The sequence below is a fragment of the Tympanuchus pallidicinctus genome, unplaced genomic scaffold, assembly GCF_026119805.1.
Source record: "Tympanuchus pallidicinctus isolate F22 unplaced genomic scaffold, pur_lepc_1.0 scaffold26, whole genome shotgun sequence".
NCBI classification, from domain to species: domain Eukaryota; kingdom Metazoa; phylum Chordata; class Aves; order Galliformes; family Phasianidae; genus Tympanuchus; species Tympanuchus pallidicinctus.
The window spans coordinates 8,153,752-8,434,399 of NW_026294743.1; the positions used below are offsets into that span (position 1 = coordinate 8,153,752).

Sequence of the window (280,648 nt, forward strand, 5' to 3'; positions counted from 1 at the left end):
TTTAAGTGTGTTATTCTAGTCTTGCTGATCTGGAAAAAAAAGATCTCAGTAGAAAAACAGATATTGTTGGAAACCATAGAGGTCTTTCAGAATACTTTCAAGAGCCACGGAGAGGGAAGATAAGTTAAAATAAAAAATAAGAAGAAAGAAAAAGAAGAAGGAAAAAAACGAAGAGGAATTCAGTATTTTACATTACACATCTTAGAAGCAACTCTACTGTGATTCTAAGCACTTCAGGTACAGTGGGCTCATGAGCTGAAAAGGAAGTCTTGGCACTGTGACACCAACACATGCAGAATGTGATTACTGTATCATTTACTGAAACTGCTAATCAATCTGGAGAGCCTCACCCAAGCAACAAATCCACAGATTAACTGAGATGGAAAGCAGTCCATTTACTTTCCTATTAAAATCAACTAAGCATATACAAAAATAGACAGAAATGGATTTCCACTTCTCATTATCTCAGATACTCTGTTCAGTCCTGAGGGCTAAATCTCACTGAGTTTGACAACACAGAGACACAACATGGAAACAGACTTATCTAAAGGAACCTCTACCACAAAATAACAAAGCTTTCTCCCAAGAAGGAAATGCCTGCAGTGCTCCCCTTCTTCAGCCTGATGTCCGTGTCCCTTTTATTTCACTCATCCAGCTTGCAAATGTATTTTCATTTAGGGATTTTTTTTGTGGGTTTCCGGGGGGCTGACATTGTGGGCCCAACAGAACAAAATAGCAGGCATTATTTTCAGAGCAGCACTCATATTTAATAGTTTTCAGTTTCAGGAGAGTGACCATATGATCACACGTCACGTCGGACAGCACATGTATCACATGAACTACGTTTATTTAGTTCACCTTTCACACCATGAACAGCACGATGGGAAGGAGCCCGTTACCAGGCAGACGTCTGCATTCACTGCAGCAGCTGGGAAGAATATCCAGAACAGCAGAAAGATGAAAAATGTAATGAATGGATGGCACTGCAATTCAGTAGCTCAGGTGCAGAAGGGCTCTCTATCTTGAAACAGAAACCATCCTCAGTAACAGCTGAGTTATAAGTAACTAAAGGGTGAAGTACGGATGCACTGTATGACCGACCAGAATATCTGCATCTATTAACAAATATGCTATTAACAAATGTTAATAACAAATACCATTAACACAAATCCATAATCACCTTTTGATAATTCAAAAAATAATGCCATGTAAGAAAGAATAATAGCAAGGTGAATTAAATGAAGCCTGCGAAGGTATGAGATAAGTGATTCATGGTTTGGAAATCTTACAAAAACAAGTTTGCATCACAGAACAGCTATTCTGCAAGAAATCAGGTGACTAACTATAAAGCTCTATTATCAACTATTCAAATAAAATACTTTTCATCTTGAAGCAGCTTATGACAAGAAACATGTAAAAACTTAATTAAACAAACCATTTTGCGTGGAGAAGAATGAACACAAATCCTTTCATGGCGTTCCATAGGTGCAAGTCTACCGCAAGCCTCATTCCAAATCTACTGCTTTAGTGCTCTTTTCATTTCTTGTTCACTTGGTTCAGCAGGAGATGTTTTGAGAACATCAACAAGAGCAGTGGCTTTGTCCCTTGGTTGTAATGTGCACTTCTGGTATAATTTGTAAGTAATGAGAAACAACTGCAGGGAATTAAATAACAACTCTTTCAGCCTTTTTTTTTTTTCCCCAGAGATAACAGAGATAAACGCTACTGCGTTTCAGATGATCCACGTGGCACAGTGGTTTTTATCCATAAGTAGATGTCTAAAGAAGAGCGAGAATAGAAAGTTAAAAAAGCATATGATTGCTCTACTACACTCCTTACTCCCAATTATTTTCAGCTGGAACCTGAATTTTATTTATCTGCTTATGGATTTTAAAGATTCAGTACACTTTTCATCTCCCACTGAAACAACAGAAAATTCTCATGTGCTATTTCTGGCCATTTGTTAAGAAAAGTACTACATTTCTCTCCTTGGAGTGCGACACTCGCTCACTAGCTTCATAGAACCTCCAGTGAACCTTTTCCTATGCCAATGCCTCCTTTTCACACAGAGGAGGCAGAAATGCCTATAAATACACAATGCTACACCTCCTGAACTTAAATACTTCACCCTATGGTCCCCTACGCTGGCCCTATTTTGTACTGCTCCAGTGACAGCCCTGGAAGCTTTCTGCTGCAAGGGAAAAGAGGGCCTGGAGTAAGTCAAAGCTTGGTAATTCTACTCAGCAATGGTATAGTCCCACTCCTAGCAAGAGCTGAGAGAAATCATGCTGCAAAAAATACTTCTTAGAACATGCATACCAGCATTTATAAAGCTGTTTCACAGGGATTACAAAAGACTCCTCTTGCCAAGCCTCAAGATTCTGTGCTGTCACAAAAACCTCAAGGAGGTGAAGGACAGCGTGTTCTTTCCTTCTGATACCATGAAATGGCCCTTGCCATTTCATGGCAAGGACTTGCATAAACTCTAAGACACTGAGAAAAAACAACAGTTTCCAAAATGTATCATTTGCTGACAAAATCAAATTTGAAATTAAGAAGGAAATAAACCAATCACATTGCCTAGAATTAAAGAGGTGAATAATTTTATGATAGCCTCCAAAAAATAAACTTCACTGCCTGCTATGAATGGAGTTGAAGAAGGAATCATGAAATAAAAGATTAAATTGGATAAAAATGTTTTCTCTGCAGAGGGCAGTTGCGTATTTTGAAAGGGTTATATCAGAAAAAACTCCTTTTTCCATTAAGATTGTGTTGTGTATTCCATGAAAGCTCTTAGACATTGGTCTAGCAAGGGTGGTCTTAAAGCAGCAGTGAAGACACAATAATTCAATACTATTCTAACACAATTTATTTAGATTTTGTTTACCAAATATGCAACGATATATTTATAGTTGCAAATGTGCTAGGTGAGTGGCAGAGAATATTTGTGTACTTTGTGGTATTCCATAGCATGTCTGAAAATAAACCATGAGCGCATTTTGATACGTTATAGTGAATGCAGATGCAATCAGCCTCCTGCTTCACCACTTAAACCCTTCTATGAACAGTGCAGCCAAGGCTTTTTCCTTGCTTTAGGCAGGAGGAAAGAAAAAAAGCAGTGCCCAGCATTATGCTAATATAGAACTAGCTTCTAGAACTGTATTCCCTGATTTCCAGGGGTAGACAAGTAAGGGGAAAAGAGACATGATTGTGATTTACTTTCTCCTGTTAACAGTAGCATTGATCTCGCTGGGACTATTTGAGGGAGTACGAGTATAGCTGTTTATACAAGCAGTGTAAATAAGGGCTCTGTAATTAGGCTTAAAGCACCTCCTAGGGCTTTTGTTGAAGCACCGTTCAGAGACAAGATAGTAAACCAAAGCACTCACTGACAGCAGGATGAAGGAACCATCAGTACAAGAAATACAGGTGAACCATCCAATTTCAATAGTATTATAAATGCAGTGTAATTACTTGCAACGAAATCCACTTTAGGAAATGCTTGGATAGCGTGAAAGAAATGTATTAAATGTTATTTGTGGCAGATTAGCACTATGCTGTTCGGGAAGACAAGGAGCAGATCCGATCACGGATAACTGGTCTGTTAGCGCCAGGACTCAGCTTTGCTAACCGTCTTCCTCCACCTAGTGGCGTAAAAAATAAGAAGCTTGACAGAGAGACTGCTTGGAATTTAAAATTTCATTAAATTCTGCAGATTTAATAACACAGACAATGTGAACTACGTAAAAAAGCTTATTTCTACTCTCTACAGACAACAGCAGCACTGGAATAAAATATAAGAGCTTATTAAAAGTTTCTGCTGAATTATCTTACCATCGTGGGTGGGAAAAAACAAACAAACAAAGCCTATTTGTCTTAAACACTACAAATGCAACAGAAATATATCCATTAGATCAACTGTAATTTCAAATCACTGCACTTTCAAGCTCATATTCTCCTTCAGGATCAGCATTCTCACAACAGAACAGATGGAAGAGCAGTTTCAGAAGCGGTGACAGACCTGCGTCTCTGGGCTTCAGTTAACTCTAGCATTGAACTTGGGGGAAACTCAACCCACTATCTCTTGTGCAAGAGCTTCTGCACAGAAGATCAGGAACAGGGATCTTATTACCCTTATAAGTTTAAGAACATGAACCTCTGAAAACATGCCCTGAAGTTTGTTTGGTTGGTTGGTTTTTATTTTTACTGTGTCTGCTAGTAAAATTTAATATTAAAACTGAACCAATTGAAATTGTAGTACAAAACTACTATGTGTGTAAGTAGTAAAGCAATTGTTTTCACTGCTGGGGTGGTGAAAAGTAGACAAGTATCCAGCATCTTACAAGCCTGAGTTGATCAGCACCCTCAGCAGGAAGCAGACATAATTTGTTTTCTCAAGATCACTACCATGTTGCTACTTTTACACTATGCTTAGGTTACCACAGCCATTGATACACTTGCCAATACTTCAGTAACTGAGTTATTGTTACAGATCAGTGCAGCACGGTAGCATGCCATGAGCAGCAATCCTTTGCCATGCTTTTAACAGTTTCCTTAACCACAGTGACAGCGCTGTAATACGTGCAGGATGCTGTTACTGAGCAGTACTGGTCATACATAAACAAAAGCTGTTGCTCAGGAAAATAAAACAAACCAGAACAAATACTTGTTCCTATCTTGAAGATTAAGTTTAGAAATATGGGCTGATTAAGTCCTGCATCCTAAACACTGCAAAGTAAGCATTATTTCACTGTAGTCAGATGGGTTGTATCAGCACAGCACTGTTATGCAATGCAGAAGCAATACTGGTGATGTCCAAGAGACAATTTTACTTAGCTTTCAAAGCATTACAAACTAAAATTTACTACAATTACTCAAATAATGCTTAATACCTGATAACTTCAAAGGAATTGCTCCAAAAGAATGTGCAAGTAGATAAATACGAAATGTTTTAGATGACAGCAGGCAAGTTGCAGACAAGCACCTATACAACCACTCTACCTTTCTTCCTGAGAAAAGAATAACAGCCAGAAACATGACAAAATATTTTGAGAACTCCCTCCCTCCAGTTCCTCAGCATGCCTACAGGCTGTTTCCTTCCCTTTCTTACTGAAATGCTCTCCTTGGGCTCTTTTACCTCTGCCACGTATTAAATAACCCATTTCCCAGGCATTAGCAACTGCCAGCATTTTTCCCCATGGAGTTTTCTGATAGGTCCCCCATGAGAATGACTTTCAGGAGCTGGCCTACTCGTTCACAACGTGCAGACTGCTGAGGATGTCCTAGTAATTCTGAATTATGTGACTTCACTGGCCTTAGGGAAGCCATAATGCAAAAAAAAAAAAAAAAAAATAGTATAATTAGAATATAAGATAAGCAAAGCTTATATTGTATATACAAACAGCATTATTGTGTGTAGTATTTCCATGGGCAATTTGTTCTACAGAACAATTCAACTAATAGCATTCTCAATCAGTGTGTGAATAACACACCAACACAAAAAGAGAAACTTATATACTACTGAGAGGAAAAATAAAAAATAAAAAAATAAAAAGGAAAAAACCACATTTGGCAATTCCCAGAAACATAATCCATCAAAATTAGAAACAAACAAACAAACCAAAAAGATTTGTGGTTTCAAAGAAACAGAAGTGTTACTGTACAAGAGGCTTTGAACAGATTATAGGGCACATCACTTATGTCCAGCCACTTGTCAGGCCTGCAGTTGGTGCTTGACGTTTTCAGAACTGAAGCAAGAGAGGCCTGTAGTAAACAGGGAACTTAAGCATTGGTGCTCTTCAACAACACTGAACTTCAGACTTTGACTTGCACCTTAGAAGTGTTTCTCATTCCAAGGATATCTTGAAGGGTTTTATGAAAAAGGCAGGGAAAGAATGAGCTACAGGCACTGACAAACAGATTACAGGAAAAATACAGTAAGGTAAAAATCAATTCTACAGTTGATACCCCCACTAACTGAGGCCAGGAAAGATGTACAACAGGGTCATCCAACATGTTTCTGATGGATTTTAATTGTAAATGATGCTTTCAGATATCATAAGAAAGATACGGAATAAATTACACAGATTACACAGATCTTTGCTAGCCCTTTTAAACCCATGCATGTCCATATAATAAAATGGCTTGCCTACTCTGACCAGGAATGTTTTATCAGAACTTGAAGTTCCATGATCCAGAGGAAAGCCAGAAAGATGCTCAGAGAGCTGGAGCACCTCTCCTTTGAAGAATGGTTGAAAGAGCTGGGCTTGTGCATCTGGAAAAGAGAAGGCTCAAAGAAGATCTCATTGCAGCCTTCTACTGCTTGAGGGGAGCTTAAAAAAGAGGAAGAGGACAGACTTTTTTCCCCCACACAGGCACACTGTGACAGAACAAGGCAAAGTGGCCGTAAATGAAAAGAGAGGACATTTAGGTTAGATATTGGGAGGAAATTCTTTACTCGGGGTGTGAGGCATTGCAACAGGTTGCCCAGTGAAGCTGCAGATCAAAGAATCACAGAATGGCTTTGGTTGGAAGGGACCCTAAGGATCATCAAGTTCCAAACATTTTGACATCCAAAGCTAGACATAAGATTTTTTTAAACCATTTAAGATCTAATTACGGAAGGTTTGGGAACATTACTGCCTCTCAATTGCAACCCAAGTTACACTTTTGTTTCTCAGTATTACCTCAGAGGAAGATGCTTACTAACAAAATGAATAAGAAATTTAAAGAAGCCCATTGGGAGCTCTTATCTACAGTTACATGACCATTTGTTACAGAGAAGAAATCACAACTCTTCTTGGAGATCAAAGGCAATGAGGACAAATTGCAAAATGGAAAACATGTAAAAGTTGTCATCATGTAACTATTTGAGTATTGAAAAAGCCAACCACAGCCTGTTTGCAGCATCTTCATCTATGGAGTTAATTGAAACTCGGCCCTGTGCAAACTGGTCTGGCTTCAATGACAGCCCTGCTTTGGGCAAGATGTTAGATTACACAAACAGTTTCTTCCAGGAAACTGCAGGACTGTAAGGGGTAACTTCTGAAACATAATCTTTCACTTGACTCAACCATGTGCTCTCAGACTTTCAGAACAATCCTCCTTGCCTGTAATATGACCAACTTCCACTCTGTGGTGATGACACTTCAACAGGATGCAGGGAACCCTCTTAGCAGTAACAGACTGAGAACCATGTCTTGATTCAAATACTTCTCATTCTGAACTAAAACAGAGAATTTTGGTTTTGAAGTCATCCACTATTCAGACATAGGATCAGGTCAGTGGGGAAAGCTTCCTGTTTTCTAAACAACACCTTAGAAAGAACAAGAAAGGAACAACTAAATTCTGTGAAAGTTCACAGATTAGATCTTAAAATCTGGCACTACTGAGTGGTGTTAAAATACCCCTACTATTAAGGAGGAAAGTAGGTACCCACAACACATTTGCATACTTCTGGGGTTAAGTGGCAAAAAAATATTCTGCACTGAATCCTGGAGGTGACACGAAAAAGCCAAGCTTTTGTAGGCATACAACAGTATTCAGGTCTTACTAAACATGACTTTCCCCAGAAATTTTGCCTGGATTGCATGAGACCTTTTTTAGGACTACTCTCTGTGTACAATTATTGCTAGAAATTCCACATGGAATTAGAACCACAGACAAAGTAACAGAAAGAAGTTCCCCTTCAGCAATATGCAAGTGAAAAGTGTAGGAAATGGGTTTGGCTAATGTTGTACCTGCACAGCATCTTGCAGTGTGAGTACTGGATTACAAAAAGCCATGACAATTATGTTCCTGGAGGAGGCATTCTCACTCCTGGTTGCAAAAAAAAAAGATGTAGGCATGCAAGTTTACATTCAGCGATCAAGAGAAACAAAACAGGGTGAAAACACAGCAGAAATGCAGCAACTACAAGAAACAGATTCCACGCCAGATACTTGTCTTATCAGTCTTAGAGCTCTCATGGAAACTCAACCGTAATTTAAGCACAATTTTCCCCTTATCAAAAGGGTCAGTTCGTCTGTGCTGCATGGGTTAAAAGCTCCAGACCCAGATGAACTGACAGATTGGCAGTTGCACACTTCACAATTTAAAAGCAACTGGCCCGGATATTTTACTGTTGGTTTTATAATTGATTAATGCTTTTGCTGTCAATAAAAGCTTTTACTTACGAATTCTGCACCAAATAATTTGTTCTTATACAGCTTCATCCAAACTTAACGCTATCAAAAATCTAAGCCTCAATCCATTTTGCTAATTAGTGTAAGAATTCCATATATCAGATTCAGGCTGCTACCAATCTTATTGCATTAGTACTTTCAGGCTCAATTCTTGGAAAAGTTCCAGGGAATGACAATAGATAAAGGAGAAAAAAATCATGTCAATTTCATAGTACTGTCTTACAACATTCTCAGTAGGTTTAACTAATGGGTTTTTTCCATGCTTTCTGGGAATGTAAACACTGTTTCTGAAAATCTCGTACTAGAAAGAGAGCAAAATCCTTAGCTACTAACAAGTAACACAGCATGAAGTGAAGTTAAAGAGATGACCTCTAAACTGTTAATTTAAGTTGACTGAAAATGCAGTAAGAATGAAAAGGATACCCTGCTTTACAACACATCTGCACTCCAGCCAAATACTGTTTAAAGCTATTGACCAGCTGAAAAGTCGTGTCACAGGGATATCCTCTCTTTACAGAAAACAGAAAGACAGAACAGGATAATTAAACTATGAAGCTAATAAGCGTTCTTGTTTCCCCTAAGACTGCATCTCATTTGCTTTTGAACATTAGGAACTGGTTCTTGCTAAGAATTTCTCCTTTATATTACCAAACAGGAACAATAGAGAGAGAAGACAGAGGCTAAGTTTTTATTGATACTTAAACAGCTGCCAAACAATGAGCAGAACATCCAAAACCATTAATCACTTAAATAAGTAAATGGAATTTTCTAAATAAGTAGAGCCCACCTAATGTGAAGACAAACCAAAAGCAAGTAAAGCAGCAAGAAGTGATCTCTTGACATAAATACATCTGCTACCAGTTTCTGAAAAAGACAGGATTTTCATGAAGCAGTCCCCTAAGAAAGAATCCCTTCTTGAAAGATATTACAGGCACTCTGCAGTTTACTTTACAGTAACAAGTTGTCACGAGATAATACAAGAAAGTTCTTCATATTTTCCCCATTCCTGAGCCATGAATTGCAAAAATTGTATTGGACATGTTAGTGCCTGGTGGAAAATAATTAGAAGGAAGATGAGCTCTACTCTTCCATTTGATTTCCATTCTGGTCACATCAAATTCTAAGGGAAGTTCTTCCTATTAAACATGAGGGGGGAAAAAAGCCCGGTTCCATGACTAATGGAGCAGGGAGGTCCATGCCCTGGGAAAAGGGGAAAAAGGAAAAGGGTAGGGAGGTGGGCCTAAAAACAAAACAGCAGCAAAGATCTGAGGAGGAAAGCCAATTTACTAAATGTAATGTCAGAATGCAAGATAACACAGTATAATACAATATAATTACAATTGAAACTAATAAATCAAATAAAATGGGAGTGTTCAAAAACCAAAGGCCTTACTCTAATGCTGAAGCTGAGCCATGTAAGAGCACACACTACTGAGATGAGCAGAAAGGGAATAGGGGCATCTCGTGACACTGCAGACAGGTTTCATCTTACTCTCTGAGGGGAAAACGGAAATGCAAGGTCCTACAGGATATGTAGTTGCTCTTCCCTTCTGAGACAGCTATACCTGGAACTATCGATGATCCATGGAACTGGAGCATTAACTCTCTACCTCCCAGTACCCTACATGATGTCATGATGTGGAATACCAATAATGAAAAACGATAAAACCATGACAATCTTTTTCTCAAGGAGCACTGTTGTACATTAATGCCATTCTGAAGTACTTTCCAGATTCCACCTGGTGGCTCGTACGATGCCTGTTACAGGTGGCATAATCACATAGGCTTTTTCAACAGCACCAGAAAGAACACTGCAATCCTGTGCAGGTTATCACTATGAGGATAACCTCACAGTACAACTACTGCTACAAATAGCTGCTTTAGCCTCCTGTATGAGCCATTATTATACCTAAAGCCAACCTGTTTTGAAAGACCACCCCTTTCAATGAGTTTACCTTCCAGTTCAAGTGATAAAGAGCTCCAGCTGTTGAATTTGCTAAATTACCTAAATTTCTGCTGTAATATTCACTGTAGCCCCTTCCAGCTTTGCTACACCTAAAGAGGGAACCAAAACTCTAGCAGAACTATGGTATCCAGCCTTATATCTAATCAGGGAATTAGAGACAGAACGCTTATTAAAGTTCCTCCAAACACCTCGTGCAATGCCAGTCATGCTATGGGTAAGAAACATTTGTGATGGAGGAGACAGATAACATGTAGCACAATCCCCTGTCCAATTGCATTGGTCACAGTTTTCAGGCTCTTGAATCTCTACACAACCACAATACACATGACATGCTTATTGCTCCTGTCACCTGGGTAGTGCTCCTGCTGTACAGGTAGTCTGCCCATCTTCTTTCCTTTTGTATAATTTGTTGGCTGATTTCCCTCAGCCACTCTACCTTCAACCACAGTTACCTCAGTCCAGTTTTGTTAAGCTGCCCTAACTATCCTCCTGAGGTATTACAGTGTTGAAGAGTTTACCAAAATCATCCTAAAAGATATTAGTTCTAGGGAGGAATTTCCTGTTTTACATTGGTACAAGGTATTGTGCATCTCAGATGGATTCACCTCCATCCAGTTATTCATAGGAACTCCAAGAAGTGGAGAATTGAAATTGTTGACTTGACCACATACCCAACAACTGCTGATCTTAGTATACTTTGCAATGTTTTTCACAAGAGACACATAAGCTTTTGTGTCAAAAGCCACGCTTCTCAAATTCAGATTTCTGACAAATACAAGAGCCCATATTGCTGCTTTTGGATCTGCAGTTTTAAAGGCCCAGTTGTTTTTCCCCTAGCCTCATTCTAACCAGTGGATCCGCGAGGACAGACTCCCCAGGTCCGCATCACTCCTCGTTAATAGGGGAACGCATTTGAGCCCGTCCTCCCTCCCTTCTCTGCCTTTTGCCTGACACTGGTTCCTCGCTGTCGATAGATGGCGCTCTGGTCCTTCTTCAGGGGCCTCCTCTGTCCAAGCTCTCATTTCCCCAGCTTCTTGCAAACCAACATCCTTTTCTCTTTTTTCCTTTCTTCCTCCTCCCTATTACTATACATCCTCCATGCTTCACCTACCGAATTTTTCAAATTCCTGCTCTCTAACAATTTCAATTTCTGCAGCTTTCATCAGATGTCATCTGCAGCCTGGTTGATGAACAAGGAAATTATTTGTACCCCTATTTCTGACCCTGGGTCTCAAGGATAATGCTTTCTCATGGTAGTTCATAATTTGTCCAAAAAGTCAGATGGGGATTCCTGTGGACCCTGTCTTGTTACAGACAGGGCTGACCAGTTGATCATTTTCAGAATGGCCCTTTCCATTCCCTTCACAATCCATCCCCTATAAGCAACCGAAAGATCCCACCCAGCAGCTCGATTAAGATCCAATGCAGGTCCTGCAAAGGGAGAAGTGATCCTTAATATCCTGCCCTTCTTCCTGCAGGCTGTCACTGGTCAAATCCTGTGCTGGCTTTAAAAGTATCTGTCTCTGTCATACAATCTAAGAACAATTGGATGTCAGCCCAGTCGGGGTTATGTTGCTTAATCAAAAACTGAAAGCGATGGGTTACGTTAACGGTATCATTTTGGTATGCTTTTGCCACTCCTTCCCATGTTTCCAGGTCAAAGGAGGAAAACTGCACAATGATTAACGATGAGAGTTCCCCTCTGCTCCCACTGCTTACCACAATGGAGTTATCTTTCAGTGACTGTTCATGCAGACATTGGGCTGTCAGGAGGGGTCCTCATCTCTTGGTCACTCTCCTCATCCTTCTGTTTAACTCTCACTGGAGGTTTACAATGTTCTGGCGATTCCTCAGGGATCCTCATTTTCTCTAATTTTGCACACCTTTGTCCTATACTGCACACAGAGCAATATCACAGAGCTGGTCAAACCCTTCTCTTTCACGTTCCTTTCCCAGGGCTAATATTGTAGGGTCTGGGGGAGGTCCCAGCTCACACTCCTGTTGCCATTTGGGGTGGTTTTTAAGGGTAAAGATTTTTAAGGGTAAACATATTTGCAGACTCCATTTCATCCCATTTACCTTCCCTTCTCAGGAACAACATTAATTGCGACAGGATGTTGTAATTCAGAGTACCATTAACGGGCCATTTCTCCCTGCTCTCTAATTTATACAGGGACACTGATTACAATATTTAATGAGCATCTTTTTGTATCAGAATGCATCCCAAAAGGGTTTTATCACACTGAAAACACTGAATGTGCCTAAGGTTTCCTCAGCTGCAGAGACCACTCCTTACAGTTTGTGCACAAAAAGAAGTCTGATGAGTCCAAAGTCCCCAGCTGCTGACAATTGAAACACTTAACTAACATATTTCAGTTTCACCTCCCCCCAAGGCTTCCAGTGCTAACACTGGGATATTTGGCTTCCTAGATCTCTGTGGGGGGTGTTCTCGTGCCAGCACCCATCTGTCTCAGCAGATCACAAGCTCTAACATCTCAAACTCGCTTTTTTTTTTTCCCCTTAACCCTTTCTGGTCCTGTTACTTCATTTATGTTCCTGGTTTCTTCCCCGGTGTTCCCCCTGGTTCACCAGCAACATCTTTCCAGTGAGCCAAAATATAACCCAGGGGATCTTTTTGGTATCTCTTTAGACATCCCTTGTCTTGTAATAACTTTTAATATTCCAGCCAACCTTAAATATTGGACAAGAGAGAACTGTGGTAAGAATGGGTTCAATTCATTTTCCCCTAGGAAATTTAAAACTAAAAGTAATTTCACAATTTAAATTTCCAAACCTAAAAAGGTTCTATTAGTTGTTTCCCTCAGAAATAGTTAAGAAGTCTAACAGAAGAATGAATCAATTCTGAGCTTACTGAACGCTTGCAAAATATAACAGGTACAAGGAAAGGAAGTTATCTTCATTCTGGAACAATAAATTTTGGGTCAGCCTATGCATCCTAAGAATGGAGATGGGTTCTAACAGTGTTTCTCATCACTAATTCCAAGGACAAACACATCAGTTACCTAATTTTGTGCAGGGCAAGCAGCATTCAGATCTAAGATGAAACAAGAATGCAGAACTGTAAATGGAAAAAAATAAACTGATGAGTGCATTGCCAGGGCTCTTGCGTCAGAGTTCAGATGATGTCAAGTCAGAATTCAGAACCAAACTCCTGTAGGTGGCGTTAAGCTCGATTTGTTAGTCGAGAAAGCTGACATAGCAGAGCATTGCTCAGCAGTTCCTGTAGCAGAAATGCAGCTCCTGCTTACAAAAGATAACACAGTAAGGGGAGCTCAAATGCAATGTTCTTTAAAGGTAACAACTAAGCTTATTACTTCTGCGATGCAAACAGTTCTTCCTGGACAGCTTCATCTAAATACTACTGAATAAAACACTTCTCATCAATAAAACTCACTGCATGTTAATCATCTAGAACATGTGGTCATGCTTACCTAAAGATGTCAGTCAAAGAACAGGTAACTGTTGTTACTCAGTTACCATCTACAGCAAAAAGGAACCTTCAGTAAAACCTACAGTCAGAAGCTGAGCATATTGTGATGAAAATACAATATAGTCTGGACTTTAGCAGAGTTCTGACTTCAAGCAATAAGCACAGCCAAAGACTTCTCTCCACCACTACATCTGCCCCATCTTTTCAAGCACTGATTCATTACCTGTGGTGCAGCTGGTATTGAAAAGTTCTGTTGTCATCAGCTTTACTTAAATGAACTGCATTATACTTAAAAAAAAAAAAAGAAAAAAAAAAAGAAAAAGAAAAAAAGAAAAAAAATAAAATGAAATCAGCCACATAACTGCAACAGGCAACATCCCCTCAGTTTCATGCAATACAAGCTCTCAAACTATGCAACACTTCAAAAGAGGAAAACAGATCAACAGCGAGAGAGGATCATTGCAATATGTGTTTTAACTGTGGGTAATAATGTAGTCAAGACACTTAGAAAGTGGGGATTTAGATATCCACCTCTTATTCAAATTTCACTGAACTCAACACTGAAATAATTCAATTTCAATAAACTGACATTTATTTTTCAAAATCAAGCCCCACACCCCTGAACAGTTCAGGATATGGATTTTACAAAATTGCTAACAGTGACACCAGTATCAACTTTGTATCTACGCATGCCTTTGTATCTACACTCTCCTAGAACAATGCAGATACATTAACCAAATTCTGACCTAATAATACCATGGGATAGACTGCCCTCAGGAGGCTGAAATGGGATATCTCCATGGGATGTCACACGTGGACAATAATACTAGGCAAAAACTGTTCCTCCCTACATCTCCTATTTACAAGCTGCTGTAGTTAAAAATAAAATAAAATAAAATAAAATAAAATAAAATAAAATAAAAAAACACCATCACCAACATTACATATCCTGTTAGAAGCTTTTGTTGATGATAATCCACTGCAATATGTGCCTATAATTCAGAAAAACCCAGACACAGACAGGTGCAAACACGTTTCTGAAGAGAAGTGGAAATAAGAATTCACTGATTGAGCTAAGAAAAACAAAACAAAGCAAAACAAAGCAAAAAAACACATCTAGTCCACTATCTTCCCTAAAGCAGAAAAGAGATACAGAGTAATTAACATGCTAGGCCTGCAATGCCCTCCAGAGTTCAACTAAAACAGAGAACATGCAAATCACATACAAAACGTAAACTTAATCGAGTGCAAAGGCAATAGAAGAGCAGTTTTATAAAGGAATAAATACTGCAGGACAGTATTATATCTACCCTTTCTGAAACAGTAACCTAGCTGAAAGAAAAATCACAGGGCAGGAATTATGGGTGAGTCAGAAAGTAGATTGCATTTAAAGAGGAACTGCATGGCAACTTAAATGACAGCTACAAAAGCAGCCACCCTCAAAACGTATCAGAGGTCTCTTGAGAAATTCTGGGAGGTGGTGACAGGCCATGCAGGCATCAGTGACACAAAGGTGTCACTGGGGCAGAAGAACAGAGCTGGAATAAAACATAAGTTGAACTCGAACCCTGGATAGCAGCCTGCTTTAAAGCACTCCCAAAATCAGATGCTGAGGCGAAGTTTCAATACATGCCTGAATAAAGAAATTTGGAGGAATACTGCAGAAACTGTTGGAATAGTGGGAATTTCTATAAGAGTTCATTCTAAACTAACAAGGAAGCAGAATACTGGTACTTAACTAAAGTAATTAATGGGGTTAATTTTGGTGGTAGGTGGACAGATGATGTTAGAAGTCTTTTCCAACCTTAATGATTCCATGAAAAGATTATAAAGAGTTTTAAGAAATACAGCAGGTGAAAAAATACCACATGAATCAGAGTATAAATCATTCAATTCCACTAGGAATGGAATCAGAGAAACTTTGTATTACTAGTAAGAGAGTAGGCTGAAGTTTTCCAATTCAAATGCAAAATCATGCTAAGTCAGTCAAGCACACTGTCCTATTGAAGAACTGCTCACATGAAGGAGACACCAAAATATTTTTTAAGCAATTTGGCATAGATGTTAGATGCCCAAAATGGAAAATCTGAATGTCTGTTCTACACATTCAATAAAGAGTTCTACAGGGACATCACCACATACTTCATCTGTTACCTACCCTACACGCTCACTAGTTCCACTGTCTGAAACAGCACACCAGGCCAGACAGAAACTTGGCCTGACCAATACAAGTACTGCTTTTCGGGGTAGTCGTACACAGTAAACTGTGAAATGAATTCTTGTTTTCATATTGTCTTCAGTTCTGAATTCCAGATTTGAAGAGTAAAAATGCATTTTAAACAGGCAAGCAACACTTCAGTCAGGTCCTATATCGTATTTGGGATGTTTTTAGAAAAAATGTGAAAAATGAAGGGCAAGTATGGGCAGCAGTCAAGTTACCAACATATGATTGATGGCTTGACTAGTAAAAATGGCAGTACCAGCTGCCCTTCACTTTCAGTGCTGTCTGAAGAAATTCAACTATTCTCTGGCCAGTTCCTCCTATCAAAGAGAAACATAATTAGCAGTTAGATTTTTGGAACAGACACATAGGAAACACAGCTTTTCACAGCAGCACCACCTCTCATCAGAGGTATCAGTAAGATAAGGCCTCCAAGGTCAACGTTTACTGATATTTTACATTCCAAAAGCAACACAAACAATTGTAAAACTCCCTGAAAACACAACCATTCCTTCTGTTATTTCTTAGTACAAATACCTGTGAGAAGCTTGAAAATGCACTCTCTTCTGGCACAAAGACAAAACTTCCCAGCCACACAAATGAAGAAAATCTCAGACTTTAAAGACTCAAAGTTATCATCAGTGAGATCTCTTCTTTCTGTACTTCAGTTTGTGCCAAGATGGGAAGAAATTTCAAAAGCTGAATCAACATCTGGATCACGATGCAAAGAACACTGGAGCTAAGAGAAAATCCTAAACCACATTTGCAGTTTTCTTCAGAGAAGATAAAAACATCAAATACCAAAAATTACTTGATCTCAATAGAAAAGCCTGAGGTCAACCTCTTGGTAATTTTTCAGTAAGAGAGCAACATCCAAGATCATTTACAGTTGAATAATTACCTTGCTTCAAAAGCTGCTTCGAGTAAAATAAATGGCTACTTTATTGACTATATATACATGTTAAAGAGTGTCAACATAACACAGTTGGACAGAGCAGAAGAAGACACACAGCACCACTTTGCACTTCAAAAGGAATACTTGTCTTCTCAGCATGCACTGAGCCTGTGAAAAGACTTCCATGCAGCAAGGCCTGCAACCATACCATTCACCAGTGACCAGTGTCTGTGCAGCTGGAACTCAGAAAATTACTAAATTAGCAACTCTACTGACCTTTAATGGTCCTTTAATCTAATTAAGTGCTACTGAATTAATTAATCACTGTACATACATTTAAGGATGGAACTGTTTTTGTTCCCATAAAAATATATGGCATGTAATTACACCTTGTAAAGGCAATTCAGGAACTCTGGAGACCAAGAAGCTTCTGCCTTTGGAGTTCCTGCTACAAACAAAAAAACAAAGGAAACTCTTTGCCACTTTGTAGGGACTGACTGATAAGAATCAAAAAACCATGTGGTTCACAGTCTTCAACATATATGAAGAACTGCAATCGTAACTGGCAGCAAATAAACATTTTATTCACCTTTGGGTAAGACAATAATTCAGATTAAAATCTCTAACTCCGTTTCCAAACTGGAAAACGTGTCTTGATAAAAACAGTGCTTTAAAAATGCATCAGGAAGTTATTTGTAACTATCACCATACCAAAGGCAGACCTTTTTAGAATTGTTACATATGCAAACTTCATACAACCAAATGGACTCTTTCAGGAAGCTAAGCATACCTGTCGGACTCTACTGCAACAAATTAGTTATCTGATTAAAGAATATCAAGTCAATTGCATACATGAATCTTAGACTAATTTCCCCCTCCTTAATTAGCATGTGTATGTTACCCACTTGACATTTAAGCAGGTATTTATTCAAGGTAATATCTAAATCAAAAGCTGCAAGCCACCATCCACAATTAGAGTACTGCCTGTAACATAAGGGGACTCCAGGAGAAATAAAACAGCTTGTGCAACTTCATGAGGGTCTCCAAATCTTCCAAGGGGAATTGCTTTCTTCAGCTTGTCTTCTTCCAAATGAGCAGTCATCTCTGTGTGAATAAAACCTAAGAAAGAAAGAACATGAAGAGTGACCTAATTTCCAATTAAATTTTCCCAGAGGAGTTTCCCCTGAAACCTCCAATATGACCGTCCCCAGCAAGCATTCTCCAAAGTCTTAGAAGTCAGCCTGCATCACGTTGTAGCCAAGAACAATTTTTTCCCCTACCCAACAACATAGTTCTGGAAGCACTGACGTAACGAGATCTGTGTTAAAAAAAAAAAGTAACTTTTTTGCACTCAAAAAACATGCTGTGACTTTTCTGAAAGACAACAAGTCAACGTGCCATCAAAACATACACAATTAAAAAAAAACATGGGGGTGAGATCCCTAACAAGAAACACTTACTGTGCCAAGTGCTTTCATTGAATTCCAGAGCTTATTCCAGCACTTTGAGAATTTCTATTATAACTCTCCTATTATAACTCTCAGAGGGATATTTCTCCACAGTTTTGAAGGACAACACTTCACAACTTCAATTTTCTGAGATTTAATTTTCCCACTGTTGCATTTCCCTTCACAAAAGCTGCAGCTTCACAAAGATCTCATCTACTGTCCTTCTGCCACTCAGAAGATGCCTCAGCTTCACTTTCTGCTGTATAAATCTCCCCTATCAGCTGTTCAACTCACTAACCAAGGCAAGATATTTTTCCTGCCTGGTTCAGGAGCTGAACTGGGGAAGTCTGAAAGACACAGCAGCACAAGGCGAGCAGCAGAGTACACACATAACTCAGAGCACAGAATGTCAGACAAGACACACGAGGTTTTTTTCTTAAGGGTGGTGGTTTGCCTGGAACAGACTGTCCTGTGAAACCATCCTCATAAACTTTCTTTCCAGACCATCTCTGTTTACTAAAAGGAAAGAAAGGGATGTTTTCAAGGCAGCTTCTTATGCTCTTTAATGTTCCTCTAATAACAAATAAACATTCTTTAGCAGCATTCTTTAGCATTCTTTACACAAAGGTAGCTATCTGTATATAGCTATTTCTAATTCTTCCATCTGTAAGGATGGCAGATTTTGAAGGAGGAACAAAGAAAAAAAGCCATTTTTTACATAAATGTGAAAAGAAGAACAGGTAGACACATGCTCCTGAATTTCTCAGCGTTCCCTTGGAAAAACGACAGTGTTTTGTAAAGGAATATATAATATGTTAAACCAGGGAAAAAATAAAACAGAAAAAAAACCTCACTTACTTACAAAGGTTGAAGAAAAAAAACAGTAATTTGTCTTAAGTACTTTCAGAGTACATCAAATATCTAGCAGGCTTGAAGACCACTCACTTATTGCAGTGGAGATACAGGAATTTCCCAAAAACTAACCTGGAGCAACCACGTTGACTCGAATCTGCTTTCTTGCTACTTCTTTAGCAAGAGAACGTGAAAATCCAACTATTCCTGCTTTGCTAGCACTGTATATGCTTTGACCAGAGTTGCCTTTAAGTCCTACAACACTTCCTAAAATAAAACAACATTGGAAGAGGTTAGAATCTAATAGCTTTGTTATTTCAGCTTTAAATTTTTAATAGAAAATGAGATTAAAGGGAGTTAAAAGTATATTACTCAATGCACATTACTGTCTATTGCAATAAGCAGATCCCTCGATTATCTGTGATCTTAATGATAAATGCATATCTATGTTGAGGAACAGGGATCAGGAAAGTAAAATGGAAAAATACCATTGGAAAAAAAATAGGAACTACCACACCAATTTAGTTCTTATAACCAGAAGGTGGTAGATTTAGCTACTGAAAGTCCCCTGATAAGGAATGGTAACATTGGTTTGTTTGTTTGTTTCAGAAATATTTAAACTCTTAGGCGTTTATTATTGAAACAAGCAACATTCAGAAGTTGCTGAAATTCATTTAAGGGTGAGGACTCACAGAGAAATGCTACACACAGGAAGAAATATAAAGAAAACAGGCAATTGCAAAAAGCAACATTTCAACATTGCACATGCCAGACCATTCCAGAAAAGTACTTTCGATATGTTTCCATGGGATTAGACGAGCAATTTACCTATATTAACAATAGCACCTCCTTGATGATGAATCATACTTTTTACAGCAGCTTTACATGTCAGCATTGTTCCCAAAAGGTTTGTGTGAATCTGGGATACCATATCTTCAGTCTTGGTTCTCAGTAACAAGCCATCCCTGACAAACAGACCAAAAACCACACGTGAGCTCACTGTACAACCTCAATGATCGCATTTACTCATAGTTAAACACGAGCAATGAATATTACACTAACTAATAACTTACCTGTTGATCCCAGCTGCATTAACCAAGTAGTTTATAGGACCTAAATTCCTCTGTATCTCTTCAAAAGCGCGTTGGACTTCTTGTTCTCTGGATATATCACAGCTAAGTGCCAAATGGCCAGCTGCATTGAAATAAAGGCACGTGATGATAACAGTAGAAAGAAGTTTGCAATTCATAAATCTTAAGAATTTATAGACTCAACTGAAAAAAAAGAGATGTTGAACTAGTTGTAACCTGAGGAACCCATTTCATCTCCAGAGAATTAAATCAGCACAATTTTCAAGAACTGTACTAGTTCGTTACGTGACAAGTCTCATCATACTTTGGGCCTTTTGAAGTCAGAACTTCAGCATGATCTGACTGGTCTCTGTTTTAGCTTGCTCAGGAGCCACGGATGACTCAATTCCTACCGACTCCCTGCTGCGACCTTGAACAACTCCTTGAATCTATTCTACCTGCACGATATGAATTGCAATATATTCACTATTCCCAAAGAGTACTGTGGAAACAAAGGTGTAAGGAAATGACTTCCCCTCTGCTCCCAGTTTCCTCATCTATTTAAACAATACAGTTCATTTAATGACTTACAACTTTCACAAGTTACCTATGCATTTGGCAGTGAAGAAATCATTGCAAGCCAGCAGTATACATACCACCAAGACCGCATGCAGTATTTTGGGCTACTTCAAGATTTCTAGCAATAATTGCCAGGTGGCATCCTTTCTGTGCCAATAATTCTGCTACAGCTTTTCCTATTCCTCGGGATCCTCCAAAAATGGCACAAACCTTGTTCATCCTAAAAAAATAATCCACAAATTGCAAATAAAGCGTGAGTTTCAGGCCAACATTGCAGAGAACAACAACTGTTCTTGTCAATACCACGATCCTTACTTGATTGCAGCATTTTGTAATACAGAATTATAAAAGTTGTGATTTTGTTTTAATTTTATTCATGGAAAAATAAATAGCTGAAGTAAAGTAGACACCACTTTAATTACTTCTGAAAAAAAATTATGCATGTAGTCTAGAATTTAAGGAAATACATGATTTACATATCTAAAAACCATAAGGTATCACTCAGCTGTTTATTCAAAGCCAGCACAGTAGATATGATTATACTGTTTCTGTACTATTCTAGTACTAAATTCAGCCTCGAGGTCTCTCTCCATGCTATGTATCTGTGCTGAACACCCAAACTGCAAACACTTCTGGAGCATGATTTGATAACACTATATTTACAGCAGGTTAAAACTAAGTTCTATCACACAATACTATGTTTTGCCACTAGTCTTAGAGTTTGTTTGTTTGATTTTCTACATTTGAAGGTAGAAAATGCTTTTTGAAATCTCAAATGACTCAGAAATAGCTGGCTTAGATGTATAGGCAGGACTGTAAAAACATGCTCCTGTGGAATGAGATTTTAATTTGTGATCTCTACAAATCAATCATCAGCTGCTTAGGGATTTCTTGAGCCAAAGGAAGGATACAAACAAAGTAATGAATTTCTTTTCCATACATTTAAATAAATCCTTTTTGACCCAATTATACTTTGCCTTTATTATATCTCGAGGCAACGAGTTTCATTATTTGTGGAAAAGTACTTTGTTTTATGTTTGAATGGCTTTCTGATTAGAGAACACTCCTTGTGTCTTCCCCTTTCTGCCCACAACTTCAGAGACTACACTTAGCATTCTACCATATCCCCTGTATCCTCTTCCAGGTATACTTAGTGACTCTCAGACATGTGGAAGCCATCCCTTATTCTAACAAAGACTATCGAAATCCTGTCACCCTACCCTTTTCCTTATTTAGTTCTATTATGCCCTTTTTGATGTGTTTTAACTAAAACTGCACATGCACATACACAGACACCATCAATTCCTTTCTTCGTGTAATGATTTTAGCCACACAAGACCAGAAAATGACTGGGTGCTCTGACAGATTTTGGTTACAGAAGACTGAAATCTGCCAGAGGGAGCAGCCCATCCATTTACAGACTAGAACATGATCATAAGTGCCTGAAATCAATCCACGTGCCTGCTTCCCAGCTGGCACGTTGGATCCCTAGGAGCAGGAAGAAGATAGATGCTTCTATCTCAAGAACACATACAAAAAGATGTGCTGTGAAAAGACAGCTTCTCAGTGACAAAAAGATGTGCTGTGAAAAGACAGCTTCTCAGTGAGAAAAACAGGTACTACAATCTCACTAAGAAGGCTAACCTTTCTGGTACTCACATTAGGTAGCTAGTCTGCAACAAACTAACCTAGAGGTTTTGCACCCAAGAACTGTAGCTCTTATTGCCTCAGCAGACTAGAGGAACAACCAAGCTGTATTTTAATGACCTACTTCGTTAGAAACAAAGTCTCAGTCTGAGTTTTCCGCCTCGAGGGATCAATTCTGCTCAGGAACATGACTTAGCAGAGGGTTGTTAGAGTTAGGGTAGTATGGTTAGGTTGTGGTTGGACTTGTTGATCTATAAGGTCTTCTCTAATGTGAGCGATTCTTTCACAGAATCAACCACGCAGACTCCGGGAACATCTTGTCTTTTTGTTGCAACAATGTTCTCTTTTCTTCTATGTTCTAACCACTCTCTTATATACACAGAATCGCAGAACCACAGAATAGCCAGGGTTGGAAGGGACCTTAAGGATCATGAATCTCCAACCCCTCTGCCAACTTCCACGTTTAATGCTAAACCAGGCTGCCCAGGGCTCCATCCAAACTGGCCTTGAACACCTCCAAGGACGGGGCATCCTCAACATTTCTGGGCAGCCTGTTCCAGTACCTCACCGCTCTCTGGGTAAAGAATCTCCCCCTCCTCAACTTAAAACCATTTCCCCTCATCCTACACTTATCAATCCTTTCAAAGAGTTGATTCCCCTCCCTTCTGTAGGCTCCCTTTAGGTATTGAAAGGCTGCAGTGAGGTCACACCGCAGTCTTCTTTTCTCCAGGCTCAACAAGCCCAGCTCCTTCAGCCAGTCCTCGTAAGGAAGTTGCTTCAGTACCCGGATCATTCTAGTGGCCCTCCTCTGGACCCTCTCCAACAGCTCCCTGTCTTTTTTGTGCTGGGGGCTCCACACTTGGGCACAGTATCCCAGATGGGGCCTCACAAGAGCAGAGTAGAGGGGAACAATCACCTCCCTGTCCCTGCTGGCCAACCCTCTTGGATGGACCCCAGGATACCATTTGCCCACCGAGCTGCAAGAGCACACTGTTGACTCATATTAAGTTTTTTATCTATCAGGACCCCCAGATCCTTCTCACAAGGCTGCTTTCAAGGACCGCTTCTTCCAGCGTGTACAGATGCCAGGTTGAGAACATCTAGAAGCCATCTCATCTAATTCTCCTGCCCAAAGCAATGCCAGTTTGTGTCTCATCACTCAGGGCCTTGTCCAGGTCACTTCTGAATGGATATCCGTAATTAGGAAAAAATCTCCCAGGAAGTTAGGAGTGTCACCTTACTCTTTGTACCCACAGCTTCAGAACCAGTTCTGGGATTAACTACAGTGAGATATTTCACACTGTTGATGAATGCAGTCAGACCTACACAAAAAAAAAAAACCAACAGCTCTGAAGATGTCTGAGAACACAGAGCCCTCAGCGCTGGTCCCATGGCTTTTTTTCCAGTCTTAGGGAGGAAAAGCATCATCCTGCCCTTCCTGTGTGATGCTTTCAGAAGGAACGCTTCACATCCTGGTGCGTCAACCAGCTGTTTACAGGAGGCGTGCATGCTTTGACACACATAAAGTAAAAAACACCATATCCTTCGGAGCTGCGACTTAATCCCCAAAGACCAAGCTTTCTCCGAGCAACAGCGTCTTCTCGAGGCCAGCACGCAGCGCCCGCAGCGCCCGCTCCCCCCTCACGCCCCCGTGACCCCGCGCCGCGCAGCTCCGCTCTCACCTCGCGGGGCGGGGCTCCGCAGCGCGCTTCCGGCGGTCGGGCTCAAGATGGCGCCCACGCGCGAGCAAAGCCCGCCCAGGAGCCGCGGGGCACGCCGGGACGCGCCCGTCCCACAGGCCGCGGGGGCGGCGCCGTGCGGGGCTGAAGGCTGAGAGAGGGCGGCGCGCTCAGCGCTGGGCGCCGCTTATAGTCATGAAACGCTGCTCGCGGGGTTTGTGCCAGCCGCAGCAGTTCAACTGTATGGGTGACCAAACTACCAGGCTTTTGTTCCTAAGTCATCTTTACTACTGAAGACTGCTTTGTTTCTTCTTGTTTTTTCAGACCATCCGAAACCTCTGTGGTGCTTTCAGTGTGTTCTAAGGAATGAGCTGCGTCATTCCACAATTGGATGGTTTTGCACGATTAGGTGCACTTTTTCATCATATACAGGAGTATACATTCCCCTCATTTGCCATGCTTCCGTGAAGCCGCACGTGTCCAGCAAAACACGCTCAGAACAAAATCATGAGAGGCTCTCGCAAGTCCCTGCTGTTGTCAGGCTCTCCTGACCAAACAGGTTTCCCCACAGCAACCAGCTCATTTCACACCTCAGCTGATTTCACTCCTGAGGTCCGTGACAAAGTTCCTCCCAGGCACTGAGGAGCTGCATCCCTTCCTTCTGCCCCTCCCAGGGCTGTCACACATTAAATAAAATCAACTCCCCTCTACCACACCCGGTCTTAAAAGTTGGCATTCAGGAAGCACTGCAGAGATGGCATCTCACTGTACCTCCAGAAATGTCTTGCCTCCCTCGACACATCAGCTCCACAGTGAGGAGAGCAGTGCCAGGGAACACATCGGTCTCCTCCACTTCTTCATCATTTCATCTTTCTCGTTCTGGCTCATCCCTACTCACGTTCGCTACATATTTGTATTTGCTGCAAGATAACATCTATGGCAGTGATGCAAAAAATTTATCCTGCAACAACCTCTTTGGATAGCATTCCAATTGCTGATAAAACGAATATTTTTTATAAGTATTTATCAGCAAACACAACTGGGTTTCAGTTCATATGCTTACAGAAAATTGCTGTCAGCATTAGCACTAACAGCAAAACACTCTGAACAGCCAGCGTTCCCATCACGCTGTGATGCTGAGTTATTCCTACCCTGACATATCACACTAACCACAACCTCAAGTACTGAATCTCCACGCAGGGTATGGATAACTTGGCACTGTCGCCCACACTGGTCCTGGTAATGCAGCAAAATTCATTTCTGCATCTATTCACATTTCCATTCAGTGCATTGTATTCACTGTGTCTTCAAGTTTGTTCTGTTGGGAAAAGGGAAGAAACTGGGATGTTGTGAGATGACAGCAAGGAGAAAGGAGCAAAAAGAAAGAAGAGGTTAATAAATGTGGAAAAAAATTAACTGAACTCAATAGGATACAAAAGTGAAATACTTTCATGATTTCTCTTGCTATCTACTCAGAAACCTGTAGCATGCATGAATAGCAAGAGACCACAGGCTGTGTGAACCAGGAAACTGAAGGCATAATGGCATTAACCTATTTTTTTTTTTTATTAGTATCACCTATTTTGCAGGATTGTTCAGTGTAGGATCATGAAAATGTTTGCAAGATTAGCACTAATAAGGCACAGATTTATTGAGCAGAGGAATACCTGGTTTAAGGCGGCACATCTACTTGCTGACAGAAAGCAGCCAGTCAGGAGTCTATGCAGCCATTTCCCCCATAACTGCAAATACCTGTGATCCTAACCAGGACTTACGCTGGCAGAACTTCAGCTGGTGATTTGCCAGCAGTGAGTGTTGAACACGGTCCATAATAAATAGCAACTGTGATAGTGACAGCAACAACCACTCCTATCTCACAGACTGCTCACCTCCTTTATCTGCACCAGCATTATGGGAAATGTCAAAGACAATACTCATTACAGCTGTTACCCATTTTACAGCTTGAAACACATATAGTAATACTTGGAAAACTTTCAAGGAACTCAATTCCTGACATTCAATTTTCTCTATCAGATTGTCCTAAATTAATCTAGCTTTGTATCTCATCTCCTCACAGAAGTATGTTGTTGTCATTTCATCCTGTTCATACGTTTCACTAAGCAGCTGAGAACTTCATCTCCTTGTGAGAGATACAGAAGCCTTGGCTGTTGCAGTTCCTTCCAATGATTGAGCATTAGAGTAGTAAAGCATAATAATACCCAATCAGCTGACTTAATGAGGTAGAAAGTACATTATTAAAGATAAGAAGAGCTATTTTTAAATGCCTGCTGGCACATTTTTTAATTTATCTATTGTAGTGAATATTGCCCTTCAAAAAAAAACAAAACAAAACAAAACAAAAACAAAACCAACAACAAAACAAACCCAAACATAAGCAATTAGTTTTCTTGGCAAGAACTAATCTATTGGCGTCTCTGGACCATACCAGATGAAGTGATGGCTGTTTATATAAAACATATCTTATTTCAATAGTTTTAATCACTTTCCACATGTATGGATTTTCAAAAGCACAGTTCATTATAAAATTCTCCTAGAAGCCCATTTCTAACTTCTGATGAGCACCCCTGCCCATCCATACAATTGACATGTGGCTTACAAAAACCTGTAGATGGCACAAACTACTGTCCTGAAATCCCAGAAGGAAATGTTATGATCTACATATACATACACTTAATATTTAATATTTTCTATAAAACGAGTAACTGCAAAGGGGAAAAAAAGAGCAACTTAGAAGATGAGTCTAGAAGATATGTCTTGACCACACTATGATTACTGCTGGCTGTGTAAAGGTGATGCAAGTTGATGCACCTGCAGGGTGTTACAGGAATCTGAGTTGCTTTTCCAGAACAGAACAATTTCATTTACATACTTTAAGTACTTTTTTGTTTTTATCCTTGCTTGCCTCAGTTTTCTCTGTAAGGTTTTGTACTGCTTTTGTACTGAACATGCAGAATGTAGTGTATTCCACGTACTACAGCGATAAGATCCTTCCCAGCCTTCTGTGGATGAACTCTGCCAGAGCTCAACTCCCCTTATCATCCAGTTTCTTGTCATCATTTTCTTTATTACTGAACACAGGAAATGCTTCTCCCTGCCCATCCTATTTCTTTCAACAAACACAACATTCAAAGACCACTGCTTGAACAGGGTACATTTTTTTAGGGAACTACGTGTTAGCAAACGAAAATTTCTGAACAGCACTGAAAATTACGCAGAAAAAAAAATCATAATTAAGTGCATCTTCAGGAAAAAAAGGGGAAAAAAAGGACATTTGTCCACATTTTGATTTATTTTGTTAAGAAAAATTGAAAGGTTTACCTTTCACATAATTGCTTAGCTGAAATAATGCATATTCTGAGGAAAATCAAGCTAGCGTTCCTCTGTCTCAGCCAGAGCAGGTGCATAAGCCATGACCAGATCTTTATCAGAGACCCTGCTATCTCCCAAAACCAGATAGCTGGCTTCTCCTCCCAGCTTACTCTCTGCAACAAGACTTCTTATGATGTGTCTGCAGCTCCAACCAACCTTCACTGTAACAATGAAAGTCCATTGCTTTTCTGTCTTTACTTCCCTCTTCCTACTAAGCCGAAGGAAAAAGAACATTTCCCTTTCTCTGTTTTACAGGAAAATGAAGCGGTTATCTTTATCATCTACAATCTTTTCTTTTTTCTTTCCCCCCATAATATTGCCTACAGACTGAAGGTTTTCAAGCAAAACTGCCTAAATCAGGACTGACTACCACTGCGCCACACAACTCTGCATCATCCATTTCCACTCAGATCACAATTTAAGGCATTCTACATACAAGCAGGTAACATGTCTGCAGCGTGCAATGTTTACATAGCAGAACTCATTCCTGTCTACTTTATCAAATCATTGCTCAATTTGAGGATGCCTTTCACAAACAATTATTCTGCTCTAATAGCAACATGTCACACATTTGCTTTGCAGACACCTCAGTCAAGTACTGCTGTCACCATCAGTTGTCTGTCATGCGCTCTAAAATGTTTTCAAAAAAAATATGGTGTGCCATCTGGCTCCTGTGTGCTCATTAAATCCATTGGAATATGAAGCTTTAAGAAAGCATGATGTGATAATCACCACCACTTACAAATATATGACAAAAGCAAGTTGTTTGGTTTTTTATTTTATTGCAATTTCTTATAACTCTGAATATAAAAACCATTTTAGAGAACAAAGCAGGATAGCAGCTCTGATTCCCAGAAGCTTGTGGTCCAATTTTATTTTCCAAGTGAAATGAAGAAGGAAGAATAACAAGCACAAGGATGGGAAGCAAAAGCTCTTTAGGCTGCTAATGGCAGGGGTGCAATTCAGAGGACGTGCTACAAGTTTTGTTAAGACCTGCTAAACTACTTAATGTTTTTCCCCTCTGAGTGTTCTCCCATCTTTAATTAAGGTGAATGGTTGTCAGCTCCCTTATTGTCACAGCCTGGGGAAAGATCTCAGTGTACAAGGTTGGGGTTTCTGTTTGTGTTGAAGAAGCACTTGTAAGATTTCATGTAGAAATAGAAATGCACCTGAAAAAATCCTGATTCACCAGATATAGGTCTTAAGCCCCATTTGGAAAATAATTTATCTTCTATAAATAAAGTAACTGATTTTTTTTCATAGGAAGCAAAAATAAATTCAATAGGGAAGAGTAAGAGAATTTCAAAACAAACAAACAAACAAACAAACAACTTTGCCCTTTCTGTGATTTTTTAACTAAGATTTATCCTATTTACTAAACACTCCTAGACTTCCATTTTCTGGAAGAAACGTTCTTTAAAAAAAAATAAAAGCTTATCTGGTAATGTGTGTCTAGATTGAACTGCTGTTAAATACGTATAAATAAATGATCTGCTAAATACGTGTGAGACAGCACTATTTATGACATTTTGGTACGCTGCCTGATAAGAACGATGCAAGGAAAAAAAACAAAAACAAGCTAAGAATCTGCCAGAAACAGCCTGGGGAACACAGGGAAGCACAGCAGAAAACCAAATGGGCCACGAAGGGAAAAATCAGACAAGCTTCACCCGATACACAGCAGGACTCCACTCTTGAAAAACATGTGGGCACTGGGGGTAGATTTTCCCTGTTTTGAGAGCCGTGTAAGGTTGTGTTGATTGACCTTATACAGCCTCCCTGCATTTTCCCCAACTCAATGCATGCTTATTTTTAGCAGCAGAACTCTGCACGATGTTTTTATAACCCATTTTGGCTGCAGCGCTAAATCCAGTTGCAACATCCTTCATATCTCTAACCAACCTAAGCTGCCTATTTTGTTGAGCAGTTGGAGGAAAAAAGACAAGACTGAGAAGTAAATAAGGCAGTGATCGCCATTATTTAGCTGTAACAAGGAAGCCTTTTGCTGCAAAGCTTCTGTACCTGGACACTCAGAAATTATAACAAAGACAAGTCAGTTAATGCAAGTGGGGGGAGCTTGCAGGCAAATAAAATTGCTGCCATGCTCTTGTGCTTTGCCATCTGGAACTTCACAACACAGCAGGAGGTTCCAAAACAAGATTCTTGCAAGTTAATAAATCTGTTATGCTGACAGGAAGGTCATTCTGTTTCTGATAAGACAGTCGGCTCCCTCAGGGATGAGAAAACCCATGTATGTGGAATTAGCATGCAATATCTGTGCTAGCAAATTTATGTTAAAGAGACAGAAGGCATTGCTGGGTTCCTGATGAACATCTCCAGGCAAGGCAGCCATGCAGAGATTCATTTTATGATGAAATGGACATACTGGAAGAGCAGGACGTAGGTAGGTATTCCACCTGCAGAAACTCAAAAAGCAGCATAAATTTGAAGATCTTTACACCAGCTGAGAAATCACAACTGTCACTGATAGTACCCATTACTGTGCATTTTATCAGTCTAGTAAATTACTGGTTCATTTCTTTTGTCAAAAACAGAAAACGCACAGGATACTATTCTCCATAACAGTATCTGCATCCCAACTATTTCCAAACTCGGGAATATTACAGTCATGGGACTGAAAAATGGAAAACACAAAGCCCAGTTCAACCATGCAACTGAAGTTCTCTTACTGTAACATTACTCTTTGTATTTCCTATGTCTCTAAATACAATCATTTTGTAAATAAGATTTTTTTTTCTCCCAGCAGATACATGCATTACGCACAGTATAAACAAGCAGACAAAATAATACCTAAGCAGAACTCTGCAAGGATCACAGCTTTACTCTATAGCCCTGTTTCCTGTAATTATTACAATTTATTCCGCTATAGCATGACTCAGTTCTTTCAGAAAAGCACTCACATTAGCACAGAAATGTTGAGGTAAGACAACTAGAGCCATACTCAAGGCATAGTATTCATCCACGTCGCTTCCTTTTGAGAACTAAGTGGTGCAATGCTACAGGCCTTAATTTCGTTTTATAGCATCATTTGAAAGGCAGCCCTTATTTGCAGAGACAGGCTACACATCTGTAATAATTTTCATACCTTCAGTGCATTACGTAAGCATAAATCTTTTAGTTAGTAAGGTGTGCAGCCATTCAATTTCCAGGTACAGCAATTTTGTCAGATTATTTCCAGCCCTTCCTGCAGCTGATACCAAGCACCGCTAACCAGTACCAAACCCAGAATTACTGCTCCCCCTTGCTGACACAATCCCAGTTCTTAGTTGTTAGGTCTTCTTCCCTCTCTGCCCCCCAATAAATTCACTTGTAAGGTGAGGAATCATTTGTCTCAATCTTCCCCCAAACCCAATGATCTCCTTTCTAAAAAGTACAAAAAAAGAACTAAAGAAAAGCACATACATCCAGACCAGTGGACATATTTAAAGTGACAAGCCATAAACTGCTCCTAAAACACAGAAGATAAAAGCTGTTAGGAAATAAGCCAGATTTTGGTTAACCTGAAATTAAGGAGCTTCCGACATCTGCTCTAGAAAAAGGCCTTTCTCTCCCACCTCTACACGTTCAGGTTATCAGCATTCACAACATTCAACTTCTCCACAATAAGCAGTTCTCTCAGGCCCCACAGGCATTCTTCCTGCCACCAGAACCAAAGCTGTATACCTATACTACAAACACCCGAGCCAGTGTCTAGCTTAAGTCTAACAATTCATTGCTTTCTTCCCTACGAAGATATTTGCACTCTTCATTTCTAATGCTGCACGTACAAAACTTCTCATCACACACTTCAGTTTTCCAGCACTAGTGATGGAGAAGACTTCCCATGACTAACATGGGACGTGTACAAACAGATCACATTTATCATCAGCATTGCTAAGATTTCTTGGAACAAGTCTCAATCCATGTGCTGAGCTGCTTGATTACAGCACTGATGGCCTTTGCTCCAAACTTGCTTTCTGTGGAGACACTCTACTCTGAATGTTCATGTAGCAGATCCAGCTGGGAAAGTCTTTGAATCTGAAAACACCCAGTTGGAGAAGCCTCTGGGGTCATCTGCTGAAGTGTGGTGCAATACATCATTTAAGTCTCTGACTGAGCAGAACTCTCAAGTGCCCAAAACTGCCAATGGAATCAGTGCAGCTTTAGAGCGTACACCAAAGGATTACAGCAATCGCAGTCATACTGGCTAATGCAGAATGCATTATGCATGCATGTTGCTTTTTTTTTTAATTATTATTCCCTAGAATCAGATGCCTCACAGGCAACACTATTTCTGGGATGGTCCAAACAGAAAAAAATTGATTCAGCAAAACACCTCCACATAGATTTAATTTTTAAAATCATGCTATGTTCTGTAAAGTGCTTAATATTTTTGTTTGTTTTTTTCACTCCAATGAATCCAAAGCACTTCATCCTTTATGACAGAAAGGCCTAGGAAGTTAAGAGAAAAGCACGTGGCTGAGCACAACATCAGGCTAATCCTCAATCAGCCGTTAGACATACTAGCTCTGATCACAAAAAAGTCATTTGAAGTTAGAAGCAAGAAATCGCATTTGTGCCTTACGGACCTCTTTTATATTTGGAATCAGTATTTCTGCATACAGTATCTGTTCCCAAAACATTACACTGCGTTACAGCACAAAAGACAGCACAAGCCAGCTATAAGCTATTGTAAATTCATCAATCGAGCTTTTAGTTGCAAGAACACATACTAGTTACTTATTTTACAAGGGCTGACACACTCACAACTTTTATTTATGAAGAAACATCAACCAGAAGTGAACTAGAATCCAGTATTTGCCCTTGCAAAAATTACTTCTATTTTCAACTATTTCCTTGAAAATGTTGGGTTAGATTTTAAAACAAAAAAACACGCAGATAAAACGCAGACCGACCTTCGGACTTGCACACAACTAGGAAGAGATCCAGCTTCTTTCTGCCAGTGTTATCTGATGTTAAAGTTCAAAAAGCTCAGTACAAGTTCACTAATTTTTCTCTAAATTAATTCTTGTACTTGGCAGAAGATACCTTTTGTTCTGGTGGATTGAGCTATTACTCAAAAACAAGGCTGTAGCGTAATCAAATCACAGTTGTGTAAGCTGCTATTACTATCAGCTGTCAGAGTGCAATGCTTCACAGCTAAAAGCAAACTTGTTACGTAGATCAGCAAAACTAGGAAGACAGCAGATGGAAAAAATCCCACATCATCCTGTTCATCAGTAATGAGCTTTGGCTGAGTGCACGCAGCAAAGGTTTGCCAACATAAATACGCGACGGTGTGAGGACAGACACAACCTGCCGACTGATCTTTTTTCACCAGCACAACCTCTGAAGAGATGCAACTGCTCTGCAAGCAGAGAGTTTCCATGGCTTGGTTTAGCCATCCGAGGATGCCATGCAGCTCCACCACCAATTCAATCTACCCTGTGCCAGCACTTGGGGGATTAAGACAGGGGCCTACCTAAGAGGAAGCTTCACAGATATGACGGTAATCGAGCTCTGTTGTGGCCCTTATATCCCAGACATCCACACACGTGGTCATATCCAGTAAGGAACCATCACAGTGCCCTATGGTGGGAGCACGAGCATCATTTAGGAAGAGATAGCTTAGAGACAAAAAAAGAAACAATTGTGGTTAAACCAGACAACGTTTCTCTGATCTCTTTAATTCTAGGGCTGCTCTCCTCCCACTCATTCCCCACTCGCACACTGCTGACGTGTCCACCCTGCATGCCAAGACAACTGCAGCAACTTTCTCCAACTCACAACTGATCTTTAAGCCCAGTCAGATCCCGTGCTGCAGGAACACTTGAGGAATGCTACCTACAGACATTTATCTTTTAACATGTGAATTTTCTTGGTCTCAGGGATCCTTCCAGGTCCCTTTCAAGTATTTTACACATACATTCATACTACATCAAATGAGAGAAAACAAATCAAATTACAAGAGCACCCCTGTTTTTTGTGGACATTGCCAAATCTTATTAACATTTTATACGAGGTCAACATTGATTTCCTTAACAAGGAATATTCTGCATCTGAACAGGTAGAAATCAGTACTGTCTGGCATTTTCTTAAGCAAAACTATAGCAGGCCTTCACATAGAAACGTGGTTGTGGCAAAAACAACCGGGTCAGTAACAGACAGAACACAGATACCACATCAGTCTTGCTCTCCTCTTGCTTACTGGAGACTTTCTCAAAAGAAGCACTCCAGCTTTCTAAGAGTTAAGCCTAGCAGCCTTTGGCAAAGGCCACCTACTCAGTGTTAAGGAATATGCCCTTGGTTTGACAATACTGAATGCACAGCCAGACGAGGACCCTCTTTTTAAAACTATTTTTACAAAGAGTTTTAAAACACTCATCTACTTCCATGCTTTCTCATCCTTCCTGAAAAGTCTGACCTTCACACAGATAAGCATTATTAAATGACATTATGTAGGGAAAAAAAACAATCACGCATATCAGATGTGAATTGTTATATGCAAATCATTTCAGTGATACACAGGACAATAGTTATTTGCGTTCTACTAACTTAGAAGTTGGACAGAGGAAAGCTTTTATAATGGAGCAGACAACCAGCAGATTTTCCTGATCTGCATGCATTCAGAAGTCACACTGAGACTGACTACCAGAGTGGGGAAAACTTCTTTGAACTGTAGACTTTTAAGAGCTAGCATTCTTCAGCTTATTGAGAAGTTCAACCAGCTGAAATAAGATATTTGACCTAGGTCACATCCCTTCTGTGGAAAACAATGTCAGTGACCACTTTAAAGTCATTCAGTTGCTGACTCATCTTTCTCTTCCAAGCAGTCACAGATACACCATGAGAAAACACAGCACGAGCTAACCACAAAAGATTCTGGGGCCAGCAGCTGCCTGCCAACCCAATCCTACTCTGTAATTGTGGATCTGAAAATTTATAATTTGACTGAAAAGTAACTGATCTCCTACGCTTTACAGAGCAGCTAGATGGCATCATCTTTGATCTAGTGCCTTATCCTTAGCGGGACAGACAGTTCTTGAGAAAAGAATAACACAGCCCCAGTAGCTCTTATTTTCCAAGTATGACAATCAACAAGCTCAGTTTCTTTTCAGATATAGTAATTTCTTCAGAAAAGATATTTTCCTTGACTATTTAACAGCAGGGGGCATATTCAGTGTACGCCAGCAAAATCTAATGAAATCAATGGAGTAGCACTGATTTGCAGTAATTCCAGAGCAGAAGCACGTATTCCAGGGCCAAAGAATTTGGATGTTTTCAAGGCTTATGCAGCCTTCCTTTCTGAGAAGTGTGTGTAGAGGGTGGGGGTAGGGGGCCTGAAGCAGGAGGAATCAAAGTCCACTTGATTTGTGGAATGGGGTTGCATCTAAGACAGCTACAGTAAACACCTGCACAGATATTTTAAAATCCTGACGTACTTCTTTCTGCCTTTGTAATACAGTCTATTTTTTTTCTCTTTGTGTCCAGTTTCTTCTACTTGGTCTGTACAAGCTGTTCCCAGCACTCTGAAATTAAAATGTAACTACAGTTTGGGTACATCTCCTGAATTGGTTTTGATTTAACTACCAGATGCAAATATTTGAAGGCCTTAAGGTTCTGTGTGCCATATAAACAGGACCATAATACAGGCACGTAAGTTGGTTGCAGAGTGCAGCTGAGTACTGTTCAATTAAATGTGCTAAGAGGAATTTTTTTACAAGCTAGTTGTATCTGTGAGTAACTGAAATCTGGGGCTACTGTTATTGTGTTTAAGTTGTCTTCATCCACTGAGTAGAAACAGCAGAGAAATTAAGAAATGAAAACAGGCTCAGCATCACAGACCTCACAAGATCTCAAAATGTCAGTTCGGCAAATGAAAAAGCCGAGGTTCAAAATACGAGACCTCAGCTTTTTAAGAGCAGCTGCTAACTTCATGGGTCTCCACAAGTTTGTCCTCTAGAAAGTAAGAGGAATTTGGATTACACTGTAGAGTATGACTTCATCATATCCATACTATTCCTAAAGGCAACCCTCATATATCAGTATACCACATAGACAGCATCATAAGCAAACACTACCACTGATGATTAGCAACAACCTGCAACTCCTCGTGTGTTTTTTGTGGACAGATATTTTTTTTAAAACTTCAGCCAGTACTCAGCATAATACATATTCTCAAAGCACATCCATCAGGTGCTTTTCGTATAATTGAGGAATACAGATACCTAGTTGGGGATTTCAGACATGTTTTGACATCAGAACAATCATGCAGTTCAGCCCAACCAGAATAGTAGTAGCTTTAGGCATAGGCAAACAAACACAAGCTTCAGAAACTATGCAAAGATCAAAGGATGCATTTTCACTCTTAAACTTTCAAGTGCCTCTTAATTCCTTTCACAGAGCTGGATTCTGATAACAGAAGTCATATCACAAACAAGTCAGGTAAGGTGCAGGTGCCACATACAGGTCTTCTAACTCCTTCCTCACACTTAACGTCTGGATCCTCATCTTCCACCATCACCATTCTCAGCTCTCATTCTGTATTTCGAGTACACCAGTTGACAAATGATTAAATCATTCAAAAGAAAGATGACACTGGTTTTGCTCAAGCCAGGCTTCAGACAGTTTAAGATTTACCATTACCTGTCTACCACAATAGGAAGAAAGTACTTCATAATGATTTGACACGTACAGGTGTTTGAGAATCATGGTAAGAATCCCCAAAAGATGGGTGCATTAGCACGTCCTGTGAAAACATCACTAATGTACTAATATGTCTGAGAGGCCATACTGCCACAGTTTGTAAAAACAAAGCTTTTTAAATAGACAAAAGGACTCTTCTGTTTCGTAAAGTCAATACGCACCTTAGAACGCTCTTGCTTAAAGCTACTGACAGAGCCATCCAGTTAAAACTTTTTGCCAGCTCTATCAAAAAAGCTAGGATGCTCAGAAGCCACGTTCTTGAGCCTATGCAAAGCTACTGGCATCACTATTTAACGGCAGAGATAACAAAGTGAGGGTGAACAGGATTTCAGGCACCTCTGGCAATCCAAGTGTTGAATACGTTAGAATCACTCAGTAAGTGCAACACAAAAGCAAAACAACAATAAAATCCCTCAAACCCAAACAAAGAGTTTTACTTCTTACCACGATTTTATCCATTTTTATCCTCCTATGGACACATTGATGCCTGATCACAATTCTGGAGGGAAAAAAAGAAAGCTGTTATTCAATCTCTGTTCTCCATTTCTGGCATTGTCGTCTCCTCTTGGTTCCAATCCCAAACCCCATATATTTTTTCCCCCCCATCAGCTACATGTGGACAGGCAAACTCATTTGAATGAAGAAGGTCTAGTTAGGCTTTACCATTTGACTGCAAACTTCTTCAGGGGGAAAAGAGCCTCTTACCACCCGACACTTCTGCCCTCAGACCAAATCACGTGGCTGCTTCGACCTCAGAGCTGGGGACTCTCCTTCCATGCACACACTACACTAGGCACTTCATCCTCTAGGGAAAGCACTTCTTACCTCCTCTGTGCCTGATACAACAAGACCTAGAGCAAATGAGTCAATCACGATCAGATTGAGATGGAAATCACCTGCATGTTCTGAAACGGCCTGCAGAAAGAAGGTAATGGAAAAGATGGGTTCTCTCTAGAATTTTTGCATAACATTCATCATTCCAAACTTCCAACATGATGGAATCTGAAGACTTCCTCTATGAGCAGAAATATCCCCCTATAAATTGTAGAATAAAGTTCTGGTAATTTTATTATCAAATTCTGAGCAAGAAATTGATGTGCAGTGTTTGCATACGCATTTCGATTTAGACGTTTGCTAAGAAAATATTTATTACGATTGGAAGTTTAACATAGTAAATCAAACACTTAACATTCACTGAGCTTCAAACATAGATATAAAATACCTTACAAAATTTTTTTGTATGGAATTACACAAAGCAAATGCACAGGGTTTCTCTGTTTCGACACTGAATTAATCCCAAGCCAAAACCAAAAAAATAACTCTTAGAAGATCACAAAAAAGGCAGGATAACTGCATTTTGTCATTGCACTGCTATGTAATAAGCCCTTTCTACAAACATTTATTGTTAAAAAAATCAAAACCATATTCCATCTACCAGAACTATTGGATTAACAGCTGATTTTTTACTGACTTTACACCATGAAAATCTATTAACAGAGGTAACTTAGTCGCTTAGTTTAAAATATGGAGAGCAGAAATAGAAAAAAATTAACCTTTAGTAGTCTTTAATATAAAATGCACTACGTTTTTCAAAATAAGACTATTATGACACACTAGTGCCAATTTATGCTGACAAAAGCTGATATCAGCTCCTTTCTAACTAAAAATTTGTTTCACAAAACCTTTATATATTACATGAATATTCAAGTAAACTATTTAAAAATATTAAAAAGCACAAAAACTGAATTATACAGTGTTTCAGAGAGATAATTAATTTGGGAACGCTGTCATGTTCCACTACATATATTTATAGATATATATTTATTCTTATTTTTAAGACCATCACAATGATACTACATGATAATGGCAAAGAATCCTAGTTGTTAACATTTGATATTTTTCAATGTATAGCTCCCAAAAAAAAAAAAACAAAAAAAAAAGGATTTCACACAGTGCTGTGTATTTGTTCCTTGCTTTCTACATACTGCGTGACACTGCATCACACTACTGGCTTCCTCCCTTTGTAAAGTGCCGAGTAACAGCCAAATTACACCAAATTTTACTGGAGATGATGGTGCTCAGTGTCTTGCAAAAAAATCACAACTGAACTTCAACAATCCAAAAATCAAAGTGTCAAATCTCTAACAGAACCCTGAAAGACCAACATTTTCCTTGCAGGCTGCGTTCTTTATACCCATCAGCTGCAAGGAAAGAAAAATATCTTGTTAATGATTCTAACACTGGACACTTTCTCTGGTTGGAAGTGAGCTGATCACTAGTTTTGGTCAAGTGGCTTTTGGGAAACTTTCAGAACAAAATAACCCAGTAACAGGTAACTGAAAAGGAAAATGCGAATCATGCACAGCTATTTTACTGCAAGAATTGAGTAACACATGCAAGACAAAGAAAAGGTCAGAACATACCGAAGTAGAAATGATTAAGACGTTAGTAAAATTTTCACAGTGTTTCATACAGCCTTTACATTAACACGAGTGTATCACTTACCACCACTATTGCTCAGACATTGTAAAACACCTCTTGGCCATGCAGAACAGTTTGAGAAGAAAACAGCAAATTATACTTCTTAGGCGTTTTTAGACAGTAAGTACAATGTATAATTTTATTTTTGTATTCAGTCTTATCAAACAGGTGTTTTCAAGACATCATTCCTCTAAGTATCGTACTTCAACGTTCCCTCCAATTTTGTTGGATCCTGAGCACAAAATGCCAAAGAAAAAAAAAAAAAAAGGCCAAATATACAAAGCTAAGCTTTGTTCAAACAGCCCAGTTATTACAAAATCAGAAGGTATGGGGAAACTGTCATTGACGCTCTGAAATTTCTTCCTTCCTAACCTTGAGATTACTCTAACCTTGGGATGGTTGAATTTCAAACATTTTTTCACGTACATCTTTGCCTCCTGGAAACATTACTCCACTTGTGTGATTTATGAAGGAGTGGAACTAGATTGAAGAACACCACTGACTTTTTTTTTTCCCTCCATTCAAATAACAGAACACATTTTTCCCCCACTTGGCAAATTCTATTTGACGCCACATCACCACCATTCAATATTAACTCATAAAACAAGAGACTTACTCCACTGTTAAACACCGCAGGGGAAAAATGTCCAGAGGATAAATGGCAGGCTCTTTATCAGACATAATTGCTTGCTCATAAGGAGAGAACCCAGCTTCCCCTTAGCTATTCTTTCATAAATTAATAATTTGTTAAAATCATAGCCACGAGATTTTTAACTATTACACAAAATTCAAGTTTAAAAAACAAACAAACAAACAATAAATTAGTTACAGCCTTGTAAACAATCGTTCATTTATGTAACATACGTGGGGAAAAAAGTTCTTCTATATAATAAATCAGACAGTACAAGGCACACATCACACTCAAGAATCGAAAGTGATAAAACCAGCAGATGCCTTCATCTTCTTTGTTTGCTGGTGTAATTGTGCTATAGACACTGTAAAAATATGTATATTTTTGTTTACATTACAGTCATTCGAAAACATTTCATGACTGTGCTTTCTCTGATAAAACACTTGTGCTACTTTACAGTACGGTGTGATTTGAAGCTTTTGGAATCAATTCTCTCAAATGTTCTCTACAAAGCTGCCAGGGAAAAGGCCAGTTTTTCCATTTCGTTGCAGAGTGCCTTTGAACCAGCCATCCTCACGTTTTTTATGTACAAATACAATGTCACCTTCTTTAAGTTCAAGTTCTGCTTCACTCTGAGGAGGATAGGATACCACAACTCTGTACCTGTTTGACAGGGGGGAAAAAAAGAAAAACAAAATTTAGTTGTCTTATTTTTTAAACAACGCCTTTAAAATATCTCTATGCATGTTCAAACTTAACAAGAAACTGTCTAAGATTGTTAAGTATACCTCGGACAGAAGATAATAACAATGTAATGAATTTAAGTTAAAAGCACGCATCTCCTATGATAATTTGTTTTTAAACTACGACTCCTGTAAAAAAATAAACAAAAAAGGCAACTAACAGGAGAAAACTGTAAGCACGTTTTTGAAGGCAAGTTTGAGACTCTTCCAGTAGAACAATTCAACTATAATCAAAGCATTCAAACAGAAATTGAGCATAATTTTTTAACTGTATCTTTAATATGATGTTATCCCAGGGAACGCTCCTAAGGAAGCGTGCACAGAACAAAAATATGTAACAAATAACATCTACTAATTTGCTTTTGGTTTTAATTATTCTTGTTTATCTTAGAGCTTTTCAAGTAAAGAATGCATGTCATCTTAATTAAACAGCTGCACAATTGGCGTACTACTTCATTAAAAATAAACATTTAAAATAAACATCAAAATAAATGCTTTTTAGAAGCGTTCAGCCCAACAATTTCCTTCAGCACTCCGCTGATAAAAATCTATTTTTGCACTTTTTCACAATAAAATCACTTTTTAAATATGACACACATTGTGAATTCAGTACAGGCTTCAAATACTCTTCTATGTTTAGTCTCTTCTATGATGGCCTGAGTTCACATAACCCTAAAATTTACAGGTTATAGCTCTATAGACAGCTATGTCAACTTCTTGAAAGTTTTCTGGTAATTATCACAGTTGAGCCTCTAGTTACACCATCAGTCACGTCTGCACCTTGAAACTGAATACAATCAACAGGTAACAGCAGAATTCAAAAGCTTCTAAGGTTAGAGAGCCTTCACTGAAGTGCTACTGGACGTGTTGGACAAAAAATAGTTTCTGCTTGAAATCAGAACACTGCACTCATCGAGGTTTTTGTTGTCCTTGTTTTTTAAGAGAAAAACAATGAACTAACCATCTGTTGAAGGCAAAATACTGACTGTAGCTCAATACAGCCCTAATAGCACCAGTTAATTCTGTAACACTGAAATACCACAATATTAAACGACTGCACTCTTCTTAAGAACACATCATAACAAAAAATGAAGTCTGCCTGCATCTTTTTAAGCGTTCAGGAATGAGTAGCAGCACTGTGTGAATAGTTACAGTCTCCTGGGAGATCTACGTATAGCAAGTCATAACTGGGACTTCATCAGTTCTCGAAACAGGACTCAATGAATATATGAAGGAGAGTGGATGCCAACAGGCAGTCAGTTTAGCTCATGGGAGAAGAGTAAGTATAGTAATGGGAAGCAAACTGCTGGTTTGCTGCAAACATCTGCAGCAGCGAGATGAAAGGCAATGCCACCATCTCCCCTTCCTTTGGAGAAATGGCCACAGGTATCAAAGTAATGATCTGCAAATCCATGCCACAAAGAGCCTGTGTACACTCAAATCTGTTAATCCATTTATTCTGTATGAATGGATTGGAGTTTTACTTCTAATTTTCTACAGAACACACACTAAGTACACTGTAAGAAAACTTGGCAATTTACTGAATGGAAAAACAGTGGGATTACAATGAAGAATGTGTTCCTGTGTCTGAAACGAAGGCAAGACTCTGGGGAAAACTCTGTATCAAACAAATATTTTCAAGTGCTTTTCAGAGTTGATTCAGGCACTTCTTATTCATGCACAACATCAGCAGAACGTAACTCCTAAATCCTACAGTCGACTTTGAAAACAGAATTTGAATGCTAATAATTATTCTCCAAAGTCAGAGTACTGCTGTGGTTTTTTCCAGACTGTAGCTTGTGATTGGAATTGTGATATTCAAGATCAGAACAATCTCAGCAGGGGATTTCTCTGTTCTTCAGCTCCTCGTGATGTTTCTTGCAAGAATACTTTCCATCCCTCTCCCAAAATTTTAACAGAAGATATAGTGCGTTCTCTATGCATCCCTCCCTAGAACCAGTAACACTGATTCATGTTCACAAGATACACTCCGAAGACAGAACAGAAGGTAAGATGTAAGTACAAAGTCCTATTAAGCAACACAAATAATGTGACCTAAAGAAACAGAAAAAGTGACAAGAGCACATCAGCAAGAAAAGTATTAAACCCTGAAAAGCACACAGAGAAACCATACGAAGTTCTGTTCAAATACACTGACGTAATGAATGAACTTGTAGCAGCATTTCTCTGGTACTGACTATCACTTCCCTAAATATTAAGGATACAGTTATATTTAAAGGATTTTTTATCATTTATGTTATTATTAGATTAACAGAAGTATACAGCATCATTCTCAGTAAGTAGTTCCAAGAAATAAGTCTCCATCGTGAAAGTCAAAAATGCAATTTTTGTGAAGATGCAAAAAGCTTTATATAAATATTCACTGGTCATACAAGAATTAATTTGATATTATTATTGCATTCAAAGCAGAAGAACGTATTACTGTGCCAAACTGACTCAAGATTTTGCGAAAATAAATTATTTTTAAAGAAAAATCTTTTCTTATTTTCCATCTACAAGTGTAAATCCACTCCAGAAGTTCAGTAAGAGATAGAAATTTCCTCAAAGAAAACTGCATAGAAACAGTAATAAACATTTAAATAATGTTGAAGGTATGAGAAGTCAAAAGAAAGTACAAACATACATACTGCCTGGCTCTTAATACATAGACGTAGCTTAAGATCAATGAGACTCCAAGTACAAGGGTTCAACTGCGCACTTCCAGTCTCACTTGTCGAGATGCAGTGGCTATCCTAACAATGCTATGCAGAGTGCAAAGTAACAAGGAAGTCATGCAGGAAAAGCACCTCTGCACCAGTTTCAGAAATCCTGTATTAATCTGACACAGAGATAAATTACTTATTCAGCAGAGATTTGGGTTGGTAGTTAAGTACTGCCAATAATCCTAAACATCTAACCTGATAATCCTATATGCAAAAGTGTCATGTTGTTGTTTTGCAAGGGAGACCTGTTCTCTCTACCTCAGTTCTCATTCAAGGCTAGATCACTGTATTTTACCATGTATTTACACCACAATTTTAAAAAAGCAAACAAGCATAAATATTAAAGTTGGTTGGAAAGTGTATAAAGCACTGTTAGAAGAGCAAACTCAGTTTTTACAAGATCTCAGCATTTTGAACAACTGCTAGCAGTTCTAATAGACAGAGAACATCACAGAGTGCAATTTTTTTTTTGGTTTGCCTAAATTTGGAGGCTGAGGATAACTTACCTTTCACAGACAAGAGGCCTGGACTCGTTCAAGACCGGACCCAGGGACGAGCAAGGCAGCCGTGGTGGTGGTGCTACCGGAACAGCAGAATCCAGGGAACTCGCTTTCCGCTGCAGCATCTCCTGCGCTGGCCCAGAGACCTCACAGTCAGTGGGACAGGTTCCAGCTCTGCTGTGACCTCCTGCTGATGGAAGCTCTGGCCCAACTGCACCTTGCAGGGCTAACTCTGCGGCTGCTTGCTCGACCTCCAGAGTCGGAGATGCTGGAGGTGACAACCGTGGCTTGCGTTTAGTGGATGCTCCAGAAAGCAGTTTCAGCAAACCCTTTTTTTCTTTCTGTAAGCAAAGGGCAGTGCCTCATTTCAGAACAAAGGTCATCTACAAAGAGTTAAAACACTCCCTTCTTACAGATGACACCTTGTCCAGAAGAGACTTAGTAACGAGGAAATGCTTGATGAAATCATTATAAGAGACAATCACGAAAATCATAAAAAAGAAAGAGAATTACTACAACTGTGAAGAGAAAGACAGTAACTCGTTCAGATCATAAACCAGCTAAGCCCTTTTGCTTAGTTAAGGTAACTTGAGGCTAACCTTAAAAGGCAATGTCAGTGGACCAGAAAGTTGCCTACAAAAGGAGGGAGTCACTAGAGACCCCCAAAGGGGAATCCAAGAAGTAAAACGTTTAACTCTCTGCTCCTTCCTAGAAACTTCCATGTTATCTCAGACCAAGCAGGGAGAAAAGTCTGCCCTGGAGGCTGCTGTTTCGATAAGTGTATTTTATTTGTTTTCCTTCAGTAAGGGAAGGCCTTCACGATATTTAGCAAAAATTTGCCACAAGAGGAATGTATTGTGTTCTGCTGCTGTGCTAGAAGGGAGAATTGTAAACATTCTTTTTGCTTGCCCAGACAGGAATCCCTGAAGACTAGGACTCACCCTGAAGAGAATTATTTAAGCTGCTTTTGTGTTTCTTGTTGTGTGTTTTTTTTTCTCTAAGGGGTGCGGCAGCGCTTCTCTCACCAACTCCCTGACTAAGTGAATTCAGTGCTTAGGAGAAGTGCCAGATTGTAAGCCCCGAAGACAAAAATAAGCTATAAGCTAACCACAGAAAGAGAAGAGCTCAGCAGTGTGAGACTTTTATTACAGCTTAGGATACAGTGGAATTGGTGAACTGTGAATGAAAAATCCTCTGTCTTACTTCCAAGTCTCCAATAACTTCAAGCTATTTCAGCAAAAAGCTGCTGTCTACAAAATGGGAAAGAAAAAGAGAAACTCAAAGGAATTAGCATAGTCCAAATGCATTAGCATCTTTCACCTTTAACTCTAAATCTGTTCTTTAAAAGTCCTTCCTACAGGCACGTTGGTCTGTTTTCAGTGGTTACAACTGAAAGTCATTTTAAAATCAAGTTCTACGTTTCTCCATTCAACAATAACCAACAAAAATAATTAAAAAGTGGGTGAGATTACTGTTACAGCCTATGATTAAAACTTTCAGAAACTTCATTAAGAAGAGTATGTGGGTGAAAAGTAGCAAGGTAATGCCTAAAACATTTGAGATCTAAAGGAAGTTGTGGAAAAAAAGAAGAAAAAAGGCTTTAAATACTCCACAACTGTGAAACAAAAATGGCTAGAAATTTGTTAGAATGTTTCTGCCAACAACGTAACATAATGACACTGCTGGACAGTAAAAATGAATTTGGATGTGGAGTAAAGTACTTCAAACGGGAAGGAAAGAAATGGAATTGCCAGACCGACCTTCATTTCAAAAAGACAGTTACATGTCTGGTTTTTCAGCTTTCTTTTTTTCCTTCTGCAACAAACACTGCTTGTAACACATTTTCCATTACCTGTGTGTCTGCTTAACAAGGAAGAAAAATTTTCTAAGGCTCATTTTTTCCACTCATTTATCCAACCTAAAGGAATATTGATTAACACTAAGTATGAACTTTATTTCATGAGACTGAACTCTTCATGGTCCTGTAAGTTCATCGCCTTTTTTGTTTGTTTACTCTTTTTTTCCCCCCCCCTCCATTATCACATCAATATATAAGTTTCGAGATACTTACAGCTAACGTTTGCTAACCATGCAGCTTTCTCAGGTATCCAGCAACCTGGCTTCAGGTCCACAATACAAATTATTTAAAATCCCAACAGTCAGTCAGCTCTTCTGAACTTCCCCAACTCACCATTTGTCATCCAAATAACAGCATGAAGCAGCTACTCTGTTTTAACCCTTCTCCAACGTCTGCTCTGTATTTTATACTCCCGTATTTTTGAATGGCCACGAATGGGCTTGCCTGCAGCTGTAGTCACAAAATGGCTGCCTGAGTTTCAGTTTAAGCCTTGTTAACCTTACAGCGCTGCAATTCAGCAAAGGTAGGAAAAAACCACACATCTCTAGGAAGCGTGCATGAAGAAATCAGGAGCATTCAAGGGAGTGATCTGATTCTCTACGCACCTTGACATCCTTGTCTGTTTTACTGACAGCAGCACTACCACCAGCTGCTAAAGAGCTCTCTGGAGATGCAGGAGCCACAGGGTGAGTGTTCACAGTTCTCCCGCTTAGATCTCCCTCCAAAGATGAAGCAGCAACGTTGGGAGAATTCAAAGAAGCTGCTGCACATGCCAGTGGGATGGCTGAACGGTTCACATTCACAGCTGTGACATAAGCAGCAGTATTTGGAAGTTGGGACTGGAGCTGCTGGGAGGCAACAGAATGGTGGGGAATGATCACAGCTGCAGGAATAAGGCATGTTTGACTTTGTGCTTGTATGGGTGTGACTGCTGCTGTAGGCCGGTCTTGACTGTGTACAGCAACTAGAACAAAAGTATAACATGAGAGAGTTAAACTTTGCACAAGGCATGCAAAAAAATGAGGCACTGTCACTGCCTTGCAACTAGTTGATTTTAAAACAAAGTTTTCTTCCTAATGTATCACTTGCATTTATATTACCATAACATCTTACACAGCATCAAATTTATCTCCACCTAACAGTGGAGCAGCATATGCCTAGTCATCCACTTGCACCAGTATGCCACAGCAAGCTTAACAGCACTGCAGCTATTGAGGACATGTCCAAGCTGCTAAGCAAAGTACTTCACATGCAAAGAAGCATTTCACAAGAGCTAGATAAACATTGCCTGGAATTTGTTTGTTCCTTATTATATGCTGCGTAGTTGTCAGGGCACATAAAACAATGCAGAAAGAAACACTCCTTTACAGAAGCTGCTAGAAATATAATGGGATTGTTTTCCCTAAACAAAATCCACAACAGACTCAGTGGGTCTTTCAAACACTAAGCACAGTGGCAATTACTGCTACGAGTGGTTTTTCTGAGAACGTGTGCTATTGTCTCTTGGGTTGTTTAAATATAGAAATGGATTTACTCATATCCCTGGTGAATTAAAAGCAACATTGACGCTGAAACTTGGAGAGCAGCATAGGGATGAATATATTAACCTGGGCTGCAGCCCAGCTGCAAAGCACAGATCTCTACATGAATTTATCCTTCCCATAAAGCAACGTCGCTTGTTACAGTAGTACTGTCAAGAATACATGCTTTAGCTCACTTAAACAGGTTGGACATCTCTGTACCACCGGGTGGTATGAAGGGCAGACATTGCAGCTGTACAGTACAAAGCTAAATGCAGCATTCCATTGTTGCACAGGGTCTGTCCTTCAAATATGCTGAAACTCAACATCCAGCCAAAGGTGAACCCTCTGGCATGGTGCATGCACTTCTCAAATATACCGATTCATTTTGATTTTTCAGATACTAATTAAGAGTTTCAGGCTTGTTACAGAAGTAATATCCTGGAACCAAGCCTATAGTGCTTTCCTCTCTTCAGTCTCCCCTCTACAAATTCCCCTGGCAGATCGTACCAACAGTGTATTAGAGAAGACTGACACAGTTCTTAAGTTTGATGCAACAATTCTACAGTAAGTACTATATCCAATTACTGCCTCTGAGATAAGAAACAAGTTCTTTCCCAAAGAGAAAGCAGCACTAAATGCTATGTATACTTTTTGATGTGATGTCTCCCACCACATCAGATCTTTTTAAGTATCATAAACATTTCAAAAAAGATGATAAGAACACAGGCCAGTGTAAAACCTAAAGCGGCTTTTTGATTATTAAAAACAAGTACAAAACAAAAAAAAAAAAACAAACCAAGAAGAAATCCAACAATTATTAACTACCTTTTGTTTGTAAGATGAAGCCAGTTTTCCTGCAAGTACCTGCTGTTCTGCAAGCTATGTCTATGCTTGCATGCAATCAATGGAGTGGAAGTATGGAATTGCTTTTTGGCTTTGTTTTCTGAACTGTAACAGAAACCACAGGTAGGCATCTGAAGTCCCTCTATTTCCATACAGTTCAACCTTTAATGAAACAGGTATGATGTACGTTTCCTTCCCAGTTCCTTTCAGAGAAGGAAAACGAACTCCTCGCACACTGCTTGTCTTCAGTGGCACTAAGATAATTTGAAGAACAATCCTCAAAAACCTAAGTTAAACAGAAACTAAGGAGAGCCCTACGAATTGCAGCATTAGCCTGTGAAGACTCATCAAGAGAGTAATACTCAGACAGCAGAAGTTCAAGACGATCACATTTCAGATGCTGACTACATAGCTCTCTCTAACATTTGAATATAACGCAGCTATTATTGCTTCAGTTCCAGTTAAACAGGCCTTTACAGGGAACAGATCTAAAGCTGTGTCTGAACAATATACTTCTACATCACAAGCCAGTGTTAAAATTCCCAATGAAGAGAGTCCTGCTGCTCTGAATTTTCCATTTGGGACCTGAGAAGTTGGTGGGGAAAATGCTGTCATGTTTTCCAGCTGAATAAACTCTAAGAACTTATTCATCTTGACAAGCATCAAGATGCAGAGACAGAAAAGTCTTTGGAGCCCACAGGAGCTTTCTTTTTTGCACAGTCACTTGCAAGCTTCTAGAGAGATTGAAAGGATTTCAAGTAGGAACCACCTGTGCCTGAGAGGCAAGAAAGCACGTTTTGCTTAGTTTCTCTTACTGCCTGCCAATAGCACCTGGTGTTGTTCTCTTTTTTTTTAATCTAAAAGTAAAGAACGAGGTTGTAACAAAGGATTATTGCATCTGTTCCAGCCTAAGATCAGACTGTAAGAAGATGGGCCAATTAAGGAAATACAGTATCTGAAGACATACACATGGATCCTGCCTTCAAAAACAGACCCAGTGCTGGTATCTGAGCGCATGTAAGAAGTCCGGGGAGCTGCATGATTCTTAAAGAAGGATGGGTTCTACAAGTTCATGGATTGAGAGCATAAGGAGCAATAATCCTTAAACTGATAACAGATTATACCATTTGCAAGTCCTTTTCTCTTCTGCTCTGACAATTAGAACCTAGTGAATAAAAAAAAGAAAAACAACACTAAAATATTTCCATTCATTGACTCTTTCAGCCAGGAGACCTTAGAGCCTGAAAGACGGAACACCAGGATAGTTTTCAGTGGAAGCCGATTTTGTGTTTTGGGGTTTTGTTTTTGGACTTCTAAAGAAAAGAAAAAAAATCCAACAACTGAAACAGATTAGAATCTAGCTGCATGCTATTTTCTTAACTTGGCAAATCCACAGTGGAACAACACAAAAACTCCTGATAACAGCATTATCGATCTGTTAAGATCAGGGTTTAAATAATCAGAAGGTAAGTTTCACCATCACGTGACCTGTCCTGCACATAAAAGACAGAGTTACACCTATCAGAAATACTGAATTTTATGTCATAGATGGTGTGCATCTTGAAGCTAGTACAGTCCTAAGGGTTTCAGTGTCAAAGCTGAACGAAGTTACAGTCAATTGCAGACAACAAACTAAAAAGCCTAAGAACCAATGCTGAGCCCTGAGAAAAAAAAATTCTAGACATCTTCAAAGATAATCAGAGATAATTTAAAAGTGCTGCTGACGTACAGTAATATGAAGTTATGTAATTATCTGTACACTGTTAACATGAAAAATACGCAATGACTCTTATTCCTATCGTTTTTGTTACCACATGAACTTGCATATGAGCAGGGGAGATCACATAATGCCTCCATTCCAGGTACCACTGGAATATAAAAGTAATTCCAACTAAAGCACCTCTATATAAGTTTCCAACAGGAGGATTATGTATGTGCACATAATTGACTGGAAGAGAGTAATAAAAGATTCAAAAATTCAGAGAGTTACACTGGAATTGTAGAAAATATTCAGCTCTGTGAGACTACTTAAAAAATGCTTAAGAAACCCAACATATCCATACACATCCTGACTCAAGCCACCTGCTCAGACAGATCCTACGGATTGTCTACCACAAAGATACTACTGCACATACAAAACTATTTGCTCAATTGTTGGTTTTTGGTTTTTTTTTTTTACCTGTTCTAACTGCGTTGCGAGCCTGGTTGACTGTCATTTGTCCTGTCACGTGCATAAGGACCTTGGTTTGCGGGCTAGTTTGGATATGTGCTGCAGAAACCACAGCTGTGGGTACGGTGCTGGAGTTCACTGCCACACCGTTCCCCTGGAGCTTCTGAGATGTCCCACCAGCACTGGAAGGGCTGACAGTCACCACTCGTCCTGTTTGACCAGCAGTAGACATGGGAACTTTCGTTTGTGATGCACTTGTCACTGTCCTGTCAAAATTTAACAACAAAATACTGAAACACAAGGCACACCGACACTCCTCCGCAGCTCCGCCAGTAGCTAGCGTTAGGATTAAACACACAATCATTTCAGACCTCAAACCAGAAGAACTATTTAGACACCCATTTAAAAACATACCTCGTAGCTGGAGCCACGTAGTTGCCAGGAAAAACACCAATCTTGCTCGTATGCATGGAAGTTCCCTTGAACCAGCCATCTTGACAGCGTTCAAATACCAAGAACATTTCTCCCTTCCGCAGTTCCAGTTCATCCTCTTTTCGAGGGGTATAAGGGTATATAGCAATATATCTGAAAGACAGAAAAGTAGAGGGAGCTCTTACAATTACAACAGTTAAGAACATCACTTGCGTTTCTGAACCAGAGAGAGTTCAGAGTCAGAAATGAGAAGATGTGGTAGAAGAGGCTAGGTGATAGTTGATCCATCACATTGTTGCAATATTAAAGCAGAAGTCTGACAATACCGCTGGAAGCAGTGACCATTAAAAAATATTCTCCTAATTGCACCTTACTGTAACGTACATTACTTCCAGTAAGAATGAGCACTTTCTTCATTTAGTGTTCTTAATTGTGTTCATCAGCTGCAGATCCCATCAAAACCCACCTCTCTCACTACACCTGTTTCTAATACATGACATGCTGAGTTTCAAAAGAACTTGACATTCATAGGTAAGTTAGCTAGCAGTTATTAACCTTTCACAGCTTTTTTTTTTTTCCTTGCAAAGCAGCATTACTACATAATACAACACAACTTAAATCACAATGAGAGTGGAGAACTGTTCTACTTTTTTTTTTTTTTTTCCTCCTTCTCCTTTTTAGAGAAAGATATTTGTGGAAAACTGTGTCTCAAGCCCTGTAATGAACCTCGGCAGGAAAGCAAATGATGTGCTTTAATTGGTGTTCATTAACTTCCCTTTTAGTTAAATCACTGCAAATTTCATTAGTGTCCTCAAATAAAGCAATCCTTTGAAGATGGAGGATGGGAATAAATGAGATGGAACTTGATTAACACCACTAAGCAATAATGATCCACAGGGAGCAGTGTTAAAAATGCTTGACACCAAAGAAAAGGCCTAAATCCAGATGCACCTGCTACACACGATGGGTATTCTTTTGGACAGGAAGGAAACCGGGTGCAACAATAAAAACCAACACAGGACAATAGAGGTCCTTGCATAATTCAAATGTGTCTTATCAGATGGTTCAACCACTCCTTGATTTTGTCCTTTGGTTTTTTTCTTCCTTTTCTTATTCTCCAAACTGCATACAGTGAAGTTTCCAAGAAAGATGTTGTCACAAGTACATGTTAATACACAAAATATTTCCAACCAGAAGGATCATACACACTTGCCTACAGAAGCGTGAAAACAATGTTAACTAGCAGCTTTCTGCCTTCATTTCAAACTGACACCCAGTAATTAACTGAACCGTAGAATCCTCAATCAAATTTCAATTGCAACTTACACAAGCAGACTAACAATGACTTGCTAATATAACAGACTAAACAAGGAACAGTATTTCACTGTTTTAGCATGAATTATTCCATACGAGAACAGTCTTTTCATTCCACTCGTAACAGAAAACTTGGAATAAATTCACTCCACTATTTGTCACTTGCAAGCTAGACAGTCTTCACCACTAACTTCAAGATTCATTCATACTCTGCATGATAAATGCTTTATATTTTTGAAGTGAAGTTTGTTGTTTTTTCTTTTAAGCAAATGGCATCAGCTGGTATTTACTTATGACATGAACAATACTCTGTACTCAGGCCATCTGAGGATATCACCATTATGCTTTTGTTTGCAGTAGCAAGTGTGGCTTTTGGGGATTTCAGCAGAACATAACCAGTCCACATGAGGTAATTACAAAATGAAGTCACTGATCACATTGCATTTTTCTGATTGGCAGAGTGTTTCCATTTTACTTACACACTGGGACGAGTCTGTGGTCTTAAATGTGCCATTTGGTCAGCTGATCCTGACGCAGACCTTTGAATTATACCTGCAGGCTGAGGTCCAGAAGAGGCTGATGCAACAACTGCAGCAGACAGAGGTGGAGGTGGAAGAGGGGGATTCATATTCTGATATGTTGAGAGGAAAACGAAAAAGGAAAAAAAAAAATTCAGCAAACAAGCAATATTTTTTTCAGCTGATTCAACTCATCAAACACAAGTATGATATGCAAAGGAAGCAAAAAAACAAAAAAACCAGTCAAGTTCAACATTCCACTGCCTGCTGGTGAAACACAGTTTCAATTGCCTGCGTTTTGCTTTTTCAAGTGTAAATCTTGAAGTCTTGGCAGCTAATTAAGCAAGGACGAGTAATCTAGGAGAAAAAAAACTGAAGGCATTGTTTCTAACTATAACATCTTTTAGGATAGGACTCAATGGAAATTCAGAGGCCTTCCAGGAGGCTGATTTTGCATCCTACTGCTGACTGTACTTCAAAACATTACTGCTTTTGTAACCTGAAGCTGAAACGTAATACTCTATTTGAGAGCAGTGCACCCCAAACCACCCCTTTGGGGGAAAATTTCTTTTGATGTATGGGTAACAAAAAGCAAGCACAACATGAGATCATAGCCACTGAGCTATTGTTACTGCTTTCACTTATTCTTCTAGTTTCAAGGGTTAGCTTTTGAAATTCGGTATTATCGAGATTGGTAATCTTTAGCAAACACTCCAGTAAAAAGGCAAAGCTCCTTTCCAGGCAGATATTAACAGGGGTTCTGCCTACAGGATTCTATGCCTTTTGAGACTCAATGGCGTAATTGTTACCTTCTGCTCTATAAAGCCTCAGACAATTCTTCAGGAGCTTGTGTACTGACACTCCTGGGAGACTTATCTCAGAAAAGCAGAACTTTTTTTTCCTCCTTCCAAAAATAATTGTTTGTATTACAACAAGCAAATAAAGAAATCTCACATATTTCATAATGTAAAGCAGAACTCATTTCAGACATGATCTCGGACTTAAATCAATCTTTAATGCTCCAATTTGTGCTGACTGAGATCTAAAAAAACCCACAAAAGTAGAAATTCACAAAATGTACTGAAACGCTGCCTGGCTCACTCAGTACATCTGCATATAAATGCATTGAAAGTAGTTTTAATTCCCCTCAACCAACCTACATCTAAAAGCTTGTTGTTTTCCTAAACAAAAAGGTACAGACTAAGTAGTTCTACACTGTGGGATTAGTACCTCACTGCATTGTGTGAGCATTAATAAAAAGATGACAACGTAAGACTAGAACACAGAATCACAGAATCACAAGGTTGGAAACGACTTGCAAGATCATCTAGTCCAACCACCCTCCCATTCCTATCAGTACCACAAGCAAATCAAGACACAGTGAAGTATTACGTGATCAAATGGTACAAAACCTACAGAAGACTGATCGTCTCTTACAGCAACCATAGTTTCTGTCAAATTTATGCTTAATTGGATATGAATAGAAAGGTAAACTGCAAAATACTTTACATTATTTTCCTAATCCTGCATTATTTTTCTTTTTTTTAAACCAGACCAACTGTATCCAAAACAAAGGAGCTGTGGAAAATAACTGTGAACGTTGATACTAACAACTTTTACAAGAGCTGCAGATACACTTGCTTCACATTCCAGACTCCCACCCATTCAATATTTGTAAAATATCTTCCATCGTGAAATATTAGTATTTCTCTTTTCATTGCTTCACAGCAGAATTTCCTCTGCCAATCAGCTTCAGCAAACATCATATGTGAATCCAAATTGATCGTAAGCAACTAACTTTTAGGCAACTATATAAAACCATATGAATTCTAACCTTTTTGGGGGAATGCAGATTCAGTTACACACGGTGGAATCTGTAAATGCACATTAGAGTTGATCAGCTGGAAATTCAAGTTCTCTACAGAGAGAGTGGTGAGGTGCTGGAACAGCTGCCCAGAGAGATTGTGATGCCCCGTCCCTGGAGGTGTTCAAGTGTGTCAGGCCAGGTTGGATGGGGCCCTGGGCAGCCTGGGCTGGTATTAAATGTGGAGGTTGGTGGCCCTGCATGCGGCAGGGGTTGGAGATTCATCTTCCTTGAGGTCCCTTCCAACCCTGGCCATTCTGTGAAATCTTTACACCTATCCATGCACCAAGGCATGGCTATTTCATACTTCCTGCATGTCTAACACTGTAACTGCTGGGTGCTGTACTAATCAGATCACATATTACAGACAGAATTTTTAGCAGCAATAAAGGCACGTTCCCAGCTCCATTTTATTTTGCTCCATTCTCCTCCCCATGTCTATTACTACAGTAATGAAACCTGCAATGAGCCACAGCCCAATTAAACCCCTAAAGACTGGGCAAATACTCAGAAATTTAATTTAGACTACCTGATAGGCTTTAGAAGACAACAGCTTCTCTGCTGGCACTGCTACAGCTTAATAAAATGGGCCCAAATGCTCTAGTTAAGTTCTCAGTAAGTTTTCCAACACTTAGCTATTTTTGCAGCTTTTGAGAAACATGCCTACCTTCACTCAGCACAAGCTAGTTTTGATGGTCTCCACAGTCAGCATTTTGTGAAAGAACATAAGCAAGTCCCAAATGATATAATAAAATGCATTTCTCAAAATAATTTTAACTATTTTTTATATCAGGCAGTTGAGTTGGTAACAAAAACAAAGCTTTCTCCAATGTCTCTTCAGGCAGCCAATGTACTTTCAGCATAAAATGGCATCTTTCATACATGTCTGAAGCATGATGATTGTTTCTTAATTGTACTATGGAACACTATATAATTTGATAATCATGTTAAAAATTTCAAATTGTACTTTTAAGTATTCTGGAAACTCACACATATTACTAATTTTAAATATATTTAGGCTTCATTCCCCTATCAGTCAGCTGCAGACCAGCAATCAGCTCACCAAAAGAAAAACACAAGGCAAAGCAGAGGAAAAAATAATAATTAACTAACTTCACTCCCACAAGGCATAGGAAAAAATATACAACTCACAAAACCCCCTCAGAGCTAACAAATAAAGGCTCGTGTTTCACAAAACTTCTGAACTACGCATTATCAAGAGCAGGCCTCTCATACAAAACATCATTTCTTTCAGCTGCTTCCTCTTAGCAGCAAAAGTTAGTTTGACTATTTGTTGGTTTAAACTCAGATAGTTCTTGTTTAAACCTCCTCCTGATGTACACTGCTGAATCAGCTGGAACAACAGGAAGGAGAGTTCTAAGTCATCCGTATACGATAACTCTCACAGCTTGTGTCTCATCACTAACAGATCAGACTATCTTATGCACTTCAGCACAGAAGGGCAATTTTTGTGTGGGTGGGTGAGAGAACAAACAGAACCAGAAAGAGGAATTCTTTTTAATTTTATAAGCCTTCAGTATGTAAACTAACGTAAATCATCCAAATATAGACCGTCTATTTTGCATATAGTACTATTTCAAGCATAAATATATTAACTTCAACAGTTAAGAGTGTGGATATCTGGGCAACTACAGTCCAAAACACACTCCACAGCTCAAGAGAATATATAACAGACAGAATGAAATGATGTTAAGCTATCTATTGTCTGTTTTTCTTACGCTGGTTATGAATGTAACGAACTTAGCTGTGGTGCATTTCATCTTTCTTCTGTATCACAGCCTGAGCCACATACTTCCCATAACACTGCTTTCTGGCAAAGACTATGGCAACTGGATCTCCTCCATTAGATAACTGCCTTATAAACTACATCCAGGAGCTCCCTCCCAAGTCAATGTGGCTTACATAACTGCATGTGCCTATTTTTACCCAACAACTATTGAACTTAACATCTGCTACATATATACCATATCTTACAAAGAACTTCAAACATACTAATTGCTCGCAAGGTTCAAAAACACCAGTAGCCGAGAAGAAAAGACCAATTAATGTCTCTACTAAGGACAAAGCTGTAGTTTGAAGTTCCAGAGAACACTGTAAGTGATAGTATCAATCAAAAGCCTCAGCCAGGAGAAGTTTGTCTCAGTTCACAGCTTCTTCAATTTCAAAGAACCAAACCTCAAAATGAGATTTCATGCTGCTGGCAAAAGAACTAGTTTAAAGCTGTAAAATAAAACTTCAACTACCACAGGCTTTCTTAATGCATATAAAAATGTGCTGATGAGATCCATGCAGCAGACAGCTTATAAGGCCATTCAACACAAGCACTCAACTGTTATTTGTATCAGTTTTGGCTACAACTTTGTAACATACAACTCATACAACTTCTGGTACCAAGTATCATCTGCAACAGGGAACAAAATAAAAGGAATGCAATTGGCATCTTCTGAACTACTGTAAAAAGCAACACGGTAACCTGAAGTGTCATCCTGTAATTGTAAGCAGATACAAGAGTCACAGATTTGGAGGCTAGGAAGTCATCTCAACCATCTTACTAAGAGTGACTTTTTACCTAAGCAAGACAGGTAAGAACATCTTCTCTAAAATAATCCACATCTGTCTTACCGAAGTTAAGAGCAGGCTGTAAAGAAATTTCGGCCTAACCTCAATCTCCCCCCTTTCTTTCCCTTGTCCTATCACTATCAGACCGTGCAAGCAGTTAGGTCTCCCTCCTATTCATAATGTCCCTTCAAACACAGGAAGGCTGCAGTGAGGTCTTCTTGGAGCCTTCTGTTCGCCAGGTTGACGGAGCCCAGCTCCCTCAGCCTGTCTTCACTGCACATCCAAACAACATCCCTGTACTCTTGGTGTAAGCACCACATCCAAATGGTTTTTGAACACACCCAGGGATGGTGACTCAACCACCTCCCGGGGGAGCCTGTTCAAGCACTTAACAACTCTTTCTGCAAAGCTTTTCCCCATAGCCAACCTAAACCTCCCCTGTGCAATTTGAGGCCAGTTCAAGATCCTGACTGCCCTATGCCAGGCCCATACTCATTGAGATCACAGACTCACTCAATGTATGGTCTCTATAGCCCAAATTACCTTCAATAATAACCTCTTTAAGAACCTCTCCTGCATTGGTGAGCACCTGGCCCACTGTCCACTAACGCTTCATCTCCTGTTGGTCTGTCTAGTATCTAGACCAGGATGTTATGCTTAATGGACTCCAGGAATCTCCTCGAATGCTTTCTAGCTCGCCGTGTTGCTTTCTCAGCAGACATCTAGGAAGCTGTAATCACCCATCAAGATGAGAGCCTGCAAGCACAATGCCTCCTGTATCTAAAGCACAAAGGCCTCATCAACAGGCTCCCCCTGATCAGGTGGACTGCTTTTATTGCCCGGACCCTAATTTTAACCCACAGGCTCTCAACCTGGTTGTGGCTGTCTCTGAGGCAGCTCTTTGCAGCCTATCTGCTGCTTAACACAGAGGAAAAATCCCCTACCCCCCCCCCCCCCCCCCACACACACACACCCTGCCTATCCCTTCTTAAAAGCTTGCAGCCTTCAATCATAGTATTCCAGCTGTGTGATTCTTCCCATCACATTTACATGATAGCAATTAGGTCATAGTTTTCTAATTGCACCGTGGTATCCATATCCTCTTGCTTATTTACCACGCATTGGTACAGAGGCACTTCAGCTGGGCTGTAAGCCACATTACCTTCTTGCAGTAGTCTTCCCAAATTCCTCTGGGACAAAGCTGAGGTTCTCCCCTGCTACTTGCCAAAAGTGACAGTGCTCACTGGCTTCTCTTTCACACAGAAGAACATCCCTCTCCTAATCAAATCTAGTTTAATTACAGAAAAGCTTCCTGTTCATCACTGGTTGTGAATTACACACATGCTTTCTTCTTTCTTCCTTCTCCCTTTATTTGAGCTCAGCACGAAGCAAAACAAGTTGTATCAAATGGCTTACTCTCAAAGAACAATCAATTACTTTAAATAGAGTCAGAAACACCAAAACCATCGACAGGTACAATATCCAATAAAATCATATTCATGCAAAAGAGAAATGCTCCTCATTCCATTCCAGCCCTCCAGCTATTTGAATAATGTTCATAAATGAAGAGAAAAGGAAGGGAAGCTTTTACTCAAGCAAAAAAATTACCAAAGCAAGACGACTCAGGCCAATCACTAGGATATCATATCATACTGCACAATTATTCTGGAGCTTAAAATTACTGCTCAAAACGTTAAGGAGGGTGTTTTCAGAGGGGAAAAAGTATGTAAAGGGAAAATATCATCCCTTCCTATCAGAGCTGTTCTGCATAGTTGTAAAATTAAAGTAAGTTTCTGAAGCAAGTGGAAAAGATGAACTTCAGTCAAATCACCTAGTATCACCTACAGGAAAAGAACAATCTGACCATAGCCTGAGCTGTAAGCCTGTATTCTAACCATGCTGAAATCTAGTTAAGAAATGGAACATGATGTACAGAAGGTTATTGACTTTTTAAAAGGGTGGTGGAGAATAATTTAGATTCTCAATGGGAATTATAGGTCTAATTGGAAACATAACCAGGAACCCAGTTATCACAAAGAGAAAGCATCACTGCAGGATACAGGACAATCCTGTGGCAAAGGTTCGCTCCGTGTTGCATTTAGCACTGTAATTTAATTCCTATGGGTACTGATGGTGAGATTGCTTTTGAACAAGCTTACGCAACTAAAGCACCTGAGGTAGCTTAATGACTTTGCACCAACACTAAAATAAAGTGTTTTTCCACTCTGGTATCAAGTTAAGAACTACTGATTCTTAATAACAAGAGAGAGTGTCACTAAGAGGAAAAATGACCTTCTGATAGAAAATTTGACATTCTGCTTTAGATATTTTCTAACCCATCCTCGCCAAAATTGAGCATCTTGCTCACAAATCAAATCAATATCCTATGCTTGCAGCAAATACATTAACTAGAACGGTATTCTGCCTAACCTGAGTATCAACCATGTATTTGCCCAGTGCTTGCAGGTACTTTCAGGACGACGGGATCAAAGAAGTCTAACAGATTGAGGAAAACTAGAGAAATTGATGGGGACCACATGATGCAAGAATTATTTTATTAAAAATGTTTCTGCTGTACTTGGTACTATCATCTGACGTAGATCACCATCATAAGACCATTGTTTCAAATCAGTGTATCAGAACTCCAGAAAAAAAAAGTGACTGCACAGACCAAAGCTGTATGAGATGTATGAGATTCCTTAAACAGTACTTACACCAAGAGCAGCTTGGTAGGTAACTTCTGATGGGAAGGTAAATGAAGGCCCTGTTGTGACTGGGCTGCTAGGGGGTGGAGTCACAATCAGCCCTGTAGTACCGATATGAACCTGTTGGGGAAAAAAAAAAAGCAAACCAAGAACAACAGAGTCAGTTCTGATTAACTTTACGGGAACAGTTTTTTACGCAGCTGTAAGCTTCGTGGTCCAAACAATCAGCATTCTTTCTACCACCCAAAATTTTACAACAGAAATAATTTTGGGTATGACAATCATGAAAAAGATACTGGATGACACTTCTTATTGTAAAAAATAAATCTGGTACTTATGCAATTTCACAGATGCATTGAACTACATATTGAACGTTACTACCTCCACCCTCAAAATGTGTTCTTCACGTGAAGCAGACAATTGCTCACCAACTGCTGTAGCTTGCAAGTAAAAGCTTTGAAGAAGCATGAGATGAACAAATAAATTAAGCCAGATAACTACTTTTCACCACCAGATTAACATTACTGGAACGTATGCAACTTTCACACTGAATTTACCTTTCACTTGCATATGTTTTACTGATATCCAGTATTACATACAATTTAGATGAAAATGAATTAAGTCATCACTTCTAAAATTTAACAACCACCTGTGATTCTTAAGAAATTAAGAGCAGTAAAAAAAAAACAAACCTCAGAAGACCAAAAATACCTGCAATCATTTCTTAAGGACCACTGTGAATATTTTTCTTTAAAACGTCAACTTTGAAGATGAGCTTTGTGACATCATAATATTGACTGTGTTTAAGAAATACTTGGGAATAAACAACGCAAGAAAAAGCTTTTACAGTTACTTAAAAAATAAAGCATGATCTACTCTTAATTTCAAGTACATTACCTGAGAAGGGGCACTACAAGAAAGTCCCGTCAGCTCACTTATGCGTGCTGCTGCAGTTGGGTTGCTGGAGCTGATGAGGACAGGAGGACTAATTTCCATCGAGTGGCGATTCTGAGAAGACTGTGAGGATTTGTTGGACATAGTGAGGGAGGTAAAGGAGTGCCGTTTTTTGGTGTTTTTCTTTGTATCGCTGTGCTTTTGGACTGAATTGTTGAGGGCTGCCCCAGAGGTACCTTCTCCGGAGTCTACAGCAGAACCTGAGGGCTTATCCAACTCTATCAGCTGCTTGGCTGCTGTGTTAAACTACAAGAAAATATTCACACGTGAAATATTAGTATATATTCCTAAATAAAGATCACCTTCTGACAACCAAATTCTATTTTTGTATTTTATTAATTAATCACACAAATTTTACTAGTCATATTACAGTGAAATTACAACTATGCAACTCAAAACTCAAAGATGTGCCACACTGACCAACAAATTAGTCGACAGAGATGGATGACTCTTTCACTACAAACTCAGCACGGTTAGATTCGGACTGGAGCGGGCTACCAACAGGAGGTATGATCTCAGTGCAGAAAGGAAGACGTGAACCGGTCCAAAGTTGGATTAATTCAGCAATACTCATGGCTTGTGTTATCTGGAAGTCAGACTAAATCGCAACAGTCTCCTCTGACCTTATAATATAAACATCTGTGTTATTTAAAAGCTCAGTTCCATTTTAAGCCTTTTTGGTTGTTTATGACACCAACCTAAACCGTTGCATCCAGGTTCCTGAAGACATTCCCCCTAGCATCCCTTTCTATTTATGCACTTGTAACAGTAGCAATAGTGAAAAACAAGCTTCCTAAGCACAAATTTAATTACATAGTAGGGCAAATTCACCTATATCCTTATACTGCCTGACAACAAGTAGCACAGAACAGGATGCTGAGACAGCATATTTGTGTGAAAACATGAAATCAGTTCTTCTTTTTCAAGTTCATCTAATGGGGCTCCTCCCCTTCCCCTAAAAGAACAGTCCCGATTTGCAGATTTGTTCTACCAACATGACAGAATATGCAAACAAATCCTTCCTCTCTGATAACAAAGCATGGAATCCTGTACACTTTCTCGTTACAACAGATTACTCGGAAAGGGAAAAAAAAAACATGAATTTCTCACAAAACCTTGATTTCATCTCATCAATATTTTAAAGCCAATACAAAAAAAAGCATCAAAACTCTCACTTATTCATAAGCTGATGTAAACAAGCACCAGTCTTCTGAACAAACAAATTCATACATCCCATTAAATACCAATAGCGTTACTCAGGTAATTCAATCCGTTGTGAAGAAAGGAAAAAACCTCATCTCAAAAACACCACGATGAAAGAACAAAATTAGCAACTGTGGAAGCACTACCTTTGTTTTTCTATGTATGTTATTTTTCTATTTATTGTAATCATCTCCTTATAAGCCTTAAGACACCAAACTATGCTCCTAAGGAGTTCTGAAGCATCTTGTCCCATCAAAACTTCACTACATAATTTACACATTAATCATCATTTTATATCAACATCCACTGAAGTGTGTCTCATAGAAACATCAGTAGCTTATACTCTGAACACTTTCTGAGCTCTGACAAGTGGTAAACCACACACACACACACACACACAGTCAAATAGTATTTCAAAGACAAGATCTAGAAGGAAATTACACACATAGACAGAAGAAATAAACAAGGATCAAAATGGGAATTACTGAACAATGAGGAACTGACACAAAAACCTGTCAGGTCATAAAGGCAGGAAAAATTAAGTTATTGAAAGGCCTTAATGAGGAAAAAGGACCCACAACACAGTACAGAGGAAGAGGGAAACAAAGGAAGATTAGAAAAAGATGACATGAAGATTTCAGCACGGAAATCATTTCTACAAGTTCCTATTATTGGTTCTTTAAAACATAGCTGAAAAGACAGAGCAGAATAGTAGAGAACAATGTCACAGTAATAAACACTCCTAAATTAAGTGTAAACACTAGGTTTTCCTCCCACTGGACATGAATCATGTGAACAAAATATATTTTTTACCATATTTATGTAGTATATAAAGCATCCACACAGGTTTTCTACAAATCATTTGCAAACTCATCATTTGGATTTTTGCTTTTCCCTTGGCTAATTTTTTGGCTTTTGATTAAAATTTAGATTATACATACACTTTCAGGAGACTAGCGAAAACGATTATTTTAACACAGAACACCAATAGGAGGCTGAAGAATACAAAACAAACAGCAAAACAGGACCAAAGACAAACTTTCCTGCTATTTCCTCTTCAACCTGGAAGAATAGGCAGGCTTTTCAAAACTAACAATTTCATCTATGTTGTACTGGTAACCATTTTCTATTTTTCAACTCAAAATGGAGTTCTTCACATACTACTAAGAACCTGTTGTGGATTCCACCTTGTCTTCTAACACTGGCCACAATCAAACTTATCCAATCGGTTCTCTAACAGTCATTTAACAGTTTGTTCACAAATAATGTACATCACAGAAAGAAAGGCAGGACACATTTCTAAAACATGAATTATCTAATCACAAGAGTTAAGGGATCTGTCGTGAGTAAAAAACAGAATGAAAGCAGAAATGCCTCACTGCCAGAAGCATCCTGAGGCACATTAGTTACAGCTAATTCTGTTTGTTTACCTCCTCAAACTGAAAATGACTATAGGATCCGGCTCTTCTATCAAGCAAACAGCCTATCAGAGAAAATTTAAAGCCTGCTCATGGGAATGATTCAAATATGAGCAATATACTGAGCTTTCCTAAAGGCAGAAACAAGTACAGGATGGTAACATGCAACCTAATGATGGCTGTGAAAGGACGGCTGGCCTTTCCAAGGAAAGGATCTGAGGACAGCAGTACTGCCCAGTATTTTTGCAGGTTTTCCTGAGGAGACACAGTTCAATTGAAACTTCTTTGACTTTCACGTTCACATAATTTTTTTATTTTTTTTAATTAATAAAATAATCGCTGCATCAGGTCACATGAAACCCAATTCCCCTCTCCTCCAAACCCCAGGAAATACAACATCTCCCCAGATGGTAACAAGCACAGTCAGCTGGCTTCCAAGCAGTTCAGTGGGCCTGCAGGGCTCTGGGCTTCCACCTCCTGGCAGCTGTCTGCAGAAATGATCAAGCAGACCACCACAAACGGCTACTGCCAGCCTTCTGCTTACGCTTCACTGCACTTAATTAACAAAGGAATTCTTTTTCATTCAGGTGTCCATAGATGGAATTCAAATATAATCATTTCCTGAACTTAAGTCAAAACACTACCTGCTCTCTGTTACCCTCGTTATTCTTCATCCACAACTTTTACTTACAAAACTCCACTCTGCTATCATGCATCAAAAAGCTGTTTTCCTCCCATCACCGACACTGTTATTGGTCAAACACAAATTCCTAGGCTGCATTTCACTTCCACGAATATATTTTCAAAGAAAGTGTAAGTGCAACTAGAGACAAATATTGTCCTCATTTGACATTATTACTCTTGCTAAACATCCCCCTGGACAACAGGTAATAGCTTAGAGATCTAAATTCAGCTTGGTAATTAAGGTTTCAGAATACATTCTGTTCAACCCAGCAGAAGAATCATTTCAGAAAACTTGAACAGCTGACAGTCAGAAGCAGAGCTGTGTTCATGTGAATTACTGAAATTAACTCAGTAGTTCTGCACTGCAGTTTCTGTAGGGAAAATTGATTAAAATTATGACACTTGGCAATTGCTATTGGAATGACAACACTGAGGTTACTACATTCAAATACAGTGTGAATGAGACCATCATTTTCTACTAAAACCTAACTATCCCTGGTTTCAAGCACAATATACAATATCCACTTCCTGCATAGATTTTCTATGCTGGTCAGTCAGAACAGTCAAAAAGCATTCCTCTGAGTGAGTATTGCTACAGAAGTGTTTCCTTAGATCACATCACCTAACAGTGACACAGAAAGTTGAATCTAGTAAGTGTGATCTTCAAAAACATAGGTTTAGAAATCCAGCCTAATAATCCAGTCTGAAACGCAGAGACACATTAAAAAATGTTGTGAAACATTCTTGTTTAGTACTGGAAAAGATGCTAATTAAAAAACAAAACAAAAACCAACCAACCCTGACATAGTAGGTACATAAAACCTTATTTTACCATTTCTGAAAATGTTGCACTGGTTGGTGGATGCAGCAGCTTAAAATCATCTACAACCATGAGCATTCAAGATAGGGATAACAATACTTCTCTATATTTCTGAAAGACTGCTTATAAATAAAACTAGAGAAGATGGATTAATAAAGAGATGTTTTCCAGTTGTTCACATTAATTAGGGAAAACAGGAGCTGTCATTATTTTCTATTGACATTGATTGAACAATGATTTATTTTCCAGTCTTTTTTCAATTCTGAATATTTGTGTTTTTCTAGCTTTTTTTTTTTTAAAGGTTTCTTGCAATAATATCAATAGCTTTTCGATTCTGAGCCTGTTTACTAAACGTTCATCCATACCAAAATATCAAATTTGATGTTCTAATTAATTTACACTCTATCAGGACTGTATTTATTTTTAAAGCAAATACGTTGGAATTCCATCAGTTGAAAGTTTAGTAACTTAATGATAGCTAGGATTCATTCTAATACAGCCAGAGGGCTTCTTCCAGGATTCTGTTTCAGCATTTCCCCTTCTTAAATCTTCTTTTTTTGTAATGTTTTCATTATTTATTTTACACTTGGAGAGAGAAGTGATTATTTCACAATGTCACATGTCTACAAATAAAGACAATGTTTTGTAAATCAGTTAGCAAATGGCTCTCTTAATGCAATCACTTCTGAAATACCTTTCAAAACGTCGTCAGTGTTTTATTATTATCACAGACTTAATATGTTTGACTTATATAAACGAATAGAGCAGACAGGCAACCATTAAATTAGGGATATTCCTCCAGGTAGTAAGCTGACCACAAACACAGTCAATGAGAGTTTTTCAAGGATTTCAAGATACCTAAAGCACTACTCTCCGTGACATCACAAAGCATGTTTTAAGTTCTTAGGAATAAACAGGACAGATTATACTCATCTTAAACTTAGTGACAGAAGCCAGTAAGACCTCCAGTAAGAGCAACTACTGTCTGATCAAAAAACAACAATACAAAGCGTACTGATGCACAAGGCAGAGATGCAGTTGTCATTATGACAAAACGAGGTAATGATGACAGGACTAGGAAATGTATTGAAAAAAAACATCAAAATAATTAAAAAATAAAAGTAAAAAATTTAGTTTTCAAAATATAATGAATATAATATAAGGTACCTAAGAATGGTTCAATTTACTTGGTTCCATCAGCTCTTTGCATATTTTCAGGAACAACAGTTACATCATCTCGTAAAACAAAAATTCCAAAATTCAAACATATATTTTTTTCACATAATCTCACAGCTGTTCAGTAGAGCAAGTGCAGTACTCAGTTAAGTAAGCAGTAATTGGTATACAAGTAGCTCAGTGTAGTCTGAAAAAAATATATATATAAGAAACATCTACATGATCTGAAGTAACCCTTTGGGTTCCACGTGAACGTCAGGAAAAACTTTCCTGTATGGGTGACTGAACAGTAGAATGGGCTGCCCAGACAGCTTGTGCAATCTCCTTCCCTGGAAATTTTCAATAGCCATCTGGGTAATGTGCTCTAAGGCAGTTACTTGAGCAGCACCAAATAATCTCCAACAGCTCCTTCCAACTTCCATCGTCCTGTGATTAATTTATATTGATCTAGATTCTCATCATTACACGGTGGATTTGAGTGAATGTATAAAAGTGCTCGTGCCTATTTTAAATCTGTTCACTTATCTAACAGGGTCAGTTTAAGACATTCTCTTAGCTGATGGAATTTATCCAGAAATTTCAAGTGAAATATTTTTTCAGACTACTGTTTTTAGATAAACTGTTCTCAAGAGTAAATTTCCATTTTGCAGATTTTTGTGGCAATGGGATCTGAAATGTTAGCTAGGTAGCCCAAACAGCAGCCCTAGAGAACGCTTTTTTTCCCCCTAAGTTGCCTGAATTAAGTGATTTAGTTCGAAGAACTGCCAGAAAAAGCTGTAGTGACTGGAGCTGAAGGGACAGTTAACCACAAGGAGCTAGGAATGAACAGCCAGGGGCAAGGACTTGTTAAATCAGTTTCTGATATCTTCTTAAACCAAAAACTTAACTGCAGTGAGCAAATTGAAATGTTTACGTTTTTCTTCTGTTTTATTACTAGAAATATTGTTTTAAAGTCATTTGAAGTTCTCAATCCCCAGGTGTATGATTCTTAAACCAACCTACAAACATGAATACACAAATCTTTCCTTTGTTAAAGACAGTTTTCCATGTTATCTGAAAACAATGCGTTTCTGTTGGCTTTTTTTTTTTGAGCAAGTTCCCATCTCTGCAGGGCACTCATGAATGGCATTAATAACATCTGACTGAACGCTTAATATGGTTACACATTTCTCCTGCGACTTAAAGTACAAATTTCTCATCCCAACTACAATGTGAACACACTTCCTCTCATCCATCTACCTCATTTACTTGAACAAAATCACTTTGGCCCAAGAAGTCTACGTTAACATATTCTCAGCATACCTACCAGCGATGCCAATTTCAGTAATGACTTGCAGATGTAGATGCTATTCTTAATGACTTACTTCTACATAGAAGACAATAGCTTTCAAATGCGACACCCTAAAATGTTGGGGAGACTCTCTCAAGCACTGCTTCCAGAAATATAGGAAGACAGAAAATTTTACATAACAGTCTATCTGATGTAAAATACAATGCTTTACTTGCTTAGCAGCAGCCTATATTCTTTAACTTTCTAGTTGTGCTGATTTTGTTTGAGAGGGACAGTGCAAAGCTTACTACTTTCCGATTTGCCAATTGCTTTCATTCTGTGGTTAAGTGTTGTCTGTGATTGATTCACGGTGTTCACAAGAAAATACAGTGACTGCCTCCCATACTTTCATTCTGATTTCACTTGATGAAAACAAGTATCAAATGACTACATAAAAATCACTGATTCAACTGCTGAAATCATGAACTTTCCCAAGCTAAGCATACAGACCTTATAAATAACTTTGGACCTAGACTAGTCTATCTCAGGGTACTTTAGAATCACCAACAGTACCAACTGTTTTAGAAATGCTATTCATTAATTATCAATAAAGTAGTTCATTTGTAGAAGACAAAGTACACAGTGGGCACATCCTTATTGATAGCACAACTCACCTCAACGTATGAGATTGGAAATATTCCTATCTTGTCAGCTAGCATTCCTTCTGCCCAGTTTTCATCCACTCGGCGAATTACAGTCAGAACATCATCCTGTGGGAACATGCAGCGATTACGTCTCCCAACTCTAATTAAACTTCTAATTAAATCTCCCTCCTTAATGCACAGGTAATCAGAGAAGGTCCTACATGGGCTAGAATCTCACAGAAAGCATTCTGTAATACAAGCATGCCATTCTTGGGGCTGACGTCAGTTCCAGGTGTTCCTTTTCCTATTTTGATCAAGATAAACCGTCCACAGCCAACCTCAATTGCCTAGTTTGTCATTCATACCAGACTTCCAGGCATGATCAATTTGTTGTGCTCTATCCCTTTTAAATGTTGGCATTCATCCACAGCATTTCTGTTTTCATTTATTTATTTTTACATCTCATTATCCAACGTTCCATAGATGTTGCTCTTCTATTTAAACATCCAGGAGCACTGGTAAGTGGCATGACTTCTCACAGATATATCCCAAGCTTGTGTTTCTAGATAAGGCTCTGAGCACGATACAAAAACCGCATCACGTGCATATTAAAAACAGTTATACTGAGATTCATATTTATTTTGTAGCTAAGTTACAGCACGTGGAAACATAAGATGCTAATTCAAGCATGAGTGTGGATCAAAAATACAGTTTGCCAACAACTTAATCAAAATATGCAATCTCACGACAATTATTCTCAACATTAAGTTCTGTGCAATAAAAACCACAGCCTGACCATGTGAACTTTTGCTCATTTCACAGAAAGAGATAAAATCTTTTGCTTTTAGAATTGTAGCCATCCTTTCCGTTTTCAGTAGGCAAGGATGAAAATGCAATCAGCTCACATTTGATCCTGAAACGTTTTTGTGCAACCTGATAAAGAATCAGAAGCAAAAAACAGAACAGCTCTGATTTCTCTTAAAACACAGCCTTAAGGGACGGACAATTACAACAGAAACAAATTAAGAATGTCACATCTTCCAAAAGGCAATTAGTGATATTACAGAATGACAAAGCTAAGCACTGCCTTGTATTTAGTAACTAGAGGCTAAAAATCATACAAAATGTATAGCTGAAAATTAATATCAAGAATTTCTTTGGAAGATGGAACACTTAATTCATAGGTTATTTCTTGGAGATTAAGAATGCAACTCCTGCAATTATGACAAGTTCCATCTACAAAAATAAAACCTCAGAGAAATCGTGTGCAACTCAGAAAGAAAAGGCAGGCAAAACTCACATACATAAGAGAAAATACCCACAAAATTATCTGCCCTTTTCATATTTGTACAGATCCCTTAAAAATGCAGACGAGACTACATACATTTTATCCTTTCTTTTCAAAGCAAATGAAATTACTCAAAGAAAATATTTATTTTATTCACATCTTACCTTTGCAAATGGCAAACAGTCCTTATCTGCTTCCTTGTCTTTTACTTCAAAGTCATAAAGTGCTTTGCACTGAGGCGGAGGTTGAGGTAAAGGTTTAATAATCTGAACGAAGTTGGTAGGAAAAAAGCCATGGATGCCATTGACTTCTCCATGATACCAATTTTCATCCACCTGTCGACGCAAAATGATGATGTCTCCTTTACTGAACTTAAGATCTCCAGGTTCTTTTCCCTCATAGTTGTACAATGCTTTGGCACATGGTAACTGAGGTACACCCTAAAGAAGACAAAAAAAGAAAAGACCAGTAGAATTAGTGAAGTATCGCTACATAAAATTCACATTACGTTCTCTGAGGGATGATGAATAAAAGTAAACACAGGAAATAGAAAAGTAAAATTATGCATAATAGAAGACCGCTAGGCTTTATCAGTTCAATATGAAAACAAAAGGGTGAGGGAGGGGAAGGAGCACTTTTGGAAACTATTCTGACCACTTGAGAGAGATGACAGAAAAATTCTGCAAGAAAACACAGCATTAGAATAACAAATCTGCTATGAGACCTTAGAGGCACGTTTTCTGCCTGTCTGGCTTGCTTACTAATGATGAGGATGAGGACATAAGGGAGGTGTTTTAAAGCCTGAAAAACAAATCTCACTTTATTAAAGATGAGAGCTTTCATCCTGAACAACTGCTTTTATTTATTTCTCAAACATAGCTGAAAAGAATTACTGAAAAAAATCAGTTTAAAGTGAGTATCCTTGGTTTTTCTTCCAATTCCTCCATAATATCTGAAAACTGTAGGTAACCCGTGCTGCTCTTGAACGTATGTGAGAATTACAAAACAATACTGAAATCCCTCCTTACAGGGTAAACCATAAAACTCTACCATTAGAGATACTTCTTTCAAAACTTTCTTCTGTAATTAAGAATATTCAGAAGAGGGTGCAACCCTTTACTAATGTAAGCAGCAGTAACTTGCATTACCAAAACAGTTTTTCCATGCAAAAGATAGCATTTATAGTCAACTACAGCACAATATTTTTTTTTCTTTAAGGAACTGCATTGAAGGTTTAACAGAAAAGACAAATTGTAATGAAATTCAGTGCTGGCAATATTACTCAGAAAGGTCTACACCGTGGTATGTTTCTGCTCTACCAGCACACTGCATGTGCAATTGCAATTTGCAATCTATCTCAAGAGGAACACAATGCAAGGAAATTCTCAGAAGGAATTACCACTCAGAGTCTGGGTAATCAGACAGGAGGCAGAGCATGGATAATTTACTTCATATTTACCACTTGAAATTTTATCTTCCCGTGGAATCCAGTTTCGTTGGTCTCTCTTAAGTCCTGTGCATGACTTCACAATCACAGTCATGATGTCATTTTAAAGGTATTATTTATTTGTAAATTTATTAAACAGTTTTCTTTCTATATCAAAGTCAAAGGATCCTCATATATACATACACAAACAGATGCATGGATCAACTTGATTTATATAGGAATAAGGCAAACCAGTTTACTGCAGCTAGAATGGGCACTAAATCCTTTATACTATCAGTCTTCATGTAATTGTTGACAAAAATCTGGAGATCTTCAGACTGATGAAAATAATACATGCTTTCGTGATCACACTTAACAGCACTGAGACACGTTATAAGCAGTAACAGCACACTCTGTATGAGTCCAGATAGGGAAAAAGACAAAGATATCAACTAGAGAATTTGTGCGCTCTAAATGGTTGAAGGGGAAATTCATGGCCACAGAAGCAGCATGCCTCCGTATAACAAAGGAAGCACTGTCTGCTCATCCGTTTCCTTCCCCAGTAAGGCAAACAAGCTAACAAAAAAACCTGCTGCACTTCACAGATTATGATCCCAAGAACTACTTGGCAGAAAGAGGGCACCCAGCAGTCATGGCTACAAGAAGACAGTCTCTATCTTGCACTGAGGAGAATAACTGGAGTTGTCCCACGATAAAGTCACCTGTCTGCCTGTGTTAGGAAAGAACTTTTACCACTGCTTAGAAAAAAAAATCCCTTTTTGGATACACAAACAAAGCCAGAATAGGAGTGCCAGTGGAACACATTACGTCAAAGTCAACTCAGCATTGCACTTAGACAGTTTATCACAAAGTCCCGCATGAACGAAGCTTCAAACACACAAACGTTGAAGCAATCCAAACGAGAAAGACAGAAACTGCCTTCCGCAATAGATGAAGCAGGATGAAAAGGATGAAGCAGGAGGGACGTGTTGCACACAGGGACACGTGCTCAGGACACAGCCCCCAGCCATACTGCCTCGCTGCTCGGCCTCCCCTCCGCCTGCTCACCAGGATAGCCGGCCGCAGCGATAACGCTGAGCCAGACTTTCCAGCTCGCTCCCTGCCTTTCGCTTGGCTACACTTGAAAGGAAGGCTTTGGAAGAAAAACTTTACAGGCTACCCTGAGGTTTACAGCTGCCATTTACCCCGGAGCTGTTTGAGAAAGCACCCAAAGTACAGACAAAAACATTCTCGGAAATTAAAAGTTGAAGCCGAAAAAGACACCGTGCAAAACAGGTTTCTTAGAATCATTCCCTTAGTCATCTTTGTGGAATTAAAAATGCTTGCATATAAACCGTTTAAAGTTAGATTTAGCTCAGACACAGATACACCTAATTTTCCACTTGCAAGATTCCTTTACAGAAGAAATGTTGGGCTGCTTGTTTTGATGTCACCACAAGAGTATCAAGAAGTGCATACATATTTATTTGTATGAGGCTAGGATTTCTTAAGCTTCCTCGTATTTCTTCCCATCCAGATACTTAGCCTTAGAAACCGACAGAAATTCCTTGCAATTCCCTATGGATTTACACTTTCTCTTCAGTCACCTTATTTCTAACTTGCTTTCACCTTCTTAACAGACAGTACGCAACTGTATGTATTTTTCATGCGCTTAAGCCAAGAGAAAAGTATGCCATGGGAACACAAGATCCGATTTCCTTTCAACAAGAAGTTTCTGTGGCAGAAGCCCAAATGTAAATATGCTTACACTGGCATAAAACAGTTCATTGTGTAACTTCTTTCACTTGGAGAACCGGCAAAAGCTGAAGGAGCACGAGAATGACCTCCTACTCCTGCCCCACAAGAAGAGCGTTTTCCACGTGCAGTTCTCCTCACCAGCCTCTGCTGCAGCACGGCTGGTCATCTAGGATGGATTCCTCCTGCTGCCAGCCTGCAGTTTGGCTTGGGAATTCCTCTGAACCAGGTGAACTTACTTACACTACGTACAGAGCTTTCAGCTATCCCACATTCCCAGACACTGAGTGTCTTCAAGGGAGCAGGCTGTCTTCTTTTTACAGAGCACTGGACAGACAAAAAAGCTTTCTGGAACTGTCTAGGTGCAAAACCAAAGCACTGTATACCTCCAAAAAAGACAGCCTGCTCTTACAATTCAGCAGCAGTTTCTATGCCCAGATTCCCTACGTAACTGCTGCCTTTCCATTGCAATATGCATTTGGGTCCTTATTATAAGAGGATCTTTAATTATCAACAGTTACTTGTGATTTTATTACAGGTAAATGCAGAAACATTATCTTCCTCTATGTTTTTACTTGCTTTTCCATCGAGTTCCTAAACCAACCTAAGTCACATAAATAACCAACGCAAGATGAGGAATCGATTACTGAAAATCACCAATTACACAGCAACAGAAAGTACAATAATTTTAGTGTTATAGAGGTACTTTTACTGGTGCAACATATGTATTTACTTTTTGCCTTGAGAACAAGTATTGTAAGACATACTCAGTCAGCAATAAAAGTAAGAAAGGTGTTAACATGCTACAGCAAACATACAGTCAGCTTGTTCTGAAGGCAGATTTGGGTCGAGCAAATTCTTTGCATGTATGTTCTCCAGCAAATGCAGGTATACCCAAGATTTCATTTCCTGACGCCTACTGAAAAAAAATGCTTTTCAGTGAGAGTATTGTTCCTTTCAATTTTCTAGTTGCTTCTTTATCTTGCCTCAGATCTTTCAATTTTCCTTTCCTGCCTTGCTTACCGCTCAGTCCTAACCACAAAATCGTCCTATCTGACAGCTGGATTAACAGAAAACACAAACCCAGAGGTTTAACATTTTCAACTAAATCTCCCCATTTCTTTTTGAGTTCTAGGACACAAAGCGTTTCTACTGTCCAAGAAGAATCCTAGAAGCTCTTTTTTTTTTTTTCTTCCCCTTATTCAAGGAATGACAGAAACGAAGTCAAATTTGTCCAAAGAAAGGCCTCAGTGAAGCACTATCAACCTGCATCCAGCACTACATTAATAATGGAATATATTTTACACACTTATAACACCACAACTGTTTTGGAAGACTGCAGAGGTCGAAGTGTTTTCTAGTTAGACAGCTTCTGTACTAACAGCAGTATAAATGATAAAAACGCGAGATAACGCTACGTCGGGAGGTTCTACCAGGCTGTCAGCATGCTGCAGTATCCATTAAAACCAATAAACCAATCTTTGGTATTCCCATGATGTGAATTACTATTGCTGAACATCATGAGAAAGTATCAGACAGATCACTTTTTTCCTAATGACAGTTGATTAGATTTGGGAAGTAGGCAATGCTAGTGTTGGCAGCTACGTTCATTTCTACTAGCTCATGAGATAGCTGTGCTAGTTCTCATTCTTCTCAGTATAGTTATAAAACAAACTCACATTTGATTTAACAAAGTAAAAACATTTACAATTGTTTTGAAACGCCATATCTTAAGATGGTTACTCACAACTCAGTACAGTTCTTCATTTCAGTAAAAGTAGCTGTTCAAAATAAATAGCTAGCCAGGTTACCCCTGAAATCCATCATTTTTGTGCAAATTAGCAGCGCCCTACATCACAACTCTGAAGCAAACTTACTTCAGAAAAAAAAATAGGATGCAGTATAAGAGGTACAATCACATCAACATAGTTCTTATACTTTTGGAGAAGCTGAACAAATCAGACAGGAAAAATATTAGATTAATGAAGAAACTAGACACTATTTTTACTATTACTTAATTCAACAATCAAGTTAAAGCAGACCTTCAAAGCTTCTCTGCTAAGTGCCACAGAACACTGTAATTTCTTTCTGCTCTAACCTAATTCTTGACACCAATCCCAGTACTAGATGTATCAGAACACTGCTCAAAGGAAAGCATGTTGACTTTCAGGTTTCAGTCGCTTAACAGCTTGGAGTTGCATGCACTGCTACAGCCCTTTGGCTGCCCAACTCTTGCAAGGTCTTTACCAGCTAACTTAGCTCTTGGCAACTTTGAGCAGAACTCCGCAAGACAGGATCAGAAAAACCCGGCACTTTGCAGAAAGGTTGCATCTCTCTTACTGGAACGACTTTACTATCTTCTCTTGAGTAAACTACCATAGGCAATTCAAAGTAACAGGGTTGGTTTGTGAAAGATTTTTTTGCTTCTTCTGCCTCAAATGTTTCTAGCATACACAGAAGATAATTCAGCATTTTTTTCTTGTCTGATGTCAAGAAATAAATACAAGGTTGTTTACTATAAGAATGAGAAGCTGTCGCCCACAAAGGTGTTGAGATTAAAAGCTGGAATACAGGAGAATGTAAGGAATTTAAAAATATTGCCTTAGGGCCAAAACAATCAGACTAACAGCATGGAAGGTTAGAAGGGGACATTTACAAAGCTTCCCAAAGGCACTTTGCTCAGTTTCTGTGCAATACCTGCGTTTTTGTAAACTTCTTTTAAAACGAAAATCTGAGCGTCTTCGGGATGCCAGCTTCCTGAGCACAATTAGAACTCTTTCACAACCCCAAGTTTCCACCACTTCACAAAACACATTATTTGCTCACGTTAAAAAAAAAAGAGAAAAAAAAAAAAAGTTAAGCTACTTAATGCAAAAGAGATTGCAACATTTGATTTACCAACAGAGCACTGAAACACAGGAGGCCCTGTCCCTGCCTGAGGGAACTGGTGTTTCAGCTTAAGTATCAACAGCCCCAAAGGTTTAACAACAACGTAAAAATTTGAGAGTAACACTCTGTATGGTTCTAAAAGGTTTTACGCTTTGAATACAAGCATATGCTTGAATACAAGCATAAACAAACTTTGCTCGCTGTGATACGAAGATCAGTCTGTTTACTTACTGCACTAAGAAAAGCAGAGGGAATTCCACACATAAAGACATGCATAAAGAAAAAAAAGAAAAATTATATTGCCAAGAGCAAAGTCTTACTGAGCTTTGAAGGTGAGGAGTCTGAACATGATACAGAAGAAGCAAAGCCAGCAGCAAGTGACTGAACTAGCAAGTGACTTTATACATTCATTCTTGATGAGCTCAGCATGAAGAAACATTTCCATCTCCGAAATACTTTGCACCCTAAAATTGGGCTATGGGAAAAAACAGAAGCAAATGAGCAGGTTGCTGCATCTTTTTTGTGAAATTCTATCAAGGTTATGACTTTATTTGAGCATATTTGGTTTTCATCAGGTTCAGGTGCTAAAGCCAAAACAATATCAAGACTGAAATTAAAACTGTTCTGTCAACTAAATTGAAAAACACAAAGTAATCACACACAGCCCTCTTCTGTGAATTGGATTTAAAATAAATAAATAAATAAATAAAATAGCATCTGACATCCTACTACCTGATGAGAAAGTGTTTTAAGGCTTATTTCCTGTCACCTTCAGTGTTTTGCAAATGTTCAGCTGCCTGTCAAATCACCTGGATGAACTCAACATTTCTGTCACACACTGTTGTAGTCTGGTGTCACACAGATCCCTTCTGCCAGGAGAGACTTCTCCTAAACTCAATTTGGAAGCAACACAATGTCTCCTGAGACTCTATCACTTCCCTGAAGTTCTTTTGGAACCAGCTTAATTTCTTTTAACGCTCTGACTTCCAAACAGCCCTGTGCCTACAGCAAAAAAGCAAAGACGTGTGCTAATTTTAGTCTTCTCTGTCGTGCACGCTAATGTATGCATGCTGTGTGCACAGAATAAGTGACAAACTCCATTTGCTATTTTTTTTAATGTATCCTTCAATTTTTTCTTGCCTTCTCCTTGAAGCAGCTGGTCGGTCTTTTGAAAAGGCAACTAATCCTAGCCAAATTACAGTTTTCTTAAGAGAAATGTCCCTTATTATAACAGAAGAGCTGTGAGAGCCTGAAAAACACTACATTAACATTTATCTTTTGCGCAGTGACAAGCTTGAGCTTGCACCTCACAATCACTTCAGCTAGAAAGTAAAAGGTAAATGAATGGCCCAGCTATCGTGTGCCTTCTGCTGAGTGTAGCCCTACTGGAAGAGATTAGAATCCATTACGTATCATGAAACACAGCAGCACACTTCATGTTTCACACTGTTCAAATGAACGGTTTTAGCATGGAAGTAATGGTGCAGAATGCAAAACCAATCAACGTGTCTGGAGTTTATCAAGTCTGAACTGGTTCACAGGCATTTCTTCGACATACCTTGCATCAGCACACTCCCTTTTGCTGTTCCTGCACCTTTGGGGAAGCCCTTCTTGCTGCCCTCTGCAGCCACTCCATCTGCAGGCTTTGGCTTCCTCACTTCCATATCTACACACTAAGTGCTGTCAAATGCCTCAAGCTCTATCCATCCCTGTTCCCATCCTCCCCACACCCTCCCTTGTGAAATGGTGCTCAGTGGGGAGTTCCTTCCACCTCCCTCCAGGCCCACCCCACTCCTTGCCTCAGCCTGGACCAGATCTCCTGCTCTCCTGGGCTCTGGTGCCACCCCGCAAACCCATTTCCAGCAGTACCTGACCACTTCTGAAAGCATGGCAGAAAATCCAGCTGTGAAAGTTCATTAACACTTCATTCCACTGAGAGCCGCTATTGATTTCAGGAGGGAACTAATACCTCAATAAGGAGTTACTTCAGTGGAATGTGGCCAGATTTTCTTCCAAATTGCAAAGCTCTAAAACGTCCTCAATGGCACAGGAGTGCTTATTCTGTTTTTAGTCTAATCAGTTCACATAAGCAAAATGTCTCATTACTACTCATTACTCTATGGACAAAGGCAACGAGAGTAACACAAAGGGTCCATGAAGCAGAACCGGGTGTTTCAGCACAGACACGAAAGGATTTGCCACTCCGCATTCAAATGCAGTTGTTCACATAAAAGAGGTTTGTTAGATTTCATTTTGAACATGATAGGTGAACAAGAGTTAGAAATGCTAGGAAATTAGGCCTACGCTGAAGAGACAACCTGCTCACTCACACTATTTTACCACAGAAGCACTGCCAGATTTTTAATCCACGGAGGTCTGCTTACACAAGTTCTGTTCCTCTATTCCACTTGCATTGCTGACATGGTATTTTTTCTTGGTAACAACAAACAGGACCAATTTCACAACCCCACAGACATAAGAGATATTTTAACTATTCACATGAATTGTCTTTCAGTAACTGTATTTGAGTTCAGTACAGAAAGTAAAGGAGATTCAGGAATAACAAGCCAATCATTACTAAAGTGTTCCAACACACATTATATCACATCTCTTTCTACAGACTATTTCATCTGGTGATCTTCAACCATCTTTTTTTTGTATTTGATAGACACTGCCTCAAAATGGTGCATTAGGTATCATGTACAGAAAGCCTCTCCTTAGAAGCAGCCCTCTTTTTCAAAATATACACATTCACTATTCCAAACAGCATTCTAACACCAACTCTAACCTATGGTCAGTCAAGCTTCTCTAGAAGTCCTTTATCTCTCCAAAAGCGACAAGAACTTGAAAGCCTTTCGTAAAATAAAGTCCAAAATAAGCCCTGAACCTATATCACAATTTATCAGCCTCTGTACCTATGAAAAACAAATTTATACAAGTTTTGGGTTTTTTTAAGCCAACTTAAACTTTTCCAATTTGCCTACGATAGAAACACAATCATTCCCTTCTCCAGCTCAACGAAAATTACAATTCTTCTTCCCCTAACAAAAGTAGATTCAAACATAATACCACCAGCTGTTTCAGATCTACAGGTAGTCTTTCATGTCTTTCATGCCATAAATGAAAATCTCTCTAAATATAATCATTTCAATCAAGTAGCTACATAGATAATAAAGCTGTGCACGTAGAACATTCTTATCTTTTTTTCTTTTTTCATTTTGGAGAAGTCTTCAAGTGCAAAAACTGCACTACTTATTGATGGAAATAAAATGGAAAACATGCTCCAACAATCAACATAATGATACTCATTCACTGACAACAGAGCAGAGTTGGCTAAGAGTATTGCCTCCGAAAAAATACAGGCTAAAGCCACAAAGTCTTCAGCATCCAGTGTTTTTTCCTCTGTGAACCCACTCCCACTCTAAATGACTTGCTAATGTTGATAAAACTTCCTCAACCTAAAGAAGGTTTCAGTCTTCTGATTGTCAGATGTGACACACGCCATGATCTCCAGGTTTTCTTCCAAACGATTAAAATACCTCCTATTCCAGCCAGGTTAACCGTACTACAAGTTGATTTCACAACAGCCAGACCTTTTTTTTCCCCCCCAAACCTGCCTTCTAAGGATAGTAAAACTGCTCAGATAAAATACTAACAAGTACCAACTAGATATCAAACTCTTTTGCAGGAAACAGAAAGCTCTTCCAGTGGGCTAAGACCATGCACTTGGGCACTGCTGCTTCTTGAGCAATTTTAACTTCTACAACTTGAAGGAGCCTGTAAAGTTCTACTGCTTAAGCACCCCTGGGCTTTAAGACTCTGTAGCAAGCAACATTAATAACCATCTACTTACTTTAACAGGGAACACAGAATAATTATGTCCCACAAATAAATTCCAAACAACAACTTAGAATATGTACAACTCTCTCATTTAGATAAAAAGATTTAAATTATGTGGCTCAATTGTAATGCATTATAATGGAAAGCACGGCTTTGGAGCCAAGAGTTAAGGATCAGATAGGATAATGAAAGGCTGACGGCTCTTTCTCTCTCAGCTACTCATACTGCTAACAATTTAGTATTTCATTTGGAAAATAGATGCTGTCAGAGCTGCCTTTGAGGTCTCTGATCTAGGCTCTAGCATGGTCAGATGCAAGACGACTCCTTGAGCAGGTTGCTCCAATTGACTGAAACTCCACAACCTGTTAGTGAATTCTTGTCCCTGGTTTGATCACATTGGTAGAACAGCTTGCAGTCCCACCGCTACCAGAGCTGGCTTTTCTCAGATTTTACATGAGATTCTACCTCATCTAGACAGAATCATGCCAACAACCCACAAACATACATAAAAGCCCAACTACAATAATTAACACTCGGTAATTGTTTCACTCAGCACACTTGTGTGAATCACTATTGATACAGAAATGCTGTAGAGAACAAAAAGCCTTGAATAGACATTCTTGTAGAATGCATCATCAATGAATAGTAAGATATTATAGTTAGCAAATAAAGAAGAGAGTTTGGCAAAGCAGATTATGATAACAAAAAGAGAATAGATAGAAAGCTTACCTGAATCCTGGGCTCACTTACAAAACCCCAACAGAGCAGATCTCCAGAAGAGAACCTTCCCCACTGGTAGCAAGCTCTTAAATAGGGCTAGGAATTGCCTTCACCTGTGCTGCTCTGGCTGACTCACGGCTCACCTCAGGTGATCAATCAGAGGTTCAGGGCTGACTCAGCTGTTCCCATACAGTGTAACACTGGTACATGGTATGACAACAGAGAGATGAAGCCAACATACACGCAGTTGTCACTTACATTAAACTATCTTGCAAAAGAAGCGCTCTTCAATGCCCCCAACTAGCTCCAAATGAAACAACTTGAATGCAATGTAACTCCTGCATTCCTCCTAACTGTTCTCCCTCTCAAGTTCTGTTGACACCCAAATCATTCTCATCCTTCGTTCAACTCAGTTCTGTCTTTCTACCAAGGCTGAGGTTTAGCATTTGAACCGATCTGCTCCAGGAAGTACAGTATTGAAATGCCAATGAAGCAGTCCATCCAAAATTTGCTGACTTGAACAGAGCTGGTCATTAGGACATCACAAACCAAGGCAGTCCTTCACGTACTCATATAACTTCTCAGTAGCTCTAACCCATTCTTCATCATCACCTTGATTACATAAACCTGTAATCTGTATTAATCACAATGTCTTTCTCTCACTTGTTACAGAAGACTAGTTTGGCTCTACTTTCAATTTTCCCAGCTGTAGGGAACTAGCTCTTTTGACTTAACAAATTAGGAATTGCTTATACTGCACAGAATTTACTATCTTCATAAGCAACCACTTCTTGTCTTGAACTTCATCACGACAGACAAAAATGACTGAGGTCCCAGACGAGGAAGTTATATTTCAATCATATCCTCTATAATTCACTATAATCTGTGAAGAAAAATAATTACCAATATTATTAAGAAACTAAAATTAAGTTAATGCAAACTGCATAAGGTCTTCAGAATAAGACTACTATCCTGAAAAATTTCAGTTTAATTTCCTTTATATTACAGAGTGTTTTTGTTAACAATTTAAAGAGTTGACAGCTAATTACATATAATGTCTCTGTTCTCTTCTTTCTTCAAATACTATTTAAGATGTTCTCATATTTCCCAACACATTAACTTCTCTCAAATACAAAGTTAAGCTGATCCTATTTCTTAAGTTAGGGTTTGTCACATCAGAATGGTCTGATCATCAGACCACTAACATTAACGTTGCTGTTATCATTGCTGTACTGCAAAGTAAGTTTTCTTCATGAGAAGAGAAGGATCCAGTCACACCACCACAAGCTCTGCAGCATTTATCCAGAAGCAGTACATGAGTAACTGTAAACGCTGCAAATGAATTACAGGAGCATAAGAAAATTAGCACATTACTCCAGTTTCTGTGAGTTTCACTCTTTTGATTTTAATATTTATTTCAATACGGTGGGCTGTTATTTAAATACACACACTGGTGTATTCACAAATAAAGATAGAATTCTTCTAGCTATGGGGAAAAAAAAAAAAAAAGAAAAAAAAAAAAAGTAGTTTCAAAATCTGTTACCTCCAAATGTGATTTTTTTCCTTTTCTTAAGGCATGAGTTTGGAGGCCCCTCCAACTCCATTCTGAACGTTAGAGCTGCCGGTAAGGGAGGCTGAGTCTTTAATGTCCCTTAAGTGAGACTGGGAGCACACTACAGAAACCACACACTAGCAAATGTATTCAAAGCACGCTTTGTCTCCTCTTCAGGAAAACTCCAATCTTCCCTATTAATAGCCTTAAATGAGTTTTCAGTGGATCCATTAACAGTCTATATGTAATTATGAAAGGCCAAAGGAATTCTGTGATAACAGTCTTAACACAGGAATCCTTATTTTCTGAAACTGTGTGTCTTTCCACGTGAAAATCCATCTTTCAGTTTCTCAGATTCAGCTCTCAAACTTCACAGACTGAAGAGAAAATTTAAACGCAAAGAGTACACCGGGGATTTTCCCATTAAACACAACTTAAAATGCAAAAGCAAGGTTGTTGCAGCTTTTTTTGCAAAGCGTCATAGAAAATACGGAACACTGAAGGTATTTTTTTAAGCGTGTTGATTATCTGTCAAATTCTTGATAGTAAAAACATGAAGGTTAAAGAAAGCCCATACAGAATAAAAATAAACTTCCAGAGCATGTCTTCATTTTTCATTTACAAGTTTCTCAAGAACCCCAAGAAAAGTCTTTCCTTAGGCATATGAAGGCATTTTCTTCTTAGGCAGCAGCATGACCATCCTGCAGCACAAACAGCAACACGATGTCCTCCAGTCCTCCTTACACTACTATGAAAATGTCTAGGAGTTCATTTAATAGTTTTGTGAGCATAAACACAGCATTGGCTTGAACAGCCTCTGCAGATAGACAGCTAACTAATTGCAAGTAAAAGCCTTTCCAGATGTGTAACAGAAAGTACAATTCGGTTTCCTCAATTCTCCTTGCAGCTGATGCAAGTTTGTGTGAAATGCTATTTAATCACAAAAAGTCATTAAAAAATATTCCTTACCAATTCAGTATACATCAGTAACACTGACCCCAAAACTAACCAAGCACAACTCTTCTGTTTAAACTCCATGTCTTTGACCCCTGTACAGAGGTTGGTGTAAAAACATATCTGAAGCAACCACATTTTACAAATCAGCGTTGTTGTAATGACAAATCAGAATGTATTTCAAAAGCATGTTCTTCATTTTCTTTTAAAACGTTAAGGACAATAATAATAAAAGCCACACATACTTCAGGAACTTGTTGTAAACAATGACTGTTATTATTAACATGTGCTGTAAGCATGAGCTGGAGTATAAAGCTTAATAACGTGGATGAAAATTCCACGCTCCGATCATGACTTTATGAAAAATTCCAATTTGTTTGAGACGTTCCATGCTTGCTGTTGAGCCAAAAGCAATTTTTAGCTTGGTTACATTTGAAAAGGAATCCCTGCTGCCTTGGCCAGCTCTGCTCCTCTCTCCGCTGAGCTGCATTAAAGCAAGCAGGCACGCAGAAGGGCCGAGCGCCGTGCTCATGCCACGCTCCCTGCGGCTGCTGGCTCTGTGGTGCCGACATGCACGGCTGGGCACCAGTCACAGGTATCTCTTCTCCAACTTGCTGGCAAGGGATGAGTGATAAGGAATGCCAGCAGAGTCAAAATACTGCGGTAGCAGCTAATGCAGGACACGAAGAGGCATCGGAATTTACCACAGTGTTGGTACGAGCAAATCTCTTAACCAGAGGAGACTGAAAGTTTAAGTGCCTTTCCAGAAAGTCACGTGTGTACAAACTGAAGAAATAACATTGATGGCTAAGAATAAGAGTACTGCTTTCTTTTATTCTCCTTCAGCAACGTGGCTGCTGTGGCTTGTCATTAGCTAACAGTCAACATACTGAACAAAACGCGAACCAGGAAGTAAATGGAAAATTGCTCTAAAGCATTCGGGCAGGGTATCGAAGAGACAACTACAGCACACCTGGAGATGGACAAAAGCACCAGCTGGGGGACTGCGGCTCATCCCGTCTCTCTTAGAGAAGGACGCGCTGCTATACACAGCAGGTTCACTCAGGGAAGCTCCCAGAATTATACTGGGACTGTATTATTGCTGGGAGGAGGGCAGGAGCAGTCCCCAACGCATAAGGCTACCACCAAAATTCAGGCCATTCTGTTGCAGAGCAGTAACTGCTTCACTACTGCCTGAATGAATAAACGGCGTTTCTCCTGTCTTACAGTACAACTCATTTACCACAAAAAAATGAAGCCACTCTCAACTCATAACATGTAACATGGTGACCATTTTGAATAAGGACTTCTGATACGCTGCTCAGACTGGGAGACCTGCAGAGTTCCAAGGGGCCCAGCAGCCCCACAGGTCACTCCTTACTCATTCTGCTTTCAGTACAAATGAGGATAACTTGTTATCCTGCCATGTAAAAGCTCACCTCCTGGCACAGAATACATCAAACTGACTTCTTGTAATGCTTTCTAGAGCAGTACTGAAGTCATTCCACAGAAATCATTTACTGCTTCTTCTGAATTGTTACGTTCCATCACATCAACATGCAGTCAGAGAAGCAGATTTACGTCTCAAAAATACCAGACAGACTGTAATGACCTTATCTAACGAATCATTTTCCATCACACCAGTGAACTTCAAGAACAAGTACAGAAAAGAAAAACCTGCGTTTAGAATCTTACATAAAACATATACTGAAATGCCACTTTAAAGAAAGCCTCGCATCAAAATGAGAAAGACTGAAGATCCCAACCCAGTTTCTCTTCAAAGGAGTCAAACTCGATCACATCATGCAGTGATGATCTAGATTTTCCAATTTTCGTGCTTTGGAACACAGAATGTACTGAGCTGCTTTATGTAAGCACAATGATCCCATCTCACCTTAAAAGATCATTTCAGTGATGCCTTCATATGCTTCATATTGCATTAACAAAATTTCAACTAAAAAGCCTATTGAAAATTTGGGGTTTTTTTCTTCCTGGAATTATTACACCCAAGTCAGCCTAGTTAAACAATGACTGAAGGTTGAATTATTGAGCCTTGTTTTATTGTATACAGAAATGAAGTCATGCTAATATATCTATTCCTATTATATTTTCCCAACTTGAATCCTCTGAGATTACACCAACCAAACACACAGTCAAAAGAAAAATGACTCAGAATAACTTCGAATATAGCTGGCCTGCGTAATACAAAAACGAACACACATCCACCAGCCAGCTTATCAACATGTTGATTTCTTGTCTTGTTTATTTTTATACACTCACAGTAATCAATGTCAAACAATTTGATTTTTTTCCCCTAAGAGTTTTAAAACTCTACTAACAAGCAAAAAGATGCTGCTTCCATGGCTGTTTGGTGTGCAGTACAAGAAAAATGTTATCCATACGTAACTCCATTTCAGAGGCAGTAAAATCACAGTAAATGCAAGTACAGGTCTAACTTTCTTTTTTCCCCGACCATCCCCTAGCAGTTAACGTCTTTAAGGGTTAAGGTCAGGGTTTTCTCTCTCTCCTATCTTCAATTTCATCCTCTAATCATCTTAGTATTAACAGCTCCTTCCAATGTCTTCTAGCGAGAACAGCTTTTCTTGGCATCCTGTCCTGATAAAGCTTCCAAAAAAGCAGTATAATAAAAAAAGATACTGTTAAACTTCTAAAACTGTTTGTGTAACCCTCTACATTTTAATGGTGTGGATCAAGGCCTCTTTATTTTTTCCTGCTGCATTTGCCAAACAAAATCTTAAGGCAAAGACAACACAGTTCCGAATCGTTCTCTCTCCAAACATTAGCTGATCCCTACTGCAGCTCCTTCACTACTGCCCAGTTATTACTTCAATCCTTTGAAAGTTCACTTGTTTCCATCAGATCAAATCAAGTGGAGTGGGAAAGAATTCTAAGTGGTTTCTGTGAGCCTGGAACAAGAGATGCCTCTGAGAAGGCAAGTGTCTCATGCTCAGGCCTATACTCTCCCACATTACCTGAGTAAATCCACTCCTCAGGGAGTTCAGCAATTTCTCTGATGAAGTGATGGTCATTCATCCCTTTCAGAAGCATCAGTTCATTTTTGTTTGGTTCAACAATGAAGCACCCATGATAGAGCCAAGGAAATCTGGACTAGGAACAGAGAAAGCTTTAGGCCAATCAGCATCTTAATGCATTTCACCAGAAAGCCTCTCGAATACGGAACTTAATCCAACACCCGAGTAAAGAAATGAAGGGCAGGTAAAGTATGGCAAACTAGAGAGTGAAGGTAAGAGAGGCACTGCCCTATCTAGATTAAGAGATCTCTCCTGAGAGGTAATACACCATGTTGTATTTATAGGAAAGCCATAACAAAGACACATTGCAACAAAAATAAGGATTTGAATCTAATGTCAACTTCGCCCATTTGCCCGAGGAAGCCTGAAAAACAAATCATTGTCAGGGGTCAGACTGCTGCAGGATCTCAGTAGTTCTCCTTATCCAACCTATTTTTAACCAAAGGCATTTTTAAAAATATAGCAAAATCCATACGATGCCAACCTTAGCTTCAGCTTCTAGACAACAACAGAAGAAGTAATAAGCCATAACTTCCCTCGCGAGATGGAAAAGCAGTGCAGACTGTTCTTTACTACTGGTCTTTACACTGGGATCCGAAGATAAAAAGCGTTTCAGTTCAAAACAAAGCAACTCCTCCAACAATAGCCTCAGCAGTTCTTTAGTGGAACCTGCACTTAGGCACAAGGTAACTCCTCTACAGGCTCTTACCCACAAGTGCAGTTTATGTTAAAATCACTAATACGAGAGACGTGTCCTCACAGTCAGAATCGTTGACCTGAGAGAGCCTGAAGAACTTTACCTTATCCCTCTGAAGTATAATCTTCAACTACACGATTGCTGTTTTAGCTTTTAAAGAAGAGACTATTATATCCTTTTCTTACAGTGGATGGGTTGTCTTAAGTCTCCAAGTCCTATTCATTCGACTAATCCCAAAAACAAACCTTATTTACCTTACTAAGGTTTTAATTATGCTAAGCAAAATCTTGTTACTTAAAAATTCATAAATGCTCTGATGAGACGAGGGAGCGGTGTAACTTTTTTTGCACACAAGGAAGCAAAAAGCCAACAACACAAGCCCTAGCTCCTGGTGACTTGTTCTGTTCCTTTCTCTTCCAACTCTTCTTTCCAGGATACAGAAAGTGTTCTACGAGTTGCTGAAGCACTCAATGCACAGGTAGCAGACACAGCTGCACAAGGACACACACGTTTTTCCAAATGGGAAACTACTGAGTGCGTTTGAATTGATACCATGTTACCTGTTAGCATCTTGATTTGTTGACAGGAGAAATGTGAGACATCATGCGACTTCAAAAGGAACACCTGAAGCCCTCAGCTGGACACTAACAGAACACGTATTATACCTAAAGGTAAAGAGGAAGCACAGTTTCCCTTTCCAAAGTCTCACAAGCAAAAATATAAGAGAAGTATTTATCTAGAATGCTTGAATTGGGCTTTGGATGGGTCTCACTTTAAGCAGCATGGTTTTTATCAACCTCTAATTTCTGTGGCTTGTTAGATTCAGTCTTTTCTGATAACAGAGGCAAAAATATTGGCCTTTGGAGGAAAGAAACTCCTTCCCTGCATTTTTGACTCGCAGCCTTTTCCTGGCCCTGCTGGCTAAGCAGACCAGCTAAATAACAATTGGAATAGTCCTGGGGGAGGGAAGGTTTACAAACACACATATGATTAAACTAACTCCAACACAAGTTTTTACAACAAAGCATCATTTATATCTGTAGACGTGCATCAGATTATAGAATTCATCCCTTACTTTAAGACCTATGACATTCATACACTCCGGATTTAAACTGTACTTTTAGTTAGCTGTAGATAACCTGATATAAATACGAGAATTGCCCAGAGGAAACTGGCTGGAGTATTCATTTTTACCCATTTAAAATGTGTTTATTGTCAGTCTGTACCTTTCCCTTCCCCTACCAAGATTCTTCACTTCTCTCACGGACAATCTCATTTTTACCTTCCTCAAAATGGAGAGAGGATAACTGAGACTGAACTGATTGGCCTTAAATGCCACTGTCACCTGTACTTCATTAGTACAGACTCAAGTGTAATCTCAATTATAAACATTAAGTACAAAATGATAAAAATTTTAAACTGTGGTACACTTTCATGCTGATTAAATGAAAAGTGAATGTCCCTACTTCTCCCTTCATCCTCCACGTTCTTTTTTAAAGCAAAGACCACTGAAAAACTGTACTCTGCCAATGTATTTCCTGATGTTCAATAGTAAAAAAGAAATCTACTCAGTTAATATTATAAAAAAAGCTCTTTCAAATGAGCCACTTACATTCATTGTGCCAAATACTCTCCTATTCTGAGAGTATTCTGAAGTCTGACTCACTGATTACAGTATTTGAGGCAGGCAGCTGAAAATGGAAAAGTTAATGCCTATCAGCTAGCTATTTTCTATATACTGTTTGCATATTTGCATTTCAAAGGATCTATGAATTAGAAATCAGCTACCTCCAGATGCACAGCGAGACTCCAGTTACACCAAAAAAAGAGACAAATTATGACAGGAAATCCAAGAAAAAACCATCAGCATCTCAACAGTATTTAATGCAATAGTTCCTGACTACATTAAGACAGCTTGTAAAAGGCTTTTTAAATTCACAAGTGACGATTTAAAAACACACCTTTAGACCCATGGCAATGCTTACAGGCTCATCTTCAAAACTGCCAGTTACCACAGTGGTAGTCAGCATCCCTACTATAGCAGGTTGTATGCAGTTATTATACTTCTACTCATACAAAAAGAAAAAAGAAGAAAAAAAATCAACTATTTTTCTGTTTCTCTAAGCTTGTGGGCAAATATCAGATCAGTTTAGAAGTCAGCCAAGGTTACTAAAGTCACACTAAACATTTATCATGAGGGGGAAAAGCATTAGTACTCATTCATATTTCTGCACAAATTATTTTACTGGTAGCTTGATAACAAAAGCAGAACAGAAGCTTTCTGCAATAAAAACTTACTACGCAATCTTAACACAAAGCAGTTTGGACACAGTCAAAAAGGGACTGCTTTAACACACGGCTTAGAAAACACATGATTCTCCAATCCGGTCCCTCAAAGCCTAATTAGAGAAATGAATGCACACTGTCAAAAGATAACTAACTTCCTCTGCAATAGGTGCAAGTTTTGCAGCTATGCAAAAAGCCTCTACTTTTCGAAAGAAGCACTTTGAGAATGCTGAAGATTAGAGTTTGTTTTGTTTTCCCTGAATGTTTGCTATAGGGAACATAGGCTCTTGAGAAGAAATATGCTTTTTGTTGGCCCTCTGTTTTCCCAGCAGACAATAGCTGCTACTGTCCAGCGTTTAAATGACCTCTGCCTTGCCCTCCTACTTTGTTTCCCTTAGGAATGTCATTCATCCCTCTGTAGCACATTGCAACTCATTATTGCCTTAGTTTTTCCTGCCACTTCTGTTCAAGTCTTTACAAGAGCACACATATACTCTCAGTTGAAGGGAAAAAGAAAAAAACAGAGAGAGAAGGAAATCGTTAGGACCTGAGAGAGAGCTCCCAGGTAATTTTTCAAGTTCTATTACAGTGTAATTGCACTGTTTTTAACACTAACTTGACCCAAAAGCACGTGCAGTCAGTGACTTACTAAACTAAGTGTAGACAACAACACCTCATCACACATTAGTTGACAACGGAAAAGGAGTTGTCACCCCAGATCAATCCACAGACGTCCTTCATACAATGAAGAGCTTTCCTTAGGAATCTTAGTAAGTAGAGGCATAACCCTTGCCTGCACTAGTAGTTTTCACTCAATATTTGCACTGTTCTGATGCTCCTTCTGAAGCCAGAGGACAAAGGCAGACCTCCCACCTCCTCACTCACTCATGCAGCTGAGCCAGCATTAGCAGACTGATCAGATAGACCATGTTTCTTTGAAAATGTCTCTGAAAAAGTACCCGAAAAAGCTTGTTTCATCTTTAGAGCTGAAAAACAAAAGAGCCACTCCATTTCCTCAACTAGCATATAGCAATGGCATTTCCACATCCTGCAGTACACACTAACCATTTTCCCTGACCGCAGCTCTTTGCCTAAGAGCAGAGAAGACATCAGCAATAAAAAATGGAAGCATCCAAAGATTGCTGGAGCGTGGAAGCTGCATAAGTTCAACATTCTATGGTCCTGACAATTTCTGCATATGCAAACATACCTTGGTAATCGAGCCCAACTCTCAGAAGTATAAGCAGCGATACGCAGAGTAAAATAAGCATAGTGAATAACCCTTGGTAACAATAAGCATTACACGCAAACAGTTATGAATAACTTGCTGTTACTAAAATGATACAAAACATTGCTATTAACAAGGCAACGCTGTTCACATTGACAGCTGTTCAATGAGAAAGGCCCAATTTAAATCTCTGTAGGAAAAAACCAAGGGGTCTGAAGGATGTAGATGAGCAAACGCTGGGTAGCCAAAATTGCAACTCTCTACTGTGAACCAGCAACCCCGGAGGGAGAAATGTTTCTGTTCCTTTTCTTCTAGCTCACCAGATATTTCTCCCTGTGCCTGCGGCACGTGCTAGCAAGGAAAATGAAGTCTCTGTTTCCCCCTTTTCCTTCTATTTGTAGCCCTACCGTTCCAAAAGCTTGAAATGCTGTGCCGTGAAAACCACCATTAGGAAGAGCAAAACAAGGCACCAAGTCATGCGCACAGCAAGGTGCTGCCAGTTCTGCTCTTCTACCACAGGGCAACCAACACAGGCGCCAGCCAGGAGAAAGGGCACCGCTTCCCACTGCTATGCAGGCACGTGAACCACTGTCCTCAGGGGAAAATAATTAAATAGCCTCCTACATACTCCTGAAAATGTCATCAAGCTCAGAGGAGGAGCAAACAGCCTCACGTGTTCATCTCCCTGCGGCCCAGCAGGGCACAGAGCTGCTCCTCCTCCAGCTCTCTTGCATATGGATTAAGGTTCTAACAAACTAGAAAGATCAAAACACACGTACATCCAAAGTATTAACAACCCTTTTAAAAGAAGGCATAATGAAAGTAATTAAGGACCCCATGAGAAAAAGGCAGAAGACAAGACTCTGTGCTACTTCAACTGCTATTTTCTGAAGTGAATATGCAACCATTAGTAAAGCAGCAGACACACACCGTGTTCCCATTTACTGAATGGATAAAAGAGTACTTAAACATCAATAAAGTCATTCACAAACGCAGCACATTATAGAGTTAAACTAATTTATGCTGAAAAAATATCTGATTTATATTGCTATAATCCACAGGGGTTTTGTAACCAATTTTGCCAAGAGTTGCACACGTTCTTTTAATACCCTGCTCACCATTGGGAAATTTCTATTTTTTCTGTTTCATCACTACAATGAATTCCATTTCAACAAGCATGTACACAGAATTGCTGAACACATCTGCAAGTAAGCAGCTATAATTTCTCATGTTACAGAGTTCAAGAGCAAGATGTATTATCTGAAAAACACCACACAGTATTCTAAAGCAAACACCCTCAATATGCAGCACTTCCATGTTTGAGATTTCTCATCTCTTACAATCAAAGATCAAAATGTGCTAGAAACAAAACAGTAGGTAGTAAGTATTTATCGTTTAATTATTTAGCAGGAAAGAATGCACATTTTGTGTATTTAATAAATGACACATCATGGATTTCAGCAAGCTTTCTGCAGATTACCAAAACTGAGAGATTTAACAGCATAAACTAAAGAACGGCACAACTTCTCTGACGTACAATCCAGGGCTAAAACGATTTCTGCACCTCCACCCCCTGCAATCAGGTGTACAAGGCAAACAATGAATAACCTTTTTAAAACATCAGTGTGACACCTTTTCATGCTGTCTCATTTTACACTGGAAGAACTGAAGATGAATTCAGTGCCTCTAGAAGACATCACTACAGCGAATAAGACGTCACTGCCTCTATTTCCTACCCTACTTTCCAGCACTGGGTTATTGCCCCTTTGGCAAGGACAACAGGAAAAACCTGCATGCCAGTTCATTGGCAGGCCCAGCTCATAACCTGCAGATTAGCCTCAACTGACTGTGTCAGCAACCTTCAGCAGAAGGCAGGAGTGATAACAGCTGAAATTGCCTCCGATAAACCTGTCAAAGATCCCGACTCAGCTCACATACCGACTAAGCGACTTGTCCAGCATCACATATTCACAGCTTAAGAGCTGGAGCTTCACAGTATCTTCGTTAGCCTTATCTGCAAGATACTGTTCATTAGCACACTTTATTACCGAGGGCAAAAGATGAAGTTTTTGAATTCATCCTCTACTTTTCCAATTTTTTAAGTGCTTCCATTTTTCCATTCCATCACGTACAACTTTGACCCAGAAAAAAATACAAAAAAACTACAAAACAAAACAAAAAAAAAATACAAAAACTTAGCAGTTGATCTAGAATACTATCTCTTACCAAACCATTTTTTTTCCTAATTCATACGCCGTCATATGTTTTGTGCAGATGGGCGAGGGAATAACCTTGATGGCTTCAATCTGAATTGAAACTCTGAAGTTGTGATACAAGGTCATCTCTTTCTCTCCACAGTAATGTTTCCTTTGTCTTTCTTTTCAAAAACAGGAGTCAATCAGCAAAAGGGAAGAAAACTGAGAAATAAAAGGCCCAAAAGAAGCAATAGCTTTAGCTGAAAACAAATATAGCTAACCGAGAACAGAGATCAACTTTGCTTCATATTTCTCTTTTTTTGCTTAACTATGAAATCAAACGTTCAATTTTCTTGTTCCTGATAAACAGGCCAAGCTATCTTACTTCATGACATGCTATTTCAAGTTCTGCTCCAAAAACCTGCCATGCTTATTCAATACAAATACTTGAGCTCACCAGAGTAGAAAGAATATGGGAGATGATGGTCATACTGATAATTTTAAAGCAGTGAAAGAAGTCTAGGGAAAAAAAAAAACAACAAAAAATTTATGGAGGGTTTCCATAAGTCCACAAAACCCAAGCATGGAAGAAAAACTGCCCATATAGTAGGAAATAAAAATGTGGAGAGGAGATACCATACCTTGCATGCAACACGCTGCTGAACACACAGACCAATATTGTGGTCTGTGTTTGCACATTGATGCACATGGAAGTGAAAACAGCTTTCTCACACAACCTATTATTTGTCTGAAAGGAAATAATGGGCTTCAATCAGAACTCGGAAATACCACCTTATTTTCACAGCTTGCCAGATCTACTGCAGTTGACAGTAAGATAAACCACTCAAAAACTTCAGCAAAGCAGAAATGTACATCACTCAGTTCTTTAAATGCATCTTGATTATAGGACTTGTGAACTGCATTCGATCTAACTTTGTTCCACTCAAATTTACTTGCTTAGAATTATGGACCCCATCTCCCCATGCTGGGAACAGGACCTAAAAAGCAATCCAAGTCATAAATAATATGCTCCCTAAAATAATTCAGTATCTTAATACAATCGTTTTAACAAGGACTCAGAGTAACATGCTAAATCCTTCAACAGGAAAATTATAACAGAAAGAAAGCAGTGATTGTTAAGTAATAGATGTATTTTTATATTCATCTATTAGAATATTATTTGTTGCCCTTCTCCTTCCTAAAAGCTAGCAATATTCACATAATCTCTTTTATTATAACAAAATGGTTTGCCATAATGCGTCCAAGTGAAACAGTACTAAAAAAAATAGGAGTTGTTAATCGATACCACCTTCTTGTGACCTTTTTGAACAGTTGTGTGCAGTACCTGTACACCTAAAGAATTTTTCAGTATCTTCACTATACTTACAGAAAACAGGAAACACCGACTCACCATACATTTAAATTAAACGCTTTCCTCATCTTAATACTCGGGTTATATATTTTTAAGAGACATTTTTAGGATATGTAAGGTGTAACACAGACCTCAAGTCTTGGCTCTTTCCTTTTCATACCACTTAAGTCTATGATTTATCATTCTTGGTTCCTTTAACTGCATCTTAATTAATAAACGAGAGCATTCCATACAAAATTAAGAAGGCAAAATATAATCAGGTGATCACCTCTTTTATTTTTCAAGGGATTTCTCCCTTCATAAGGAAGCTGAGTACCAACAGCAGCATGGAGCATCTAGCTGAAGACTATTAAATCTCAGATCATTTTATCTAACATACATTTTAAAAATCCATACTAAATATATGCTTAAATATAATGGTTTAGGTCATTTCTGAATACCAAAACTGAAAGTCACCGTTGACTGAACATGAAAGCGACAAAAACAAAACAGAAAGTATTTTTGTAAACGAAGATAGTAAGGTGACTGAAGGCAATTTGTGTTTGCCCAGTGAAGACGCTGATGCCTCTTCTCCTTCTCTACTTGAAGTAATCCCACTGATTTTCACTTGGAAAATTCACATTAAACACTGAGAGGCATTTATTTACAGTTTGTTTTCTTAAAACTCTGCCCTCTAATGTAACTGACATATTTTTTAGAGAAGCAGAAAAGGCAAACAAAAACCCCTTAAAGCCCAGCAAAAACATTTTTCTCACTGTGAATGAGTTTGGTTGTATTTGACCTACAACATGGTACTCTGCCTACACAGGATCCTGAACTGGGGCTGTTCTGTGTTGATTCAAAGCTTCGCTTTTTACAACCTTACATCTGTTCTGTGAGCTTTATATCAGGATGTTAGCGTACCACCTCCAGAGTCACTTGATATCCTCCTCACAAGCATAAAACAAACAATCCTTTATTTTGCCTTTGGAAAATGAAGACAGTATAGTATCCCTCATGCTGATTTGGAGACATTTTTAATTGGACAATACCGAACTCATCAGGTCTTCCTGGATCAAAAACAGGCCTTCCTTTTCATGGAAAAATCTCTTGATTTTGCCATCCTTGGCATAAGTTATATCTAAAGCAGAGTACCGATGGCTCCAGCAGTTTGTTTTAACATCATCCACACACCCCCAGAAAAAGGAAAAGTCTGGGTCGTACACTGTTCATAACCTTGGCAGCGCGCTGCTGTGCTGCTACCACTGCCAGCACTAATGAAACAAAACTAGACGCAAGCGGTTGTTCCTTAGAAACTTGGTGTTAATGCAGCCTGGCTGGAACAATCAGCAACGCTTGCACTAATTATTCCTGAGGAACTCAGATAATGGAGTGCAAAGCCAGCCCAACAGCCTTTTCCCTACACATTCTGCATCCTTCTCAAAGCAAAATTGTAAGAAGTAGTTGACGCCAAAGCAAACGGCAACCAGTTTGAGAAGAGTCAGAAGTGAAGCACCCTGAAGTCAAAAGAGTAAGAAAATCAACTCGAGCAACATGATCTACGTTTAAAGACATAATCAAGTGAGACATAACTATGCACATAACGAGATAAGCCCATGAAAATTCTCATTTTGATTTTTATTTCCAGTACTGCACAGGGTAAAAGAAGGACGTGAAAAGAGAACAAAGGGGTAATTTCCACACAGCAGCATTTCGGTTTTTCAGTGCCAACATTTCATACAGCGTATCGCAGTCGCTATTATGCCCCCACATGCATGAGTACAGTACAACAGTTACACTTCACCTGGAGCTGTGAGACGAGTACCCACTTGTAATTCTCAATAACACTACATTTGTATGGCCCTCATTGCTCTCTTGCCTAGGAGGTAGAAGACTGCAGTTCTATTTTGTTTTTTTTTTTAAAGGGAAACAAAAGAATACCATGGTATCACGCTGCTCAGCAATTCAGTTTAAATACCAATTCACTAGCGAGGCTTTCAAACGCTTTGTGCGATAACTTAAAGCTCCTAAAATTTAATTACCTTTTTCTACCGCTAAGAAAGAACACACCTCACGCTGATCTCATGTACGAGAACGTTGCGTTGTAAGAGCAAAGGGCTACACGTACTTTGCAGCACCATACAAAAAACTGAGATCCACACACATCCCAAAGCAATTTGCAGGTTCTTATGAAGGGAATGACAAAGGCCCACACTGGAATTATTGCTTTTGCTATCTCTCTCTCTCTCAAATTCAACTGAAGTTAGACAATCCCCACAGACATATAGATGACCCTAAGTGGATATTCCAAGTTATGTATGCTTTTAAAACCGTATTTTTAACTGTGAGCAGAGAAAAAAAATCTTAATTCATGCTTTGATAAACATTAGTTCCTTTCAAAACAATAATATTCCAATGCATGAAAGTTTATCTGAAGACATATTAATTTCTCATCTAGCACAGAAGTCAGAAATAAACTATTTTCTCCAAAAACAATCCCATCTTTATATCACATAGGAAAATAAGAAGTCTCACAGCTAACGAATCTTATGTCTGATAGCTAGAAATCGAGATCAAAAACTCTACACACAACTGTTTTCCTTTTAGACAAACCTCAGCAAAAACCGGGGCCACAAAGGAGCAGGCTAAGAAAAAGCAATATACAGTTTTCAAAAAGACTGCCATTAATATCTGCAATACACTCTGTTTCACTTGGTATCAAAAAGGGTTCCTGCACTCAGCCAGGATGCAGAGACCTCACCTACAGCTCCGTTTTCTCCCCAGTCAATCTGCCTGAGCAAACCACTGCACCCTGACAAGAATTTCCCACAGCCTCTATTGCAGCATTCAAAGAGACAGCAGAGCAGTTCTCTGGCTCCGTGGCCCAAGAACTCACTGGGAAATGAGGACAGTTGGGTTCAAATCCCTTTTCCAAAGGACGTTTTATTTTCATACAGTGGAAAAGTTTCAACTACAGAAAGAGACACCATAAATCTACTTAACTGGGATACTACAATCTCCACTATACATCTGCACAGGAAGTTAAATACTGAACTGAAGATTGAATTATGCTGATTAAGGTGATTCATTTAAGGTAGATTTAATGCATCCTGACAGAGTGACAACACAAGAAGTATGGGACTCCTGTAAGTACCTCTAAGTTGGTTTTTTTTTGGTGCCTTTTGAAAATACTGTGCACAAAGAAAACAAAAAGCAGAGCTAAAATGCAAAGTATTGGTTACAGGCAGATCTGAATGGCTATCCAACTCAAAACACTGTTTACCAACACTCATAAAATCACGATTCTGATCACGATTGTAAAGAGTACAACCAATGGCTCACACACCTTCCCATGCAGGCTTAACCAGCACCTTCCACGCTCTCTGGCTCATGTGCATCTCTCCTTCCTTTTTCCCTTCTTACCCCCTCCCCAACTAAATGTGATTCTCCTCAGGCACTACTCAACAACCCAGCCCGCTATCTTTATGCTCACCTGTATCAGGGCTCTCAGAGTTGTTTCCCCTGCTGTACATCTACTGTGCTGATCAGCGCCTTGAGCAGCAGCTGCTGTTCTTTCAGCTACTGCAGGAACACCAACACCAGTGTCCCTTTAGTGAGGGGTATCTGCTGCATTTGTTAATTTTTACCAGGTCTGTTTTCAAGGACACCATAAACTGTTGGAATGCAGAGGAGCAGTAATTTTCCAAAGTATATTTTAATAACAAAGTTCAAGTCTGCCTTTATATTCCTCAAGGTGTTGAAGCTACTGAAATAGAAATACAGTGAGTATTTACCTAAAACCACTTAGGATGCCTTTCTTCTAATAAACTTAACTTGCTGAATAGAAGAAAGAAATCCACAAAAGATTTCTCCTCCCACAGCACCAACCAGCTGCTTCACTCACAGCAAGGCATTCAGCTTGGGCTTCAGCATTTGACACGTGGGCCCAAACCCAGAGCACCACAACGCTGCGTGCTGCTCCCATGCGAATCCTGGTTGGCATAGAGCTTGATCTCCCTTTGAAGTCAGCAGACCATATTCTGCCCAAAGATTCATTGTACCCCTCTCCTTCTCCACTGAAGAAGGACCACACAGAAGATATGGAAACACAGAAGGAGGGTGAAAAGAAAATGCAACCAAATCAGAAGCTGCAAATGTGCTCTTCTTTTCCTTCTTTTGACTTCTTTTCCTCAAGCAAACCAGAAAACTTGTGCCAGCCCTATTAATACCTAAGATGTTAACACACCTTTTCCAGTATTCTCGAGTTCAACAGACGAAGAACTGAATTTGTGGCTTTACCACCTCTACAAGAACACTGAGAATAGTTTATTAGTAATGAAGCTGCTATTTTCAGAATATGGTGAAGAATCTCAAAGTGCTTCAGAGACTTGTATCAAGTAATCCTCACAGTTCTATCTGTTGTTATTCAGGTGTGAAGTTCCTCCACCTTCAGCATGCATTAGAATTGAAATATTGTAAAGCCGCACAGCACATGACACTATTTCAAAATAAACAACATGTGGCATTTTAAGGCTAAAATACATACATACCAAAGGAATACAGACAACATGTGAGTCAACATAATTGCAATTTTCACCTATTGTCTACTCAAGTTTTCTACAGCAGCTTTTCTATTTCTATGCTCTTCAAAACGTTCCTAAAACATCAGGGCTACCTCTACAGTTTGTTTCTAGAGCACCTTCTCCTCCCCAGGTCTCAAGTTCAATCACAGCAAGTAAAGAGTCATCTGTTGGATCCAGCCTCCTCCCCCTCCATTTCTCCTCCAGTGTTTCCATCACTGTATTATAAATATACTGATGCATTTCGTATTCCTTCATCCCAATTCACAATCACCCCACTTCAATTGACTTTCTGCTCTTTAGCATCCAGTCGCACTGAAATTTCTCTTCTTAACAGATACCTCCACCCTGAAGTGTCCTTCCATTCCCCCAGTGAAATGAGTGACCACCTTTGTGCTTTACCCTTCACGTGCTTAATTAACTGCTGTCCCATTGCAAGGTCACCCCTGGCATCTCCCAGACCTGGCCTGCACCTCACGTGTACTTCCCCTACTCCTGCTTCCACACTGTGTGGATGTGCCAGGCATAGACCCTATGGCTAGGCTGACTTCTTCCCCCACATGGTTTCCCCAGCCCTTTCTCTGGCTCCACAACCTACCTCCACAGCCTGATTCAGGAGACAGATACAGCTCAAGTCTGACACACCTTGAAGAGCCAAAATTGAACAGATGTGCAGGCTGCGGTGGAAGCAAATACCACATCATCTGCATTTGTGCTTCTAGAACTGTGATTTGTGGATTACCGATTGCCTGAAAGATTTACAAGATAGCTCATGAAACAACCACAAAGAAGCTTTTCATTTGCATACAGACAAAGGCAGTGACACAACCTTATTTTTATTTACCCTATTTTATATTGAAACTCTTGCAACTGCTTTGTGATGTAAATGAAAGCACAGGAAAATTTTTTACCTTCCTCCTCCAACAAATAAGCAATAGCTCTCTCAATCTTTTCCTCTCGTACTTATTTAGTGTGGTAGCACATCTTACACCAAATAGCAGCTCAAATTGGCATTTCTCAACTTTCAAAAACCAGTGTAGACCCCGAGACTTATTTCTGGAAGACCTATATGTCTTTTGAAAGATTATCTATTCATCTGCTTATTGACTATGCCTGTTCTGCTTAGACTGAAGATCTAAGAGGATTACAGAACCTGGTGGCAAGGCTGAAGGCTTGTTAACTTAATAAGCCAGTGGATTTAAAACTGTGTTAAATTAAACAGGTTTTGAAAATGGTTTAACTCTGCCAGCGTGGGTAAGATTTAAGAGTCTCCTTTCAGATCTTTATCTAGCTCATGCAAAAGACGACCACAGGAGACAGCAGCACACTGACATACACAAACAAGTGAAAGTCCTTGAGAAGTCTGCTTTCTTCTGGCACTCGCCGATCTTCAAAACAAAAGCTTCATCTTTTCTCCAAGGTGCATTACCATAGCACACCAACTGCACCTTCACTATGCTTAAAAGAAGTTTCTAGAATAGCTACGCCCTATGTGTGCCAGTCACTTACCTGATCATCTCTGAATACTTCTAATGTGTAAATCAGTCAGAAGTATCTGCATTTCTCATTGTTTTTAATACACATAAAATATAAACTACATAACCTGAAGTAATAGAGCATGCTAATGAAGAATAATTTAAAAGACCTGCTTCAAATTATTCAGCATTGATCCTCTCCTGTCTCTGTGCAAGCAAAACTACGTGCCATTAGTTCAGCAGTATAAAAGAGCGGGTTCTTCTGTCTGTAACCAGAGCTTCTCAAGTGCTTGTCTTGGAAAACTGTGCTTCACACAAGATGAAACAGTGCTTTTGTTCTTCAAAAAGCTTTCCAATGTCCATGCGTATTTTCAAAGTTTAGGTACCGAAAAGGAATTCAAGAGAGGTAATATATACATCTTTCCTCTATTAAAAGGGGAATAGTTACCTCATCTTACTGTAATGTCAATGACATGAACAAAATTAGTTTTGTTAATGAAAATACATTACAGAATGAGGAAAGTGTTCCACTGCTTTTGAGTGCTTCAGCTGCGAGGAAGCTCAATAAAACATTCACTGGTGTCAGACTTCATTTTTAAACAAAAATTAAGACTGCTGTGCAACACTGACGGCACTTGCTTTCAAGAGGAGGAGAAGGACATTGGTATTAATTTTTAAGCACCTTTCAAAGGCTCACCTGTAATCCAAGATACATTTATGATAAATAGTTTACTTCCCAGCTTGAAGCTGTTAAATTTCACTCATTTACAGAAAGTAGAAATGGACAACCCACACTGAGCTCTAAAGAAACGGGGTAAGAACAGTTAAACTCCCCCTCTAAGACCTTTTATTTCAAAAGCTAATGAGCTAAAATGACATCCATACATTTGCACCACATTTTGAAACCCTCTGCGTGGAAGGCGGAATTTATCCGTACTGTTTCAAACACAATTACTGTGTGAAAGAAACAGCATATAAACGCATCAAAGAGAACCACGTACCCATTTTGAGGACGAGACGCACATTCTTGCAGGCTGTTTTTCTACTTCCAAATTTAAGCATTTACAGTGCAGACGGAAAAACAAAATTAATCAAGGGTCACCTGAGACAGAGAAGACCCAGCCAATAAATTCAATTACTTCAAATTCTGAAGTGTTGACATTCCTGCGCTACAAAAACCTTATGCTGGATAATAAAAATCACATGCTTGAGTGTCACATAAGCGTCACAACCATTAGGTCGTAAGGGTATGTTGGTTAAGTGATTTCCACCATGGATTGCTCATATTTGCCACAATTGATTTGCACCTACCTAGCAGCTCAGACTCCCAGACACCTCAGTGTCTGTAAATGGAAGACAGTTCAGTTGCACTGTAACATTTTCCCTTCAGCTGTACAGTCCAAACATGCATGTTTCCACCCAACTCTGAATGGCATTTAAAGTTATGCATAGAAGCATCAGATCATGGAACCACTGAACGGTTTGGGTTGGAAGGGACCTTAAAGGTAATTCAGTTCCAACACCTCTGCAGTAGGCAGGGTTGCCAGCTGTTACATCACGAAGACAAAGAATCCCAAATGCTGAACTCTGCTTATGTAGAATCTCCAGAACGATGACCAGCTCACCTACAGCCTCAACTGGATCTTAGCAGAACTAAAATGTTTTGGTTTTGATAGTTTTGTTGGGTTTTTTTAATGTTTTTTTTTTCCCCCCTGTTGTTTCAGCTTTATTTCTTAAAAGAAGTGACTCATCCTGCCAGGAAATTACATGGCAATTTGTTAATACCAAAATACAACTCTGTACAGCTGCTAAATGAAAGAGTAGAACAGACTTTTGTTTTTATTGGCATATTAGCACTGCACTGATAGTGACAAGTATTTCATCTCCTTTACAGAATGATGTGGAATACTGCAGAGACCATTCTGTTCCATTTTTTTTGCTCTCCATGTTAGTACCAGCAAGCCAAAACACCATACAGTCTGACTTGCCCTTCACAGGTAGAATGTACACATATCACATTCACTGCTGTAACCAGGAAGCCATAGAGAAGCCACAGAGATCTGTGCAAACAGGATTATGGTGTCCTTAGCTTCCCCCCCTCTCACCCAGTCTAATCCCCTCTCAGTACCATTTAAAGTTTCTGACTCATGGAACAGACAACAATATTACTTATCTGCTTAGGAAGTACCTTTAAGAACACTGAAGATGATTATATGCATACACTCAAGGAAAAACACCTGAATCCTGATAATTTCCTGACATTTAGGAGGATGGAGAAGAGGAAGAAAAGACTTAACTGCTAGCGTCTGGGCTGACCGAACCAGCCAGGGGCCCAACCTACACACAGCCCAAGCAATACCTACAGGATGAGCACAAATGAAAGCAGTGATTCAAGCAGAACGCAGCAAGGCTTTCAGTGGGATGATGCCCCCAGCATGATGATCAAACATGACAACTCCCTACCACACCACAGTCCTGACTGCACAGACAGCGCAATGCCTTGGAGACTTCTGTCATCTTCAACTATCAGCACTGCTGGGCTGGAACCTGATAGATTTGGAAACCAAAAAAGGACTTTTAAGACAGTTGAACTACTGTTTCTTTATGTTAACACGTCTTGGACCGCAGACATCAAAGCGTAAAAGTCCACCAATAACACAACTGCAACGCAGCGCTCGTAAAGCAGGCGCACCATTTCTAGGAAGCTACCTTTGAAGCTCTTCTGTCGGGTTGTTCTGACAGGTTGTTTTTCCCTCATTCAGATCTACAGGCAGCTACAAATGTATAAATAACACACGCTGTATCACTGCTCTTCAGTACTCTGAACATGTGCCAGAGTCAAGGTATCTATTACTTTGTCAAGACATATCAGAAAGGCTTAAGCAACCTTCACAAGTTTGGAGGACAAGGGGAAATGATGTTAAGTTGAAGGAGGGGAGATTTAGGTTGGCTGTCAGGGGGAAGTTCTTTACTCAGAGAGCGGTGAGGTGCTGGAACAGCTGCCCAGAGAGGCTGTGGATGCCCCGTCCATCCCTGGAGGTGTTCAAGGCCAGGTTGGATGGGGCCCTGGGCAGCCTGGGCTGGTATTAAATGGGGAGGTTGGTGGCCCTGCATGCGGCAGGGGGTTGGAGATTCATCATCCTTGAGGTCCTTTCCAACCCTGGCCATTCTGTGATTCTGTGAAGCAGCCTTCACAAGTTTGGAGGGTGAGGAATGAGCAGAAGAGGCTGCTTTCTCTCAATATGCTATTCTCCCACTTCAGGGCTGCTCATTTCCTAAAATTAATCCAGCTCACCTCTAAACAGGCATTCTTGGTCCAAAAGAGCTGCTCTTAAAAAGATTCCCATGGGGTAATTTGAAAAGAAAAGCAAAGAAATTAGCATAATACAACTAACCCAAGAATTCACTGTTGATTTTCCGAGATGAAGCTTTTGTGCCTAAAAAAAGAGGCATGTAACTGGGACTGAGACATAACAGATGCACATTTCCCTTTGTGTAAGAAGGGTAATGTGTGGACAGAGCTGACCAGATGATACCTCAGCTTCAGTTACTGAGGCACATTTCTATCCACATTAAGATACACACACAGCCAGTGATAAAAAGGAGACGGCACTCCTTTCACAACTGAAGGAGGCTAATCAACGTAGCGGCACTAACCTGTGCTTTACAGCCCTCATTCATTCAGTAGGTAATCATAAACACCATGCAAGCTTCTGCAGTCCAGACACGTCAGAGCATTTTTTTTTTTCCTTGTTGCTTATTTTACTTTCCTTAACTTTGACACAGTCCAGGGCAAGTTGGACAGGAAAGGGAAGCAAGATATGTTTTCTTTTTCTTCGGAGGAAGTACATTATGTAAGATCAAAGATCATATGGGTGAATAAAGGACAGCGATGGAGCCAAAGGAGGAAGCTAAGCATATGATACAAAGGAGGCACTGCAATGGGAAGTCCTCTGAAACACAAACAAGTGAAGAGAAGAATTCCAAGTTTAATTAGTACACCTGCAGTTTTAGGAATGCAGAGAACAGCAGGCCCACACGCACGTGTAAAATGAGGAAGAGGAAATGCCACTTAAAAACCATTTCACTCAGGTAAAAGAGAGGGACGAAGAAAGATTTCCTGGTGAGCCCCGTTTTAATCACCCCTCTAGCTTCTCCTACCTTACAGTGCATCTCTTAAGCCACAGAACAAGAGACACCAATCATAAAAAAGTTCAGCAAAATGCTGAAAGTAACACAGCAATAGTACTACTGTGACTTTTATTTTTAAACTAGAACCTGGACCACCTATGTAAAGCAACTGAATAACTGTATTCATACAGATTTCAATGGTAATAAAGAGAAAAAGAATAAAAGATTTTTGTACCATTAAAAAACAAAGACTGCTACCCTTCATGAACCCATTAAAAATACAGGCTTTAAGCATCTTTTTTGTGCAGAAGTTTATGTTTTCCTGAATGATCAAAGCAAAAACCCGTAAACAGCCAAGTTAGAGTGCAAAAAAATAAAAAAAAAAAAAACCACCACTGCAAAATTTCAACACATCTCCAGTGATGGAAGAATACCAATATTAAATCAGGAAATGAAACGAAGTTAACACAGGCCCTCCTCTTCCTGAAGAGCAAATAATTATAGGTGTGCCACTATGAACGTAATGCCTCATTTATTTCCATGGAAACTACAACAGATACGAAGAGCACAATAACACTATTTGATAGAGGGAATTCCCAGCTGCAAAACACTACTTTTTTAAACACAGTCACTGCCATTAGCTATGCATTTTTGCCAGCCTTGAAGAAAAGCCTGCATGCTGTGCTTGTAAAAAGAAAAAAAAGAAAATCAATCTGCACCAGCAGAGCTGGCCCACTGTGTCACAGCTGCTCTCACAGCAGCGTTGCAAGGAAAATGTTGCTCACACAGTCCATCTTCCGTTGGCCTGGAAGCCAGAAGGCAGCAAACAGTAGATGTGGTGAGACAGGACAGCCAATATAAGCAATGTACAGTATTGTTTAGAAACTGCTATGGCATTCCCCTGTTGCAATAGAAAGTTTCTTTTCTCTGGCCTGACTCTGGAAGTCTTCAGCTTAGTCAGCATCACAATCAGATGATGTCAGAGCTCAGGGTTTGTCCAGCTTCCAGGAAATCCATAAGGATCAGCTCTTTCCAATCCCAGAAGACAGTGCACATCACCTTACCCGCAGAGGGCAGCATCTTGAACTTTTTCCATGGATGGGGAATTCACACACCACCAATATGCAGACTGCAATTTTAACTCCATCTCATAGGGGCAGCGCTGCATCTTGTCGCCAGTAATGATGTCAACGGGTGCCATCTTTTCCTGCATGGAGGAATTCAATGGCACACCTTTGTTTCATAGGCACTTCTATGTAGGACGCCATTCTATTAGGCTGTCCTGCTACCGTCTGCCACACAGAAACAAAACAGACCAGAATATAGGTAGGAAGCCTTTACTGCCATACCACCATCTGCCCCCGCTGTCGTGGGCCAACATCAAAAGTAGGAGGCAGTACTTTCAGAGCAGCCCTCACACAACACTATTATGAACATGCAAACATGTAAGAGAGCGACAAAACCAGAAGATTTAAGGGCCAAACCCACACTGCAGATTTATTTTTGAGTTTGGTTTGGTTTGTTTTTTTGTTTTTTTTTTTTAGGTCAAGCTACTTCAAAACCTAATTAGTATAATAAAGGAATTCAAAGCAGTTTCTCACCTATTTCATCAAGCAGATTTCTGTCAGCTTGCAGAGAAAGACTACTATCAAGGTTCAAAGCGTGGAACTAAATATTTCAGCCTAGCAGAGTCATTCACATTAGATATTCTCTTTTCATCCCTTTCAAAATACACTCACATCTACACACAGGTCTTCCAGTCAGATACAAATTTCCCAAGATAAAGAATGTAACACCAGCTTCCAGCTATTTTTAAGCATCTCAGTGAAGAAAAGGCAGACATTTACGTGGCTATCAAACACTCAAATACAAAAGGAAATCCTTTTAACAAATCAACACTAGGCACTGCACCATCTCTGGTCCAGGAAATGGATTATCAACAGCTCTTCAGTAATCTGGAAGTCAACTATTTAGTGAGCGCGCTGCGGTATCTACTGACCTCAGCTGAGACTGTGGACCCATTGTAAAACACTATACATCATCCAAAATAAAAAGTCCATCCTTGCCCTACAGAGTACACAGTTTAAATAGCAACTCAGACGAAGGATGTACTATCAGTCATATCTGCAGATGGGAAACAGAGGCACAAAGGGCTGCGGGTGACTTGGCTCAAGGTTGTAACAGACATCTGTGGGAAAGCCAGAAACTGAGCCCGGAAGCACTGACTCCTAGCCCAGCATTGTCAGATGGAGATAATTCTTCCTACTGCTCGTCCTCCTTCTCTCTACTTAATTAGTTATCTAGCAGCCATACACATTAATAAAGAGATAATCTGCTATTCTTCTATATTCATAATCTCCGTTAAATTTTTATCTGGCTTAACATAGCATAAAGAAGGCTTACAAAGAAGTAATTAAAACGGTACAAGCAACCGTAGATGTAAAATCAAAATCTGTTGTTTCAGAAAGTGTGAGAGGCAACAGAAGTGCATGTGCGTGTTTTAGAGAGGCTTCTCAAAATATTTCCTAACCATGTCTGCCGAATAGAAATGAACAGCTCTCCCTGCAGTCAGCACAGCAAACCCCTCTGAGTTGCACCTTGCTTCCTCCTACTTTCCTAAGAAAGAACACACGCAGAAATGTGATTCAAACTGCACAGACAACAGTAAACTTCTCTTACAAAAAAAAAAAAGTAAGAAAAAGCAGATTTGGTACAGACCCCAAAAATACAGACCCCAAAAATCAAGCACTGCCAGGTAATGACTCTCTAACTTATCAGCACAAATACCAGGCATGAAACTAACTGCATTAGCAGCTGCATGTTTCTACAAGAGCGGATTTTTTCCAAGAGGTACACTTTACAACCTGATCTATCATCACAATACAGGCCTCTGCTAAGTGTCCTATTGGTAAACATCTGCATTTCTGAGTACTGTTTTGTTCTGCTGACTTTTGTTCGGTGCAGATTTTAAACACATGTTCCATTCAACATCTGCTGTTATGCGTGGTCAAAACCCCAAGTGGACCTCAAGTTTATTTTCAATTCTTTGTTCAAGTTGCAGATCTATGAATAGCACATTTGCAATCCCACGGTTTTCTTCTGACATAAGCAAAGACTCGCCAGTGAGCACCGTGCCTACAGCTGCAACACTCACTTCAGCTCCCAGCGGGTCCACGAATCCTGCCCCAAAGTCCAGCTGCGTAGGCTGCCAGCACGGCCTCTTCTCCTTCAGAGCTCTTGAGCACAAAGGAAAACTCACTGCCAACACCACCCATCAAATCTGACAGATAAACAGGTCACACTTCCCAGGCCCTAACAGAAGAGAAGGCAGCCCATCAGACCCGCTGCCCAAAGCTGAACGCCCAGTTCAGACACTACCACTGGGAAAAGACAGCCTGGATCTCTCTCTTCTCCTTCCTGGCCTTGCAGCTGCTTCAGCAGTTCCCAGGCAAACCTATTAGAACGCAATGGAGTTTAACCTCTTACTGCTAAAACCTTAAACCTTACTTTTTGAACCTGGGGTACATCCACATCAGAATGGAAGCGTGGGGTCACAACGCAATGCCAGACTGCCACCTACCCTTTAGTAGAAGCCTGCAGAATAAGATTTTGTTCGTGGGCTTCTTTTCTCCTCAGTTTAGAAGAACATATCTCAAACAGCTGAGATGTTAGTGGTTAAGAAAAATGGAATGCTCAGAACAAGAATTTATTAAAGAAATGAGGAAGCCCCATCAGCACCTTAAGCGAGCATTTCCTAAGAGCCTGTAATGTTCCTTTACCTTCTTGTTTCAACGAAACTTCACCATCTGCAGTGAAGATTCTGCTTTTAAGATGAAAATGAAGAAAAAAAAGAAAAGAGTTTTATGACTGTTCCAATTTAAGATTACTCTTAAATCTGAAATCTGTAAGATTTCTCTCTACCATTTCTCACTCAGATTATACCATCAATACCCATTCAGTGTAAGTATCACATCCATCAGGCTTGGCCAATTTTCTGGGAAGGAAAAATATCTTTATCTCCCACTTATCTATATTGCCTACACCTGGTCCAGGCAACAGACGAAAAACAGAATCACAGAATGGCCAGGGTTGGAAGGGACCTCAAGGAAGATGATTCTCCAACCCACTGCCACATGCAGGGCCACCACCTCCACATTTAATACCAGACCAGGCTGCCCAGGGCCCCATCCAACCTGGCCTTGAACACCTCCAGGGATGGACGGGACATCCACAGCCTCTCTGGGCAGCTTTCAGACCACCTAGGCAGCTCCATTCAAGATTCTGTGGAAAAGACAATCCTAACTTTGTTAACTAGTTGAACCATAAATAAACTAGCAGGAAAATTTATAACTTCTTTTTTCCCCTTGAATTTGTACTGCCCAAGACATACATGTCTACCAACTTAAACCTATCCTCTGCTGCAACAACTAGAACATTCTCCAGCACCTCCCAACTTATGCCCACAGTAGGCTTAAGCCTCCAGCAATAAGCATGCCCTCTTAAAACTGCCATAAGGAACTCAAGATAATACTTGTCTGACATCCCTTGCGGAAGTGACTTCAAAAGGCACCGAATTATTATCCACACCAAAAATAAGGAGCTCAACCACCACTTGTTCTCCCAGGCAAGGTGGCTGCTCAGAACAGCAGAGCTGGACACTCATTTGAAGCAATTTCCATCAGGCATAGCACTGTGCTGCCTTTGTCCAACTGGCAGTCAGGGAAAGGTGCAGAGAGCTTTCTCCATCAAGACAGAAGGGAACACAAAGAGGTTTAGAACTCATACCAAGAAATAGCACTAGTTTAGTGGTGAGAGATTATACAGGCTACAGAAAGAAACAGGGTTATTGCAGAGGGAGGAATATGAGGTGCAAGGCACATTAACCCCCATCACCCCCAGCTTTATTAGATTTAAGGCACAAGGAATCATTTGTTTGTTTATTGCCATGTGTCACCACATACACCCAGAGAATGCAATATAGGCAGAACTCTAAAACAACAGGGCTGGCAGTCTCACAGCCATTGATACAGCTCAGGAAATGGCGTTGCAGTGCATGCTGAATTAACCTTTTCTCTCAACTACGGCATCCTCTGAAAGGGCGTTTTTGAGTTTAGTATTACTTCAGGGTATAAGCAGAATGTTTATGACTTGACAGCCTTCACCCACATTCACTTCATTTAACCTAACAGCAACTTTCATTTATTAGTTCCCCTTCAGCAAAATTAGTTCAGGAAATCTGACTCTGCCACTCATCCAGAAACAGATTTTGCTCCCCAGCTCCCAGAGAAGAACAGTATTTGAAACCATCTTTATGCTATAGCTCACAAAACAAATACAACATTCACTTCAACACTGTCCATTCAACTGGCATTCTGTCTTCTGAACTTTGTTTCTTTTTTAAACAATTTAACACAGAAAAAGGAAATACTGTTCCTTCACCCCCATTATCATTCCTCAGAGTAGGCTCATTCTTAAAAGCACTGGCCTCCTCATTAAAAGAAGGCTCTGGACAAAGTGGACAGAGGATGAGAGATCATCTTTCCTGTCTCCCAAAGGAAAGAAGACACAAGAATGCCTGTGTTACTCTAAATAGCTTTGAAGCTCCAGAAACAAAGACTTATTCAGACTTACTGTAAAACACTGACATCTACCACTAGCATACACAGAGTATCAATTAATTGCAGGAGGAATCCACATGGTCACAATTTTAATGGCACATGCTATAAAACAGCTAACGAATTGAAGCAACATTCCATACGTTATCACTTTCTACTCTGTGCAACATCTGGAAATGTAAGTGTTCCACAATATCCTGTTGTGCAACACTGAAAAGAATATTCCATATTCCATTTTATTATTTTTCTATTGAGGCTTTGAGAAACTCTGGAGTGCACCCACTTGCATATGCACTACATCCCTACACCACAAGACTTCTCCAAAAAGGCATCCGTGACAATACACATAGCCATATAACTTGTGTTTTGTATGCTCATTTTTGTTCTATTTTGAGCTGAAGAGCTTCTGAAAAAGCAAGATGTCATAGCAAACTCCTCAGGGTTATGGACAAGACCAGATGATTGGTTTTGATTCTGCTGGTGTTTTTTTTTCCCTACAGAACTTGCTTCAAGGCTTAGCTTCTAAAACAGAAGTACATCACCTCCTCTCCCTTACCAACATATACACACAAATCAAAACTCATTCGCAGGAAGCAGCATGACACTCATCATTGTTATATTCTAGAGGGAAGAACCTAATGAGATTGTCCAGCAGCTAAAACAATACAACCTAATGAAGGAACACCTGTGCTTGAAATTCTCATGCCAATTTAGGGAGTGCATCGAAGATGTTTTAGAAATGCCAGTCAAAACGCTTATTGGTCTCCAGAATTATGTATAAGCTTTTCCTCATTTGGTAAGTAAACAAAAACATTCAGATGTACCTGAAGATAAAGACTAGCCTTGCCAAGTACATGTTTAAACCCTCTCCCTGAAACTCCATAGGACATTTCGCTAAATTCAGCAAGAAGGTAAGAAACATGAATCATTCAGACAGTGTATGTCCATCATGGGAACACAGGACAGGAAACATCCCCAGGAAGGCAGCAGGACCCTTCAGAGAAGCCCATCTGCCTTCCTGCTAAGACATAACAGAGCAAGGTCGGTAGTCTCATAAATGATTATTTCCTGGTAAGGGCTATAGAACAGATAACCATAAACAAGGCACTGCAGTCTCGATCATAAGGCACAACAAAGTTCACAAGTCGCATGAATCCTGCGAAGGAACCAGAGCACAGGCTTAAGGCAGTGTTTGCCAATCACAGCACACTGATTCTTCTAATTGCTTCAAAAAATACTTTCAAGGAGAAAAGGACTGACAGGGTGAGGACTGAAAGGACAAACAAACTTACCAAACTACTGCAACTCAAAGATCTCTTCTTTTTCAAAGTCCAAGCTTAGCTCTTTAGAAGCCAAAGGCAAAACTTCCATCACCTTCAACACGAACTTAACTTCCCTCTCATCTTTAATACTCATCATACCTACTTTGCAGGAAGCGTACAGATAATCAGAAAGGGCAAGAGCCAAAGTAAGATCTCCAGTATGGAAGTATTATCCCTAATCATCAATATTTACACAGCAATAAACCATCGCCAATAAGAGAACTGATGCCAGACATCCACAACAACTGTCCAAAATAATTTGTTTTGCCACATTTACTACCTGATCGATCTCATCCCGAAACAAAGGCAAATAACATTTCGAAACCAAGAGGAAAAGGATCTCAACAAAAAGTACCACGTTCCCTCCTACTTACCCTAACAGGAGGGCTCCGTGCTTGCACCCTTTGCTGCTGCCCAGCCTGAGAGCTCTGCAGGTCCTTGGATCCGCAATTAGCAGTGATGGGGACCCTTAAATTATTTGCACCCCCGGTCCCACCAACAGTGCCAGGCTTCCGCGGCCGCTGTTTGATGCCATCCAGTAGTCTAACAAGCAAAATGTTGCTCGGAAGTTCATCAACACTGCAGTCCACTAAAGTCCTGCACTCGGGGCAGCGAAGCTCGTTCCGAGAGCTGACGATACCCAGCAGGCAGCGTTTGCAGAACGTGTGTTGGCAAGGCAAGACTTTCGCCGAGGCATCGAGGCGCTCCAAGCACACGGGGCACTCCAACAGATCCAGCAGAGCCGATTCATCCATTTTCTTCGCCGCGCTTAACCAAAAAACCGAATCTTCACAGTGCGTTTTGAGGACTCCAGGGCTATCATGTTACATCCATTCCTCCTCTGGCTGCGCTCTGTAATGTTTTGAGGGAGAAAGGCGTTAAGAAGCTCGAAAAAGAGTCACCGGGTCCACTTTCCCTTCAGATATTCCTACAACGAGCCAAACGTTGCACGTCTAGACTCTGCGTATTCAATATGGGAAAGAAACCTTGAAACAGCACTAAATAACAACCACAGCCTACATTTAGGCACCCGATTAGTACAAATACCACGGCCAACAGGAACAGCCGGGGGTTCGAATCCCAGCCGTCGGCAATCGGCTGTACCTCGGGCTGCGCCGCCGGGCGGGAAGGAGGGAAGGAGAGCGGGAGGCGCGGCGCCCAAGGCGGCCGCCAGAGCTGCGGAGCCGCGACGCGAACTTGCGAGCCCTCGCGATCCGCCGGCCCGCCCCAACCTGCGGCGGGCCGCACCTCCATGTTGCTCCGCCGCTTCTCACCCCGTTCGGCGCCCCTCCCCGCCCGTACCCTCACTTCAGCCCCGGCCGGGCCCGGTCGCGGGAGCGGCCCTCGGGACGGGAGCCGTCACGCCGCCTCGGCCGCCCCGCGGCCTCTCACCGTGCGTCGCCGGCCCCGCTTTGTTCCCTCGAGGAGCCGCCGACCCCGCCGGCGCCTCTCCCGCCGCGGCAGCGCCGAGGCCGCCGGCCCCTCCCGCCCGCCGCGCTGGGCTGACGCGGGGAGCGGCTCCGCCCCGCCCGGCACCGCCCCGCCGAGGGGGCCGCGGCGGCAGGGAGGGCGAGGCGGCTCCCCTTCAGCGGCTGCGCCTCCCTGGCGGGTGGAGTCGGCCCGTTTACGGCCGCCCCTTCCTCCTCCTTCGCCAGGTGCCGAGGAGCTGGAAGGCGGCCAGGCGAACCCTACGTGACGTTCAGCATCTCTTCTGCTGCCGACTGGGAAAGGAAACGATCGGGACGTGTCCCTGCTCGGGGTCACCGCACGCACCTGTTGTCACCTCACTGAGTTCTGCGTGCTGGTGAAGGCCTTTATTCGCAGGTTGCACAGTGCATATGGGTGCTCTGGGTTGTTTCCTGTGGAAATCCTAGTAGAAACAGCAAAAGTTATAAATCTATACAGCTCGTTAAGAAATAAGGCCTCCTCCCCCGTGCCTTCTGGAGGTTAGGGAAACTGATACAGGCGGGGCTCTGCTCTGCGTCTGTGCTTTGCAGGGAGCACTGTAGCGTAAATAGAAGGGTATGAACAGCTGATAGTTTGGAGTATCGCCACGTCTCGCAGCATTCCTCCATCATTCAGGAAGAATTATCAGTTCAAAACACTGTCTTGCTGAATCAAAACAGAAACCCGTCTCACAAGTCGGTGCCGCCTTCTGCCACGGTGTTTCCAAAAGGCCTCACTCATCAAGGCTGCGTGGTAACAGTTTGCTGCTCACCCTTCCAGCACTGTGCTGTTCTGTAAGCAACCCAGCTATGGTTGTCTGAGCTCGGTTTGTTGCCTCAGGAATGCAAAGTGTCTACTGAAACAATGAAAGCATTTAGATGGCAGGTGAGGCACCAGGGAAGGAAGATGAAAGTTCAGAGGAGTGGGATGAAAAGATTAGCTTTTTATCAGGGCTAGCCTTCGGTAATGTTTCAGGTAAAGTCTGTAAAATATTACGTGTGTTTGAGTATCCTGGCCAGAGCAATAAACGCTCTGAAGAGCGTCAGATGAACACGTTACTTCCTGAGCAGCAGCAGTAGTTAATTTTCAAACAAATCTGCGTGCAAAACAGTGGGTAGGCATGCTGGCGTACGGCACTGCCCTCTAATGGATGAAGTGTTGGGCTCTACCTGGCCAGAGCAGGCCAGAAGAACTCTCTCTGCAGTTAGGTGTTTATTCGTTCTCGCTGGCAGCCACAAGCAGGGAACTGCTTTGTAACCTGCGCGTATTTCACAGGCAAACAACCCCCCTCCTTATTCTTGAAGCCATTCTGTTTCCGTGTACAGTTCATTGCTTAGCAAATGTTGCACTAGATTCTGCTCGATTCAAAGAAGAGGTTGTGTATTGTGGAGAACAACTGCAGTTTGAGTTTAGAGGCCCTCCCATTACTCAAATAGCTAGATTTCTACAATGATATTTTCTATTTTTCTTTCCTATTTGTAAAAAATTATTTTACTCGTCTGTTGTGTGCTCTGGAAGTGGGTTTTCAGGTGCAAACTTCTTTTTCTCTTCAGTGTTTCTTTTCATCCAATGGATAAAGTAGGACGTGAAAGGAAACAGGCAGACGAGAACTGCAAAAGATCAAATGGCAGCAGCACGACTGGTAAAACTTGGTTCCTTAGGAACCCATATTCCCTGTGCTTCTCTTTCCCTCCAGCTGGTCTCTTTTTGTTCTTCTGTAGGCCAGCCATCCTGCAGACCTTCCCATGTCTTCAGCCTTCTCTGCCAGCAGTCATACTTCTATTTCTCTACCCCCAAACCCTCCTGCATTAATTCCTTTTTCTAACACAATTCCAAGTACTCCTAGTTTTTCCTCTGTCTTTATGATGCTAGACAGCTTAAGCTGAGCCTGGCTCTGAGCAGCACTGACTATCTGGTAAGCTGGCAGGCCAACGAGAAGATAGCTTGACCTCTGCTGCGGGCACTCAGTTTTCCCCTTTTCTGGCTATGAGCAGTTTTCCACAGAAACCTGCAGAATCTTAATATCTTTACAAATCTTCCATTGGATTTTGTCAATGAATTATAAATAATTGGGAAGTGAGGCTGACATGCACTCTATATATCAGCTTTTATGTCTACTGTCTCAGGAAATTTGATTAAGGTATTTCAGAAGAGAATTCTGTTTGTTGGCACGAAAATCCTCGGAAAATGCAAGTTTAAGATACTGTCTGCATCGGAGCCACTCATAAATAGATCGGTGACTGTAACACAAAGTACATGCAGGGCTTCTGCATCCCTACAGAAGGCTCTATGCTGCTCTTGTATTTGCGAGGAGGCAGGAGAAATGGGTTCATGTGCTCTCAGTAGGTCTTGCCTTCTAGTTTTACAGCTCCACCCTGTATCCAACTAGGCATTTAGCTTGGAGTATTGACAAAAAATCACCTGGCTGTACCTCAGACCTGACGAAACAGATGTCATTTGAATCTGGATTACTTTCTAGTTTCCTATTTCTTAAGGAGAGCGTTGTTTGCTTATGAACGCTGTAAGCTAGCTCTCTGTGGCACCACGAAGCTGGGATCACGTGAAGCTGTGCACAAGTTCTATACGTGATGCTTTTGTAGTAACTTTGGAGTCACAGTGAAGGAATATGCAAAAGAAAAATTGGATGTGACACTGGAGAATGTGTCACAAATTAAGTGAGCTCAGTTATCTCACATTTCCCCCACTTTAATCACTGCAGGGTTCTTAGTGGGCCTTCGGGTGTTTATGATCCATGCAGCCTGAGCTGCAGCATCCACTGCCCTATCTTGCAGCGCTGTTTTGTGTAGGTGGTCAAGAACTTGATTTGAATGATCCTCGCGCTGATGGGAATGTAGTGCCTGCATCTCATTAACCAGCAAGTTTGAAATTGCCCTTACTACAAACACGGTTAAAGAAGAAGCAAAGGAGAATGTTTATTTAAAGAAATCACGCTAGACAACACAGCTGTGAAGATTTTAGAAAAGATAAAGCAAACAGAAATGTTAGAACTTGGTATTTGATAAGCTCATTTTAAAATAACCTTTCTTCCTCCTTGGGATCCAGCTGACAAACTGCATACCTTCTTGTTGGGGCCACAGAGTTAGTCCTAACAGTTCTCTGCTTCTCTAGAATTGATGTTCTGTCCACAGGGGAGGTTGCTGTGAGGACGGCCTGCCAGATGCTCCGTTCACTCCTTTCCTAGCAATCTCCCAGTCTGATTCAGGTCTGCCCTCCCAGGCATTCACAAGTGTATCAGGCTGCAGTTTTAGAATTACATGTCAAACCTAGACCTTTTGTAATGCTTCCACGCCATTTTCATAGTTTGCTGCACTGTTAGCAAATTTTAAGCTATTAATATTTTCCCCTCTTAAGAGACTTCATACAAGTCACAGGGCAAAACTTCCTGAAGAACTGATGCTTGCATTCATACAGACAAGCAAATTCACAATCATGTAAGTGTTGAAATAGAATTATTGTGTCACCCACTCTACACTGAGAGCAGGCAGAGCTGTAATCAACCCCTTTGAGTAACTGTTCAAGTGAGTAAACTCCAATTTTACTTTTGAGGAACAATGTGACAGAGCTCTCAAAATGCAAACGGATGGGATGAGCTGTAAAGCCCACGCAATCAATGTTTGTTTTTAATTTTAAAGAAGCAAAAAGGTAACATAATGAAGGATATTCAGTGTTCACGGAAGTTTACGTGGTTGCCATTACCATACCTGATCACAGCATTACTGTAGCACGTGAAAGGAGCTAAATGTCTGCACACTGGAGCAGAAATTAGGATATCAGACAGAAGGAGCTGGAACTGCTGAGGAGAGTCAGGCACTTTATAAGCATGTGGACTGTGCAAAGAGAGGTTTGTTGTGGGCATTGGTGAAGGCTGCGTTTGCTAGATCGGGTCTACAGATCCTAAATATTGTGTTTGGTCACATTTTATAGTTCTGGAAAAGCACTGGAGCTGCACTCTCTAAAATCCTGAGAGATGGACAAAGTTAGTAAGCTTTATGAATTGGAAAGAGTCCACAGCACTATTTTATCTGCTAGGGTACAATGAAGCCCTGCAGAGCAAACATTCCTGGCCCACCCTCGAGGAAGTGTCCTTGAAAGAGTAGCAGGCTGGAGCCTCTGACCATCTCCACACTTACACACCAGGCACATCTTTGGAACCTGCTGTTAGCACTCCTGTCAGTCTTTCTCAACGCCAAGTTTTCAGGCCCAATCTGAGCACAGGCTCTGTAACAGATGATTTAGGGATGTTATTTCTATTCAAATGCCCAATACGGGATCTGAGCAACTGCGTGACACCATATGAAAACCCAGACATTGTTTCAGGTTTAAACAAACACCTGATAGTAGGTGTCTAATTCACTTACTGCAAGGCTTCCGTGCAGTTACAGGGGAGCAGCTCTTAAAAACCAGTTGTGCTTTTCTCTTAAAGGACACTTAATGAAAACTGCTGTTAAAAAATACATAGCAACAGTAAGGCCATATCTATAATGTCGTTTGTGTGCATTTTAGGGTGCCTCCTGCAGTTCCTCCCATCGTTCAAATCAAGAGATCTGTCAGAAAACGCCGCCCTCCCTTTGCCTGCATCTCCTCTGCTGTGGAGTTCGCTTGGTCTGATTCCATCCCAGAACTGAGTCCTGGTGTACAGAGCTGTGCCACACTCCCAGGCTTAGGATCAGAGACTTGTAAGATGCTCCAGGACAAACACGTGCCATCCTTGCACATGAAACTCATTGCAGCTTGTTTAAACTCTAAATTAAGCCATTTTAGTATTGTGAGTGCTGCAATAGTTTGATAGCCTGCCAAAAAAATAACATAAAATCTGTTTGAGCTGTAATGCTAGTTCTTAAAAGCATGCTCAGCTAGTTTCTTCAAAAAGATTTACTTCCTTAAAATAGCTTTTCTCCTCCTAAAACTGCCTGCTGTGCAGAGCTATCTGACAAGCAAGTAGAATTATCAGTGTGTTTACTTTTCAAACGTCTCTGCCGCACTTACAGAGCTCTGCTGTGGTATCAAAATATGAGTGACGCAGTGGGTTTTGTTAGGGTTTGTTTACTGAAGTATGAGAAATGATGGTAAGTTACAGCATATAAACTGCTCTGTCACTTTCATCCAAAGCCAGTGAAAGCAGAGGTCTTATCCCACCGTAAAGCATTTTCTTTGACTGCAGCATCCTTTTTTGGAACACACAGACAGAAGGAAAGTTGCACGCTCATTAGCACAGGTTGATACTCGCTGCATCGTCCAAAGGACACGGAAGCTCTTTTTTATGGACTCACACATCTACAGTCTCTGGTAATGGCAGATAAGATTGAAGGCAGAGGTTGGGATGTGAGCACCATACCATCCATTCCCATCGGTGATAGGTTACAAGCAAAAAGCAAGGGTTTCCAATGGAAAACGTGACTCTGAAAGAAAAGCTGCTTAGATGGAGCACTGAAAAAGTTTGAATGACATTGAGATGATAGTGGGTGAATTCAAGGACAAACTCCCCAGTGATTTTTTGCATTCACTGTCATTCTGCTCCTAGGGTTCTTTACAAAGGAGGGAAACTCAGACCAAAAAACCCCTTTCTTTGTCTATAATAAGATTTAGAAAGTGAGATAAATGTATGAAGTATTCGTGGCAGTACTTTGGATGTCTTTTATAAAGCTTGGGACTTGGCTTTTAAGTTGATGAAGACAGTGAGACACAAAATGAATTCCTCGAGGCTCCTGGCGCTATAGGCCTATGGAAGCGCTTTGGGATTGCCAAAGATTTGTGTGTGTTTGTGAATTTGTGTCACTTTCACTCCCACACATCTGGCAATTGAGCTCTCTGCTCTAGTTCAGTTGAAAATCTTATCTCATAGATCATTACTAGCAATAAATTCCAGCCTTTGTGCTTACTTATATTCTCCCACAGCCTGGAGTCACCGATTCTGTGGAACTGGGGATTTGGTCTGTAAAATATTTACTTACTAAGGCAAGCAAAAAGAAGAAAATCCCTCAAAACCACCCCTCCAGCTCTTCCTTTGCTCTGAAAATGTAAATCATATCGATCTGACTCTCAGGGCCAAAGAAAACAGGCAGCTGGATTCCATCTCTGTCGCTAAGAATCAGCCCCTAAATTCTGCTTGAATACACACGTTATACAAGCTACAGTAAAACTCATTTTATGGAATTATTTTCTCACACGTGACAGAAAACAAAGTATGGATGTGACTGGGGCACCAACAACGTGTGAAACCTGTCAGCAAGCATCATTCCAAATCGCTAACGCAGCTCTATCACCACTCTTCTTCTGAGGACACACCTACAAGAAACAAAGGATGCCACAGTCCTCAAACATAGGTGAGGCAGCTGTGGCCAACACAGCTGTCAGCAAACGGCCTGTGCTAGGTGTTTTCCTGCTAGGTGTTTTCCTGCGTGCTGCTTTCCCATCAGCCTGTGAGCATTCTTATTAAGCAGTCCTGCTCTGTACCCGCATTTACTGCCGCCTGGATGAATGAGGTCGGTGTGCTGTAGCTGCTGCGGGAACTTGAACTTGCTTTCACCAACTGCAGGAGGATTAAATCAGAAACCATCCTGTTTTAATGCAATCTTCTGTATTTACTTGGCAAGCGCTGTTGTCAGTTTAAAGGTTCCCGTGGGAGGTGGCAAGAGGTCACCAAAATTTTCCTGGGTAAAGGAGGAAGAGTGGTCGAAACTTTGGCCTCCCTGCTGCTTCCTTCTGTGTTTTTCTTCACGTCATCAGGGCTGTGCTCAGCCCTTTTCTCCCAGCTTCCTTCAGAAAAGGCAGTGAGTGAGTGACTATAACGATGTTAGGAAGAAACGGATGCAAGACAAGCAGACAAGGCTTCCCTGTTGTTTTATTTGACTGATTTTAGGCCTCAGTAACTTCTAGTTTAGAAATCGAGTCAGGAATCAAAAACACCCCAGTATTTGGTACATCCTTTAGCACTTGATTCATGCCAGAGAAACACTCTGCACTGCACACCTCGTGCTCCCCAAGCAAGCCTGTTTCATTCCGTATTCACATGTAATTTTCTCTTCCAGCCTTAGATCACCCTTAACAGATGAGCTCCAGCAGCCCTAACAAAGCGGTTCAGTTGTGCCTCCACCTGTGGCAACCCACCCTTCTGATGGACACTGCTTTCCCCTCAGCACAATAAACACAACTGAAGATGAGCTCGGAGCCTCGCTGACTGCAGCTCGGAGTCAGGTGACCTGGCTCCAATCCATCCACTTCAATCGAGGGTGCTGTGTTTTGAGCTCAAGCACGAGGGTAAGCACACGTTTCGTCCTGCTGGTCCCAATAATCACTACCAAAGAATCTTCGCAGGTCACAGTGAGATCTGACAGAACTCAGCTGTTTATCTCTGAAGTTTAAGTTTCACTGTGAGGAGGGGAAGCTTTATCGCAGGGCTCATCCGCGCTCCACTGCTGCGTGCGCAGATAGATGCTGATATTTATAGAGACAATCTAACTACTGCCTTTCCAAGCCCAGTAGTTACTGCAGTATCACCGCAAGGTTAACAAATGCTGTGGGACAGGACTGAACGCTGCTCCCTTTCCCAGCTGGCAACACTTAACCCTGCTGTCTGTTCCAGGCAGAGTTTGCTGGAGCCTCTTCCTGGACAAACAAGATTGCCCAGTGCAGAGAAAGCAAGAGAGGACATCTGAGAAAAGGAAGTGCTCTGGGGAATTAAGTGAATACAGGGAGTTGAGTTATTTAGGGCACTGTGAGCACTGACATACTGAAGTCCAGGGTAGAACAGGACACTACACTGCTCAATCAGGCTTGTCAACAGCTGAAAAAAGATACTTCATTGGTAATGGCTAAGGATTGCATTAAAGATGCTTTAGTGCAGTGGAAAGAATTCGTCATCGATGTTTACTATTATTTAGAAGGTTTATTTTTCTGAGGCTTTACATCTGTTAAGCAGAAAACACTAGAAAACACTAACATATCACAATTATAAAAGCACGACAACATGTCCAGCAGAAATCCAAATGTGTGCTGCAGAGAAGCTAAACTGCCACGATCATTTCCACCCTCTGGTTTTCCCTAAGAAAGGCTGAAGAACAACGGTAAAGTACTCCAAGGTACCATTTAAGTTCTCCAAACTAACATCAGGGGGAAAGGATGAACAAAGGGCTCTACGGTACTGGCAAATAAGACGTGTGCTGTCCTTTAGACACCTTTATGAGCAGTTGTTACAGGTCAATAGGAAGCAAAACAACAGGTGAGAAAGTGTGACAGCAAGGGCAGTTCATCAGGAGACTGTCTGACTTGAGCAGCGATCAGAGATTAGGACAGCCCTGCAGTGGAGAAAGCTCTGATAATCGTTAATGGTACCTCGAGCTTTCTTTCTTTCCCATATCCCCATCAGATCGCTCTGTTCTTCAGAAGAAAAGGCCCTGTACCGCTTGAAAATTACTGTGGTAACACTGAAAGTAGCTCTAGAAGCAATAAAACTAACAGCAGCGGGGGCTCCTGACTGCTGATGGGGAAACTGATAGAAAGTAAAAACAGCAGCCCTAAAGCACTGCTTGAAGCTTCACGTTTTATCGGCAGAGCGAGGACGGCAGAATTTTTGCCTCAAATGTGAATAGAAAGAAGTTTTATCCCGTGCTCAGGAATCAGCAAAAATGCACGCTTCATCCCTTCCCCTAGAGATTACTGTCAGGACTGCCTGCAGGACACAGCAGAAAATAGGGGATGTCAAGGAGGGGATTATCGTGCCATTATACTCGCAGCACATCTGCATCAGCTTGAGCCGCAGTGCTATTTAAAACTGAACTTTCTTTTCTCCTGGCTGCCTGCGGTCCCTAAGAGACCATCCATCAGCCAAGCAAAAAGTGCCTGATGCAGGACAGAGCCAACCCCAAGGAGGGCCCAGCAAACACGAGCACGGCCACGTGCAAGGAGAGACAACTGCACCAAGTTCCAGGAGCCGACTCCTCACACCGGATCGCGCTCAGCACAGCGAAGCTCGCCGCCCCCCCCCCCCCCGCTGCTCCCGTGTACGGCGTCCCGCGGTTATGGCGCCACCTCGCGGCCGCGCGGCGAAACAGCGGCGCACGCGGGTCCGGCCGCTGCCAGGCAGGGAAAGAGGAGGCAGGCGGAGATCATGGAATCGTACGATCGCTCGCGTCCTCCCAAGGCTTTAGATCCATAAAATACACGCCGTGTGAAATAAGGCTTCTTGCTGTACTTCTGCAACGAAGGTCGGAAACTGAGGCACTCGCCTCGACTGCTGTGCTGAACAGAAAGCACCTCTGTTAGTAGGAGGGGTGCCATGAAGACCAGTTGATGGACAAAACCTTGTTTTCTGTAATTGCTCTGCTTTAAAGAGATCAGATCTCTGTTACATGCTTGCTTAAAGGAGCAAGAACGAAATGAAAATAAGTATCAGTCGACCCACCAACCCACCGTAACCCACCAAGAAATGAAAGTGACGTCGTTTGCTTCAAACTTAATAGCTGATTTATAAAACATAGAGGCACGTTATTTAACACATCAAGAAACACAAGTATTTAAGAAATAATTTAGATATTTGCTGTACTTAGATATCATTAGATATTTTACGTATTTTCCTTTGAAAGTGTAACTTTCAAGTGTGTAACAGGCATTTTAATCTTGACTTGGAAAACCAGCCCTTTGCTCACCAGGAAGCATTTTGTACACGACATAACCCCAATCCCAATATTTCAGCTCTCGTAGAGGCAATTAAATGATTCTGTCATACAAAACAAACACCAAGCAATGCACAGCAAATAAAAAGGCAAGCAAGCTTGCTTGACACTTGCTCTTCTTCTCCCACCCAGCTCTCCAGCCTGAAGAAAACATAGAGAAAATGTACGGCACATCAGAATGTTTATGCTAAATACTGTGCTAAGAACTCACACTTCCATGTGGAATTGAGGACCATCTGTCTCTGAGGAGTGTAATTAACCTACAAACACGTGTAGAAAGAGAAATCTTGGAGAAGTATCGAGTTTTCAGCAGATTTGTGCAAGGTCGTAGAACTTCAGAAACGTTGAGAAAGCATATTTGAATGAACGTACAGCATTTCTGTGCAAATCAGAGCAAGGGGGAGACAAGAGTAGTAGGAGCCAAAAAATTCATCAGTGCTGTAAACAGCTACACGAACAGACAGAATGAGGAAAGCTTTGTTCTCACCGTTCACTTTCCAGATCACAGAAACAAGGAGGTGCTTTGGTTGTGATTTGCATTGCCTGATCAGGTAACACCTTTTTTTGAAGTACATTCGAGTAGTAACTTTAAATACACTCTCACCGTAAAGCAAATCAAAGAGCAAAAGCCACTTCACACCCATTTCCAAAAAAAGAAAACAAAAAAAAAACCCAAAAAACCCACAGCCAAACAACAACAACAACAACACTGGAATGGGCTGCCCAGGGAAGTGGCTGAATCACCATCCCTGGATGTGTTTAAGAACCGTTTGGAGGTGGTGCTCAGGGACATGATTCAGCAGAGGGCTGTTAGAGTTAGGGCAGCATGGTCAGGTTGTGGTTGGACACGATGATCTTCAAGGTCTTTTCCAACCTGAGTGGTTTTGTGATTCTAACAAGACGTGAGGCATCAGTGCTTTAGGTAGGATTACTGTCTACCTGTTCCACCCAGAACAAAGGCAGCTGGGACAGCACAAGACTCATCTTCCTGCCACAGGCTACAAGCTCAGGTTCCTTATGATCCTGCTGTGCTGTGGGCATTTGTTCTATTCAGTTGAGGGTCAGGAAGCTCAATGCACACATACAGCTATAAATGGCACAGCTTGCCTTGCCAGAGGAGTCTCATGACAGGACTGTAATCACATCTGCAGGACAGCACAATGCAGGCAGGTACTGAGATCTATTACTGTTGTTGTGTTTTGGATATTTATAAATACATATATATATTAAATTGCTTTTTCCTTCTCTCACCTACAGCTGGTTTCAAGGATCAAGATAAAAGCCAGAAGACAGGGACACAACACAAAATAGATGTTCTGAGCCAAAACCACCATTCTGTATGTTTGGTACTAGATTTGTAGCTGAAAGCTACCCACAGTGAGTGCAATTTTATCAATGCAATCCAAATACTCAACCAATTCAAATAAGTTACTACAAGCAGATCACTGCATTGCCCTTAAAAAGAAATCACTGACACAGTTACACTGTACTCATGCACAGGGCTCTTCAATAGAGTTCTACAATTTCACATGAAGGCATTACTTTAGCATACAAAATTAATTACTGCCAAATTAAAATTAGCTCCTGAGGATTTTCAAGGATATTCAGTATTGATTGGTAGGTCTGAATATTAATCTCTGAAAAGCTGTGCACAGTCTAAGCATATTTCTCAGAACATTCATTGATAAAAAGCTCTACGTCTGTAAAGCCTTCATCTGCTAGCCAGCAATCTGCAAAACAAATGAAGGATGTCAGTAATGATGTGATTTCAATAGAAAAGCAATTGAACGCAACCTAACCCCTAGGTTGTATTTGAGAAAAATCCCTCTGTATTAAAGAATTTTAGTCCTCTTTTCTCCTAAAGGGTGCAAGATACAATTTGAAAAGCAGTACTGAAAAAGGAAAATAATGCAGACTTGGTCTGTGTAAACTCTTTTGAGTTGTATTAGCTGAACATCGTGGATGATGTAAGCTGATGAGGATCCTTCCACTATGATCTCATTGAAGAAAAGTGGAATGCAAGGGAAGCTTACTGAGAAGGACCAACATTCAGCATGGAAAACTTTAAAAAGATGAAGCATAGGTCAGCAGCAGCAGTTTCCAGCAGTGATTGTATTTCCTCACCAGATAAAGCAAGAGGTGTTCATCAGGTAAATACACATACAAAAATGTAACCAGCATATTAAGGGCAAGTAAAACAGGCAATCTTTTTTTTAGATTTCTCACCATAGGTTCCCATGATACAGCTGAAATCGAGTCCTTTTGGTCTACCTTAAATCAGACATTTAAAAAAATACCACATTTCAGCAGGTGAAACTTCAATCATAACTCCACAAAGCCATTATACAGAAAACACGTACACATCCGTTCTAAATCATGTCTACCTGATGTTACTTGGTGGAAAAGCTGGCAGTTTCATATTGCTGTATCTTACACTAGCTGGAAAAAACATTTTATTTTCTTCAGTAGGGCACAGTTGGAAGCCTGACAGTTCATTGGGTTTGCAACAGGAGACTTATTGTATGGATAAGCCAACTGAACCTCAGCAGTGATGATGCGAAAACAATGTAGCTCATGTTGGCTCCTACAGCACTGCTTTGACAGGAGAAACAAAAAGGTGGGTCGGGTCATTAATTTCAGGGGTGGAAGATACAAAGCTACCAAACATGGCCCAAAAGATGACCAGCCAGGGAGCACTCTGGCCTGTAACACTTCACACCTTCCCCTCTGGCTGTGAGGCCAAGAAAATAACAATAAGAATTTAAAAACAAACAGGAGAGAAAACATCTTTCAACAATATTCTGCATTATCATTGACTGGATGGCAAAACTTCAAGTGTAAATACTTGGGATTTTCAGAGGAAGAATATAAGTGAAGCCTTCTGGCTCCATGTTAATTGCACTGCCTCTAAAATAAAACACTCAAGTGTTTCGCTAACTGAAATACCAGTCTGCCTTCAGTTAGAAACTATGCCTGTCAGATTTTTCAGATGACACTTAAGAAGTGACAGAAGTCATTAGCTTCAAAATACATTTTATTAAGAAAAAAGTGAAATAGTGAAACTGGACCACCAGATTAGGATGCTATTAAAATACAAACACAGGGGTCAAATAAAAACAAACAGTTTCTTTACGTAGGTGTACAGAAGGACTACTTTAAGTAGGCAAATGAACAGCTAGAGATGGCAGCTTTCACAACACTGTAATCCTTCCAGCTCCATAACCCTATCAGCCAGCTGCTGCTATGACAAGAACTCAGGTTTACCTTGTAGGCATTGGTTTTGTATCAGAACAGCTACATTTACTCCTTTTTTTGAGAGAAAGAGAAAGAGATATTATAGCTTGTTTTTTCAAATTTAGGCATCTAATATTTAATGACCACATATGCAAAACACACAAGAGAAGTGTATACATATCTGAATGTAAAAGGCATCTTTTTCCTCTCTGCTTCATACTGTCAGCACTCTTCTTTCCAGCTCTTCTTTCTCCTGCCCCATGTTACACTTTCATTACAATCTGTTACCCTGCTGTGCAGACTTTGAACACTGATGTGTCGTGCAGCACTAAGGAGTTTCCTGAGTCAGCTTTATTCGTCATTATCTGTAAAAACCATGAGAGGGAAAGGCAGGGTGAAAAGGACACAGTAGAGAAAACAAGCCATAAAACCCAGCAAAACACAATCTGGTCTTACAGAACAACCTACAGAACAACAGAGTACTTGATGAGCACAAAACTTTTGAGATAGAAGCTCCTCAACATGCTTTTGTACTTATTTGCCTTTGTTAGCACTTGTTTTCTTTAAATTGCAAAAGGGAAGAATGATCTTTTCTTTACAGTTTCATAGGGAATCACAGATTTGTAGAATACAGAATCAGAACCAAAGCTATTAGAAGCAGCCACTTGTTCATCAGCATCTCACAAGATGGAAGTCAGCTCATTTTAACAGCATTCACTCAGACCAAAGCTTACCATTTGTATGCCAACATTTTTTCAGCAATCTGGCATTGAAGCCTTTCAGGATTAGTTTTAAAATATCCTTGAACAGAGAAACCTTAAGGAAAAGAAATGGGTAACACTGTGGTTACCATTTTCTTCCTGTTTTGCGTTGCCAGCCCTCCAGATGCTTGACAAACAACTGCAGTTTATTTTCCAGTTATTGAAAGTGGATGAAAAAGTATCTATGATGCTTTTCTGCCATCCTCCCATAACACAGAATTAAAACAACGCTGACCTGTTTGTTCTGACTCAGCAGCTCTGTATCAGCAGCAAATAAAGGAAACATGAAGAGTAATTTGTCCCAAATATAGACTTTTATTTTTAATGATTGTGTTCTTAGAACTGCTTTTTAGACATATTTTTCCCTTTTCTGTATAAATAGCTTTGCAAGCTGTAATCATTTGACCATTTCTTCACTTGCTATTGCAACATAGTTGTGAAAGAAATTGAAAGGTGCAGTTAGCAAACGCTGGTTAACATGCATTAAAATACTCAGAATTTGAAAATCAGCAAATAGTGATTATTGCACACATTCCTAGAACTATTATGTGATGCTTCTAACTTCTGTAACAATAACTGACCTTTCAGATTCCTATCTTTTCTTCCCCAGTTAAGTCTTTTGGCACCAGATAACATTACATAGCTGCAATTAGTTTTTTGACATGAGAGAAAAAGCCAACAGCATTTTCTCACAGACAGGGGGCTGGGTGGCATTGCACCAAGTGACTCTGAGTACCCAGGAGCTGTCTGCCTGCACAGCACATTGTGCAAACACACAGGGGGCTCCCAGCAAGTTCAATGCTCTCCATGTATTACTGAGCTAGTGCAAGACTAAGATGAGTTCTATCTCCACAGCAAGGTCTTCCAGGAAACTGCAGTTATAGAATAAAGACCCACATGAAGTTTCCTTTTCTGAATCAGCATCACTACTTTTCAACACTAGAACCCATTAAAAGTAGTTTTGGAAAGGGAAATATTACTTCACAATTGAATTCCTACAACAGAATCATTTTTTGTTCTCAGAACTTGATTCTAGACTTCATCTTCCCAACCTGCAGAATGGTTTCACAGGAAGTCATTATTAATACTGCACATTTTAGAAGGCATCTGTTATTACAGTTCATTCTATGCATGCAATGTTAAATTGGAGTGTCAGCATACTGGCAGTTTGACACATGTTGCAGCAATAAAAAAGCTGTTTGTGGGGAAAAAAAACCATCAATCTACATTGCTGACCAGCTGTACAACAAAGCATCTGTTTTAAAAAGTATTCTCACAACTTCTTTATGTAAGCAAGAACAAACATTAGGACAAACCATCATTGCCAGTGCTATTACCTTCCTGGTAGGCTCCATCTGCCATGACTAGGTGAAGTACTTTGGCATACAAGTGTTTGTGTTCATTTCCCAGAATAGTCTGAACTATGCTTGAGCAAATATCAATATTTTCATCTTCATCTTCATGTATAGCCTGGGAAAAAGAACAATCCACGTGGTGAGGTCTGAAATGGGTTTAGATTAAAACAGTTCAGGTTTACTCCATGTAGTCTGTTGTTAACCCTAAAGCTTTCCTCCTTCAATTCACTGGGATTTTCTGTGTTAATATTTTAGTTGTGTTGAAAGAAAACAAAAGACTCAAGAAATAAGCATTAATTCTAGCCACGCAATGCTATTTGTTACTGGCACAGTATGCAGCCCTACATACACATCTGGTTTCCTAAAATGGCTTCCAGTTGAGTTTATTACCCTGTATTCAGCTCTGGTGAGGCCGCACCTCAAGTGCTGTGTCCAGTTTTGGGCCCCTCACTGCAAGAAAGACATTGAGGCCCTGGAACGTGTTCAAAGGAGGGCAACAAAGCTGTGAGGGGTCTGGAACACAGGGCTGATGAGGAGAGGCTGAAGGAGCTGGGAATGTTCAGCCTGGAGAAGAGGAGGCTCAGGGGAGACCTCACTGCTCTCTATAACTTCCTGAAGGGAGGCTGTAGTGAGCTGGGGGTCGGCCTCTTCTCTCTTGTCATCAGTGATAGGACCAGGGGGAATGGCTTCAAGCTACAGCAGGGGAGATTCAGGCTGGACATGAGGAAGTATTACTTTTCAGAAAGGGTGGTCAGGCACTGCAATGGATGCCCAGGGAGGTGGTGGAGTCACCGAGCCTGGGGGTGTTCAAGGAAAGGCTGGATGTTGTGTTGAGGGACATGGTTTAGTGGGAGCTATTGGGAATAGGTGAACGGTTGGACTGGGTGAGCTTTTAGGTCTTTTCCAACCTTGGTGATTCTATGATTCCACAAACCTTTATTTTATTATAAACTTCAATTAATTTCTCAAAGCCTATTTCCTGCTCCAGGTTGTATCTCAGCTCTTCCAGATGGCTGAAGACACTATCACACTCTTCACATTCACTGGCAATATCTCCATCGCTGTTATCTGTGAAGAAAGAAAACAACAGTAGACAAGAACCAGTGAAAGAAAACCACCAACAGCAGAAAGCTATTAAATTATTCTAAAAAGGATCCTCCTGATCTTCCCTGGAAGCACATTTGAGGCAACTGGAGAAAAAAAAGACTTATGGTCACTGCCTAACAAACAGCTGCTACATAATTTGCAACATAAACAAGTACTTCGATGCTGACCTTCACGCACTGAAAACTTCCAGTAACATCAGAACATTTGTTTTAAGTCTCTAGAAAAACTATTATTCAGAACCTGATTCCCTTATAAAATACAAAACTCTTCCGTGTCATTATTGCTAACATCAATGAACAGCTCATGAAACAGGTTTAACAAATGGTACCTGACTGCCATTCTTCGTTAAGAGCACTTTCACTGCTGGGGTTATTTTCATCTGCTTCATCCAGCTCTGCACCATTTGTCATGCATTTGATGACGTTAGCCTTTAAAGTAGATTCCTCTTCTTCACTTAATTCCTCAGGCTGCTCCCTAAGCAATTGTTCCATTGAGGCCCGGAGTTCCTGCAAATCTGTATCGGCCTCCCCAAACATGCTAGGAGAAAGTGGCAAAGACTACGTCAAGTTGTGCTTTTCAAGACAAACTCTAGGAAGAGTTCATATCTTTTGTTAAGCCAACAAACCAAAGACAGCGGAGCTTTTACGAGAAGAAAAATGAGCAACATTTGTATACATTAAACTAATTCTTTTCCTATAACTACTAGGTTAATCAAGAAAATTAGCACTTTCTGAAGATATTTACATCCACAGCTCATCACGACAGTCCTAATACCACTACACAGTGCCAGGCACAGGGAATAAAGATCTGCCTAAGCAGACACTAGAGCATCTTGTAGAAGGATGATGAGATAGGTGATCTGTTAAACTTTATTAGGAAGATCAGTTCAAACAATCTTTGTACTCACGCTCTGTTATAAAACCCTGTGTTGCAAGCACAACAATACTAATTACGGTAAAATAGTTAATCCAACTCAGACAACCAACTCCAAGATTCTTCTTCAGTCTGTGTCTAAGAGACTGTAAGCTGGGAGTCAAACTGGGCAGAGTTCTCTTTCCACACAAGCTCAAGAGGAGATGTGATAACTAAAGATCAGGTAGAGCTGGATTACTCTGACTTGGCTAAGCACAACTGATGCTCCAGAAACAGCAGGTATCACTTTTCAAGAAGAGAACAGGAAAGATCGATTTAATTCCACATCAGAACCCTCACTTAAGCAAAACAAAACAGAAAACCTGAGACAAAAGCAGCAAGTGTGCCAGGGCAGCACTTCAGCGCCAGATGTAACTGCAGAATTTGTACCTCTGCTCTATGTTTCATCTTTTGTTCCTTTCCAAATGTAGGATTTCAGGGCACTTTCTATATACGTGTGGGACAACTGCTGCAAAAACCTCCATTCCTAAGACTGCCAGCTAATCTTAGTATGTGAACAGTAGGAACTGGCAGTAAGAGCCAACAAGTAGAAATACCTTAAAAATGAAGCAGAAGGAAGATGGGCTGAGGATAAGCAATGAAGTATTGAAAATAACTCGTGTGTTCTGCATTTGTTAATGAAATAAAAATAGCACAGGAATACAAATGCAGAGACAAATAATATTTGTACTAACATTCTCAATGCACAGATATGAGTTAAATACCTTATCCACTAACCTTGATAAATGCTAATTTCATGGATGTCCTAAGACAGCAGGAAACTGATAAAGTTAGTTCAACCACCACCAAGAACAACCACAAAGCAACACAAAGACCTAAGCTCAATTTACACCGACAGGGAAGATGATTGTCTTGTTTATAAGTCACATTGAACAAATGAAAATTTAGGATGAGAGAAACAAAGGACAACTAAGAGCTAGGTTACGGAGTCCAGGGATGAGTAACAAAATGAATGCATTTTAAGGAAACCCTAGAAAGAAATGAAAACCTGAAACCACATAGAATTATCTGGAGCAAAACAGATCTAGGTCTCATCAGAACAGACAGACTGGATGGTTTTCACCCCTGCAGACTATTCAAGCTGAGTGTAACAGTCAGCCCAAGGTCAGACCTTGAGGCCCCTGGAAGAATCTGGGGGAATTTAAAGACATCCCTATACCACAGCAAGGAAGACAGAAGAGCAGAGATCCCTTGAACATGAAAGGATATATTAAACAATATATTAAACAATTCTTCATTTTTAGAAGAATGGTAGCCTTTGATCTGAACTTTGATCTGTTTCAGGGGAATGTAAGGAGTAAAGACAGACAGAAAAGCATCTTGGATGGTGTAAGAGACTATTTCTGCTCCTTTGCCTCAAAGCTTGCTGTTGGACAACTTCAACAGACAGACAAGTCCAAGAAATCTTTTGTCTGAAGATTTGCAGGCCAAAGGCAATGAGAGATAAGCAGCTGCTACACTGCTGATGAGCTGCCTTTTGTGGGCACATCTCAAGCAACAGGACATGCCTGCCCACAGGTGCTGCACATGATTCTAACCTAAGTGCCCAGGAATGCTGGGCAGAAGAATCCTACAAACCAGGAGCACTGTGCTCGGTATCAGACACCCTGTGGCATGAAAGTTGCCCGCTGCCTGATTCTCCTGGGCCTGCTACCTGAGACCTGCCTGCCTCCTACATCCGCTGTCGGTTGAACTATCTGCTTGCTTGCTGTCTAAGGTCAGCCAGTCAGCCTCCCTCTGCACCCTAAATTCTGCATCAGCTTTGGACTGTTGGAATGGCACACAAAGGGACACTGCTTCATCCTTGCTGGTGACTGTCCCTGCTTTACTGAATTCTTGGTCTCTTCCCATCTTTCCTATGGCCCACCTTCCCTTCCCCGTCGCCCTAATTAGTAATAATCACCAGCCTGTCCCTTCCCCGTCACTTCAATTAGATAATAAACTGCTCAGACAACATCTGACCACGCTTGCATCTCATTCTTACTCAGAGAATATCAGAGGATCTCCTCTCTCGCTCCGAGAATCAAAGCAAGACAGACGGAATTTGGGAACAGTTCAGACAGACATTGCAAATAGGACATCCCATCAACTGTGCCATTTTCTGAACAAGACTCAGACTGAACGCTGATTCAAACCAAACAGATATGAAATACAGTGTCTTTTCAAGTCTGGCTAGCTAAACAAATCCATTCTGGTCTACAATGGTATACAGTATATCATAATGTATAACCAAAAATATTCTTGATGTAAGACGCCTTTTTAAAAACCCCATAATGCTACTGCACTCACATATCCTCCGAATCAGAGGGTCCTTCTTTGGCCTGCTCATCTTCTGTATCATCTATTTCAAGACTGTGTTGATGCTGCACATCTGCTATGCTGGGAACATCAACTAAGGTTCTGTACAGTTTGTAAAGATCCGGGAGCGAACACGTCCTCAGCATCTGCAAAGGTAACAAAGCCTCGTGTTTGGAAACAACCCAAGTCTGTGATTACAAGTTGCTTCCATCTGTTTTTAAACGTCAGCTTTTATTTCTCAAAGTTGGATACTGAAAACAATAATCTCAAAGCAGTTCCCCAGTACTAGAAGTTTAAAATACTACGCTGTTCGCAGCGGAAATAAAGCAACAGCAAAACAGTTTGCCTCAGTAATCCACTGAGATCTCAGCAAATTTAAGAAACCCCCCCCCCCCCCCCCCCAAAAAAAAACCACTAAACATTCACCCCAATAAAAAAAAGCAGCAGAAACTAATTATCACTCAAGTTCTGAACTTCCTCTGGCTGCAATCAAGCAGGAAAGGGGAATTGATTGCTCTCTTTGGTCCCTCTGTTGTGACAACAACAGAACATCTGCTGCTTTTCTCTAAGTTCTCTGCTACTATGTACAGCTCATCTGGCACTGCATTAACCATTAGGACACACACTTATGGCCAAAGAATGTGTCAAATCAACAGGAACATGACATGCTGAGATGATTCATAGTCATACACTGACGAGCTTCATTACAAAGCTTGTCCACTGCTTTAAATGTTCAGGGTACAAAGTTCATTCTGTGCTTAGTGACAACTTCACTGTAAATCCCTTAGTCTGTGAAAATAGTCTCTCTGCAGCTCATCAAGCAGCATTTATTCTTCTGAACACGCCAACAGCACCATCTGCAGTAATAAACTTCCTCATCAACCAACAGGTATCTTCCAGTATACTATTAATCAAGGAGTGCAATTTCCATTCATGCATTCACAACAATAGCAGAATCACAAGGAACATTCTTCTTGGTCTAGCATTTCATCAGCTAGGAAGTCTTCACACCAAATATTGATCAAATTTGCAGATGTGCAACTTGCCAGCCACCCATGTTTCCTCACAAAGTAGCTTTTCTTCTACGCACTTTGCATTTTAGAATCTATCCAAGAACTGCACAGTCTTAGGCCCATTTAATCTACTGGTTCCATACCTATTGTTAAATTATTTTTAATTCCATGTGATTTCACACTGCACTATCCCCTTTCTCTGAATGTTAAACCAGCCACCTCATTAACAGAAATTATGAAATGCCTTCATTGCTCTTTTCAGTTTTTATGATGGCAAAATAGTGCAACGTTTGTAGAACTGTAAAAAGGGGGAAAGGTAGAGAGTAAGAATCTCCTCAGTCGAATCTAAGTAACATCATTCCTCAAGTGATGTCAATTCCTCCATAAACATTTGGAGGCATGTATGGGAACAGCTGAATCCTGACCTGAACCTCTGACCTGAGGCGAGCACTGAGTCAGCCCTGCGAGCACAGGTGAAGACAACTCTCCCGTGTTACTTGAAGGCATGGAGCCCGGCTGCACCACTCCTGCACCCCATGTAAGAGCTGACTACCAGTGAGGAAGGATCTCTTTTGGAGATTGTTCCTCTTGGAGTCTTCTGAGTGAGCCCAGGACAAGCTTTCCATCCTATCTTCTTTAGTGTGAAAACCTGTTTAGCCTAACTTTCCTGTATGTTTTTTAATTATAACACCTGTGTATTCATTGATTATACATGGCAGAATGCAGAACATGAAACCAGAGACTCAAAACACCATGTGAGCCCTACTCGCACTACGAACACAGTGCAACCATACTGCATGGCAGACACAATTAGATCAATACAAACCATTACGCCGCCTGTTTTGGCCTCACGGAGACTCAGGAAGATGCAAAACATTACTGAAGAAATAAACATTTGTTACCTTTGGGTTGTTTGCATCAAACAACCCTGTAGAAAGTCCAAAAAACAAGGAACTTTTCCCTTTATTTTTTGCTGGCGATCTGGAACGAGAACGAGGTACAAAAGGCTCTTCCTGGGAAGACTGAGATGAGAGAACTGGTGAGGCTGCAGGTACAGCTGGGGGCTGCATCACCCTCTGGAATAACGGTTCAGGTTGCACAGAGTCACTGGAACAAGTTTCTGAGGTGGTATAAAAAAGTTCATTACAAATCTAAATGATTTACACCTCCAAGCTCCCACGCAAAAGGAAACTAAAATGAGCAGAGCCTAACCAAATTCTGTTGTACAATTAGAAGGAAAATAGATCACACCATAAGAGTATTAAAGTCTGTTGGGATTACTTAGGTAAAAGCATTATAATGTGAAATTCTCCCAGGTATTTTTTAAGAATCCATAACTCCTAGCTACAGTCTATTCCATTCTTATGCCCTCTTGTTTACCATGGTCCAATCTGTATCTGCAATGATGGAATCATCCATTCTCACTTTTTTCCTTGCCATATACTAGATTTCTTCAATCTTATCCCAACACGTGTTTCAACACAGGAAAAAAAATGTACAGACTGCTTCATGGAGAAATTAATCAATGTCTCAGTATCACCAACACTACTGTAGATGTATTTTCCCTTCTGGTATAAAATACTTACATCTTCCGGAATTAGCTTAGAAACCTCAAAAAGAAGGCAACTCCTCCAGGCAATAAAGACAACAGATTATCATTAACAGTTGTTTAAAATGCATCTTTTTACCCACACCGCATTTTAACGTTAATATTAGCCATGTCAGCAAACAAAAAACACTTTTACCAAGTAAAACCACCAGTCTTCTTTACACTTAGAACAGTCATTATACAAGATCAAAACATTCTTGTGAATGATATTCACTTGTTATTGTGCTTGATATTTACTTGTAAGTAACAAAGAATGGGCTATTCTCCCTGTGTATACGTAACATAGCTTTGATGCTACATCTTTTCTTCTGAAGTGGCAAAAATAATACCCTCAAGTCATCTCCCTAACTCACAACAAACTTGTCCTGAACTAAAAAATAGAATGAAAACAGAAAATCTGCTCTGTTAGGTTAGTGAAGGAGTGAGAAGAGGGATAGCTCCAGCATTCTGTCCCATCAGTCACAACACAAAATACACTCACTGACCTCCTGGAGCTTCATTTTGTGATTGCACTTCATCAAGCACTGCTTTCTCCAAAGCTGCTTCATCTCTTCTGTCATGTTGTGCACTGTTAGAAAACAAAATTTATAACAGTCATGAGTCCATTGAAAAGATCCTCAACCAGGAAGTACAGACAAGCAACAAAGCTTTAGGTAAACTTAAATGTTTTAACTAACGTATCTAGTTATCTGAACTAGAGAGAGAAAGGGAGAGATCAATAAAGGAATAACTCACTTATCTTCTTTTTCTTTCACCCACACTTCATTAACAGCGATGGGAAATTCCTTGCTCTGGTCCTTTTTATTTTCTTCAGTTTCTTTCAACACCTCTGCTTCCAAATCATCAGGCTCTAAAATTAATTAAGTCATACCTTGTGAGAAATGAATGCCAAACCAGAAGTTGTTAGTGTTTAATAGCCGGGAGTCTACTCTAATAGTATTACTGTGCTCTTTGCATCTGTTGTCATCTCCATATAAATAAATGGGAAGCATTACTTTCAGAGCAACCTACACATTTGGAATGAACTTGTACTGTTATGTAATATTTTTAATTTAAATTTTAGCCAAAGTTGGCAAGATAATCATGTTTTGCTGCTATAAATTTTAAGATGAAAAGGTACCTGAGACAGACTGTTGTGTTGGCTAACAGCCAACGTTCTCAGTATATGTATAACAAATGTAACTAAGCCTTACATTTATTTTTTTGAAGCAAAATACCACCATCCTCAGTTCTATTAAAATCAACTACTTGACAAGGACCAAAATACACTAAAGCTCTAAAAGCTTCCTGTGTCTACCATTTGTAAAGCACAAGAAAATAGGAAAGAGAACACAGAAATGGCAATAACAAAAGAACAGGTAAGAAAGTTAGCAAAGACAGGAAGCAACAGAGTTTGTATGCAGGACAAACTCATCCAGAACGAAATTCTACTAGTATGCTAAGTCCCACCCCAACAGCAAGCAGTAGGAACTGTGCAATACAGTATTTGGTTGATGGCATTATTTAGAAATAAACAGACTCGTTTTTATTACCAAGTCAATTTTCCATGGCTTTTTGACAAAAGGAAGATCCTTGCCTTGCTGCACACCCATCCTAATTTCTAACTACTTGAATGTGTGAAATATTTCAGTGTCTTCTGCTATCAGCTTATGCTGCCCTTCTGAATGTTTAGGAACATTTCAAACTGAGGCAACACACGGAAGCAACAAGAATAAGGACAGAATATGTTCCTATCACTTCCAAATCGTTCTCAATAGACTAACTGTGAAGCTAGCACTTCCTACACCTGCAGCATAAATGGTCACCAGCAGTGCTTACCATTTATTACATCTATTTCTTCCAGTACTTCAGTTGGTAGCTGCAGCTCTGCTTCTCCTAGAATCTTCAGGACCGAATCAGTAGGGCTTTTGCCCCAGACTTTCCTGCGAGGTTCACCGATATCCAGCCTAATTACTTCCCCCATAGTTTGCCCTGTCAAGACACAAAAACATGTTTAACTGCCGTTCACTTTATATATAGTAAACAAAAAACCTCCACAAAACTAAAAACTACAATTTCAGTATCATGCTCCTCACCTCAAGCCAGAGAGCTTAAAGACTATGGTGAGAAGTCTAGAGTTCCTCTGCTGCCAACTCCTTTTAATGGTAAGTTACCAAATTTACAAACGACAATTAACATCATCTACTTCACAGTAAAAGCAAGGATTATTTTCAGCAACCCAGGTACTCCAGAAGAAAAAGTTTGAGAGATGTTCATAGTTGTCAAAGTCTGTATTAATACCACTTAATTAAAAATTTCACCTCTACTTCTACCAGCTTGCTCATATGGAAGAAGAAAAATAGAAAATCCCTTGTCATAAGATATCAGGACATTTTTTTCTTATTATTTCTCCCTCTGAGGAAAACAAAGCATAAAAAGTGGTGTATGGGAACTGCTGAGTCACAGCCTGAACCACTGACTGATCACCTGAGGCAAGGACTGACTCAGCCCTGGGAGCACAGGGGAAGGCTGCAGCCCCCATTTAAGGGCTGACTGCCACTGGGGAAGGGTCTCTTTCTGGACATCCCTCCTTTGTGCAGCTTTCCTCTGTGAAGAACCTAGAATCTTCCTGTATGGGTGAGCAATCTTTTGCCCTTCCTTTATTGTGCCAATCCTTGGACACCACACCTGTAGTGCAACACCTTCTCCCACTTTGATCCATCCAATCATTGCAAGTGGCAACAAAGAAATGTAGAGCAAAATAAAGTTCATTTATTTTAACTGCATCTGTTCTTTCTGTTAGATTAGTGCCTATTTAAAAGACCCTTAAAAAGGCAGCTTGAAGAAATAAACCACGTATTTAATTAGGCAACTATTTGTTGAGTTTCTTTTTTACATTGCCTGCAGGTTATTTAACTACTAAACACATGATTTACTCCTTATCCAAACGAATACATAGCCACCTTCTTTAGAAGCAAATGAGACACAAATGATAACAAAAGGGCAATAATAAATGAAGATTGATAAAAAGCAGGCATTACACAGTGCAAACTGATTTAGTGATATCATGACAAGAGTGCTTACGGTCCGTCCCAGAGAGAGACTCTTCCATTGTTAACTGAGCTAAAGGAACTACCAAATCTGATGCTCTTGACGCCCATCTTTTACGATCTCCTACAAGTGGGTAGTTATCTTCCTGCTCTTCTTTACCATCTTCAGACCCATCCGACTCAGAGATGTTTTTATCATCCTTTCTTCCTTTCTCATCTTCCTGAGCTTTAAGATTTTGATTTAACCTTTTCAGTATTTGCCGCTTGTTCTGAAATAAGGATCAACAGATAATTACCTAAAACAGCATCTTTCTTGAAAAGGAAAAGAAAATTAAACAGAATGCAGCCTGACATACCTGCACTGCAAGATCTGGCTTCTTGACTTCCTCTTTAACCTCCTGGGCAGCGGTTACATCTCCATCCTTTAAAACCAAGAAGCAGGAAAAATCAGGTAGAAGGTACAGCAGAAAAAATAATCTTTATCTACGTAGTGAAAGGCTCTTAGAGGTGACTTTTCAGTGAGAAGCATAGGTAGATTTTGACAGACTGCACAACACTTCTGGTTTTGTGGTGCTTCACAAGCACTTTAAAGGACAGAAGTCTGACTTGTTTGCTGCCTTAAGCAGTGAGCAAATTAATCTGTTAAGTAAAAACTCACAGCATAATCAAGGCAGAGATAAAGCTAGATATGTCACACAGCAAAATGACACTCAGATCCAATGCTAGAAAAGAGCAATCGTGTGAGAACAAAAAAGTTGAGAGGACAGAATCTAGGAGCATTTGTCAAGAAAAGAATAAGGCACAAAAGACAGTTTTCGTAATGACAGCACATGTATTACCAAGTCAGTAAGAATAAGAATAGTACTCCCTTAGTATTCAAGAACACACAGAAAACCTGCTTGGACAAAGTTGACTGGCAACAATTACAGTAAGAAAAGGCAAATATTGCATTATGCAGAGCATTTTTCAGAGAAACACTTCACATTCTTCTTGATCTGCTTTAATTACAAGAGCAGTACAGTTTGAACTACTGGTGAGACCCTTCAGACTCGTCAAAACATTCACAATGAGCTGCCTTCAGAAAGCATACTTGGTTTTAAACTGTAGATTAAATATGCATAATAATTCAACATAATTGAAGGCAGGAATGCAAAAATTATAATCATTGTGCACAAGGCTTGTCCTTCTGATCAACTAAGCACTCTGATTTTCAGTGAGTTATTCTCTTACTTTGCTGTAAGACGGATGATCCACATGAAAAAAGTGCTCCATGATTTAGATATTTGCATCACAACACAATTTACCTTCCCAGCTATCAACTGACACCTTTCAGTTACATAAATCACTTTGTGCTAAATTTTAATTGTATTCCTATCATCATATCCAAGTTCATACACGCTCTATAACCCTGTACTATAATTAAATCTATAACCTAGGTAATAATACAAAGGTCAGCATTCAAATTAACAGATTGCATTTAAAACACAAGTTGTGCAGTCACATGTTGAGTTTTTATGGTATTGCTTAAATCAGATGACAGTAAACAAACACGTAAACATTGACACTACTGGGACCAAAGGCCACAGAAAATATAAAATTGGAATACTGTCTTAAAACAACAAAACCAGACCATGCTGTCACACTTGAGTGTCAGACTTGTTATAATCAGTATAGACTTTCAAAGTCAGTGAAAAGAATCAAGGATATAAAATGGACTGACTTAACATTTATCAGTTCCACTCTACTTGGGCACAGATTACAAACTCATTAACACCTGATTTCAAGAGGCTTCATGTCTAGTGAACCACTTCTTCCTCTAACCACGACTTCATTCATCAAAAAAGAAGTTGCTATTTTGTTGAAAATTGACCAGATTTGCATTTCAGAAGACACATGTATTTCAGCAGCTTATAAATTGGTATTTAGTCTTTTTTTCTTTGAAGCAATCACTATTTCTTCTACCTAATACACACATTCTCTTAAAAATTCTTTTTCAACCCAGTCTGCTTGTCTGTTTTTTTCATTACTTTCATTTTTTCACAAGACTACCTACCACTCCCACTTCTTTCAAAGCAGAAGTCATGGAGATGGGCTTAACTGGAAGCTGTTGCTTAGGAAGAGATACTCCAGGCTCTTGTATTCCGTGCACAGGACTGTGTCCTGCTGCTCCCACATGACAAGGCACGTTAGGATTCTTTACTCCTTTAGCTATCAGCTGTAAAGGTACATCAAAGAAAAAGAAAAATCAAAGACCGCACATTCACCACAGTATGCTCAGATACACTCCTGTAAACCTTCAGGAAGAGCAACGTCGCACATTTTTGTACTAAATGCAACTGTTAATGACACATGTTAATTACTGCCAATTTATCAGCTCCACAGCATTCTGCATTTTTTGTAGTTATCACTAGTTGGACTTCGCAACACACAATCCAATGAAGATTATATACGTTTTGGTAAGCAGCAGATAATCAATAAAATGCTAAACATAATCCTGGTGACTGGCTCCTGCTCTCCTCTATTTCAGAAGGCAAACTTGTCTAAGGTAGAAATTCACCATGAAAGACTTCATTCATACAAAGACAGAGCACTACATACTTAGTGTACATTTGCTTACATGTTCTTCCCAAGCTCTCTTCTCTCTTTCGTATGCTTCCTTCCTCTTTCGCTCTAACTGTTCTTTCAGAACTGCAGCTCGAGCATTTGCTTGGGCCTGTAATAAGCAAGCAAGGAAAAAAAGGATCAACTACAAACACAAAAAGTAGTACACAGTTCTGCTGAACATTTTACAAAGAAACATTCTTGGATCACTTCATCTTGTTTTCTGTAACTTAATTCTTTACAGACTGCACAGACTCGACTGTTCCCAAACCTCACCTCCGAGAAAAGAATTTCCACCTAAATTTCCCCTCTTAGGTTAAAACTGTTTCCCCCCCCCCCCCACCCCAAACCTGTCATTACCAGACCATCTAAAAAAAGTTAGTCTCCCTCCTGTTTGTAAATTCCCTTCAAGTACTGGAAGGTCTCAGTGAGGTTTTCCTGAAGAAATCTTCTCTTCCCCACACTAACCAAGCCCAGCTGCTTCAACCTTTGTTCACAGGAGAGGCGCTCCAGCTCTCTGATCATCTTTGTGGCCTTCTCTGGACCCACTCCAACAGCTCTGCATCTTTCCCCAGCTGCAGGCCCCAGGCCTGGACACAGTAATGCACATGGAGCCTTCACAGGGGCAAAGTACAGGAAACAATCCCCTCTGGTGCCTCTTTTGATGCAGCCCAGGATGCAGTCGGTCAGTCAGGCCACCACCAAGTGCACAATGCTGGCTCATGTCCAGCTTTTCATCATCCAGAACATCAACCACGAACAATTAAACATACAGCTTAAACTGTCAATATTTATTCAACAGATGAGAAAAGCTTCAGCTGCTGCTTCACCTCTAGTTTCAAGGTTAGGCATAAGGTCAGCTTGTTTGTACATTGCTCCTTGAAGACGAGGGGACAAAGTGAATAAGTAGAGTAATACTTGCTACATAGCATGGTAGAGGTGGTTATTAATATAGAAAGAACAAGGAGAAAAAAGCTCAAAGTAAAAACTCGATTCCTGTGACTTATACTTGCTTTCAACTACCAAACAAAACAAGATTCCAAGTAGTCTGCAAGAGCCCATCCTACGATCTACCTGTGGCCCTGTCTGCACAAGAGCAGAGTCATTTATTCTTTAAACTAGAAGATGTTATTTAAGCTACGTTTTCCTTTCCCTTTCACCATCAAAAGGCTATCCTAGTTATTATACCAAAGTGCCTTTAGCACTACAGCTAGTATAGAGGGCTAATCTCTAGCCCTCTATGGAAAGGATGGGACCAAAATCTTCCTATACTATGCCACATCACAACGTACTTTAAAACAAAGATGAATCAGTTGAATGCAGTTGTTACCTCAGTACAGTATTTATGACTTACGAGAGACGAAAACCTCCATTATTGAATGTGTAAACAGATATTGATAGCAAGAAACTTTAAGAAGGCAATTTTAAAACCAATGAGTTCCACTTACTCCCTCCCCACAATTACCTTCTGTGCTTCTATCTTTTTGCGTTTCATTTCTGCTTCCTCACTTGACTCTTGTCCATCAGAACTGGGAGCTTCGTTCTGCAAAGCATGAGTCCTCAATTAATTATCATTAGCACCTGTTTTTAACAGCTGAGAGATAGAAGTGACCAATGGGATTATTCAGACTGATCACTTGACTAACACAAGTCAGAATTCTACATGGTAAATTCTCACTTAAATAAAATACCCTACTGGCCTAAACTTGCTTTTTGAAATTACTGATAATGATATCAAGTTTCTACAAACAAGAAAGCAAGAAATTAATGGACCTAAAGTTGCACAGGCAGTGAAAGTTGACCCAACAACGCTGGGAAGACCGAATGGGTGGATGGCTGTTGATGGAGAATGGACACAAGAACATGTAAGGTGTATTTCAGAAATCTCTGTTTTTAAATAACTCCCATTCCATAACTTCTGCATAGTGCAATTTACAGAACAGACTGGCAGAGTTGAGTAAAAAAAAAAAAAAATCAAGTCTCACAGTAGGCTTGAACTGTTAAAGCTCAACTTGCACAGACCTCTGATTTAATACAAACTATTTAGAAGCCTATTTAAGTAGGCTTCATGCAGTATAAGGAGGAGTCCTAGTAGAAATGATTTCACAAAGCCCAAGCAAAAAATCTTAGGTAGCTTTTTTCCAGTGGGAGGTTTGTGTGTCAAATTCTGATGTAACTTTACGTTGCCCTATCTTTAAAAGATGGTTGGGCTACATGTACTGAAGCTCAACCATTGGATTCCAACAAATTTTGTTAGTTCCAGAAGAAGAGACTGAAGTACACTAACTGTGGAACAGAATTAAATGGTAGAAATACATATAAAATTGCTTCTGAGAGAAATGTTTCTGCAGGGATAGAAGATTATATCCCCCAGCCAACTTCTGAAGTTGTTTATGTTTCAAACTGACCTTCTCTCCACGAAGTTTCGCTTTAATCTGTTGACGTTCATTGAAGTTCTGCAGTCGTATCTGTCTTAACCTTGCCAAATACTCCTAAGGCAAAGAAAGGAAGCAATTTTCAATTGCACTGAAACCATTTGTAGCACGGTTAGCTTACAAAACCAGTTAAGATTCCACAAAAAGTGAAATGAAATGAGGGGAAAAACAACGTAATTACTATTGCTATAGTAACATATAATAATTCCCAGAAGAACATTCAACCAACGAAAACAAAACTGAAAGTTACATTCCTCAGTAGTAAGCTACTATTGTACTTGACATAACCAGGGACCAGGAATGGTTACACACGTTACAACACAGTTACATCATACAGATATGTATGCAAGTTCAAGAAACTTTTCCAGGCAGACATTTTCTCATAACTGTTGTAGACAACAGTTTTATGAATATTCAAAATAATATTAATAAAAAAAATTACACACCCACATTCCAGGAATAAATTATTTCCTAGGAATTTATGAAGTCCTTTCATTGCATTACAATGATGAACCATGCAGGGAAAAAAGGCACAATCAAGTTCAAAACAGAGCTATTTCTGCGATGGAAGTGGCAAACATGCGGCAAGCATACCTCTTCTTCCTTGTTTCTGGATTTCCTTCCTCTTGCAGACATGGGCCTGCCTCCATAGATATCTGCCACGTTTTGCAGTGTACCCTGTTTGCCATTTAATGGTATCAAATTTAAAATGGCTTGGGCAGTCAAATTATCTGACTTATCCAGTAACTGTCCACTTAGAAGAAACCAAATCCATCAATGATCTGAAGCTGCTCTTAAGTTCAACGATAACCTCATTTCATTTACAAGTAATATCTAACAGTAAGAGCTGACAACCCTGAGCAGCCACAAACAAGCTAGTTTTAAACATGGTACAGGTCTTTTCCCTGCAGCTTGTCTTCCCCTGCTGTGTTAGAAAATGCTCTTGAGCAGCAGTTTTGGTACATCTATAATATACACAAACAGCACCACACAGTTGGTATTTCTGCCACCACTGAGCAAAGCCTAAAATGCAAGTGGAATCTTCATATGTACATTAACCATTTTCTCATCATAATATGTATCTTTAACACACTAGAAGTAGCAAATTCAAGAATTTGCATGTGCATCTTAAGTGTATAATGTCGGGTAGTGGGATGTATTCAGAATCCCAAATGTAACCAAAAGGGTTCAACTTTTATGGGAACACTAACAGAAGCCCAACTCCAGACAGTGCAAGAATCATTTAACCCAAAGTTCCCTGCTTGGTTTAAAATTAAATGCTTCTGCTAATCATAATATTCTGACCCTGCTGAACTCACAAAAAAGTATCTTCAACACATAATGACAGTAAATGCATGTAAGATTGTTGTATAGACCTTCTGCCTTTTAAAACACTTGGTATTTTGTTTATCCAGGCTTGAGAGTAAAGAAATGCCTGTACCTCAACACTGCAGTTAAGTTTTATGAGCAGATGGACCAAATCCAAATATTCTGGCTACATAATCTTTCAGATTCAGCTAAAAATCAGTAATTTAAGAAAAAAGATTTGTTCTAAACTCCTCTGGCTTAGTCTCTAGGGATAAATTACAAGATTTATTCTCATAGGTAAGAAATAGCACACAACCATGAGAATTCTATGATTTTTAGTTTCAGCTGGAGTGTTAAGTAACAATCAAAAATTGAAGCGTTATTTTCCCTATTTTAATTTTGAAAACTATCTGTTTTCTGAAAAATAAGTTATATTTTAGGCATGTTCCTGAGCTTTTGAAAAAGCTAACTGGCACTTTACAAGTAATCTTGCTGGTCCTCACTGTGGCATTCGCATGAGCTTTCAGTTTTCTCAAACTAATGACGACCTTAAACAACAAGAATTGGAAGCAAGCTTTTGATAACTGGTCTTATTAATACAGACAATTAGCATTAATCATTTACACTCATCTACTTAAGTGAACATACTAAAATTTTCAAAGACCAGGACTCAGTATCTTTTAATGCCCCACAGCTACAAAGAAGCACCAGGATGAGTCAGCAGTTGTCTTAAAGACTGTAACATTGAAAATACCACTCAACCTCCAAGTTGAACTGTAGGGTCACTTAAAACAAACAGAGAAACCACATGTAACCACATACTGAACTAAGGTTGGATAAATTAACACAACCACTTAGCATTCACACAAAAAGCTCCATCTTATCTGATTCCTATCCATTTTTCCTCTTAAATTATTCTGGTCTAGAAGACAGCACCATCCCTACATAACAGAATCATAGAACGGCTCAGACTGGAAGGAGCCTTCAAGACCATCCTGTTCCAACCCCTTGCTGCGGGCAGGGGCACCTTGAACTAGACCAGGTTGCCTGAAGCTCCATCCAATTTGGTCCTGAACTCCTCCAGGGAGTTCCACAACTTCTCTGGGCAACCAGGCCCAGTGCTGCGGTACCCCAGGTAAAACAGTTCTTCCTGATGTCTAATCTGAATTCACACTCATCTAATTTCAAGCCTACCTGTTGTCTTAATACAAAACCTTTTGAAAAGCCCCTCACCATCTTCCGTGCAGTCTCCCCTTCAGGTACTCAAAAGCCACTATGAGGTCCTCCTGGAGCTTTTTCTTCTCTAGACTGAGCAACTCTTTACATGGAAATTACTGCAAGCCATACAAGGTGTCACCCCTCCTTCCTCCCCCCCAGTACAAACAGGAGAAAACTGCTGAGAGCTTCTGCCATCAGTGGTAACTGATACATTAATATGGAGCCCTGGCTTAGAGTCAGAGCCTCCCCATTTTATCACAGCTGCCCGTTAAGTGTAAAGCATTTGGGCTCAGCTGAATACAGTAGAGAAACAGCAATACACAGTGCATACCTGGGTAACTCGCATCAGTGAGATCATATAAAACTACATTAATGCCAAAGTTTAAAACAAATTAGAAGCAGGTACTATGACTGACTCATCTACAGTGAGGCAGAATGAACTAGTATTATTTCTATCAAAAAGGTTTACTGGTCTCAGAGGCTTCAAAACAGAACGACACTTTTAAAACAGAAGCCCCATGCTTCAGAACTAATGTACTAACCTAATGATACTTTTGCAACAAAGCTAAAGTATCTTAATAAAAAGCATGTCTTCAGGAAAACACTGCTATAGTTGAGTTCAGTTTATATGCAAGCACAATTTCCACCAAAATTTCACATCTATGACCAGCAGTAAATGCTCAACACTGTTCTGAAGCTTACAATATCAAGTAAGACATGCACAGAAGAGGTATTTTTTCCCCTTTGATCATGAATTTACACAAATGAGACATGTCTGCACAATTCCAGTGCTTTGGTTGGTTTATTAAGATGTACCCCCCCTCGTGTTTTTTTTTTAATATGTAGAAAAATATTTAGTCAGTATTTCATGGCTACAGTACTAATTTAAACATCTGTAAAGCATTGTGAAACAGTAACACACAAAGACAGCATTTTCCATACCATGTGTCCCTCAGCACGAGCTTTGTTTTGCATGGCTTCCCTCTTTCGTTGCCAGAATTCTTCAACTTGCTTTGCTCTTTCTGCAGGTAACCATCCTTTCTGCCTGAATAATTATAACACATAGCAAGCTCTGAGCTTCAGAAATACAGCATTCATACAGCAGTGCATTTTTCTTAACTGGGAAACAAATAAGTAATTAACTTTCTATAAGTAACATATCTTCAGAAGAATGCCTTTTATCAGCCAAAATGCTCAAGTCAGACTTTCACAATATGGAGAAAAATACACTCAACAACACAGGAAATACAAGTGGACTCCCTTCCAATACAGTGTTGCTCTCTTCCACGTTCTGTTCATCAAAACAAAAATGAATGTCAAACCATGACTTTAGTGTAGTTATTTATGGAAATTTCTCAGCTTGTCTCACTAGTAAAACACGGATAAAAAGTACAAAAGATGAATACCTTCAAGACTTCGCTCTGGAGACAGGCTAGAAGTCCTCATAAGCCACCCGTTAAGATAGCCTGTTGGATATCTTATATATACATATATATATATATGTAAGATATAAGATATAAGATAAGGTATAAGATATATATCTATATCAAGAAGAGTTTTAATTGGCTCACAATTGCCCAAATTGCTTGGCAAGTCTGATCTAGACTTGGAGCAAGAGCTTCTACCTAACTGAAAACTGCTCAATGGTGTTTTTCCAAGGGCATTTTGGTTAACTTAATGAGATTTTTGTTCAGTTATTTTTCAAGTGAGCTTTCCTGCCACAAAATTAAGCAGAACAGATATTTTTTTGCATATCCTGCCCCTCGTCAGAGACCTGTTAGGTTAGACAAGAAGGCCGTGTTCACATCACTGTAACAGCACCAGGCAAGTCTCCTAGTGCACAAATACGATCACTTGGTAGAGGAAACAATTTCTAGAAGAACTGATTAAAAGGAGACTAATGAGAAAACTTCTAAGGAAAACAAATGAAAAAAAAAAAAACCTCTTGGACAGTGTTAGAAATCCTAACAATCATAGAATGATGAGACAATTCCCTTTGCAAGGCTCCCCCACAGCCTTGTCTGATTGTACGTAGAGTACTAGCAGTCCAACAAATGGCAGGAAGATAGCAAGAAAAGCTGACCATCAGGCTGAAACAGCCAAAGAAAGAATATTTTGCCATACAGAAGCTACTGTTAGCATTTCGTAAATGAATTAGCACACTCATTAAACCCCTTTGAATCTTATTTTCCCCACACTGCTACCCAGCAACAAATGAGGAAGTGAAATGAGATATCCATATGCCATAATTCAAGAATGGAAAGAGAGGTGAAATTCCTTTGATAGAACAAACCCTGTAGCTGTTCTGGAAATGCAAAGTGGCCCACTGAACTACTGGTAAAGAAAGAACCACTTGATAACTTTTTCGTGCATCTGTTTGACTCACTACATGATTTTGACTGTCAACGTTCATTACATATGAACTCAACCAGTAGATAAAGAAGTCTATCAAAATACATCACGTAGATGAGGTTTAGCCTACAATTTTGGAGAAGCGCCCCCAGAGCAAAGAGAAACACCAAACCCAATGCTCTCTTCATCTAAAACCTAACTCACAGCAAAAACCTATTCAATTTTTTATGATAATGATTTTCCCTAATGTAAGGCTGAGTAACTCACCTTATTAAAATGTTTCAACCAGATTTCTTCTGGTCAGCACTGCTGTCCAATTTTTAGAGACTGCTGAAGTTGAGAACACTTCATTTGGGGCAGCATAATCAGAAATATTGTAATTTGATCATTTTTCAACTTTCTAAACATATGGTTGAAAATGCCAATGTTCCATAAGGTTGTGTAATGCTGTGATGCTACGTGATGAGCAACACAGCAATAACAGTGGGGTGGCACAATCCTAGGCTGCAGTAAATGAGGACAAGGCCACACAGAGCAGCTGTGGACAAAAACAACAGAAGAAAGCCTGCTTACTCTTGGAAGGCCCTAGGAAGGCAGGGACCTCTAGTAAGACATCCTCACCTCCACTGCCAACCCTTCAAATGAGGTCGGGGAAGGGGTGGATCCTGGCTTCACCTCTTCCAGTCACTCAGGTGTATTGATTGCACCTCAGCTCCCCTGGGTTGGCCCTGCCTTCCCACCAGGTGCTCAACCACTGGTTCAAGCTCTGACTGATTTCTGCTACAGGTTGTAATTATTAGATGTGTAAGGTACATACAATACTTTAACACTTTACTAACCTATGCTACCACTTCCTAACCTAGGCAAGATCTGGGGATTGTGGCACTGTGTGCCAAGGATTGCAGAGGAGGTTGAAAAAACTCATCTGTCATCCTGAAAAATACACCTGTAGATGTTTCTTTGTTTTCTTTTTATATATATCAGGAAGAGTTTTAATTGGCTCACAATTGCCCAAATTACTGTAAAGAAAATGGAATACACTTCACAGCTTTCAGAACTGTAACATCCGTGATATAGTTGCAATATATAAACCAGACAAATGTAGAAGACTGGATATATAGTATATAATCTAGAATGCTAAATATATACAGTATAAAACTTCAAATTGAATTAATCAATTTAGAATAAACTAAGAAAAATGTGTTCTTCGGCCACTTCCTTTTCCTCACTTGAACACCATTTATTTCTGCCACCAAAGAATACTACTTGTGATGCACAGAAGTTCAAGTAATTCATAAGAAAAAAGCTTGCCATTAAGAATACTAGAACAACGTTGAAGCAATGCTGAAATACTAAAATTTTAAGCATGTGTTTCTCCATTTTTCATTACAGAGTGTGGAGATAATTCTTTCTAAAGTTACTAATAGATTTCAAGGAAAATAACAGTTTTGGAAAACAAACAAAAACATGAAAGAGCACCAGTATCTGAAAGAGGTTATCAATTAACCTGAAAGATGTAGATGTGCCTTTTTTTTTTTTATAAATACATACAATACACACTCATTTCCTGGTTAGTGCAAAGAGTAAGTACCACAGAAATCATAAATTGTGTATCATTTTAACATCTAGCACTCACATTTCCTGATGAAGAAAGCCCCAGTTTTCCACTGGTCAATACACATAAGCTAGAAGTGCCGAGAACTTTCTACGTACTCTTAAATAAAATAAAAATGCTCAGATGGAAAAAAGGCAGCCAGAATGACATGACAAGACAAGGAAGCATCTTGGCACGTAACACAGAAGTCAGAACTAGAAAAAAGCCAAGAAGGCTGTTTTACCTAGACTGCAACTGCATTAAGCCAGTCCTTTTAGCTTAAATCTAGCTTAGGTAATTGGTAATCTTTTTTTTTTTTTCCCCTACAGGGAGAGCCAAGGTTTCCATTGGTGTTGAAAGTACTGTGGTCTGTGAGGGATCAACACACAAACAGACAGCACGCTACCAATGGATAAAGATGATTCTGAGACATGTCCAACTACTAAATGGAACAAGATAGAACAAAATTCTAACACATAGGGACAGATTTATGGATTATCGTAGCCCAACCTGTTTGCACTGGCTTGTTTAGACACCTCCTTCAACCTTTTCACTTTTTTCCTAATTGCATCAGCATCAGGTAAATGGTGATGACCTGCAGGCCCCTTAGGAACTCCTGGACGTACTCCAGGTGGAATTCCTCTGTAGATAAATATGTACAGTAACTTTCATTACTTTCATCTGAAGCAGACCACATGCAATATCACATGGAAGGTAGCCATACCTCTCAGCAGCTTCTTGGCCTTGTACTTCCGCCCTCCATTTGGCTTGCCTCTCTTTAGTTACTTTGAAGGTTTCCTTTTGCAACTGGTCAAAAATAGCGTGATAGTGCTCATACTGTCCTTTCAAAGAGGCAGGAAAAGGACCAACACCACCTCCACCGCCATAATACGGTGCCTGAAAATCAGAAGAGGTAGGCTGAAAATCTCAAGTACTGTTTTAACAAGCCCTTTCAATTTTTCTCCACTCCAGCACAGTGAAAGTATTAATATGCTTTGCAATCATTCTCAACTGGTCCTAGTTTAATTTTGGCATTCACCTATTTTAATCTACTACACGACTGATAAATTGAAAATGAAAACTTACTTTTCACCTAGTACTCCAAAATAACACAGTATTTTCTCTCTCTAGGCTATTATACATGAGACATCTACTACATATTTAGCAAGTTACCAGTGAAGAACCTGCTGAAGCATAACTGGAAATAGCAGATGTTCGACAACAAAAAAATTAGGTTAGCATGCAAAAAGTTAGAAGTGATAGAGTACTAACTGCAGAATTAATGAATGATAGCTATCCAAACATCCATATTTTACTAATGCCACAAATGGTAAAGCATGTCTCTAAGGTTGCTGAAGGACAGTAATAAATTTATCTCAGACTCCTCATTTTCAGCTATCTATAACTTCACTGCATCACCAAAATTGAGAGGCTTCCCTAGTGAAGCTCAGACCAGGCAAACAGTTACCACAGATTAGAGCTTTATGAAAATGATCTCTGTCGTCTACAAAGACCTGGAATTCCTGGAGAACCATCATGTCAAAATAACAGTCAAGAAAATGTTGTAAGCAGCTGTGTATAGTAATAGTCAAGAATAGATACAGAAAGCATGAAACAGACAAAACAAAGGTAAGGTTGCCATGCACAAAAATGTTCTCTTCACACGTGGGTAACTGGTCAATCAGGCAGCCCATGGTAGTGAACCTACAGCATGCTCAATACTCTAAGTGTTCCAAATTATTTCACATTTCAAATAAGACAGTGCAGATGTGACAGTTTTAGGATGGTTCAGGCAGAAGATCTGCATCAGTCCGTATTTGATAACAGAATTTTATTCACACTCCGAGTTTCAGTTTGTCAAACATCAGTGGTTCCCTGTAACCCATACGATAAAAAGCAAACAAATCAATCTAGGCATTCAAGTAAGTATGCCGGTATGCTGTTCCTCTAGATAACAGTGATTTGTTACAAAAGACAGCCAATTATACAAATAAAATGCAAAGCCTTGCCTTAGACACTGTTCAGGGTTTCACCTATAATTACTATGCGTATTTTCAAAAAGATCATCAGAAGAAATATTAAGATCAATCTCTAGGCAAACAGTTCAGAAGCAGGCGTTCATCAACCACGTGCAGAACAGTTGCAGTCCCTGCTAGAATCCAAAGCCAAGTCCTTGATGTCTCTCTCCCTACTTTCCCTCAAAAACAGGTGCCACTCCAAAAACAAAAAACAACAGGAGGAAAAATAATGCAGTGCAGACCTTGTTACGCCTTCATCAGGGACTATGTGGCTTGCAGTCTCAGAATGCTTGAATACCGATACTCTAACAGCATCATCAGTGTGTCACTGACTGCACTGCTTATGTGCAGGAGAAAGAAAGAAAACAAATCAGAACTACTCTGACAGAACATGAAAACCCTGAGTGATGGTAACTTAGTGGCCTGCATTAAGGGCTGTGCAAAACTAACCTGAAGAACATATGTCAAACAGTTATGTGTATGTATATATATACACACAATCTGTTTGCTTTGATACTTCACAGCGGCACTTTGTGAAAAAATACACAGCCACTGAACTTCAATTTCTGTACATGACCAAGAACACTGGAAGACAGTGATGGATGTTTTGTATTTCTTATGTCTAAGGCCCTTGCAATAAAACTCTCCAATCTAATCTAAGGCACGGTCATTTTCAGGAATATATCAATCTCCAAACCAAATATCATGATGCTTATACATCATGTTGTAACGGAGCCCTTGTATGGATGACTGCCAACACCATTCTGACGGAGAGAAGGACAGAGAGATGTGAAAAACAACTTTTCTCAGTTTCCCATTAAACCAGAGCCTGGTAGTTTTGAAACTGATATTTTTATGCTTGCTTCTATATATAAGCTTATTTATACAATGCGTGGCATGCAGCAAAATGGGGTGTCAATCTTGAACTATAGTTATGATAAGCAGCTACTGAAGCCTGGTTGTGCAATTCCATTTCCTTGCTATTTTCTTATACAAAACCTCCTCTCATTTTGACTGTAGTGTTCAGCCAGAGTTCCTTTATAAAAACTGAGCTAAACACATTTAAGGCCAATATCTTTGTAGGATTCACCAGCACCATAACTAATGGCTGCATTTAAACCCACTTCATGTCATCAGATAGATTCACAGCATACTTGATGTAAATCAGTTATCTTGGTTTACTTGACGTGGCAGTATTTGAATTTCTTCACTGCCAATTGTCTGATGAAAGTCAAGTCCAAGAGTCCTATCTTCAAATACCTTCATCATGCTACTTTCCAGAACAGTTATGTTTCCATGGAAGCAAGAGATATACAGACTAAGAAATTGTCACAAAAATAGCATGAAATTATATAACTTAACTCCATAAAAATGAAAAAACTAAGGGGCTCACAGCTTTGAGAAAAAGATATGCTTACTCAAATTTTCTCACCTATCATAGACAACATAACACAGATAATGGAACCGTCAATTATGTTGTTAACTAAAAACAAAAGCTTAAAACATGTTTTCAATACTGGGGAAAAAATCCATTATAATAATATGAGAACCTAGAAAGATATTTCAACAAAAAGTTTCAAGAACAAACTGGAATATGAAAGAAGCTCTTCATGCATTTATTTAGGAAAAGCAGCGAAAGCAAGAGTGGGGAAAAAAAAAAAAAGTGATGCATGAAAATCATTACTAGTAGAAAGAGAAGAGATTCAGAAATCATTAATTATTAAAAATGAAAATGGCACAAGATCTCGAAAAGGCCAGGAAGTCAGTTACACAGACTTCTCTCTTAAATTACCACTAGTTTAATAGAGAGCAACTTCAAGAGCTGAATCCAAGAGCAGTTCTTTCTGAAAAGAGAAGATCATGCCAGATAACCAAAGGTGGGAGGAGCAAACTACGTCACATTTCTGCATCTGCTGCCAACCTTAACATCACCACTTCCAGCTGAACCAAGCACATTCCTCCATCCTTGTTCCCTGGCTCTGTTTATTCGTTCCATCTGAAGGAAAAAAAACAATAAAGGAAAACATAATTCAAGGAATCCCTTTAAGTAAAACATTAAGATTCGCTATTAACGTATTTTAAACATATTTTACCCTTTCTTTTTCCAGTCTTCTTACTTCCTCTGCCTTCAGTAAACTGATCTGCAATGCATAAGGATTAAACATATTTAGTAACTGGGAAACTGAACTACTGCCATCTCCTAGGCAACACAACACATGTCACTAGAATTACTATGGGTGTTTAAAGAAAAAATTAAAAGGGCATCCCAAGTATCTGGTCTACCTGATCTCTCTGGCGTTTTTCTTTTTCAGGCAATTCTAACCTTTTCTTTTTTGAAGGTTCCTGAAAAATAAGCATATAATTTAGTATTTATTGCTCAGCCATTGTTCTGCGAAGCATCTATCAAGATTGGTTAGTACTCCACTTGCTGGTTATGTCCAAGAAGACAAAAAACACTGCTAGATAATGAGTGGGAAAAAAAGATAAGGAGGAAAGGTTCGAAGTTTCATTCTGTCATTCTTCAAAGTCCAAATTCTTAAGTTTTGGACTCAGCTTTTGCTTAGATTGAAAATTAGCGTGAGATTTCATGATACCTCAAACATTTTCCTCCTTTCTTCTCCTGGAATAATTTTCTTCTTTGGAGTTGGATAGGCCTAGATAAAAGGTGAAACTTAAAATTAGGACAGCACAATGTTAGAACAAGAGAAAAACTAGAAGAACACAAAATCCACATCTTGGCATGTGCAAAATTGGGTTTAAAATAAGTCATTAGTTGGGAGGTTGTAAAAACTAGCATACTTGTTCACCCACTGCAAAGAGCTCCATCTTGAATGCTGAAGAAAATAATTTAAGATCTCCTCGACTCAAACTTCCTTCGCTGGCAGAAACATTATTATATTTTCATCGTCTTTGACAGTCCTAAGAAATTAAGATTGTCTCTTATTTGGATAACAAATTTATTAGGTTATCCTTAGGCTTTGTCTTGTTACCCACAGAAGATGGGAACAAAACCACACTATCCAACACAACAGTTATACATAATAAGCCTTTTTTTCCTAACTCGACAAGAACACAGTTTGCTTTATAAGATTTTCTTTTGACAATCTCAATTTATATCAGATCAGTACTTGTCACGTATCTCAAACAACTGATTTAAGTCTCTAAAAGGCTTCTAGGCAATTCCAAATTCAACTGCTGTGCATTCATGTAATAACACTAAACAAGCAATGAAGCTGCATGTTCCATTAGAAATCCACGTGTGACCTGCATAGCTAGCCTGGAACAACATCCGGGAGGATAAAACTTGTATAATGCTGTAGCCATTATCTCTAGCCTATATCTTACCCCTTGCTACTACGTACACTCCACACAAAGGATTATCTTAAAGTTGCAGTACAAGATTTTTTCCTCAGTCTTCACCCTGCCATAACAAGGACTTTCAGTCACTGTACAAGTTGCTTCAGCGCTGGTTGGTGAAACTGATTGTAAACAGCAACAGAATAGCATGTGATTGCACAACCAGGCTTTAAATGGGAAAAAGCATCATGACTTCATGAGGATACAATTTTTTGTGTTTGCTTACTCTTGCTCTCTTTTTCCAGCTGCACATCATAAACAAATAAAGCCTGTGGGGATCACTGGTACAAGTTCAAAAGATTCAGAGGTTACAGGAAGATTAGGGAAACACTATCTCGTGGCTCATTTTCTGTCCATCTATCAGATACGACACCAAATTTTGTAGACAGTAATTTCAGTGTTATGCTTCCCAAAACGCTAAGAGGAGAATGAAACAAACAAGCAAATCACTTATTTAGAAGACAATTTGAATTCTGTTGCAGGCTTAGAGTAGAAAATGCTGATGTGGGAGCTCCCTGGTTACTAGTTGCTTGTAATGTGCCTAACTGGTTGTATCGTGAAGCATCTGCCAGTCATTCAGTAATTAAGGAATACACAGACAGTTTCACGTAATAGGGAGTGCGGAGAAAGATGACTGGAAAAAAGAAGATAAGTAGTACTGTATAAAAACCCATTTTTCATTAGCTCACAGAATTAAGTCTGGCAAACTCTTTTCCAATTACATAATTTCTCTGGTTGACAACGCTTTAGAAAGTTACCAGTAAGCCTACTTAAGTTTGAAAATGGGAGATAGTTCTCGAACACTGCAGAAATATGCCAGGACTCTTATGCTGCACCAATGCTGTTTGTCTATCTAACCAGCTACCAGCATTTCCAAAACAGGTCAACATCAGAGAAGCTGACCACATATGCAAAGCAGACCTAACTCACTCGTGGAATTAGAAAGCAAGCCTAAAGTAGCAGCCTCCAAAATGAACAAAAAAAAAAATCAGTAACAGTGCAAGACGAGCACTTAGAATACTATTTCCTCTCTAGATGCTTTGTTCATCTAAGTGACATTTTGAAAAGTAACACATAACATTGTCATACAATTCAAATACAAGCATTTGCAAAATAGTTCAATTCAAGTAACTTAGTTACCTGCCTAAGTTTAATCAATGACTTTTTCTCATGATGCTTTTTGGGTGCGTCATAACACTTCTTCATCGCTAAAGGCACTCCGTATTTTGCAGCAGGTTTGGTAATTTTCTGAGCTGGTGCAATTGAAGCCGAGATTTGTCCTTGAGCTGGTCTTTTAGCTTAACAAGAAGAGACTGTTTTACAGCTATGTCCAGGCCAGTCAGTACACTGTATATCCCCTTCCCTACGTACTGGAACAGCAGATTCAGAGGAGAACAGATAAACTAACATTTCGTTCAGGTGAGCTGCTTGTATAAATGAAATACATCCAGGTATCCAAAACAGCTCTTCTAATTAATATGTTTAATAACAAACAGCAGAACACAATCCCTGAGCTTTTCACTTTCACCACTGGAGAACTGAAACTTACTCAAGCTGCTAGATTTCTTTTTTTTTTTTTTTTTACCCAGTTGCTACGAACAGAGGGAACAGTTTTCCCAACATAATCAAGAGGCACTGCACTGCACCCAGCAAAACTCAGCTCAGCACAAGATGAGTTTTAAAACAACTGCACTTTCAGTGATCTCTAGGCATATCATTTCTCTTGAGAAGTTCCTGAAAATAAGCCAATTACATCTTATGAATTTGATTCTGTGGTTAGGAGGGTTCTCATAACTCCAGAACTAGGAGAACAGCCATAAAGGACATAAACATACTATCAAATAATTTCAAGAAAGTAAAAGAAACAGAAATCTAAGAAAAAAAGTGTAAACCAACTGCTGTAGGAAAACATGACAAGACTGTCGTGAGAAAGTAAGCCGCAATCTCATATGCCACCAATAGCAAAAAATCTCTGGCTCTGGGCTGAAGTCAGGGTGTAACCTTGGAGTCCCCAAAAAAACCTCAAAGCCTCCCACTTATAATAAGGTCTGGGATTTCTCATTACCTGGCTGTCAGTAATAAGGCCAAAAAAAGAGTACAATAACAACATGTTTCTACTATCTGCAGTTCCCACTGTCTTAAATTTCAGAAGCACAACATAGTCCAAGAGGAAAAAGGAAACCTACAATGTTACAAAAGCTCAAGGACTGCATCACCATCGTTTGTTCCCTGTGAACATCCAGCTCCCCACTGAGGAAAACAAAAAGAAAATAACATACTAAACTGCTTCCCTGTCTTTTCTCTGCACAAAATTTCTACAATCAGTTACAAGAACACACCAAAACCAACACGAGAACATACATAGGCAAATTATCTTGCTGGATTCTTAAGTTAAAGCATTTCATACATACATACTTACCTGGCGCAGCATGCGGTCCAAACTTGTGAAACGTTTTGTGACTGAATTCTTCTGCAATAAGCTAAAAAGAGTTCAACTGTTAGCCAAGAATATTTATGCTCAAAGTTAGAAAGAACTCATTTTCTACAAATTCTGTATCCCTCTTCCAGTTCAATTTCTATCTATTACTATTCACTAAAACCATACGTGAACAGTAAGTTCATTACTAAACTACGTATTCACTGTACCATCACTAGCATTGGAATGAAGTTGGATTTGTTACTTTCAAACATTTTCAGTGCAGAAGCATAGAATCATGTGAGATGGAAAAGACCCTTGAACACCAGCTGGTCCCCCCTGCAATGAACAGTGATACCTACAGCTACATCAGGTGCTCAGAACCTGATCCAGCCTGATCCTGAAGGTCTCCAGGGATGGGGCTTCCACCACTGCTCTGGCAACCTGTGCCAGTGCCTCATGACTTGTGTTGTAAAAAAACTCTTCCTAATATCCAAGTCTAAATCTCTCCTTTCCATTCACCCTTGATTTATCACAACAGACCCTGATAAAAAGTCTGTCCTCTTCCTTCTTCTAGCATCCTTTTAAATATCAAAAGGCTGCTATCAGGTCTCCCTGGAGCCCTCTTTTCTCCAAGCAAAATGAATCGTTAATTCAAAATAGAAATATTAATAAAATCATTTTAATTAACTACTTAGTCTGCTTTTCAGGTTGCATGTTACCCAAACTATGACCTAACTAAGAAACTAGAATGAAGTTGAAGTGTTCATCACCGTGAGTTTTATGAACAGTCTGTTCTAGATTATGGTACAGTTCTCATATTTCACTTCACTCTCTCAGACAGCCTGTGTCAAAGCACAGTCAAATGTCTGCAGATTTTAGCTTCTCTATGCTTTCCAAGATGGGAAGACATATATGAGATACATATATACATAGCTTATCTGGGAATAACATACATGGGGTTCAGTCACACACAAAAGGTTAGCATAAAGAAGCTTTAGAAAACAGCCTTACTGAAATAAATACATTGACTATAGACAAAACATTTAAACATAAATAGATTATCCTCATACATCATCTTCAATACTGCAAAGAGTTCTGAATCCCTTATCTCAAAAATCAAGTAGAAGAGATGGAAAAGTTTCTAAGAAGAGTAGTAAGAATATTAAACAGCATACAAAACCTTCAGTACAAAGAATAAGTTAGCTCTTCAGCCTGTAAAAAGATGTCATGCAGTGTAACAGAGGTCTAGAATACTACATGGGATTATGCAAAGAAACACAAAAGAGCAGAAATCATAATCCCAATATAAAAAGCATAGAATTCAACCAAGGACAAGGAGGAAGGTTTAGAATAAGCAATATCAAAGCTGTGTATGAAATGTGTACCTGCTCTGTCACAGGTAGCAGACTTGCGACTATGAAAATTAAGAAAGAACTTATATAAACATGGAAGACTGATTTTCCAGCAGTTAAGAGCAGCATTTCAGCAACAGCTGTAATGTTTGCAGGTGACAGAACCACAAAGGATCTCTTCAGCTCAGACCAGGGAAAGCAGAGGACAACAGCACATGTATACAGCAGTTAGCAACACATTTACTAAGAGCCATTTCTTGGTCATTTCTTTCTCTGTCTTAACAGATCTTTTAAATCTGAGCACATCAGTGATTCAGTTGTCAAAACTGTGTGCAAATATTTGGACTCAATCTAAGAAAATACTGACATTGTCAGGTAGCAGTCTATCACCAATTATACTGTTCCAACTAATCACAAACAAAAGTTTTGTTCTAGATGCTGTGAGTCTGATCAAGCCTTTAATTTTTTAAAAGACAGATTTTCTACTATTTTTACAGGTGTGCTGTGAAGACTTCTGACTCTGGCCTTTCACTGGAACTTGACTATGAACTATCATAAGTTGAAAGTCTATTCCACATACAAATGGAATTTCAATTACATACGGCCTTCTACCAAAACTTCTTTATGTTACAATGACTCCGTCAGAATTACTTATATTTAATGAGGTCTTCTTTTGCATCAATTCTCTCCATGTCCTTTCTCTTCCTGTACTTACCTCATACATCAGTGCTCGTTGTTCTTCATCTCTTTTGATTAGATTTACATTAAAATAGCTCAAATAGTTGTCAAAATATCAGTAGATACAAAACAAAATACTCAGTAATTTCTTCTATGTTACGTATACAGGAAATTCAACCATCACGTTTACTTAGCAATATCTCACAAAACAAGCTTCCAGGTCATTCCAAATTGCAAACAACAAAAGGATTGAAGAAATGATAATAAAGATCTGATGCTGGAGATATTGACAATGCCACTTCATGAGAGAGGTGCATATATAATCAAATGGACATCTGACACAAAGTTTTTCCCCGTATACAAAGACATACAAAATAATACTCTTAAGATAATGTCAACTTAAAGTTGTTTGAAGCCTCCAAATACTTCAGTAAGTTGAGATTGCGTTCATTTTATTTCTTTGTTATTCATAGTAACAACTCTTTCTTCTCTCAAGTGAAAAAATTCACTTAAAAGCTTTAGGAAATACCATTATTCCACCTTCTCATACTCTATACTGACACTGGAATAAAGAATAGTTCTAAGATGTCTTAGCCAAATTTAATGAAAACCAACTCCATACCTGTGGCGTGAGAAATTTTTCAACCCGTTTGGCTATGAAGTTTTTCTCCAATATGGAGTTTACTGATGGTCTATCCCTAGGATTCCTTTTAAATAACTGTGACAGTAGATTACGTAGGTCATAGGAATAATGCATAGAAACCGGAGGAAAAGATCCAGAGATGATCTTCAGTACCAAGTTCTTCATGTTACCAGCTTCAAACTGTATCATGTAAGAAAACCAGACAGTTACAACACGTTACTGCTTGCCTACATGTAAAGCTGCATAAGAGGTGAGGGGAAATAAAAAAGAAGAAGCAGTCAAACAAAAAAGCCCACAGCTTCTTCTGCCTGGGCACATCCAAGTCAGTTTCCAAGGTCATCAACAGTTTTCATCAACAGTTGCAAATAATTTGTTGCCAAGTACACCACTTTTACATTAATGTATTGCACTACAGCTATTTCATACCATATTTATATATTCTTCACAAGCAAATATTTATTGTCCCCCAGATGTAGATTAATAGTGATACGCAGATAAGTATAAATATAGTGGTCTAACTGTATCTGCTCCATCTTCTCTCATCTCCTGAACTTTCCCACCTTCAGCTCTCTTTAGAACAGAGCATTTCACATGGAAGAATGTAAAGCATTCACAGTCGTTCAGTGTGAAATCCAAAGGAATGTTTAGACTAGCCTGAGCTCAGCAGGCAGCACGCACCATTTCAACTCCTTAGAACAGTTAAAAGAAAACAGCATGGATCACCCACCTTACAAAAAACAAATTGCTATCAACCCTCAGAGAAGCAACTTCTCCATCAACACTGCTGCCTCAGAAAAGACTACGTAACAATCAATTGCAAAAGCTTTCATGTTAGCTTTATGCCCTAACCTTTATTTCCCCCCTCAAAGTGACACATTATACTCTTCTTTCTGTAAAAATAGTTATTTCTTTTTGTCGACTTGGTTTATCGAACATATTTTTCCTTCCCATCATGACTGATAAACAATCAAATTAAAAAAAGAAAAAGCAACTTCTTCAGAGTTTCTTTCTAAAAACTATGACTGTTCCAAATGGAAGCATACAAATCCACCTACACAAAAGCTGGCAGTTAAAATTTAGGCCTTCTCAGTTACAATGAAAATAGCAAGCCTTCAGAAAGAAAAAAGCACTGCTTGTTAACACACCCAACATCTTCTCAGCTACCTCAACCTCACTGAATATCTACCTTACAAGCAGGAAAAAGAAAAACAAACCAAAACATTACAAGAGATCAGCAGGAATCAAAACGCAGCAACTCTTTGCAAGTATAGGAAACTAAGATGCTGAAGGTAGTTTTAAATGGTCACCATGAAAGCCCTGAATCAACAGAAATACAGCTGCAAAACAGCAGGAAGCCTTTCAAAGAAGCAAGAAGTTTCTACTCACTGCGTGCTTAAGCGTGCACATTTCATAGAGAACACAACCAAGGGCCCAGATATCACTAGAACAAAAAGAACACAACCTTGAGTTTGTTGTGGGATTAACACTGCCAAATAACTTATTTACCAACACTTAACCTTTGAAAAGGAAATGGGATATTTTGAATAAATCACAGCCTCCCGTGAACGTACATCCTCTACTCCTCAAAGCACGAAACCTCATCAACCAACCAACCAAAAATTAGCAATCCAAACTGAGGCCAACCTGAAAAAACAGACAGGGTTTTTTTCACTTCAGATTTTATACTTTTTCATTTGCACCACTGAGCTGAGAGAAACCAGACCAACTCTGGATAAAGGTCTATTTTCTTTAAATGTACGTATTTACTTGAGATCTTTGAAATTTAATTTAGGAAAAGCAACCCACTACTCTACACAGCAAATACAAATCTTAGATTCAACTAAACAAACTGTTTAACACTTGGGTTACATTACCCACGCTAGAGGACTGCAGAATTTATTTTGAATACAACTGGACTAAAAATCCCATGTAAAAGAAACGAACAGACAAGGGAATATAATCATTTTTATCTTTTTAGCAAACAGTAACAAAAATGAACCTATTTTAAAAGCTTAATGTAGAGTAAGACTAAGCAGATACTGAACACTTGCATTACATTAGGGATACTGTTACCATATAGGACCTACTTGCCAAGGTAATAAATGTAGAAGCAAACTACCTGAAAGATTACTACCCATGCACGTGCTTAAAAGCAATCCAATTACTGCCTTCGTATTTCTTTCTTAATGTGGTTTCACATTCATAAATTAAGACAGCAGTGTGTACACAGGCAAAAGCAGAGTCATAATAAAGATGTCAGCTTAGATTTATAAGCCAAAGCACTAAGTGAAGTCATCTCCACATCATGCTGCTTCGCATCACACAAATCTACTAAGGTCCTGCCTGAGGCAGGTGAGGCTGTCTTTTCAGGTGAGAGATGAACTATCATCATCATATGAATAGAAGAGCTCTGTATTTCTAAAGGACTCTCTTCTCCTTAGCACAAATATTAAGTAAATATTAGTACCTTTTATTGTTGTAAGGCCTGTTCTGGCATATTTCAGGAGATAGATAGTACGGTGTTCCTATGCAAGTGCGAGCCAGTTCCACAGTGCTAAGGAAAAAGTAAGGGTGAGCATTAACTCACGTGAAACGCACCGATTACATTACCCTAAATCAAAGCAATTTAGGTGATCTCAGAGAAATCAGCATTAAAAAAAAGAATTACCTGTTCAGAACTCTGGCGATTCCAAAATCTCCCAGCTGTATTGTTCCATCTTTGGTTAAAAATATGTTCTTGGCATAGAAATTTTAAGAAGTCTGTTAATCAGAACATTCGTACAATTGCACACTTTGTTCTCAGCATGTTTTAAAAATCATGTTTTCTACCATTCAATTACACTGAAGTCCCTGGCATTAGTGTCTGTAAAACTCCAGTTCTCGTCCTGTTTTACCATAACTATAGAAAACATTGCTGAACAGTCTAAAATACAATTAATTGTGGAGATAGAAGAAGTCTACGCCAGTAACACTGAAATAGCTTCTTTTCTGTTAGTAAAAATACCATTTAAACTACCTCTGTACAATTCTGAAGAAAAAAAAAAAGCATTGCCAGTACTAAAATAATTTTACATCGTGTAAAAAGATTATTTTCAATTACTTGCCAACTTCCACCACGAAGATCCAGATTGTAATCGCTTAGCAAGTGAATTCAGTTTTCAAGAAAGATTGCCTACGTACCTGCGACTTGATGTCACGATGTAAGATCTTTCTGTCATGTATATGTTTCAGTGCTAAACAGATTTGTACAAACCAATCCAGAATCTATGCACGAAAGAGAAAAGGTAACATCAGCAACTTGATTTATCTACAAGTTTCTCCAGTCAACATTACTGAACACATTATCAGATCAGTTCTATACAATTTTTACCTTCTTTTCTACCCTTTTTACCCATGAGCCCGTTTCCATTTATGTCACAGTTCCATTAAGGCCTTAGCAGTACTGGCACCATCATATAGAAACGCGTGGTAGCCAAGTTAGATGCTAAGCCTCAAATTATTACTTGATTACATATAGTACAGCAATCAAAATGCATACAACACAAACTATAATGGCAAAAAATGCTCCAAACAAGGAACGTGCATCTTAAAGATTCTACTTTTGCTCTAATCAGTGCAAGCATGTTTTATGTATTTTACCTTAAAAACAGTACAAATCAGATTTCACTGAGAAAAAGCAACAAACAGACAAACAAAGCATTAACCTTCACATTTTCTGGTAATCTGTATACATCATAACACACAAAGGGTCTAGCAGCAGAATTTTTTTCATGTGAACAGTGCTTTCATGTACCCAACTTACAAGCACATAAATGTCAAAATCACAGTATAATCTAAGGTACTTTTTTCTACTTTCCCATTTTAAACTCTTCTTGTAAGTGAGTCCAAAGCAGCAAATGAAAAGTTCTACAACTTACACCTAAGAAGTTTCATGATTACCCTACTCTAAATTGCACCAGCAGATCTAGACCTAACACTTACAAGCCTTTCCAACCAGAGGTAAACTGAGTTTGAGGTGCTCCTACTGGCTGCAGATAATAAAACACAGAGCAAGAAATAAAAAATAACCTTTAAGCAAGGAGACATCAAACACAACCAATAACCTGAATCCCACATGATCTATTTTCACCTAGTTGAAACACATCTGCGCGTTTCTATCTTCTGTGTTACTGTACAAGTGACTTCTTAACATGTGTGATGAAGAAAGAAAGTCTGCTGGTGTCCTTCCAATACTGAAAAAATACTTTGGAATTATGCAGCCCTTGTACTGCTAGATTATGCTGTTTTACAATGTCAACTTACATTATTACGTCACTTTATAAACTAATGACAAATTCTTACAAATTGAGCTCAGTATTAAAGAACAAAAATCCTATGCTATAATATCTTGTAGGTTTAAAAGGTACATAAAAAACAATGCCATGGCCAAGGCAACGACCAGCACAGTTTGGAAATTATCTAAATAGGTTAAGAAACAGTACCCACCAATCTGAGCCAAAATTAGAACTAATGCAGAAAAGAAATCACGCATCAAAACACTAAGGCAGCAATTTGCTGATTACCTGATCCTCAGAGAATAAGACTCCTTTCTGGGCATTTATTTTTTTAAAGAGATCTCCTCCTTCACAGTAATCCATCACTATGTACAGACAACCATTTTCTGCAAAATAAAACTAAGTATTACAAGCAAAGGAAAAGGAAAACTACCCATCTTTAATGCAACTTTCACTGTAAAGGTTTGTCTTTTTCCTGCAACTCTCATAATAAAAAAAATACATTTTTTTCTACTTACAATACATTCTGATTTACAATGAAATTAAAGATGTCACCTTATGACTATGATAAGACAATTCTCAAACCTGTTTGCTGATGCAAACATCCCAAAGAAACTCTGCCCTGAAAATAGAGAACTGCAAATTCAATTCAGTTAATTGCTTCCATCTTCCTAACTCTTTCAGCAGCTTTACCTGGATAAGGTATCACATATATGAACTGGCAATCACCAGCTCTCATCTCACAGACATGAATGTGATTTCAGAGATCGACGTCTGGTAATAAAACTTACAGCTGGCAATGATGATGAAAACAGGCAAAGTCTCAGTTTTGCATGAAATCCAGGGAAACTTTTAAAAATCCCATGCAAGTTGTCACTATGAGAGTTTAACACATATAATACGTCTAATAGTAACATAATAATCTGATAAAAAGCTATGGCTGTGTTCCCAAAGCAAGCTTTCCCACCTACTACTGAACCAATTGCAAGGCAGGAACACATTGCAAGTTACAGCACATCAATGAAAATCTTAATATTTCATGAATTTAAACTCAAACATGCCACTAAAACTCAAGACCTGCACTACTCACAGATCAGACACCATTTGGAGAAGAACGTATGCATCACGTGCTGCTCAAAAGAAAATTCATTAAGTAATTATAACTTCTACATTCCAAGTAGAGTCACATAAGTCTCCCACAGAACGCCTCGAAAATTTAGACTTAAAACACTGCAGTGGGAATTTTAAGTTTACAAACGTTTGTATCTTGGTCAAGATTTCTGATGTGAGTTATTTCTACAGACGATCCTAGGAGTTTGGATTCCTTGCAGACCCGATGTTGAAACAAATGCGTTTCAGAAACCAAACTAACTTCACATTCCAAGTCAACGTGCTCCAGCAAGAAAGAAGCAATATTAACTCCAGTGAACTACACACTACACAACCTACCTCGTAAAAAGCAAAGACAATCAAATAAAATCAGTCCTAAAGAGCAGGCCTCTAATATACAGAACAGAGAAATACAGATTTATAAATCAGAAGACCTTGGTTTTGCTCTTTATGACATGATTCTCACCTAATGACCAGAAAAAAATTAAAACCCCAAGGTCAAAAGGCTTTTTAAAATCAGCTGGAAGGAACAAAAGGATACGAGAGCAGTGCACTTCAGCAGCATTTCAAATAATATTCAGGGCTTCTTAAAAAACAGGATTATCACTCTAAACGATAAGCTCTCACAATCTTTTACCTGTTCTGCTTATTCCCCACAACAGTCACTGTGAAAATAAGGTAGAATTAACTTTCTCCTTCCTTTACAGCTTATGAAGTAATCACCACTATTCTTCTACCCATGAAAGTAATGATATAACTGCTATTGACTAGGGAGTGAGGTAATGAGGTAACACCACTTGTGCCAGTTCATCAGTATCCAACTTCAGGCCATGTGCTTTTCTAACACACATGCATCCAATAAGCCACACTCAAGTGTTCAAGGAAATTTATCCTCAAGAAAACCAAAAAAAAAAAAGCACAATTCTTTTGTATAAGGAAAGAATATTAGGATATTATAATCACAAAATAAACAAGAGTTAGGCAAAGCAGACTATGGTAACAAAAAGAGAATAAATAGAAGGCTTACCCCTATCCTAGGCTCACTCACAAAACACCAGCAAAGCAGACCTCCAGAAGAGATCCTTCCCCACTGCTAGCCAGCCCTTCAATAGGGCTAGGAAGGGTGCAGCCAGGCTCCACCCCTTCCTGCAGCACAGGTGAATTGCCTTCAGCTGTGCTCCTCTGGCTGACGCACGGCTCACCTCAGGTGATCCATCAGAGGTTCAGGCCTGACTCAGCAGTGCCCATACACCTTTCATTTAAGCATCAACCAAAACAGAGTCACCTGAAGAAGCGACAGGAATACGTACTCAATATTTAACTGTTGCAACCTGGCAACTGCAAGAAACTATAAACAGAAAAAAAATGAAGAGATACAAGGATGAAAAAACAGTTACAGAGAGAAAACATTGACTTTTACCTCATATGCAGTACATAGTCATTACCAACTTGGGCTCTACTTTATTAATCTTACCTTCAAATGACTCCCTGTACAGGACAATATTTGGATGTTTCATGTTGGCCAGTACAGCAACTTCTCTCCTTGATTCTTCTCTCTCTTTGTTTGACATCTTCAAAAGGAAATAAAGATTTTTCAAAACAGGAATATAAAAACAGTAGATCAGTAATTAACAACATCACTCACCTTCGAGATGTTAATTTCTTTAATAACATACTGCTGGCTATTTTCTTTATCTTTCACAAGAAAGGCTTTCCCAAAGGATCCTTCTCCAATTTTTTGCACTTTAATATATTTATCCATAGTTTTCTTCTTAAGGCATCCTTACTCAAGCACTATGCAAAAAAACACAAAAGAGATTTAGTTGCTGTAATTAGTCAGTCTTCCAGCATAACAGGTCAAAGAATCACAAAATGAGTTGGAGGGGACCTCAAAGATCATGAATCTCCAACCCTTTCTTTGTACATTCAAGTGTCAATCCCTTTGTCTCTTCAACTACGCTTATATGCTTTGTAACTTCGCTGTACATTATTCTATCTTAATCTCAATTCTATTTTCATAGTTTACTCAAGTGGTGTAGAAAAAGGGCTGCATTGCCAGAACCACTTCAATCTTGCATCTATTGAGATGAAAGACAGCATTAAAAAACAGTCCTTGAAACGAAGCAAGTAGTTAGCGCTGCAACTTCTGATTCAGCTAATAAGAAGAGACTGTATAGTGCTATAGCATCTAGTTAACAATCCTCCATTAAGCTCTACTTGGGAGAACTATGGTAGGGGTGGAAATTAATACACGTCAAATCTTAAAAAGCATTAAACCCAGTATTTTGGAAGGTACTCACACAGAGTGCGCCAAGGTCTCAGGAAGATGGAATCATACCACAGAAACACACTAAAAGGCAAAAGCTTGATTAGTATAGTTAAAAAGAAAACCAAATTAAACCAGCCAACAATCAAAAGACCTTTCGTAATCGTTACTGCAAATCTGGAAGGGAGGAAAAACAGAACTAAGGATCACAGAATGGCCAGGACCTCAAGGGTCTTCAAGCTCCCACCCCCCTGCCGCATGCAGGGCCACCAACCTCCCCATTTAATACCAGCCCAGGCTGCCCAGGGCCCCATCCAACCTGGCCTTGAACACCTCCAGGAATGGATGGGGTATCCACAGCCTCTCTGGGCAGCTGTTCCAGCACCTCACCGCTCTCTGAGTAAAGAACTTCCCCCTGACATCCAACCTGAATCTTTCCTCCTTCAATTTAAAACCATTTCCTCTTGTCCTATCCTAAGGACAATTACTGGGAAAGAAAACAAGTAAAATAACAGGCCTTACAGCTTGGGGATGCTTCTTTTTCTCTATAAACACAGAGAGGAGATTTCAGAGTGAAACTGGACATCTAAGAAAACATCACTATGAACACCAATGTCGTCTTATGAGAACTGAGAGAAAAGGGAGAGCGAAGGGCCATCTGCGCTGTCAGGGCGTTGGCCGGTCAAGCTCCGTGCAACAAGTCCAAGCGTCACCACGGACACGCAGAAGGCGGCCGCCTCATCGGGCCGCAAAGCACGCCCGGGACGGCTCGTCTCAGCCTTTCCTATCACGAGCACGTCCCACAGCGCAGCTCCGAGCGAGAGAGCCAGCTCCTCTACCTGTACCTGCACTGCTGCCTTCAACCCTTCCGCTATCCCCACTCCAACCCAGCCAAACCGGGACCGCCTCCCTCACCGGCCTCTCCTTCAGGCGGCCTCCCGGAAGTCACGCCCCCCTGCTGGAGGCGGGAACCGGAAGTTGGGGCCGAGACCGCAGCGCGGACCGTCCCGCTGATCCCGACGTGCGTGAGGGAGGCAGGAAGCCCCGCCCCCAGGCTGCGGGGGCGGGGCTGCGGGCCGCGGAGCGATCGTCGGGCCGGGGGCCGAGGCGCCGTGAGTGGCCTTTCCGCCACCCCGCCTCACCGCCGCGGGAGGATGCGCCAGCGCCTCCCCGAGGAGCAGCAGGTAAGGCCGGGCCTTCTGGCAGCGCGACGTGATAGGAGGGAGCGCCGGGTGCTCCCTTGCGGCGTGGCCGAGATGGCGGTTGCGGCCGAGTGAGGGCCGAGCGAGAGGCTGAGCGGCGTTTCGCCCCGTCTCGGTGCTGCGAGGAGCCGGGAGCCGGCGCGGGCTCTGCCGGTTACCTGTGGAGAGGGAAGGGAGGGGTGCCCTGCGGATACTCCGCCCGGGTGATCCTGAAGCGAAGTAGAAGAACCGCGTGCCCGTCGTCACGTAACTGCCCAAGTCCTTGCACGAAGTCGTGCCGGTGGTGGGGACGTGTTCTGTGTGGGGTAATAAATGTGCTGTGTCACACTTTCAAGCGCTAACCGAGGTAAATCGAGGCCATGACAGCGGGAGCGAGCGGTGTGGCTTCTTGTTCAGTTCTCTCTTCTTGGTAGACCCGTGATGTGTCTTATGTTCTGTATCCCATGGCAACATAAATGCTTCTCTCCTAGAGCAGTTACTTGAATGGCAAAACGTGTTGGCACGGCAGATTTGAGAGTAGATGCTTATCAGTACCCATTATTGGTCTGTTTTAAGAAACTTCGGTGTACTGTAATGTAAAACATAATACAAGCTTTCCATGGGGAAAACTGTCAACTGGCACTATCATTTATTTCTAAGGTAAAAGTCTTAGACTGGTAAACTACTTTCAATTTGATGTTTCTTTGATTAGCAGACAGACCTACACTTGCAGCTCAGTATTATGGGCTGTCAGGAGGGTATTTCTACTTCGAGAAAACTGCAGCTGGCCTGGATCTCAAGGCTTGAAACAAAATGACTTTGCATCTGCCTGCAATGCTTTGGAAAATATGATGTGTATTGTGGCAAGGAAAATAAAAAGTGGTTTTTGTTTCCTTCTGTTTACTGTTTGTTTAGAGCCCCCAATACAAGAAAGACAGGGAGCTGTTGGAGAGGTTCCAGAGGAGAGCCACAAAAAGATGATCAGGGGACTCGAGCACTTCACCTATGAAGAAGGCTGTGGGGTGACCTCATTGCAGCCTTTCAGTACCTAAAGGGAGTCTACAAACAGGAGGGAAAGCAACTCTTCAAAAGGGTAGATAACTGCAGAACAAGGAAAAATGGTTTGAAGTTGAGGGAGGGGAGATTTAGGTTGGATGTCAGGGGGAAGAGTCTTGTGACCTGTGACTAGTGGTGTTGCCCAGGGGTTGGTGCTGGGTCCAGTTTTGTTTAACATCTTTATTTACCGTGACAAGGGGATAGTGTCCATCTTCAGCATGTACACCAGCGATATAAAGCTGGGAAGAGTGGCTGATGCTGTGCTGGCTGATGCAAGAAAGCTGTGCTGCCATTTAGCTGTGTCTGCACACGCTGAAGAGCTGGGCTGTATGAAACTAGATGAAATTTAACAAAAAAAAAAAACTTAAGAGTCTTGCACCTGAGAAGGAATAACAGTGAGTGTCAGTATGGTTTGGGGGATGACCTGCTGGAGAGGAGCTCCGGCAGAAAAGGGCTTGGGGGTAGAGAACAGTTTGGCCATGAGCCAGCAGTGTTTCCTTGTGGCCCAGAAGGCCAGTGATATACTGGGATGCATTAAAAGGAGGGTAGCCAGCAGGTCATGATCCTCCCCCTGTATTCTGCCCTGGTCAGACCTCATCTGGAGTACTGTACCCAGCTCTGGGCTCCCCGGTACAAAAAAGACAGATCTTTTTTTTAGTGGAAGGCCACTAAGATGATCAAGGGTTGGAGCATCTCCTTTATGAGGAAAGGCTGAGTGAACTGGGTCTGTTCAGCCTTGAGAAAAGAAGACCCAGAGGGGATCTTACTAATTTTTGTAAGTATCTTAAGTGTGGGAGACAAAGGAGCATTGCCAACCTCTTTTCAGCAGTTTGTGGGGACAGCACAGGGGAAATAGCTATAACTTGGAGCATAGGAAGTTGCTCACCAATGCGCAGGAGAACTTCTTCATGGTGATGGAGCACTGGAACATGCTGCCCAAGTGGGTTTTAGAGTCTCCTTCTCTGGAGATATTCAAGACACTCATGGATGCCTACTAGTACAGCCTGTTGTGGAGAGCCTGCAGTGCAGGGGCGTTGGACTCGATGCTCTCTGGAGGTCCCTTCCATCCCCTACAATTCCGTGACTGTGTGTGTGTGTGCACCTTACATTGATATTTGGATAACAGAGTTGTGCTATTTGAATGTAGGCACAAAAGCTGGGACTGCTGTTCCAAATTGGCAAATGTTGCCAAAGGGCATTCTAGGAACGTTCACATTTTTTTTTCCTCTCACCTCATTTATATGGCTTCATATGCATGTGGATAGGTGCTCCTGTGCAGATCAGGTATGCAGATCAGGCTAGAGACTTATTTCGTAGTACGAATATTTGTAACCTGCTCATAATTAAAAGAAAAAAAAAAAGATAATTTAAGTTCTACTGTTGAAGTTGTTTGAATAGTTTCAGAGCTCTCAGACTCTGGACTGTGCGTTTCTCAACTCCTTGCTTAGTCACCTCATTGGCAGCTGTAGCAGCCTGCACAGGTCAGCAGCAGCAGTGATCGTGTGCACAAGTCTGCATTTACACCCTGCTTGTTCTTTTTCCCCCCAACTCACACCTCAGCTTTACACCTCTGTGCTGTGTAGCTGAGCTCCCTGCAGCAATCTTTCCTTTACAATGTGAAAACACAGCTTCTGTGTTGGCCAGCTTCTGAAGCTGCTGGTGCCAGGCCAGCTCTTTACCTGTGCTTGTGAATAATGAGGTGTGTGCAGTGTTTTGTGCTTCTTCCTATTCCAGGCTTCAGTAACTTCTGAATATTAGAATATACATTACAAACTTTCATAGCTATTTAACTCGAGTCCTGTTTCTAAACATTGGAAACCTTTGTAAAATCATCTGAGAATGATTAGGAAAAAAAAACCCCAACACATTTAAATTGATTTCAACAGAGAGATTTATACAGGTTGTAAAAATAACGCTGTTTTGTGGAGCGTATTCTGCTTTAAAAAGGTGAAAACTCAGAAATTGGCATACAGCTTGGAGATAATGTTTGTATTTAATGGCTCAATAATAGCTGTTGCTATTGTCAGAGACAATGGAATTGACAACGTGTTTTCTGGGCTTCATGCATAATAAAAACGATTCTAAACAAAGCCATTAGGGCAGTTGTAAATGTTCTCAGCTGTAGCATCCACATTTGTTTATATCATGTAGCAAATAATCTTCAATACATGCTTATGGAAATGAATTGAAAGAAGAGAATGTGCAACTTCATAGAAGGTTAGACTTTTTAATGACTTCTGGAGTCCAATCAACTGTTTCCTCTTGAACTTTCTGGATGTTTAGCTTTTTAATTTGTTGTGCATTTTGCTTAGGCTTTCTAGTTATGGAATTAGACTGTGCTCTATTGTGGTTCTTTTTTTTTTTTGCTTGTTTCTCAGAATTTTTTCTAGAAGTTAATAAGTACTCAACTATGCATTTTGATTGTTTGTACCACAGTACAGTCTAGTGAAGAAACATTTCCATGTCCAAATAGTAAAAATACAATTTCTCTTCAAGAATGCATTTAAATTACAGATGCAGCTCCTCAGCTGACGCAGTATTTTGTCATCCTGCCAATTAACATCCAAGTTCTCCTTCTCCTAAATGATAGTTCTCTTAGAGCTCCTTCCACTCCTGTCTCCAATTAGCGTTCTCTGCCAAATTTGTTGGGTTTAGCTGATTTGTCTGTAGTTCTTGATCTACTACAGCGTTTCCCATGAGGTTTCTATTATTAGTTTGTCTCCTGTGTGCATGTTGGGGGAAAAAAAATGTAGTTCCCCATGCGCTTCCAAACACTCATTCTTAGTTCATAGAAGCATACAATCACCAAGGTTGGAAATGAGCTCTTAAGATCATCCAGTCCAACCATCCACCTACCACCAATACAGCCCCACTGACTACATCCCTTCTCACCACATCTAAACTTGTCTTGTATTGGATGCCATTTTGTGTCTTGCTGAATTTTTTTTTTTCATTGTAATTTCCAAAATTCAAAAGCTCTCAAGGAACCACTTGGTTTTTTTCTTCTCCTAAGATAACTGACATTAATCTTTGCTTTCAACTTGATACCTCTATTTAACATAATAACTTCACTTTAGGCCCTCCTGCTGGAAACCTGTCATCCATGTGTAGGACCTGACAAAACAGGTATAATTTTAGAAGCTGTACTTGACAGTTCAGCTTTGCACCTGGAGAGAAGATATTCCATGAGAGGAACTTGGTTTGCATTCTGAACTGTTAATGTGCTTGATGTAGAGCATGCTTCACTTCTGGTGATGTCAGCGCCTCTGGGGATTTGCTGCTTCTTTTCCTTTTTCTTTATTATTTTTTTATTATTATTATTTAATGGATATATCTCCTGTTGTTAGCCTGTGCATTTGTATTTCAAAAAGGAAGAAGAAAGAAACAAGCAACTGATAATCTATGATACCAAAATATCAGAGATTAGTATCACAAGCTTCTTAGAACACTGTGTTGACAAAAAGCAGGTGGCTTCTGTTGGAGCCAGGAAGGGCAGCTGTCAGCTGGGTCCTGCTACTGGTTGCACATCTCTTCAGTCCTTCCTCACCTTGCTTTTTCTGATTCCACTCTCATAAACCTCATTTGTAATATTGCCTGTCAAGATTGAATACTTCCCGTGCGATTCTCTGTCTGCTGGGGTCAGCACTGATGGTTGTGTGTCTTGGCTCCTAGAGCCTCTTTACTGTGATGGCCTCTTACTTGCTTTCTATCAAGTTTTCTTTTACTTCCTTGACTGCTTTCAGATCATACAGATATGAGTGCATTGAACTCAAGCAAAACTATCTGGAAGGCCGTCAGTTCAGATGAGATCCTGAACTGGTGAGTCTGAGCACATAGCTGAAGGCTGTCCGGCCATTTCTCTGCAAAGATGAAGGTGGTATAAATGAAAGAACTTCAGGTAGTTGTGTAAAAGCTCAGCTCGGTTTTTTTTTCCCTGTGCCTCTCAGATAATTGCAATATAAGGTCATGTTCAAAAGGAACAAAATGCTATAAAAGCAATAAAGAGAAGATTGCATACTGTTGCTGGTCCTTTTTCATCAAACAGATGTGATGGCTGAAGGCTAAACAGATAAAACACGTTGTCTACAATGGCACCTGCACCTACAGTGGCACCTGCACTCACAGCTCCTGTCCTTGAGTTTTGCCTTTCAGTTCCCTTAACAAATTTCAGGTTCACGCTCAGCTCAATGTGATCACAAGAAGAATCCAAAAGGAGTCCCTCTTTTCTTTTCTGGACAGAGTATTTATAGCTGTAGGTACTGAACAATTAGTTTAAAAACTAATCCCACATCTTAGTTGCATTTTAAGCTTGTATCTCAAGTGGCAACCAAGGGCCATTTCTTGATCTCGACTCAGCTAAGGAGCGGTGCTTGCCTGTGAAGCTTAAGCTTTCAAGTTACATCTGCTTTTACATTTAGTTTAGGTTTGTACAAAGGGATTATCTTCTATTTTTTCTTATATAAAAAAAAAAATAGAACACAAAACCCAAGCACTGAAAGACTTAACCACTGATTTCACTGCTCAATACTGTGCAGGATGCACAGTAATGCAAAAAACTTCTCTTTGATTGTGACAGTGAAGATTTTTCTCATGTATCAGTAAATGAGATAAGGTTTAAATCTGAGTTTTCAGCTAGTTCAGCCATTTTGGTTTGAAAGCAACCAAACAGTATTTATTTCAGTAATTTGGTGAATGTGAAAGCATCAGTCCCTTTCAGCAAGCTGGATCATGTGCTTCTGCCAGGTGGTGGAAACTCTTTGGCTACTGTGGGCAGCCATAGCCTTAGGGTTAGGACACTTCAGAGAGGAGATGAGCTAGTTTTGAATACTTCAAGTCAATAGCCTTAATGTTTTTCATCATGTGACTGGGAGCATGTGTTCAGTATTCAACTGCTGTGTAAGCTGTCAGTTCTCTGTCGTGGTTTTTTTTTTTTCTTTTTTTTAAGCTGGGAAGATAAAAAGTGCTGTAGAATGAGTATTTGGTATCGACTCCTCTGTTGTGAAGGTCAGAAGCAGTGGTGATATTCTGTATTGGTACGTATCATTGAAGTATAGCTTTGTCTGTGTGTTTCTGTGCTTGTCCCTGCTTGCTTTCTTGTGTAGGGAACACTTCAGGTTGTCTCTTTTTACACCATCAAGATTAATTTCGTTCTGGAATAGCAACGAACAGAACAACAATGAGCTTTTTATATATGTATATTCTCTGAAATTTCTTCTACTTTGAGAGTACCTACTGCATAAATTGAATTAGTTTTTAACATGTAATCGATACCTGTATATTTTTTCCACTTAAGGAACTTCATTCAACTGGCTTTATGATTTATTTCCTTATATATGACCTGTAATTTGGCCAGAATCCTTTCTCACAGCATGGCTGCAACAGGAGCTGTCCTGTACCTCAGATTTGTTCAGTTCTTAATTATTCGGTTTCTTGTGTATGCTTAAGAATTTTTGTACCCTGTGCTAACTTGAGGAAGTTGAGGAACTAATAAAAACTCTAATATCTCCTATGTTCGGCTTGAAGCATATAATTTTTAAGCCATTTTCATGAAGAAAAATTCTGCTAATTACAGGAAGAACACTGTGTGAGAAATTTCTCAATTCTTTCACCCCTTTTCCAAAACTTAAGTTTGGAAGCTGAACTGTATAATCAAAGAATATTAGGATGCTATAAACACAAGACAAACAAGACAGCGAGGCAAAGCAGACTATGATAATTAAAGAGAATAAACAGAAGGCTTACCCCTATCCTGGGCTCACTCACAGAACACCAGCAGAGCAGATCTCCAGAAGAGATCCTTCCCCCCTGGTAGCCAGCTCTTAAACAGGTCTAGGAATTGCCTTCACCTGTGCTCCTCTGGCTGACTCACGGCTCACCTCAGGTGATCAATCAGAGGTTCAGGCCCTGACTCAGCTGTTCCCATACACTGGACCATGTTCTTGTTAGCTCTCTTTGTGTGACAGAATGAGCAAATAGGGGCTCAGTCCTGTCTCGCTCCAATTTATAGGATGGAGAGGAGGTTCTTTTATTATCTATATACCCAGCATGACATTAAGAAACAACGGTTCAAATGTTGGTCCGACCAGTTTATTACAAATCTTAATTTTCTATGATCTTCTTAATAAATCTTCTATGATTCTATGATTAGGGAAATGGGGAAGGGGAGGATGGACACTATTATGAATTAGGGTAATGGGGAAAGAAGGAGAGCAATAGAAAAGAAAGAAAAGAAGAAGCAAGGAGTCTGTATAGGAAGCAAGAGGGAGATAGGCACCACCATGGATCCAGCGTGGTTCATAGTTCAGTCTTTGATCTTCAGTAGTGGTGGCTCTTCGGGCATTGCTGTTCTGTTGATGACGATGAGGAGAACAACGACGACGAGAACGACAACTACGCTGACCATGGCGATGATGGCCCCTGTTCAATGGTTTCAAAGCGGCCGAGTCAGCCGTCTTTGGAGTGACAGCTCAAATCCAAAGTGGTTGAGTCAGCTCTCCTTGGAGTGGCAGCTTCTTGCTCTGGGATCCCAGCAGAAACTCCTTTGTTCCCATCTTCCGGGCCTTGCCAGCAGATAAGAGGGAGCAGGGATGCCCATCTGCATCCTGTTTCTCACAGAACACGATGGTATCATTGCCCAATTTTCCCATACTTAGCTGGAACTGTTTTGTCACAGGACAGATCTTCCGCCAGTACAGCACTCCTGAGCACTCTCTTCTGAAGGCAAGCAGCTCTGGAGGAAGAGGCTTTCAAATGTTCCCAAAGTGAAATTGATTGTCACACGGTTAGCACCCATCACTTGCCTGCTCAACAAATCACTCAGTGTTATCACAAGAAAAACCTCAGGAAGCAAGCTTTGAGCCAAAAAACAAAGAAGGGTTCTCACACCACCCTGTGGCTCAAAGATTGCTTGAAATGAAGCATTAGTGACCCTCCACGGTGGTGAGGAAAAGAAAAGGGAGAAAATAAAGACAGCAAAGAAGCAGGAGGGGGAGAAGGGGAAGCTAATCGTTACACAGTTACTACAAAAGATTTCTTGGGCTTGGTTACAAATGTTGCCCTGATCTGTTGGACTTGTCCATCATCAGTTGAACTGATGTTACAAAGTACATGGAGGATGTTACAAAGTACATGGAGGATACAACACGTTGTGTAAGTTGAATAAAACATGGAATCATTCAAGGTACAAACATAAGAGTTGCAACAACACACAGTGCAGAAAATAGGATACATTTGACCCATGGGCCACCTGGAAGCCGGGAGAAGGAATCAAAGTCTAGGCTTTTCCAGGTTTGGACAGGAACATGGGCTATTTTCCATATAGCCTGGGCAATTTGTTTAACAACTTTACCATTATCATCAATCTTTAGACAACAATTAGAATCATTCAGTTTTCCACAGACACCACTCAGTGATACCTTAGGAGTGGTGACACGAATGTTACATGATGAATAAAAGGTAGAAACTGAAAAGAGACAACCATACATTTGGCAATGACCATACAGTTAACAATAACCAACAATAATAAATAAGTTAAACAAACTTAGGTATTTGTGTCAGCTGCTTTCCCAACCCAGGAACTCCCAGTGTAAGCCAGGATCCAGATGGTAGAGGTTGTGATGTTTATGGACAGCCATACAATGTCACACTTCAGTTAATTCATTAAAGCTTATCTACTCTAATTTGACAGTATGTGGACTTGCCATGTAATGTTTTCTAAGATGATTTAGTGTCTCGAGAACTTTCCACTTGAGCATTTCCAAAGCAATTCAAATGCTGAGAGATATAAATGTTAGTTTGGCGAGTTCAAGCATTGTTACAGTCCACAGAACTTTTCACAGGACAGTGTGTGCAGGATACCCCCACAGTACAAACCATCACAGAGGGTCATCCCAGAAACACACACATCTCCTGTTAAAACTTAGGCACTGTCCAACAACCATGGTTTGGATGGAACTCCTGGACTGGTGTGACACTGAAAAGCATCAGTGCAAAAGGCTTTCTGATAGATTTCTTTTGTGACCACATCTAACAGATATTAGATGGGTCCCTTGATTCATTTTCCGGTTTGTTAGGAATTTGGAAACACTGTGGAGGAGTTACATGCAAATCATAATCAGTTTGGTAAAAAGGGGTGAAAGAAGGGGTCAAAAGAAATGGTATCACTGTGCAGGGAGTACCGGTAAGCCAGGATGACTGTAAAAACCCTGAACCCAGTTGTGAAGTTTAACAGATCCAAGGACTGATATCGATCACCACTCACACCCACAACAATACTAAACATAGCACTACTGCAACCAAAAAATGCAATCAAGAGGTACATCCGGTATTCTAGTGTGATCAGATCTTCAGTATTTCTGTCACAAAACACAAATGGTTAAAATCAGCTGTTAGCCTTTTTGTGTTCTGTCAAGGTCCCGCGGGGTTCTTCTGTAAAATAAAAGAAGACACCAACTTGCTCTTTCTGGGCTTTGTTAACGTGGTTAAAAGATGAGGAAATGAGTTGTATTTGGAATTTCTGATTAGTTTATATCGAAGATCACATTTCAAGGTTCTTATCATGTAAACCCTTTAGAATTGTATATATTTTTTTCTTCTTAAACTTCCAGCAAATGACTCCTCTGTTACTGCTATTACATCTTTTCAACTATAGAACACATTCGTATGTGTGAAGATCACATTCAACATTTTTATTTCATCTGCTTTTGTTTTATGCCAGCATAACCTCTCTCAGTAGGTACTGTCCTCATGTAAGTTTTGCAGGAAGCTTTGCTTGAGTTAAGGGACAGATGGCTGACTTATGTGCTTTAGGAACGGTTGGATACTCGTGCAAAGTGGCAAAGATCCCACTGCTTACATCCCTGTGTTCTATGTGAAGAAATGGCCCATTTCTTGCCACCTGATTTGTTTTGTCTCACCTCTTTCATTGTGACACACAGACTATCGAAGAACAGCTCATAACTTTGGCTTTCTTTGTGTGATTCTGCTGACATCTTGCATCTTCTGCATTGCATCTTTTCCAGACTGAGGAGTTCTGGTCAGCTTTGTTGGCCTAAAGAAAAAGTTGTAGCTATTCTGTAATCTTCCATATATAATCTTCTGTAATTTGGACTTCTGACAGTATGAAGTTCTCACCTGGTGGTACTTTATATCAGATTAATTGGAGAACTACTGGTGCATATTAAGCTCTTTCTCATTTCCTTGGCATCTTGTTTGTGAGTGGCAGGAGTCACATCAGAACCCACAGGGATTTGAGGGTTGATTCTGTTGCCTCCCTGCCCTCAGCATGTCTTGATTCACGGCTGTCAGTACAGAATTTTGTGTTACCACCAAACTGCTCATGCTCACAGTTCTATCTGCAGCTACCCAGCAAACTTTGTCACTTAACTTTTCATTCCTTCTTATGGTAACTCGCTTGCTGCTTAGAAGACTGAGCTGTTTGCCAGTGCAGAGTTTCAGCTCTGCAAACAACTCTTGACATTGGCCAACCAGTTTAGGTATACTTCACGAGACCCAACAGCTGGGTAGAGGAGAGGGATTGGAATTAGAAGTCCTATCACCTATTTTTAGAGCTGCCAGCTGGCTGGATGTTTATGGTGGATATTTTAGCGTTGTAGGAGTTACAGGGAATTGTTAGAGAATGTGAGGATAAGCAGAAGAAAAAGTGCACGAGGAAAAGATCTGGATTTGGGGGGAGCATCTCATTCCTTTGGAGGGAATGAGGTATTTCTTATTATTGAAAAAAGGTGGATGATGCTTTGTCATCTACTGTTTATGAATACAAAACATTTTATCAAAAAGCAGTCACTGCTATATATAATACATTGCTGTATATAGTGCAGTCATTGCTAAAGTGATTTTAATTGTAAATTTCTTTTCCTGATACACCTTCCTGGGAAAACAATACTAGAAATTCTTTGGCTTTTGCTGGAAAGGCAGAAGATTCATAGCCCTTAATCCAGGTGGACTGAGTGAAACTTTTCAAACATCCAGGTGGACTGAGTGATGCTTTTCAAACATCCATCTAGGTGAAAAGATCACAGTCAGGTATGGGATAAAGACTGAATCTTATTCATACCCCCCAGTTACAGTTGAAAATCCAGCTTAGAGTAGAAACCTGGAGAAGGGAAAGCCCTGTTCTGCAACCTGAGGACTTCTCAAGAGAACTGCAGAAATGGTTTTGGTAGTACTCATTGTTCAGGTGTTGTCCTTTGCTTTTACTTGAAAGCAACTTCTTTCTGTTTCAGAAGCCAAGATACTGACTGTGAAGGAGATAGTTGCATAGTTTCACAGTTCCATGACTTTTCTGAGGTTGGGCTGCTGGGAGCTAATAAAGTATGATAATGTTTGAGAAGTGAGACACGCTTAGGGTAAATTAGAGCGTGGAATCAAGATGTGGCCATGACTTAGCTCCTTTCTGATCAGGAAGTCATTTCTGTGGCTCTCAATTTGCAAGGCCAAGGATTGTATGCAAAGTGTGTGTGTATGTGTTTTGAAAGCTTTGTGTAGATGTGTACATTTTGAATTGTTGTCACTTTTACTATTTTTTTCCTTGGAAAATAATGTGCGCCTTTGTGTTTGTGGGACTACAGCTTTGGAGTGCTTGGAGTGAAACAGGTGACACACTAAGGAGATGCAGCACAAAGATAAAATTGGTTTTGAACCTGAGCACTGAATGGATTTGGTGCTAGCGCCGTGGTGTGGTGCAGTGCACCTTTGTGTGGGGCATGCACATTTCAGCCACATTTACTGAAAGTGAAATACTTCCTTAAACGTAGGAGAGCCCAAGAAAAGGGGTGAAGAAGCATCGACCAGTGAAATGTCAGAAAATGTTTGTTTAAAATGCTTATATAATACTCTGTATTACTGCTACATTTATGTAAGTTTTAATCGTAGTGTTGTTTCATTTGAGATAAACCTCAATCTGTTTTGCATTTTCAAATATGAAGTAACACGTTTTCTTTTCGTAGGTTATAAAGCAGCTAAATGGAGTCTGAGCAGCTGTTTCATAGAGGCTACTATCGAAACAGTTACAACAGCATAACCAGTGCAAGCAGCGATGAGGAGCTTCTAGATGGAGCGGGTGTAATTATGGACTTTCAGACCTCTGAAGATGACAATCTCTTGGATGGTGATGCATCAATTGGTAAGTTAATGCTAATTTAACCTTAAAAACTCAATTCTTGGTCACTGGCTGGGCCTGAAGATTGTGTGTTAGTTCAACTGTTTTTTTCCTCTTATGACTCTGATTTCAACGACCAGCAAAGTGAAGCTGAGAGGTTTCCATGGCTTTACTCAGAGCTGAGATTCATTTATATTATAGAAGTCTACATTGATTTTAACTGTTGTTGCTGAAGTGTAAGGCAAATTCAGCAGGAAGGTGGATTTTTGTAATGTTGTCAGACTACAGTTTTTTCAGGGCACTGATTGAAATCAGATGATTATGTGAGCTGAAAATGATTTACAAACACATGATCTTACTGGTATTCCCATGTCTAGGTGCTTTGATCTGTCTCTGTGGGCGTCTGTGTCCTGAGTGAGCTTAGAGCTCAAGCTCAAGCTTCAAGAAGCGATGGTGCTTCTTGCTTCAGTAAAGAACTGAGTTGCTTATATTGTGACTTCAGTGTGAAGACAGTTTACAGTCTGGCATATGGTGTTAACGTAAAATTGGCAATAGTTAACCTTAATATGACAACCTGTAAACTGGTAATTCAGAAGCTGCTGCTAGGGTAGCTTGTATCTGCTCGCAGCGATAGCAGCAGCGCTGCTGAAGAATATATGTCAGCAGATAATAATGCTCAACACTGCAGACACCCCAAACGGTCTTTACTTGTGAGCTGGGAGTCCTTTATCTAAAGTAAGGTGAAAGCACTCAATTTTTAGCCTCCTAAAGGGGCTCTAAGCAATAGCACTGAAATGTGGCATTGACAGCTAACGTTGTCATTATTTGGGGGACAGAGTGGAATTTTCAGCGTGCAGGTGGTTGTATGTAAAAAGAAAATGTTATCACACTAGAGGTTAAACGTTCAAGAAAGATCTAGAGGTTGTTTACTTTTCCAGCAATACATGGATACGTATGCTTTTTTCTACTTGGCAATCACAGTTTATAAAGAATACAAAGAAAAGGAACTTCTCTTCCATTAAGAACTTCAGTTCTCGTAATTTTGTTAGCTGTTCATTGTTGTTTTCCACAAATGCAAGCAAAGTCTTCAAAGTCATTTTACACCATTGACATGGTTTCTTTTCTGTACATAGTATAAAACTGACTTTGACTTACCTCTCTTTGAAATTATGTACACCCTGTTTTCCAAGTGAGTGATTACTGCGTTAAAAGACTCATTGTAATTTTTAGGTAAGGATTACATTTGCTCTCACATGATTCCATACACGAAGGGCACGTGAAATAATTGGTACCAATCATAAGAGCAAGCATGAGACACAGCTGGTTTCTTTGAAATAGCTCAATGTGCAGTTATCACTTATCTGCTTTTCTCCTATGTAATTGTACTGAGGGCTGCAGACTCTTTGCCTGTTTTTCGTATTAGTAATGTGGCTGAAAATGGGATATCTGACAAGACAGAACCGTGCTTTTTTTACCTTTTTTTTACTGATAACACATGAAGTTAATTCTGTTAATCTGTCAGGAACACAAGTAGCCATGCACTGTGTTTGCATGGGTAACTAGCTAATTAACAAGGTTCTTCCTTCCAGGACTTCAAAAATCCCTAGCAGAAAACAGTGACATAAGAGTTAACTGGAAGACTCTTGGGTTAAAGGGAGAAGGGGTTAAGAAGAAAAAAAAGAGATGATCTTAGTTATTGGATGTGTGAGATGTGGGTGTTTGAAGTATCTTTTGTGTCTTACCTGTTCATCGCCATGGTGATTCTCCTTAGTTCCAATGTCATGCCTTGCCATTGATCCATAAGGTTTTTGATTATAAAATACAGTATACTGTGATGTTACTTTTTTGAGCATGATTGTTGTCTATGATCTGTTACTTTTTTAACAGGTTTATTCTCTAAAATGGAAATTTGCTTCGTCCTTTTCTAGCTGAACAGTTCTATAGTGGTTTTTCAGTGTTAGTCTGGGCTTCCATTGTATTTAAGGTCTTACTTTGCTTCTTAGGTAAGGAACGTATTTTGTTTTACAACAGCTTTAATGACCTTTTATTCATTTCACTGTTGCATTTTTCAATCAGTTAAAGGATGTAGATACAGTTTTCACCAAGTCAGTATCAGACTCCAATGTTTTCTACATAGGAGAATATTTGTGCTTACTAGCCCTTAAATAACTGTTACTTACAGCTTTCCATATGCATGGGTGGCACCTGGAAGGGAATATCAGGATGTCTGATATACAAGAGCAGCCATACTGGGTCAAACCACAGGCTGACCTAGCTCAGCATTCTGTCTGAGAGATCCAGAGTACTTAAGGAGGAGTTACAGCAGGGTGTGTGAGTGCTCCTTCCTCTCTGAGAGGTTGTATAGCAGTCCTGTTTGGCTGAGGGCCTTTTATACCTAGTGGTGATTTCTATGTTTATAGTCCTTATCTGGGGATCTTTTTTCCACTGACTTCTTTTTGTGAAGTAGTTCTTAAGCATGCACACCATTCTTTGACAAGTTTCAACATCTTATGGAGAAAACCATCACCTTTTCTTTATTTTATATGTAAATCTAGATATAAATACTGCTGAAAACAGCTGTAACTGCCAGAGTTTTGGCTTGGCTAGGCTCACAGAGGCTGTGCATTAACATGGACTGACACACAGGCTTCATCCTTGTACAGCCCAACTGCTTAAACTATTCTCTTTGTTTATAGTTGTAGCTGTGGAAAACCTTCTACTGAGACACTGGGTTTTTAAGGGATGTTATGAAGCTTATTGGAATGAAATTGATGTCGATAGGAAATGTTTGATATGAAACTAGAACAAGGTGACCTGGATCTAGGACGTCTTGACTGTCTTGATTGCTAAATACTTGCACTGAGGCTTGTTATCTGTTGGCACAGGGATTAGTGCATGGATGGCATAGTGCTGTCCCTGTGAAAGGTGGCAGTCTTCTTTTAAGGGGACAGAGAGAAACGAATCATCAATTAAAACTCCATGTCTCCCACAAAAAGAACCGCGTTAGAACAGTCATTAAATTGGAGCAGAGCTATGAACAGTGTACTAATCACCTCTGAAATATCCCAATCAGTTGTAGCTAATTTTATTTTATTTTTTTCTGTGCACAGTGTATTCTTGTTAGGAAAAATTTGTTGTCCTTGCCTTCTCTTTGTAGTGCACTTGATCCTCCAATGTTGTAGCTCTTATTAGAGAAAATGGTTAAAAATAATTTAAACTGTTTTCCATTGCTACTTACTTTCTTCCCTCCTCTCTTACTTCTGTTCTAGGTTTTGGTTTGCTTAGCTGGACCTTGCAGCTATCTCATGCTTTGAATCATATTTATTGCCTTTTTCTGTACCTTTTCCAGTATCTTTAAGGAAGGGATCAGAACTTCCCAAAGCTTTTGGAAGATAGACATGTTGTGGAAATAAAGTGGAAGGTCTTCAATTTTATTCAGACTTCTACTGGGTGTTGAGTTCGTGATTTCATGAAATTCAAGTATGCCTGGCATAGTGCAGTATTCTTTTTAACAGAACTGGTGTTGATACTGCATCTGTGTTCATACAGCTTATGTATACATGGAGAAGTCCCACTGCTTTTTCACCTTTGCATTGTTGTCTTATCTTTGCTTATCCTGTAGAGGAAAAGAACCAAAAAGATAAGAAATAGCTAATAGCTAAGAAACTCAGAAAATGAAAGCAACTTGTTCTTATGTATACAGAAAATAGCATGCTTTCATTTCAAAATCTTCCTTGCATGATTAGTACACTAAAACAAGATAATTTTTACTGGGGATGTAATGCTGACCAATGTAAAACAACAGAACAAACAGAAATAAAAGTCTCATGGCTGATAGCTCCATGTAGTCTGATCACAAAGGTTTTCTTCCACAGTCACTGGGGCATAGATCATGAACGGTGTGATGGACAAACACGGAAAGAAGCGTAAAGAAACCTGAGGAGAGCAGTCTTGTGTTTTGGGTGGAGATGTCAAAGTAGTTTTTAGGGACTGAAGGCCTATTTTTTGTATGTTTTATTTTTGGTGTTACGTGTTAATGCTGCACCATGTCTTCTTTATTTGACCTTTTAAAAATCTCTTTCTTTCTTCTACTGTAAAGTTTTGTCTGGCAGCGGGGAGCCTTTCCTCGTATTTCACTGCCATGCAGTGAAGTTCAGCTGTCCTAAGAGGGGAGTCAGTATTAGATTTCATTACACAATGTGTTGCAGCTGTATGACCTGTTTTACTGCATTGTTTGCTCTTTGGGTTTGACTGCAATTGGCTTCTGTGTCTGATCAGTGACAAAAAGCACCACTGGATATTATACCAGGCTGTAAAAGGTAATTCAGGTACCTGTGATTGGCCAATGAAGAAGCAAGCCTGTTCAGCTCAATCCTGGAATAAAGTGTTCTCCGTTATTGAATTCTGCTTGCAGTCTTTTCACCCAGCAAATTTGTAGGAAACAAATAAAAATGAAAAAACCAAAGTCAAAGTAGGAAGACACGCGATTTTCTTTCTGTGTAATAAAATGCAAATAGAATAAAACCTGGAATGTATTACCATTAAACACATTCCTCCGGGCTTCCTTGACTCCTGTTTTGTTGAAGCACCACCTGCCTTTAAGAACATAGCAGGAGATGTTATAAATTAGTTTACATTTGCATTACGTTTAGCATCAAATGTTCCTGCCCTGGTTTGTCTCTCATTGAGGTTTTTGATGAGGTGGCAATGGAAGCAATAACAGTCCTGTGTACTGTGGCTTGATACAGAGCTGGGCAGCCTTTTGCCAATACTGTTGTGATAGAGCACTGGTTTCATAATGAATGAAATAAGTTTGGGTCTCTGCAATTTGGAGAGAAAAAGAAATACAGAAATTACTGTCTGATTTGAAAGCGTATGCAACTGAACCTTTTCTTTCTATTTTTCCTTCCTTGAGATAGTACCTTTCAGTTATTTCACCCTGGATCTGTCCGGGAACTGGGAGAAGGCATGTATTACCATTAAACAGGAAGTTTGTCCTTCTTGTGCTGTGTTTAGTTTTCCTCCTGCTGTCATTATACGACCCACATAAGAAAGCTTCGGGGTTTTGTACAGAATGAACACAGACTGAGGGGGCTGCAGGATCAACACACTGAGACAAGTTAGGTAAGAGGAGACATCAAGATGGCAGTGATTTGATCTGGGCTAGATTTGTCACATAGATTGAGAAAAGGGTGAATGTAAGAGGAAATCAAACAAGGGAGGAGAATGAGGTAGGAAAGAAAAAGAATGGGAAACCATAGAGTTAGGGACACTTGGTGTATTTAGGTACTCTGTTAGTGGATGCTTTCATATGTATCCGTGAATTGATAATATATGGATTAAATTAAATTCAAAATGATTGGAATAGTAGCCATTTTTCAAGATAGCTCTTGTGTAGCATTTTCAAAGTATCATTACCTTTTAGCTGTTGAAGGAGCATTTGTTTTGAGTAATAAGGAAGAAAATGACAGCAGTCATCAAAATCTTTTGTATAAGACACTGACATTGTGGTGTAGGGGATGGAATAATAGCTGCCATGGTAGTGGTTAGAAACAATGAGAACGCACGCTGCTGGGAACCGAGAAGGGAAAATGACTCTTCTGCTTGAACACTGCACAGAGAACTGTATTTGGCAGCTGATCTACTAGCAGGGACCTCGGAAGAGCTATTTCAAATTCGTATTAGACAGGATCTAAAAAATTTTTGAAGCAAGCACAAAGTTGCATCAGTTCTACATTGAAGATTTGGTCATTTTTTTCCCCTATATCTGAAGTCTGTCAGATACAACTTCCAGCTGGCCGCACCTTCTGTCCTTAGCAATGTAGTCTGAGCTGTAGACTTGTGTGGAAGTACTGCCTGTGCCTCAGGGCAGTGAACAAGCTCAGGTTCACAGGCTGGCTGTTGCTCTGCTGTAGTGTGTTCTTGTTGTCAGTTCAGAGGCCTTTGGTAGCAATAATCTTCCAGACATCAAATGAGTTATTTGTAACCCTTATTTCATATTTTCTCCGACGTGGAGTTTAACTGCAATCAACATACCGTAAATGCACTGGCAGCTCGTTCTGTAAGGGTTCGTTTTTCAGATTACAAACGCTGTTGCCGTAGTCTTCCTGCTGCGAATGCCTTTTTATTAGAGCCCTGTAATAGGATTACTGACTCCTAGTTACTGTTGAGGTACGGAGCTGAGAAGCGCAAAGATGTCTTGGGTTTTTAGATCAGCATAGAGCCGAGAAGAGCCTTGACTATGACAAGTCTGGGGTCTCCCGTGTACCAGCGGTGCTACCAGTGGGACAGTAGTGCTGGAGCCGCGCTCCTCCCGAGTGCAGCACCTGCGGCCTCAGGTAACGGGCGGCGGCGGCGGCGCTTCCCGCTGACGTCAGGCGGGCGGGGCTCGGCCGGCCGCTGCGCCGAGGCGGCGGCGGTAGGCTGGGCTCGGCCGACATGGCGGCGGGGCCGCGCTGAGCGCACGGGCGGCCCTTCCGTCGGCGGGCGGGAGCAGCTCCTCGCCTCCATGGACGCCTCTTCCGACCCGTACTTGCCCTACGATGGCGGAGGAGACGGCATTCCGCTCCGGGAGCTGCATAAAAGAGGTACGGGGCCCCAGGCTGGCGCGGCGGGTTCCGGTGGAGGCACTTGGTCCAGCGGGAGCCGGCGCTGCACGGAGGGCGCGGCCCCGCGTTCGGCCGCTCGGCACGGCCATCTCGTCGCGCAGAGCGGAGCTGCGGCCGCAGCGGCGGGAGCGCGTCGAGTCGTCTGTCCCGGGCCCTCCGGCAGTCGGAACGCAGCGCTCGTCTTTGCCTCTCAGGCTGCCCTGCGTGCTCGTAGGCTCGACTCGTCGCGGGTTGCGTAGACGGTGCTGAGCTCTTATGGAACCGGAGCCTGTGGCCGTTCCTCACGCTGTTGCTTGGCCAGGAAGCCGATTAGCAGCAAGCCGGGGTTAGCAGTGCCGAGAGAAATCCTCTTCTGTTGCCTTTTGTTCCTTACTGCGCGTTTCGAGAGGAACGCATTTCCGAAATGTTTGGCATTGTAGTGGGAGAAATTGCAGTAAGGATGACTTACAGTTACGCCTTCAAATTCAATTTAAACTGCAGAGCACATCATTACACATCGAGCCTCCGCAGACTGTAGTTTGATGTTTGTTGAAATGTCATCTGGCATCTTAATAGCACCTAGCTTCTAAATATTCTATAGACTCTGTAATGAAAACAGCTGGGGTCGTTCACGCCTCGGTGCCAGCAAGACATCTGCCCCTTGTGACATGTCACTTCTTGCAGCTTCATTCAATTCTCTTAAGGCTTGCATTTCTAATATTCCAATACAGTTTTTCAAAACCTCACCGGTGCTCTTCTTCTATTTGCGGTGGCAAACTTAGAAAACCAAACAGAACTCCATAATGTCATTTTTGCCATAATTTCTTGAAAATCTGGTTTTCTCCAGTGCACATAACTCAAAATAAAATTGATTCTCCACATCTTACAGTGTGTGCAACAGATTGCATTAAAACCTGCTTGTACTTCCTGCTATTCTATAGTAACACAGTCATTCTTGTTATTGTCATTTAGCTGCCAAAACAAAGCTTAAAATGCCAACAATAAAACCAGGAACTTAAACTTTTTTTTTTTTTTTTTTTATATTACCTTAGAATCTGGAATGGACCACTACCAAGCTGTTTTTCCTTGCGTATCTCTGAGTGTTGAGTAAGAAGCTAGGAGAAAATGGGCAGATACTTAAGGAGAACAAGCCTAGTGGTTCAAGCATGGGGAATTTTTTCCTTTATTCACATCCTGACAGTACTTAAGTCCTGCAGAGTAACGTTCCTGTCTTGCAAAACTGCTTTGTAACAGCAAAGTATTTGTTGCACTAATTGATTGCAGCGGCTCAGCCCACAGTGCTGCGCCTCTACTGGGGTGAAATGAATGTTTAACTCATTAGAGGAGTTGAAGATTTAATTAACAGACTTAACTAACATTTGATGAAGTGAAATGTAAGGTATGATTACACCTGACCCATTGATTAGGAAGATAATTTTCTTTTCTTAGTGCAAATATGCCATGAAAGATAAAATATGAAGATTCTTAGAATATATACTGATTAGTTGTTGATCTTTTCCTTGAAGGGCAAGTAGTAAATGGGAGAGGATGAAAAAAAGTAACAACATATAGAATGACAGCATGGCCTGGGTTGAAAAGGACCACAGTGCTCATTTAGTTCCAACCCCCTGCTGTGTGCAGGGTCATCAACTACCAGACCAGGCTGCCCAGAGCCACATCCAGCCTGGCCTTGAATGCCTCCAGGGATGGGGCATCCACAGCCTCCTTGGGCAGCCTGTTCCAGAGCGTCACCACCCTCTGTGTGAAAAACTTCCTCCTAATATCTAACCTAAACCTCCCGTCTCAGTTTAAAACCGTTCCCTCTTGTTTTATCACTATCCACCCTCATAAACAGCCTTTCCCTCTCCTGTTTATACACTCCCTCCAAGCACTGGAAGGCCACAATGAGGTCTCCCTGGAGCCTTCTCTTCTCCAAGCTAAACAAGCCCAGATCCGTCAACCTTTCCTCATAGGAGAGCTGCTCCAGCCCTCTGATCATCTCAGTGCCCTCCTCTGGACCCGCTGCAAGAGCTCCACGTCCTTCCTGTGCTGGGGGCCCCAGGCCAGGATGCAGTGCTGCAGATGGGGCCTCACAAGATATTACTGGATACTTTTTATCTGGACTGCTCTCTTTAACTTGCTCTGTCTTGATACTTCAGGCAGTAGTGAGTGCATCAGTCTAGACCTCATTACCGGCTGTGGCGTACTGAAGTGTAACTGCAGGAAATCAATTCCAGTTTAGTCTTCTATAGTTAAAAGTGCTATTTATCTCCTTAGAAAGCATTTTCAGTCCTGACTTGGGTTTGCATAGATGAGAATTAGTTGATATACACATTTTCAGAAGAATTTGTAATATAAGCCATTTACTGTAATATATTTTATATAAATATGTTTTTTCTTTATGTTACTCAGTTGTTTTCCCTTGGGTGTATTTTCATTATTCTTCCTAGCTGAACCCATTTGATGGTGTCCAGTTATCAACATCTTGCTGATCTTCCAGCCATTCATGGACATGTTAGATTTCCATCCCCTTTTATTTTTCCCTTTTCCCTCCTCCTAAATAAACATTCACTTCACCATCCTTTAAATGTTTGAAACGTGAACAACAGCAGTGCATTCCTAGCAGCCAGGCTGTCAGTGGTAAAACTGGAATTCCAGCAATCTTGGGGGTTGTTAACCCACTTGTATTTGTTATGTATACCTAAACACGTTTTTGATTTTGGAAATCCTTAATCCAGATGAATGAAACGCTATGCTGTTAATAATTAGCTATTGAGCTGCTAGCCTTTTTAAGATATTAAAATATGCACATGAAGAGCAGCATACTGAATTACATCGTTTTACTAATCTTTCTATCAGACAAAAGGACTCACAATAAACTTCATTGGTTTTGCACTGAAGTTCCAATCACCACTGCACGGAAGCGGAGGTCACAATGCCCCACAGCTCACAGCATGCCATGAGCTGTGGGGAAATCTTCGCTGTGTTCTGGTGTCTGGAAAGCTAATGAGGAAATCAATGTTATGCTCTTCTTGGGCCTGAGCATGCCCTGACTTGAAATAATCGTATTAGCACGATTCCTGTTTTTGTTGCATCCTGTCTCTCCCTACCAAAAGAATATCTAAGCAGCTCTTTACGTACATGTGGCAGCATTTAGGAATCTGATTATCTAGGTTTTGGTTGCCTTGACTTTGTTACCTTAGATGCTACATTATTTTCTTTTTCTAATGTTTGCTGTACAGAACTTCACATACCTTCATGCTTTTTTTCTCCTTCCTGTGCTGTCCATCTCATTTTTAATCAGTAAAATCAACTGCATAAGGATCCCTATAATGCTTCACTTGTACACCTAAAGTCACGCATCTAAAGTCACTATTTGTTACAACATGGGCTGTACTCTCTGCGTAATTCAAGACAAAAGCCATCTCTAATAATAAAGCTTTTTTGTTCCTCCTGTTTCTAAGAAACGAGAACTGATTCTTCTACTGAAGTAAAAGCTTGTGTAATCACAGAATACCAGGATGTTATAATTACAAAATAAAGAAGACAGTTAAGCAAAGCAGACTATAATAACAAAAGAGAATAAATAGAAGACTTACCTCTATGCTGGGCTCACTCACAAAACACCAGCAGAGATGATCTTTAGAAGAAATCCTTCCCCCCTGGTAGCCAGCTCTTAAACAGGAGGGGTGCAGCCAGGCACCTCCCCTTCCTGCAGCACAGGTGAATTGCCTTCAGCTGTGCTCCTCTGGCTGACAGTGCTCACCTCAGGTGATCAATCAGAGCTTCAGGCCTGACTCAGGAGTTCCCATACAAAGCCAAAGCTATTTGTATTTTTTAACATGTTCTACATAAGAAGCACTATTTTCCCACCTTGCCTTTTTCTCAGATTCTCCTGTGCTTGCAGTGCATGCAGGTATACAGAACTCTCTGCTTCACTCTGAGGTGCCCCCGTACAACTTTCCTAGCTCCTACTTTTTAAAGATTTTTTTAAACTAGATTTTTTTTTCCTCCCAGAAGGAATGAGAGGAGAGGATTATTGCTCCCCACTTTGTAAAGCGTTTTGAGTATTTTCCCTGTTCTTTAAATCTTGTTCAGAGTTTTCCTGATTTCCTGGTATTTTAGATTTGTAGCTGATATTTTTTCTTCAGCTGCTGTATTGTAGTCTTTTTGTATGAATATTGGTTGTAAATCAGAGAGCAGTTTGTAGCTGGTGAAACAGGTGATTTGATGCAGTTTAGGAAATCAACCTAAAGAGGCTGAAAATTTGTTAACTGTGCAATGGGTGAAGTATTACTTGTTTACAGAGACTTAATGGTCATTGGTTATCAGTGGTAGTGAATGATACACTCTGGCATAGAATCGTAGACTTGCTCAGGTTGGAAAAGACCTTAAAGATCATCGTGTCCAACCACAACCTGACCATGCTACCCTAACTCTAACAGCCCTCTGCTGAATCATGTCCCTGAGCACCACATCCAAACGGTTCTTACACACATCCAGGGATGGTGACTCAACCACCTCCCCTGGGCAGCCTATTCCAGTGCTTAATAACCCTTTCTGTAAAGGAATGTTTCCTGATATCCAACCTAAACTTCCCGTGGAACTCAAGCTGTCACCAGTGAGAAGAGACCAACCCCACTTTCCCTCTAATCACCCTTCAGATATTGGAAGGGAGCAATAATGTCTCCCCTCAGCCTCCTCTTCCCCATACTGAACAGCCCCGGTTCCTTCAGTCTCTCCTCACAGGCCATATTCTCCAAGCCCTTCCCCAGCCCTGTTGCCCTTCTCTGGACCTGCTGCAGCACCTCTGTGTCCTTTCTGTACTGAGGTGCCCAAAACTGAACACAGCACTCGAGGTGAGGCCTCAGCAGGGCTGAGTACAGGGCAGGATGACTTCCCTGGTCCTGCTCACCACTCCATTCCTGATCCAAGCCAGGATGCCTTTGGCTTTCTTGGCCACCTGGGCACACTGCTGGCTCATATTCAGCCCACTGTCCAGCAGTACACCAAGGTCCCTTTCCATCAGGCAGCTTTCCAGCTATTCTTCCCGAAGCCTGTAGGGTTGCCTGGGGTTGTTGTGGCCAAAATGCAGGACCTGACACTTGACACTGTTGAAACTCACACAGTTTACCTTGGCCCATTGATCTGGTTCATCCAGGTCCCTCTGTGGTGCCTTTCTCCCCTCAGGCAGATCAACACTCCCTCCCAACTTGGTGTAATCTGTGAATTTACTGAGAGTGCACTCAATCCCCACATCAAGACGGTTAATAAAGATGTTAAATAGAAGCAGCCCCAGCACCAAGCCCTGGGGGACACCACTCATGACCGGCCACAGCTGGATGTAACTCCACTCACGTGGACTCTTTGGGCCTGGCCATCCAGCCAGTGTTTCACCCAGCAGAGCATACTGTGCTTCTCATCATGGAATTTAGTAGTTATTTTCTGGTCTGGAAAAGACAATAATGCTTAATGCCTTTTCTTGAGTGATTACTGACAAATTTAAATAAATTGCCAGTGGTTTCTTTTTTTTCCTCCTTTCACTGAAAGCCTTCTATTTTAAAGTCTGAATACCGATACAGAAAGCAGCTCAGGCACTGCGACGTACCTTGTGCATACAAATCTTCTTTGTAATGAGTGTAAACAATCCTTATGGTGTACATTGCACTCAGGACTCTTCCCTGCCTCCATTCCCCTTGCTGCCTAATGCCCAAGGACACGGGTGAACCAAAGCCTTGGATTAGTATCTGGCTTCTGGAAAGATGCAGCCCCTGCTGATTTTAGCACTCAGCAGGTTTGTATGGGCATGTCAAGGAGGGCTTATTCCTGCTTCTGGTGTAAACTAATGAGCTTCATTTTCACTCACAGCAGTGCAATTTTTTCCCTCCTTTCTCACTGCTGAAAGTAACACAAATAGAACACATTGCATGGATGTCAGCCAGGCGGACTGCAGCTGAGCAGAGTACTGTGTAGTTGTGCATCTTCTGGAGCAAGGGTTGTGTGAGCTGCAGCAAACTGATGAATTCTTATTGTGGGTGTTAGCATTCAGTAGATTATAGAGAAACACCTTGGAGAAATTGAGTCCTGTACTTGCTCTGACATTGGTTCCATTATCACGGAATTCCCAGTGTTGGAAGGGACCTCTGAAGGCCGTGTATTCCAACTCCCCTGCAATACACAGGATCAGCACAGCTACATCAGGCTGCCCAGGGCTTTATCCAGCCTCACCTCATCACTGAGCAACCTGTTCCAGTGCCTCAACACTCACTGTAAAAGACAAAAATCCTTCTGTCTAGCCTGAATCTATTGACATTGTTTATCTATTGTGTTCACACTCCTGAAACCTTTTTAAACAGTCATCTTTGGGGATTTTGGGCTCTGTGAAACAGATATTGCTGTATACTGGTTGGATATTAATATTGATGTAGGAGTTCTGAATTGTTTCCAGCAGAAAGACATAATTAAAATTTAACAAGACCCCAAGGATCCATTCGTGTATTTCGGTGTAACTGGTCTGATAGTTTGCTGCTGTGCTGAGCCTGTTCACCATTCCCCATCTCTTCTCTCTCTCTGTTCTTGGCTGAAAGCACAGTACCTTGACTCTAGGTCTGTGCAAAGGCAGAGTATGCTTTTGCTGCTTAGTTGCATCAGCATTTTAGATTGTTTTTTTTTTTGTGCAGACTCATGGTGTGACAGAGCTGATCCAGGGGTGAGAGTGGAAGTTCTCCACTCCCAAGAGTGGGAGGTAGAAATGGGGTGGACAAGATTGGTTCAGCCTTGCTGCGTTGCTGTGTCCTGAGAGATGTTTCATTTCAGAAAATGCTCCAAGCTGATGCAAGCTGAGTATTTTGTGATATGCATTCAGAAGATGCAGATCATATGCTGTATGGCATACGTAGGGGGTCTTAGAATTCATGATAAAGTTCTGGTCTCTGGCTTGCCAGCCACCCTCTTGAACCTATTCATGTCCAGGTTCCGGTCTCTGTGGAAGCTGTGTACATTTCTTCTATAGACAATGTTGGGTAATTGTTTAGATAAGCAAGCACATGGTTCAGAACCTCATAAAAGTCTATTGTGCACTGTTTGATTACCCAGGAAACAGTACCTTTAAAAACAGTTTCCAGGTTGGGTCTTGGAAGATTTTTTTGATGTGTTGAAAAATCCTAATGCCACCAAGAGGCTGAGCCCATCTGAGCTGACAGTAGCACTGGCCAACTTGTGATTTCATCTTTAAGACATTATTGTGGTATAGCGTTTGCATTGGCCAAATGATTTTGTTTGTGGTCAAACAAGTGAGAGTAACCACTCTTTAAGTCATTGTTGTCTGTTTTAACCTCAATATAAATGTTCTCCTTATGGCATTTCCTGCTGCGGAAGCACTCAGGGTGAAATGAAAGCCATGCGATGTTCACACAGGTATCCAGAAGAAAATTATACTTGGAGTCTGTAAACGTACCCAGGAACTCAAAATATACCATACCATCTGCAGTATACCAAAAGATACTGCAGAAATGCTGATATGTAATATGTAAGCTTAAAAAGACAAAAGCTTTTGGTCCTCTTTGGAGGAAGGAGAAATTCTCTACAGTCCTCGTGCTCTTTTTAGTCTGATCACTGAAAGAAATACTACTGGGGGGTTTTGCTGTGCAAGCTGGCTGTAAATGAATTAGGATGATAAATTGGCAGAAGACATTTTCTATTTACAGAATTTTCAACTTTTCATGGCTGAGGTCTGTTCTGTGAGTTGCCTGGAATGAGGGAAAAAAAAAACCCAACCTATTTGCTTGACTTGCTCTCATTTTCTAGCTGCATTCACATGATCTGTTGATAATGCTTAGGTTTAATTCAGACGTGTAGGAGAGTGATGAACAACAGTATGAATACCGAGAAATAACTAGCAATAGAGGTGCTATCAACTTCATCTGCTATCTGATTTTGTTCCCTAAGTCAGTTTTTCCTCCAGTAGTTCATAAACAGAAATAAATTTCAAGTTAAACGTGTCAGAGCCACTCGTTTTTTCAGCTGATTCTACTGAAATTTCTCAGGAGTCTGCACTCAAAGTGGAACAATAATTTGACCGTGATACATTAATTTCTATTTAAACAACATGAAAGATGAAGTTGCTAATGGGAAAATTTAACCTACAGTTGAATGACAAAAAAAACCCCACAACAACTAAATGAAATAGCACACAGATATTACAGGAAGTGTGTTAATTACTTGCACGGCAATTTTGTACGCCGTGTCATGAACATTACAGTGCTCCAGTTTATTACAGAATTTTTGTTTTTCCTCTGCCACAGGGACTCATTATACAATGACAAATGGAGGAAGCATCAACAGTTCAACACATTTACTGGATCTTCTGGATGAACCAATTCCTGGAGTAGGAACGTACGATGACTTCCATACCATTGACTGGGTTCGAGAGAAGTGCAAAGACAGAGAAAGGCACAGACGGGTACATGAGATCAATAACAGTACTTGGAAGACATGTGTATTTGGGTGCTAGAGTTGAGGTCTGGGTTAGTAATGGGTATAAATATAGGCAGACTTTACATTTGTAAGTATGTTTACCCACTAGAACGACCCTCGTACTATAAATAAAGCACTGATTCACTGATCCTTGCAATCTTGCAACAGCATTGTGACTCGAAAAGGAAGCAGTAATTTAACTGAGTGGGAATAGTCGTGCTCTGCCTCCCTCCTCTCCACGTCCCATTCCCCAGCACAGTTTCACAGTACTGTTTTGCTTGCAGTTGTATACTTAAGGCTGTTTTCCACCATACATGAATTTGCAGTAGTCTGACAGTGCTTGTGGTGTTACCTGTACTGTACAAGTGTGTCTGTGCTACTGCTTTGTAGTGCTGGGGTTGTTTTGACTGTGAAAAGTGAAAATTCTCATATCTAAAAGCACCTATGAGCATGTATATGTTTAACAAAAAAAGGTGGACCCAATATAGGGGATGTTCTTTCCACCCTCCCATCCCCAAACTTCATTTCTTTATCAAGTCTTCTAAGTTGAGGCCATTCACCTTCCTCAGTGTTCTCTGCTACGAGTTCTTTCATGAACTGGGCTCTGGCTGTATTACTGTTGGACAAGATGGCATCAGTCATTTAACAGACTTGTTTAGCAATCTTTGGGAAGAAATACACTGTTTGGAGCCTGACTGCAAAACTTTCGGAATGCTTACATTAAATTGCTCAAAAAGCAAAACTAAATTTGGAGATGAAATCTCTCCTGAAATATTTTTAGCTGATCAAAATGAATAGTTAAAAATGAGTCATAATTGCAGGGAGGAGTCAGGAAAGAGACTTTTTCGCATTCAATACTCTGTGGTTATTCTGCTTTCTTTGAGGAAATCCATTTTTAGCTTTCTGGAAGCAAATGTAGGGTGAATGCAGTGTTTTTACTCCGATGTGATTGAAAAAAAAAATCTTAACACCAGTCCAAAAAGCAAAGCATCCTCACTTCCACTGTCTGTAGTTTTTCTGGGGGAGTGGAAGATCCTTGGGCAATGGATCTGTGCACACACGTACTGTGATTGAATGTTTTTTGTTTTTTTTTTTTAAGTAAGGTGTTTTCTGTGCAATGCTTTACTCCATAATTTCATTTCTAAATGTGTTTGTGCCACAGATGTGTTTGTTAATATCTAGTGGATATGCAAGGGGATAGAATGATAGCAGTCACCAAATCATGGCGACACAGAGCACATCTGGGAATAGATGATGTGAAGTCTCACAGCTATTACTTGTTTTAACATCTGAGACCAGACAAGTTGGACAGAATTTACAGTTTACAGTTACAGAACTACTAGGAAATTTATAAATATGCTCTGAATGACAGGAGAATGTCTAGCCCTGCAACCAGGGATAAGAGAGGGCAGGATGTATTTTGAAATACATGCCGCTGCAGAAAGCTGATTTGAGGGAGGAGATTCTGAAAATAAATGCATTTCTTTTAGGGATGGTAATTCTTGTCTGGATTTCCTTGCCTACTATTGTGCTTTCTTCTTATTTTTATTGTATATTTTTCTTTCTCACTCCCTTTGTTTGTGGCACCTACTTTGTCTCTTCCTTAACAGTATGAAAAATCCTAAGACATTTGGATAATCATAACAACAAGCTGAGGACAACTTTCAGCTAGATGCATAACATATTTATACTTTCTGTTTTCTCACATTATTGGGAAAAAAAAACCCACAACTATGTGTAATGATTTCTCTCTGCAGATTAACAGCAAAAAGAAGGAATCAGCATGGGAGATGACAAAGAGTTTGTATGATGCATGGTCAGGATGGCTCGTAGTCACACTTACTGGCTTGGCATCAGGTAACTAAAAAACAAAAAGTATTTCTTTCTTTTACTCTTCCTTTGTGTGTTATCTACCAACTTTGTCAAAAGCTGGCTGAGGCTTGCTCTTTAATTTCGTGAGGGAAAGAAAACAGTGGCTGTCTTGATTTATAGGTAAAAGCATTTTACAGGAAGGATTTACTAATGAAATAGGAAACAAAACCTTTTTCCACTGAATTTATTTTAGGGGTGAGTTCTACAGCTAAGATTGTTTGCTAGTTTGTGGCCTCACTGTGTTGCCATGCTGCTTTCCATTTGGAGTTTGAGTTTGGAGTGACCAAAATGTGCAGGAGGAAGAGGCTGCAAACTTTTTGCCCAGTTTTTCCAAATAGGTGTTTGCAAACAGAACTGTTAGATTAAATCCTAGGAGGATTTGATCATATTGCATAACACAGATACACTTATTAAGAAGGCATAGTAAGTATGTAATTACTTCTTAACATACATACGTAACCACTTTCACAAATCACACATAGGTGAATGTATATGCAAAGTGTGTTTATACCTCTGAATATACAAACTGGGAGTGTATAATTATTGGAAATTGCTTATGTTAATCTGGGTGACAAAGTGCTGTGGTTTTGTGTGGCCTAGGTGTTGTCTTTCTTTTTTCTCTTCCTCCTGCTCCAAAGCTGCAGTGCATATTAAAATGACTGCTGTGCTTCTGTGCACCAAAGCTAGCAAATTCTGTCCATGGACATTCCTCAGTTTTTTTCAGTCTCAGTTGTTTTCTCTTGTATGTGTCCAGTGAGTCTGAAGTAGGATAGCCTTGATTTCACTCATGGAGAAGTCTTAATGTTTGTATTTCAGGTGATACAATTTAAATTCTACTGAAACATTGTGTTAGAATTTGTTTTGCCCAGAATCTCAAACTGAGGGTCTCTGGAAACTAGTAAATATAGATGAGTAAATCAGGAGAAAATGTTTCTGGAACTCAGACTGGTGCTGGAACAGCTGCCCAGAGAGGCTGTGATGCCCCGTCCATCCCTGGAGGTGTTCAAGGCCAGGTTGGATGGGGCCCTGGGCAGCCTGGGCTGCTATGAAATGTGGAGGTTGGTGGCCCTGCGTGTGGCAGGGGTTGGAGATTCATCATCCTTGAGGTCCCTTCCAACCCTGGCCGTTCTGTGATTTTACACAAGTAAGCTCAGGGGCTGACACTTGACAGCTATTTCTGGTAGTGATTAATACCTTAAAATAGGAAAGTACAGCTAATTAACAGTTGTACAGGTTCACAAAAAGACTTCAGATTTTTTCAATATACTGTTGCCACGTGGAAGTGTTTTGTTTTTTTTCTTTCCTTTAAATAAGGTTGTTAAATACTTCTTAAAGAACCCTTAGAAGCAATTTCCTACCTAATACCTTTTTGAGGGCTCTTCAGTAGGTTTTCAGCATATAGTTGCCACACAGAATCCCTCTTAAGCTTTGAGTTGGAGAGCTACTTTTTTCTTTACTGCTTATTACCTGCAGTAGGAATTTTACGTATTCATTCACCCTGAGACATTTATATGGTATTTACTTACGATGTTCTAACACTATTGTTGGCATGGTAAGAATTATTTGTTTAAAATATCTTGTTCTGTACAAACTGTACTCTAATAGCTAAGGAGTCCTTTGAAGCCCGACCATGTTGTTTGTCAGAAGGTGCTTTATGGTTTTTGTCAGAAAACAATGAGAGTCCTCTTTTGACTCTTAACTCATCTGTTGTAGTGGACTACTGGAGAAGTATAGCTTGGGTAAAAGAAGAGGGAAAAGAAAAAGGGAGGGGAAGAGACATTATTTTTTCTGGACCCCCAAATATGACACCTGGGCATGCTGGAAGGAGTCCAGCAGAAGGCCATAGAGATGGGGAAGGAATTGGAATGCCTCCCTGTGAAGAGAGATTGCTCTGGGTGGCCCTGCTGGAGCTGGGGTTGGAGCAGATAGACCCACAGGGCCCTGCCCCCTGCAGCCATCCTGCGGCTGTGCGATTCTGTGATTATCCTGAGACATAAGCAAGATATTAGATTCTTATCTAGTTATTATTAGATTATTTTTATTATATTATTAGATATTAGATTAGATAATACTTATCTCGCTCTATTGCTAATATAATATTGTTCTGGAAATCAGTGACATTTTAAACATTTCTTTCTTCAGATATCTTGTAATTTCAGTTTACATGAATTAATGTCTAACTGTTTCTACAACAGGGGCGCTGGCAGGATTAATTGACATTGCTGCTGACTGGATGACTGACTTGAAGGAAGGCATTTGCCTTAGTGCTTTGTGGTTTAACCACGAACAATGTTGCTGGGGTTCAAATGAGACCACGTTTGAAGAGAGAGACAAATGTCCTCAATGGAAAACTTGGGCAGAACTAATAATTGGGCAAGCAGAAGTAAGTATGTACTTGTTCTGTGGAATCACTGCTCAACAGCTCTACTGACTACAGAAAAGAATAGCTAGGGTAATAAATTGAGGACTGGGTTCTGCTCAGCTTTCAGCCTTTTAATTAATTAATTAGTTATACTCTAATAAGTGAGTCTTTTACAGACTGCAAGAGGACTTGGAGCGTTGCAGATGTAAGGAAGTTAAAAGGAGAGTATAGAGCTGTTAATAACATGAGAATTTTTGCTCACAATCATACAAAGCAAAAAAAATGGAAGAAATTCAGCTTCACGTCCTTAAATAACAATGAACGTTGCTTTTATTTTTCTCTCTAAACCAATTCTTAATATGGAAGACATTCTTGGTATTCAGTAGATTTTTTCATAAAATGAAGTGTTAGAACACTTTTTAACTCATATAATGTAGTCTTTGCTGTGCTTTCCAGACAAAGCCAACATTCTGGAGGCTTGGTAATAATTACTGTCCCTTGAAATGCGTACACCCAAGTACACTACAAGAAGAGTACTTCTCTGCTGATTTAAACAGTAACTTTGTTCCTACACCAGATCTATATTCTTACATTTCTGGGTTTTTCTTCTTGTCTTTAGGGTCCAGGTTCATACATAATGAACTACATAATGTACATTTTCTGGGCTTTGAGCTTTGCCTTCTTAGCGGTTTGTCTGGTGAAGGTGTTTGCTCCATATGCCTGTGGCTCGGGGATACCTGAGGTGAGCTCTAATTAATAATTACTTTATAGATGTTTCATATAAATGTGGAGATTCCTGCTGCCCTGCAGGACCAGAAGAAGAGGCAAGAGGGTGGCTCTTGTGAAATACTTCCAGTATTGAAATTTAAATGAAGTAATCTTGCTAACTGTTACTTATAAAAGAGTTCTGAAGGTATTGAGCTCATACGTTTTCCTCCACATCTCTAATCCATGCCCTGCAGTAATGAGAGAATAGGAGTTCATTAATGGAATATGGGTCCTAAGAGACAGCAATTGATGTTCTACTGCACTCACTTTAGTCTTCTAAAATAGCACGGACAATCAGACCATCAGCTAACAGGGAAACTCATTAAATAACCCTAGAAACTCATTCTTTCTACATTTGCTCTCTGCAGCTGTACACAGAATGTGATGAGAAGTGGGGGGGGACAGAAGAAAATTTTGGACAGCCACGCTTTTCCCGTCAGTCTGTAAATATTTCTTCATGTATTTGCACTGTGGAAATGGAAGGACAAATCTTGCCTTTATATTAAGCCTGTAGTAGTTCAATGCCATTACTCTACATAAGATTTCATCCCAAATTGATCTTCCAAACTTAGCTAACCTTCAGTTTCAAGAAACAGCTGGCCACTGTTTTGTGTAATCCCGTTTACACACGCACTGTTCTTTGTTTTGGTAACTGTGTTATTTTCTATACAGAATCACAGAATGGTTTGAGTTGGAAGGGACCATTAAGATCATCTAGTTCCACCCCACCTTCTATAGGCAAGGACACCTCCCACTAGACCGAGTTGCTCACAGCCCCATCCAGCCTGGCCTTGAATGCTTCCAGGGATTGGGCATCCACAGCCTCCTTGGGCAACCTGTTCCAGTGTCTCACCTCCCTCACAGTAAAGAATTCCTTCCTAATATGTAATCTAAATCTGCCATCTTCCAATTTAAAGCCACTTCCCCTCATCCTTTCACTACCTGCCCTTTTAAAAAGTCCCCCCAAGTTTTCCTGTAGACCCCTTCAGGTACCAGGAAGTTGCTATGAGGTCTCCTCAAAGCTTTTACTTCTGCAGCCTGTCCCCATAGCAGAGGTGCTCCAGCCCTCTGATCGTGTACGTAGCCCTCCTTTGGACCTGCTCCAACAGCTCCACGTCCTTCATGTGTTGGGGGCTCCACAACTGGACAGAATACTCCAAGTGGGGTCTCACAAGAGCAGCGTAGACAGACAGAACCACCTCCCTGGACCTGCTGGTCACACTTCTCTCGATGCACCCCAGGATGAGGTTGGCCTTCTAGGCAGCAAGCGCACACTGCTGGCTCGTATTGAATCTCTGATCAATCAACACTTCCAAATCCTTCTGCCCAGGGCTCCTCTCAAGCCATTCTTCGCCCAACCTGTATCTGTGCTTGGGATTACCCTGACCCAGGTGCAGGACTTCACACGTGGCCTTGTTGAACTTCATGAGGATGGCATGGGCCCACCTCTTAAGCCTGTCCAGGTCATGTATGGGTGTGTTTTGCAGATTAATGACATAACACTTCTAGGCCAAGTAATGTCCTTGGAAATTGATGTGTACTTTTTAGTGAAAAAGGCTGATTTTTCTGTTTTTAAGTCATTGTTAATTTTTTGTTTAGCAAGGAAATAGGGGGAAAAACTGAAAGGGGATAAATTGGTATAAGGGTTCTAAGTCAACAATAGAAGATCTTGAGTTACAGTGTTAGCAGATGCGTTTTTCCTTCTGGAGTTTTCTGACTTTTACTTAGAATTTACATAAGAAACTAATGAATGCAGTTTTAGAAGCTCCTGCAGACATATTTCTTACTAAATATGATGATATTAACGTATGCTGTCACCTTATATTTTACAGTTATTGGTAAATGGAAATCCTCTGGCAAACAGTTTGCTATCTGAGAATACATATTTTAACATGAGACAGTTATACATTTGAAAGGGCTGTTTTTGGAGTTACTTGTCTAAAATTACTAGTAAGTAATTATTTACCAAAGAACGTAGAATATAGTACCAATTTTGTTTTCTTCCAGATAAAAACTATTTTGAGTGGCTTCATCATCAGAGGTTACCTGGGGAAGTGGACTTTGATGATAAAAACCATCACTTTAGTCCTGGCTGTAGCATCAGGTTTGAGTTTAGGAAAAGAAGGTCCCTTGGTCCACGTTGCCTGCTGCTGTGGGAATATTTTTTCCTACCTCTTTCCAAAGTACAGCACAAATGAAGCTAAAAAACGAGAGGTAAGTTCTTGTAAAGACGTTTTGAGAATGTATTGTCCACGTGCTTAGTAAAAAATGCCACAATACTGATTTTTCAAAGATTTTGTTTGTTCTCCTAGCTTGTGTTCAGATTTGGGTTTTTTATAGGTTTTTAACCTTAAAAACAACATTAATCCCTAGTGTTCTACAAGGTAAGTAGTTTCCATGTTGGAGCCTTTCTCCCACCTCATAAGAAACCATTTGATTTTTCCTTACCTTCTCTCTTCTTGACTCATTTTGACAGCCATCTCCAATTGTGAGGGCAGCAGAGGGCATTTGATCTCACGAAGAAAGTCCACCTGGGAAAGAGTTGATAACTGTACTGAGATTCTGTTCTTCATTTTAAAACACACCACAGAGTGCAAAAAACCTTCACCGTGGTTCTTTTCCAGGTATTGTCAGCTGCATCAGCAGCCGGAGTGTCTGTAGCCTTTGGTGCCCCAATTGGTGGAGTCCTGTTCAGTCTGGAGGAGGTACGTCAGGAGACAGCACTAATGGAAGGGTACTTAAAAATCTCTTTTAGTGTGAAAAACCTCAAGCTCCATTAAGCTGTAGAGTCCTACCTGGAAGAGAATTTAATTTTGCATTTTGAAATTGAGTTCTGTTACCAACAAACTTGGAAAGATTTTATTAGTTTATTTACTTCAGATGAATGTCAATTGTGCTGGAGTCCAGCTGAGTCAGCTAATAATTACAGTGTGCAGAGAGATGCACCAGTTTGTCACTCTAGAAATGCAGTCTAAAAAGAGTAATTGTTGGGCTGCTTTCCTTGTTTCATAGGAGATTTTAGAAACCTATTTGACTGTTCTCTGAAAGAAGTTTCCAAACATTATTTTCTTCAGTGTTTCAGATGCTAAACACAATTGAATACATCAGTGATTAATAAGTCAAGAATAATTAAAACTGACCACAAGGGCCATCAAACTCTTTTCACCGAGAAATGTTTCTTGCTAGCTTTACTTTTTAAGTCTTCACAGGATTTGTTTTCATTGACTTACAAATAATTCTCACGTATTTCTTTTGGCAGGTCAGTTACTATTTCCCACTGAAAACTTTGTGGAGATCATTTTTTGCTGCTTTGGTGGCTGCATTTGTTTTAAGGTCCATCAATCCCTTTGGTAACAGCCGCCTAGTTCTTTTTTATGTGGAATATCACACTCCTTGGTACCTTTTTGAACTGCTACCTTTCATTCTTTTGGGAGTATTTGGTGGGCTCTGGGGAGCATTTTTCATCCGAGCAAACATTGCATGGTGTCGTCGACGCAAATCCACAAGATTTGGGAAGTACCCTGTCCTGGAGGTCATCATTGTTGCAGCAATAACAGCTGTCATTGCATTTCCCAATCCGTACACGAGGCTGAACACCAGTGAGCTTATTAAAGAGCTCTTCACAGACTGCGGGCCATTGGAGTCCTCCTCCCTCTGTGACTACAGGAACGATATGAACGCAAGCAAAATAGTAGATGATATTCCTGACCGTCCAGCAGGCACTGGAGTCTATTCAGCTATATGGCAGTTGTGTTTAGCACTCATATTTAAAATAATCATGACTGTCTTCACGTTTGGTATCAAGGTAAGTGTGAATGCAATGGCTACATCATCTACTGTGATGATTTTTCTTTGTTACTCCCCAAAGCTAGCAGCTTCGTTTATAGTTTTCGTTCTCCATATATGGTTTTAGATCTCTTAATTAAAAACTTCACTGTTGATCACTGGCTGCTGGGCAATATAAATCTGTTAAGTATATTTTAAATGTTAGCTTTCCATAAGACAGAATTTCAGTTTTCACTCTTGAATTCTGTCGTATAGTATTTCACTTATATCTAGGACTCTGCCCTTCTAAGCATTAGGATACCTCTTACCATAACACCTGCACTGTGTCCTAGCATTCCTCTGTCCAAGTGCATCTTTCTCACAAAGTTGCCAGCCCAGGAGCACACACAGTGTATTAGAATTCACGAAGTTGCATGAAGGTAGAGCTCAACTGTTTTTGGTTCCTTCTCTCATAACTTCACCAACTGCAATTTGTTGGAAACATTACTGGCAAAGCAACTACGCTGCCTGTGGGATACAGTGATTCCCACTGCTGTTACTGCCATGAACAGGGGACTGATAAGGCAACATGTTTTTTTCCAGGCCTTAACACAGCTATACTGCAGAAGTAAAAAGATTGTATGTATGCAGGATTCTATTTTCAGTAAACTTGTTACTGTTTATAAACACCAAGGATGAACATTTTGGGATGAGATTACAGCTTTGCCTCAAACCTGACTGGCATGCAACTGCATTACTAGAAAAGTTTGTGTGTATAACCTGTTTCCTTGTTTGTCTTAAATATGATGCATTTGCCACAGTATAAATCATTTTCTTTTAAGTATAACTTGAGTTGGGCACTGTATGCACTGGAAAAAAAAGTTGAGACAAGGTAAAACCTGATTTTTTTTCATTGTTCTTTCTGTGGTGAGATTGCTCTTTGCTTTGTAACATGTGAGTCAGAGGCTTATGCTAAAAAATTCACCTGTAAAACCACAATCAGAGTTAAACTGTATAATCAATGAATATTAAAATGTTATAATCACAAAATAAAGAAGAGAGTTTGACAAAACAGACTAAGATAACAAAAAAAAAAAAAAAAAAAAAACCAGAAAGCTTACCCCTATCCTGGGCTCAACCACAAAACACCAGCAGAGCAGATCTCAAGAAGAGATCCTTCCTCAGTGGTAGCCAGCTCTTAAATAGGGCTAGGAGGGGTGCAGCCAGGCTCCAACCTTTCCTGCAGCACAGCTGAATTGCCTTCACCTGTGCTCCTCTGGCTGACTCAGTGCTCACCTCAGGTTGTCAATCAGAGGTTCAGGCCGTGGTTCAGCAGTTCCCATGCATAGACCTTTAACTTGTTGGCTGATTAGCCACATGTGATGAAGTGAAGGAGCTAGGTGCATGAACAATTCATGCTAACAGGAATGTGAACGTAGTTCTCCATTTGGAGACTGAATTTACTGTGGTACACTCAGTATAGCAAACTAGAAACTCAGCAGTTTCAAAGATACATTCTACAACTTCTATGTCTATAATAAAAATTTTTCAGGGTGTTACTGTAGTGTTCCCCCAGAATGATTTTCACTCAGCAAAACAAAAGAGAAAGGTACTTAACAATTAAAAAGGTTTCAGACACACGATGAATTGTAGGAGATGGCATCAGTGATGTCAGTGCACAATTTTACTTGTAGCACAGTATGGCATTGAACGGTTACTGCTGTCAGCACTGAAATATTAGGTAATTCAGGATGGGAATGAAGGATTATTCAACCTTTTCAATACAGCTAACGCAGATGGCTTTGAAATAAAATGTGGAATATTGATTTGTCCTTGGTTTACCTGTTAGAAATTCTTTGCAACTATATATGTTGTCAATATAATAATAATGTAAATTGAATCGGAAATACTGGATCCCGTGGCAAAATCTAGTTACAAGCTGCATAATGCATACACTTCCCAGCTCTACAGTGGAAAAAATAATTAAATGTCTTTTCCTTTGACACCAGTGGTATTTTTTTAAATGAAATGATTTTGACAAAGGTGTATTTAGACAAAAAGTAAAAATTGTACTTGAGGTTCGTCCCTTGGTCACGGTGGAATACGTTTCTGATAGTAACAACTGCTATGAGGGGAAGCAGCGGGCATTTCCAGTTTAGTGAGGTGTTCAGATGCAGTATGGATTTGGTGTCTTTCTGTTTGTTGGTTTTATTTCATTTCTGGGTGTTTATTTTTTGGAAAGGAGGAGAAGGGGCACAACAGCAATGTCTCTGTTGAATCCTCGCTCCTGTTACAGCTACAGGGCTACACAAGACTTGTCGTACCAGAGTGGTTTAGTTAAATCTTATTGCAGTGCCATGAAGCCTATTTGGGTCAATAACAGAAAAACAGATCAAATAACTAAAATTACGATAGGCATGTGTTTGTTGTTGTGTTTTTTTTTAACAGTAAAGTGTTAATCTGCTTTTTTGCCTTAGGAATTTGCATTAAGTTTTCCTAACCTTGCAGTATCTTTAATGATGGTCTGACTACTTGCATTTCTTTTTAAAATACTCAACAAATACGTTCCCATCAGCGTGGTAGCAGTTATTCCATTTCTGTTGTAGGTTCCATCTGGGTTGTTCATACCCAGTATGGCAATTGGAGCAATAGCAGGAAGGATTGTGGGAATTGCAGTGGAGCAGCTGGCTTACTATCATCACGACTGGTTCATTTTCAAGGAGTGGTGTGAAGTTGGAGCTGACTGTATTACGCCTGGTCTTTATGCCATGGTTGGTGCTGCTGCCTGTTTAGGTAACTAAACTGTAACAAAGCAAATATCTGATTTTTGTTTTGCTTTGTGTTACCAAAATAACGATATGTATAAATGTGCTGTGTTGGAACACCTGCAATGTGCACTTCCCTTTCTTCAGAAGAATACAGTCACATATCTTCGTGTAAGCTATTGGATCCTTATGATCTGAGGAATGATACGAAATTGACTATGTGATGGGAAGGAGAGTAACTTAAATGGCAGTTTGCTTTTTCTTTCTGGCACCGATAGGAGTAGTTAGATATTATAGGTGTCGTATACGTCTAAATGTATAAAACGGAGTTGAAAAGGTTGAAGTTGCTATGAGGAGGTGACACGATCTGCTGGCACTTTAGCAACAAATGTTCTTGGAGTTTGTTAATCCAAACAGAAACTTGAGAAGCCCGTAACGATCTGGGGAGTCCACTTACAGGTCTGTTATGAGGCCTGATTTAGAAACTGTTGAAAACCTGCTTCACTGGAAGAAGATTACGCTCCTAAACGAGGAGAGATTTCATGACGGCCGTTTTCACCAGCTTACAGTTCTCTTTAGTTTTTATAATTCAACAGCAGCATTATATTCGTGATATTTTGGACGGTATAGCTGTTGAATTGTTATCTGTTCCTTCCTTAGTGTCATTCTTCTTCGAAATTATTATCTTACTAGGTTTGGATTTGTTAATTTCTCAGTATTTTTAACTCAGGAGTGGCTTGTAAAAGTATGCAGTTGTATTCTTAAGTTATTTGAAAGAGAAGCACATATTTTTCAAACCCTTTTACTTTCTGACCTCCAGGAATTTTCCCTAAGTCCACGTTCATTTTTCTTGTATGCTTCTGTTTTTGTGATGTTTGTCAGATGACGTAAATGGCAAAGTCATGTTTGCAGTTCTGAGCAGGAAGGCAGGAAATACAAGTTCAGTATTCTTTGACGCTGAAGCATTACTGACTGCCATTTTTCTTGCAGGTGGTGTGACAAGGATGACTGTGTCCCTGGTAGTTATTGTCTTTGAGCTAACAGGAGGGCTGGAGTATATTGTGCCCTTAATGGCTGCAGTCATGACCAGTAAGTGGGTAGGAGATGCCTTTGGTAGGGAAGGCATCTATGAGGCACACATCCGACTGAATGGATATCCCTTCTTGGATGCAAAGGAGGAGTTTACTCACACAACACTGGCTGCTGATGTTATGAGACCTCGAAGGAGCGACCCACCGTTAGCTGTTTTAACCCAGGATAATATGACAGTTGAAGACATAGAGAACTTGATCAACGAAACCAGCTATAATGGTTTTCCTGTTATTATGTCAAAAGAGTCGCAGAGACTTGTGGGCTTTGCTTTAAGAAGAGATTTAACTATTGCAATAGGTAATTACCTCCCAATATTTTATGATTATATATTCTAATAGAAATTATTGTAAAGCTTAAAAGAGAACTTACTCTCTGTGCTTCTCCTTATTTCAGGTTCAAGGTCCAGATACTTTGTGTAGTCTATTGCTTTACTGAAGATACTGATTATGTCCAATAGCAGACCATAAAATAAAATGTAAATATCTTTGTGCCTTTGTGTACAAGACTTGTAGGCCAGACTGGCATCTAGTCCAGTATTTTTGATTGTTTTGTAGTGTTTGATGACAGTTCTTTTCCTCAAGGGCATTCAACCTTCCTCAGAATTCTCAACCGTCTTCAAAACTGAGTGATTCCCATTTGAAAGAGCAGGATTCAGTCGGAGTTACTGTCAAAGTCACTGTAAAATTCACTGAGCATCAAGCTTCTCTTTGGGAGTATTTTATTTGCTCTTTTCTCTTGTTGATTTTCTTTTTTCAACAACTAATGTTGTACTGTGGAGAGATGAGTGAAATATTTTACATTTCTCACTGTAGTTTGTCTGTGTGCTGTGAAAAATGAAACCAGGCACGCATGCCCTGTTTGGGCCCTGTCTCTGGATGGCTGTTAGAAACTGTGTGATAACTAGGGCTGTGCTTTGTGCCTTGGCAAAAGAATTGTGGATTTGGAAATTGCAATCACCAGCAAAGGGAAATAGAATTATTATTTAAGAAATACTTGTACATAAAATCAGTGGTGGAAGTTGTATCTTAAAATACTCGTATTTTTTCACAATTTGAAAGGCTGTATATTGACAAATATCTCTTTAGAGAAAAAAGGAATTGCTTGAAAAAGCAATGTCCTCTTTCAGAAAGTTGGAAAAAAAGGTTTTGAGGAGCACAACACCAAGTCCTGAAGTAAAACTTTTGCCTGTGGTCTTACAATGTGTTCCTACACCATGCAGGATGTATATAAATGTCCTAAACTTGAAAAGTATTACAGATATTGTATGATTTTAAGTTTGTGTTTACCTAAGACTAGAAGGAGGAACAGCAAAGTGTTGTTCTAATGAAACACTTCCCCAGCTAAAACTTATTTCAGTTGCAGAGAATGCATGGTGCGTAGTGCTTTGTCTTGGAGTCATTCAGTGAGGTGGCTCGGGGTACAAGGAGAGTTGCTCATGTAGCCAAATACTGAAGAGGATACAGATCAAGTTCACAGGAACCTAAATACATTTGCATAAGGAGATCAAAAAATGAGGAGTTTGTAATCACTGATGGTTTGAAACCATTTATTTGTCGTTCTTGTGGAAGAAGTATCAGATCAGCTTTCTTTTTGACAACTGCTTCAGCTGCTGCATGCTTCTTGCATGCTAGCTTTTCAGTATTTCCACCTCTCCAGAGCAAATAAGTTTTATTTTTGCTGTTGGATTGAGAAAGGCAGTAGCTGAAGGATGGCTAAAGCTGTACAATACATAGCTTTTGTGATTTCTGCACAAACACATCCTAGGAATAAAGCAGTGACTGTAGAAACACGATGTCAGCGTATCAGCATCAGAGCCCGGTCGACTGAACTTTGCGCTAAATGATCTTACTACCAAAATGTAAATTGCCTTGCCCTTTTTTTTTCTTTTCCCCTCTCTCCCCTTAAAGAAAGTGCAAGGAAGAAGCAGGAAGGGATTGTTGGCAGTTCCAGGGTCTGCTTTGCCCAGCATACCCCATCGCTTCCAGCAGAAAGCCCTCGGCCTTTGAAGCTTAGAAGCATACTTGACATGAGCCCTTTCACCGTGACAGACCACACACCTATGGAAATAGTGGTGGATATTTTCCGGAAGTTGGGTTTGAGGCAGTGCCTTGTGACACACAACGGGTGAGTGATGTGGGGGCAGTTCTGTTTTCTTTTGGTAGGAATAGGATCTTTCACTTCTGGGATCAAAGCTTTGATGGTATTTGAACCCATGCGTTTGGTGCAGGATGTCAGCGACAAGAAGGTGCACGAATTCTTACTTCTCCCTGTGTTCCAAGTAAGCAGGCAGGTAGTTTCGGTGTGTTGTGTTTTTATTTTAAAGGTTTTCTTTTAAAAAAAAAAATTAAAAAGTGGAAAATACATCAGCTGTACAACATCTACAAATGTTGGGTTCATAAAAAGCGAAGCAGAAACAAGATTCGTTCACTGGATAACTCCTCTTCTGGAGTTTAGTAATGTAGTAAAAAAAGCCACCAAGCTATTAGTTTTGGAATACTACAACTAAGTAACTGCTGCTAGTTCTGAAACTTCAGTCTGCAGCGATTGTACGATTCCAAATACTTCAAGAAGGTGCCTTCAAGATGTAGAGTGTTGGTAAACGTGACTGTGGGGGGTTGGTATGTGGTCACCGTTTAATAAATCAGCCCTAGGTGTGGAAACACAAAATATCTTGTTATATTTGCCTCTTATCTGAACGCTTTCTTTTTATACAAGGTCTTTTGAGTATGGTTCTACTTCAGCGTTCTGCTTTCCTCTATCTCTTGTGTTAAGCACTTGGCACGTGATGGTGCAGCTTCTACCACAGTATCTTGCTTTCTCTTTAGCATCTTTTTAAATCACATGAGAAGTGAAGCACTGTCTGCTAACCTACATTATTTAGTACCACTGTCCGTGGGACAAAGCTAAGAAACCTTAAACACAGATGGCATTTATTTATTTTTGCTCTGGACAAAAGTAGTGCTGCTCTAAGGGGCAAATATTGAAATAGTGCAAATTTCCAAATTTGTTTCTTAAGATGTCTTCTAAAACAAATGTATCTTAAATGTGCTCCTGGTTTTTGTTGTTATTGTTGCTTTCTGATTAGTTTTTTTTTAATTTGCTTTTTATGAAATTCGTCTTTGTATGGAATGGCAAGTAGATGCTTTGAGAAGCATAAGCAGCTCTTACAAAAAGCTTTCTCTGCCAGGAAAAAGCCATCATGATCTGCCACTTAAAAATCACTGCATACATACAGTTATTCCTGTTTATGCAGGGAAATTTGAATTGGTAAAACTTCAGTGATAAATATTTATTACTGTGGGTTTTTCTCTTAGTTTCTGTTGTGGTTGAGTGTTCAAACATTAACACTGATGTGAAAAATGGCTCTGCAGAGAGATTGATCTTGTAAAGGTATGTCAAACTGTAGCCTAAGCTTTCAATTATTTCACGATAAAGTTGCCACAAATACAGGAGACTTTGATTTGTTGTTTTCTGATCCTCGTGTTTGTTGTCCCATTTCAGTTTATAACCTTGTGATCTGCCATGAGAATGCTGTCCATTACAAGGTTGGACAGTTAATCCCTGAGGTCCGGTTGGCTGTACACCACCCAGAGAATTTGTCTAAATTGGCAAATTTTATGCACGTTGAATAGAGATATATAGCTAGATGGGTGTTCATACATCCAGTTACAGTTAGGAATTGTGCAGAAATTGGTGCTGGTGATAGATACAGAGATATGTAAAGACTGAGCCCGATTCTTTCCAGCTTTTATCACTGTGTCCGTTCTAAGGAGCTGCTCTTTATTTATATTACGATAAATGAGAAATTGGTTTGAATTTGTCTGTTCCTAAGGCTGCTCTGTAGTGAAGCTTCAGACCTCAATTTCTGTGACTTTACAGACACTGCTTTGATCATTTACTGTAGCTTGTTCTAATGCGAATAGAGATTTGTATTTGTGAGGAGAAATAACTAGGAAACAAAGGAGAGGAAGTAGATTTTACTTTCAGTGCCTCTAAAATCTCAAGAGATCAGGACGTGGGGAGAAGGGCTAAAGTGTGCTTCCCCAGTGTGTATGTGATAGAGAAACGCACCGCTGTGGGGTTGTTGCTGATCAGACATTTGGAGACCAAAAAAAAGCCTGGGAAAGGGTGCTGAGTTTCCAACCATTTTCATTTAACTATCTCATTAACTTTCTTGCAACCCATTTTCTTTTTTAGTTTTGCTCTGCTCTAAACCTTTTTCATTGTGACTAGAACTTTTTTGATTTGATTTCACACGCAGTTATTAGCATAACATGATCTGTTTCAGGATTGTCTTGGGGATCATCACAAAGAAGAACATATTAGAGCATCTCGAGCAACTAAAGCAGCACGTCGAACCCTTGGTGATTAGATATATCAGATCTCATAATTAGACATGTTAGAAGTCAGGAGGCATGAAACTTGTGAACTGTTCAGTACTTTTATGACATCGGCTGAACAAAGAAATAATCCTGTATTAAAAATTCGTATGAAAGAAACTGTAACAGAAAACAATACGTGCAAAATCCTCGCATAGAAATTAAGCAGTTCCTATGGACGGTCTGTTAGTCACAACATTAAAGGAAGGTAAAAACAGAATGTGGTATCTTGTTCTTTGAATCATGTAGATCTGCCTTTTGATTCCCCGCAGTGGGAAAGCACACAGCTAGGAATAGCTTTGCCCCCACAGTGTAAATTTCTTGTTTTTTCATGTGCTGATTTTGGCAGCTTTCCGTAGCTGTCAAGTTGCTGATGAAGCAGCGTATATTTTGAGGAGCACAGCTCTCAATGTCTTGCAGCATCAGGTCTTCCCTGAAAGCCCCATTTATCAATTGGGAAATAAATGGCGTGAAGTCCTTCAATTCTGCACAAAGTCCTGTGACTGTGCTGCTGTTACCTGCAGCCACTAATGCACTGCAGTGGGACCCTGAGCTACTAAATGGCACGCTGATACATCTGCTGTTGACTTCAGAATCTACATACTGTTATGAGTACGATGTTGTGATCTAACCTTAGCTGTAAGATAGACTTTGTCTTCATTTGGACATTGGTTGCTCTGCAATAGCTGCATCTCTGCTAAACCTAGCCACCAAGTTTAGCTGCTTATGTGCAAAACGTGCTAATTATGTTCTCATTTTATGCTAATATTTCACAAGTATTTCATGCGTCCTTTAATAAATAAAAAAACCCAAACCAAAATGTACTAACCAGAATAACAAGGGCAGCAGCTCATTCATTCTGCTCTTTGCTTCTCCTGTGATATTATCCTTTTGGACAGTCTCACCCTTTTTGATGTTTCACATAGTTCTGCTTTTAAAAGCAATTTAGTTGCTGTCATAAGAGCACAGTATCTAAAGTTGAAAATGAAAACTTTTATTATTTGTAATTAATTTTCTGAAGCTGTGAACTCTAAAGCCTAGTCAACTATTCATTGCTTTGCAAAAGTTTCATGGGCAATACGGTGTGCTCCTATGAATGTATTCAGTCTGAGCCGGTGTGTCAGATGGGAAAGGCCCTTGTGATTTTAAGAAAGAAGGGGAGGCGAGTCTGATTCGCTGCTAGGATCTGGGGCCATCGAGCAGTGTGTCACTTGTGGTGCCTTGGCCGGAACACTCCTCCCTTATGAAATGGGATCGGTATCACTTCTTTTTCATACCTCCTTTTCTTTGTCCTTCTCTATTTTATTTTTCTTTTGCTTTTTTGTTGGCATAGCTAACCAAATTTCATTTTTGCCGAAACAAAACGTTAAATACAAATAGTCACGGGCTCTACTTGCATTGCTTGTATTTAATTAAAATGGACCACAGCTGTCAGAGACCATCCAGGTATGGTGTCTCAGCACTGCTGTCTTTTAACAAACCGGTGGTTACTAAATACTTTGATTAATGAAATGCTGTTGTTTAAATAAGACAATCGGGCTGCTCACTTTTGCTCTGTCCCTGTCAACAAAAAGGACTTGGCTACAGATGTGTTGTGTTGGACCGCTCTCCCCGCTCGGGTTAATCCTGATGTTTGTTTATCCTTTCCAGGCGCCTCCTTGGCATCATAACAAAAAAAGATATCCTCCGTCATATGGCCCAGACGGCAAACCAAGACCCCGCCTCAATAATGTTCAACTGAAACCCATAGCTGAGGAGAGAGAGGAAACTGAAGAGGAGGTTCATTTGTTGAATAGCACAACACTTTAGTCTGGGAGATACTTCTAAAAATCAGAAACGAGAGCTGGGTTTTTGCGTAACGGTGCTGCTGGAATTCAGGAGTTGGTCTGGGGGAGGATGTGGAGAGGAGGAAGGCTGTTGGGAGCATGGAGCTGCTGTCCTGCACTGGATGCGTCCTGAGATGTCCGGTCTGCCATGATAGTGCAGTGGGAGAGCCGTGCGAGGTGGCACAATTCTCCAGCCCCAGCCTGGTACTTCAGCATCAAAGAGATGTGTTACTAGTCCCTATTTCTGGAGGGATCCTTCTGAATTGAGCCATCTTATGGAGACTGAAAGGTCTTGCCCTTTTTACCATTGAAAACTGTTGTGTTAGCTCATGAAATGTATAGTTATTACACGTCACCTTCCTACATTCCAGAAGAGCTTTATTTCTCTCTCTCCTGAGCCGTAACGAAGCCTCTTTAAATTGGTGTGCCCTTTTGAAGTAGTTGTTTCTCATATTGAGATGTACTGTGAGTTACTGAGGTTGGATCACAAGGAGGGAGGTTTTGCTTGTGCCATCAGGTGCGTAAGGTCGAACATCGTGAAGTGCTTGGGGCAGTACAGATCTACTGCGACAAAAGCAGACTGAGCAGGAAATGCCTTGCAAAGAGCCATGCGAAACATCTTTCAGCCCATCTGTCGTGATGAGAGAAAAAGTAAGCAAAAGGAAGTAGAGTTGCAGAGAAAAATGCTGGTTTTGCTGCAGAAAATATCAATGTGACCTGATCTTATGCAATTTTTGTATTGTCGAAACACTAGGGTATATACCAATGTTGTGCAGTATCAGGAAAAGTACTGCTGTTCTACTAGTTAAGAGCTGGAACAATTCTGTATACGTGTATCTGGAAAAATGCATGCTACAGCACTGGAGATATTTCCCCTCTGTAAAGTTTGAGATCGCTCAGTTTTATTTTCTCTTCTGAACAAAAGACGTCCCACTGCTGACATGGTAGGAAGAAACGTAACTCATAACTTGCACTAATGTATATTATTTTTCTTGAGGTTTTACCATTATTTATATTTTTATGAATGAAAAAAATCTATTAAATACAAATCAGTTGATGTCTCACCTAACTAATTACCTTTTTAATGTGATTTTATATAATAATTCGTAATCCTCTGCGAGTAATGGAGGATTAGCAAATGTTTACAACTAGATGAAGGGTTTAAACAAAATTGTTTCTTTACAATCCAACATGCATATAAGGTGATTTTCAGATGTAACTCTCACTGCCGTTACCTTAAGACTTCCTTTTCCCTTTCTGAGCAGATAACTGGAACAGTAATACTAAAAACATTATTTAAAAAAATCAGGGTTTTAAAACGAATAGGAAGCAACTATAATTATTAGATTGCTTTAGACTTTTTTTTCTGAGTACACAGAGGTGTGAATGATACACAGCCACAGAAGATGAGCAGCAGGGCAGAATCGAATCCAGTACTTGAAAGCTTGGCAGGACTTCAGAGCTGAGCAGCACCACACGCGCCAGAGGTGAGCTGACACATTCCTAACATCTTTTGGCCACCAGATTAATTTTTCTTCAGCTTTTCAAAGCACCACAAACACATGTGGAAACAAAGGCAGCGTGCTGTAAGTCTGCAGTAAAAAAGCTAAGAAACGTGGTTGACAAAATCTTGCTGTACAGTACGTGGTGAAATACAATGTAGTTATTAACATTTCGCCCAGGAGACTGCAGAAGTTTAAAGCTGAAATCTTGGGCATCTCTCAGGCCGTCATCACAGTTACCTCAAACATCTTTATTCAGCCAGGTGCTCAGCACGATCTTGTCTTGAAGAGCAGCAACGTGCTCCAAGCAGTGCCCTGCTAGGATTGGCGAGCTCCAAAACAATGCCAGTGCTTCAAGTGCTCCGCTGAATTTCTGTCTGTTTTCAGAATATAAAACTGCAGTCACCTCTTTCTCACCTCTTGCATCAACTGGAACCAGGGGAAAGCTGACGTGTTGGTGGGCTGCAGTCGGCCCCTGTGCAGAAAGCAGCTTTGGAACTGAAACAGAATTGAGCTGTGTTCTGATTGCTGCGCTGCAGCAACTGGCTGCACTCTTCCAAGTGAGTCAGTGCTGCGGGCTCCAAACTTGTTGTGTTACGTTGTGTGAGCTTGCAGAAACCTTATTAGGAGCAGGGTTTGGTCCATCCAAGGAGGACAGCTCAGGAAATTGTCTGAGGCTGATCTCTACTGTTTATTATTTCTGTAGTGGAAGGATATAAATGCACTACAGCTTTAAAAAAAAAAAAAAAAGAAATTGCTTTAAATCAGTTTGAAGCCTCTGCCATTTCTGATGGTTTCCTCATCCTCATACACTGCAGTGTAGTAATTTGCACCTGACCCCACCTACAGGCTGCACTGCCTGGAACACAGTGCAGCCCGTGCCCCTGCTGTTTTATCATTCTCGTGTGGATCCCAAGTGCTGCATAGAAGTGGTGCATCTCTGGTTACTGTTCTTACCTGCTAAGCTTTCTCCACTGACATGAAAAACGTCTCGTAAACATGCATCAAAAATTCTGATACTGAAGTATGTGTGCCTGTGCTGTTCAACAAAATTTTTCTAATGTAAAGCTTCCAGCGCCTTACTCAAGTTACTGATTTGAAACAAAAATGTGGTGGATGGGAGGGTGAAAGCGTCAGCATTATTATTATTTTTTGTTTTAAACCATTCAGTTACTGGTTGATGAAGAATGCATACTTTGTTAATCTGTGATGTTGCCTAGAGCTGTATTTAATATTGATTGATCTTAATGTTTTTATTTATAATAGTGTGGTAGAGCTGCGTATCATTACAGTAACAATTCCCACTACTGTGATGACTTAATCAAACATTAAAAACTTCTGTATGACCATTTGCTGCTTCGACTCCGTCGTCTTTTCTCAAACAGCATTTCTGTTGATGTTTGCATTCAATTCCCCTGGGATAAACAGCCACAGGCTTAAAATACAACCCCAGTAAAAATCACACATTTCTGAAGCAGACGTTTTCAGATTTGCTTCAATCATGTAATTGCAGAGCAGTTGGCTCCCTCATTCAAAAATAGGTGATGCTTATATTGTTCCACAGGTAGAAGCAGGCAGTTTCTCTACAGTGCATTTTCAGTCCTTCTGCTTAAAAACACAGCAAGGTTGTTAGATGCCTATTTGCAATGTATTTCACTTCAGCATTTTTTCCAGTTAACGTTACAGTCATTAACCTCACATTGAGAACAGACCACAGTACATACTGATGTCCTCCTTTTTTCAGAGATGTTCAGAACTAAATAATAACGTGTAAGGTGAATGCTTGTGTCACTTACAGGGCAATGATACGGAAGCATCTTCTGTTTGGAGCCTGAAAAGAGAAGGCCCATGGAACAGCTCGTATCTGCTCACTAATGTTTGAATAAATGAAACCTCTGGATGCTGATCCAAAGGGGGGAGCTACCAGGTTTAGAAAAGCAGATGCTGCATGATTGAGAACTGAAGATAGCTTTATGATTTATAGATATAGCTTTGCAGTGTGTTAAACTAAACTGAGCGATACGGCTCAAGGAGGGCTCTGAAAGAAACACCTCCTGCTGTGTGACACATGGCAACAGAGGGGCTGGGACAACTCTGTGTCTGACATGGAAGCAGGTATCCAGTGAAATGATCTATCTGACAATTCCTCCATGAGGGGAACTGCAGCACCAACGGACATTATTGATGCTTGCTGGAATCAGTTTATAGCCTCACCCAGGGGGTCGCCAGGGCGAGCAACAGTCTGGGCAGCCAGTCCTTAGGAAAGCTTTATTAACAGCACAGAACGCGTTTCCACGTGGAAAAATAGCACATAACAAATAAAATAGGCCACAGCCCACAACATGAGCACAGCCTGGTGCTGCCCCGGCTCAGGGTGCCAGGCGGTCCAGGCCCTCCTGCCTACGGTCCGCCAGGTGCGCCTCAATCACCTCGGCAAAGAGGTTCCTCTTCAGCAGGCTGTAGGCGAGCGGCAGCAGCTGGGCCACGGTCTTGTGGAAGTACTGCAAGAGAGAGCAGCAGCCCTAAGCGCAGCCCTGCTCCAGGCCCATCTCTCCCCAGGGCTCGGGCACCTCTATCTGGGGCTGCAGCAGGAACAGCAGCGTTCCATCGGTGGCTGACAGCACGAGGTGAGAAACAGCCAACCGTGATGTCCCTGCAGCCATGGCCCTTCTCAGTCAGGGGGGGAAAGGAGGGTGGTGAGGGTGAACAGACAACAAGGAGCAGTACACTGAGCCTTTAGGTATGATTAAACGCTGATGAGTCAACTCAGAACAGCCTCAGCAAGCCAGAAAGAAACATCCAGAAACCTACAGGCTACAGCAGGCTGGTGGGAGGGCTTTATGCCATGGTCTGGGAAGTGTACACAGGCAAAGGACCCCAGGGTTTATTTTTTTTCCCCCTGGGATGACTGCAGACAGACATCAGCCTGTTTCTTGATCAAGTTCAGCACGAGTGCTTGAGCCCATAAAAGCAGGCGGGGAGAGGGAGCTTCGTATCTACTCTGCGTATCTAGACTAAGAATTCTGCATTTTTTTCAGCATGACTCACTGTCATGTGCACATCAAATCACAAAAATGCCATTTACATTACTTTGACCTGGAGGATCGTGGCATCGTAGAAACTGTTTCTAATTTAACGTAGAATAGAGTCATAAATACGACTTCTTAGCTGTCGTCACACACTAAGAACATCCACACAGACTTCCATGGTTCCTAGCAACAAGTCCGTGATAAGAGCTAGGAATAAAGAGCTGTGATACACACCAACCCCTGACCTACACATAAAATAATGTGTGACTGCAACATGCGTGGCTTCTGTGGTACTTACGTGTGAGCCATAGCAGAAAAGGTCCATCCCCAGTTCATATCCCATTCCATAGTCACATTCATCGTTAGCAAACTGAACGTAGGTGAGCATTTCCTGAATGGGTGCAAACGCCTTCAGCCTCTCATCATCAGTAGGAGCATCAACAATGGCCTTGCATATTTTCTTAAGATTAGCTGCAAAAATAAAAGCAGAAATATGTTTAAATTAAAGAAGACTGCATCAAAGCAGCTTCTGCCTAAAGCATCCCCGTGGGTCTCAACTGAAGATTAAAGGGACACACCCTGAGCTACTGGTGAAAACGTTTCTCCTTTTGCAGCTCCTTCTCATCCTGTATCCACCCACTCAGTCCCCCCTCCAGAGATGGGTATCCACATACCAAAACTTGCATCAAGGAACTGGTTCAGGTTAGAACAGCACCAGAAGAGGCAGAATGAGAAATAAAGCCAAAACATCCCTGAATGTGGATCAGATCTTTTAGAATCCTTCCTGCACAGCTGTGCCAATACAGCAGCATAGACTGAACTACTACTTTAGGAGTTGTTACTTCAGTAGTAGTATGTAATGTGTTTTACTGACTCTTATCAGACTTATTAAAAAAAATATATATATATGTTACATTACAATGGTTAAAGCTTCTGCCCTTTACTCCCAGCTACTCATCTTCTCTAGGTAGAGAATATGACTGCAGTTTGTTTTTTGTTGACTAGATTTGAGTGGAAGCTGCCAAATGAAAGTGGAAGAACACAGTAAACAAGGTGCTTACCGTTTGTTTCGGGAAGTTCCCTGTATCCAACATCATTTTTGTCTACAGGAACAACCAGGCCAGCTCCATGAAATGTTTTGGCCACCACCTAAAAAAAGAGCCAGGAAATTGAACCTAGTACTGTAAGGCAATGCTACGACATACAACCGTTCACATGAAAGCATCGTTAGCACCTGACTTCTGGTGGTCAAGCCAAATGCAGCACACAGCCTCAAGGACATCACCTTAAGCTATGCAGCAGCTACTGTTAAGCACTGAAGTTTAACAGAACTGAAAACTCCAATGATGTTCTGAAATGTAGGAATCCTTGGATGCGCTCATCTGCCACAATTATTTCAGATAGGTATTCAGAAAATAGACTAAAATCCCCCTATTAATACCTATCGTCCTTCACGTTCCTGTTTGTAGCGAACCTTCAATCATGAGGCATTTATAGCAGCTCTGCCTGTGGCAGAAGGGTTGGAGCTTCATGATCCCCGGGGTCCCTTCCAACCCAAGCCATTCTATGCTTCTATGTCGAGGTTCTTCCCCATTTGTTTCAGTTTCTAAACTGTTTCCCCTGTTGTTTTGTTTCTGTTTGCTTTCCCTTTAATGCCTTACTTGCTAAGCTACAGGTTATAAGAATAATAAAGCATTTAAACTCAATCCTACATTTGGAACACAGTTCTATTCATCTTCCCTCTCCTGAAATTTTATAGTGATGATTTGCTCTGAAATTTTTAAGAGATGCTTCTTTACTTAACAGAAGGAAGCCAAAGAAAGGAAGAAAAAAAATCAGGCAAGTAAGTGGAGAAAAAAAGAAAAGAAAAGCAGCTTAACAGAACTCAGTTGTCTCCAGTGCATCAGGAAAGTCTTACTTTCTTATCTCTCTGTTTCATCTTCATGGTTTTCTGTTCCAGAGAATAACCCAATTCTTTTGCTGTCCTTGTTAGCTTTTCATCTATGTCTTTCAAAACAGCATTTTTCTTTTTATCAGTCACTTCCTTAAGTTTTTTTGACAAAAATAATCTGTGAACACAAGAAACACGTCTTAAAAGAGCTCAGCAGAAAACAAACAAACAAACAGCCCTCTATTCACTGCACCTTCAAATCTTACAATGCAGATGAGCAGTCATGGGTTTATTTAGGCACAGACTTAGGAACTCAGGCCTCTTACCAACCAGAACAGCCAAAGAGTTTTAAAGCACAGTGCACACTGTGCTGTGTCCCATCTGTATTTGCTGTATTACAGTACAGTTTATGCAATCTGCAGGTGCTGAAGATGCTCAGGAACTTTTAACTACACACGCTGCTATCTGAAGAATTTAGTTTACTGCTTCAGTGCCTCATACACTTTTTGTCATCCAAGTCATGCACATCAACACGTATTTATGGTGCTTCTTAAACAAATGTCATCACTGGACTGCACTACATGAGAGCTCTTTATGGGAGGTTTCCTTAGTATGCTTCCACTTACTGACACGAATCTGTCCTCAGAGAGCTTTCCATTTTTAACTGGCAGGTCATTAGACAGGAGTACTCACACTTCCACTGTTTAAGCTCACGATGCAGGATATGGTAAAGGATATGAATCAAGGAATTCTATCTCCATGCCCCAGCTCAGAAACAGGGCTTCCTGTAGTTACTCTTTTTAGAATATAAAGTGTAGTTTTAAGTGTGCAAGAAAAAAGAAAGCTACACCTTATCATTTAGTATGATCAGATTTTCTTCACCACTGTTTGAGATGCTTTATTCTTGACCTACGAAGTTCTCTGATACATGAAGTGGGCAGCTTTTCCTTAAGAGCCTATCGCCCTCGTAGTCATTCCAGTACATTTGAAGATTCAGACAACTAACTCTTAGCATTCTATTTATGAAAGGAAAACATTTTCAAGAAGCCTATGGAAGACTTTCAAGGCAGCTGAAAGCTTGCTATCAGAGCAGGAGTGAGGGTTTCTTGAGGAAGAAAGAGGCACGGTAAGACAGCTACATTAATAACGGTTTGTTTTCTACACAACTTGTTATGAATAAAAGTAAATATGAACCTTACTTGACTGCAGCAAATACATTATCACCAACTTGTGAAATCAGACAGCTCTTCCTTGCTTCGTTTGCACCAACCCACACTGGAAGCTCATCCGGCACATCCCTGTTTATGAACAAGTACATACAAATAATACTCAAGCTGTGCTCGTTTCTCCTACTCCAAAGTGAGATAATTTTCCCTCCTTGCCATGCTGCCATCTTCAGAAAGCTAACAAAAGCACAGTTAGGTAGCTGTAGAACCTTACAGCACGGCTTTGAAAGGAACTCCTATCGATACATGGAAAGAATGCATGTCTCCCTTATTTCATCATGCTTGACTTTTTAAAGAAAATTAGAATTAAAGACCAATGAGTGAAAATGATCTGGAGAATTTGGGGGAAGAAGTTTAATAAATATTTCCATCTTCTCTTCAATGTCTTTGATCTTCTTTTATTAAAATACCAATTCACATGTTAATATCCTACTACAGGAGAGAGATGATAGTGCAGTTCTCAAATCCTGTCTCATGGAAAACAAAGATGAGCAAACGAAGTTACACACAACTATATTAGCATAGATTGAATCAAATACCTGAAATATCCCATGTGATACTGTGTCTTGTTATCCCCAACAAGTATAGTCTGGAATTCAGGGGGATCATAGAAGAATCTCCAGTGAAGACTGAAGTTCACATCTGTCGACTTTGCTTTTTTGTGTTTCCCAGCAAGAATGTCATAAGGTCCAACCAGTTTAAGCCCAACACTTGGCACAAGTGCATCTGAAAAGCAGAGGGTGAACTGTTCTGTAAACTGAGACATTTCCTGTGTCACTCAGGTATCAAAAGCCCCCACAAATAACAGTCAGGTGCGCTGACAAAAGCTGAGATATTCTACCCGGATAGTTTCCATTCAAGAGCTAGATTATTACTCTTTTCACATCAAAACAAAGTGTCATTTTTAGAGCACCTAGGGACACCATATCGTCTTATAATAAAATCAATTTGGGGCAGCTGAAGTCTGAGTTCATGTGAGGAATGCTTTATTTCCTCGTTAAATACTTCAGATGGGCTTGCAAGAATGGCAGAATTCGGCCACATTTAGTCCCTTTCATTATGCCATTTTATTTCAGAAAGCTTGAAGCACACCGACGTCCTTGTGAACAGCCCAGCATTCTTGTTTATACTCCCGGAATTATCTCGTGCCTGAACTGAAAACAGAGCAGCACGAGGATGCCTCCCACAGCCCCGTCTGCCTCCCTCCCAGCTGTTAGAAAGGGAAAAGGCAAAAACCACTCAGAATCACACAGCCTACCAGTTGGTTTCTCGGGATCTAGTTCCTCACAAAACTTCCAGAACTGATAGAAGTCCTCAGGCAGCCTCAGCCGATAGCACGACTCTGCTTCTTGCTGGAGGGCATTGCGTGCCTCTGCCTGGCCTGATCGTCTCTTCTTGGTGTCCCTGTTTTTGTCGCACTGCAGACACAGAAAGAAAAGTGCACCCGAGTGCTTCCTGATGGTCACACTGAACTCTGCAAAGCGCACACATAGATCCGAGTGCTTCTTTTGCACAGAGACCTTACCAGTGCCTCACCTCACCCCTGTACTCACACACAGCAGCACAAAGCGCTGCTGTCATCTGAGTGGACCAGCGCCCTTATGGGCTGATCACAGAACCACAGAATGGCCAGAGTTGGAAGGGACCTCAAGGATCATGAAGCTCCAACCCCCTGCCACACGCAGGGCCACCAACCTCCCCATTTCATAGCAGCCCAGGCTGCCCAGGGCCCCATCCAACCTGGCCTTGAACACCACCAGAGATGGACGGGGCATCACAGCCTCTCTGGGCAGCTGTTCCAGCACCTCACCACTCCCACTGTAAAAATCTTCCCCCCGACATCCAACCTCAATCTTCCCTCCCTCCACTTCAAGCCATTTCCCCTTGTCCTGCTGTTATCCATCCTTTCAAAGAGCTGACTCCCCTGCTATTTGTAGGCTCCCTTTAGGTACTGGAAGGCTGTAGAGAGGTCTCTTCACAGCTTTCTTTTCTCCAAACTGAACAAGCTCAGTCCCCTCAGCCTGCCTTCCTAGAAGCCAATACAACTCAGCCGCACGTCACAAGCCCTCCCCGCCGGAGCCACCGTGCCATGAGCCGCGGGCCGGCAGCAGCACGGCCGCACTCCGGCCTAGCAGAGTTCTCGCCCACCCTCTCGCCGGTGCCGTCCGGCCAAGCCGCGCTCCAAGCCCCTCACCCGCCTCACCCTCCGCCCCCAGCCGCCCGCGCGCTCCCCAGCGCCCACCTGCTCCCCCTCCGGCTCCGCCGCGCGCTGCCGCCGCTTCCCGCCACCTGTCATGCTCCCGCCGTTCGCATCGCGCCTCGCCCCGCCCCTTCCGAGGTCGCTCGCTGGGCCTCCGCGCATGCGCACGCCGCCCCGCGGGGGTGGCTGCGCTCCGGTCCTCGCGCTCCGCCTTGGGCGGGAAGTGAAGAGCGCGAGCAGGCGGTTAGGCGCGAGGGGCGGCTGGTCTCGGTGTCGCTGCGGTCTGCAGCAGAGCAGACCTGAGCCGTACTGGAAGCTGGGCGAATGCACCTGGAGGAGCGGCTTCCCCAGCAGCTTGGTGGAGGTGACCGGGTCTTGCTTCTGAGGAGAACAAAGCTCCATCTCCCCTCGCGTCGCAGTCCGTCAGCCAGCTTCGCTCAACACGTCCTAACCTCCAGCAGTGCAATGGCTCAGTGGCGCCAGAGGTGCCTGTATTCCCCATTCCGGTGTTACATCTAACGACTGCTACCTTCTGCCATCTGTTACCGTTTCAGGATTGGCTTTTCCTGATTGCAAAGTGAATGCAGTTAAGGAATTAGCTGTTATTCATTACATGCTAAAAAAGCAAAGAATTTCGAAGAGCCAAGGAAAAGCTTCTTAACACTGGCCAGACTGAGGTTCTTCTACCTCAGGACACTGCCTCGAGGAACCAATTCCTTAATTTACCTCACCTCCAGACCCGCACCTTTGCAGATACTTTCCAAGCCTCCTTGTCCTTTTATACTAAAATGAAGTTCCAAAAAGCCATCCTCCGTTCTACAAGGAAAACACTTGTAAGCTGAATACAAGAGCACCGCAGGAAGGGTAGCTCAAGCAGCCCATAGTCTGAAGTGTGTGTTCCTGCCATGTTAGCCTTCTGCTGCAAAGTGAATCGTGAAAGCTGCTGCGTTTTGACTCAAGAAGGTAGAACCTTTCCACAACCTCAGTTCGATGTTTTGCCTCTTAGAATATTTTGCGTTCAGCACTGAGACGTAACAGGGGTGTGAGGTGAACGTGTGAGGTATGCCGGTACCTCACGAGGCAAAACTGTGCCAGAAAAAAATGCTACTCACCTGGATCAGTACTCAGGTATTATATAGTGTTGATAGCGAGAGGCCTCACAAGGCTGGCTGGAGGGCTGTTTCCTCTGTAGTACAGATGCAGCTCTCACAAAACGTTGTAGATCACTCTATTTTTCATTCTTTTCTCCGCAGAAACTATAAAAGCCTGAGATCATCTCTCTTCCAGAGTAGTCTGCTGGGATACCCCTGGAAAGAAAGGCACAGCATCCAGGAGAAAAGGTAAGAAATCATCTCCTGCTTTTCAGGCAGGTGCTGCAGCCACTAGATTATTGAGTAAAAGTAACAGCGTTTGGTCATATTTAAAATAAGAACTCATTTTGTCTGAGGATGTATACATTTATAGACATATGTGTGGTAACTCATGCATTTTATATAAATGTTACAAACAGTTTTGGAATGAGTACGTCAGGAGAAATGGGCTCAGTTGCCTGATTGCACCTCATCATGCTTACCTGTGAGGCAGTTAGCTTGGTTCAGCTGAGAACATGTTGGCAGTACATTCAGAAATCTAACTTGGAATGACTGGATTGATAGAAAGAGCATTTCTGAGGTCACAGGTATCTACTTTCAGGCAGTAGCTAAGAAGATGTTTTCACAACAACCATTCTGAACTTAAGGTTTAATAAGCTCTTGCAATTACTCCTCTGTAAATTCTTTATCCTCATCAGTTCTTCTCTGAATTTTAGAGATAGAGTGCCTGTGGGATCCCATAGTTACACCATGTAGGGCCTCTGCCCAAAGAAAACAACAGCAGAAAACAACATTTAAGATACTAAATGATCATTCAGAACACCGTTGTATTTTTTTCTCTCTGTAAACAAGCAATAATTCAGTCTGTGCATATCTACCTCCATATAGTTTGTTCTGACTGCTAAAGTCACAGACTTGGAAAATGCATCTAACTTGATATTGCTAGTTATATTGGCATTCCTTCTGTTAACGACTTGTAAGGCTGTAACATTTAAGACTTCTCACAAAGCATAAGCAACAAAAGAATATACAATGAAGTATATTAGAGCCATCTTCTTCCTACTGATGAACAGACTCTTATGTCTTTGCTGTCAGATAGTCTGTATCAGGCGTTCCAGAGTCCTGAGAGCTGAGTTTCCTGCAAGGCACAATATAATCTGCTCTGCATTACCCATTCAGTTGTGTGACACATATTATTCATCTATTTTTCCCCCACCCTTTTGTATGCATTCAACTCATATTTTTAGATAACTTGCAGGGTACCTAAGCAGTAAGGAGTAGGTGTGCAGTCTTCTCATTGGTTTCCACAATGTATTGATGACTAGACCATGCAATATAAGTATATACAAGCGCTGTTGCAGAGGAACGTGCTACTGTGCTTCACTCGCCACAAGAGGGAGCCATTAAAATTCTTATCATTCTAAAAAAGAAAAAAACAAGACAAAGAAGTATCTAAATCCATTCCTGGCCAGGCTGTGTGTCCTTGTACACCATTCAGTGCAGCTCCTTTGGGAGAAAAGCTGCTTCTCAGCTTCAGATAACTGAGTCTTACTCCTACCATGTTGGATTTTTGTTTGTCTGTTTTGAGTGGCTTATGGACATACTGTGAAATTACACTATTTCTAATTAGTTTTTAACATTACAGTTTAAGTGAAGGTCTGGCTCTTAATGAGTTACTTCACAGAATTACCAAGTTAAGCCTGAAATCATGGGTGTGCAACCTTTTGGCTTACCTGAGCTGCATATAAAAGTATAACGTGGTCACTGTGTGTAAGTAACAAACCTTAAAAAAAGGGGCAAGAAAACTGTATAACTAGTGGGTTGGACACTTATGCCTTAAATGATCCTTAGGTTACACAGAGCCACTGGTTCTACCATTATTAGCTGCTGTAGGACAGCTCCATGTTTACCAGTTCAGAGGAAAACATGTCCTCCTGCCCATAAGAAAGCAAGGATGAGCAAGAACTGCAGTGTACACAGTCAGTGTCAAGGATGAGGGATCTGCCTCCGGGAAGGTTGTGAGTGAGCAGTGCTGCAGCAGACTGCAAAGACCTCTGCAAAGCCTCTGCTGAGTCACCACCTCACTGCTGACTGGGCTGATAGGTTGTCCTGGGTTGCTGCCAGCTCTCCTTGCAGTTCTGTGAGGTAGGATGTATACATCAGGATGAATGAGAGAAGAAAACACGGTGGGAGGAAGAGAAAAAAGGTCTGGAATAAAACTCAATGATATTGCAGGCCATCTATTTCCTGAGAAATCCTAGAGGCTTCGTGTTGATTTCTATTGGGAATGTCTACAATAGAACACGGATAAGGATATAAGTAGATGGTTGTGAAGGGCTTGAAATCACATAGACATTTTAGTGTAGTGATTACTATTATTTTGGCATCAGCTCAGAGAGCCTTAAAATAACAACTCTTGACAAGAAACCTCAAAGCTTGGTCCTGTTGTAATCCAGCATTTTGAACCACTGTTTGTTTACATCTGGTACCTAGCAGTAGCCTATGGTTTTTAAGTTGGCAGTAGTGTTTTACTGCGATCTTAAACCTGCCTTTCTTTCTGCTCTGAATTGAGTATAGGAAAACCACTCTGATTGCTTAAGTGTGCAATCTGACCCCTACCATCCATGCTACTAATTTCCTTTGTAGTCCTGTGATTGTACAGAACTATAATTCAAGTAAGATCATTTGCAGTTAAGCAAATGCAGTTAAGATTTACAGCTAACAAATTGATCATTATAAGTTACCTGGTTTACTGTGAAGCACAGCAGTGTATATTTGACACTGTCATCAGGCACAGTCCAGCTACATGTATTACCCCAGGAAGTTAAATCTTAATTGATGAGACCAGAACTGAGACCTATTACACACTCTTCCACCTGGAGCATCTCATCCGTGGCAAAGAAGATGCTTCTAGTAACTATTCTTGGGACAACCACAGTATGGGTGAGGAGATCAGCAATTCTGTTGTTGACAGGGCTCATACAATGGCTGACAAGCACAGGCTCCAAGAGTTCCCTGACCTTGCACAACTTTGGGGAGGTAAAGGCTTGAGGTTCACTTCATGCCTTATGGGGCAGCTCTCTTTGGAGGATGGCCAAAATCCAAGCTGGAGTTGCCTGTGTACCCAACAACTTCATCCTCAGCACCCACACCTCTCTGGAACATGGTCTGCTCCTTCATGGTGGACAACGAGGCCATCTTGAACATCTGCAACTGCAAGCCGGATATCAAGGATCCCACCTACACAAACCTCAACAGGCTGACTGGGCAGATTGCCTCATCTATCGCTGCCTCCTTCACATTGATGGTGTCTTCAGTGTTGACCTGACTGAGTTTCAGACCAGCACGGTGCCTTTCCCACAGATACTCTTCCCACTCACAACCTATACAGCCACCATCTCGTCAGCAAAAGCTTACCGTGCTCAGTCCTCAGATTTAGTGAGCGGTTGAGGGTGAGCAATCCAACCGTATTTAGCTGCTTCTGGAACAAAAACTTTTTCTTGCAGTTTTCTTTGCATCCTGACAAGCAGCAGAGATTGAAAGGAACAAAAGCTAGTTTTAGCATAGGCTAAAACAGCACTAAAATCTAATTTTGGTTTTTGGGCTTGCGTTCATATCTAAAGCACTACTCTCAGACCTCCTTGGAGGTTTCCTTTCCATGTGGCTTCAACACAACAACACAACAGACTTAAACATCCCTGGAAAGTAGTGCTGAACCTGGCATTCTGCTGCGCCATTCCCAGCTAACAGATATGTAGCATCAGCACAGTTCATTCCCAAACACGTTGGCTTTCCAGCTATAAGCTTAGTCAATTCAAGTGCAGCAAAGTGCTGACACAGCTCTGCTGTTTCCTGTTATAGAACCAGGCAAGTTTGGTGCTTGCCTGTCGTTACCATATTGCACCTTTGCACAACACTGACAATGCATCCAACTCTGTTTTCAGTGATCCCACTGTTCATGTCTTGATACTGTGAGCTACCATAAACAAGAGCCAAGGTAGGAAAAAAAAAAGCCCATCCCCGTGGTTATAGCATACTGAAAGATAGTAAGTACTGTCTAAGGCAAGCCTACACCCAGTAGCAGGAAACAACCCTCTTTTCACCAGGAGGGCAGTGGGAGGAGGTAGTGCCTGGCCTTCCCCTTTGATGCAGACCTATGGAAGCCTTGGGCTCACCACCCCTTTCACACCAGGTTACCTTAGTGCAGTAACCTAGTACAGACATCACTGGGAAACTGCAGTCATTCACACCACAGGAACAGAACGACATCCTTCCTCAACCTTGAGGAGCCAACATGGTTTCTCGTGTAACTTCATTTCTTTAGGGCCTGCAACTTTTGATCTGATATGTAAGTACACATGGGCAATTTAGACAGCTTTAGTATCAACAGTGAGGTTTAAAAATAGGGTAATGGCCCAGAAGCTGGTGAATGCTTCATTTGCAATAGGATTTTGACTTCAGTAGCTTTGCTCTTTGCTGTTCAGAAGAGTTAAGATTTGTCTGTACTGGGATGTACTACTTTTCACAGTGCACAAACACAGCTTTTAGGGATGAGAGACACTCATGAATACACTGAAGCTGCCTTTCATTGCCTACACGTTGTAGCATATCAGCTTTATAAGCCACAACTAAGTGATCAGCACAATAAGAACCTTAAGTAGTTCTCACATGATGTGGCAAAAAATAGTCAAAGCCTCTGTCTTGGGAATGTTAGTAACTATTGCAGTTACTAACTATATTATATCTGTACTTCATTGCATGTGAGTGTAATGTTATGACCAGAACTCAGCGTAATTGGCTCACAAAAAACATAGGCAGCTGTAGTTTTAGAACAGCGTAGCAAGTTCTGTTGTGTAAAGACTGCTGTGATTTTCAGCTGAACAGGTAAGATTAAGCCATTGCAGGAAATAGGGTACAGATTTTCTTCAAACATTGTGGTAATTTGTAACTGTGACCATCGGGGAAACCTCATGGGAGAGCACCTGCTACGTAGATGTTGTTGAAGAAAAGATCAAAGTTTGGTTGTTTTGTTTGTTTCTTCCCCCCCTCACACACCTCAAAGAGAAGGACTGGAGCAATGAGGCTGATTTCCTGAAAGAAAAAGTTACGTTGTTACCATTTAGCCCTCTTCATACTGTGCTGCCTTTTGAATATTACAAAAGCTTTTTCTGATGTGAGCCAGATTCTGACAGAAGCACTTAGTGGGCTGATAACCAAGAATCCAAAGGAAAGCAAAAGGGCTGAGAAACCTGCAGTGTTTTATTTCTGTATAATCAAAAAATATTAGGAAGTTAAAATCACAAAATAAAGAAGAGAGTTATGGAAAGCAAATTATGATAACAAAACAGAAAAAATAGAAGGCTTACCCCTATCCTGGTCTCACTTGCAAAACACCAGCAGAGCAGATCTCCAGCAGAGATCCTTCCCCACTGGTAGCCAGCTCTTAAATAGGGCTAGGAGCACAGCTCCTTCCTGCAGCACTGCTGAATTGCCTTCACCTGTGCTCCTCTGGCTGACTCAAGGCTCCCCTCAGGTGATCAATCAGAGGTTCAGGCCCTGACTCAGCTGTTCCCATACATAATTCCTATGTATGTCAAAAAAAAAAAAAAAGGAAAAGGTAAAGATCCAGATCTGCATTTCAGATGGGAGAGCTGGACGTGCAGCAAAGGATCTTCTTAAAACTCCTGTGAAAATTGGGCTCCAAACTCAGCCAGTTATGTGATAGCTGATAGCATTTGCTAGAGGAATAAGAAAACTGGGTAAATAAACCTTGATCTCTGCGTTCTTACAACTCAGTGTTCAATTTTGCAGTTGTCTTGTTTCGCATTCACCATCAACATATTAGCTTTGCAGTGTGGCAAAGCCATTTTCCTTCTTTCTGACCCCAAATGTGTGTCTTCATAACTGTTTAGTCAACAGAGTGTGTAAAATACTTTCTGAGTTGGCATCGTTCATTAAAAAAAAGTAATAATCATCCAGAATGAGACAACTAAGCCAACAAAAATGTCAATTGAAGTAGATAGGAGGTTTGTTATGAATGTGTGTATGTATGTCTGAATACAGTTTTAAAGCTCATCAACTAACTGTTGGTGTGTGTGTAGTGCTATAGAACAGTTGACTGCACAGTGAGCATATTAGCAACTGCAGGCACAGTGTCATACACCAGTATTTTTCTGTGCTGTGAGACAAAACTGAAAATGTCCACAAGACAGAGCTTTTGTCCTGAGAGACATTCAGGATTGTAATCGTTAGAGAAATTGCTATTTTTTTTTCCTTTAAAGTAAGCCATGGTGATTCAATCACATGACCGATAACGGTAACATGAGTAGTTAAATTTCTATAAACCAAAGAAGGCACTAACCTCTGCAAGTTTCATTTTCTTCTAGAGCAGATGAAGTACTGTATGATCCAGCAGCATCACTGATGAATAATAGTTAAGTAATTATCAGTAATTCTTAAATCAGTCTTTTATCACAATACTAATTAGTGTCATTATTGTATTTGAAGAAAATGTTGTTCTGGAAGGAAGGTTAGCTCCAAGTTCTTCCCCATTCATCATTGTCTACATTTTTGCAGTAATTACCACGATCTTGTTCCTTCCACACCATCTGTTAGGGTGAATATCTGTGCATTACAATGCATTACACTGGGTGCACATAACAAAGCTTATAGAGTCTTCTGGGTAGCAGCATTCTGGTTATGTAGAAACCCAGAATTTAAGTTGTCCTTGATGTATTTTTGGGGGCAGTTTGTTACATTTGGCATGTTTTTATGCAGTTACCACTTAAGAAAGAAGATGAGGACTGAAAAGAAGTGGCTAGATTGTTTGCCAACTCAGTATTAGGACTCTAAACTTCTCCGTGGCTGTGAATTGCCCTTTAAAGCTGTGTGGTTTGTATAAGGTAACCGTTCAGAACTGTCTGCTTATTTACACTGGCACTTTAGCACAGGTGTGATCAGCTCCGTGTTGCAGTCAGTTGTGTCACAGGCTGTAGGCATCACTTGAGAATGGTTGAAAATAAAATTGCAATTCAAACTGGCTTCTTCTTAGTTTCAAAACTGTCATGAAAGCAATCTGTTCACACAGTACTGCTATACATCAGGGCTGGGTGCAGTTAGGATGTGAATAAGGGTGCCATTGAACAGCACAGCGTATCTTCTGTCATATGACACAGAGAACACATCAATCTGGGCAGTGTAAATGGGCTCAAGCAGGAGCTGCAGCTCTTTTACTTGCCCCCTGGTAAATCTGTTCTTAATGTAGTGTTTTAGAAATAAAATACAATGTAGGTGTATGGAAGCTTTCAAGACTTCACAGACTGAATAAGGAAGCAAAAGTTTATTCCGCAATTTTGGTCAAATACTTGCATGCATGAGGCACATCAGTGGATCCAGTCAAGAGGTTCATACTCTGTGAGCCCCCTTACATAAAATTCCTTTAAGCAGATATGAACTGGGTGAAAACATGGTATGCAAACAGAAAACCCTGGAGTGGAAGATCAGTTTTGCACAGGTACTCAGTAAGAGTGCGGAAAGGGGCCGTTTTAATTCCCCTCCCTCTCCCCCCTGCTTTTTCTATTTTTGCAAAAGGAATCTGATCCATGAGAACAGCTGTGTGAAAGCTGGATGTGAAGTAGTGCTACCACCACAAACTCGGCCACGACTTCATTTTTTTGAGGAGCAGTGTGAAAGTTTTTGTCTCTCTCAAGAGCGCAGGTTGTCCGAGTGCCCAAAGTTTCTGTAAAATCCCCGTGTAGTTACAGAAGCAAATGGAAATTTACCACTTACCTTCACTGACCCATGGGTTGGACTCCTGCTGCTTGGCCCCTAGCTCAGGATTGATTAGAGGCTGTTTTGTGCAATGCTTCAGATACATGCTTCAGGGAGGACAAAAAGGAATCTGCGAGGTGATGGCTTGTTACTCTCATCCCAGCCTTAAAAATAACATTTCAATACAGATTTAGGCCAGAATATTAGAGCGTTGGGAGTCTGAGTGGAAGGTTGTATTGGGTTTAAAACCTACGTAAAGACCACTGTTAACTGAATGAGGTAAAAGCAAGCATGCTATGCTATGTAATAAATTGCAGCTATGGCCCAGAAGTCAGGTAAATGTCCTCCAAGACAGACTTGGTTAGTGAATGATTTTACAACGATACCATGACTGAAAATTACCATGGAATTCCATACTTCTATTTATACTGCAAATTCTGCACTGCTTTGTATGTCTAAAGGAGACTCTTTCCCTTTGGAGTCTACTTTGATGTGTATTCACTTTTGTAGTTTTCACCTTCAAAAAACGGTTTGTTTAAAAAATTATTAGGGATGCCTGTCCTGTTTGCTTTTGAGGAAAGCACTCTATGTTGAGATGGGCTGTACTTTTCTGTGTTAGTTCTTATCTTGGCTGGTGCTGCTTCCCATCTTCATCAGCAAACTTCAGTTTCTGACCACATCATGGACAAAAACATTAAGGCAAGACACATGCTAAAAAGGATCCTTCAGGAACTCATTTCAGTTTTCCCCCTCATACGACTAATTCCCATGTCAGTGCAAATCATTGTGTTCCCTTTTGCCTCTTCCTTACCTGCCTCACACTTCTATTCATTTCCCTCATCATGCCTAACTAATACTCCAAGCAGAGCAAGGCAGGGCCTGGAGGTAGTGGAGGCAGCTAGCAGGTGCCATCCTCTCAACATGTATGGATCAGAGTGAATTAATTATGGGCACAGACTGATGAGGGCAGATTTCTCTATTAGAATTGTTGGTACGTTACTTGAGCTTCAGGTTTTCAGCAGTCCCAGTCACATTTACGCGCATCTACCTGGATCCCTTGTCTTAGCATCTATCACTTGTCTTTTCCACACTGTTATTTAGGAAAATCATTCTGTTTCGTTGCTTTGAATCACTGAAAATATGTTAATTTGCTTCTTGGAATCTGTCCTCTCTGCAAGCATTAACGTGGAACCACCCAGAGCCTTACAAGTACTTTATTTTAATAAAGAAAGTAATGTAAGAAATGACACCTGTGCTGTGCTGCCTTTCCTCTCTGATACATGAGCTTGGTCTGTCCTTGCTAAAAGGTTCATTACTTCTCCTCATCATAATGCAGGACAGTCTATGAGAGAAGCTGTCAAAAGCATTTGGCTTGATCTCATGATAGTATTAATAATTAAATAATAACATTGCCTTGTGGTTTTGTCCTCTTTTACCAGGACATCCGTTCTTTTATAAGGTAGTAAGCATTCTGACATCGGGGTAGGCAGGAATCCAGAGGTGTTTCTGTTCTTAACACACGTATCAGTCTTTTGGCTGACTTTGATCACTTGTTCCAGCTGATGTTGGAATCATGGGTGGAGTCGGTCTCTGAAACATCAGAAATGCAGGGCAGAGTCAGACCTAGTTGGATCCTGGTCATTAAAAGTGATTCTATGAAATGGTTGCGTGCGTGAGTCTGTTGTTAAGGTCAGGACATGACTCACGGCCCCTTGTGATTTCTAAAATGCCAGTTATAAATATATTGCACAGTGAGCTTGCCTTGAGCATCATTGTGCAGCATTTATTAGTCACCTCTTTCTGGAATCAGTTGAAGGATTCCCATTAGGCTCCAGTTCTGATGATCTGAACCAGATCATTAGGATCAGTTCTGAGATTCCCTTTAGTGTGCCTGAATACTGGGTAGAATAAAGTCATGTCTATTGACTCATTAGCCATGTTTCCTGTAACTTGAATGTAGCCACTGCTGCTGACAAAGATGGAAGTTTCAGCATACTCTGGTAGCAAAACTACACACCCAGAGCCTCTGGAGAGCTTAGAGGTATACACATGGACTATTACTTGCATTAAGAACATCTTATCTACTACTTCTTAATTATGAGGAAGTCTTTGGCAGATAGCCACTGCAATGTTGCCCAAGATATTCTGCGCTGGAAACTAATTCCAACCAAACCCCAACCTGAAAACTCTCAATTGGTTTATATCCATCCTTAAGCATAGCTCCACACATTCCCACAGCTCTCTCACATACAGAGCAACTCGTCCTCCTCCCCTTCCCAGCTTTTCCTTCCTAAAGATCCCTTTTTTCCTTCCAGATTTTAACTCACAACAGTTTGATTTCTTTCCCATTACCTGTAATTTTGCTTGCCTTGAATTCTTTTCCCTGTTTTACATTCCCCCCTTTTTTTTCCCTCCCCCATGTTCCATTGTCTCCATCCTCAAGAGTCTCTCTGCCTTCCTCCGCCCCCTCTTCCTTTTCCACCATTTTGACTATTGGTGTTTTCTGATCAGAAAGCATCTGCAGCCACAGAAGATCCACACCTCAACAGACACGCTGTGATGCCATTCCCTTAGTCCCTGAGATGTGTTTTTCTCTTTTCTTGTCTCCAAGGCTCTCAGATTCTCACTGTTGCTCCTTCACTCTGTCGTATGTATTGTTTCTTCTCTTGTCTGTGGGACAGACATCCCAACTACCTTTTGCTTTCTGGTTTTCAGATACCCAGCACGCAGTTAATGCAGCCACAAGTTCACTGTAGGAGCTGCTTTCTGGACTCAGTACTGAATAGCTCTTAATGGCTACTGCAAAATAGTTCACAGCTAGTAAGATTGAGCAGTAGGAAAGAAGCCCAGTGAGCATATGGCTCAGACTATCCTTCTCCTTGGACTGTTAAAGAACGAATAAGGATTACTTGAAGAGAAATTAATGGTTTGTGACAATGTCCACATCCAGTTGTGGTGAGTTAAATGTGCCTCTCAGCCTGGAAAACTTTGCTCGGTGTTCCAGTGCCTGTCTAGTGTAGAATCAGCACCTCTCCTAAGCAGAACACATGCAATTTCTAGGCAGCAGCCTAAGTCTAATTGTGAAGCATTGCTGAGATGAATGGACTCAGAAGCTCTGGGGTTCTCTTTTCACTTGTTTTTAGTGAATTATAAGCTAAAAGAACGCTTGTTTCTAACTTGGCTTTATGACTGCAATCATAAGATCAAGTAATGTTAGACTCCTATCTGCTGATATTCAGTTCAAATTACCACCTATGAGATCTAACATTAGATCTCTGACTGGAAGTTCATTCGCTCTCATTATAGATTATCAAGTTCTTGGCCATCAAGAAATTATGCTGAAATAAACAGAAAAAGCTTACATTTCAGTCAGGTTGTCATGGAGCAAAGCCTCTTTTATAGTCTCAGAGAAGTGTTTTGCTTAAGCTGCTAAGTAAAGTTATGAGGACAGTTCTGTATTCTTAGGAATACAACAACAACAAATTGGATGCAGTATCCCAACCAGGCAGACTCATCTGTACTGTGCTACTATAAGGAGGACATCAAGGAAAGGAATGTTCTGGGCTTTGTTTTCATAGAGTTTTGTTTCTTCTCACACAAGTATTTAATTTACCCAGCCTGACCACCACATCTACAGCCAAAGAAGTCACATGGGCAACAAGATAAAAATGTACCTTTTTGAAGCCATCCAGATCGCTTCACATGATGCCAGTGACACTTGCCACTCTGTGTGGGCTCACTCTTGAATAGCTGTGATATCCCAGCAGGCTTTTTGCTGGACATCACAGCAATGCAGGAAGTCACTGGCTCAGTATCAAAGCAAGGGGAAAAAAAAAAAGCATAGAAAACTATGTTTTGATTTACGAGACAAATAAGCACATGTTCAGAGCAGTCAGCGTACACTTTTAACCCATTCTTGCAAGTCTACTTCTGCTTTTGAAATAGTCAGACTATTCTTGTTCTTCATGTTAGTCCTGTGGTCTGATACTTTCTGTTTTTCAGTCAGGAACACATTGCTGTTGCAGGAGTTGCAAGCTCCCTTTAAAATAGCATTTGCTCACGATATACCATTACTATATCACATGTAAATAGTCTGCAATCCGTTGTTCCCAAGTGTCATTCATCACCAAGCATGGAAATCATTGAATTGATTCTTCATCGACGCTGATGAGAATAAAGACTAACTTCATACAACTAACGGGAATAACAGAAAGATAAGAGAGTGGAGAATAAAACCTCATGTTTCTGAAGGGAAGTGACATTGTGCTGAAGAGATTGTCAGTCTCTGTAGTCGTAGTATATGACTGATCTCCAGAAGACAAACATTTAAAATGAAATGCTTCAGATTTGCAAACGAGTCACGGGGAGAAATACAAGAAAGTAGTAAAACAAGCAATGGCAGAAACTGGATATTAAAAATAATACAAATGAAATCTAGGGTCTGATGATTAAATGCTCCTTAATTCATTTCATTTTAACTGAGTTTTCTAGAAAGATGTTATTCTGAATTTTAGCAGCCATTTTTTCAACTTTATCCACTCCAAAAAGGATGAACAACTTGTGATCCAGAACAGTAATGTATTCAGATAAGGGAATCTACAATATATGTGAAAAAAAATCAATCATATCTTCAAATTTTTGGATGAGTTTTATTTGTTTTCAAGTGTAATGGAGTCTGATTTAAAATGACTTTATAGCTAATTCTGCCAAAACACTAAAAGCTGTCTCCTGTAGTGCATCTGTTGTTTGCTCTTTCTCCCAGAGTTTGTAGTTTGATCTTCAAAGCACCCTGAATAAGATCCACTCGTACAGATAACTGATTGCTCAGTCTGGAACTGGCACATCAGGTGAAGGATACGCATCAAACTTGCCATGTGGAACTGTGGAATCATTTCTTTCTCCCCTGGAAAGGCTGAGTAGCTGACAGTCATGCCTCTGGGGATCAAAGCAGGTTGCAGATGGGAGGTGTGATGGCAGCTGTTGTTGCAAAGATTGCCCTCCCTGAGATCTCAGGGAAACAAATTTCTGCATGAGTGCAGCTTACTGCCCTGCTCTCAGGCTCCCTTTTCTTTTCACTACTGAAAGGCATGCTGAATAAAATAGTGGATAGTAACATTTCTTTCTTTAGTATCCCATGTACTGAGAACATATTTAACAAAGTTGGAATATGTTTTTTAGAAAGGGCAAAATAGACCTGCTGTGAAACCTTTCAATCAGAAACTATCTTGGTTATGGCTGCTTTGCCAATTAGGTGTCACTGAATATTCTGATACTGTTTGCATACTGTAGAAAATCCTAATTCCTGATTTTAGTGTGTTTGTTGATCAGCAGAAAGAAATGTACTTTCTGTCTCAGATGGCTACCAAAGAAAACTTACCTTTCAAGGAATGGAAAGGAAGGTAAAGGCACTGACCGTAGGCAGGGAAGCTTATGGTGCCTGGCAAATCTGCTTGGCCTTCTGTTGTGACTGCTGTGTGCTGCACAGAGCCAATACAGAGACCAGCCTGAGTCAGGGGGATTCATCCCGCGTGAGCCAAGAACATGCTCTTTGCCCTCTGTGTCTCCATTTCTGCTTGATGATTAGTGACCACACTGAGCTTCCTAGACAAAAGTGAGGGCAGCCTTCAAAATGTTATTCACATACAATTACATTTTGTAAGCTAGCAATTATATTTAATGCAGCGTTTCATATGGCCATTAGTAATTCAGTCACTTTACACATCAAATGCACCTGCATTTTCAGATTCCTTATTTAGGATTGGGGATCTACTGTTCTCAGGTATACTTTTTCTTCTCTCTTTCCTAAGTGTCTCTCTGTCTTGGCTCATTTTGTCTCATTTCAGTGGTTTTCTGGTGCTGGACTCCTGGGTTTTTTATATCATATGGATACATTTGAATAATTCAATGGATGTGAGAATCTTGCTTGAGCATAACAAGATGAAATACAAATTGATAGCTCATAGCAGTGTCCCAGTTTGTGTTCACTAAGGTGCGTTTCCTTGACTTTGCATTTATAAAGGGAAGCTCAAAAAAGAGATCAGGTAGTCTTCTCACTGCAGATATCTTATGAAAAAGACTCCTGAATAAACATAAACTAGATAGAAAGGAAATGAAGTAACCGAGGTACAATAGGAAGCATTTACAGAAACATCACTAATGTTAACCAACATTCAGACAGTATCACATATATATATATGTAGGAGAGAAAAAAAACAACCTTCAGCCAGGGAGGCTGCTTGGGCCCAGCTGAGGTCTTGAAGCTCTAAAATGACCTGGTTGACTTAGCTGATAAGAAAAACACAGGGAAGATGAATAGAAATGAAAGGGAAGAAAGTGATAAAATCATATAATCATTTATGCTGGAAAAGACCTCGAAGATTATGGAGTCCAACCATCCACCTAACACGATGTGTTTAACCAAAGAATATTAGGATACTATAATCACAAAATAAACAAGAGAGTTAGGCAAAGCAGACTATGATAACAAAGAGAATCAATAGAAGGCTCAATAGAAGGCTTACCCCTATCCTGGGCTCGCTCACAAAACACCAGCAAAGCAGATCACCAGAAAAGATCCTTCTCTACTGGTAGCCAGGTCTTAAATGGGTCTAGGAGCTTCCAGCAGCACAGGAGAATTGCCTTCAGCTGTGCTCCTCTGGCTGACTCATGGCTCACCTCAGGTGATCAATCAGAGGTTCAGGCCTGACTCAGCAGTTCCCACACACTATGCATCCGCTGCTGTCACCCAGGTTGTCTGGAAATGTCAAATTGCAGATTGGTTTAGAGGAGAATACGGGATAATGGGGATATGGGGGGCCCAGGGGGAAATATCAGGTGAAATTGTGAAATTATATGGGTACGTTCATAGATCGTCAGCAGAACAAGTAACAGGAAAGAAGAAACAGGGTTTTGAGCGTTTTGTTTGTGTTGGTGGAGTTTTATTTCTCCCTCTGGTTTGCTGAGTTGTAAAATAGAAAGAAGATGTGAATAATTCCCTGCAGTCCCAGCTAACTGAAATTTTTCAGTGTCTGTGGACTTTAATATGTGGACTCCTCATCAGCTATTCCCTGATGGACTTTAGAGCCATTTAGGACTTCTCTCCAGAGCAAACAAGAATAATGTATTTTGTATGATTGAATTCAGAAACGGAATAACATGCAGGGGAAAAAAAAAACCAAAAAAATGCAACAAAGAACTAAAAATAAAATCCCCCAGATATTTTACATTCAGAAGTCAGATTAAGCGATGAATATTACTGGCATTTATTTGGACCAGAAATATAAGGCAACCAGTTTGATTGTGCCTGTCCATGGGCAGCAGTACAGCCACACTTCAGACAAATCCTCCATTGGGTCATGAGCCATTTGTGTCTCTGCTTTCAGTCCCACCTTTGGAAGAGCTAGGATTCTCGATTTGGTCTAGAAACTATTCAGATGATGCTAATGCTGCAGTTGTAACAGCAGAACAAGAGAGGCTAGTTATTTACCAGCACTGCTGCCATTCTTCTGTATTCAGCCTTCAGGCAGATTTTCAATAAATGATGAGAATCTGAGAGGCCTGGAGTCCTGAAGAACTGCCTGTTTTGCAGAAAAGGAGAGAGGGAGCCAAAAAAAAGCAGCAAAGATAACTTGCTTAGAATAAATTTTATTTTGACAGCCAAAGCAGTTTTATTGAAGTACTGTGCTGAAATGAAGATCCTCAAGTGTGTATTTACATCTCAGTTCCAACTACCATGAATCTGATGAAAGCAGTCTCAGCTGCTTGGTGCGTGCGAATAGGTTTTAATGCTCAGTGCTCTCATGTAATACGGGATCTTTAATATAGAGAGTTTGGTTCTCATTCAGTAAGAATCGAAGTCAGACAGAGAGCTGTGTCTTACGAGTGGCATTACCACAGTTGTGCCATGTTTCTGGGTTTTATAACATTGAGTTACTGGAATTTTCCTGTTGACTTCAGAGAAAGTTGGACTGGGCTCCTAATGCTTGGCACATGGAACATTTTATTCACGTTGCTGTCATCCTAAACATCAGGGCAGGGTTGTGGCTTTTTTTTCGTGCTTCCTCACATTCAGGTTGTGTTGCATTTGTTTCATAACACAGCTTATGTGTTACTGGCTCACCATCACAAAAGTCAAGCATGCCGTTCCTACTTCGATATGCATCTGCTGATGTTTTATTAGCAGGAGGGTGAAAATATTACCGCCCTTTATGTGTCACTTCTTCCTTTGGAAGAGTCAGGAAAAGATGAATAAAATTCGAGCTACTGCAGTAAATAGAGGTACTGTGAGGCACAGTGCAGCAATGCCTACAAATGCCTTTCAGCTCATGTTTACACAGGAAATTGAACTTTATTCTGAACTTATTGAAATTCGTAAGAGTTTTATTACCTTAGCTAAGTGGATTTGCATCAATGCAGCACGAGCAATAGAGACAGCAATGTTAGACTAGTGACTGCATACAGCCCAGGGTGCTCAGTAAAGGACAAGCTAATTGATCCAATTGATGGTGGGTTTTTTGTACAGTAGGTCTTTTTGGTGATTCTTCAACAAACTGGGAGGTTGTTTCCATCTCCCAGTGACTTTTTCCAGTGGGTAGTTATAAGACTGCATTTTAATCTGTCTGCAGTTATTGATCCCATTATTATTTCTCAGGGCCATCAGTTTGTCCTACTTAGGCTGTTTTGTTGAAGTCACATAAGGATTATTTGAGACAGTTCTTGGACATTTGCAAGTCATTCTCATCTGTAAAAGTGAATTATTGCAGCCCTTGGTCCATGTAGCTCACGCGTGCCCTCAGGAAAAGAAAGTGGAGTTTTAAGTGCTTCAAGAGCAGTAGTAGTAAGTAGGCAGATGTCCTTTTTGTCTTGAGAGTTTCTATATTTTCCGTAGATTTTTGATTAATCTTTGAAAGCAGAAATATCACCACAAAATATCAGTCTGTATGAGGAAATGGAATTGTACAGTGCTAGTGACTCAAGAGGCTGGGCTGTATTTGCAAATGCAGTTGTCCAGTCCGTTTCATAGACGAAGGGAGCATAACCTGCAACATTGTAACTGGCCATTGTATTGAGAAGTTGCAGAAGATGGACACATATAAGCAACACTTCAGTTATCTGTAGCGAGCTTTGATAAATTTCCGTGTCTTCATGACAGCCCTCTTTCCCTTCCAAAATAGAAAACTGTAAAAAACCATTTCCATTAACAGCTTGCTTCATGATGCACCAAACTTAACAACAGCAGATATGAGTTACTGTGTGGATAATAAAAGCCATATAACTGCACCCTAGGGAAGAAGCCTCAGAGAGTTGATTATTTTTTTCCCCTGCTTCTTTCTCTCTGGAATACCACAATAACTGACAGATCATTTAAGTTAAAGGTTTACTGTATAGCTGGGAGTTCTTCAGAAGGTTTCAGTGTGTCTCACAACATCTACAACGAAGTCCTGAGCTTGTATTCATTGCTGCAGTTGAACTGGAGTTTTGCTTAAGTATAGAAAGAATATGGGACTTGAACTGATATAACCTAAAGTTACATCAGTTCCTTTTAATTCTCCTTTGCTTTTCAGTTTTCCTGGATGTGTTGAGTCATCTGATCAAATTTTGTTGTTGCAAAAAGTGGTAAATTCGGAATGACTTGCCCAAATGCAGTGGAAGGTTGTAGCTTTCCCACACAGTAGCTGCACTTTACAGATATGCAGCACAGCAAAGGCTTCAGGAATACATTGTAGGAAAATAATTCGGGTCTTGCCAGTTCATATCCTCATTTTCTGTTATTAGAAGCAGCAGTTTTCACAGTGCTCTTGAGAGGAGCGTTTCCTAGTTCCAAGGCCTGCACAGGAATGCTGTGCCTGCCCAGCTCCACGCTGGATTGTGACTTCTTTTTGCACTGTTTCTCCTCTCTACTTCAGTTTGCTGTGGAACCAAAATGGGCTGCATGGCTTTGGCAGCACACCTAGGGTCACTGCTATGGCTCCAGGCTATAAAATTTGCTTTGTTTAGATACAACATGAGAGCATTAGTCTTTAATTACAGTGACTGTGAAGAAAACCTTGACTAAGCCAGTGTGAATGCCTTGGCATCAGAAGACAACTATAAGTATCCATAATGTGATTTCTTTTTTTATTACTATTTTTTTTTTTAAAGAGACTGGGAATATTTTCCTTACCACAGTCCTGTTTGAAAATAGATTTTTTACTTTTGTTGCTGCCTTTGTGTTTGCCATGTTAAACCTTGCAGAGATGAGGCTTGTCAAACTGATGAATCCCTTGTGTAATTTCTACAGACTTCCCTGGAGCTTTTCCAGTGCTATTTCAGGAGAATCTCAAATGGTGCATAGAAGCTTTCCCTGGTAGGAGCTCTCTTGTTCTGTGTACATGGAAAAGATGACTGTAACTTGGTCTTTAAGCCTTTGGCTGTTCTATGAGCCATGTTCTCCACCAGGCTTCACAGTGTGTATTACTGGCATAAATGTAACAGTGATTAAGACCGGTGTCACATTTTGTGTCTCATCACAATCAGTTTGGAACAACAGGACTGGGATCCACCCATGGTCTTTCTATGAGGCTAGTTGAGGTGTTTAGCTCACCAGTGGCAGCACCCACATTCTGTGAACTAGCACTTCTAGCAATTAACTGCTAAAAAATCCTTGACTGATCTCATTAATTTTACTATTAAAAGGGTAACATATACCTAATGAATCTCTCTTTTCATGAAGGGAATTAAACACAGTTGTCCCTTTCCTCCTTTCCCCAGTGGCAATCTGTTACATAACAAAACAATTCCCAGCTTCATGTCCTTTCCTCTCTAAGACTCCTCACCTCCACTCCTTGATGCTGAACTGATACATCCAGAGAGAAACCATTTTGCCTTTCTTTTTCTTTAAACAAAACCCACTGGTGAGCATCTCAACTGCTTGGACTTCGGAAGATATGAACTTCAGGTCAATATAAGTGGCAATGAAAAGGCTGCTCAGGAGTGACAACAACTTCATTTTTGCCTGTCAGCAAAGAAAGAGTAAAAAGGAGGAAAGGAGAAAGACTGATCAAATCTGCATGTAAGAACAAATGAATGGACACATCCTTTCTTCTCTCTCATCACTGGGTTGTGAGCTCATCAAGTACCAGAGAGCTTCTTCCAGGAGTAAGAAGTAAAGTCTGTAAAATTTAAATTACTTGAAAACTCGAAAATTATTCTTGTTTCAGGAAATGCTTTGGAACATTTTAAATCTACACTTATTTCCAAGCTGCAGTAAGGAAGTCTAGCCTTTCCAATGTGGCAGCACTCCTTAGACTCACTTGTTTCTCTACAGAAAAATGGAGTAAACACTTCAGGCTGAGGTGTTTATTTTGCTTCTCAACTACCAACTTGGCAGTTTTGGTACATGTAATTTCACAGGTATAGCTAAAAGCTTCCTCTTACATCATTTCAGATGTAAAGAAATGAGGACAAATCAAGAATCTCCCTAATTTTGAGAAGCATGATAAGATTCAATAGCTCATTACAGCTGAGGTTTTGGCTTTGTTATCATTCATTTGTGTGGGATCATCTCAATTCTTTTATTTGCTAATCCCCAGTCCAGTTAAACATTATTTGAATGCAGACCTGCTTCCTGATATGAAGATTCCTGGAGATAAGTCCTTTACTTAAATTTGTATTTTTACTTCAGTTCATTTACTCCATATCTTAACTGGAGTTAAAATTTGACCTTGGAAGGCGCACAGAAAGATTTTGTTTTTCAATCCCAAAATTCATCTTTCAGTCACTAGTTGCAGTTGCTGGCTATTCAAACAAATGCAGTTTTCGGAAGAACTGAAAATTAAGAGCAACTTTTCACAGAGCCATAGAATCCTTGGAGTTGGAAGGGACCTCTGAAGTCCATGTACTCCAACTCCCCTGCGATGCACAGGGACAGCACAGCTACATCAGGCTGCCCCGGGCTTTATCCGGCCTCACCTTCAAAGTCTCCAGGGACGGGGCATCAAGCACATCACCGGGCAACCTGTTGCACCTCACTGTCAGATTTTTCCCTTATATCCAACCTAAATCTACCCTCTTTGAGCTTGAAGCCATTTCCCCTTATTCTGTCCCCACAAACCCAGCTAAAGAGTCTGTCCCCTTCTTCCCTGTAGCTCCCCTTTGGATACTGACAGGTTGCTTTGAGGTCACCTCTCAGCCTTCTCTCCTCCAGGCTGAACAGCCCCAGCTCCCTCAGTCTATCCTCATAGGAGAGGTGTCATGCTGTATCATTGTCACAGCAGCAGATTTGCTTAACAGGTCTTTTTCTGTAGTGATGAGTAGAAAAAAAGGCTAATAAGCGTGCACACAACTACTTTCCACAACTTCTAATAGTCATTGCAAACAGTTACTGGCAATGGCTTCATCTCTCGCTCACAGCTTTTATTATTTAAAGAGAAATGCTGCTATCAAAATAAAATCCACAGGTTTAGGTGCAGTGGGTATCCTACAAGAAATTCTAAATAACTCATTAATTTTTCCATTACCATTTTCCTTTGCAATAATATCATTGATATCATTATGATAAAATGATGTTGATAGCAGTGAGTCAATAAAAGCAACAAGACAACCCACACTATCTTTCAAAATCAAATCAAGCAACTTATACCAAGGGACAGACGACTTCATATTTCTCTCATTGGTGTAAACAGAAGTGGATTCGTTGCTATAAATAGAGCAAATTAGTGCAAATGAGAACATAATCAGTCTTAAAACATTCAATTGGTTTGAGCAGCTGCCAAATAAAATCAATTTACGTGCTGTATAATAGCTTAGGAAAAAAATATGCTGAAGTGTTCGGTGTCCAATGTTCCTAAATTCATTGTTTTCACTGTAACAGTAACATCATCTCTTCATAAAGGCAGCTGACAGAACAGCAGCTTTTCCCCCCACACTGATAGAACTGATGCATCATCTCTAACTGTTACCACTACATCCATCTTCCTCATGCAGTTTTGTTTTCTGGGATGTAAAATAAAAACGTTGGACGTAATTCAAATATTTAATAACAACTCATCTACGAAAAGGAAAGTAAGATGGATTCGTGTACTTCAAAATTAACAGCCTTCAGAATTCTTCTCAATTTTACCAGTCAGAAAAGTAAAACTTCACCAGTGATTTGCAAGAAGTTAAACATGAAATATAAAGTATTTGGGAAATACATGGGAGAGCAACAGAAGCACGAAACTTGCTGAGATTTCTTGTATGGCAGCAATACAAAATGGCTGTCATTTACCCATTAGCTCCAGAAGCCTGAGAAAATAGGAAAATCATCAGGAAAATACTAGTGCAAAGAGAGGTCCTTCTCTGAGTGCGTGCTCAGTACCAAATCAATTCAAGAAGTGCTATTTTCCAAATGCCACTGCTTTTCTGGCAGCTGTTTTTCCTAAGTTTAATCCATGTGAATTTGTAGATCAGGTCTGGTTTTGGCTTGATGGTTTGTCAGTTGTTGCCTTGGTGCTAACTCTTGGAGAGCTTCTTGTGCAAGTTTGCATGGCGCCCTGCCTAGCAAAAGAGGTGCTGGTTGTTATGGTCAGTAAGAAATAACTGGTAGTGACAACAGGCCACTGTAAATTCCTGGTGTGTTACTTATTAGATGTAACACCAAAGCCATAATATTTCAGACCATCTCCTGGAAAATATTGCATGTTCAACTGCCTTTAAGAGCTTGTAGGATGTGGCAATGAGTTGATGTAAAATGTATGTTAATCCCAGTGTCATTTTAGCACATTTTAATGGTGATATATACACTGGGATTGTAAAGCCACTTGTATTTCTGGGCATAAATTATTACAGTTATTAGATATGTAGTTTCATAGTTGTCTCAGTTTCAACTCAAATTTTAGCTGAAATATGGTAACCATTCTTAATTGTGACTTGAAAGGAAGTACTGTAAATGACCTCTGAACAAGAAGAGAGGTGCTGGATGAACTAACACAGCAAGTAAGAAACATTTTCATTTCAAACCACTGTTCCTCAAGCACAGCCTGTATGAACACCTCCAGAGAAGTATGGAGATTCAGCAGAAGTCCACCTACAATTTCAGCCAGGGCAAGCAGTTCTCCTGCAGAAGCACTCCGTGTGCTCACTTCCCCCTTTTTAAACAGTTAGGATGCTGTTAAACAACTGGTAATGTAATAAGCTGCCAATCAACCCTGCAAGCAATGTATAAATAATTGTGGACTTTTCAGAAAAGCAGGCAAGCAACAACAAAGCAGCAAATCAGTCCAAATAAATATATTTAGTATATATTAAAGAAACAAGTGTGCTTAAAGGTCAGCACTGGGTTCAGCAAGGGCTGAGTGGCAGCTTGAAATGTGTAGTATTTCTCAAGATGGCAGGGATCATTGCAGAACATGATTTCATGGGTCCCTGGAAGCCTCTCACTCATTTCACCAGAAAGCTGAGTGACAGCATAGATTTGATTCCTTTTTATTCAATGGAAGAATTATTTCCAGTTCTAAGTAGTGTCAGAACATTCCTAATAGGGAGTTGCAGAGGAATTGGTAAAGTCCCTGGAAAGAAATACTGTTGGGAGTAGAAGGGAAGGGTATGGGAGTACAAGTGAAGGGTAGACTTTGACATAAGTGAGATTGCACCAATATTAGAGTACATCATCATCATCATCGAAAGCTCCACCATTATGAGATACTCATTTACCCTGTGCTACTTCACATTCAATTGATTAAATCAAATCTCTACATCTTTATGCATATAGAATAGGATGGAAACCTTATGCAAAAACGTGAAAAACAGTTATTTGCATCAGTAGTGAAAGGTACACACCTTGTGTTCCTGAAGACTAGTTAAATCCACCTGGGATAGGGATTGTTGTGCTTACTCCACATGGATATCCTGGGAAGGAGTGAAACTTTTCTTTCTGCTATGGTAAGTGACTCACAGCAGTGGCATGTTGGAGCCAGCTGGAGTCTGCTCAGGGCAGCTCCTAGCTAAGCACCCACAAGGCCCTCCAGCAGTCTCCCCACCCACCAATGGTGACCTGAAAAGGAGCTCTTGATTTGGAGTATCCCTTGTACAGACATCAGCCTACCAGAATAGGGTATGATGGGGGTCCTTCACTTACTGATGCATTGTCAGTCCTGTTCTGTGGTTCTGTCAAGGCCACATGTTGGTGCCTTCATTCGGTTGGAGTGTTTTGACAGCTGCTTTGAAGGGCTCTTGTTCCAAGTGCATCTCAGGAGAGATACTTGATTCTTCCAAGACAAGTTAGCTTTTTCGAGTAATGGCTGTTGAGTTGGGGATAGAAGCATGAGACCAGCCTTGGACATCTGTGATTGAAGCACAGTAAGGCATTTTTGAGTCACACAGCAGAAACATTGCTATTCACAAATAGTGGCCACGTACCAATCTGTTCTCAGTTTGTGAAGACTAAGACCATCAAGTAACTGCAATTTTTTTTTTTTTATTTCTTTTTTTTCCAGTCAACTTCACCTTCTATCTGTATTTTCTTTCCTTGTTTCTTCAGTTGATCACTTCAGCATCTCCCTAACTATTGTTTCTTACTACAAGGACTAGGGAATTCAGGCTGAGCAGATTCTGGTGAGTCATTTTTCACTCTGTGAGGTCTGCCTTGCCCAGTTCCCATCTATGACTCACAGCAACTGTAAATGGTGGGGCGTAGGATTTTAATAGGACACATACCAAAATCTTTTTCAGAAGAAGTCCATCTGTTTTTACCACTGATTTCTTTATAAAGAATGTTTTGTTCCTTACTAAACCCCAGTTCCTGGCATTGGCAAGTGCTACAGTACTGGACTGCAGGCACAGAAATGTTAGAACTGTACAAACAGTCCTTAAATAACACTTATTTTTTATGTAATTCTTATATATATATATATATATATATATATATATATATATAGATTTTACTGGCTTGGTTAAAACTATAAAACTTGGATATAGAGGAAAATTACTTTTTTTTTTTACTGTGGTTGAAGCAGAAGTGCCTACTGTTAATGTTTTTGTACTGTCTGAACTTCATAAAAGCTCATATTTGATGTATTTATCTTTTTTCAGTCTTTTCCCACTCCATTTATAAGTACACATTTGTGTGGACATGTGAAATTGGGATGAGCTTTTGCTGTCTTTGGGTAGAATCTGTGTTTTGAGGCTGTTATCTAGGTGACATGATAACACTGTTTGGCTCTTGATACTGTGTGCCTAGGGAAAAAATCTAGTACACGAGGCACTGAAATACACATATAAATCTCGTGTCACTGAGCCATTTACTTGCATTTTGACATGACTTTTGGTAAGCAAATAATTTTTAAAAAGCCAGTTCAGTCTTTCTGTGCCTCTGTTTTATGAGCTCCTAACTTCTCAGAATTTTTTCTTTTGGCCTTGACTTCCATATCCTTGTCCTGAACTCCAGGGTGATTTTTGAAGAGCAAATCCAAAACAAAATAAAATCCTATACTTGAAAACACAATTTAATTAGATTCTAGTCTTTGCAAATGCTGCTTCAGGTAAGAACAAGGTTCATTGGTTGAAAATCAGTTGGTGAGAATCTTCAGCCATCAGAGGTAGTGACCACTATGCAAGCAGGGGAAAAAAATAAGAGACTGTTACCTGTAGAAGCAAATACTGTCCTGTAAATACTCCAGGCAGGTGTTCACATATGTGTAACTGTGTGCCCTGTCATCTGTGTATACCTACAGCAACAGGTAGGACGTTCAACAGGATTATGGAAGGACTCCTACTAACCAACCTGGGCAGTTAGTGCTGAGCATGCTGCTCGGAGCCAGGTTCTCCCATTCCGCTTCTGACTTTCCACAGAGCAGCTCAGGCCAACTCCATTTAGGGGAGCTAAGAGCTGGCAGGGTGTCTGATGGACATATGTCAGTGCTACCTATGGGAGTAGTGGTACTGTGTCTGCCTTGGAATGACTCTTTTTACTGATAAATCATTTCTGTCTGTTTCATCCATGACAGTTCCAAGATGCAGAGCAGTTTAGGTTATTTGCTGGTCTAGTTATAGAGCTCAGGTTTTCTGAATTCCAGTTCAGTATTCTGTACTTTATTCTGATAGAGCTATGGTACTCAAGCTGTGTGTCTGTGCATTCAGGTAGCTTTGGAATTGTCAGAATCACTTAGCAGGATGCTTGCATCCACACCGTAGCAGCTGATCATCTAGCAATGTTAGCCTGTACCTGCACATGCAGTTGCTGCTGGAGAGACTACGTGCAAGGCATGAAGCCCACTCTAACACAGAGCTTAAGCACATCAAAGGCAAATCATACAGAGATGTTTTCTGCAGGGAATAATGCAAGCCAACAATTTTCTTTCATTTATGTTTCATATATAAACTACACAAAAAATCTGCCAAGTAGATAAAGAATCAAAGCATTGCTAAGTGGCGTGATTTGTTTGTCCTCAGTGGAGTTACACACACTGCAACAGAGTTGAATTCAAGTTGTTCCGAATACTGTCAAGTTTGCAGTAAGGAAGCAAAGATCTTTTCGTCTTAAGCAACATCTTCATCGAGACAGAAAAATAGAAGACAGAATATTAACAAAGAAAACAATATGGCAAGTATATAACCAAAGAAGATTAGGATGATATAATCACAAAATAAACAAGAGAGTTAGGCAAAACAAACAAGAATAAAAAGCAGACTTACCTCTATCTTGAGCTCACCCACAAAACACCAGCAAAACAGATCACCCAAAAAGACCCTTCCCCACTCGTAGCCAGCTCTTAAACAGGTCTAGGAGCTTCCAGCAGCACAGGTGAATTGCCTTCAGCTGTGCTCCTCTAGCTGACTCATGGCTCACCTCAGGTGATCAATCAGAGGTTTAGGCCTGACTCAGCAGTTCCCATTTCCCATGCAAGACTGCATGCTGTAGTCTAAGATCTTTAAATAATTTGCACTGATTTCCCCATTTCCTTTTGAGGTGTTCTTTTGTTTTTTATGTCTTTTTAGAAATGTAACTAGGAAGATAAGCCTAGATAAGTACTTACAAAATACTATCTGAAGCTTCAGTACATCCCTTAAAATAATTACTGCAACATATACCCCAATGCTAACAATAAATTAATGTTTTTCCAGAAAACAATTAGCAGGAATGACAGAGAGAAATAAAGACAAAATGTCAGGAAAGGCCTTGATGCAGAGTTGCAGGACTTAGTGTAATGGGTGTTGTAGCCAGGTCGTTTTGTGAATCACCTCACACAAGAAAAGTTAGCCTAGCTTTTCTGGAGTTCTCCTTTAAAAGATATAAATTTAGCTTAGCTCAAAATGCATAAAATCCATTCACTGCAGAAATAATTACTGTTATTTGCCACACAAATATGTTACCTCTTGTTTGTGGGTCTGAAAGAATTACACAAAAGTAGGTGTTTCTGGTGGGGAGGACATCGGGTGATACCGACTTTGAAAAATTGGTTTTGCCCACGTTCGTTTTGAAAATGAGCAGACAAGTTTTGGCACATTTAGAATAAGGAGTTCTGTTGTTGCTTGTGTTTGCTGCTGATGGAGAAACCTGTGACAGGGTTTGCACAGCACTGCAGTGGCTGCTGGTGAGGCAGGCCATCCCTTGACTCTAAACCCACTTCTTTAAGTATCAGATTTGAGGATGGAGCTCAGATGAGCTGAGCCCATGTTCTCCTTTACCGTTGCTGTTTGTCAAATGATGAAATCACAGATCTGGAGGGGTGGCTGCCCACCCACCAACCTCACAGCATCACAAATCAGCGACAGCAAATTTTTCTTTGATCCAGCAGGTGTTGACACTGAGAAATCTCTTGGTACATATTCAAACAAAATTACCATTGGTTGTTTTTGTTTCTATTAAATACTTTGCAGGCATCAAAACTACTGGCTTTGATGTTTTCTATTAATGTAAGTGTAATGTATACTGTACATGAGAGACTGTAAACACTATTGTAAATCATCCATTACATTATGTGCTGTAATAGAGCTTGTCTGTTTATGTTATAGAAATTATTGTCCTGATAAACAAAGAGTGGCAGCATCTGCAAATAGTGTGCGGCAGGTTGTGGCTGTGCTCCCTTCTGCAGTGCATGTTCCATTTCCCTTTGGTTACCTTGTGTAAAATGCAACCCTGTCCCTATGTATGTCAGTGACAAAACATCCCTGTAGTGTACCAGCAAAGATCAGACTTGTGCCTCCATCCTCCACATGTGAAATGAGTGTGCAGAGTCTCCTTCCAGTTTCCAGTTTCTCCTTTCCAGCCTCGCCTTTTTAGCCCTTAAGTTTTTTGTTTTCTGGAACATAGTTAATATTTTATCCTGTACATGTTTGTACAGCACAGCAGGGACATAGATCTGAGTTTGGACTGCATAAATAAATGGAGTAGGATACATAAAAATCAGCATCAGCTGACGTATCAAAGGCAGATAAATAAACTGAGCAAAGGACACATATGTATGCTTGGAAGTAGTACCTTATAACAACCCTTTTCCTTTAGGATTTTTTTTAATGAAACAGCAGCATGTTCTTTATTAAAGCCAATACTAAGCTTTTGTCTTTATTTTTGTTCTTCTTGGAGATCGATGTGGGATTTCACCCTTGCATGTCTGGTTTTACTTTGCTAGGTTAAGTTTTTTTTGCCTGATCCATTCAACTGACCAAACCAAATTAGCTGTTTTGAGAATACACTCCAAGCGAAGCATTTTTTGTATGATTTCTCTCATACAAGTTTAATGCAGTTTATAATTGGAAGAGGTTGAGTGCATCCATTATTTCTGCAAAGTTTTCTCACCCATTTAGTCCAAAAAACCTAATATTTTACTAACAGAATCAATCTAGGATTAATTAAAGTTTTACTCCTGAATCCACATCCCACAGAAAGGGAAACAAAGTCAGAGTTTTGGGGAGGCTAGGTTGACATTTGCTGTCCTCTCCAAGCTTTAGGGATGATAGAGTGCTGGTGGGAATGTTGAAGTCTGGGAATCCCAGATATGCAGTTAATGGAATCAAGCGCTGTGCAGATCAGTAAGATGCCCCCGTGGAACTGGTGCCTTTCTGTTTCTGTTGCAAACCACTTCCCCTGACAACATGGGCTGGGCAGAGCTGTGATGTTGCCATAATTGTCAAGAAGCAGCAGTAGAAGGAAATTTCTGAGCAAAAACATTGTTTGAGGCATCATTAATTCTAATGGAGGCTGGGGAGGACGTTATCCAACCCAAACTGAGGAGGCCCCATCCAACCTGGCCTTGAACACCTCCAGAGATGGAGCATCCACAGCCTCTCTGGTCAGCCTTTTCCAGCACCTCACCACTCTCTCTGTGAAGAACTTCCCCCTGACATCCAATCAAAACCTTCTGCTGAGCTTAGAATCAGTCTGTAAGTATGTCTTGCAAAACATTCTCCCCACATTTTTCATCATCAAATTTCAGTGCAAGATCTCATTTGACAACATAATTTCCATGTTTTAGTGCAATAAGGTTCAAAGTGGCTTTAACATGAGCACCTCTGGTCAGCTCAGGGAGATGATTTGTAGTAGCTGTTGAGTGGCCTCATAAAGCGCGTGTGTGAATTCTTGTCTCTTTCGAACCTCAGAGAATGGCAGCGCCTGCCTGCCCCCAAAACGCTCCTGACTGCTGGGCAAAACATAAGCTCAATGCTCATTCCTGAGTGTAGCAATCTAATTCCTTTGCTTGGACAAACAGATTTTCAGAAGGGCCAGAGAAGAGGAAGAAGGCTGGAGAACCAATATCTTCCTAAGAAAAAGGTTATCAATGTTTTAGAAGTGGAGCATATACCCTCAAGCAGATGTCCTGAGTGCTTCTGTGCATCAAACCAGTGAAATGACTCCGATGCTTTTAGTTTGCAGTGGAGCATCTGATGCACAGACTGCTATTATCTTGGCCACAGTGCCACTGAAATTGCCTACAGATATCAGCCTCAGATTCGGTCTTTTGTACTCCTTCAAAAAGATTTTCCATTATCTGATTCTCAAAACACTTGTATCTTTCCATAAGGGTCGCGCTGAGTCAAACTGGGGGGGAACAGACACCTCATCATCCACACCAATTAAAGAATTTTTAGAGGGAAGGAAATCCTGCCATGGTGCCTGAGTCACCAAGCTCACATCAACAGCTTGTTCCTACTGTGTGCTGACTTGATGCTTCCTGTGCTGCCACTAACACTGTGTGGCTTCCTATGCTCTTAGAAATGTGGAAAACTGTTCTGGGTTTCTAGCTGCCTTGCAGCGGAGATCTTCTACCAGAAGAGTAGGGCAAAGCTAAGAGATACAAATACTCACGATCTTTCTGAACAATTTTTCTGAAGCAATTCTCTGCCACAGAATTTTCGTTTTAATTAACAGAAAATATCCCAAGATTTTACCAGTCGTGATTGTAAAGAAAGCTTAAAAATATCTTGCAGGCTTGCTTATATGACATCATTCAAGAACAGCTATTCCTGAGCAACACCACACGTGGATATTTTTATTCCATGGTTAGCAGGACTTTCTCATATTTAGCTTAACTCATTTTCAACGTACATTAAGCTGAGCAAGAGCATAGTGGTTTGGGAAGCGAATCCTGAACAATGCCTTCTTGTATCCCAGGTCAGCATGTCTGTTACTTTACAGGATGGTTTGAAGAAGGGAGATGAGGATTAATCATCCCAAACCAACTGCCAGCCCAAAGCGGTGATGTGGTTAGCATGATTGCTAGCAATAAGCAACATAAGAGAAATTTGAAACAAATTTACATGTATTATGGGCTCTGTAGTTCATCAGAGACATGCTTGCAACTGAAACATGCAGTAATTTATCAGTAGGGGCAAGGGAAAATATTTACCTCTTGTTGACAAAAGTTGTTGTTAATTAGCCAGTCAGGCATGGAGCCCGGTACCTCATCTAGCAAAGAGATATTTTTCATCTCTACAGGAACAAAACAGAGCTTATTTTAGCAAAGTGGAAATGGGCTTTTGACATACTGGATTAGGAGGAAACAAAATACGTTTTATGGACCCCCAGCAGGATTTTAAACAGGAGGTGGCTTATAGAGGTTATAATTCCCCAGCAGGATAAGACATTCTGCGGTGATAATCAGCTCAGATGTGTGTCACTGAAAGAGGCAACCTCTTCTCTGGAAAAATCTATCCCTGTTCAACGTACCATGAAAGAAAGAAACCTTTGTGACTTAAACTCGGTGTAGGTAGAAGGATGCTTTTATTTGCATCTTTCCTTAACTTATTTCATGGTAAGAGTGTTTTCCAAATAGCTGAATGATAAGACATTCCTCACCCAAAACCCTGCCATCTCTAAAGGCCTCAAACCCATTAACTGTGGGCATCTGGGCCACTGGCTTCTGTGTTCTGCGTGTGTCCAAGGGAGAACAGCTGTGAAGAGCAGACGGTGAGTGTACTACTGGGGTGTGGAGGGGAAGAGCTCTTTGTGATGGTGGATTAGAACTGATAACAGAACTTGCTGACAACCAGAAAAAAAACAACTGGAGAGTGCTCTTACAGTCAGTGGCCCAAGAGGAGTTTGCTACAGTCAGAACTGCTCCTGATTGGCATGAACTACAATTTCAGCACCTCTATTTTACTAGAGCAGTAAGAAATACACATCTAAGGATCAAAAGCTGGACTCTACCCCCAGTATGTAGACCACACAGGAGCAGTAATGGGGAAACACCTAAGCCCTGTGTAGGTGGCAGAAGCGTGTGTAGCAGAGGCAGGCCTTTTACAGAATCTCTGAAGACTCGGTGGTGGCGATCATGGATTGACTGAAGTTGGAAGCAACTGTCTGCTCAAATGTTGAAAAGAAACAGGAAAGTCCAGAGTGAAAGAAACGCAACCCAGAAGCTCTCTGACAAGCACTGCACCTTGGTTTGTGAGATGCTGTACTTCTGGTTACCCATGAAATGGAAGGAGTTAATGTTGCTCAGAAGAGAGGAGCTCCATCCCAGAATTGGTTTTATTTTGTGTCAGTTTGTTCGCTATTAGCATATCTAAATTGTTTCCTTTTTGCTATTTTCTTGCGTTGCCTAGAAACATTTTGTAAGTTGTCAACTCTATAATATGGGCTGATTTAAGATTCATCTAGAATGAGCTTTAACACAAAAGCAGTCTGTTTTTTAAACACCCTGAGGATATTGAATTAAGGATTTGGTTTTTGTTGGTTTGTTTTGTTGGGATTTTTTTTTTACTTTGTCAGGTTTTGAACAAATAAGAATTCATTTTACTAGCGCAACAGCACTGAATATACCTTTACACTAAGATCAGCTCCTGGTCCTTTACACTGTAGGTAAGGCAAAGGCGCCTAGAAAAAACCTTATGCCTTCTTCTGAGAGCCAGGCTGATGCTCCTGCATGTTTTATCTTAGAGGGGATGGGTCTGTCAGCTTTTTGACTGCAAAGCTTCCAACACCTTGAGACAGACACACTGCTAAGGCCGCTCAGGATGCATGAAAGTTAATGATGAAAAGCGCTTCACCAGCAGCGGCGATTCTGTAACAGTGACCACAGGCCTCACGCCATTCTGTGTGAGGATGCACCATGTCACACATGTCTGCAAAGTATTTGTGTCTGGCCTTCTAGAGTAAATATTGCATCCGTGTTTTTAAACGCCTGCCTCAGCATGTGAGAATCTCCAACACAAGTTCCTAAGCTTGAAGTAAGATAATTGAGACAACTCGACTGTATGAAATTGTTCCCAGGGGAATTTATGTTAATGGTAAGTCTCTTTTAAATGGTAAGTCTCTTACCCCTGGGTGTTTATTTTGCTTGTGGGACTATTAGAAACATGTCGGTCTCTTCTCCAAGTACACATCACTACTCATAGATGGATGAAAATTAATAGGCTCATCATGCCATAAAATCCACACTATTTTACGTGTTTTAGAGCAGTTGGTGTTTAAAACCCCAACTGTATTTTAACAACAAATCTTCAGTACTTGTGCTGTTATTTCCCTGATTAAGTAACTACTAAGGAGACCTTCATAGCACTTCAAGCTGAACAAGCAAGCTAGCTCACTGTTGTTCCGATCCATGCCAGTCGACTGAGATGAGAAGCAGTGCTGAGAAATTTCTGACATCTTATTTCAAACACAGTTGAGTACGAGTGCTGCGTCCCACAGAGCCTTATTCCGCTGGGCTCTGGAGATGGGCGCATGAACAGCCTGCAACCCGCTCTGAATTTCCAAATCATGGAATAAACAGAGAGGTAACATGCAGTAACATGGAACGAAGGAGCAACAGCAGAGAAAAGACCGATGGGAAATACTGGGAAAGGGCCAACACCTTATACAATGGTGCTATTCATATATATAAATCACATGTTTATGTGTTTCTCTGGATCTGGGCCTGACTGCTCAACTGGCTTTCTTTCAAGCGTCAAGTAAGCGCAAGAAAAAGCAGGAGACAAACTTGGACTCAGATTCCTCTGCTAGTGGGTGCAGTTTGGGCTTCCAAATTAGAAAGGCAAGTACTAAAAAGGAAAGCTGCAAAAGGTCTGCAAAACAGAAGAGAGCAGACTTTGTGTCTTTGCACAGTGGTAGTTTCGTGTTAGCATTTAAGACTGAAGATACATATTTAGTGAGCTTCTCTGCTTTCTATTCATCTTCAGTTTTATCTTAAGCAAATGGGACTGGATGTGGACTAGAGACTTTTTAAAATGATGGCTGAATTTGTCTGAAGCTGACTTCTGTGCAGAGTAAGATCTGGAAAGTTTTCCTTAGTGTTCAAGAAACCCCGAAAGACTAGTTTGAAAGATACTGAGGGCACGAGGAGGCAGAAAGGGTTGGTGAACAACCTGAGTGCTATGCAAAGTAAAATTAAAGAGCATAGAAATCACAGCAGATTCTCTTTACATTCAAACTGTGTTGACATGCAGAAGGCAAAAAGAGGATTCTTCATCTGCTGAAGCAGAGACCCTGCTACCTTGCATAATCTGATCTTTTGTCAGGTAGCTACATGGTAGCCTAGAGTCATTTATTTTCATATTTTCACAATGTTTGTGTGTTGCATAATAAAAATACGAGAGAAGTAGAAACAAAATTGCAGCTTGATCTGTTTCATATTAAAGATGGTCATTTGAGTAAGAAAATTTCTACTAAATTCCTGAGTGTCCCAAAACAAATTTTTCTGTACACAGATATACATGAAATTAAAAGGAGAATGTATCAATTGAAGGCACATCAACGTCACATAAGGAGTTGGTGAAACAAGCAGATAACTGGATTAATGTGTAAAATATAATCCAAGAGATCTAACTAATGTGACACTGTACTATATTTTGTAAGCATAAATAAAATATCACACAATATATTAAAGAATGCAGTGCTTTGTACTGCAGAATCTTCCATTCTCTTCCCAACCTCTTAGCCATAATCATAAGTCATTTATGACTAAAATCGATGTCTTATTTTTCTGATGGCTTTTGTTCACTGTTCCTCAGGACTGTTTTCTATCTTTTCTCTAGAGGGTGTTTAGAATTTAAGCTCCCTCTCTCTGCTTGTTTATTATGTATAGTGCCATTCATTTTCCAAGTGACCACGGTGCCAAGTTCCAGCTTGGCATCTGCGGAACATTTTCCTTTCACTCCCTTGAGAATGTGTGCTTTGGCTGCTCTGTTGCCAGCAAATTCTCAGCACTCTAATGAAGTGGTGTGGTCTAGGCTGAAGTGGGCAGAAACGCTACCAGCATCTCTCTCACTGTTTGCAGCTGCTCTGATGATATCTTTGGAAGGACGAAGTGTGAAGGAAGACTTATTATCTGATTCAGTATTTGAATTAAATCTCTCAAATGGCAAGGACAGAGCACAATAGTAGTCTAGAATATGTTGTGTCCTATACCGAATTCTTAAGAGAAAAATGCACTAGGCCAGACTTAAGAAAGATTAAGTGATTCTGCTCTAGTAAAAATGACCTTTCATAATCCATTATACGGTAGGTCATTGCAAAGGCAAGAAGCCTCAATTGCAGACTGGGAATTCCCAGTGAAATTTCTTTCCAAATAGGTCACCCACTCAGGAAATCACTTGTGATCAATACCGCTAATTGACAGGGCCTTAAAGCCTTTTGTGGAGAGACTGGAGGCAAGCTGAGGACAAACACCTTCATTGAGAAAATGTTGATTGTTCCAGGATATCCTGTGTTTGTTCTGCAAATTGCGAATACAATTTAAGTCATTGTGAGAAGAAAGCGTTGTAATTAAGCGTGGAATTTGTGTTCTCTTAACCCTTCATTGCTCGATCTTCAGAGGTTTTTAAAATCTTGTCAACTTTCTTTTACAACACAACAATAGGTCATAGAATCATAGAATCACAGACTCCTTAGAGTTGGAAGGGACATCTGAAGGCCATCTAGACCAGCTCCCCTGCAATGAACAGCAGCGACATCAGCCTAAAGACAGGGCATCAACCACAACACTAGGTAACCTGTTCCAGAGCCTCACCACCCTCACTGTCAAAGATTTTCCCCTTGTATCTAGCCTAAATCTACCCTCTTCGAGCTTGAATCTGCTCTCTTTGATCTCTTTAATCTGTTCTTTCAAGTGCAGCTTGAAGGCCACGACATAAACCCAAGAATCATGTCATTACAGAACAGGAAGCTGAAAATGGGCACAGGGCTTAACCAGGCAGTGCTTTTGAATCTGTTAATCTATTAATTTATGTTGAGGTGTCCAGCTTCTGCACATCCTTCTTTAGAACAGAACAGTTCTACCTAACTGCTGGCAGACCTCTGAGATAATCTTTATCAGGTACAATGTAAAAGCAAGCTCATGTTTGCCTGAGCTGCTGAGCTGCCCCTTCTGCTGTGTGTTTGCAGAAGCAGCCTCATGAAGAACCAACACTGAATGCCCCATGAAGAACTACATGAAGTGCTAGAACAAAAGAAGAAGGGTACACGGGTCACAGTGTCAAGCCAAAAGGAAAAAGTGAATTTTAAGGAAAAGCTCCAACTCTACCAGCCCAACACAGAGCCTTTAGTTACATTTGCAGCGCCCTTCTCTAGTCAGACTCAAATTTCAGAGGCAGTACTGACACTTGGACTGTGCAGACCGGGAACTGTTTCACGTGTCACTATCTGTAATCACATATACATTGCCAATTTGCATGAGGTGGCATAATATTTGCCTCCTTAGAGTATCACAGGCTACCCTGAGCAACATCATTAACTTCTGTCTGATAAGTGACTGCTAATTAGTGGGAGAGATGAGTTTCCGTGCTGTGATGAGCTCTGCCTTTGGTGATATTCCTGCTTGTGCATCAATTTTAGAAGGAAGATCCCCAATACTTTTTCTTTATTTCTGAAAACACTCGTGTACTCTAGAGGTTTTCAGTCCCTCATTCTCTACTGAGAAGTGATGTGTTCTCTCTAGACCAATTTTTCTGAACCTGATGTATAGTAGGAGCACCACTCTCAGTGGTGCTGTATCATATAACGTTGGCTAGTGCTCCTGTCTTCAATAGGAGTTACAGCACCAAGGTAAGTATACTATATATTCTAATAAGTAACTAGTAATCTAATGCAGACTATGCAAACAGAGATTTGGAGCTTTCAACCTAATTTGTGGCATCTATATTAAAGAACGTGCTCTATGCTTAGTAGAGATTACACAGGGGTTATAATATGTAGAAACTGTAGTTCCAAAAGGCAGTTTTATTCTGCAACAGATCACTGTCATTTTACTGCATACTTACGCAAAACTTTCTGGTTTAAAGGGTACAGAAAAAGAACGCACTTAAAATGTAGTTATCAGCCTCCATTGAGGAAAAAAAAAGCATTTAACAGTGCATATGAAGTGCACATCATTTATGTAGTATCAACAAACTGCAGTCTCTTCTTTAGAGAGGCCTTTGCACTTGGCAAGCTATTCAGTGAGCAAGATAAAGCAATACAAATAGCGGATAGTTAGTGTACAGTTGCAGAACTGTGCAAGTGTGTTAATCCACCAGGAATGGGAGGCTAAGAAAAACCAAATGTGTTATTTAAGGTAGGGATGTACCATATGTGACTGGTTCTGAAGAGAGCAAACAAAAGAACATAGCATATTCAATACCAGTGTGTGTGACTGAGGATATTTCTATTTCCCATCTACCTTGGGAATGCTGTCTACATCTGGTCTGTCGATGCTGTTCTGCAGAAGTACTTCCATTTATTGATTAGGTCAGCATGCACCAACCCAGCAGTAGTTAATTGTGTATCTGCATAATTAACATTAGATTATACAGAAGGATATGAGCGATCCTGCCTCAAAATAGCAAACTGAAATAGAAGTTATTCAGATCCTCTTATTTTGAAAAGGGAGGAATTTTAGAGCAAGCAAAACAGAATCCAAAAAAAAAAAAAAAAAAAAAAAAGCAAAACACAAGAAACATACCAAAATGGAGTGCTACCCTGGGAGAAGAAAGCAGGAAGATAAATCTCCTTCGGTAGAATATTGATTTTTATACAGAAAGAAGGCAGATAATACTTAACCAAGAAGAAGGTGCCAGATGTGAAGTGTGCTTGCAGCAGACCCTGATAGCTGCAGTCACCTCAACAGAGCCAAAAAAGGGACCAGCATTACCTTTGGGATTGGGGGTGAAAACAACATACATTTCAGGAATCTACTTTTTCTCCTTTTGAGTATGTTTTAAAAACATGAAAAATATGATTAAACGAGTTAGAATTTGGTGTACTTCGATGGTAAAAGCAACTCCAGATTTTTTGAGAGAGGAGAAACATTTTCCATCTTAATCTTAAATTTCTTTTAATTAACAAATCAATTTACTTATCATCTTCTCCTGAAGCTGCATGCTATTGCATGCTGTATAATCCAAGAATATTAGGATGCTATAATCACAAAATAAACAAGAGAGTGAGGCAAAGCAGACTATGATAACAAAAGAGAAAAAATAGAAGGCTTACCCCTATCCTGGGCTCACCCACAAAACTCCAGCAGAGCAGATCTCCAGAAGAGATCCTTCCCCACTGGTAGCCAGCTCTTAAATAGGTCTAGGAGGGGAGCAGCCAGGCTCCAGCCTTTCCTGCAGCACAGCTGAATTGCCTTCACCTGTGCTCCTCTGGCTGCCTCAGTGCTCCCCTCAGGTGATCCATCAGAGGTTCAGGCCGTGATTCAGCAGTTCCCATACAACTGCCTCTCCAGAAACACACACCATCATGGGGCAGGTGGCACTGGGGACTCATGCTCTTGCCCTTCACAGCAATATGAATTCAGCTGGAAGGAAGGCAAAGGGGAACATCTTGATGCTGTCTGTCATACTGTAGGCATTCCATCGTTTTTTTTGCCTCCTTAAATCAGAACAGTCTTACAGCACATCACCCCATCTGCAATACTACATCACAGTTGTCATCCACAACATCTAAAGACCACTGTGGTATTGCAAGTAAGCATTAACAGAATATTTTGTGTCATTACTTCTTCAAATCACCCTGGCTGGGAACTCTGGAGCTCTGGGGCTATCTGTGGCCTCCAGCACGTACCTAAAAACTTCTGCAACTAATTTCCAGTATGGCAGATGAAGGAAGCAAGCTCTTTCTGATAACTCTTGCAGTAATGCCTTGCGTATGGCGCGTGCCCGCACAGCAGAGATCCAGACAGAGCAGATGTGACAAGAATCTGTGCTCAATATAGGAGGTGGCTAGGGAACTGCAAATTGGTTTGACACTGATGCCAGGCCTGGATGCAGCGCTGCAGATGGGGCCTCACAAGAGCTGCGCAGAAGGGGACGATCACCTCCCTCTCCCTCCTGGCCTCCCCTTTTTTGATGCAGCCCAGAACACAGCTGGCCTTCCAGGCTGCAGGAGCACACTGCTGGCTCATGTCCAGCTTCTCATCCACCAGGACCCCCAGTCCTTCTCCACAGGGCTGCTCTCAAGGGATTCTTCGCCCAGTCTATACAAACACCTGGGATTGCCCCAACCCAAGTGCAGCACCTTGTACTTGGCCTTGTTGAACCTCAACAGGTACGGCAATCCATACTTCTGTTCCATTCCAGTACTCTGTAGGGCGCCTCTGGCAGAGGAGACACTCTGAAAGAGCAGCAAGACTCTTTGGCAGGGCCCAATGACAGCGCTCAGAGAGGAGACAGCTGACATAAAGTCCTTTGGATTACATGCAGAAGTGCCGACACGCTTCCAAAGGGAAAATGCTATGAATGTGAGCAGACTGGGCTATTCATACAAGAATTAGTCTATATTCTGAATAATTACAACAGCTCTCTTTCAAAGCTTTATTAAAACTCATGTCTAGACAAATAACTGTTTCTCCTGATCAAAGTTCTGATGTATTAGCACACGTACAATGAAAGCCATGGTTTACTTTCATTTGAACTGTAGCCTTGGTGTACTCATATAAGGCAAGTGCCATCTTTTTGAGTGTGTACAAACTCAGCATAGTCAGTGCAAATTCTTTATTTGAATCAATGACCAATTTACAAGCTGGATCACAATTCCTTTTGCCACTAGAGCATGAACTGGTCTCTGTGGTTTACGGCTGCGAACTATAAAACTGTAGCAGTTATTTAAATCAAAATACAGTAGCTGCTTCTCCAGAGAACATCGTTATCTCATATGTCTCATAAAATTAAAAGGATTTCATAACAAATGAAATATTACAGGATACTTCAGTGCAAACATTTCCTTTCCAAGAAGCTCTCAGTTGTCCCACAAAGTATGACATACTCTTAAAATAGCATGCTGCCAAGATAGGCCATGAGAACTTTTACAATTCAACGCTTAATACTTCTCAGAATTAGTTGCTCTGAATCAAACTGAAGGTCAGAAAGCCCTGATTATGTTACAGTACTTTTGTCAGAAGGTAACTGCAAATGGAGGAATAGACATTGTACCCACGATAGAATAAATCAGGCACTGTTAAAAAAAAGTAAAAATCAACATCTGCCCATATGTGCCATTCAGCAAGACTGATGATGATAACACAGTAGTTTTTAAGGAGCAAACTGCTATGCCTCACCTAATACCAACAAACCTGCATAAAATGCTGATCTATCCTTTCTCACAATTTTGAAATGACAGTCTTTAAAAATGAGTGAAAGGGAGAGACTTACAAGCATACGCGTTCAGAAAACAGAAGAGGGTCAGCAGTAAACAAGTGCTGATCAGAAAGAAAATGCTGTCAGTAAATGGTGAGCACAGTGTTCAAGTGGTCTGATTAATACAATCTTATGCGTAGTGCAAAAAGAACAGTGAGTGTCAAAAATCAAATCCAACATAGATTGTTGTGCTACACAAACCTAGCCATCTTTCATGAAGTTCCAGCAAAAACATTTTAAATAGCATAAATATATTCTGCAAATTTCCTTTCCTTTCTGAGCAGGCCTGTTGTTCCGTATGCTTTTAAAATGTGAATTTTCTTAGACAGGGTTTTCCGAGTGCTGAGCACTTTCAGAACAATTGCTGCTTGATAAATAAAACAGTACAGCAAAAGGTGTGCAGAGTCCAAATATGACAACAGATTACCTAATGTCCCTGAAGTACTTAATGTGAACAAAAATACACAACAATGCATATGTTCATGTTTTTTTCAAACCATCAATAATTTTATATTTGTTAATAGTGTTCTTGTGACATAAAATAGCCATTCCCTAGGAAAATATATACATATATATATATACATATATATATACATATATATGTATATATATATATATATATATATATATAAATTGCTTACTTTAGGAAAACACAGCCAGAAAATTCGGAGGAGGAAAGATGGGTTTGGATCTTGCAGCCCACATACCTCCCACAAAGGAAGTACCTGGAAGCATTGAAAAAGCTTTATGCTTTCAGGTGTAGTAGACACATAAAAGAGAAGAAATACATAAAACAAAACAATTACTGTGTTTTCTTTCAGTACAGCACTGTTCTGTGTTTTATTCCATTAGTACCACCAAGCTCTACGTCCAAAATCTTTACAGCACACTGGCTGTAAAGACTTGGCAATCAGTGACTTCAGCTTCAGCAAAGTCAGTTGGGAAGTTCCCTTTGACCTTGCAAACAGCAGAAATTCAGCACCATGCCTATTGCACGCATCCATTCCAAGTTACTGTTGCTCACAAATGATTCCTAAGGTGTGTCTGTATATAAACACATGCTCTTCGTGGGGCAGTCTTTGGAAAAAAATATGAACTGTATCTTCAAGGAAGTTTACACAGAGATACTAAATGGGATCAGGCAGTCAGGAACAGAATGGCCTTGTACCAATCACCACATGGATGCATGAAAGGGTCTGGTCTCCACTGGAAAAATTGGTAATTAGAAAGCAAACAAAATTAAATCCCATAGTTTACTTTTGAAACTTTTTTTTTTTTAAAGTGCAATTTTAAAATTATTGAAGGAGAACATCCTTTATCATCTGAGCAGACTTAGCTGGGCACCAAGCAGCTAACTTATAAAGCATGTCACCATTGTTGGTAAATACTGGGCAGGCAGAAAAACCAAGATGCCTCTTTTCAGGAGCTCAAGGTGAATAAAAGGAATTTAATGCACGTCCCTGGTTTTTTTTTTTTCCTTGCCTTCACCCTCTTTCAAACTAGAACCAAAGTGAGTGATTTGAAGAAAAACCGATACGATCAGTGAACAGAAATGTATTTTGGACTCAGACAAAGTAATAAGCTTGCACCACAAGTGTTTGAAATCACACCAGTCAGGTGTGAGGTTCCTCATGCTGTTCTTACCTCTCGTTCTAGATTTATATTGCTTCTCTCTGAAACGTTTCCAGCCTCATTCCTTGAGGGATTTTGCCCTTGCGTGTCTCCTTTTGGATGTGTGCAAATGCATTTTGCAGAGATGCTTACCACAGCGGTGAGCACCAATTTTAGACAACTAAATGCTGACATTTTCATGAGTTTATCACAAAATCTCAAGTCCTTCATTAAACAAGCATTTTTTCAGTAACCATGGAAAGGTGAGTCACAAAGTGTTCCTGTATTACACTGCTAGTGAAGCTCTGCTCTTTAATACGAAGACAACCTCAATCTGTTATCAGCATCTTTTTTTAGATGGCTGCCATGTTGACTTTGCTTGGTCTCGATGAGCTGTGCAGCTAACACAGCTGATTACCTCCAAAGGACACCTTATGTAGATATGACTACTTGAGTAACACTTCCAGAGAGCCATCCACGCATCACCTCTCCGTAGACCTACGTGACTTATTTTTTCCAATCTACTAGATTCCAGATTTGAATATCTATACATACACCACAGTCTTCCTTAAAAACTACTAGGTAATAGTAAGTTCCTTAGTTCCAAATTAAATATGCGTCAGATAATGAAGTAACATGCTATTAACCCTAAAGAAACTTGTCCTTTTAATGCTTTCTTTCCAGACTTACTCTAAATAAGGTCCTTTTTATTGTCTGTCTGCAATACAAAAGACCACATTCTTTCCACTCCTGGCATACATGTCTATCTTTTTTTTTAAATATGTCCCAACTGCTGTAATACTAAAAGTTACACTGGAATAGAGTCACATGTTCTCCAGTAGGAAACATCCTACCGTATGCAGGAGGTTCTTAAAATATCAAAGAAATTATAACACAGTAAAACAGTTTGTGTGACTGTCATTATAATTTCACAGCACCCTTTATTTTTTTTTAATTCGGATATAACATCCTCCAACTTACGCTCACAGATAAAAATAAATTTAGACTTGATCCCCAGAATAAAAGTCCGCACAAAATTGAGAATCCGAGTACAGGTGCCTTCTGCATTTCACCCTTGTCATCATCCGACTACTGGAGTTTGCAGGATTATTAATGCAGCTGTGTGTCTTCAAATTACTACAAAGCAAGACATCCTGTATATTTGCAACTGTCTTCCTTACAAACCTCAGGCTAAGTTGGAGACAGACAAACAAATGCAAGAAAAAACCTGCAGGGTTCTGACTGCAAATTTTCGTACGATGCTTAAGGGCTTTCCTATCTTTAAAATACACCTTAAAGTTGGTTCTTGACAAGAAAAAACAAAACAAAACAAAACAAAAAACCCAAAAAAACCGCCTACCCACTCCCTGGCATCTTCATTCAGTGGAAAAGGGAAAACTACTTCCCTTGTGCCTAAGCAGGCCTGTCCTAAATGAAATGCAAACATTTTAACTTACTTTAATGGCCTTTTCAATCACAATGCAGCTCAGCAAACAGGCTTTGTAAAAGTAATCTATTAGGACTTTATTTGGCTACGGGAGCGCTGCCTCTTGGGCAATAATTCAAATTCACCAGACAGTATTTGCCAAATAATGGAAAATAATGACTGTGAAGGAAGAAAATGAAAACCTGTTTTGTGTTCAGGAAGTTCGATGTCCTACATCAAATACTACCAGTGACTTCCAGGTGGCCACTACAGGTGACTCCAGCCTAGAGAACGCTGAGGTAAATGTTTCTTGGAAATACTCCTAATCCAAAAGAGCAAATAGTATTAATGTATTAGCAATTACTCTGCCATACATCATGATAAATTAGAGTCAAACAGAGAAGAAAGTGCCAATAATCCACATACATGCTTTGCTATGATAGTCTCCTGGTAAGGCTTAGCGGCAAGTACAATATGTATTTTTAAAAGAGCTCCACCTGATTTTCCTGCTATGCATAGATTCAGGAGTAACTATCATACATGGCTTTCATATATAACACACGTGTCATTTGCCAATGCTGTGTCATCAGAACTCAGTTCGGCAGAAGGCTCAGGAGCGGGCTCTGCTGGAAGTGCTGGTGTTTGATGAAGGTCTTCTTCCTTGGTATCCAACTGCACGCTTTCCTGTGACTGACCGTCCATGCAGTCCTTTTTGGACAGCGGGTGAACCGACACTTTTATTGCAATCTGTTGCGGTGGCTCATGCAGTGACGATGCATCAGAGTCAGCTGTGGGAGAGTCACTGCGCTTCAAAGCATTCGGGATCGTGTAGAGCTCATCTGGTTCAGCCGTTTCCTGGCCTTCTGCCGTCTGCCGTACAAAATTCTGTCCTTGCTCCTCCAGACCGACAACCTCCATAATTTCTTCCATTATAGTCCTGCAGTTCATGATGAGAGGTGGCAAAGGCACACTCCGAGCAAGCTCTTCGATATAGCGAGCAAATTCCATGGTCTTGAACTGTGTTACTTTGGCAAGCTCGAGCGTTTTGGCTGAAGTGATAATTGGGATACGTTTTGCAATCTCAAAGGCTTTCTGGAGTTTCTCTGCTCCTTCTGTTCTGAAGAAATCGTTGATTGCTTTCTCCGTTTTCTTCAGGTGACTGCTCATCATGCACAGCCGCGTAATGTTCAGTATCATAACAATGGTGAAAGCTACAAGGCAGACAATCATGTAGTAGATTCCCATATCTCCAGAAGTAAAGACGACCCTCAGAGTCACAGTATTGTTAACGCTGCCGTGCATATTGGATGCGACACACGTGTATTTACCTCTGTCTTCAAAAGACACGCTGGTAATGTTGAGGAGCCCATTGTCAAGAAACCACCATTTTCCTGCTGGAAAGGAGAACACATAGCTTACTTAGAAGCATCTCGTTCACGTGATTAGCATAGTTTAAAAGTCAGCTTTGTCAACTGGCCTCAGATTTTGGAAAAGGGAAATCACATTGATGAGAAAACAAAGAATTTCCTGTCACAAAAGGGTTTCTCTCAGAGATCTCCTAGCTAGTTAACAAATCACGGACACTGACTTCAAATCTATTATAATTTCATGCCTTAAAAGAGTCTCATAAAAATTAGTCAATACATATGACATCTACAAACATCTCACAGACAGATAAAAGGATGGCAGCTTATCCCAGAGAGCCTCCCAAACACATGCCCCACGTCCTCAAAGAACAATAACAAGATTGTGAGACAGAAAAATCTACTTGTTTTGTTCCATGACAGTGCATTTCATTGCATCTTCATTGGGTTATTTTTGGTGTTTTGTTACAGTAATCTATGTAATTCTGTTAAAGTAAACTTAAAAAAAAACCAAGAATTCCAGAGGTACAGACTCAAGTATCTTCCACCTCCTTAACACAGCCCCAAGCCATTCCTGATAGGCATCTATTGAAGTCAGTGATGGAGTTTCTATTGTCTTCCACAACAAGGGATTTCAGGTGCTTACCTATCCTTACTATTCAAGTTCTTTTTCCTTAAATCTAACTTAGCTTGCTGTAATTTCTATCTATTGAAGTAGCTGACCAAAGACAGCAGATCTGTGATGAAAGGACTAAAATAACAGAAAACTCCAATGCAGTGCATATAAATTCACATTGCTGCAGTCCTGCTGTAGGCTGGTGCACATCTTATATCTACATTTATTTTATCTTTTCCATCAAAGTTCTTCTGTTGTTGTTCAAAAGATTCTTCTATTTCTTACCTTATTTCTTTCCAGGAAGAATCTTTGGGCAATTTTGAAACTCAACAGTCCAAAAAAAACATTTTTAATACATAGCAGGTATGGGCTTTTATCATTTTTGTGGGTTTTTTTTTTTCCTAATTAAACACTATAAATATTAGTATATAAATATATAAATATTAAACACTAAAAATATTAGATTTTAAACCAGAACTTCACATAGAAGAAATCACTCCAATCAGAACAAGATGGGGAAATTTTGAGTAAAACTGTTTTACAGTGGATGTGTCATCATCTGTAACACTTCCTTTTCCAGTTCTGGGTTAAGATGTACAGTACTGGCTGCTGGGCATTTCTTTGAATTGCAGTGTTGGCAAAGTAGGTCTTTGTTCACTGTAAACTGACAAGTCATCTTGCTGATGTGTTCTGGCTCCAACTACTACAAATGAGATAACAGCACTGAACTGTGATTCAAAGACCCTGGCAGACAATGTAAGCCACATGTGAAAACAATAAGTAGATAAGGTGTCACAGCTATATTTTTTTGTAACAGCTGAACACCTTTTTCAGCCTAACCACACATATGCATCTTGTGCTAGGGAACATTTCTTACGTGAACCGTATTCTTCAAGAAGTGCATTGCTGAAAAGTCCAAGATAAAGTTACATTTTCTTACACCACATTTGCATTTTCATTGATTTGCTCAAAGATTTTGCTTATCTATCTGAATGCTTGTGTTAGCAGCTACCTCTCTGTCAGCTCCACTAAGATCAAAAGTTAGATGCCTAGCTAAACAGGAAAGCTTCTATTGGTAAACCCTAGCAAAACTCTCTATGTGGTCTTATCACCATGCACACATTACATCGGCTTAACTAAGTCAAGCAGCTTCTTTCTCCAGCTCTATAGAAAAAATATATATATAAAACATTGAAATGTAAAAATACAGTCTGTTCTGTAATAAGTTGTTATAGATATGCTGTTGTAGCACTTATAGTTGGGTCAATCATTTCCATAATTCCGTAACTCCATAGAGCTGTCCCTCAGTTCAGCTGTTATTTAGACAAGCTGTCCTGCAATTATAAATTATTAAGAGTTTATTTCATCGTGCTGTGAACAAAGCAGTCAGTATAGAAGCATTACAGGAACAAAAGGAACAAAACACCTTCCATCTCCCCCCCACTAAATGTTCCCTAAAAGTAGAAGTAGAATTATCCACCAAACCTTCCTTTTACCTAAGGACAGCAAGCTCATGTGAAATGAAGGTCTCTGGCAAATACAGCAGTCCTAGTGCAGCCAGAATGGCTCACACATGGCTCGTCCATCTAACCACTGCCCGCTGTGGGAACTGTTGAACCATGGCCTGAACCACTGATTGATCACCTGAGTCAGCCCTGGGAGCACAGGTGAAGCTGTAGCCCCCGTTTAAGGGCTGACTGCCACTGGGGAAGGGTCTCTTTCTGGACATCCCTCCTCTGTGGAGTCCTTCCTGAGAACCTGGATCTTTGGATTCAGGTGAGCATAGAATCATAGAATCACAAGGTTGGAAACAACATGTAAAATCATCTATTCCAACTGTCTCCTCATCACCATTGCCACTAAAAGCACTAGCACACTCCTTCCCTGCTTGTTTTTTTTTCCCCATTTTCACCATAATCATCTTTCCAGCTGTAACACCAACTATAACATGCCCCTACATAGACTTTTTCATTGGTTATTCAGGGCATCTCCTGTTTCTCACACATGTCAAGGTACATAAAGATGGGGAGAGCAAGCAAGAAGTTTCTTTCTTTGAAACTGTGCCAATGAACTCTTCCCATATGCCACAAAAATCTTTCCTTGAGTTGGAAAACAGCTTTTCTGTCTTCCATGGTGTCAGAGAAGAACAAAGAGAAAAGAATGAATAATAGGATCAAACCTGAAGTCTTCCAATGAAAAGAAGCCTGCCTACAATATAAGCATTTCAGCTTCTTGCTACGGTTTGCTATAAATAACACACTACAAAAAAATTTTCTTCTGAGATGCACACAACATTTATAGCTGTATAATCAAAGAATATTAAGATGTTACAATCACAAAATAAACAAGAGAATTAGGCAAAGCAGACTATGATAACAAAAGAGAATAAATAGAAGGCTTGCCCCTATTCTGGGCTCGCTCACCAAACACCAGCAGAGCAGATCTCCAGAAGAGATCCTTCCCCCAGTAGCCAGCTCTTAAATAGGGCTAGGAGGCAGCACAGCTGAATTGCCTTCACCTGTGCTCCTCTGGCTGACTCATGGCTCGCCTCAGGTGATCAATCGGAGGTTCAGGCCCTGACTCAGCTGTTCCCATACAATAGCTGATACGATTTGTATATTTTCCTGCAGGAAAATACCAGTGTGCAGTTATTAAATTAAGATTAATTTTTAGTTAACTTGCTGAAATCAGAAGTGTCTCAAGACAGGCTACATTGCTGATAATATTAAAAACCTTACCTTTATTCTCTTCCTCTTGGAGCAGGCGGCCGTTGGAATTGTACCATCTGTAATGTGGACTAGGGCTACCTTGGACATTGCAGTCAATCAAGGCACTACACCCCTCCTTGACTATGATGTGGTCGATGTGGGAGATGACCACAGGCACAGATCCTGTGTTTGTGCCAGTGCGGTTGAAAGTGCTGTTAGTCACATCCTCAGCAGTTGTCAGAGCTGCTAGTAAGATGACAAGGCGTATGGTAGGCAGAAAGCACAAAGAGTGGTGCCTGCTCACTATGTTCATTTTCCTTCAGTGCTATACGCAGCTGGCTGGAAACTGGAGTTGGTTCTGTACAATGCAGGCCCTTGAGGTGAGGAGGTCACAAGAGAGCCTTATTTTGATCCATGCAATTTGTTTTTTAATATCCTAAAAAAAATAAGGAAGTATAATGAGATGGCCCGTATAAGCAATCCATTAGATGTGCTCCTTTAAAACAGTGACACATCCATTAATGCATTTCACAATCATCAGCTCAATGTCTTGTCTAAATGCTAATGTTATCAGGCCTTTTTCTTACTGGAAAAAGATGCATACATTTTCCTGTTGTTCAGAGCAGCAGGCGTAGGAGAAAGCTTTTATCACCTAGACACTTAGCAGCAATTTAGCTACAGCAGCAGCTACAATTTTATTCCAAAAGTTCTACAGATTTTTTTTTCTTTTTTTTTACATCTGCAAAATCAACAGGGGAACAAAGGTACAGCACATTAAAGCTGTCGCTACCAGTTCAGTGCTGCAGCTCTGTCATGCACAGTCTTAGTTGAAATGTGGAACGTGTCAGAAGGAAGAACCACTCCAGGAAGGGGTTTTTGGAGCTGCTGTTAGAGCCTTTAGCATTCAGTTTTGTCTGAATACAGTAGAGCATACAACAGAACATCTAAAACCATTCCCTTCTTTTTTTTTTCTTTCAGATTTTCTGAGATAAAATGTAACATGGAGGAGATATGTAAAAGAGGGTATTTAGTAGTTCATAAAGTCATTTTTAGAGCACATTTGGAAAGAAAAATATTTGTTAGTGACATGCTTATGGGCAAGGTTGCCTTGAGGTACAAATGAAGCTGGGACTTTTCCATTCCTTATGTGGCCTTAAGTATTTTGCTCGATCAGTTTTTGCATGCTCTCACAACAATATTTTTCCTCAACTAACCATCTACAATGAGCCCTTTATTTAACAATGACTTCAGTTTGTAGACAGACGAGAGGGAGTTAGGAATGTGCTCTCTACTGGCCTTATTATGCTCCCAGAGAACACAATGGGCATTTGCCACTGACTGATGGCACAACGTTGACCTCAAGATGAGCACCTCTCAAAATTTTACTCAGAGTGAGTGAGGTGCTGGAACAGCTGCCCAGAGAGGCTGTGGGTGCCCCCATCCATCCCTGGAGGTGTTCAAGGCCAGGTTGGATGGGGCCCTGGGCAGCCTGGGCTGGTATCGAATGGGGAGGTTGGTGGCCCTGCGTGTGGCAGGGGGTTGGAGATTCATCGTCCTTGAGTTCCCTTCCAGCCCTGGCCATTCTGTGATTATTAGTCGGAGCAATCTATCTGCAATCTAAACATAGGTCACAGTTAGTATCCAACAAATGTGCCCTAAGCGAACATTTCACTTGCAAAACTGTTTACATTGTACTGATGTACTGTTTGATGTCATGGTACCTCATCTCCTTTAGCATGGAGAAATGACTGCTGACAAAGTTAGGCAAATTACACACAAACAAGGAAAACTAAAATAAAAGCCTCTTCTTTACTCAGAAGGAAAACAACATTACTGTCTTTCACTGGTTCAATTTGTCTTAGGCTGTTTTCTTCTCCATTCCCTATTCTCTGTAATGCAATGAAGTTGATTTTGTACAAATGGATACAGCTGTTACTAAAAGAGCAGATTAGTTTTCTCTAATCTGTGGGATGGATCATTACTGGAAACAAAAGGCTATGTTTGTGGGGTTTTTTTCTTCTGAGAAGCTGCATGAATGGTATGGATGGCTGTCATTGCTTCAAGTCTGCCCTCATTTTCTCTGTTTTCCTAAATACTGAACGTGGAAATACCTGCCTTGATGAGGCAGAATTATTTTTAACCTTAAATTAACATGCAAATCTCATTTGTCCTGTCCATGTAAAACCACATGAACAATCACTTCAGAAATCCATTTCCCTCTGTGCAAACTGTGAAAAGTCTAAATTCTAGACATTCTCTATAGATAGGCACAGTGTGTCTAAATCTCTGCCTTGGAAAAAGTCCTTCAAATCTGCTTATTCACTTCAACAACTATTTACATCCAATTTCTACTATTCCATCAACCTTGGAGACAGTCATTCTCTATGGTTACATAGATTCAGTCTATAAAATGTTTGTGTACAGTGTTATAGATCTGCATTGCACCATAGAGAAAAGCCAAAAGACATGTCACACTTCCTGGCAAGGGAAGGAGGAACAAAGACTGGCTGGTACAAGACAATGGGAAGGGCAAAGGAACAACATAAACTGCTCAAGCTTTTATTGCTAATTACTGACTGCAGCTTGTTCTTGTTGTATTTGAGCATATTTTCTGATGGCAGAAAAATCTGTAGCAATCCAAACTGTTGTTTGGTACAGAAAATAATTTGAATCCTAGACAGAAATAAAACATCACGCAGCAGGTGAACAGGACCCTCAATCTATTGGGAAGCTCAGTTTGGTTGGTGGCTTTGGTGGCCCAGTGAGTCCCTGCTGTGCTTGGGCTGCTATGGATGGATGTTTTGGAAAGTGTGTAGTGGCAGAAATGGTGTGAGGATACCTATTCTGTGTGTTTACCCGTGCTTAACACAGAGCACATGAAAGCAAAATCTGCACCTTTGTGTAGTGGTAACAAATCTGACTGGTTAGCGTGGTCAAAGGGGCTGTTTACTTGTCTGAAAATAACAGCTGCTCCCTCCTTCTGGCACAACACAAGTGAATCACACATAGATGCAGTAAAAGTTAAGATATAGAGACAAAATAATTGACATCTACTGTGGGAAATTAATACCTACTTGTGTTACTCTTGGGAATGTACTTTCTCATGTATGTTCCTGGAATGCAGAATGCTATGAAAGCACTTAATGCCTTCACAGGTGCATATCTGCTTGAAATAAATACAGTTTGATGGCTGCTATGAGCAATAACCAAGCAGGAATCTTAACACAGAATGTTTGGGAGTGGTGGCTGCTGCTTTCATGTGCCATCCAGGGAAGGCCTATTGATGGTCATCTGGTTTTATCTGAAGAATGAGAGAGAAATCTCTCTGAAGAACAGTGTTTTAAGATGCTAGTTTAGACAAATGTTCCTAGGCAACGAAGAATAGGAGATCTTTTCTTTGGTGTGCATCCTACGCACTGTTAGTGGATAACAAAAAAAAAAATATGAAAGAAACCAAAGGTTTTCTCAGCTCCACCTAATAAGAGAAAGTTAAAGGGTAGCCACTTGGGTAACTATCCATCCTGGACCCTCTGCTAAGCTGCTGCGCAGGACCAAAAACGTTGTAGTCAGGTTTGGAAAGCAGGAAGGAGAATTGGAAACAGTAGAAAATGTGCTGACACCAGACTGTGCAGCAAAGGGAGATGTCCTGAGAGTTTCCATCCTGCTTTTGCCTTACGCAGAGCAGCAGCAGCTGAGGATGTTAAGGAAAGCAACTCTGGGAGTCACGGCTTTCTTAAACATAAGGGATGCAATGGGCTTTGATTCAATTACACAACTAAAAGGCAGGCTCAGGGCACTGAAACAGGACTGCTAGTGATGTCAGCCCACTTCTAGTGAAGACACATGAGAATCCAGGGTATGGGAGAAGTGGGCACAGTGCTAATTGCTCTGGTTCTTGGCCATGACAGGTTTTACTGAACTGTGGGCCATAATGAAAACTACGAAGGCTACCAAATTCATAACCTTTTAATTTCACTCTTGGTCAGAGAACAGCTAGACTGGCTAGACTAAAGACTCCTGCAAGAACTCCTTAAGACTGAGAGTAACACAGGATGCTTGTGAAGGGGGACATCGTAATACAGGGTACTGCTCAAAAACAGCACAAGATGAGCTATGTGAGGGAACTGCAATAGGCTTTTCTTCTAAGTGACAGGACAGCTGTCTCTGTGGTGCTATCTCTGCCTTTTTATCTAGAGAAGTTGCCTGGAATAGGCTCGAGAGCAAGCACAGCCGCAGGCTGATGGTATCAGTCCTGACTGTGAAATGGACCAAAACTGAGACTAGAACTTCTCTGTCCAAAGCCACTGATGGTCTTAATAGAAGACACTTGCAGCAGACTGGCTGGAAACACAAATGACTCAGAGAAATGTTCTGACTGACCGTTTACTTTTTCACATCATAGATGACTTTGCTTCCCAGTATTACTGCTGCAAAGGAAAAGTACTGTGAGTGAGGTGCTACATTTTAAAGCACTGCATTTGTGCAGAATGACATGACAGCACAAAAGAACGTAAGTCAGTGATGCATACCTTTTCCTGGCTTGCATGCTCCTGTAAGACTTGCCTGTTCTTGTACTTGGAATAATGTATAATCCTATTAACTGTGAGGTTATTCAATTCAGAAGTGAAGCACAAGAAGTCAGTTCAAATGCATAAATTATAGACCTACAACTTTAACATTTCAATGCTGTCTTGCTTAGTTTTTAAGTGACCAAGAAAACGAAATGAGTTTCACTTTATAAATAACAATCAAGAATGATGCTACAAAACAAAATTAATGCTAATTATTTTTTTTTAACTACATATTACATTTCCTCTTCAGGCCAATCCATCTCTTAGTTGCCATGGGCAATGCCTTTTCAAAGTGGGCAACAGTAAAAGCTACCAGGTGTCACTGGAACAGGAATGCAAATGAAGGAACACTGTTTCATCATAATGACACACAAGCTGTAAAGTTCATTGCCAGTTCCTAGGAGAGTGAAAACTACCTAAGGAAAAGATGAAGCTATTAGGGTCCAGATAGCAGATGAAGAGAAATACAACTCATATACATCTTGCAGCAACTTCCTGACCTGTATCTCTAGTCATTTGCTAGTCAATAAAATACTGCAGCTTGGTTCTCAAAAAGCTGTTTTTCGTTCTTTTGGGGAGGATTTCAATCCTTCCTAACTTCACTGTCTTCCACTTTCCTGGCTACTGTGTCAAATAGGTGACACGCTGGCAGCATTTGTAGGTTGAAGAGCTTCGTTCTGCCCATCTAGACTGCAGCTTCCAGCTGGGCAGCAATTCCCAGCTAGGTGTGTTTTAGTCTCTTTGGCTCCATGCAGCTGCCTGGGAAGCTTTCAGAAACTTCTTGTCAAGGCTGTGTGACGCTGCCCTGGCCCTACTGGCAATGCCGCTTGGTGACACACTTGCTGCCTTGAGGCACGCGATGTGAGGGTATGGGGGACACAGACCCAGGCTCCTCTCACAGGAGCAAAGATCACAAACAAGGGACACAAGCTGCTACAACAGAAATTATGGCTGTCTGTGTAGAAAGTTTAAACGAGGAGGTCAGTCAAAGCCCACAGTGGGGCAGTGTGCAGAGCTGACTCAGGTGATGGCAAATAATTGTGCGCATTTTTAATACCTTGGCTAAACACAGAGCAATAAATGTGCATCTTGCACTGTGTTTCGATACAGGAATTTGAGAATGGGTTTCAAGATTGCTGAAAAAAATGAACAATTGATGTTTGCGACTCCATTGTCAGTCAACATAAACACATCACCTGTGGATTTTCAGATAGAACGTACAGATTCTATGATCAGACATTCAACCAAGTGTGATCGTGTCTTTACCAGACTTCGATAAGCCCTCTCCTACCAGAGAGACACACCTCTCGTTTCACAATCACACCTTACTCATGTTGTTGTCTGAAAAGTGCATTCATTGCCTGGCGTGCAATAAGTCAATCATCACACACTCAGGAGAGACGCAGCTTGTTTATTTCAGGGTTGTGGAAGCCTGAGTGCTCAGTAGTTTCCCGCAGATCACGCACCATACAATTAATACAATTAATTAATTGCAAGAAAGCAATCAGCGATGTGGTTACCCCATGTTCTATATTTGTGATAAAAAATATCCTACAAACATTTCCTACAAGGCAAATCCAGACTCTCGGGGCAGGGAAGGAAGGATACGTCATTCTATTCAGTGATGGTAAAAATATCCTCCAGATTATGCCTTTACAAGCCTGTAAATATTTTAGAAGTCCTATTGCAAGTAAGTATTTTTACCGTAAAGCTCTCCTCATTATCGTTCCTCTTTGTTCTACTTCATGCCTTGGTATTGCAAAACTAGCCAGCATATGAAATCCTGGAGAATTTAAACTCTCCTCACTCTAAACACTTGAATGGTTCCATTGATTTGGCCATGTTTTTAAGTGATCTGGTGACTGTTCCCCTCGCTCCAACAAATGCTCAAAGACCCTAATCCGTTAACCTAAAAGTGAACAGACAGAGTCCACTGTTAGGTAATTACTGAGAGATTATTTAAAAGTACCTCAAGAATGCCAAACCTCTGAAAAGTTCCCTTCTGTTGTTGCAGTGCCTGTAATCCCAGGATCAAATCTTTTTTTGTTAAGAAATACGCCGAATTGAAACAAAACACAACTGTTGAGGCAACTTGGACGTTTAACTTTTCATTAGATAAGACGTAGTACATGTGCACATATTTATACGGAATGAGCAATTCTGTTGTTTCTCTTGGAGGTATTTTAATGACTGCAGTAAAGACAATGTTTTGTATTTAGTGGAGAAGCTTGCTGTTTTTAAATCAGCACAAGTACTGCGATGGAAATGTCTTTCTACTGAGCTGTGGGCTACCTGGATCCTAGAGCAGATAGAATGCTATCAGTAGCAGAGACTTTTTAAAGCCCAGCTCACATTTGATTAGGTACGAGCTCTTGTCAGGATTTTCCAAGTAAATGCCTCTTTCATGATGATGATTTAGATTTACTTAGCATTTATATTTATTTGGAGGCTGTATAATTCCTACTCAACCTTGTTTTGTATACAAAGCTTTTATTCCAGAAACACCTGTACAGCTTTAAAAGGCTCAACTCCCTGCAAGCTTTCAGCATAGCTGCTGTTATACTGTTGGCAATAAACGCAGATGGTTCAATGCCTAGAAGTTCCCTTTGTTGAGAAAGAAGGAGCAAAAAGATGCAGAGATCTGTCCCACACTTCCACACCCATCTGCACACTACCTGGCCTCACCAAGTTTTGGGTTATCTTCCCTTTTCTTTACTCACCTCTTACCTTCTATTTATACCAGCACATTGCAGGTATTATTCTACTAACAGCTTAAGTAACCAAGGTCAGCTAAAACAACAGATCTCATGTGCTCTTGGGATGGCTTATCTATTCTGAGTGCTAGGAACACAGCAATGTGGAATGGGGTCCAATTCATTTCCGTTTGCTTTCTCTTCAACTGGCAAAACTGACCATCCTTTAGATACGTCTGCTTGTTTCCTTTTTCCACATGATGAATAAAAAGTCTAAATGTAGGGAATGTAGCCCTTTGCAAGGCTCAAGACTTCTCTACTTTTTAAATTCTACATTTCGTATGTGCTTCGAGTGTTTTCAATTCACTGCATACAGTTTTCATTAGAAACAGTATTTTAACAGAAGGCTCCCATTTATAAAGCAGAATGAAAAATAGGAAGAAAACAGTGTAGAGTATGACTAATTCATCTGTGTCGTCATAGAACTGCAAGATGCTTATTTACCCATTTTTAATGACTGGCTTAAGCGTGTATTGGCTTCTGGGATTCAGTGCAAAGAGGTTACAGGTGGATGCTGTGATTAAGACAGGCTAAACTTGTAAAGAGGGAATCTAGCCAGTCACAGCTGAGTGCAACAGAAAAGGATCACTTCAGATTAAAAGTGCTCTGCCTATTTCCTCTACAAGTATCAGAAAGGAACAGCAAGTGATATTCAAAGGAGTTTGCCTCACACCAGACAGAAACTTGAGCCTTGCTTGTACACCAATGTGATCAATGTAAGTAAGACTGGAGGGAATGGAGGGGAGATTCAGGCTGGACATTAGGAAATACTACTGCTCTGAAAGAGTGGTCAGGCACTGGAATGGGCTGCCCAAGGAGCTTGGTACAGCCACCAACCCTGGAGGTGTTCAAGGAACAGCTGGATTTTGTGGTGAGGGACATGGTCTAGTGACAACTATTGGTGATAGGTGGATGGTTGGACTGGATGATCTTCAAGGTCCTTTCCAACCTTGGTGTTTCTGTAATTCTGTGATTCAATACAACCCTCTCCTAGTGTATGGCCACTCCTTCATGTGGCCAGTGCTGTGAATTACTCTAGGTAGAATTCATCAAGAGTTTACTGAATGACCTCCATAACTTCTGTGCTATTTTATCTGCTCTGGGCTAAAAAAATGTAACATCAAAATAACAAATTTCTAAGCATCTTTTGTTAAGTTGATCACAATCAGATAATGTACTAACTGTAGCAACATCATTCAGAAATGAGTTTATAAATGTAACAGAACGAGCTGCTGTACCACATCACACCACTGCCACCAGCCACAGCAGAACCTACTGATCAAAATGCAGCAGTGCTGGTATGTGTGTGCCATACATCGTGTGTGTGTGGGGGGGACTGCACGCACAGCAGTGTGGTTGCAATGCAGTACAGATGCCCTGTCCCCGTGCGACTTGAAAACATCAGCAGAAATCATCTGTGGCTGCAGACCATGCAAGAGTGGCAGAATGTGTTAATTAAATGTTAAGCCTGCCGAGAAGGGCTGTTCTTAATGTAATCCCTCCACGTGTTGTGGTCTCCTTCCAAAGTAGGAGAATTATGTGCCTATACAGAGCTCCTGATTTCTGACAAGCACTGCTCCTGTTAATGACTCTGAAGTGAGACAGTCCTCTGTCTAATGTTGTGTTAGCTAGGTAAAAATCACAATGCCTCTTAGAATTGCTCTGTCCTGCACCTATACAAACATGGACAAGTTTTGTCTGCCTCCTACCTCTATCCTGATAGACAGAAGATCCGATGCTCTAAAATGCTGTTATGATTTATTTTAATCATAGTAACTGGGGAAAAAAATAAAAGCACACCCACTATCTTGGAAATGCTGCTTCTGAGGTGGGTCTGTACGTGGATGAAGAATGCCAACGCTTTAGTCAGCACAACTAAATAACAGAATTAAGGCTAAGCAGAGGGCTTTGCAAAGGTGCACAGCTCCAAGGCCAGGCAGCGGCTCAGAACCGCAGGAAGAAATATCCCAGGGAGCACTAAGGAGCTAGGTCGTACACCACAGCCTTCTGGTGACATGTTAACACGTCTGTGTTAGCTACAAGCTTTCACAATGGGAAACTTGCTTGTGCTGGACTAACACCAAACAGTGAAGTGGAAAGCAAGCTTTTTCTTGGTCGATTGTCTGCTGTCTGTCCAGACTTTAAGCTTCAAATTCTTCAGAAGAAATGGCACAGATACAGTGTGCGCTCATGCTGCCTGAATTGTGCTTCTAACTGACGGACACTGGCATACTGCAGTCTGAACTAGAAGCCTTTCTACTAAAAAAGGATCCCTGCTGCACCAGGCACAAGTACTCCAATGGTGCTGCTGCTAACTGAACACACTAAGCCAGAGAAAAGAGTCTGCCATGCAAACATCACCTCCACTGAAAGGAGATCTGCCAGATTCTGCCCTACTGCAGCGAAGAGAGAAACTGTTCCATAACGCACCGGCTCCAAACATCTCAACCGCTCCACTTTCCCCTGTAAACTCCTCTGTTTCTCACCGTGAACTAACCTCACTGCTCTTCAGCCAAACCAAACCAAGTCGCACGTGGCTTTTGGCACTGCCTACCCCGCAGGTACTTCTGTTTCTGGAGCGGGGAAGCTTCACGCCAGCAGCTCTCAGAGGGCAGCTGGGAAGCACGCTTTCCTACCAGGCGCCCAGATAAACGCACCGGACGATCGCCTGCTCAGCAGCGCTGCGCTCTGATCTCTAAGCCCGCTTTTCTGCTGCTGCTCGACTTTGGCTACTTCTGCCAGGCTGCAGTTTCTGCAGGGCACTTTGGAAACTGACTTCTATCTCATGAGGCTGTGAAATGAAAAAGTAATTATGGCGAAAAAGCAGGGGGTCACCTTTATTTTAAATGTAAGGCAACAAAACTTCAGCTCTATGAAATGGCCAGCTCCGTAAAAAAGGTCCCCGTGCGGATTTCCTAACGCCCTTTCTTTCTCCTGCCCGGAGCGGGCATCGACCCACCGGGAGCAGCGGGAAGGTAGAAATCCCAGGTCTTCCTGCCTAAAGCCGCGCGTCCTTCCGACAGCCCCGCTCCCCC

The 280,648-nt window shown here is 40.4% G+C and overlaps 7 protein-coding genes, 1 long non-coding RNA gene and 1 pseudogene across 26 annotated transcripts in view; 2 read left to right on the forward strand and 7 right to left on the reverse strand.

Moving 5' to 3' along the window:
- Positions 1 to 5,844: 5,844 nt before the first annotated feature.
- CUNH4orf33 (chromosome unknown C4orf33 homolog) lies at positions 5,845 to 11,171 on the reverse strand. Its single transcript, XM_052690100.1, is given in 5 exon segments — positions 5,845 to 5,861; positions 7,740 to 8,484; positions 9,182 to 9,319; positions 10,139 to 10,238; positions 10,999 to 11,171. Coding segments are annotated over 4 exon segments (639 nt in total). The 3' UTR covers positions 5,845 to 5,861; positions 7,740 to 8,256.
- Positions 11,172 to 16,743: 5,572 nt separating this feature from the next.
- CBR4 (carbonyl reductase 4) lies at positions 16,744 to 24,111 on the reverse strand. The gene is made up of 6 exons (XM_052690190.1): positions 23,995 to 24,111; positions 20,743 to 20,885; positions 20,090 to 20,210; positions 19,845 to 19,981; positions 19,149 to 19,283; positions 16,744 to 17,835 (listed from the first exon to the last, which is right to left on the reverse strand). Exons 2-6 carry the CDS (start codon positions 20,882 to 20,884, stop codon positions 17,657 to 17,659), a joined length of 714 nt encoding a protein of 237 aa, XP_052546150.1. The 5' UTR covers position 20,885; positions 23,995 to 24,111; the 3' UTR covers positions 16,744 to 17,656.
- Positions 24,112 to 37,217: 13,106 nt separating this feature from the next.
- SH3RF1 (SH3 domain containing ring finger 1) lies at positions 37,218 to 111,010 on the reverse strand. The gene is made up of 12 exons (XM_052690167.1): positions 110,891 to 111,010; positions 109,873 to 110,350; positions 68,594 to 68,869; positions 67,172 to 67,267; positions 59,870 to 60,172; positions 58,982 to 59,092; positions 51,785 to 51,936; positions 49,974 to 50,144; positions 49,569 to 49,825; positions 45,629 to 45,987; positions 43,172 to 43,506; positions 37,218 to 39,862 (listed from the first exon to the last, which is right to left on the reverse strand). The coding sequence occupies exons 2-12, from the start codon at positions 110,251 to 110,253 to the stop codon at positions 39,694 to 39,696; spliced, it is 2,610 nt and encodes an 869-aa protein (XP_052546127.1). The 5' UTR covers positions 110,254 to 110,350; positions 110,891 to 111,010; the 3' UTR covers positions 37,218 to 39,693.
- A 9,391-nt stretch (positions 111,011 to 120,401) lies between these two features.
- NEK1 (NIMA related kinase 1) lies at positions 120,402 to 173,713 on the reverse strand. Of its 12 annotated transcripts, none has more exons than XM_052690148.1 (35): positions 166,446 to 166,572; positions 165,635 to 165,684; positions 164,980 to 165,128; positions 164,809 to 164,905; positions 162,513 to 162,610; positions 161,131 to 161,214; positions 160,619 to 160,686; positions 160,418 to 160,504; positions 159,337 to 159,391; positions 157,930 to 158,130; positions 155,278 to 155,338; positions 153,999 to 154,156; positions 152,096 to 152,155; positions 151,785 to 151,844; positions 151,595 to 151,642; positions 151,423 to 151,497; positions 148,208 to 148,380; positions 147,994 to 148,125; positions 144,480 to 144,582; positions 141,606 to 141,689; positions 140,985 to 141,068; positions 140,042 to 140,119; positions 138,593 to 138,688; positions 138,029 to 138,190; positions 136,332 to 136,397; positions 136,010 to 136,244; positions 134,765 to 134,917; positions 133,682 to 133,796; positions 133,432 to 133,514; positions 132,240 to 132,457; positions 130,316 to 130,470; positions 127,422 to 127,630; positions 126,921 to 127,054; positions 125,969 to 126,101; positions 120,402 to 124,235 (listed from the first exon to the last, which is right to left on the reverse strand). In XM_052690148.1, exons 3-35 carry the CDS (start codon positions 165,094 to 165,096, stop codon positions 124,222 to 124,224), a joined length of 3,696 nt encoding a protein of 1,231 aa, XP_052546108.1. In that variant the 5' UTR covers positions 165,097 to 165,128; positions 165,635 to 165,684; positions 166,446 to 166,572; the 3' UTR covers positions 120,402 to 124,221. The 12 variants fall into 12 exon arrangements, 10 of the variants coding, with proteins under 10 accessions (XP_052546108.1, XP_052546111.1, XP_052546109.1 ...); XM_052690151.1 differs by having other exon boundaries at positions 166,440 to 166,572; XM_052690149.1 differs by having other exon boundaries at positions 166,516 to 166,570.
- CLCN3 (chloride voltage-gated channel 3) lies at positions 166,667 to 215,698 on the forward strand. 6 transcript variants are annotated; one of them, XM_052690168.1, is made up of 14 exons: positions 166,667 to 166,784; positions 178,805 to 178,980; positions 193,847 to 194,004; positions 195,776 to 195,875; positions 198,086 to 198,273; positions 198,872 to 198,994; positions 201,028 to 201,234; positions 201,645 to 201,725; positions 202,280 to 202,825; positions 205,392 to 205,578; positions 206,541 to 206,939; positions 208,550 to 208,766; positions 210,931 to 211,006; positions 212,672 to 215,698. In XM_052690168.1, exons 2-14 carry the CDS (start codon positions 178,821 to 178,823, stop codon positions 212,828 to 212,830), a joined length of 2,601 nt encoding a protein of 866 aa, XP_052546128.1. In that variant the 5' UTR covers positions 166,667 to 166,784; positions 178,805 to 178,820; the 3' UTR covers positions 212,831 to 215,698. The 6 variants fall into 6 exon arrangements, with proteins under 6 accessions (XP_052546128.1, XP_052546134.1, XP_052546132.1 ...); XM_052690174.1 differs by having other exon boundaries at positions 206,541 to 206,639; XM_052690169.1 differs by having other exon boundaries at positions 166,707 to 166,779; positions 178,803 to 178,980.
- Positions 215,699 to 216,603: 905 nt separating this feature from the next.
- Positions 216,604 to 223,235, reverse strand: LOC128084256 (histone PARylation factor 1). The gene is made up of 8 exons (XM_052690179.1): positions 222,738 to 223,235; positions 221,754 to 221,913; positions 221,035 to 221,221; positions 220,469 to 220,567; positions 219,297 to 219,447; positions 218,440 to 218,527; positions 217,677 to 217,849; positions 216,604 to 216,850 (listed from the first exon to the last, which is right to left on the reverse strand). Exons 1-8 carry the CDS (start codon positions 223,095 to 223,097, stop codon positions 216,719 to 216,721), a joined length of 1,350 nt encoding a protein of 449 aa, XP_052546139.1. The 5' UTR covers positions 223,098 to 223,235; the 3' UTR covers positions 216,604 to 216,718.
- Positions 223,236 to 226,620: 3,385 nt separating this feature from the next.
- LOC128084223 (tubulin alpha-1 chain-like) lies at positions 226,621 to 227,236 on the forward strand (annotated as a pseudogene).
- A 9,135-nt stretch (positions 227,237 to 236,371) lies between these two features.
- LOC128084268 (uncharacterized) lies at positions 236,372 to 238,156 on the reverse strand. Its single transcript, XR_008208415.1, has 3 exons — positions 238,078 to 238,156; positions 236,970 to 237,157; positions 236,372 to 236,491 (listed from the first exon to the last, which is right to left on the reverse strand). It is a non-coding gene; the product is annotated as an uncharacterized LOC128084268 (long non-coding RNA).
- A 27,518-nt stretch (positions 238,157 to 265,674) lies between these two features.
- The window catches only part of MFAP3L (microfibril associated protein 3 like), a 15,298-nt gene continuing 324 nt past the window's right edge, over positions 265,675 to 280,648 (reverse strand). The window contains exons 2-4 of one of the 3 annotated variants that reach the window (XM_052690186.1): positions 270,320 to 270,725; positions 266,930 to 266,995; positions 265,675 to 266,812 (exon numbers count right to left, since the gene is read on the reverse strand). In XM_052690186.1, the coding sequence (XP_052546146.1) occupies positions 266,136 to 266,812; positions 266,930 to 266,995; positions 270,320 to 270,602 (1,026 nt within the window). In that variant the 5' untranslated portion in view covers positions 270,603 to 270,725 and the 3' untranslated portion in view covers positions 265,675 to 266,135. Of the gene's footprint in view, positions 266,996 to 270,319; positions 270,726 to 280,648 lie in introns of all 3 variants that reach the window. The other 2 variants (XM_052690185.1, XM_052690184.1) reach the window with 2 other exon arrangements.

Bases quoted from the DNA above. Each gene is read 5' to 3' on its own strand.
- CBR4 (XM_052690190.1), bottom strand. From the start codon at position 20,884: ATGAACAAGGTTTGTGCCATTTTTGGAGGATCCCGAGGAATAGGAAAA. The intron at 19,284-19,844 runs GTAAATTGCTCG...GTTTTATTTTAG, and splicing joins AGGTGCTATTGTTAATATAG to GAAGTGTTGTAGGACTTAAA. The intron at 17,836-19,148 runs GTTAGTTTTTGG...TTTCTTTCTTAG, and splicing joins AGTCAACGTGGTTGCTCCAG to GTTTTATTCACACAGAGATG.
- SH3RF1 (XM_052690167.1), bottom strand. From the start codon at position 110,253: ATGGATGAATCGGCTCTGCTGGATCTGTTGGAGTGCCCCGTGTGCTTG. The intron at 67,268-68,593 runs GTAAGATGTGAA...ATGTTCCCACAG, and splicing joins ACTGTTTGCCATTTGCAAAG to GATGATGTTCTGACTGTAAT. The intron at 51,937-58,981 runs GTAAGTACTGTT...TCAACATATCAG, and splicing joins CCTACCAAGCTGCTCTTGGT to AATATGAATCCCCCTCTTCC.
- NEK1 (XM_052690148.1), bottom strand. From the start codon at position 165,096: ATGGATAAATATATTAAAGTGCAAAAAATTGGAGAAGGATCCTTTGGG. The intron at 160,505-160,618 runs GTAATTCTTTTT...CTTTTTCCTTAG, and splicing joins ATCGCCAGAGTTCTGAACAG to CACTGTGGAACTGGCTCGCA. The intron at 133,797-134,764 runs GTAAGCACTGCT...AATTAATTTTAG, and splicing joins AGAAATAGATGTAATAAATG to AGCCTGATGATTTGGAAGCA.
- CLCN3 (XM_052690168.1), top strand. From the start codon at position 178,821: ATGGAGTCTGAGCAGCTGTTTCATAGAGGCTACTATCGAAACAGTTAC. The intron at 194,005-195,775 runs GTACATGAGATC...TTCTCTCTGCAG, and splicing joins ACAGAGAAAGGCACAGACGG to ATTAACAGCAAAAAGAAGGA. The intron at 208,767-210,930 runs GTGAGTGATGTG...GATCTGTTTCAG, and splicing joins TGCCTTGTGACACACAACGG to GATTGTCTTGGGGATCATCA.
- LOC128084256 (XM_052690179.1), bottom strand. From the start codon at position 223,097: ATGGAGCTTTGTTCTCCTCAGAAGCAAGACCCGGTCACCTCCACCAAG. The intron at 218,528-219,296 runs GTAAGACTTTCC...CTCTTTTTTTAG, and splicing joins TGAAACAGAGAGATAAGAAA to GTGGTGGCCAAAACATTTCA. The intron at 216,851-217,676 runs GTAAGTACCACA...TCTCTCTTGCAG, and splicing joins TTTTCTGCTATGGCTCACAC to TACTTCCACAAGACCGTGGC.